Raw genomic sequence first — 262,873 nt, forward strand, 5'->3', positions numbered from 1 at the left:
GCGTTGGAAACCATCAGGACCATCAAGGTTACATTTTTTCTCATCAGAGAATAAAACTTTCTTCCACCTTTGAATGTCCCATGTTTGGTGCTCTCTTGCAAAGTCCAAACGAGCAGTTCTGTGGCGTTCAAGGAGACAAGGTCTTTGAAGACGTTTTTTGTTTTTGAAGCCCTTCAGTCTCAGATGCCGTCTGATGGTTATGGGGCTGCAGTCAGCACCAGTAAGGGCCTTCATTTGGGTCGAGGATCATCCAGTGTCTTGACGGACAGCCAATTGGATCCTCCGGCTCAGTCCTGATGAAATTTTTTTGGGTCTTCCACTTGACTTTTTTGTTCCATAACCCTCAGGATCATTTAAGAATTTAAGAAATTCCAAATGACTGTCTTACTGCGTCCCACCTCAGCAGCGATGGCGCGCTGTAAGAGACCCTGCTTATGCAGTTCAACAACCCGAACACATTAAAAAAGGGAGAGTTTTTTTGCCTTTGCCATCACAACGTGTGACTACCTGACAGAAAATGACAATGAATCCACATCTTTGCACAGATTTGGCCTTTTAAAGGCATGTGCTCCTAAACTTTTGATCAGCTGAAAAACAGCCTGTTTCAGTTTATTCGTTGTTTTCATTAAATTGAATGCTCAAAAAATGTTTTGTCTCACTCCCATTTCTTCTTGTTGCATGTTGAAGCTCTACTTGGAACCTTGTCTGTGACTGTGAATATTGCATGATATTAACTAAGGATTGCCGCCAGTCATAGGGAGCTCTCCCTTCTATGCATGTCTTGTTGCTGTACAGGCATATTCTTTTCAAATTATCCCAAGCTCCCTAATCTCCTCTTGGGCTCCTAATGATGAAGTCAGTAATAGGATTGGGGGTATTAATTTGGGACGGTAATGCCAGCTGCATGGCTTATGGGTGAGGGGTGACCTTGTGGGCTGGCCAGCCTGCGCCGGCTTTGATCTGATCTCAAGGGAAACGTGGGTTGGCTTTTCCCAGGGTGGCGTAGTCCCTCTGTGGGACTCTCATCCTCCGCTGGGCAATTTTTTGGGGGGGACACAATGGCAGGAGCTCTGGACGCAGTACTGGCTAGAGTCAAGGATGTGTGCAAGAGGAACGGTCTGCTTATTCTCTCGGTGCTTTCTGTTATTGTGGGATGTCTCTTGGGATTCTTCCTCAGGACAAGACGTCTCAGCGTGCAGGTCAGTGTCGTGCCTTGTGTCGTCTACTCCAGGGATCCAGCAGTGGTGAAACTACTGCTCCCAGCATGCTCCATTCATTTCTATGGGAGTTCTGAGAAGAGCAGAGCAAGTATGCATGCTGGGAGTTGTAGTTCCACGACAGCTGGAATGCCGGAGGTTGCCTACCCCTGGTCTACACTATGGGGATTGCAAGCGGGCAAGTATGGTATAATGCTGAAAAATATAGAGGGGTACTAGAGGGATACACTAGATAGACACTAGACTAGAGGGATACAAAAATGGTTTTGTGGACAGTTTTGGTAACACGGGGAGATCAGCACATTTTCTAATATTCCTACATTACGAATTGGGGGGGGGGGGATTGATCAAAACTGGTGTAAAGTAGAACTGGCTTAGTTGCCCATAGCAACCAATCAGATTCCACCTTTCATTTTTCACAGCTCCTTTGGAAAATGAAAGGAGGAATCTGATTGGTTGCTATGGGCAACTAAGCCAGTTCTACTTTACACCAGTATGATAAATCTCCCCCAGTGACTTAAAGGGGATAGTGCCACCATAAAATATTGTCTATGGGTTTGTGTCTTCTTAGCGCAATGTCTAATCCAGTGTAAAATTATGCATTCTCTTCCTTTCATTCTTCTGCACCTCCTTAGGATACCTCAATAGCTCTAATTCATATTCCCCTCTCAACCATGGTAGTCCAAATGTCTGGAAGGGGGGCGGATCAGTCTGGCAGGGTTTTGGGCATGGCTGAAAATATTGGGGGAGATTCATTAAAACTGGTTTAGTTGCCCATAGCAACCAATCAGATTCCATCTTTCATTTTTTAGAGCTCCTTTGGAAAATGAAAGTTGGAATCTGATTGACACCAGTATTATTGGAAAATGTGCTGATGTGACCCCATGGTGAGGCCAAGCCACGCAAAACCGCGGAATCCAAAGGCTGCACAGTTTTTCAGCAGAATCGTTCAGCCATTGGTTGCCGTGGGTGGGCGTCACTTGGCTGCATGCCGCCAGCCCCCCACCATGGGGTTGTACCCTTAAATAAACCCTTTACAGCAGGTATGTCTCGGACAATTCTGTCTCCCAGGGAACGGTCACACGGTCAGGTTTCTTGATGCAAGTTTGGAAGTCAAAACCAGGCATAAATTCAGAAAAATAGTAGAAGTCGTATCTGTCCTTTAGACCTCATGCACACGACCGTTGTGTGCATCCGCGGCCGTTGTTCCGTTTTCCGTTTTTTTTCGCGGACCCATTGACTTTCAATGGGTCCGTGGAAAAATCGGAAAATGCACCGTTTTGCAGCCGCATCCGTGATCTGTGTTTCCTGGTCGTCAAAAAAATAGGACCTGTCCTATTTTTTTGACGGACAATGGTTCACGGACCCATTCAAGTCAATGGGTCCGTGAAAAAACACGGATGCACATAAGATTGCCATCCGCGTCCGTCATCCTTGTCCGTAGGCTACTTTCACACAGACGGAACCGCTGATCCGTCTGCATAAAAGCTTTTTAGATCTGATTTTTCACTTCTGAAAACTCAGATCCGACAGTATATTCTAACACAGAGGCGTTCCCATGGTGATGAGGACGCTTCAGGTTAGAATATACTAAAAGAACTGTGTACATGACTGCCCCCTGCTGCCTGGCAGGTGCTGCCAGGCAGCAGGGGGCAGACCCCCCCTGCCCCCCCCCTGTATGTAACTCATTGGTGGCCAGTGCGGCCCCCCTCCCTCCCCAGTATTTAACTCATTGGTGGCCAGTGCGGCCGGCCCCCCCTTCCTCCCTCCCCTGTATTTAACTCATTGGTGGCCAGTGCGGCCGGCCCCCCTTCCCTCCCTTGTATTTAACACATTGGTGGCCAGTGCGGCCGGCCCCCCCCCCTAATTAAAATGACCGACCCCCCATCATTGGTGGCAGCGGAGAGTTCCGATCGGAGTCCCAGTTTAATCGCTGGGGCTCCGATCGGTTACCATGGCAGCCAAGACGCTACTCCAGTCCTGGCTGCCATGGTTACTTAGCAATTTTAGAAGCATTATACTTACCTGCGATGTCTGTGACCGGCCAGGCGCTCCTCCTACTGGTAAGTGAAAGGTCTGTGCGGCGCATTGCTTATAGCACAGACCTTTCACTTACCAGTAGGAGGAGAGCCCGGCCGGTCACAGACATCGCAGGTAAGTATAATGCTTCTAAAATTGATAAGTAACCATGGCAGCCAGCACTGCAGTAGCGTCCTGGTTGCCATGGTTACCGATCGGAGTCCCAGCGATTAAACTGGGACTCCGATCGGAACTCTCCGCTGCCACCAATGATGAGGGGGGTCGGTGATTTTAATTAGGGGGAGGGAGGGGGGGGGCGTCTGCACTGGCCACCAATGTGTTAAATACAAGGGAGGGAGGGGGGTCCGGCCGCACTGGCCACCAATGTGTTAAATACAAGGGAGGGAGGGAGGGGGGGCCGGCCGGCCGCACTGGCCACCAATGAGCTAAATACAAGGGAGGGAGGGAAGGGGGGCCGGCCGCACTGGCAACCAATGTGTTAAATACAAGGGAGGGAGGGGGGACCGGCTGCACTGGCCACCAATGAGTTAAATACAGGGGGAGGGAGGGGGGCCACTGCTGCCTGGCAGCACCTACCAGGCAGCAGGGGGCAGTCATGTACACAGTTCTTTTAGTATATTCTAACCTGAAGCGTCCCCATCACCATGGGAACGCCTCTGTGTTAGAATATACTGTCGGATCTGAGTTTCACGATCTAACTCAAATCCGATGGTATATTCTAACATAGAGGCGTTCCCATGGTGATGGGGACGCTTCAAGTTAAAATATACCATCGGATTGGAGAAAACTCAGATCTGATGGTATATTAATAGGGACTCCTGACTTTACATTGAAAGTCAATGGGGGACGGATCCGTTTGCAATTGCACCATATTGTGTCAACGTCAAACGGATCCGTCCCTATTGACTTGCATTGTAAGTCTGGACGGATCCGTTTGGCTCCGCACGGCCAGGCGGACACCAAAATGACTTTTTTTTTCATGTCCGTGGATCCTCCAAAAATTAAGGAAGACCCACGGAAGAAAAAACGGTCACGGATCACGGAACAACGGAAATCCGTTTTGCGGACCGCAAAAAAAAACGTCCGTGTGCATGAGGCCTTATACAGATACTCCTGATTTTGGGCTCCAAAACTGCATCAGGAAACCTGACCGCGTGGCCGTACCCTCATACTTACCAACGTTTAGGTTGGTAAAATCGGGGGAATCCAAACCCCGCCCCTGGTAACTCCCCAACTCCTCCCAGAAATGACCGCTAGCCCTGCCCATTTTCAGCTCGGGACAGCCCGAAATTTCCTGAAAACCAAATTCGAGACAGTTGGTAACTATACACTCTTAGGCCTAATTCACACAACAGTATCATCTGTCTTTTTCTATCCATATGGACATTGGACTGAACACGCACCCATTAAAGTCAACAGTTTAATTCACACGTCCATTTTTCGGCACGGACAAATGTGTGAAATGTTCAGCATGCGCTACTCATTCATTTAAGTGAATGGGGGAGGGGTAAAGGTGTGTGGACGTCATATGGACTTTCACATGGAATGACGTAGGTCCATTTTTTTTCTGCATCCGTATTTTGTGGAACGCAAAACGGATATGGTCATGTGCATGGGGCCAAATGAGAAATATGCTCTCGGTAGACTTCCACTGTGCCAATAATGCTGATGCTATTAGCATCCACATTATCAGTCACTTCATCCCAAGAAGATTGTCTTCATTGAACACTTATGACCATCTGCAGAACCTGATCGTTGTCAATATATGGTGCAGTTCTCAGTCTGAATGATTATATTCGTAGACCACGTCAGTAATTATATGGCATGGAAATCCTAAATGAGGACCCATAACTCCTCCTGACATGTCGGTTTTAGTAACTACTTGCATCCCCCATGTAATAACAATCCTGGAGCATCTATTTTGATGACTCTATGTTGTGCCATTCCTTTATCATTCCTTCTAGAAGTTATGAATCAGACCTCCCAAGTGTCCCTATTTTGGAGGGACAGTCCCTATTTTTGACGCAAGTCCCTATTTGCTCCTTAAATGTCCCTCTTTTTGATCTGAAGTATAGATTTGCATTGTTATATTTACAATATTGACCCAGAAAATGCTTGTCTGGTTCCTCTCTGTATATTAGACCCCGCCTTGTATATTATTCCATTATTTGATGGAATTTGATTTGAAAGATTTCTATATTCAGATAATTTTTGCGCTATTGTGCTCTAAGAAAACTATTAAAGTGTAAAAGTGTGCAGCAAAAATGGACTTTCACACAATGAACCATAAGCCAACTGGTAAACACCCATCTGAACCTTCGTTGTGAACTGCTAGCAATTCATTCATAACTTCTAGTAGGAATAATAAAGGAATGGCAGAACATAGAGTTATAGGAAAACATGTTCCAGGATTCTTATTACATGAGGAATGCAAGTAGTTACTAAAAAAGACATGTCTTAGACCCAGTGTCTTACATGCAGACTGCAGATTGGCATTGGGCCCCCCTTACCCACTAGGCCCATGTGCAACTACACATGTCTGCCTATATCCCTTTTAGCTAAGATCAAGTGTAGTATCTGTTCAGTGTCGGACTGGGGTACCTAGGGCCCACCAATAAAATTTATTTTGGGGGCCCCCGGTATGGATACATTCAAATATAATAAATAATCTAACACATTTGTTATATGAACATAGGCTGGTTAAAGTGCTGTACATTGAATATATGTATGTAGTGCAGTAAGTTGTTATGTAAGTATGTGTTATGTGCCACTTGTGCAGGGGGGTGGAGGAGTAGGGGCCCACCTTGCTCAGGAGCCCACCTGGGGATTCCCCTGTACCCCTGTGGGCCAGTTTGAGCCACACGGCATCCCTAGGGTGTACGGCCTAGGACCAATGCACCCAGTGGTTGCTGACCAAGGGCCCTGCCGGATCTAAGCCAGGGGCTGAGATGTTTGAAAGCCGACTGGCCGGACCTGGGCTGCAAGCCTGGGTGGAGGCCTACATGACTGGGTTTGGAGGGAGTGGGGAGAAAATGGTAGGCAAGGGGTTAAGAGCGGTGCTGGGAGGGAAGTGGCTGGTGGGAGGAGGAAGACAGTTAAAAGGGGAGACCAAAGGCGGGAAAGGGGACATTTTAGTGCGCACAGTGAAGGGATCAGTCCTACCCACCCGCCCTGCTGTAGGTGGTCACAAGTGGGGAGGGGGGTTTGTGTACAACTGGGGTTCTGGTAGGTGGTTGCCGTTTGTGGGCCGGGTCATTCTTTTGTCATGGCGGCCTTGGCGGTTGGGGGGGTCCTTAGAGTTGGTGGAATGGTGGCTCTGGCGTGGTGGGGAGGGAGCCAAGAGGGCTCTGGATTCCTCAGGCCTTGGAATCGAAAGGGTGAGATGGCGGGAATCTGCCCAGGTGTAGCCCATGTTTGCTCAGTTCTGCCTCTGAGCTGGCGGCTATAAGGTTAGAGGTAATTTAGTTGAGAGGCGGGGCAGATTTCCGCCAGGTTTTGGGGCTCCAAGGACCCTCCCCGTTTTAGGAATGTTTTTGGGGTCGTTGAGGGGCTTTAAGGAAAGAAGGCCTTTGGGGATGTTATATGTTATTTATGGTATTTATGTTATTTATGTTGTTTTGTTAAAATGGCTGCTGTGGCCAACTAAATCCAACTTTGACTGAAGTGTCTTTCTTGGGATTAAGGGAAGTCAGGGGGTGACAATAGCTAGGAGGGAGAGAGCGATTCGACAATACCATGGCCCTGGGGTGCCCGAACTCACTGGGGGTGGGAGCCCAATGAGTGACTGCACATTTGTACGCACTTCACTTTCTCATATTTTGAGTGCACACACCTCTATTCTTTGCCCGGCCATTAGGCCTGGAGTTAAGGAGGAGGAATTTTTATAATATTTCTAGGTGTTGCGTCGCCCTTATGGGTTACCCCCCTTAAGGTCGGGGGGGTGGCCATCTGGTTCCTCACCACCCCCTGCAAAACCCCTTGGGCTCTTTCTCCGGGGAGAGCCCAGACCTAGTATTGTTGAGCTCCGTGCCGACACCTGGGTGGCAGCCTAGGTGGAGGCCGGAGCACAGATTGGTGTACCCTTGGCTTCGGCTAAGGGTTGCCAGGGCATACTCCCGGCTTCGGCTGGGGGTTGCCTTATGTCTCAGTCCCGTACAGGTGCCTTCTAGCCCGGAGGGACTAGGAACGGTTTATGGGGGGCTCTTCTCTTATGGAGAGGGCCTGCGATAGACCGCAACCTTGTGCACGTTTTTTGTGTGGCACGCTGCACTATTTTGTTGCACGGGTGAAGGAAGCACGCTCCTCGGGCTAAAAAAAATAATAAAAAAATCTGCCTATATCCCGACTAGCTACAGTTGGGTTACCATTGGGTTAAGAAAAAAAGAGTCAAAGATAGGGATATTCTGGGCCTTAATGTATGACGGTCAGATCAGCCACAGAGTGAGGTCATGCTGGGCGAGCATAAGAGTCCTCAGGCACCCCCGACGGAGCAACGACAAGATCTCATAAATCACTTAGCTATATTAGGCAGTCACATGAAAACAAATGTGTGCGCGCCTTGACTTCTGGTATGGCTCCCACCTGTCCCTGATGAACCTCTCTGTGTCTTGTGTCCTATCCACAGGAGATTAATTACTTTCAGTTTCCTGGAGAACTGCTTATGCGGATGCTGAAGATGCTCATCCTGCCCCTTGTGGTTTCCAGGTAAGGAAATGTATTGTAATATCTACTCCATCTTTGAGAACCCTGGATTATTCTCCTTTACGTATTTTTTGCGGCTTTTCCATTACAGATTGAGCGCAGGTTGTATAATTGTAATATGACGTATCCTAGAAGTTATAGAACACAATGGCGTTGGTGTGTCTTCCAGAGCGGCAGGCCACGATACAACTGTGGAGCCCCATTACTGTGGTGGCCTTCACCAAACCGTTCCTGATTTCAACAACACTAATTGTTGGTAGCATCTGTAGTAATATCGGCGTTACAGAGCTTCTGATCTTCATGGTCAGCCGTTGGATTGGCCCGACTGTGTGGTACAGCTGACTGATGGGCCTGAATGGCAGAACCTCTTTTGATTTGAACCCTGGTTCCCTTACTGGGAAATTAAAGGGGTTATGCCATGATTAATAGAAAAATAAATCAAAATCAAACATCATATAGTATATAAAAATCTCTTTCAACAAAGTTACAACCAGCCGTGTACATCACATGGATGGAGAGATCTCCCCATTTATTGCTCCAATTGCTCTGCTAGATTAATTTCAGGTTGGCGTGTCCTTTCTGCTGCAGCTCTATCACAGCTCAGGAGGAATGTCCTTTCTGAGGGGTCATGTCTTTTCTATTGTAGCTGCTTTTCTATCACAGCTCAGGAGGCGCGTTTTTCTCCGGGGAAGGGGGGGGGGGGGGGGGGAGGGGTGACGTTTCTGCTCCAGATCTTCCCCTGTAATTGTCACAGCTTCTAACAATAGATCCGGCTGTCGGCAGTTGAAAAATAGAACTGAGCATGTGCCACGACCGCTGCAAGGTGGACATAGAGATAAGCAAAGGGTCAAACATCAGGTGGCGCTAAATAGATAGATTTTATTGAATAACTCTGTGGCTAGATTACATTTTTTTATTACATTCAGTTACAAAAATATTCAAACCCAGATGCTATTTTGAAATAGTATATTATAATTTAGATTTTTATATTTTTTTGTGGGGCAACAATTTTAAATAGGGTAAGTACACATTTTAAGCTAGTTATCCAGGTAAGTGGTTGTCCACGAATTTAAATAAAATTATCTGGATAAAGTGTAAAATAGAAAAAACAGACATTACTTACCAGTTAAATCTCTGCAACTCCAGCACCAATGGGCTGGTGGTCCCCATCATATTTGGTTAATTTCCCGGAGAGATGATGTGCCATCTGACCTGACCGCCGTATCCAATTATTGACCTCAGTGGTGATGTTAGCATGTATAGCACGTGAACGTTGAGGTCAGTTGTTGGCTATAGTGGTCGTGGAGGATGTACGGAAATGTCCAGAAAATGTTTTATTATGTTTGGGGGGTTTTTAAATCATTTTTTTCTGCAGCTAATTTAATATCTTAAGGGTTATGTACACCAGTTTTTTTTATTATTGCATTTTACTCATTTTGGGCTAAAAATCATTTTATCAGTTGGTCTTTATTAAAAATATTGAGCCGTTCTGTCACAAAGGGTTAAAGGGATGTTCCCATCACAGACAATGGGGGCATATTGCTAGGATATGCCCTCATTGTCTGATAGGTTCGGGTCCCAGAAGTGGGACCCGAACCTATGCCGAGAACGGAACAGGGAGAGTGGTGGCTGGAGGATCCTGGGTTTCCCGGGTACCGGCCACCGCCAAGTGCTCTCCCCATACAAGTGAATGGGAGCGCACTGCGCTTGCGCGGCCACTGCTCCTATTCATTTCTATGGGGCCGACGGAAATAGCCGAGCCAGCGCTCTGCTATTTTCGGTGGCCCCATAGAAATGAATGGAGGGCGGCTGCGCATGCGCAGTCCACCTTCCACCACCTTCCCTGTTCCGTTCTTCGTGTAGGTGCGGGTTCCAGACAATGGTGGCATATCCTAGCAATATGTGCCCATTGTCTCTGATGGGAAAATCCCTTTAACTGTTTGTCTAGCTGTGTGACTCCTACTTTTTGCTTTCACTTTGTGCCTGTCATCTAATAAACCTTATCTCTAAAGGACTAAAAGGTCATAAACACTTATATAAGGCACATTCTTATCAGTAAGCTAAGAATTGAGCTATAATGAATGGTTATAAGGTCAGAGATCAGAGATAAGGAGACAGTCAGCTAAGGGTACTTTCACACTTGCATTAAAGTTTTCCGGTATTGATTTCCGTCCTAGGGGTCAAAAATCAGTTCAGGATGCATCAGGATGTCTTCAGTTCAATCACTCTTACGGTATTTGGCCGGAGAAAATACTGCAACATTCTGCGCTATGTTCTCCGTTCAAAATTTCGAAAGACTTGCCGGAATGGCGGATCCGGCATTATTTTCCATTGAAATGCATTAATACTGGATCTGGCACCAAGGGTTCCGGAAAAACGGATCTTTAAAAACACAAACAAAATAAATACTGGAGAGACGGATCCGGTGTTTCAATGCATTTGTTAGACGGATCCGCATCCGGATCCATCTACAAATGCTATCCGTTTGTACACGGATTTCTGGATCTGGCTGACAGTTTCGGAATCTCAAGGCTGTACAGAGAAAGGGGCTCAAAATTTTTAATAAAGACCAATCGAAAAAAAAAATTTATCTCAAAATGAGTATAATGTAATAATAAAAAAAATGCCCCCAAAGGTGTACATAGCCTTTTAACTCTTGGAGAACCTCTTTAAATTTTGATGGCCTATGTCAGTGATGGCGAACCTATGGCACGGGTGCCAGAGGCGGCACTCAGAGCCCTTTCTGTGGGCACCCGCACTCTGGAAAAAGTCTATGGTCTACCAATATGCCTTAGACTTTTCCTGCCATTTATCAGCGCAGGGCGCACTATGAACAGCACAGGCAGCGCACCGAATGTATGCAGGCTATTATAGCTAAATGATAAAGTACATAGAGGATATACTATACTGGACTGTAGTATTCAGCGTAAATTGCCGTCCTGGCACTTTGCTATAAATAAGTGGGTTTTGGGTTGCAGTTTGGGCACTCGGCCTCTAAAAGGTTCACCATCACTGGCCTATGTTATGAACATGCCATCAATATTTGACTAGTGGAAGTTCATTCCCAGGACCTCCGCTTATCAGCACAATGAATCTGGCCCAAATCTTAATTTTTTACATAGGCAGAGTGGCTTAAACCCCATTGATCAAATATTACTAACCGATCCTAAGGCCATTAGTATTTGAGTCGTGGAAGTTCATTGCCAGGACCCTCACAGCAGGGCTGGGACAAGGTCCACCACCAACAGAGGCTGAGCTACCCAAGTGCGCCCCCCCCCCCCGCCATTATCCACCCCAACCCAAGTACTCACTACTCCCTCCGTCCTCCAGCACGGCCGGCAGCCCAGCAGGCGCGGCAGCAGCAGCGACGTGGTCAGTGGCCTGCCTGCCGCCCAGAGGCTGGGGAGATGGCCTGCGCCCTGAGGCTGGAGCCTCCCCAGCCTCTGTGTCGGCCCGGCCCTGCCTCACAGGTCAACACAATAAATCTGCCATGGTGCACACCCTCTTCATTTTTTTATGCAGACACAAATGGCTTAACCCGCATTGATCAAATATTGCCAATCGATCCTAAAGCCATCAGTATTTCTGCCCTAGAAACCCATTTAAAGTTTGAAAAGATTACGTTTTTAATTCAGGTGATTAGCATTCTTGCATTGTTATACATACATTTGCAATCTGCGGATGATGTAATAAATTCATGTTGCTCTTATCCTAGTGCTTTTTTTTAGCTCAGTGATTGCATGCCTTTTGGCCTATGATAAACTGTCATGACCCCCTGCCCCAGGGGGTCATGAACAACAGTTTGCTGCCCTATAGTCATAATGCTACTGTTTTGCTTATGACTGTCATGCCTTCTGCACGGGGCTGTGTACATAATGCTGTCAGTCAGTAACTGGCACACCAAGCACATGAGCATCTGGAGACTCAGAGGGGGAGACGGATAAAGACTAAGGCTTATTTTAATCTATATATTAAATTAATTGCATACACCAATCTAAATACAGCATGGAAGATTAATAATATCATGGCGGTATTATAGAAGCGGTTCTTACCGGCTATACATTAATATCATAATGCCAGAAGGGTATAGAGACCATGCTATATGCATCACACTGCCTTAATTTTTAAGAAAGGCTGACAAGGGAAGAAAAGGCTGGATTTCAGGTCCACCTGCCCTGAGAGGAGTGGAAGCAGCTACAGAGGTCACAGCAGTTGCATTTCAGAAGGGGCCCCTAAGCCAGAGGGAACCCATAAAACCCACCACCACGCTGATTGGGCACAGTACTCCTGAATTGCTCTGCTTTATCAGAGAGAGAACTGTGCAGCCTTACATTTATAGCTGCACCCCCCCCCCCCCCTCCCCTCTTGCTAGGGGTCGGATGGCCAGGACCCCCAGCAATCACAAAAACAGGGATTCTGGAGTTCCCTGTGAGAATGAAGAGGTGGTGTTCATGCATGACTCCACTCACTTGTATGGGACTGCCACCAAAAGCGCTGATCATTGCGGGTCCCAGCGGTAGGACCCCCGGCAATCAGACACACCCCCCCCCATCCTATGGATAGACAGTAAGTGTTGTTAGTGGAAAAACCCCTTTAATGCCTGTTGTGTACCCTGATAACTGTGCCTTTTAAATGCAGAGACAGTAATGTACTGTCATATACTGTATACATAATTAAAAAAAAGTATAAAACTCCCCAAATGTGATTAAAAAATTAAGAAACATTAAAGTCCACAAAATCAAGTTTAAAAAAATTATAAATAATTATAAACTGCAAATGAAACAATAACTTTTTGTAATAATTGCTATTAAGTAAACATTTCTAAACAGTCCTATATACACAATATATACATATATAGGTGTATACAGCATTCCCATGCTGTGAGGTGAGTGGAGAGGTGAGCGCTGCAGCCTCTTCAAACTGCTGATTGGTGGGGTTCAGGGAGTCAGACCCTCACTGATCGGATATTGATGACCTATCTTGAAGGTAGGCCAAGAATATTGTACTCCCGGAAACCCCTTTAAAATAAAATTAAAAAAAATGACTGAGGGAATGTAGGGAGGCAAAAAAAAAAAAAAAAATCAGGGGGAGATTTATTAAACTGGTGTCAAGGAAAACTTAGCTTAGTAGCCCAAAGTAGCGGTGAAAAATGAAATTTGGAATCCGATTGGTTGCTATGGGCTACTAAGCCAGTTCTACTTTACACCAGTTTGATAAATATCCCCTTCAGTCTTTATGGCCAGAATTGGCCTAGGCTTTTGGAAGTCAATCTCTAACTGTCACGGTGGGGAGTGGGGGAAACCCCCCACCGTGCGGTGACAAAGGGTAAAAGGGGATCAGCTTGGCCAAAAGGAGTAATAAGGGAGCAGGTCACCTCCTACCGCGTCCCTAATCCTCTCCCTGACTCCTCACCGTATGAGCGGTGATTTTCATGCATCACTTGTGCGTTGCGTGAAAATCGCAGCATGCTCTATATTCTGCGTTTTTCACGCAACGCAGGCCCCATAGAAGTGAATGGGGCTGCGTGAAAATCGCCAGCATCCGCAAGCGAGTGCAGATGCGGTGTGATTTTCACGCACGGTTGCTAGGAGACGATCGGGATGGAGACCCGATCATTATTATTTTCCTTTATAACATGGTTATAAGAGAAAATAATAGCATTCTGAATACAGAATGCATAGTAAAATAGCGCTGGAGGGGTTAAAAAAAAAATGATAATAATTTAACTCACCTTAATCCACTTGATCGTGGAGCCGGCATCTCCTTCTGTCTTCATCTTAGCTGTGTGGAGCAACAGGACCTGTGGTGACGTCACTCCGGTCATCACATGATCCATCACCATGGTAAAAGATCATGTGATGACCGGAGTGACGTCACCACAGGTCCTGTTGCTCCACACAGCTAAGATGAAGACAGAAGAGAAGCCAGGCTCCGCGATCAAGTGGATTAAGGGGAGTTAAATTATTATTTATTTATTTTTTAACCCCTCCAGCGCTATTTTACTATGCATTCTGTATTCAGAATGCTATTATTTTCCCTTATAACCATGTTATAAGGGAAAATAATACAATCTACAGAACACCGATCCCAAGCCTGAACTTCTGTGAAGAAGTTCGGGGTTTGGGTACCAAACATGCACGATTTTTCTCACGCGAGTGCAAAACGCATTACAATGTTTTGCACTCGCGCGGAAAAATTGCGCGTGTTCCCGCAACGCCCGTCTGAAAGAGGCCATACAGCTAATGAGATGGCAGGTAAGCAAAACCCATAACACACTTACCTGCCACAGACACTGACTGGAACTCGTGCACAAGTGCTAGTGTCCACACCAACATTAAAGGACACAGCACACACCACAAACCACACAGGGACCCAGGACACCCATAGCTGCAATAACATGAGACAGGGGAGTATCTAGTAAACATGCTGGACACCAAACACCACCAGACATGTAACACCAAACTAGACATACCAACACCCTAAACATAACCCACTCCATACAAATAGGGACAGGAAGGGAAGGAGACACCGGGATAACATTGATGACCACAAGGGTGGCCCTCACTGGACAGATGGAACAACCAGACACCACCAAGCCACTTAAAGGGGAAGTGCACACACAAGCATACCAAACCACGTAACCACCGACAACAGCATGCGTGGCAACCATGTCACGGGAATCACCCAGAAGGCCGGGACACTGCCACCGCATGCTCTCACAGCAACACGTTGCCGCGGGCAACCGCAAGTGTGGCAACAGTGTCACAGCGCACACCAAAGGCCGTGACACTAACAGCTGTTCCCACTCTAGGGTTGTTGTGCCCATACATCCATTTGAGTGACCAGCAAGTAATCTGAGCTGCTGCAAGGGAAGTGTGAGGCTGCTGCAGGGGAAGTGTGAGGCTGCTGCAGGGGAAGTGTGAGGCTGCTGCAGGGGAAGTGTGAGGCTGCTGCAGGGGAAGTGTGAGGCTGCTGCAGGGGAAGTGTGAGGCTGCTGCAGGGGAAGTGTGAGGCTGCTGCAGGGGAAGTGTGAGGCTGCTGCAGGGGGAGTGTAAGGCTGCTGCAGGGGAAGTGTGAGGCTGCTGCAGGGGAAGTGCAGTGTCCCAGGGGGTCAGTAGTGTAGTTTTAGGTATGCTGGGCTTTGTAGTGCAGGGCAACCTGCAGTGTACTCAAGTTGTGTGCAGTAGGTGTTTCTGGGTGATGTAGTGCAATATACACTAACCTGGTACAGCTGACTCTCTGCAAGGGCAGGTATAGGTAGAAATAGTTTGCGACGCCAGTGCCAAGTAAACGGTGGCACGCCGTTTGCGGATGCAGGAATAAATTGAGGAAACGTAGTCTTAAACAGAACTCAAACTTTAGTAGGTTTTCCAAGCAGAGACAATATAGGAAATGCAGTTCCTCAGCATACAGTCGATTTTGCAATTCGGTCGATGCAGGCAATTCAGTACAGCAGGGTAATTACAGAGTGTTGAACACAGGACTTGCAGCAAAGGAGCTTGCACTCTAACTCTGTCTGATCCTGGAATGTAGCAATTCTTCACCAAGGCCCATTAACCTAAGTCTGGCTTTACATCCTTGATTAGGGCTTAAATAAGTACCTCCTCTGTCTTTCTTAGTACCTCTGACTCTTCTGATCTTTACCTCTGTCTCTCTCAGCTTCTGAATGGTTCCTCAGGCTCTTAGTCTAAGATATTCCTGCTTCTGCATATGGGAATTCAGGAGGGAATCTTCTCCTGAACAGCAGGCTTCAGGCCTGGACTTGTCTCAGACATTGTCTAATCTCCAACTGTAGCTTACAGATACTAGACTCCGTCTGCCTTGCACTTCCCTGACTGGGCTTTATATAAACTAGGGCTCCCTAGCTCCCTCTATGGACTAGAAGTAGGAATGACACCCCTAGCAGGCCTGTAAGTGCAAGTTTCAGTGACAGGGAAATACACACATTACATTACATTTTATAAAACTGACATATACCAACTTCTCCATAATTAGGAGGGACGACAGCACACCAAGTGACACTTTGGTAGTGACGGGTATTACAGTTCCCGTACACTACATACCCCACTGCTTTAAGCTGAGTACGACCTCGTACTCCATCATGGGTCGCCCAACTGGAATCTCTACCTGAAATAGAAAATAGAGACATGCAGGCATACATACATGTAATTCATCTGCATTTACATTTACATCAGGTCCAATTGGCAAAGATAAAGGGTAGTGACAAGGGGCGTCGTTCTCTTCTCTCAGGATAGTGAATGGAACGGGGGCGCTGACCTGGCACAGCGTAACATTATAACCAGGATAGTCCATGACAATGAATAAGTCCATGATAAAACAGTAGAAAACGGTATAAAAGTTCTTGGAGGCTCAAATAACAAACATGAGTCCGTACCCAGGTTATTTCTTATTAATCACAGAGGCTCTCATGCAGTGGAGTCCATCCCTGGGCACATTACTTTTAAAAGAATAAGAATCTCAGAGGCTCAGGTACTTTTGAGTCTGTCTCCGGGCACGGTTCCTTAGTATGAAGTTGCACAATAACGGACGGCAAGAAAAGTGCTGTAAAACCCCTGATCAACCTGAAAAGGGGGTGAAGGGTAAAAGGTGCAACAAAGGAACAGGCACAACTTGGCGTGGGGTAACAAAAGCAGGCAGGAGGTCCTGGAAACAAGCCTGGCCTTGCTGACTTTGTAATTTCAGTGGTCAACACCTACCACTGAGCCGTGGACAAACTGGCAGCCGCAACAAAGGACCAGGAAACGTAGGACTCCTGTCCTGGAAGGGTTAACATGAAACTTCAGAAGAAATAAATCAAAGGCCTAGCAGGCTGATCACAGTGGCATATTGTAATCACTTGACTCCGCTGGCAAGTACCGTCTGTAGTAGTCCTCTACAGGAGGATGGGCCCACATGACTGTATCAGGGGGCAGCTGTAAGGTAAAGGGGCCCCTAATAGGTATTGGCCCCATAGGCCTAGGGGTGAACCCTCTGATGGACCGTGCCGGCCCTGGCATGATCACTGCAGGGTGTGACGTGCTTGGCACCGCCGCAGCAAGCGGTCCGGTGCTCTGGGTGCAGCAGTTTACGGCAATCGCGGGTCCGGTCTGGGGCACTGACGGAGCGGTGGCTACAGAAGGCGGTCGGCGGGTGGTGACAGGCACCCTTACCTCATCCTTCCTCGGCGGTGTCTGGATCCTGGCGGTGTATGTCTTGCGCAACTCCCGCAACTTCTCCTCCAGCCGGACGATCTGCTCACCGATGCTGTCTGTGTCGGAGTCGCTGTCCTCTGCTGGCGCCGCCGGCGCAGGTACAGTCACCGATGACGCAGACTCGGCCTCTGCAGGTTCTGGCGATGCGTCTGGTCTCCGTCCCATCCGGATGTTCTGGAAGGTAGCACTAAGTCCTTTTAACTGCTCCAGCTCCGATATGGTCTTCTCCCGACGAGGCAGCTCGGGGGAAGGATAGGGGCTCACCCATTTCTCCAACACGGTTGGCTGCCAGAAGACGTTCGGCCCAATGAAGGAGCTCCGCTCCTGAAAGGCGTGATGGGCCGGCTCTGGAGAGCGTTCCGGTTCTCGCTCGCAGCCAGAGTAGTCTTCTCTTTCTTCTGCCTCCCAGTCCTCAGGGTTTCGCTTGGGACGGGTCACAGCAGTCGCATAAGGGCCTCGCAGGCTCTCGGCAGGGGTGTACTCCACTTCCTCTCCCTCACGGAGGCTGTGCTGGTACGAAGGGAGGTAGTCTCTTTTGACAGACCTTCGGTTAACATAGAGGTCTCTGCCAGTTAGATAGTCCTGAATAAACCCGTAGCCACGGGGTTTGTCAAACGATAGCACCACTCCCTTTCTCCTTTCCAGGCGGGGTTGGGTGTGCGTATGCTTCTCATGTATAGTCTTGGTTAGTTCCTCATAGACGATTTTAATCTTTGTGTTCCGCTTGATAGCGGCCTCTCGGATCTCCGCCATCAGGGAGGACCATTTAAAAGATGGTTGGAAAAAGTCCCTCCACGAGCCATAGTAGGACTCGGGTTCTTTCTCCCTTGGGCGGCAGGCGGGTTGCTCCGGTCCCGGAGCGTAGGCCGGTGGAGCCTCCACCAACATTAGACATCTGTGTAATTTCAGGTGCGGACATTGCAGCAACGCTCTGTTCACAATCCAACATGCTCGATCCTTCTGAGGAGAGCGATAGGGTCGCGTCAATTAGAGTAGCCAGCTCCTCCCATTGCATTGGGGAGCCGCCCCCCAGGTATTCCAGTATATGGAAGGCGGTGTCCATGCTGGCAGACATGCAAATGTCCAGATAAGCCGTGGCGCCTGCCCTTGACCTTCTTCCCGCTTTTTCCTCAGAAAGGCGCCAATTTTTCCCGCCTTTTCGGGATGAAGGTGACGCAGCAGTAAATTCAGCAAGCTCAGCGGCCATCTTTAGGTACAAACGCTGTCTATTCACTGACAGCAAGCAGGATTGTAAAAAGTCCACAAAACCACACTCCAATGCGGCGATTTTCTTCCTCTGGGTAGCGCAACACTGCACAGCGCTTTTTAGAGGTTTTTGGTACACTTTGGGTACGATTTTCAGTCCACAAAGTCCACTTGAATAAAACAGGAAAATTGTCACTTTGGTCACAGGGCAACTGTATAAGGCACAAAGTTCACGCTTCTTGCACTAGAAAGCGTGCGTATCCTGTTCGTGACGCCAAAAGAGAGGTGCAGTGTACTCAAGTTGTGTGCAGTAGGTGTTTCTGGGTGATGTAGTGCAATATACACTAACCTGGTACAGCTGACTCTCTGCAAGGGCAGGTATAGGTAGAAATAGTTTGCGACGCCAGTGCCAAGTAAACGGTGGCACGCCGTTTGCGGATGCAGGAATAAATTGAGGAAACGTAGTCTTAAACAGAACTCAAACTTTAGTAGGTTTTCCAAGCAGAGACAATATAGGAAATGCAGTTCCTCAGCATACAGTCGATTTTGCAATTCGGTCGATGCAGGCAATTCAGTACAGCAGGGTAATTACAGAGTGTTGAACACAGGACTTGCAGCAAAGGAGCTTGCACTCTAACTCTGTCTGATCCTGGAATGTAGCAATTCTTCACCAAGGCCCATTAACCTAAGTCTGGCTTTACATCCTTGATTAGGGCTTAAATAAGTACCTCCTCTGTCTTTCTTAGTACCTCTGACTCTTCTGATCTTTACCTCTGTCTCTCTCAGCTTCTGAATGGTTCCTCAGGCTCTTAGTCTAAGATATTCCTGCTTCTGCATATGGGAATTCAGGAGGGAATCTTCTCCTGAACAGCAGGCTTCAGGCCTGGACTTGTCTCAGACATTGTCTAATCTCCAACTGTAGCTTACAGATACTAGACTCCGTCTGCCTTGCACTTCCCTGACTGGGCTTTATATAAACTAGGGCTCCCTAGCTCCCTCTATGGACTAGAAGTAGGAATGACACCCCTAGCAGGCCTGTAAGTGCAAGTTTCAGTGACAGGGAAATACACACATTACATTACATTTTATAAAACTGACATATACCAACTTCTCCATAATTAGGAGGGACGACAGCACACCAAGTGACACTTTGGTAGTGACGGGTATTACAGTTCCCGTACACTACATACCCCACTGCTTTAAGCTGAGTACGACCTCGTACTCCATCATGGGTCGCCCAACTGGAATCTCTACCTGAAATAGAAAATAGAGACATGCAGGCATACATACATGTAATCCATCTGCATTTACATTTACATCAGGTCCAATTGGCAAAGGTGAAGGGTAGTGACAAGGGGCGTCGTTCTCTTCTCTCAGGATAGTGAATGGAACGGGGGCGCTGACCTGGCACAGCGTAACATTATAACCAGGATAGTCCATGACAATGAATAAGTCCATGATAAAACAGTAGAAAACGGTATAAAAGTTCTTGGAGGCTCAAATAACAAACATGAGTCCGTACCCAGGTTATTTCTTATTAATCACAGAGGCTCTCATGCAGTGGAGTCCATCCCTGGGCACATTACTTTTAAAAGAATAAGAATCTCAGAGGCTCAGGTACTTTTGAGTCTGTCTCCGGGCACGGTTCCTTAGTATGAAGTTGCACAATAACGGACGGCAAGAAAAGTGCTGTAAAACCCCTGATCAACCTGAAAAGGGGGTGAAGGGTAAAAGGTGCAACAAAGGAACAGGCACAACTTGGCGTGGGGTAACAAAAGCAGGCAGGAGGTCCTGGAAACAAGCCTGGCCTTGCTGACTTTGTAATTTCAGTGGTCAACACCTACCACTGAGCCGTGGACAAACTGGCAGCCGCAACAAAGGACCAGGAAACGTAGGACTCCTGTCCTGGAAGGGTTAACATGAAACTTCAGAAGAAATAAATCAAAGGCCTAGCAGGCTGATCACAGTGGCATATTGTAATCACTTGACTCCGCTGGCAAGTACCGTCTGTAGTAGTCCTCTACAGGAGGATGGGCCCACATGACTGTATCAGGGGGCAGCTGTAAGGTAAAGGGGCCCCTAATAGGTATTGGCCCCATAGGCCTAGGGGTGAACCCTCTGATGGACCGTGCCGGCCCTGGCATGATCACTGCAGGGTGTGACGTGCTTGGCACCGCCGCAGCAAGCGGTCCGGTGCTCTGGGTGCAGCAGTTTACGGCAATCGCGGGTCCGGTCTGGGGCACTGACGGAGCGGTGGCTACAGAAGGCGGTCGGCGGGTGGTGACAGGCACCCTTACCTCATCCTTCCTCGGCGGTGTCTGGATCCTGGCGGTGTATGTCTTGCGCAACTCCCGCAACTTCTCCTCCAGCCGGACGATCTGCTCACCGATGCTGTCTGTGTCGGAGTCGCTGTCCTCTGCTGGCGCCGCCGGCGCAGGTACAGTCACCGATGACGCAGACTCGGCCTCTGCAGGTTCTGGCGATGCGTCTGGTCTCCGTCCCATCCGGATGTTCTGGAAGGTAGCACTAAGTCCTTTTAACTGCTCCAGCTCCGATATGGTCTTCTCCCGACGAGGCAGCTCGGGGGAAGGATAGGGGCTCACCCATTTCTCCAACACGGTTGGCTGCCAGAAGACGTTCGGCCCAATGAAGGAGCTCCGCTCCTGAAAGGCGTGATGGGCCGGCTCTGGAGAGCGTTCCGGTTCTCGCTCGCAGCCAGAGTAGTCTTCTCTTTCTTCTGCCTCCCAGTCCTCAGGGTTTCGCTTGGGACGGGTCACAGCAGTCGCATAAGGGCCTCGCAGGCTCTCGGCAGGGGTGTACTCCACTTCCTCTCCCTCACGGAGGCTGTGCTGGTACGAAGGGAGGTAGTCTCTTTTGACAGACCTTCGGTTAACATAGAGGTCTCTGCCAGTTAGATAGTCCTGAATAAACCCGTAGCCACGGGGTTTGTCAAACGATAGCACCACTCCCTTTCTCCTTTCCAGGCGGGGTTGGGTGTGCGTATGCTTCTCATGTATAGTCTTGGTTAGTTCCTCATAGACGATTTTAATCTTTGTGTTCCGCTTGATAGCGGCCTCTCGGATCTCCGCCATCAGGGAGGACCATTTAAAAGATGGTTGGAAAAAGTCCCTCCACGAGCCATAGTAGGACTCGGGTTCTTTCTCCCTTGGGCGGCAGGCGGGTTGCTCCGGTCCCGGAGCGTAGGCCGGTGGAGCCTCCACCAACATTAGACATCTGTGTAATTTCAGGTGCGGACATTGCAGCAACGCTCTGTTCACAATCCAACATGCTCGATCCTTCTGAGGAGAGCGATAGGGTCGCGTCAATTAGAGTAGCCAGCTCCTCCCATTGCATTGGGGAGCCGCCCCCCAGGTATTCCAGTATATGGAAGGCGGTGTCCATGCTGGCAGACATGCAAATGTCCAGATAAGCCGTGGCGCCTGCCCTTGACCTTCTTCCCGCTTTTTCCTCAGAAAGGCGCCAATTTTTCCCGCCTTTTCGGGATGAAGGTGACGCAGCAGTAAATTCAGCAAGCTCAGCGGCCATCTTTAGGTACAAACGCTGTCTATTCACTGACAGCAAGCAGGATTGTAAAAAGTCCACAAAACCACACTCCAATGCGGCGATTTTCTTCCTCTGGGTAGCGCAACACTGCACAGCGCTTTTTAGAGGTTTTTGGTACACTTTGGGTACGATTTTCAGTCCACAAAGTCCACTTGAATAAAACAGGAAAATTGTCACTTTGGTCACAGGGCAACTGTATAAGGCACAAAGTTCACGCTTCTTGCACTAGAAAGCGTGCGTATCCTGTTCGTGACGCCAAAAGAGAGGTGCAGTGTACTCAAGTTGTGTGCAGTAGGTGTTTCTGGGTGATGTAGTGCAATATACACTAACCTGGTACAGCTGACTCTCTGCAAGGGCAGGTATAGGTAGAAATAGTTCGTGACGCCAGTGCCAAGTAAACGGTGGCACGCCGTTTGCGGATGCAGGAATAAATTGAGGAAACGTAGTCTTAAACAGAACTCAAACTTTAGTAGGTTTTCCAAGCAGAGACAATAAAGGAAATGCAGTTCCTCAGCATACAGTCGATTTTGCAATTCGGTCGATGCAGGCAATTCAGTACAGCAGGGTAATTACAGAGTGTTGAACACAGGACTTGCAGCAAAGGAGCTTGCACTCTAACTCTGTCTGATCCTGGAATGTAGCAATTCTTCACCAAGGCCCATTAACCTAAGTCTGGCTTTACATCCTTGATTAGTGCTTAAATAAGTACCTCCTCTGTCTTTCTTAGTACCTCTGACTCTTCTGATCTTTACCTCTGTCTCTCTCAGCTTCTGAATGGTTCCTCAGGCTCTTAGTCTAAGATATTCCTGCTTCTGCATATGGGAATTCAGGAGGGAATCTTCTCCTGAACAGCAGGCTTCAGGCCTGGACTTGTCTCAGACATTGTCTAATCTCCAACTGTAGCTTACAGATACTAGACTCCGTCTGCCTTGCACTTCCCTGACTGGGCTTTATATAAACTAGGGCTCCCTAGCTCCCTCTATGGACTAGAAGTAGGAATGACACCCCTAGCAGGCCTGCACGTGCAAGTTTCAGTGACAGGGAAATACATACATTACATTACATTTTATAAAACTGACATATACCAACTTCTCCATAATTAGGAGGGACGACAGCACACCAAGTGACACTTTGGTAGTGACGGGTATTACAGTTCCCGTACACTACAAACCCACTAACCTAGGACTCACTGTCGTCTTCAATCGGGTCAGCACTGGAACAGGCAGGTGATGAATGTTGTGACGCCAGTGCCAATTGAACGGTGGCACACCGTGTAGTGACAGGTGGAATAATTGAGGAATCCTTATATTTGAATAACAGGATAACTTTACTGAAGGTATTTGAAGGTACATGAACAGTCAGTAAGTACAGCTCCAGAATATTCCACACGTTGCAATACAGTCCTAGCAGTGGTTCAGGCTATTAATCACAGCCGCAAAAGGCTATCTTCAAGACAGGCCTCCTAGGATCAGGGCTTTCCTCTTACTCTAAGTGCAGCAATACCCTTCAGGCAACTATTCTCTCTGCAGGGGTACACTTACTTCCTCTCCTGCTTTAGTTCCTGGCTGTAGGCAATACTCTCAAGGTCCAGACACCCAAATCACAGTGATAACCCTTGAGCAAAGGTTTTGTAGAGGTTTCCTTCTCTCCTGGTGACAGGCTGTTATTTAAAGTACCTCAGGTATACTTGACCTGGAAAACTGGGTGGGAATGATCCTCCACACCAGTGGTGCAATTTCTGCACTAGTTACCGAGTCCTGAATCTCTCAGAACCAACTCTGAACTGGGAACTTCCAACCACTTCCTAGGCTAGGCCCTGGCCTATTTATACTAAACTGGGGGCTCCCTCTGCTGGCTGGAATATGAATTGCCTGCTACAGGCCTAACTTTCTTAAAGGGAGATACACATTATAATATAGCAGTGTCGGGTAACCTTCCCGTATGCTGCACACCCCTAGACTTTAACGTGAGTAAGGCCTCGTACTCACACACATGCCTTTCTGAACCGGCATAAAATGTTACATAAATTAAGCATTACATTATAAATATGGTAAATAATTATTTCACACAGAAGATATAACGTTTGTAACTTAATGAACAGACGACACAAGGGAAAGGGGCGTCTTCTTGCTTCTTAGACACGGCCGCTGACCTGGCACAGCGGACTTAAGGTGAACCAGGTTAGTCCATAGTAACACATGTCAAGAATAAGATTTTTTTAAAGTCTCTGTACGTGCAACAAATAGGTTAGAGAATGCAAAGATATATTACTTTTTCAAATATAAAAGTTCAACATCAGTCCATTTTTCTTGGCTGAAGTATAATAAGGGAACTACACAGGGGTTTCCTGTGGGTGTATAACAGGCAAGGGCTCACGTGGAGGAGTCCATTCTTGCGCACAAATGTCAAGCAAGCTATTTCCAGTAGTAACTGCTCGGGAGGAGACACCACCAGCATAATCAAAGTCCCCTAAACGGACTGGCGGACGTCCCCTGTTCATCCGGGTGGACCTTCTCAACACAGGGGTCTCCTCCTCCCTTAGCATCGAGGTAGAAGAGAGCAACAGGAGGGTCTCCACTAGTGGGACCCTGGTCAGGAACAACAGGATCCGGGGCATTTTGAACCGACTCTTCTGGAGGTGAAGGCACAGTAGGTGCCGGAGCGGGCACCAACAAATTCAACCATGGTGTCAGGAGCCAATGCATGGGTTCAGTGTCATACATTAGATTTCTGACAGCCTGCATAGGATCCTCGGGCTGTATTGATGGCTCTGACACAGGTGATTCAGATTTAGAACTCTCAGCACTGGGTTCTTTCGTCAGGCAGAGCTCTAACCGGTTCCTATGCACAATTTGGGATCCCCTGCCTTCTCGGGTAATCTCATAAGTGTGGGTCCCAGCATTTGGGATTGCAGTGACAACATAAGGAATCTGTTCCCATTTACTGTCCAGTTTACTTGGACGGCGGTTGTTTTTCAACCATACCACAGCCCCTATTGTCAAGGGTTCTGCATGGGCTGCTTGATCATAGTCTCTCTGCTGTCGGTCTCTAGCATAATCCATACATTCCTGAACAATGGCTTTGGCCGTATTCAATCGCCTTTGGTGCTCAGCAACCCAGTCGGTGTTAGGTAATGGGTTAATGCAATCAGGTACGTGTATGTCCAAGGAGTGATCAGCAGGCAATGTCCCTTGGCGCCCAAACATCAAATAAAAAGGGGTATACCCAGTGGAGCAATGGATGGTATGGTTGTACGTGTACATGAGCTGTGGTAACAAACTGGGCCAATCTCCTCTGGTTTCAGGAGGCACGGCCCTCAGCATCTCTATCAAAGTCTGATTCATTTTTTCGCACAGCCCGTTACCTTGAGGATGGTAAGCCGTTGTCCGGATCTTCTTGCAGTTGTGTAAGCGGCACAGTTCATGGAACAGATGGGACTCAAAAGCAGGTCCTTGATCGGTGAGGATCTTTTCTGGACATCCGTAGGGCAGGAGGAAGTGTTTCCAGAACAGTTCGGCTGTAGTCTTGGCCGTCTGGTCTCTCACAGGCACCGCTACAACAAACTTAGTAAAATGGTCAATAATAGTCATGGCATAAGCATACCCTGAACGACTAGGCTCCAACTTCACATGGTCGATGGCGACAAGTTCAAGAGGACGGGTACTTACAATGGGTCGCAGTGGTGCCCTCTGGTCGTGGTGCTCACTTCGTTTTAAGGCACAGGCTACACACTCCCGACACCACCTCTCAATGTCTTCTCTCATGCCCACCCAATAAAACCGCTGGCGGATATTAGCCTCAGTTTTTTGAACCCCAAAATGACCGGATTGATTGTGGTACATCTCCAATACCATACCTGCATCTCGTCGGGGGTATGAGAATCTGATGCACTCTTTCGTTGGATACTGGGTCTAGGCTTCTCCGTAGCAATAGGCCCTTTTGTATGAAAAGCTGATGGCGCTGTCTCCACAGTTTGATGAGCTCAGGATCTGCACTCTTACGCCTAATCCTCTCAGGGGCTCTGCCACTAGTAATAAAATCCAATAACTCACCCAGCACTCTACTTTCAGACTGTAATTTCACCCACCTTTCCTCTTTGGGCTCAGGCTGACTGGAGGGTGAAGGAACTGCAGCTCTGTCATTGGTAGCTCGAGCCTGATCCTGTTGAGCAAATTTGTTATAGAAGGCCGGCATTTCTACATCTTCCCAAGCATCCCGCCCATCATCAGGAGCTGTCTCTGTGGGAAGCCTGGATAAAGCATCAGCATTGTCATTAGTATGTCCAGCACGGTATTTTACAGAGAAATCATAGTTGGCGAGGCGAGAGGCCCATCTCTGCTCCAAGGCCCCCAATTTAGCTGTATTTAGATGCGCCAGAGGGTTATTGTTGGTGAATGCAATGAACTGGGTGGCGGCTAGATAATCTTTGAATTTCTCCGTCACTGCCCACACTAATGCCAGAAACTCTAGTTTGAAGGAGCTATAGTTCTGATCATTTTTCTCCGCCCCTTTCAGGGAGCGGCTTGCATAAGCTATCACTCTCTCTTTTCCCTCTTGGATCTGAGCCAACACAGCTCCCAGGCCTCGCTTGCTAGCATCAGTATACAGATGGAAGGGTTTGTTGTAGTCTGGATAACCTAACACAGGAGGCTCGGTCAGTTTCTTTTTTAACAATTGGAACGCTATCTCTCTTTCCTCATTCCACTCAATGGGCACAGGAGTTCTAGGACTTTTCTTGGGTTGCCCCCTCAAGAGTTCCTGGATAGGATCAGCTATTTGAGCAAAATGGGGGATAAAACGTCTATAGTAGCCTGCAAAGCTAAGGAAACTTCTCACCTCTTTGACGGTAGTAGGGACCGGCCAATTACGGACAGCCGCTAACTTATCAGGGTCAGGTTGCACGCCCTCTCCGCTTACCACATGCCCCAGGTATTTTACTGCCGGTTTGAGCAAGTGACACTTGGATGGCTTTACTTTCAAGCCATATTTGATAAGGATTTCAAATACTTCTGCTAAATGTTTCAGATGGTCCTCATATGTTTTTGAGTATACAATGACATCATCTAGATACAGCAGCACTGTTTCAAAGTTTTTGTGGCCCAAACACCGTTCCATTAGTCTCTGGAAAGTCCCTGGGGCATTACATAGCCCGAACGGCATACAATTGAATTCGAACAGGCCCATGGGAGTGGTGAAAGCAGTCTTTTCCCTATCCTCGGGGGCCATGGGTACTTGCCAGTAGCCACTGGTCAAGTCCAATGTGGAGAAATAAGCGGAGGAGCCCAGAGCAGTTAGTGACTCCTCAATGCGGGGCAGTGGGTATGCATCTTTGTGGGTTATTTGGTTAATTTTTCTATAATCCACACAGAAACTGATACCACCATCCTTTTTCTTTACAAGGACCAGGGGTGCAGCCCACGGGCTACGGCTGTCCCGGATTACATTAGAGTCTTTCATCTCTTGGATCATTTCTTTTACAGTCTGATATGAAGTCGGCGGTAAGGGTCTGTATCTCTCCTTGATAGGAGGATGAGAGCCAGTAGGTATGGTGTGTTGTATGGCACTAACCTCTCCATAATCAGTAGCATGCTTACTGAAGGCCTGGTGGTACTCTTTGACAAGCTGTAGGATCCCTTTTTGTTGATGTTGGGGGGTAGCCTCGTCCCCGACATGGAGCTCTTCCCACCAGGGCACTTGTGGCTGGGTCACCGGCGGACGTCCGCTGACTGCAGCTGGCGGCTTTTCTGTCACTGGAAGACGAATGATGTCTTGGAAGGACACCTGGGAAAGCTGGGCATCAGGGCAGTGCTTAGTAAGCGCAACAGGTTGATCACTCAGGTTAATCAGACGGACAGGTACTTTACCTTGGGAGACGTTCACCAGGCACTTGGCAGCTCTCACATAAGGGTAATTCTCCATCTGGATTGGTTCCACCAGGGCTGGATAATCTTGGCCTTGGACTCCCAGGACAGCACGACACCATAAAAGAGTTTGAGAATTAGGAGGCAAAGTCACAGGCTTATTATCACGGATCCTGGCAGTACAAATTTCTCCTTTCCCATTAGCAAACCTCTGCTGAGCACTTAACACGGTAATGGTTTTCTGAATAACCCTCTTGGATGCAGAGGAAGCAGTGGGCAAAGTCTGGTGTAATACGGCAAGTATTTCAGAATAACTGTTTTTAAAGACATTGGTGCCTAGAATGACAGGATGTCCTCCTCTGTCGCCGGTTTGTACTACTATCACCCCCTGTTGAGGCAAGGTTGCTTCTCCCACCTGCAGAGTGGGTTCCCAGTACCCATGAACCTTTACTGGCTTGCCATTGCTGGCGATAATCTCCACCCAGGATTCAGGCGGCTGGGTTAACTGGTTGGTGTCCCAGAATTTTTCAAAGGTGGGCAGCTGAATGGTAGTGACCTGGGACCCAGTATCTAGTAGGGCTTCAAAGGGGACCCCGTTGATCTCTACATTGATTTTAGGATGGGATCCTACATACCGGGGCATCCAACTTGGATCTTTTGGACCTAATGTTCTACCTCTCGAGGGGTGGTCCTCAGCCTCGAGGGTAGCCCGTTTAACTGCCAGCACGTGGATTCTGTGTGTCCCACCTTTTTACAGTATTTACACACGGGCTGTTTGCGGTCCCTGGAACGATCTCTATTACGCCTCCCAGGATCCCTGGGGTGAGTCTCTTGGTATGGAGGTGAGAATGGCTTAGGAGGTGACAGGAACTCTTCCTCTGACATTAGGGGTTTTCCCCATTCTTCTATCTTTCTGCACACTCTCTCTAAACTTTTAGTGAGATGGTTTACCTGTTCCGTCAGCATGGCAATAGTATCGGTAACTGAAGCTTGAACAGCTTGACCGGCCTCAGCTCGGTTAGTGATAAGCGGTTTTGGCCTGCAGGCCAGTGACTCAGGTGGGGTGCTTAACTCCGTAGATACTGTTGACCCCAGAATTCTTATGGCCAGCCCTTTAAAATCCAGAAAGGTACTGCTAGGGTGCTGGGCTGACAGCATTTTTAATTGAGTCCTTATTTGCTCACTAGACACCCCTGTGATAAATTGTTCCCTCAGGGTCTGGTCCTGATTATCAGCCTCCCTGGGATCTATCTGGATTACAGCCCCTAAAGCCTCCTGAAGTGATAGGGCATAGTCACGGAGGGACTCACCGGATTTCTGCTTCTTGCCAAAGAAGTGCATCTTTATCTCTGAGGCAGTCCTTGTTTCAAAAATGGCCCTGAGGCGGGTGAATATTTGCTCTAGAGTACTCCGCTCAGCAGCAGGCCAGGATAATACCTCTCTGCGGGCAGCTCCCTCCAGTTGTGCTAGCAGGATTTCCATCTGCTGTTCGGCATTTATGGGGTACAGTTTGAATAATGCCAGCAGCTTTTCTTTAAAGTCTCTTAAGGTAGGGGCCTCCCCTTTATAGCGGGGGAACCATGGGGCCCCAAAATAGTAAGGCATAGTAAAGGGCATCATGTTGGGGGTTATAGGATGATTAGAAGCCGCAAGCTCTCCCGGGGCCGGCTGCTCGGGAACTCCCGGTTCTGACATGTTAGCTTATTAAGATGCGGCTGCTGGCGACTAGAGGGGCCGGAACAATCCCCTTCCCTCCGGTTACAAGTCCTTACTGGTATCGCCGGGGTCGCGCAGGCCAAGTCCCGCGAGACTCTGGACGTCCTGTATGCGCGGTGACGTTGCTGACGTAGAAGAAGCAGGGCCGCGGCGGTGCGATGATGAAGAGGGGCGGGATTCTCTGTATCTTTGAAGGGATCCGCCCACGAAGGTCCTCAGCAGCGCGGGAAACTTTACTCCAGGCGGCCGGCGGCCATCTTGGTCACCATTCCCTGACGGCAAGCAGGGGTGTTGATAAGTTGATAAATTGTAATCCACAAACACGATTTCTCTCTCCCTGGGGGTAGCGCAACACAGCACAGCGCCTCCGACTCTTCCCAGCCACAATTGTAATCCACCGACTTGGAAATAAAGGGTACAGTCCTTGCAATACGGTGGTGGAATAGTTAAAGCACACAGTTCACACTTCTCTGCACTCCAGAAGCATGCAAATCCTGTTCGTGACGCCAAAAAGAGCGATGCAGTGTCCCAGGGGGTCAGTAGTGTAGTTTTAGGTATGCTGGGCTTTGTAGTGCAGGGCAACCCACTAACCTGGGACTCACTGTCGTCTTCAATCGGGTCAGCACTGGAACAGGCAGGTGATGAATGTCGTGACGCCAGTGCCAATTGAACGGTGGCACACCGTGTAGTGACAGGTGGAATAATTGAGGAATCCTTATATTTGAATAACAGGATTACTGAAGGTATTTGAAGGTACATGAACAGTCAGTAAGTACAGCTCCAGAATATTCCACACGTTGCAATACAGTCCTAGCAGTGGTTCAGGCTATTAATCACAGCCGCAAAAGGCTATCTTCAAGACAGGCCTCCTAGGATCAGGGATTTCCTCTTACTCTAAGTGCAGCAATACCCTTCAGGCAACTATTCTCTCTGCAGGGGTACACTTACTTCCTCTCCTGCTTTAGTTCCTGGCTGTAGGCAATACTCTCAAGGTCCAGACACCCAAATCACAGTGATAACCCTTGAGCAAAGGTTTTGTAGAGGTTTCCTTCTCTCCTGGTGACAGGCTGTTATTTAAAGTACCTCAGGTATACTTGACCTGGAAAACTGGGTGGGAATGATCCTCCACACCAGTGGTGCAATTTCTGCACTAGTTACTGAGTCCTGAATCTCTCAGAACCAACTCTGAACTGGGAACTTCCAACCACTTCCTAGGCTAGGCCCTGGCCTATTTATACTAAACTGGGGGCTCCCTCTGCTGGCTGGAATATGAATTGCCTGCTACAGGCCTAACTTTCTTAAAGGGAGATACACATTATAATATAGCAGTGTCGGGTAACCTACCCATATGCTGCAGAAGTGTGAGGCTGCTGCAGGGGAAGTGTGAGGCTGCTGCAGGGGAAGTGTGAGGCTGCTGCAGGGGAAGTGTGAGGCTGCTGCAGGGGAAGTGTGAGGCTGCTGCAGGGGAAGTGTGAGGCTGCTGCAGGGAAAGTGTGAGGCTGCTGCAGGGGAAGTGTGAGGCTGCTGCAGGGGAAGTGTGAGGCTGCTGCAGGGAAAGTGTGAGGCTGCTGCAGGGGAAGTGTGAGGCTGCCGCAGGCTTCTTTTTGAAAAGACAACCCCGTTATGTGATTAAAATTGCTCCTTTCTTTCCATATTAATGGTTTGAAGGCACATTGGTTAACTGGGGCACATTGAGATTTGATAAAGCCTGTTGTTTTATTCTATTTACTGTGGTATAATGTTACCTCAATTCTCACTGATATATCAGTTCTTAAACACTTGTTTAGAACATTTACTTAAAATGCGTATAATTGCCTTATTGTACTTTTGACTTTCTGAAAAAGTTCAATAAAAATCTGTTTAAACATAAAATAGCTCCTTTCAATAAATATTTCGGCATGACCAATAAGCGATGGGGTTGAGAGGATGCCTGCTGCCATATTGCCTATATATCTGGAGGTTTGTATCATGAATGCGTAAAAGTAATACACTGTATAGGCACCATTTTTATATATTGTACGCCTCAATATTTTAACGGTGTTGCCTAGCAACAGGTGCCACGGACCACCACGGCTTCATCTCTTCATTCATTTGAAAATTATGCAATGATTAATAGAAAGAAAATGTTAATCAGACATCATATAGTACATAACATTCTCTTTCTAACAAAGCTGGAACCAGCCCTGTACCTCCAGAGATCTTCACATTCATTGCTCCACTAGATTCTCTTCCTCCTGAGAGCTTGGGGGGGTGTCCTTTCTGCTACAGCTCTTTCCCTATCACAGGTCAGGGGACGTGTCCTTTTTGAGGGGTGTGTCTTTTCTCATGGGACGTGTTTTGATAGTTGTTTTTTTTAAAATCTAAGTTAGGCTGCCCTGTACAGGGGCGATTACCTGTTATGTAATATTATCTATTTTAAGGAAGGCTTTATGTATATCTTATACGCTCTGATGTAACAAGGACCATGTGTGGATATGTGCCTGTGAACCTGAAAGATGGGTGTTAAGAAGCAGTGACAGAGGAGAGGTATGCTACTTACAAGGAAGAAAAATGGCTCAACTGTAATAGAATATTACTGCCATGAAATCATCCTCATTCTGCATGATTTATTTTTTTGGCCTGCGAAGGGCACATTCGTAGCCGCCTGTCAGCTTGGAGAATTTTTTAGGTCTGTACAATTTTTCAGACTCTGAATGAAAATGAGAGCATTGTCATCTATGGACAGCAGGGAATAATGAGGAACTTAAGGGGTTCTTTAAAATTAACGTCCTATCCTTTTGGGAAATAAATTGGAAATACAGCTGCAGTTTACTATTTGCTATCAGCCAAAGGCCGAAGTGTATTAGAAAGTTGCATAACATTTCATTATACATATTTTGGATGCAGGGATAGTAGCCATCTTCCTCCTGTCAGTACAGTATAGGCGCCCCTCTATGATTTTGAGCATGACGCTAATTGATCTGCACAGATGGAGATTAAAAGGGTATTTGCATCTTCAGGATATATCATACATGCATGATGGGTGCAAGCCCCACCTCTGGGACCCTCATCTACTGGGAGTATAGAGTCTGGTGACCCCAGTTAATTGATTCCCCAGCCACTGCAGTCTCCATATACTTTAATGGGGAAGTAGCCACCCTTGTGTGCGGTTTCCTGCACTGAAGTCTATGGCAGCTACACAAAGAGCAGAGCAAGCAGCCTCCAGGTCACACACCTATCAGGCATTTATGGCATATCTTGTGGATATGCCATTAAAGCCTAAAATAATTGTGCCGTCCGAGCAATGGCTTCTGAACTAGAATTAATTATCATGTTCTGTTATATGTAGTGGGCATTGTTATATTTGGTTTTATGGAAGTTATCTATGCTGTAATTCATATGTCATTCATCTTGTAACTCCTCCTCCTCTATGAGCTCATATGTCTGTCCTCCAGTCTTTTCCTTTTTGCCAGACATGCTTTACAAAGATGGAGAGAGGATTTTCCTTTCAACTTTATCATTATTTCTTAAGGTACATTCAATACATTACCTAAAAGGCATATCCATTGCATCTCCCTCACTAGAATTTTACATGCAAGTGGTGTCACTAGAGGAATGATTATAGGGAGTTCACTATCTTCCTTGAGATTGCCACGCACACTCACGTACATCAGTGGCAGAATAATAATAAAATGAATAACCGTTCAAGTGATGTCACCCACTATGAAGCACAGGGCTTGCTAAAATTATTCACGTATATCATCAGGATAGGTCATTAATATCTGATCAGTGGGGGGTCCAACTCTTAGCAGCCCCAATGATCAGCTGCTCAAAGGGGGTGCATCACTTGCATGAGCACCCCCTAAAAACAGCTGATCTGTCAGGGTGTCGGAGTTGGACTCCCAACGATCTGATATTGATGCTGTATACTGAGTATAGGTCATCAATATCTAATTCTCAGACAATGTCTTTAACATTTTCAATAAGAGGTTATAGTAGAAGAAGTGGCCATGGAGATGTCAGGCTTTCCTTCCATATTAGTTCACTTCAGCTGGCCTGTGTCCCGGGCATGCATAAATCATCGAGTGATCTTTATGCCAGATGTTTTCATGGATTTGGTGACTGCAATGAATTTTATTTATCCATTTCTGTCACAAACACTCATAAAACCAAATGGTAAAGGGCAATAAAAACATAAAGTAAGTGCCAAAATCTCATTTTGCAGCCACTTTGATATAACATGACCTAAACAGACCCTGAAATCCTTGACTTTTCTGTGTAATTTAGCATATTTTTTTTTAAAGAATATATATAGCAGCCTTTTACTGGAAATAAAATAATAGTGGTGAAATCATGAATGATATAATGTTTTCTGCAGCTTATTCATCATATGTGATACTTCATTAGGCGTACAATGGTGCAACAGCAACATTTGACTTTTTAGGTCCAAAATTCAGTGCTGATTTATTACTATAAAGACATATAAAGTATGTCTTTATAGTGTTTGACGCATATGTTTTGTAATACAGTGGTTTCTGCCAAAGAGTGTGGAACCACTGTGCCAACTATCGGATTTGACTATACAGGGATTTGGACTGCAAGGAATGCACTAGGCCCTACTTGTTAGGCCCCTTTCACACGGGCGTTGCGGGAAAATGTGCGGGTGCGTTGCGGGAACACCCGCGATTTTTCCGCGCGAGTGCAAAACATTGTAATGCGTTTTGCACTCGCGTGACAAAAATAGCACATGTTTGGTACCCAAACCCGAACTTCTTCACAGAAGTTGGGGCTTGGGATCGGTGTTCTGTAGATTGTATTATTTTCCCTTATAACATGGTTATAAGGGAAAATAATAGCATTCTGAATACAGAAAGCATAGTAAAACAGCGCTGGAGGGGTTAAAAAAAAATAAAAAATCATTTAACTCACCTTAGTCCAATTGATCGCGGCCCGGCATCTCCTTCTGTCCCCTTTACTGAATAGGACCTGTGGTGAGCATTAATTATAGGTAAAGGACCTTTGATGACGTCACTCCGGTCATCCCATGGTAAAAGATCATGTGACGTACCATGTGATGACCGGAGTGACGTCATCAAAGGTCCTTGACCTATAATTAATGCTCACCACAGGTCCTATTCAGTAAAGGGGACAGAAGGAGATGCAGGCATCGCAATCAAGTGGATTAAGGTGAGTTAAATGATTTTTTATTTTTTTTAACCCTTCCAGCGCTGTTTTACTATGCATTCTGTATTCAGAATGCTATTATTTTCCCTTATAACCATGTTATTACATGGGGAATGCAAGTCATGACATGTCAGGAGCGGAAAATTCAATGTTAAATCTGTATTCAGCACACTCTGTATAGAGGCTGACTGTAGGGTTCCACCCCAGTAGATATGACAAAATCAACAGCAGCCTTGATAATCGATGCTATGGTACATTTATTGGAGATATATTTTTATACATGCGACAGTATAACGTTTCGGCAAAAAATGCCTTCGTCAGATATAATGCCGCAGTCAGAGGAGGAAAGGAACGAGATGAAAGGACGCAGGTGAAATGTGCATGAGCTGTGCATGCTGACTGCGGCATTATATCTGACGAAGGCATTTTTTGCCGAAACGTTATACTGTCGCATGTATAAAAATATATCTCCAATAAATGTACCATAGCATCGATTATCAAGGCTGCTGTTGATTTTGTCATGTCAGGAGCGGAGACGGGTCCTCTTTAAAGGGAACCTGTCATCAACGTTATGCTAACCTCACTTAGGGCAGAATAACATAGTGACAGACGCGCTGATGTCAGCGGTGTGTGACTCATGAGCTAATAGTAAGAGGTTGCTGAGAACCGGCATCATAATCATTGCAGCCCAGGCCTTGATAAGAGTCACATCTACCTGAGAAGAGTCCTGGTTATTCCTAATCTCCTGCTCTCTCGCCCATCTGCTGATGATTGGCAGTCTGCGATGATTGTAATGTTGGTTCTTGGCAACCACTTACTTTTAACTTATAAATGACAGACCGCCGAAATAATCTCACCTGTCTCTACTTTATTCTGCCGTTAGTCTGGGCAGCATAAAGGTGATGATGGGTTCCCTTTAAATGAGTATTCATTTAAAGTATTCTAGCCACAGCACATGACAGCATATTTCTACAGTATGAGGTGACTTACTGACCATTGGGAGTTCGACTCTTGGGGTGATTCCTGAAATGAAGGGACCTCCGCACTTTTTGAATACTGCAGTTCTCTCCACAGAACTTGTATGGGGGCAGCACTGTGCAGAGAAACAGGAAACTGCCCCTGAACTCCTGTAATTGGTGGGGTCCCTGCATTCAGATTCCCACCAGTCAGTAAGTGATGGCGCATGCTGTCAATTTCTATTACTGGAATACCCCTTTAATTTTCCAAATACAAGCTTGTCTATAGGGCAGTGATGGCTAACCTCCGGCACTCCAGCTGTGGTGAAACTACGACTCCCAACATGCTCCATTTATTTCTATGGAGTTCTGGGAACATGCCAAGCAAGTGTACATCTTGGGAGTCGTAGTTTTAGGCTACTTTCACATTCGCGTTTGGTGCGGATCCGTCATGGATCTGCACAGACGGATCAGTTCAGATAATACAACCGTCTGCATCCGTTCAGAACGGATCCTACTTGAACACCATTGAAAGTCAATGGAGGACGGATACGTTTTCTATTGTGCCAGGTTGTGTCATAGAAGACGGATCCGTCCCCATTGACTTACATTGTGTGTCAGAACGGATCCGTTTGGCTCAGTTTCGTCAGACGGACACCAAAAGGCTGCAAGCAGCGTTTTGATGTCCACCTCCAAAGCGGAACGGAGGCAAACTGACGCATTCTGAGCGGATCCTTTTTCCATTCAGAATGCATTGGGGCAAAACTGATCCGTTTTGGACCGCTTGTGAGAGCCCTGAACGGATCTCGCAAACGGAAAGCCAAAACGCCAGTGTGAAGGTAGCCTTACCACAGCTGGAGTGCCGGAGGTTAGCCATCACAGCTCTAGGGGGTTTTCAAAATGCAAAAACGTTGGGGCACCTGGGCTTGGAGGAATTATTGATTGTACGGTATGACCAGCAGTGAAGAAGTCTTTGTGAGCGGAGCATAGAATACGAGGCGGATCATCTCTAGCTTTAGTGCCAGAATTTAGTACGTACGTTCTGAAACCTTCATGTTGCGTGACAGCTCCTTTACCGTCAATGATGGGATGGACGTCACTTATTGGTGCGTTTATTGCAGCTCGTGATTTTTTTTTCCTTAATATTCGGCACAGATCTCTAAAAATGACCACAAACATCTTCCAATTCACGAGAATCATTAAAATTCATGGTACATTTTTGAGCGGCTGAGGCCGTGCTGATTCATGATTCACAGTCTGTGGAAAAATGTGATACACATGGAACGTATCTGTATTGAGGATCAACTGTGTGGTTCCATCGCGTCTGGGATATGAGACATTGACTCGAAGCTTGTACGTCGGAGACGACTGAGTGTGTTTTATTATGCCCAAGAGCGATGCCCGTAGTGGAGTGAATGTAGTGCAATGGTATTACTGTGTGTCTTTAAGGGTACGGCCACACGGTCAGGTTTCCTGCTGTAGTTTTGGAAACCAAAATGGGGTGTGAATTAAAAAAAAGGGGACAAGTCATATCTGTTCTTTATACGTTCTCTCCTTTTTTGATCCACTCCTTATGTGGCTTCCAAAATGGTATCAGGAAACTTGACCGTGTGGCCAGGGGCGTAACTACCATAGCGGCAGACCATGCGACTGCTATGGGGCCCAGGGCAAGAGGGGGCCCAGTCTTAGTTGGGATTGTCCCTTCTTCTACTGGGGGTGAAAACTTGGTCAGGACTCTACCCTCTAAAGCAGGGATGCCCAACCTGCGGCCCTCCAGCTGTTGGAAAACTACAATTCCCAGCATGCCCAGACTGCCTACATCTATCAGCCTACAGCAGGGCATGGTGGGAGTTGTAGTTTTACAACAGCTGGAGGGCCGCAGGTTGAGCATCCCTGCTCTAAGGCCTCTTTCACACGGGCGTTGCGGGAAAAGGTGCGGGTGCGTTGTGGGAACATGCACGATTTTTCCGCGCAAGTGCAAAACATTGTAATGCGTTTTGCACTCGCGTGAGAAAAATCGCGCATGTTTGGTACCCAAACCCGAACTTCTTTACAGAAGTTCGGGCTTGGGATCGGTGTTCTGTAGATTGTATTATTTTCCCTTATAACATGGTTATAAGGGAAAATAATAGCATTCTGAATACAGAATGCATAGTACAATAGCGCTGGAGGGGTTAAAAATAAAAAAATAATAATTTAACTCACCTTAATCCACTTGCTCGCGCAGCCCGGCATCTCCTTCTGTCTTCTTTTTTGCTGTGTGCAGGAAAAGGACCTGTGGTGACATCACTCCGGTCATCACATGATCCATCACCATGGTAAAAGATCATGTGACGGACCATGTGATGACCGGAGTGACGTCACCACAGGTCCTGTTCCTGCACACAGCAAAAAAGAAGCCAGAAGAGATGCCGGACTGCGCGAGCAAGTGGATTAAGGTGAGTTTAATTATTATAAAAAAAAAATTAACCCCTCCAGCGCTATTGTACTATGTATTCTGTATTCAGAATGCTATTATTTCCCCTTATAACCATGTTATGAGGGAAAATAATAATGATCGGGTCTCCATCCCGATCGTGTCCTAGCAACCGTGCGTGAAAATCGCACCGCATCCGCACTTGCTTGCGGATGCTTGCGATTTTCATGCAGCCCTATTCACTTCTATGGGGCCTGCGTTGCGTGAAAAACGCACAAAATCGAGCTTGCTGCGATTTTCACGCAACGCACAAGTGATGCGTGAAAATCACCGCTCATGTGAACAGCCCGATAGAAATGAATGGGTCGGGATTCAGTGCGGGTGCAATGCGTTCAACTCACGCATTGCACCCGTGCGGAAAACTCGCCCGTGTGAAAGGGGCCTAAAGGAACAAATTTTGGCAAATGAGGAAGTGGAACAAATGGTCCAAGGGTCATTGAAAGGGGTTGAGGTAGAAACCCTTCTGTCCTGTGTGGGGGGCCTGGTTTGATCCTTGCTATGGGGCCCTTACTTCTCTGTGTACGCCACTGCGTGTCGTGTACTCTAAATCTCTGGTGAAACTGCCCATTGAGAGAAAGTCGATGCTGCAGATAGATTTCAACTGTCTGATTCAGGCTAAAGATGAACTGCAGATTTGGACACATTTCACATGGCCAAAGATCACAGCATGACGACCTGCAAGTTACCCAGAATGGAACCTGGCGATTCCTTCGGTCTACGCATAATGTGATAAGTTGTTAATTTCTTCATCTACCTCTACTGGTTTGCACAATGACCATCCATTACATATACAGTATGAGCTTGGCAGGTGTGCAAAAACCACAACCACATGGTCAGGTTTCCTGATGCAGTTTTGGAAACCAAAATCAGGAGTAGATCATAAAAGGAGAAAAAGTATAAAGAACAGATACCACTTCGGTTTTCTTGAATTGACTCCTGGTTTTGGCTTCCAAAACTGCATCGCACAACGTGACCATGTGGCCGTACCCTCATGCTATCGCTCCTCGGCTTTCAGTGACCGTTTCAAGCAAAAGCTGAAAATCCATATTTTGCTTGGAGAAACGACACCGCTTAAGACAACTTTCACACTCGTGTTTGGTGCGGACCCGTCATGGATCTGCACAGACTGATCCATTCAGATAATACAACCGTCTGCATCCGTTCAGAACGGATCCGTTTGTATTATCTTTAATATAGCCAAGACGGATCCGTCTTGAACACCATTGAAAGTCAATGGAGGACGGATCCATTTTCTATTGGCTCAGTTTCGTCACACGGACACCAAAACGCTGCAAGCAGAGTTCGGTGTCCGCCTCCAAAGCGAAATGGAGACTGAACAGAGGAAAACTGACGCATTCTGAGCGGATCCTTTTCCATTCAGAATACATTAGAGCAAAACTGATCCATTTTGGACCGCTTGTGAAAGCCCTGAACGGATCTCAGAAACGGAAAGCCAAAACGCCAGTGTGAAAGTAGACTAAGTTGTTCTCACGAGGTGATCTCTGATCTAGTGACCCATCAGGATCTTGTGAATGTCTGGATTAGCAAGATTCAGGAAATTCTAACTGTGGGCTTGGGATGGGCACCTCAAAATCTGCATTGTCCACTTTTGCCCAAAGGTTCACTTTTATCTACCATGTAGGGTGCCAGCAGGAGGTATGTAGACTTGGCATCACACTCTTGTCTTACATCACTATAAGGACTTTGATTTGGGGAAGGAAGGCCTTGCTTGGTAAGGTGGGTTGTTGGAAACTAGAAAACTGGAGAATTGAAGAATGAAGGAAAGAACAGAAGAAGCACCAAATTCAAGAAATCTCGCCCTGTAATCTGTTGACTTATCTTTGGGTCTACTTAAAATGAAATTAGGAATTGTCAGTTGGGTTGTTGGTAGAATTAGGTCTTCCAAAATCTTGCAAATTATTTGTGAAGGAACCTTTAAGGTATGGTCTTCTAATGTTGTAGTCTTTCTAGCTAAGGCCATGTAAATTATCTCTCATCCAGGTGAAGAAAATATAGCTCTCTAGTCCCAGCCATTGGATGGCTACCCTATAAGTCTGACCCTTGAATGGGCAGTGGACAAGACTTGGGCTATATGGTAAGCCAAAATGTTCCTTTTTTTTCCCTAGGGAACATTTCCTGGCCTGTAAGACTCCCTATGCTAACTGGTGCTCTTCACAAGGAGAAACAGTATCTGGACCTTTATCAAAGCTCTCTCACATAGCCAGTAGCGGTACCCTGCTCAGCACTGATGAGGGGCAAGATACGGCTGTCTGTGGATGGGTGTCATTTGGAAAAGCTTTTGGTTCTGGCTTACAGGTGAAACTCGAAAAATTTGAATATCGTGCAAAAGTCCATTTATTTCAGTAATGCAAATGTAAAGGAATTGCATTAATGCAGCTTAAAAATTGAATTTTGTGAAAAGGTTCAATATTCTAGGCTCAAAGTGTCACAAATAAAGGCTTGAAATATCTCGCTTTGCATGTAATGAGTCTCTCATATGTTAGTTTCACCTTTTAAGTTGCATTACTGAAATAAATGAACTTTGCACAATATTCAAATTTTTCAAGTTTCACCTGTATATCCCAAGTTATATTCCAAGGCCTGTTAAAGGACTTATAGGGTAGCTATCTTCAATAGGTGGCGTTAGAAAAGCAGAGTTTATTTACATTCCCTTTTTCCCAGGGAGCATTGCCTGGACTATAAGTGTCAGTATATTGACTGGTGCTCCCCCCCCCCTTCCCTTTTTCCCAGCAAGATGCGCCCATATATGCTACAATCAGATCAATCATATTTTTTATTTACAAGGATGGAAGACCAAATTCTCGAAATAAAGGCTACATTCCATAACCAATTTGGCCCTCAAACAATGTATGAACTGAGATACAGGAGTGATTGGTTGGTTGACAGGACCAATAGCACAGCAAAAACAATTACTAAAAACTATGGACAGGCAAAAAACAAACAAACTGGAGTAGGGCTGTATAATATATCATCTGAATACCCCTTTAAACTAAGGGAGGCAGGCGAATACAAGGATCACAAGTTATAACAGGGGTAATGTTGATCCCACTATTAAATAAAGTAACGCTGTATTTATCTATTTGGTTTAAAGAATGTTGCCACATAATCGCTGCTGTAATTACTGAGTGGTCTTTGCTTTGGGATCAAGCCCCACCGCAAGAGCAAAGATGATCTTATACCTTCTGCAAGGCACTATACAAAGGAAAATAAACGTATAAATTAAAGGGGTCTGCCAATCTAATGATATGGTGTATCGCTGGGCTATGCCATGATATTTTCATCAGGTATTTTGGGGAGTGTACATTTAAAGGGCTTCTGTCACCCCACTAAACTCTTTTTTTTTTTTTTTGGCTTCTTATAATCCCTATACTGCGATATATGAATACATAATGTTATTAGTCATTTTGGTTCAGTAGATAATGAATAAAACGTACTTGTATAATATGCAAATTACCTGTCTACCAGCAAGTAGGGCGGCTACTTGCTGGTAGCAGCCGCATCCTCCTATCATAAACACGCCCCCTCCACATGTTGATTGACAGGGCCAGCGAACGCGATCGTCCTCTGGCTGGCCCTGTCTGCATAAAAAATCTGGCACCTGCACCGTACCGGTCTTCAGTCGGCGCAGGCGCACTGAGAGGAGGACGCTCGCTCGGCCGCTCCTTCCTCAGTGCGCCTGCGCCAGGTGTAGATGTGACGTCATCGGCGCAGGCGCATTGAGGATGGAGCGGCCGAGCGAGCGTCCTCCTCTCAGTGCGCCTGCGCCGACTGAATACCGTTACGGCGCAGGCGCGAGATCTTGATATCAGCCAGGGCAAGCCAGAGGACGATTGCGTTCGCTGGTCCTGTCAATCAACATGCGGAGGGGGCGTGTTTATGATAGGAGGATGCGGCTGCTACCAGCAAGTAGCCGCCCTACTTGCTGGTAGACAGGTAATTTGCATATTATAAAAGTACGTTTTATTCATTATCTACTGAACCAAAATGACTAATAACATTATGTATTCATATATCGCAGTATAGGGATTATAAGAAGCCAAAAAAAAAAATATGATTTTAGTGGGGTGACAGAAGCCCTTTAATAAATACACCAAATGAAACTTGAAATTCACTGGTTTTACTTTAAAATTTACACTACGGTCTTAAAAAGACCTGTCACCTCTCCTGACATGTCTGTTTTAGCAACTACTTGTATTTCCCATGTAATAACAATTCTGGAGCATCTGTTCTTATGACTGTGTGTTGTGGGATTTGGCTATTATTCCTGCTAGAAGTTATGAATGAATTATTAACAGTTTGCAATGAAGGTTCAGATGGGTGTCATCAGTTGTGGGGGGGGTGTCCCTGCACAGTCTAACACTATCCAATCAGAGTGCTGCCAATGTCAGACTATGCAGGGACACCCCTCCCTCCCAACTGGTAACACCCATCTGGACCTTCATTGTAAACTGCAAGTATGTCATTCATAACTTCATACTGTTTAAAAAATAAAGAAAAAGCAATTTCAAATATCCTATTGGGGAATTCTGATTTAAAGGAGTTTTCCAGGATAGGTCATCAATATAAGATCGTTCGCAGTCTGACACCCGGCACCCCCGCCGATCAGCTGTACATAGAGAAGGCGCTGTGCGCGTGTGCCGTCTCCTGTCTCTGTTCCTTCTTGCCATAGACATAGCAGCAGCGAGCAGGAAGAGAGACAGGGGTCGGCACACATACACAGTGCGTGCCTTCTCTTTGTACAGCTGATCGGCGGGGGTGCCGGGTGTCAGACTGCGAACGATCTTATATTGATGACCTATCCTAGAAAACCCCTTTAATAGAGCGAGAATCATCCCCTTTTTAAGACACTCCTCTATTAGCGGAGAACAATTACAAAGAGGGTCTCTAGCTCTGGAGGATCTGACCTGTCTAATGCATTACATAGACATCCATAAGACTTCATTTTACATAAATATTAAATTCAATGAGAACTGTGTAATGCTTCATCTCTCCTGTGGTGGCGCCACAAGGGAATTAAACACTTGCAGCCAGTTTCGCCTTCAGATTACAGCTGTAGGGCCCAGCTGTGAGATACCCGAAAGAAGTTTTCCAAAATGGACAACCCCTTTAAGAAACATCCTGTTGTAATTTGCAAAAATAGCTTGAGAAGAGCCTGTTAGTTTTTTTCTTTTTTTCTTTTTTAGGCATGAAGTGATATCATTTATTAGGAATACCTGAATGCAGCAGAAATGGGAATGTTTATTTGTGAAAGGAATGTGAGCTCAGTAAATGTCCTGAGATCCAATATGATGTCTGCTCTGAAATAACAGCCGAAAATCTTGTTTATTCTGCATATAAAAGTTATTATTTATCTCTGATTTCTATTTGTTTTATTGGGGTTTTCATTTCCCATGTGCTTATTATTTACCCATGACTTGAATTTACTTAAACAAAGTCTGCCACCAGAAAATGTCCTGTTAGACCTGGGACAATGCCTTGCAGGGCTAGCTCAGCTGAACGTGATATGATATCTTTCACTTAGCGATCCATTGCTTCATTCTGGAGAAAAAATATGTTTCATTGATATGCAAATGAACAGTTAAGTGCACTGAGGGCGGGCCCAAGCCACTATGTGGTTTGATTCACTTTTCCATCGCGTAATACACTGCTCGTTTTCACGGTTACGACCACCCTGCAATCCATCAGCGGTGGCTGTACTTGCACACTATAGGAAAAAGTGCCGGCCTCTCTGATGTCTGGGACACATAGGCTGGTGCTTTTTTCTATAGTGTGCAAGCACGGCCACTGCTGCTGGATTGCAGGGTGGTCGTAACCATGGAAACGAGCAGTGTATAATGTGATGGAAAAAAAGAATCCAGCAAGCAAAGGAAGCAATATGGACAATCACAATACATTAGTTAGTGGCTTGTATTAACTTTCTCTACATGATAAATGCCATTTGCTGAAGTGACACAGCCCCTTTAATGTCAGTGCTATGCTGACATTGACCAGCAGGCTGCGCCATAGAGGTACAGTCTGCTGGAGAACACTCAAGGCAGACTTGGGGCCTATACCAGGTCCCAGCCTGCCTATACACACATTGGCACCCCGCAATCTCATTTGCGGGCTGCCGATGGGAGACAGAGGGAGTCCCCTCCCTCTGTCACTGCTTACATGCGGCAGGCGCCAGTGCCTGTGGCATGTAAGTTGTTAAACAGCCCTGATCGGCACTTGGGCATGTGAGAGCTGAGCCCCCGCTCTCCGCTGCACCGGGGAACCATGAAGCGCATAGACCGGGCTGCCGTGAAAAGGCGGCGGCCCAGCTTAAGGACCCTTAAAAAGGCGTATAGCTGTCACCAAGGGATTCATTTTGTTTTTATTGTATTTAATTATATTTGGTTTACTATAAAAAGATTTACATTTTTACAGAGATTATTCAGTGCAGAGGTGTAAACTTCCTGGCCTTAATACAAAATCTCACCTACCATATACCATTGATCATACCGGTGAGCAGGCAGGGGGACAGTAGGACCCCTGAACGTCAGCAGTGCTCAGGGGCGGATTGGCCATAGACCTTACAGGAAAATTTCCCAGTGGCCCGATGCCCAGGGGATCCTCCTCACGGCCGGCCAGTGGAAGTTTTTGGGGATGTATTTTGTGCTGCTGGCAGAATTTTGTCATTTTCTGTGGTATTTGGTTCTGTTGGGGCGGAATAATGTGCCACAATATGGTATTGCTGGCCCTGCCTTCCATCAATTTGGACCCGACTACAAAACGGGGCCACTTTTAATATTTTTTCCAGGGCCACTGGCAGTGCTGAAGTGTGGCTGCTACCTCTGCCTCTCCAAACAACTACTTGTCTGATTCAGTGATTTGTTTCCATTCGGAAACCATTTATTGCATTTGCTTTGACCTTTTATGACCTTAGCTCTACCGGAATAGCACAGGGTAATGCATTACCTAATTGGTAATAAGATGTCAATTTGCTGGCACGAAGCTACGTGACTGTCAAGAACATGAAAACAAATCCACGCAAACAAGGTGCATATACAGTAAGACTATGAGTGAGCCGGATTAAAGGGCGCCACCTCTCCATCTGGTCTCAGGAGCTGTGGTACAACAGTAAATATCTAGAAGTCAGCCAGCAGAATTAATGGGGGGGGGGGGGGGGGTTGCACTTGGTCAAAGGCTAAGGACATTTTTGAGGGCACTTTATTATTATTATTGCATTCTGCTTATCTTGGGCTAAAACTAAGGTTTTGCAATTGGTCCGCAAAGGGGTTCTCTAGGATTTACCTATTCCTGACCTATCTTCAGAATAGGTCATCAATATTGGATTGGCATGGTCTGAATCCCAGCATCCCCGCTGATCAGCTGTTTGAGCCTGTGGCCTCCCCGCAGCTTACCAAGCACAGCGCCATACACTATGCAGTGGTTGTGCTTCGTATTGCAGCTCAGACCATTCACATAAATGGGGGATGAGCTGCTCCTAAACCATGTGACAGATGAACGTGACATCACATGGCCAAGGAAGAGCTCTAAGCACTCACGGAGCACGGCGGCCTCTTCAGTTGATCAGTGGAGGTGCCAAGGGTCGACCCCAGACGATCTCATAATGATGAGGTCATCACTAGGTAAATCCCAGAGAACCCCTCTACAAATGTTCAGCAGCTTGTCCTCTGCAGCCCTCAGCTTTCCCTCTCTCTGCAGACTGGTCTATCTCCTTCTTGGCTCCATCTGTAGTCCTTATTTCTAGCTCCATGACAGATCATATACAGTCACATAAAAGCCATATTCTAATCAAACTCATAAGAACTTAAATGAGTGTTTATGAGCTGTCAGGAGTGAAGAGAAAAGGGCTAAAGATGGAGCCAAGAAAGCTGAGAAGGCGAAAGACCAGTCTGCAGAGAGAGGAAGAGCTGAGGGCTACAGAGAACAAACTACAGAAAATTTGTAATAAATACCAATTGGAAAAATAATTTTTAACCCAAGACGTGTAGAATGCAATGATAAAAAGTGCCCCAAAGGTGTTCATATCCCTTAAATCACAGCAATACTATTGGTTTACATTTCATCTTGTTTCTTTGCGCACTGTATTTGCACGTGGCTATTAGGAGGGTGCTTTCTACATGGCACTTTATTGATTTGGTGATTAAATCTTTAGCGCACCGTGTATCGCAAAATGTGAGCAGTGATGGTACTTCGTCCAGGGGCACAGCCATTGGTCTAGTTGTTGAGGTGTGCAGGCTAGAGCAGCGGCCATGTTGATTAGGGGCTGATTGTCTTATATGTGTTTCATAGTGATGTGTCTGGTCGATATACAACTCCCTCCAGTGAGCAAAGGACATCCTTTAATTCATTGTTGCCAATGTCATCTATTGATATACCGCACTATGGGGCACCTTCTTTTATAGTGTTCATAGACGAAGATGCAATAAGATGCCATTGGGGTATTCTGCATGCTTTGCCTCCTACCGAGTGGCAGTACTCCTCTGAGCATTGTGCCCTCTTGTACGTTTTTTAGTTTATAGACGGGCACCGCACTAGGAGGAATGCCGCGGTCCCTTGTTCTGTTGTCTAGCAGGAGTCACTGGGCATAGAGCCCAATAATGACTGATCTCATGCCAGGTGGTTTAAATGGAGCTACCATAAAAGAATGTGTCCGTTTGCCAGCTAAATGTACAGTCCCCTTAGGCCTTATTCACATGACTGTGTGATTCTTGAAAAACGGACGGCTTCTGTGTACATTCCGTTTAGTGGAATAGACCAATAGACTTGAATGGGCAAGTCTGATTTGCAAGGGAAGGAGGATAAAACAGCAGCCTGAACCAATGATGAGATAGGGGGCATGTCTCAGACTACCGCAGACCCGCTGCAGGTAAGGTAGTTCAGCTGTATTTACACTCTTACTGATCGCGGTTCACCTCCAATGGATCAGCAAGATCTGAGAAAAATACATTGCAGGAAACCATCCCCTATAGCAGTGATGGCTAACCTCCGGCACTCCAGCTGTGGTGAAACTACGACTCCCAGCATGCTCTATTCATTTCTATGGTGTTCTGAGAACAGCCAAGTAAGGGTACATCTTGGGAGTTGTAGTTTTACCACGGGCTGGAGTGCCGGAGGTTAGCCATCACAGGTCTATAGGTACTGGCTTACAGTCACTTAAAAAACCAATACACATTACAGCCTGTCTGACAAGCAAAGCATACAGGCCAGATGTTAAAGAGGCTCTGTCACCGGGATCAACCCTATAAAACCAGGCATATGGCCTGGTAGGGTTGATGACGCTGAGTAAAACGATCCCTTTCTTTGCAGAAGAAAGTAGTACTTTTACGCAAACCAGCTATTGGAGCACAAGGAGGCATACCTATGCGGTTTGAGCACTGCTTCAGCGACATCCCTGGTGCTTAATACAGACTCCTCCATTGTAAACAACACGCCCCCCCCTTCCCTTAGACTGACAGAGAAATCGCGCGCCTGCGCACTGAATCTCTAGCACGGTGCATGAGCGCCACATCTTCTGCTGCTTGCCAAGCTGATTAGTGCAAAGATGATTAGTGCGCAAGCGCAGTTGACATCACTGAACATGGAAGTAGAGGTGACTGCAGATAAAGTCGATGGCACCTTCACTTTCCGGTTCAGTGATGTCAACGGCACTTGCGCACTAATCATCTTCGCTGCTCCACAAGCAGCAGAATACGTGGTCTGCATGTGCCATCCTAGCGATTCGGAGCACAAACGTGAAAAATCAGCGCTAGATTTCATGAGGGCGCCGTCATAGTGCAGCCGGACTCGCTGCAGGATGAGGCCTTATTCACACGTCAGTGATTCACGGACAGCACACGTACCCATTCATTTTAGGCTACTTTCACACTTGCGGCAGAGTGATGCGGCAAGCAGTTCCGTCGTCGGAACTGCCTGCTGGATCCGTCAAAAATGTATGCCAACTGATGGCATTTGTAAGACTAATCAGGATCCGTCTTACAAATACATTGAAATGCCGGATCCGTCTTTCTGTTCTCATCCGGAAAAACGGATCCGGCATTTATTTTTTTCACCTTTTTTTCGGGTCTGCGCATGACGGATCTGGCACTAATAAATTCCTATGGAAAAAAATGCCGGATCCAGCATTCATGCAAGTCTTCAGTTTTTTTGGCCGGAGATAAAACCGTAGCATGCTGCGGTTTTATCCCTGTCCTGATCAGTCAAAAAGACTGAACTGAAGACATCCTGATGCATCCTGAACGGATTACTCTCCATTCAGAATGCATGAGGATAAAACTGATCAGTTCTTTTCCGGTATTGAGCCCCTAGGACGGAACTCTGTGCCGGAATAGAAAAACGCTAGTGTGAAAGTAGCCTTTAATGTGCATTTTCACACATCCGTGTTTGAGCACAGAAGCTCTATTTTATCCGTCATGCCCATTATAGTCTATGGGAACGGACATGTGAACCAATTCTTCACAGAAGTCTTCACGGATGAATCACTGACACTCTTATCACAGATTTCATCTTGAACATGTGAATAAGGCCTAAGTATGTGACAGGGATATTTCCATCTCAGGCAGTTATGGCCTCATGCACACGATTGTGTTCATATTGTGGTACGCAAACCATTAATCCACAAAATGCGGACACCTTCCTTGTGCAAGCCGCATTTTTTTTTCACTCCCATTACTAGAAATTACTGTTCATGTCCGCAATATGGACAAGAACAGGACATGTTCTATAATTGGTGGAACGGACACAAGGATGTGTACTGCACACGGAAGACATTCGTGTGCTGTTCAATTAAAAAAAAAAATTGCGGACCCATAGAAATGTATGGATCCGTGTGCAGTCCCCAAGAAATGCGGATACGGATACAAAATACGGTCCTGTGCTCATGCCTATAAGCATATCCATAAATATATGATGTGGTTCGGGTCCCACGTCTGGAATCTGCATCAATGTCACGAACAGGGGCTCACCCCACACGTTCCTCCAAACGCATGGCTACCCTCTACACTGCGTGCAGAATTATTAGGTAAATGAGTATTTTGACCACATCATCCTCTTTATGCATGTTGTCTTACTCCAAGCTGTATAGGCTCGAAAGCCTACTACCAATTAAGCATATTAGGTGATGTGCATCTCTGTAATGAGAAGGGGTGTGGTCTAATGACATCAACACCCTATATTAGGTGTGCATAATTATTAGGCAACTTCCTTTCCTTTGGCAAAATGGGTCAAAAGAAGGACTTGACAGGCTCAGAAAAGTCAAAAATAGTGAGATATCTTGCAGAGGGATGCAGCACTCTTAAAATTGCAAAGCTTCTGAAGCGTGATCATCGAACAATCAAGCGTTTCATTCAAAATAGTCAACAGGGTCGCAAGAAGCGTGTGGAAAAGCCAAGGCGCAAAATAACTGCCCATGAACTGAGAAAAGTCAAGCGTGCAGCTGCCAAGATGCCACTTGCCACCAGTTTGGCCATATTTCAGAGCTGCAACATCACTGGAGTGCCCAAAAGCACAAGGTGTGCAATACTCAGAGACATGGCCAAGGTAAGAAAGGCTGAAAGACGACCACCACTGAACAAGACACACAAGCTGAAACGTCAAGACTGGGCCAAGAAATATCTCAAGACTGATTTTTCTAAGGTTTTATGGACTGATGAAATGAGAGTGAGTCTTGATGGGCCAGATAGATGGGCCCGTGGCTGTATTGGTAAAGGGCAGAGAGCTCCAGTCCGACTCAGACGCCAGCAAGGTGGAGGTGGAGTACTGGTTTGGGCTGGTATCATCAAAGATGAGCTTGTGGGGCCTTTTCGGGTTGAGGATGGAGTCAAGCTCAACTCCCAGTCCTACTGCCAGTTTCTGGAAGACACCTTCTTCAAGCAGTGGTACAGGAAGAAGTCTGCATCCTTCAAGAAAAACATGATTTTCATGCAGGACAATGCTCCATCACACGCGTCCAAGTACTCCACAGCGTGGCTGGCAAGAAAGGGTATAAAAGAAGAAAATCTAATGACATGGCCTCCTTGTTCACCTGATCTGAACCCCATTGAGAACCTGTGGTCCATCATCAAATGTGAGATTTACAAGGAGGGAAAACAGTACACCTCTCTGAACAGTGTCTGGGAGGCTGTGGTTGCTGCTGCACGCAATGTTGATGGTGAACAGATCAAAACACTGACAGAATCCATGGATGGCAGGCTTTTGAGTGTCCTTGCAAAGAAAGGTGGCTATATTGGTCACTGATTTGTTTTTGTTTTGTTTTTTAATGTCAGAAATGTATATTTGTGAATGTTGAGATGTTATATTGGTTTCACTGGTAAAAATAAATAATTTAAATGGGTATATATTTGTTTTTTGTTAATTTGCCTAATAATTATGCACAGTAATAGTCACCTGCACACACAGATATCCCCCTAAAATAGCTAAAACTAAAAACAAACTAAAAACTACTTCCAAAAATATTCAGCTTTGATATTAATGAGTTTTTTGGGTTCATTGAGAACATGGTTGTTGTTCAATAATAAAATTAATCCTCAAAAATACAACTTGCCTAATAATTCTGCACTCCCTGTATTATAGTGAACTGAACATATGGAAAAAGAAATCTGAGCGCATATACACCGCCACCTTCTGCATCTGAGGCCACCATGATGTTGCCGATTGACCGTTGCTGCCCTAGGGTTATAGTCAATGTGAAATGTCAAGGGAATTTGAAGAGGTCACACAGGAGGCGAGCTTTGTTGTTGTGAAAGCTGCTTGTCCATGTGTGGCTCTCCTTTGTGTAAGACGTAGGCGGTGAGATTAACCTCCGCGTGATCGGCGTAAGTGTCCCGGGCAGCTTTTCCAATAATCCACATGTGGGCCGTTCACTTCCCAGATGGCTTCATGCACTTGATTTCTGTTATTTTTCCATATCCAAAAACACAAGCAAACATTGTACAGAAACAGGTGCAAAGACTGAGAAAACATGTCGCGAGTCAGAAGATCACAGGTCACCTTCTAAACGTTCTGCCAGCTCTCCGGGCCCAAAAAGCACATATTGTACCAAATACAGTAGGATTCTGCCTTAAAATGTATATGAATCACGACTTTTTGTAAAAAAGCAAAAAATATATAAATTTTGGCTGATTCTGCAGTTTGGGTTTGTGATGGCTGAAGTGGCATAGCCTTGTGCCTCCAAGAAACTTTTTACATTTGCTTTTTATGGAGTTTAATACAAATTACGCAGTATCATGTGGTTTCCGGTTACGTAAGCCAATGCATTTTGAACCTCACAGAAGTCATGGCTGAAATAAAATGAAAAAATAAATAAAAAATTCCTGATAGACGGTACTTCCCTTCGACAGCCACCCCATGCTGCTTGTCACTGGGCCGTTCGCTGGCCACAAGAGCAACATGTCATTTGTAGTGCTTCAGGCCAGGGGCGGATGCACCATATATGCAACCTGGGCAGTTACACAGGGTCACAGTAGTTAAAAGGGTTGTCCCACGAAAAAAAATATTCTACTGTTTTTAAACCAGCACCTAAATCGGAATTCTTTTGTAATTGCATATAATAAAAAAATTTGCATAGCCACTGAGTTATTTCATAAAATATATCTGTATAGCGCCACCTGTATTTTTTGTTTTCTCATTTCTTTGTCCTTCTCACTGAGATGGACGCACATGCTCAGTTTTATCCTTCAGCTGCCTCCTGAGCTGTGATAGGTAGAGCTGAGACACGCCCCCTGAGCTGTGATAGGGAGAGCTGAGACACGCCCCCTGAGCTGCAGCAGGAAAGACACATCCCTTGAGTTGTCAGCTTGATATAAATCTAGCAGAGCAATGAATAGGGAGATCTCTGGACCCATGTGAGGTACAGGGCTGATTCTAGCTTTTTTAGAAAGAGATTGTCATGGAGAATATGTGTCAGATGTCTGATTTTCATTTTTTTTTACATTAGGCATGGGACAACCCTTTTAAAGGGGTTATTCGTGCAGACCAACCTATGTGGCCAGACCTAGAGAGGGAATGATACTTACCTGATCCCTGCCGCTGGGTTCCGGTTCCTTTTCTGTGACAAACTTTACCATGGCTTATTGCTATTGGATGGCTCGGCCATATATACGATATGATGCTGTCACTGAGACCTAATTATGGCAGTGCGGACTAGTAGACTGGTAAGGAGTATTGACAGTAATTGCAGACTTTTTTTGGCTAACTTTCTAAGGGCGTTAGTTTTTTGTTCTAAAACCCAAACCTGACTCAATTACACACAGCCATAGCGTTAAAGGGGTTGTCCAGAAAAAAATGGCTGCTTTCCATCAAAAAACAGCTCTACGTCTGTCTATGGATTTGCTTCAGCTCTGTTGACGTGAACAGGACCGAGCTGCAAGGCACCATACACCCAGTGTATAAGTGAGGTGCTGTTTTTTTAATGCTTTCAATTATGAATGACTGCAGCTGCCACTAGGGGGAGCTTTCCGCATTTATACATCTCTCAGTGATCTCAACAGTTGCTGTATAAATATGCACTCAGTTAGTTCTGCTTAGTGGTGCCTACAAGCAGACAGATTTGTATTCATTTAAAGAAGACATGTCACTTCTCCTGACATGTTCGTTTTTAGTAACTACTTGCATTACCCTTGTAATAACAATTCTGGAGCCTCTATTCCTATGACTCTATGTTGTGCCATTCCTTTATTATTCCTGTCGGAAGTTATGACTGAATTGCTAGCAGTTTGCAATGAAGATCCAGATGGATGTTTTACCAGTTGGGGTTGTGTCCCTGCACAGTCAGACACTGATTGGATAATGTCAGACTGTGCAGGGACACCCCCCCCCCCCCCCCAAACTGGTAATATAGTACCCCAGAGAGGGCACTGCCATTCTTACACCTAGCTACTGTCTCTAATGATTAGCAGAGAATGTCATCTGTGTATTTAATTTCAGGTCTTCTGATACTGTGCCTTAATAATATTGCTACGCAACTGTTATTAAATTTAATGTGCCTGGTTGTCCTGCAGGTGGCAGTGTATCTGGCAGAGAGTACCTTTAGATAGAATGGAACTTACCATTCCATTCTTCCCCTTTTGGGCAGAAGTGGGCTAGTCCTGGAGGAAGCAATAGTGGAGTCAAGAAGGGGAGTTGAGAGTTGGAGCAAGAGAGGGGGGGTAGCATGGTGTGGTGAGTAGTGATGTCGCGAACATAAAATTTTCAGTTCGCGAACAGCGAACGCGAACTTCCGCAAATGTTCGCGAACTGGCGAACCGGGCGAACCGCCATAGACTTCAATAGACAGGCGAATTTTAAAACCCACAGGGACTCTTTCTGGCCACAATAGTGATGAGAAAGTTGTTTCAAGGGGTCTAACACCTGGACTGTGGCATGCCGGAGGGGGATCTATGGCAAAACTCCCATGGAAAATTACGTAGTGGACGCAGAGTCGGGTTTTAATCCATAAAGGGCATAAATCAACTAACATTCCTAAATTGTTTGGAATAACGTGCTTTAAAACATCCAGTGTGTGTATACGATCAGGTATGATGTTGGCACTGGCAGTGGGCACACTACAGTCAGTGGAAGAGGGCCTGACACACTGACTGGCAGCAGGCAAGCAACTGAATTTAGACTACTGTCTAAAAATTAAATGCCTTATTTATCGGCAAGCTACTGTGCCACCCGGTATCAGTGGTTGGCACTGGCAGTGGGCACACTACAGTCAGTGGAAGCGGGCCTGACACACACTGGCAGCAGGCAAGCAACTGAAATTACACTAAAGTGTAAAAATTAAATGCCTTATTTATCGGCAAGCTACTGTGCCACCCGGTATGAGTGGTTGGCACTGGGCACACTACAGTCAGTGGAAGAGGGCCTGACACACACTGGCAGCAGGCAAGCAACTGAATTTAGACTACTGTCTAAAAATTAAATGCCTTATTTATCGGCAAGCTACTGTGCCACCCGGTATCAGTGGTTGGCACTGGCAGTGGGCACACTACAGTCAGTGGAAGCGGGCCTGACACACACTGGCAGCAGGCAAGCAACTGAATTTAGACTACTGTCTAAAAATTAAATGCCTTATTTATCGGCAAGCTACTGTGCCACCCGGTATCAGTGGTTGGCACTGGCAGTGGGCACACTACAGTCAGTTGAAGTCGGCCTGACACACACTAGCAGCAGGCAAGCAGCTGAAATTACACTAAAGTGTAAAAATTAAATGCCTTTTTTATGCAAAGTCCTGTGCCAGCCGGTATGAGTGGTGGGCACTGGCAGTGGGCACACTACAGTCAGTGGAAGTCAGCCTGACACACACTGGCAGGCAACTAACCTTAGATTAAAGTGTAAAAATGAAGTGCCTTTTTTTAAGCAAAGTCCTGTGCCACACGGAATGACAGGGGTGAGCACTGGCAGTGGGCACACTACAGTCTGTGGGCCTGCAGCTCCTCACACACAGGCAGGCCAGGCAACTGCAATATGTATATAAAGGAAAAAAAAAAAGCAGACTAATGTTGCAGCCCTAAAAAGGGCTTTTTGGGGTGCTGTCAGGACGCTGTCCTTACAGCAGAGATCAGATGAGTCTTTCAGGACTGGAGTGGACACTGAATTCACTAGCCTAGCTATCGATTTCCCAATTAAATCAGCAGCAGTTACAGTCTCCCTCCTCTCACTAAGACTGCAGCTTCAGAATGAATCTAAAATGGATGCTGTGCAGGAGGTGGGAGGGTCTGGGAGGGAGGGTATGCTGCTGATTGGCTGGAATGTGTCTGCTGACTGTGAGGTACAGGGTCAAAGTTTGCTCAATGATGATGTATAGGGGGCGGACCGAACATCGCATGTGTTCGCCCGGCAGAGGCGAACGCGAACAAGCTATGTTCGCCGGGAACTGTTCGCCGTCGGATAGTTCGGGCCATCTCTAGTGGTGAGGTAGGGTTTCCCCTCACTGCTGCAGGAGCTTGGGAAAGTAGCTCTGAGAGCAGCCCACTCCTGATATATAAAAGGACTCTGTACTTCTGAGAGGAAAAATGGAGCCAAAGACAACCTACTCAGCAAAACGGGTCACAGGATACCTCACTCTGATAAGAAACAGTAACTGAAGCTGATAGGAACCAGACTGAAGCCAAAGATTAGCACAGCAGCAGAGAGATAAAGCAAAGTGTTGAAGTTTGCCTGCCAGATTACCCTTAGGCTACATTCACACGTCTGCAATTTCGTTCCGCATTTTGCGGAACAGAATTGCGGATCCATTCATTCCAATGGGGCAGCACGATGTGCTGCCCAGACATGGAATTGCGGATCTGCAATTCCGGATCCGCACTTCCGTTCCGCCAAAAAATAGAACATGTCCTATTCTTTATTTTGCGGAACGCACATTGCCGCTTTCCGTGTTTTGCGGATCCACGGCTCCGTGGATCCACAAAACACGTTGCGGACGTGTGAATGGAGCCTTAGCCTGCTGGAGCCATTGATGTATTTGGTACTTACCTTGTATTTCTAACTTATTTCCTCTTTTCTCCATTTTTAGCTTGATGTCTGGCTTGGCTGCTCTCGATGCTAAGACGTCCAGTCGTTTGGGTATTTTCACCATTGCCTACTACTTATGGACCACCTTTGTGGCGGTGATTGTGGGAATCATCATGGTATCCATCATCCACCCTGGGGGTGCAGCCCAGAAGGAGAACACAGAACATAGTGGGAAGCCGGTTATGAGCTCAGCGGACGCTCTGCTGGACCTGATCCGGTAACTGCGCAGTCCGTGGCTGAGTTATAGTACAGATCCATCAAGAGGTTTATCAGAGGTTTCCAAGGAGGAGTATTTAGCGCTGAGCAGTAAGGAAATGATGCAAACAGCTCTCTGATTCTATGACATTACATGTGTGTCACATGCTGTCCTATCTATAGGGGTTCTACATGTGAAAAAAGGATTCTATAGATAGTTGGTATCAAGTACTCCTTAGATAGTTGGTATTACTTTCAAATAAGTTCTGTGAACACATGACTGCATGATACTATTTAGCAAGCAGCAGGGGCCAAATCACCAGCAGGTTGGCAATACCGCAGTATCAAAAAGACACAGGGGCACATTTACTATAGTGTTTGCGCCTGTTTTTAATTGAAAAAATGCTGTTTTAGACAGTCTAATTTTACTAGGCTTACTTTCACATCTGCGTTGTGCTGTCCGGTTTGGAGATCCGGCACAGGCTGTCAAAAACCCCAGCACAACACTTCCGTTTTGTCCGCATTCATTGTCAATGGGGAAAAAACGGAACCAACCGGAACATAGTGCACCAGAATGCATTCCACTCCGGTTTGTTGCGTTCCCATGCCGGACACAAAAACGCTGCAAGCAACGTTTTTGTCTACGGCATGAGAAACGGAAGAAGCGGGATCCGGCACCAAAAACCATGTAAGTCAATGGTGCCAGATCCGTTTTTTGCAGACAGTTTCTTCATTTCAGAGATAATACAACCGGATCCGTTCTGAACAGATGCAGCCGGTTGTATTATTATAACGGAAGCGTTTTTGCTGTGGTTGTGTGATCTCATGACAGATCTCAAAACCAGACAGCAAAAACGCGGATGTGAAAGTAGCCTTAGTCACATTTGCTTGTTTTGGAGGCATTTGCGCCTAGTTCTAGACTAATTCAGGAGTTGCCTAAATTTTTGGTTCTTTTTTTTTTACGACTTAGGCTACCTTCACATATACGTTTTGCATTTCGGTTTTGAGATTCGGCAGAGGATTTCAAAACTGGGGCAAAACACTTCCGTTTTGTCCCTATCCATTGTCAATGGAGACAAAACGGAGCAAACCAGATCAGGATGCATTCCGTTCCGGTTTGTTCCGTTTTTTGCTGGGGTTTTGTGTCCGGTCTGCGAAACCAGAATGAAATGCATCCGGTGTGCAAAACTGAACAAACCCGATCCGGCATAAAAAAAATATAAAAAAGTCAATGGTGCCGGATCTGTTTTTATTCGGTAACGGTTTGTTCAGTTTCTATTTAATGCAACCAGATCTGCACAAAACGGATTCATCCGGATGTATTAAAAGAAACGGAAGCGTCACAGGACCTCAAAACCTGAATAAAAAACGCTAATGTGAAAGTAGACTTAGGCTACTGGCGTTTTTGCTGGATCCGGCAGGGTTCAGGAAAAACGCTTCCGTTACTGATAATACAACCGTCTTCATCCGTTCTGAACGGATCCGGTTGTATAATCTTTAACATTGCCAAGACGGATCCGTCATGAACTACATTGAAAGTCAACGGAGGACTGATCCGTTTTCTATCGTGGCAGATTGTGGGAGAGAAAAGGTATCCGTCCCCATTGACTTGTATTGGGGGTCATGCCGGATCCGTTTTGCTCTGCATCCCAGGACCAGAAAGCAAACTACAACATGTTGCGGTTTGCTCTCCGGTATGGGAACGCAACTAAATGGAACGGAATGTATTTTGGTGCACTCCATTCTGTTCAGTTTTGTCCCCATTGACAATGAATGGGGACAAAACTGAAGCGTTTTTTTCCGGTATTGAGCATCAATGACGGATCTCAATACCGGAAAACTAAAACACTAGTGTGAAAGTAGCCTTAGGGGCAAAAACAGTCAAATTTTTACTCCACTCCAGAGCTGGCTTATTTTCATTTGACAGTTTTGAGTAGTAAAAGTACAACTTTTTTTTTTTTTTTGCACACGTGCGATTTTTCTCCGCACAGATGCGACTATTTTCCATGTGCAAATAAATTGGTCAGACACCTAGTCTAATTCATCAACGGCGGTGTGCGACTTTTAAAGGGGTTTTCCGGGATTTTAATATCAATATCAGAACCGACCAGCTGGTTGAAGAGAAGGCCACGTGCCGTGCCAGCGCTGCATTCACTTCATTGTTTACCTGCTCGCCGTCGACATTGCAGCGGTGAGCAGGTGTAACTATCGGCCGCCCCATTCACGTCCATGGGACGGCTCCTGTAGTATACACTTGAACAGGAAAGAGCCGTCCCATAAAAGTGAACGGGACGGCTTCTTGTAATCACACTGCTCACCGCTGCGATGTCGACGGCGAACGGGTAAACAATGAAGGGAAGGATGCGCTCGAACGCCACGCGGCCTTCTCTTCAGCCAGATGATCGGTCGGATCTGATATTGATCCTGGAGATAGGTCTTCAATATTAAAATCCTGGAAAACCCCTTCATTAAATACTTGGCAAAAGACTAACAGCCAAATCAAATACGCCAGTCTAATTTTACCCCCTTGGAAACAGGCGAGCTTGATAAAGGTGCCCCGCAATCTCTGCACAGTTCAGGGGTGGAAATGCTGTTTGCCACCTCTACCTGCTGGTAGGCATCCACCCTGTAGGGAGAGGGGAGTAAAGCTGTCGGACGAACCCTTTGGCTGACAGCTATTCTTCTCGATTCCCCCGTACATACAGCATGTACACTCATCTCGGGCCTGTTCTCTTCTCCCTACTGGGAACACACGCACACCACTCAGCTGAGCTACTGGATGCATCTAGCAGACCAATCAACAGGTGTTTTTTTAAAAACTGTTCATCTTTTACTTCAAAGGGAATCAACAACCTCCCTATCCAACTGTTTGCATAGACGCATAGCAGTGAGCGCTGTTTTTCTTCTGTTGAGTTATGGTACTTTTTTTGTAAATATGCAAATTAGGACATTGGTGCATCGAGGGTGTCACCATTGCCCTTGTTGCACCCAATCTCCACTCATTTATCATGTAGACAAAGTTAATACAAGGCACTTATGAGGGCGCGCTGGCACACTGTAGGACAAGGAACTGACCTTTCCGGTGGCTGGGACCGCAGGATTGCACATAGGCCAACACTTTTTTTCTAAATTGTGCAGGCACGACCACCACTGATGAATTGCAAGGTGGTCATAATAACCCCTGGAAACGAGCAGTGCATAATGTGACGGAAAAATGAATCAAGAAAGCAAAGGAGGCAATATGGACAATCACAATACATTAGTAAGTGCCTTGTATTAACTTTCTCCACATGATAAATGCTACTGCTGAAGTGACACAACTCCTTTAAGTTCTTCGGACATGTTCTGTATTTATCAATGATCTTGTGATATTCTATTATATAACTGTCCTTTATATAAATGAAATCCTGCCCCGCTTCTATACAGCATCCGTGAATTGTATGTCACATGATATAATATCAATCTCTTGGCACAATGTAGGGATAAATTGACCTTATAACAATGTGTGAGATTATCCTGGAAATGCTCCCGGCGTAATTTCACTACGTGAGTTATAGGAATGAAAATACTTTAATCCCCTTCAAACCAGAACAACAATCTGCCTGGTGATCACGGGGTCTTGTCTCTCCGGAGCAATCTGAATCTGACCTGAATGTTGCTTTTTACGTCTGTATTCTTATCCCGCTTACTTGCTACTACATGATGTCAGTGCACTCACTATACAGTATCTGTAACTTTAAAAATAAATTAAATCTTAACCCTTTCCCGACCAGCCAACATAAATTTACGTTGGCGGCCGGGCATTTAAAAATGGCGCCCGCTGCACGTGCCAGGGTAGCCGGGTATCTGCTGTTTCATATTAGCACTAAGGTCCACTTATGTGCGTTACCACCGGTCGCAGACTTTTAATCCGTCAGATGGCATAGTCAGGAGGCTGCTGCATATTAGTCTCTATGGAGTCTCTGCCTGTGGCAGAGCTCTATAGGAACATGGTAAAGTTCTCATTGACTCCAATGCTAATGCATTGGAGTCTATGAGGCAAGCAATCTGATGATTGCTTGTTTTAGTTCCCCATGGGAAGTATAAAAAAAAGTGTACAAATTTTTTTTTTTTTATGGACAAAATGTTATAAAGTATGGGGGGGGGGTTCCAGAGAAAGGACCCGCCCGGGGTGCCCAACACCTTAGGCCCGCCACTGCTCAGCTCCCATTTACTTGACTGGGATTTGAGTTGCACTACCCCGTCACAGCCGCTACACGGTGGATGGAAACTTCTGCTTCCAGGTCTGTCCACAGTAGAGTTTTTGGTGACGGCAGTTGCCCAAAACAGCTGACCAGTGGGCCAACCGGGTACCAGACCTCCACCAGTATGATATTGCTGACTAAGGCTCCATTCACACGTCCTCAATTTCGTTCCGCATTTTGTGGAACGGAATTGCGGACCCATTTATTTCTATGGGGCAGCACGATGTGCTGCCCGGACACGGAATTGCAGATCCGCACTTCCGTTCCGCAAAAAAATAGAACATGTCCATGTGCGGACAAGAACAGGCATATTCTATTAGTGCCGGCAATGTGCGGTCCGCAAGATGCGAAACGCACATTGCAGCTGTCCGTGTTTTGTGGATCGGCAAAACACGTTGCGGACGTGTGAATGGAGCCTTAACCTGAGATATGTAATATACATGGGAATACAAGCAACAGTGTGTGTTTTGGTTGCTATTCATTCCGTCATAATAAAAGTATATGGAGAGGATTCCCCATTATAACGGAAACGGGACGGATCCGTTTTGCAGCCCATAGACTTCTATTATGACGGAATGAATAATGGAATGCCTCTAAAGGCATTCCGTTATGCATTCCGTCATAGAATTGCGTTATGGTCCGTGGTAACGGAATCCATAACGTAATTCTGCTTTCACCACTAAACGAAGCCTGAACAAATTTCATAACATGAAATTCGCTCATCTCTAGTTGCTACCCTTGGTAGATACTCACTTCTTCTTGCTCCTGCATCTTGCAGGTCTCTTCCCTGTGATGTGTTGCGATGTTATCTTGAATGAAGTACGTTGCAATGCTATTCAATCCTCCATTGCAGAAAACTGCAGACAGTTCCAAGTGTAAAAAAAAAATTGCATTGTGATATTACGTAACTGGTCAATCATATAATATTGCATGTGAGTTTAATACAACCACAGAGGGAAAATATGATGTCATGTGCAATTACGGATTATTCTGCGATATAGCACTCACATGAGAACTAACGCAATCACGTAACCCAATAATCGCATGTGATTTATTGCTGTGGACTTCTAGGCTTAAAGTCAAGCTGTTATGTGGATGAGAAAATAACTTTGTTATATCTGTTCCCGTCAGCCTTGCACAAAATATGGACTCCCCTAAACAGAAGTTCTGCCATAAGGCCTGGAGGGGACTTAGATTTATTTGTACTGAGAGGGGATGTGTAATTGTTTGCCAGAGTTTACGCCACAGTAATGTAATGTGCCAAAAGAACAAATCAGATCATGGGAACACAAATTCTAAACTCTTGCTATTCCTGTCCCTCCGGATGTTGGTGCTTATTCCTTATGAATGATTTCTTTATTAATGGTTCCGTTCTGAGCCTCCTTTGGCAGCAGCATCCCATATGATGACTGGAAGAGTGGGGTCCTTTTGGGCACAGTTTGGATCCTTCATACAATAGATCAGCATTGTAGCTTCTGTTATAAATGGAAGTCATATGGCAAAAGTGAGAAGTGTCAATCTTTAAAGAGGACCTGTCGCCATGAGATGCAATGCAATCTGCAGACAGCATTCTATGGAGCAGGAGGAGCTGAGCAGATTGCTATATATATAGTTTTATAGGAAAAAAATTCAGTATTTATTGATTAAATCCTCTGCGTTTTCTGAATTTAAGACCACCTCTGTGTACAGCTATCTCTGTATACACACTTACACAGAGAATGCTATCAATCACTGATAACACCTCCCCATGTACAGCTATCAGTGACTGACTTCTATCTCTGTATACACACTTACACAGAGAATGCTATGAATCACTGATAACACCTCCCTGTGTACAGCTATCAGTAACTGACCACTATCTCTGTATACACACTTACACAGAGAATGCTATCAATCTCTGATAACACCTCCCCGTGTACAGCTATCAGTAACTGACCACTATCTCTGTATACACACTTACACAGAGAATGCTATCAATCTCTGATAACACCTCCCCGTGTACAGCTATCAGTGACTGACAGCTATCTCTGTATACACACTTACACAGAGAATGCTATCGATCACTGATAACACCTCCCCCTGTGTACAATCAGTGACTGACTTCTATCTCTGTATACACACTTACACAGAGAATGCTATGAATCACTGATAACACCTCCCTGTGTACAGCTATCAGTAACTGACCACTATCTCTGTATACACACTTACACAGAGAATGCTATCAATCTCTGATAACACCTCCCCGTGTACAGCTATCAGTAACTGACCACTATCTCTGTATACACACTTACACAGAGAATGCTATCAATCTCTGATAACACCTCCCCGTGTACAGCTATCAGTGACTGACAGCTATCTCTGTATACACACTTACACAGAAAATGCTATCGATCACTGATAACACCTCCCCCTGTGTACAGCTATCAGTGACTGACTTCTATCTCTGTATACACACTTACAGAGAAAATGCTATCATTCTCTGATAACACCTCCCCGTGTACAGCTATCAGTGAAGGGTGTCGGAATAGTGTGGCGGGGAAAGGTTAAGTATATTTCTCTTCACAGGTCCCACTGGCTAGGGGTATAGACAATACTTTAATGTTTAAAGTAGGAAAATGTTTTTATTATTATTATTATTATTATTTATTGTATTGTGTGCAAAAATAAAAATAATATACTGTATATTCATATATTTGACACTAAAATGACTTTTTCTCTTTCTAGGAACATGTTTCCTGCAAATCTGGTGGAAGCAACTTTTAAGCAGGTCAGTCGGACTCAATCAGTTGTATGGGTTGTACTTCTGTTTTAGGTTCCAGAGAATATATTACACCCGCTTGAAGGGGTTTTCCAGGATTTTGATATTGATGGCCTATCCCCAGTATAAGTCACAAATATCATAGCAGTGGGGGTCTTACTGTCGGTACCCCCGGCAATCAGCTGTATGAAGAGGCCTCGGCGCTCCGTGAGATCAATATGAAAATCCCCCCAAAAAAACTTTAAAGTGTAATTGTCATTTTTTTTATTTTTTTTATCAGATACATTTTTATTGGTTTTGTACAAAATAGTAATTGTCATTTCAGTTTATTTTTAAGGTTGTGTAGGGACAGGGCTGTGAAGCATTTTGTAATATACCTTATTAGTGTAAAGAAGTACATTTTATTACAAGGAGAGCCCTTCTTCAGGCTTCTACTAGGCGCTGAAGATGACTGTGTGGAACATACAGAGGCTTCTCAGCCTGCCTCTTATCTCACTACATCATCCCCTGTCTCCCTAGATGTGCCTTCTTTGCCTATGTACCTGCTTATCTTACTGTTAGCACTGACTGCTGGCAGCTCTGTACATTTCTCTTTTTCCAGCACTTCTCTGTTACTTACTGAATGTGGGGAAAAGAGAAAATGGAACTACCAGCGCTTAGCGATGAAATTAAGAGTGCTGTGTTTCTGTATGCAGACTGTCAGCACTAAGCACTGGCCATCCCATTCTTGCCTCTCCCTCCTGTGCTTAGTGCCGACAGTAAGTGTACTATGTTCTTGTATACCTACTCCTTGGTCCTCCTCTATCCTGCTAGTTACTGAGCCATGGGGCTACCAGCACTTAGCAATGACAGTAGGTATACAAGGACCTAGTATACCTAATGCCACCGCTGACAGTGTGACTCATGTGAGGGATGGTGGCCAACAGACCCTATTGACTTACCATGTGGTCACTCATAGTTCTGTCTTGGTGTCTGTAATATTAAAGGCAAAAAGTGCTGCATGCTGGGTTATTTTTGCCTTCAAAGTAATGGAACTGCTGATTGATTTTCCACACCGAGCCTCCTATGACCATGTGAACGCCACCTTAGGCTTTGGTCACAGGCTTTGGTCACATCTGTCCTGTGGCTTCTTTGTGTAATGGTGCACACTATGCAGGACTGGAGCTATCATATGATAGACTTTATTGACCTATAATGAGTTCCATTGTTGCTTTTGACGGAGGCTTCATATAGAAATGTGAACAGAGCCTTACTTTGTGTTATGGAACTGGAGCTGCCTTCCATACATAGTGTGCGTAGTACCATGTATGACCCAATACATCTATAGCTATTACTGGTAGCAGTCCTCTCGCCATATGTATATAGTATATACAGTACTTACATATTTTTGGTGTTTATTTTTTCCATCCTTCCAGTATCGCACCAAGAATATACCAGTGGTGAAAGGTGGGAAGACGACTTCATCAGAAAGTATGACTCACAGAATCCTCATCTATGGGATCCAGGATGAAAATGGATCACATATACAGAACTTTGCTCTTGATATCACCCCTTCCCCAGATGTAGTCTACAAGTCAGAGCCCGGAACCAGCGAGGGGATGAATGTACTCGGAATTGTCATATTTTCTGCCACCATGGGTATGTGATATTTGAAAAATTTAAAGCCCAGGTCACTCCTAACCCACATACGGGAAGAGGAAAACCTACATGTGGCTCAATCTGTCCTGTCCAAGTCTATGGGGGGTCATGGAGAGCCAGACACATGCATGGTTACTTCTCTTTTTCTTTTAACTAGAGTGGATCCGTGAATGCCAATAAGGGATGGGGGGGGTCGATGGATTCTCCCTAGGCACCCAAGATGGTAGAGATCCCAGGGTGCAAGCCCCATGTGCCTCCGGCCAAGCTAGAAATAGAAACTGATTCAATAGATGAGAAAACAATGCAAACTGACAACTTTCTATGTTACCAAACCAGCCCAAAAAAATGCAAAAACAAAATCTTACACAGCAAAAAATGCAGCAGTGCACATGCCGTACTATTATCACCCGTGACTGCCATACCGGACTGTAGCTAATGACATACCAAAAGTGTTTGTTGCTGTGCGAGACATCTGTGAAAATGGGCGTTTATCGCTCCACTTCTGTCTTTCAGGTATAATGCTGGGTCGCATGGGAACAAGCGGAGTACCTCTTGTTAGTTTCTGCCAGTGCCTGAATGAGTGTGTCATGAAAATTGTAGCCATTGCCGTGTGGTGAGTTTGGGGTTGCCTTACCATTTTTATGGTCACTTATTTATTCTTAGAGCAAAAATGGTCTGATGCCTGTGGGGTAACACAGTCATTTTTTTTGTCACTTAATGTATGGACTGATTAATAAATGCTAATTTTTGAAAATTTTGTGCAAGCTTTGAAAAATATAATTCTTACACAACAAAACTATAATCCCACATAGCAAGCGGCATGGCCAGTATGGAGGGACTGGCAGGGCATATGACCTGGAACTAAGATTGGGGCAGCAGACTGAATCTTTGCCCCATGGGAAGGCAAGCCTATCTAGATGTAGCTTAATGTAGTGCAGGGTTCAGTGACGTTCGGCACTCCAGCTGCTGTGAAACTACAACTCCCAGCATGCTCACTTGCTCATCTGTTCTTGTAACTCCCCAAATTTTTTTAAGGAGGATTCTGGCAGTTGTAGTTTCAGAACAGCTGGAGTGCCGGAGGTTGCTGATCCCTGATGTATCGGTAGATATGTATTTGCTCAGCAGGGCATTGTGAGGCATTGCAACCCATTGCTTTTAACCCATTAGTGCAGTGCATAGCTTAATGTGACCCCAATTAAGTATTTGTCAAAATTTGCAGTTGGTTTTACATCTACAACAGTCCCATCACATTTACTTTGCCTTCTATTGAACTGTAATTCAATAGAAAGAAGTCTGCGATCTCAAGCACCGGTCACAAGACCTTCATCCTCTTGCACAGAGCATCGTGGATGTGATAGAAGCATCAAGGTGCCCATACACCTTCCATTGATGGTCGATCAGCAGATATTGCTCCTGACCTCCCCACACACATACATGGCTCCATACAGCCCGCATATGTTCTAAATGGGAAGACACCTCTGATGTCAGCTTATCTATCCAATACCAAAAGGATTGGGCTATAAAATTCAATATGCCCAAGTCATCATCTGTCGGGACATCTGCTATGATGGGGCCCTCATTCTGATACCCCAAGATAAGCAATAAAAAAAACGAAGTAACTGAATTGATGTGTCCAGTGTACATTAAAGAGAACCTGGAACCTCTCCTGACATGTCTCTTTCAGTAACTATTGTGTAGCATCTATTTTTATGACTTTGTGTTGTGCCACCCCTTTTTTTATTCCTGGTAGAAGTTGAATGGATGAATTACTAGCAGTTTACAATGGAGATCCAGATGGATAAGACCAGTTGGGGGTGTCTCTACACAGTGTGTTGCTGGCAGCACTGATTGGATAGTGGGACACACCGACAACTGGTAACAGCCTTTTGAATCTTCACGGCAAACTGTTGGCAATTCATTCATAACATCTAGCAGGAATAATAAAGGAATGGCACAATGTAGCGTCACAAGAATAGATGTAGCAGTTAATAAAATGGACATGACAGGAGAGGTGACAGGTCTTCTGTCAAGGCTATGTACACCTTCAGGGGCAATATTTTTTTTATGATTGAGTTTTCCTCATTTTGGACTTAAGATAATTTTTTTTATATGGTCTTTATTAAAAATATTCAACAGCTTTGTCATAAAGGGCTAACTTCCACCTAGCTGTAAGAATCGTACTTTCACTTTCACTATGTGGCGGTCATGTGAAAACCCTTATCTCTAAATTACTAATAGCTCAAAAACAATTATTTAAGCCACATTCTTTTCAGTAAGATCGGAATTGAGCTATAATGACTATTTATAAGGTCAGAGATCAGAGATAAGGAGCCCATCAGCTGAGCTGCCTGACGGAACATGGTAAAAATACAGAGCACACTACTAGAGAATCTCAAGGCTGTACAGAGAAAGGGGCTCACAAGTTTTAATAAAGACCAATTTAAAAAAGATTTTTAGCTTGAATTGAGTAAAATGAAATAATGAAAAAATGTCCCCCTCCCAAAGGTGTCCATAGCCTTTAAGTTTTTTCTTTAGCTCTTTCTCTCTCTCTCTCTCTCTCTCTCTCTCTCTCTCTATATATATATATATATATATATATATTTATTTATTTATTTTTTAAATGTAATAAATTCTGATAACTCACTCATCACCCGTTGAATTGAGGTGACGGCAGAATTTTTGTTTGGAGTGACCACTATTTTTGGTTTCTTGGTTCGGACAGGTACTTTCCGTTTGGGATTGTCTTCCTTATTGCAGGCAAGATCCTGGAGATGGATGACCCTACAGCAATTGGGAAGAAGCTTGGATATTATGCCATCACTGTAGTTTGTGGACTGGTGGTGCACGGCCTTTTTATTCTTCCCATCATGTATCTGTGTATCACAAAGAAGAACCCCATTGTCTTCATCCGAGGAATACTACAGGCTCTGCTCATAGCCCTGGCCACATCCTCCAGGTAGTAGCCACACTCTGCACACAGTTGCCTTAATTTGTATGTTGCTGTGGTTGTGGAACATGTCCATGTTACGTCTCAGCACCTCACAACAGAGGGGGCAGAATTGGCATTTTCCATTGTCTAGTCTGCACCCTTTTTGGGACACGCTGGGTTCTACCAATCACTTTTATAAAATACTCGAAAATATTTTCTATTGTATTCATTTTAGTACAGTGCTTTATTCCATATTAATGTTCAGTATGGATTCTTACTGATCTGTGTCAATAAGATCAATGAACTTGAGGCTATAATGGCATCTGAGAATATAGATTTTGTGGCTGTTACTGATACGTGGTTCAATGGGAGTAATGACTGGGATATAACAATACCAGGGTTCTCTCTATATAGGAAAGACAGAGAAGGCAAGAAGGGGGGAGGGTGGCCCTGTATGTGAAAGATAGCATAAAATCTAATTTGATACAAGTTAGCGAGAACAATTTAGAGTCAGTTTGGGTTACCTTGCAGCTTGATAATCATAAGGTAACTCGTGTAGGTGTGATATATAGACCACCTAGCCAAGTCAAAGAATTAGATGATCTACTAGTTGAGGAAATAGCTAAAATGACATTGAAGGGGGAAGTTATCATTATGGGAGACTTCAATCTTCCTGATTTAAACTGGAAAACCAAAATAGCTAGTTCGGCCAGGAGTACAAATATTCTAAATTCCCTACTGGGATTATCTCTACAGCAAGTAGTTGAGGAGCCAATCCGGAAGGAGGCCATTTTAGATTTAGTATTCACAAATGGGAATTTGGTATCTGATATTACTGTAGGGGAAAGCTTGGGATCTAGTGATCACCAGTCAGTGTGGTTTACTATAAGTACAGTGACTGAGTCACACCACACAAAAACAAAAGTTTTAGATTTTAGAAAAACAGACTTTTCTAAAATTAGATTAGTGGTATACGAGTCCCTATCAGATTGGAACAGTTTCAATGGAGTCCAGGAGAAATGGGACTACTTAAAAGTGGCACTATTAAAGGCAACAGAAAATTGCATTAGGCTTGTCAGTAAAAGCAAAAAAAGGAAGAGACCACTGTGGTACTCAGCAGAAGTGGCCAAAATCATTAAAAACAAAAAGATAGAATTTAGTAATTATTAAAAAAAACAAAAAACGAGGATGACAGGCAAATTTATAAGATTAGGCAGAGAGAGGCCAAACAAGTTATAAGAGCTTCTAAAGCACAGGCAGAAGAGAAATTAGCTCAGTCAGTGAAAAAAGGTGATAAGGCATTATTTAGATACATAAATGAAAAAAGGAAACTAAAACAAGGAATTACCAAATTAAAAACAAAAGAAGGAAGGTATATGGAAGAAGATAAAGAACTAGCTGACTGCCTCAATGAATACTTCTGTTCAGTTTTTACAAAGGAAAATGAAGGAAAAGGATCTCGGTTAGGAAGAAAGACTAATGAATCTTTTGATGCATGTGTCTTTACAGAGGAAGAGGTTCTAAGTCAGCTGTCTAAAATTAATACAAATAAGCCACAGGGGCCTGATGGGATACACCCAAAGCTATTAAAAGAGCTCAGCGGTGAACTAGCAAAACCATTAACAGATTTATTTAACTAATCACTGGCAACAGGAGTCGTCCCAGAAGATTGGAAATTAGCAAATGTTGTGCCCATTCACAAGAAAGGTAGTAGGGAGGAATCGGGGCAACTATAGGCCAGTAAGCCTGACATCAATAGTGGGGAAATTAATGGAAACCCTACTTAAGGAGAGGATTGCGGAACATCTAAAATCCCATGGATTGAAAGATGAAAAACAGCATGGGTTTACTTCAGGGAGATCATGTCAAACTAATCTTATTGATTTTTTTGATTGGGTGCCTAAAATAATAGATGTCGGAGGTGCAGTAGACATCGCTTATCTAGACTTTAGTAATGCTTTTGATACTGTCCCACATAGAAGGCTTATCAATAAATTGCAGTCTTTGTGCGAGGACTCCCATATTGTTGAATGGATTAGGCAGTGGCTGAGGGACAGACAACAGAGGGTTGTAGTCAATGGAGTATATTCAGACCATGGTCTTGTTACCAGTGCGGTACCTCAGGGATCTGTTCTGGGACCCATATTGTTTAATATCTTTATCAGCGAAATTGCAGAAGGCCTCGATGGTAAGGTGTGTCTTTTTGCTGATGACACAAAGATCTGTAACAGGGTTGATGTTCCTGGAGGGAGACCTCATTTGGAGTATTGTGCGCAGTACTGGAGGTCATATCTCCAGAAGGATATTGATACTTTGGAGAGAGTTCAGAGAAGAGCTACTAAACTGGTACATGGATTGCAGGATAAAACTTACCAGGAAAGATTAAAGGCCCTTAACATGTATAGCTTGGAAGAAAGACGAGACAGAGGGGATATGATAGAAACTTTTAAATATATAAAGGGAATCAACAAGGTAAAAGAGGAGAGAATATTTAAAAGAAGAAAAACTGCTACAAGAGGACATAGTTTTAAATTAGAGGGGCAAAGGTTTAAAAGTAATATCAGGAAGTACTACTTTACTGAGAGAGTAGTGGATGCATGGAATAGCCTTCCTGCAGAAGTGGTAGCTGCAAATACAGTGAAGGAGTTTAAGCATGCATGGGATAGGCATAAGGTCATCCTTCATATAAGATAGGGCCGGGGGCTATCCATAGTACTCAGTATATTGGGCAGACTAGATGAGCCAAATGGTTCTTATCTGCCGACACATTCTATGTTTCTATGTTTCTGTGTGTCCTAATACATTGTAAATTCACATTTTGGTAATTTTCTATGAATATTCTTCATTAGCAGAAAAAACATATGTAATTGCATGCTGTTTTTGGATCCAGTATTCAGAATGTGGTAGTGGTACATTTTAATTTTGCCTTAGGCCTCATTCAGATTCGTGTATTGTACCCGTATCCTGGATATACAGTAATTTTCAGGACCCCTGCTATACTGATCTTACAGCACCAAATGGATCTAGGGTGCTGTAAGTTTAGTTGCCAGGAAATACAGGGTGGCCTATGAAAAAGTAGCCCGTCTCAAATATCTCCAAATCAAACTGCCTAATAGTAAATTTGTCTTAGTAGTCCATAGCAACCAATCAGAGTTCATCTTTCATTTTTTCAGATCTCTGTACGAACTGAAAGCTAAGCTCTGATTGGTTGCTATGTACAACTAAGACAGATTTACTATTAGGCAGATTGATTTGGAGATATTGGAGGCAGGCTACTTTTTTATAGGCCACCCTGTACTATGGTCACTGCCTGGATCCACAGCTAGCAAACCCAGAAACTGTTACCAGTCTTCAGTCTTCCTTAACCATTCAAGTTGGTAGGAAGCTAAGGCTACCTCTAGGTTCTTCACCAGAGCCCACTGGAGGCCAGATGGACTTGACTTCTAGAGTAAGGTAGCAGAAAACTGGTGCAAACTCTCTAAAAGTAGACCCACCAGAATGATTGGTGGGTGCAAAGTGTATTAGACAAGCAGGATCAAAACCAGAAGACATAGTCCCAAAACAGTGGAGAAGGAGTTAATACAGAAGCAAGAATACCAGGAGAATCAGTAGGGGCCAAATTAGCAGACAAGGAGTTAATCCTAAAGACAAGCTACAGGAGTTCAAATGCCGTAATGAGTAGCACAAAACACCAAAGCCTGGATACAAACAAAATCAGAGGCAAATCGCAATCACTGAGTTGCAGTCTTAATTAGTTCAGCAGAACCATGGGAGATTCAGTGTCTGTTGTGTAAGTAGTTGCCCTGGAAGAAGGAGGAACTTTATACCTCCAGACCCACATGAAAGGCCCCTCACCCAGCCAAACCAGCAGTCTGTTCTGCACTGACCCCGAAAGACCCCGAAACAGCTACCCGTGCATGTGTCTCCTTTCCTTATGGAGAAGATTCAGGTCTAGCTTACATCTCAAGTCATGTTACAAGGCCTGTTAAAAGGTCAGACATTGACTTCTAGGGTAGCCATCCAATAAGTCCAGCTTTCCTTCTTCTTAGGAAACTACACTGTATTTGCATACCTTTTTTCTCAGGGCGCATTGCCTGGCCTTTAAGACTTCCTTGTTGGGCTCCAAAAGGAGAAACTTTATTCCACCAGACTTATAGGGGGATATTTATGCAGACTGGCATTTCCTACACCACTCTTGATCTCCTGTGTGCTAGAGTGAGATGCACCTAATTTACTAAAAGGCATGCCTCAATAAATTAGGCGCATCGCTGAATCCTCCATGTGCCAGAAGCTCACATATACAACGGCTCGGGGCTGTCGTAGACTTGAGCTATAATTTGCACCAGTTTCTGGAGTAAATTATAGTGAATCCAGGAGGCTCTGCCCCTTTACTAAGCCCCACCCCTTTATTGCTACTTTAGAAAAGTGGTGAGAAGCACAAAAAGTCACAAATTATGTCGTAACTATGTCGTGTGCATAATTTGTTACTTTTTAAGGCTACGAATATGACATTAAACCCAAAAAAAAAAAAGATGGAGCCCACCAACTAATGCTGTCAGTGGGATCCAGTGGGGCTAATCTATACACCAAAAAGAATGAATGTCCCCCACTAATAAAGAACAATCAAATACCAAAAATCAGTATCTTTATTAAATTATGCAAATCGTGAACATATAAAAACAGTCACAGCAGCGGCATACATGTGCAAGCAAAGAGGATACATTGGTACTGCAGTAAATGGTTATATATATTCAATGAGCTAAATCCATCTCAATATAGAGTCCCAGTCTATCTCAGGATCACAAAATTTGTACAAAAATACGTCTAAAATAAGTGCATAGTGCAAGTTGAAATACTTAGTAAAAATAATACATGTTCCAAAAAGAGAATAGAAGAAAAGGACAGCTAGACAAGCACATCGAATTACATCACATACTAACAAGCCAGAATATAACCCGTAATAATCAAAAACATACAGACCAAAGTGCCTCCAATTCCGACGTACGTTTCACCATACAGCTTTCTCAGGGATGACATTAAACTGTTAATAAATCTCTCCCATAGATGACAGTCCACTCATCCGAATGAGGCCTTCTTCCGCAAATTTTTACCCTTAGTTGAGATGCTCATTTCTAATTATTAATGTTTTTTTCTTTGTCATATCTTGATATAGCAGCACTGTATACGTAAAGTGGTTATCCCATGATTAATGTCAAAAATGAATATTATACATCATCTAGTACATAAAAACCTTTTTCAAAGGCCCCTTTCACACGAGCGAGTATTCCGCGCGGATGCGATGTGGGAGGTGAACGCATTGCATCCGCACTGAATACCGACCCATTCATTTCTATGGGGCTGTTCACATGAGCGGTGATTTTCATGCATCACTTGTGCGTTGCGTGAAAATCGCAGCATGCTCCTCTTTGTGCGTTTTTCACGTAACGCAGGCCCCATAGAAATTAATGGGGTTGCGTGAAAATCTCAAGCATCCGCAAGCAAGTGCGGATTCAGTGCTATTTTCACGCACAGTTGCTAGGAGACGATCGGGATGGAGACCCGATCATTATTATTTTCCCTTATAACATTGTTATAAGGGAAAATAATAGCATTCTGAATACAGAATGCTTAGTAAAACAGCGCTGGAGGAGTTAAAAAAAATATATAGATAATTTAACTTACCTTAGTCCACTTGATCGCGTAGCCCGGCATCTCCTTCTGTCTCCTTTGTTGAATAGGACCTGTGGTGAGCATTAAGGAACAGGACCTTTGATGACGTCACTCCGGTCATCACATGATCCATCACATGATCTTTGACCATGGTGATGGATCATGTGATGACCGGAGTGACGTCATCAAAGGTCCTTGACCTGTACTGGACGCTCACCACAGGTCCTGTTAAAGAAAAGGAGACAGAAGGAGATGCCGGCATCGCGATCAAGTGGACTAAGGTGAGTTAAATTATTATTATTATTTTTTAACCCCTCCAGCGCTGTTTTACCAAGCATTCTGTATTCAGAATGCTATTATTTTCCCTTATAACCATGTTATAAGGGAAAATAATACAATCTACAGAACACCGATCCCAAGCCCGAACTTCTGTGAAGTACCAAACATGCGCATTACAATGTTTTGCACTCGCGCGGAAAAATTGCTGGTGTTCCCGTAACGCACCGGCACATTTTCCCGCAACGCCCCTGTGAAAGAGGCCTAACAAAGCCTGAACCAGCCCCAGGGGTGGACTGGGAACTTAAAGTGGTCCTGGAAAAAAACTAAAAGAGGCCCCATGCTGTAGGTGGTTCCAAATTGACAAAAGCCAGGGCAACACAAGTAGGCGAGAACAACACAAGTAGATGGGAACAGCAATACCAAAGCGCGTCAGACAGGGGCGGACTGGGAACGTAAAGTGTCCCTGGAAAAAAATAATAAAAGTGGCCCCATTTTGCAGTCAGGTCCAAACTGATGGAAGGCAGAGCCAGCAATACTATATTGTAGCACATTACTGTATAACTCCCCAACAGAGCCAAATACCACAGTGCATCACAAAATACTGCTGCCAGCAGCACAGAATACAGCCCCAAAAACTTCCACCGGCCATTAGGAAGCCTTAGGCGGCCCACTGGGTTTCGGCCCACCGGGAAATTTCCCTGTAACGTCTATAGTCAATCCATCCCTGGAGGCAGAAAATATTGCCCCAGGGGAACCAAATACCACAGTGCAGCACAAAATACTGCCGCCTGTGCTCAGGTATTCAACTTTATCACCTTCCTGAGGATGGCGATACAGCTGAATTCAGGAGGGCACCTGCGGCTGCGGTGCATAAGTACCTGATACTCCTAGTATTACTTACTACTGAGAGCATGAGATCATAATACATCCAGCCAGCTGGCAGCCATGAGGAGGGCTTGGGTGGCCCCCTGGGCATTGGCCCACCGGGAGATTTCGCTGTAGGGTCTATGGCCAATGCGCCCCTGACCAGCCCTGTACCTCACATGGATCCAGCGATCTCCCCATCGATTGCTCCAATTGCTCTGCTAGATGTATTCCAAGCTGTCAGCTAAGGGGCCATACCCTTTCTAAGGAGTGTGTCCTGCTAAAGCTGGTGGCAGTTGAAGGATGGAACTGAGCATGTGCTTCTGTCTCAGTGAGCAGGACAGAGAAACTAGAAAAAGGGCAAACAGCAGGTGGCGCCAGACAGATAGATTTCATTGAATAACTCAGTAACGATAATAATAAAATTTTATTACATGCAGTTACAAAAGTATTCAGAGCCATGTTTGATGGCTTGAAAAATGTAGAATATTATTCATGGGTAAATTACTTTAATACGGTAAAATGTTATAAACCGGAGTTTAAAAGGGTTTGCCCATCTGGGACATTGATGGTATAGGTGCGGGTCCCACCACTGTGACCTGGTCCTTACTAGAGAATGGGGCTCTGAAGTAAATTAGGGTGCACCAATCACGTGTGGTGTTCCTTCTATTCGTTGGATTTCAGAACACAGCCAAGCAAGGGCATGGAGAGTGTACCACACAGGCTTGGTCACCTCTCCATTCACCGCTCTGGGAATGCTGGAAATAGCCAGCCGGCAATCGCCTATTTTTCGGATCTCCGATAGCAGTAAACGGAGGGTGGCTGTGCATGCGTGACTGCTCTCTTTTCACTTTGGTGGTCCTGTTCTGGAGATAGGAGCGGGTCTCAGAGGCTACACCCACACCTGGTGATATGCCATCAATGTCCCACATGGGAATGCCCCTTTAATTCTTTCAATATAGTTCAGCATAACTGTGGTTACTGCATTACGGGCAGGTTTAATATGGAGCAATATTTTCAGCTTGCAGCGTTCTTCCTGTTCGCTTATCTCCTTTTGTCCATCATCACTTTGTTTAGAGATTCTGTATAGATTCCAAAGCAATTATCTTCGTTAGCTCCTGGCACACCATGTCAGTGCTCTGCAGTAATATCGCTGCTCTATATTACATAATGCTCTAATAGCCTGCGGATACTACCAGGCAGATGTTTCATATTAACGGTGGATGACTGCACAGATAATAGTCCTGACATGTTATCTAAACATTGGTAAACACAGATAACCGCGCTCCTTTCTGTTAACATTTTCCCTAATTTTAGCCAGACCGGACTAAAGCCTCATAGGCTTGTATAGAGTCGCATAATATGTGTGAAGAGGTGGAAGCTCAAGGCAGCTCTGCGTGTTATTGATCTTAAAAGGGGTTGTCTGGGCTAGTATAGATATTGATGACCTATCCTCAGGATAGTTCATCAATATCAGATCAGTAGACACCCAGCGCCCCCACCAATCAGCTGTTTTTGGCAGCCACGCCACCATGATCTATACAGTGTAAGCAGAAGGCTTTATACACTGTTTATTTTCTGGTACCAGCATACTGCAGCTCAGCTCCCCTTCGTTTGACTAGGAGCTGAGCTGCAGTACCCAGGCACGGCCACTACATAGTGTATGGCGCTGTTTACTTCTAGCTCCATACACTGTATAGTTTCCAGGGCTGAAGGCGTCAGAAACAGATGATTGGTGGAGATGCTGCGAGTCGGAACCCCACCAATCTGATACTGATGACCTGAGGATGACTTGGACTCCAAGAGTGCTTTCTTTTGCTCAGAAGAGGCACTCGGCCATAAAGCCCAGATTGATGGAGTGCTGCAGTGATGGTTGACCTTCTGGAAGTTTTTCCCATCTGGACACAGATTCTTTGATGCTCAGCCAGAGTGACCATTGGGTTCTTGTCCACCTCTTTTTTTCAAGGTCCTTACCCCCCAATTACTTAGTTTTGTGGGGCAGCCAGCTCTAGGAAGAGTCCTGGTTGTTCCAAACGTCTTCCATTTAAGAATGGAAACTTTCAGTAAAGTAGTATTTTTTGTACCCTTCTGCAGATTTGTGTCTCCACACAATCCTATCTCTGACCTCTACAGGCAGTTCTTTCCTGCCATGGCTTGGTTTTTGCTGTGATATACATTGTCAGCTGTGAGATCTTATATAGACAGAGCCGTGTCTTTCCAAATCCTGTCCCATCAACTGAATTTAACACAAGTGACTCTGATCCAAGGTGTAGAAACATCTCAAAGATGATCAAGAGAAATGGGAGGCCCCAAGGCTAAATGTCAAGTGTCATAGCAAAGGGTCTAAATACTTATGTCCATGAGGAATTTTAGTTTTTCCTTTTTAATTAATTTGTAAAAAAAGGTCTAAAATTCAGTTTTCACTATCTAATTATGGGGTATTGAGCGCAGAATGATGGAGGGGGGACTTGGATTTATTTTCATTTTAGCACAAGGTCCAACTAGGGATGAGCGAATCGACTTCGGATGAAACATCCGAAGTCGATTCTCATAAAACTTTGTTTCAATACTGTACAGAGCGAGCGCTCCGTACAGTATTAGAATGTATTGGCTCCGGTGAGCCGAAGTTATTACTTTGCGAAGTCTCATAATAATTTCAGAAATTGATTTATACTGTAAAAAAACATTTCCCGAACTCGGGTTCGGTTCCAAGTAGTACCTTGGAACCGAACCCGAGTTCGGAAATGGTTTTTTACAGTAAAATCAATTTCTCAAGAGACTTTGCAAAGTAATAACTTCGGCTCACCGGAGCCAATACATTCTAATACTGTACGGAGCACTTGCGCCTTACAGTATTAAAACGAATCGACTTTGGATGTTTCATCCGAAGTCGATTCGCTCATCCCTATTCGCAACATAAAATATAAAAGAGTCTGAAGACTTTCTGAATGCATTGTATGTTTGGTATATCTTTTGTACTTCTGTATGGGCAAGAGAAGCAGAAAACGCTTTCCTATAAATGGGTCACTGCAAAATAACTTATACCGCGTGGTATATTGGAATCCATAGGTGGTGTACGGCATGGTATGCCCACATCGGAGCCTTCGGTTTGAGGTTTAGGTTAATAAATCCCGACGTGAACCTCTTATGAAAGGCTTGAATGAATTCTGCGAGGAGCTTAAGTTTGTAAATACATTGCACAACTTATCTCGTCCTAATCCAGCGTTTACAGCCTGTGGAGTGCTGCAGAGCTGCATTCACGGTTCTGCTGGTTGCCATGGTAAACAGTCAGGCTTACAGTCTACAGGCATAGACGGCGTTGTACAATCGTAATAATGAGATGACGTTTTTGTGTTTCGCTAGTTCTGCCACGCTGCCTATAACATTCAAGTGTCTTCTGGAAAACAACCACATAGACAGACGTATCGCGAGGTTTGTGCTGCCGGTTGGAGCCACCATCAATATGGATGGGACCGCCTTGTACGAAGCAGTAGCTGCCATCTTTATTGCACAAGTGAACAATTATGAGCTTGATTTTGGCCAGATCATTACCATCAGGTAGGCCGAAGAAACCTTCTTCTTAAAACAGTTTGCAACAAATCAGAGCACTTTAAAGGGATTGTCTGCCCAATTACACAAGAAAATAGTGTAAAATAATAAATTAAATCCTATGCCCATTACCAATCACTCGCTGCTCCTGTTCCAACGCTTCCCGGTCCCTTGCTGTTCTTTACTTCCTGTTCTCTCTTGACACACAGGAAACGGCTGCTCAGCCAATGACAGGCCACAGCAGTTTCCCGCCCTAGCCAATGATTGGCTGAGCAGTAATTTCCTGCATGGGTGTTTAGACTGACGGAGGACAGGGAAACTTTGGAACATGAGCAGCAGGGGATAAGTAAGGTGATTATGGCTTATGGCTTATAAATTGTTGGACCACCCCTTTAAGTTTAGAAAATGGAAGCAGAACTCCAGCGGGCTAATAATCACCTTAATAACCCATCTGCCCATTAAGAAATGAGTATTAGGTAAATATGTTGATCGGACTTAGAATAGGATACAAAAGTAATGGCTGAGATGAAGTTTTAAGATCTGTCAACAGCACCAGCTTGTTAATGGTTTCCAGTCATCAACACATTTTTTATTTTGCCAAATACTAAATAATCTGTGCAAGCAGCCAAAACTATGTAGGCGCAAAATATATTATGTTAATGTGTTTCATCCCAAAGTCAAAATTACTTATGTCTTGCTTCTGTCTCCAAGCATTACAGCAACAGCAGCCAGCATTGGGGCAGCAGGGATTCCCCAAGCAGGCCTGGTTACCATGGTGATCGTGCTGACCTCTGTCGGCTTGCCGACTGACGATATTACCCTGATCATAGCAGTAGACTGGGCACTGTAAGTATTATGGGTGTAACCTACGTATAGCTTACTGTATAAGTCTATTCGAAAATAAGATTCCTCTGTTATTCCTCCTCCAAGTGTATGAATAAGGCCTCATTCACACGTCAGTGTTCGGTCAGTGATTTCCATCAGTGATTTTGAGCCAAAACCAGGTGCGGCTCTAAACACAGAACAGGTGCAGATCTTTCCCTTATACCTTATGGGTCCATTCACACGTCTGTATGTGCTTTGCGGATCCGCAAAACACGGACACCGGCAACGTGCGTTCTGCATTTTGCGGACCGCACATTCGCCGACGCTCTCATAGAAAATTCCTTTTCTTGTCCGCAATTGCGGACAAGAATAGGACTAGTGTTGAGCGAACTTGTGTTTTAAGTTCCGCGTCTAAAGTTCGGGTTATCGAAAAATTCCGTTGTAGTGGAATCCATAACGCGATTCTTCGATAACCTGAACTTTAGACGCCGAACTTAAAACACTAGTTCGCTCGGAACGTAAGTGTGGATTCGGAAGTGCGGATCCGCAAATGCGGATGTGGCCAGCACATTCCGGCCCCATTGTAAAATAAATGGGTCCGCACCTGTTCCGCAAAATTGAGGAACGGATGCGGACTCATTTTGCGGACGTGTGAATGGACCCTATGCCTGTGGAGGCTCCACTCCTGGTTTTTGCTCACAATCACTGATGGAAATCACTGACCAAAACACTGACGTGTGAATGAGGCCTTAAGGCTGGGGCTACACGGGGATCTTTGTCGTGATAATGATCGTTATGTAGCACTGTAGCCACCGAACTGAATGGGGTTGCAGAGCGATTCGCAAGTTGTCATGGCTGTGACCCCAGAATTGCAAAAACAATCCAACATTCCTGGACTTTTGTGACTCTGGGGACACAGTGACGACAACGCGCGAGTCGCTCTGCAACCCCTTTCCGTTTAATGGGTCCACTGCTGCACAGGGTTCAGCGCAACGATTGTCGTGTTTTCCCAACCTTCATTATTGATTGGTGGTTACCTCTCCCTTTTGCTAATAGGGTGTGTCCCAAAACAGCAAATATTATTAAAACTCTACATTGAGCAATTCTTCCTTTATTCCTCCTGGAAATGTATAAATACATTGGTGTAAAGGAAAACTGGCTTAGTTGCCCATAGCAACCAATCAGATTCCACCTTTTATTTTTCAGAGCTCCTCTGATGGGTTGCTATGGGCAACTAAGCCAGTTTTTTCTTTACACCAGCTTTGATGAATCTCCCCCATTGACAACTGGGTATTAGCAGTTTTGGGTGTGCCCCTTACGCACTCCGACAACCAGTGCTGACAGTGGCTGACTATGTTGGGACACACCCTACTAACAAAGGGAAGGGTAACACTCAGCTGACAACTTAGGCTACATTCACACGTCCGTGGTGTGTTGCGGACCCGCAAATTGCGGGTCCGCAACACACCAGACCGTCACCCCCATAGAAATGACTATTCTTGTCCGCAAGCTGCGGACAAGAATAGGACATGCTCTATCTTTTTGCGGAGCTGCGTACCCAAAATCGGGGGCGCGCTCCGCAATTGCGGCTGCAGACAGCACACTGTGTGCTGTCCGCATCCATTCCGTCCCCATAGAGAATGAATGGGTCCGCACACTTTCCGCAAAATTGCGGAAAGGATGCGGACCCATTTTGCGGACGTGTGAATGGAGCCTCAGGCTACTTTCACACCTGCGTTCAGGTGTCCGCTCGTGAGCTCCGTTTGAAGGGGCTCACAAGCGGCCCTGAACGCAGCCGTCCAGCCCTGATGCATTCTCAATGGAGGCGGATCCACTGAGAATGCATCAGTCTGCCAGTGTTTAGCCTCCGCTCAGTGAGCGGACACCTGAACGCTGCTTGCAGCGTTCGGGTGTCCGCCTGGCCGTGCGGAGGCGAGCGGATCCGTCCAGACTTATAATGGAAGTCAATGGGGACGGATCCGCTTGAAGATGACACCATATGGCTCAATCTTCAAGCGGATCCGTCCCCCATTGACTTTCAATGTAAAGTCTGGACGGATCCGCTCAGGCTACTTTCAGACTTAGAAATTTTTCTAAGTTATAATGCAGACGGATCCGTTTTGAACGGATGCAAACGTCTGCATTATAGGAGCGGATCCGTCTGATAAAACATCAGATGGATCCGCTCCGAACGCTAGTGTGAAAGTAGCCTTATTCATACATTTGCAGGAGAAATAAGGCCTCATTGAAAAGACCGTCAATTGGCTCCGCATCCGAGCGGCATATTTTTTACGGCTCGGATGCTGACCTATTCACTTCAATGGGGCCGCAAAAGATGCAATAGCACGCCGTGTGCTGTCCGCATCCGTTCCGTGGCCCCACAAAAAAAATAGAACATGTCATGTTTTTGTCCGTTTTTCGTACAAGAATAGGCATTTCTATAATGGGCAAATTGCGGAACGCACACACGGGGCATCTGTGTTTTGCGGATCTGCAATTGAGCGCAAAATACGTCGCAGTCGTGTGCATGATGAGCCCTAACAATAAATAGGAAATATAAGAATTTAGGGGGTCATTTACGAACTGATATACGCCAGTTTTCTGGATATTTGCGTTGCAATCTGTGATTTTTCCCCGCTCAGGCCACGTAAAAAAAAAAGGGGGCGTGGTATGGGTGGGGAAGGGGCGGGCCACCAGGCCATCTCATTTATCATTTTCTACGCCTAGAAAATGTTCATAATCTACGCCGGCAAGATTTAGACCGGCGGTGGATGCACCGAAGTTATATAGTGGCCGGCGACTCTAAATAACTTCAATGGATCCACCACCGGCGCAGAGGTTATTAAAACAGAGATGTCAACAGCGGTGACAGATCCCTGTAAAAAAAAAATGAAAAAGGTGTCATATTAGCATAAAGTACACAAAGTGCAATCATCAATCCAGTAATCAATATCAATAAGTCTCCAAATGTGGTACAAAAGTAAATGTAAAAGTCATGGGTCGCCCCGAATACTTCACTAATGCAATGAATTCATCGCTAATAATAATTTTACAGCCAGGAGTTTATTACAGATGCGGTTTGTCTATACAGTAGCCCGTCAGATAATATATTGGCCGCAGTTACATTGTTACAATGTGGGGATCAGCGGATTCACTAGACTTGATTGTGTGACTGATGGAAGCACAACTGTGGAGCAGATGCTCCTATTACACAGATGTCTGCCACATAGTACTGAAGTTACTTGACTTCTTTTTTTTTTTTTACACAACTTGATTATTCTTACAGAACACAAGGCCTTTCCACTGTATTTTTTTTTATACTGAACAACACTTAGATACCTAATACAATACACATACAATATACACCATGATAAAAGTCTGAGCACAAAAGCAGCTACAAAGAAAAGAGTAAAAAGATATGCAACAAACTCACAACAAGGCTCCCTAAGGCCGGTGACAGGAGGACACACCCTTTCTTCCCTCGGTTGCATCCTGATGTTGGGGCTCCTGTCTGGTGGTGATGGGGGTGCCCTTGATGTTAAGTATTTTTTCAGAGTGCAAGGCAGGAGGTGCAGGGTACAATGGCTGGAATATATGGTGCTAGAGACAGTAACCAGGCCAGTTGTAAAAAAGTCTCTCTTTACTAAAGTGAAAATGGGATTTTTGGTACATCCAACAGTATAAAGGCACAGTTCCAAGGCAATGCACAGTGCAGTCCCTTCCAAATAGGTGTATAGAGGCAAACAGCAACGATGATGATAATAGGGGCAGTAGTCCCTCAGCTCTTTCGAAACACTTTACAAACTTTCCAAGATGATCGCAGGCGTGCAAAACTCTCTGCTGTTCCCACGGCGAAGTGCAAATACTACAAATGGTCTGCCAATCCACTATCTATGTGTGAAAGGTGCCGTAAACTACTAATCCTTCCACAAGCAGCAAAGTCTATAGCCAAAACGGGCAAATACCTTGCTAAGGCTTGTTTCACACTTGCTTCTGCGTCCAGCCGGATCCAGCATTGCCGGACGCTGCCGGAATGCCGTCCGGCCCTGTTAACTATAATGGGGTCTGGCGGTGAATGGTTCGCAATCCGGCTAATATGCTGAGAAATGGCTGAACAAATACCGCTGCGCACAGTGGTTTTTCTCTGTCCAATTCCCGGCATTTTATGCCAGAACAGCCTGCCGGCAGCATGAAACAGGCCCAGCGTGCATGGCCGTGTGACCCTAACCAGTCTCTATATATCTGTTCTTCTTTCACTCCGGGATTCTCAATTTCACAGGAAAGCTGTTTCTACTGAAGAAATAGTCTCTTTCATCACACAGGTTTATAGGCACTGCAGGCCCAGCTAAACCGTACCGGCTGATGAAAAACTAGCTAGAAAGCTCCTCCCTCAGAGGGGAAAGCTAGTTCCCTCAGCTGAGTGAGGACATGATTAAATATACAGTGCCCCCTACAGACAGCTTTTGGGAATACATAAAAGCATTAATCGTTTTAGTAATGTACCAAATTAACAGTTTGCATGGACCTAGTTGTGAGGTACTGCAGATACAGCAGGAGATCCATACCATAGGAGCTCACAATCCACAACTATGTATATCTTCCATTTGCAAGCCATTGAGGTTCCAGTGTGAGACAGCCTCAGGTGCCACATATGTGCCTACGCCACTGATCCCCCAGAGTTCCAGCCTAGATTACTTGTAATCTATACTCCCCATGGTGCCTATAGACTTCTCTTACCCCAACCATGGACTTTTCTCTGTACAATACTGGTGTAACATGTGGACAGTCCTTCTACTGTTATTCAAACTCTTGAAAAGCTTGGAAGAAAAATAAAGAACCTCAATGAATAAGATTTTAAAGGGTTCTCTGGACTTCTTATTTGTTAGAAGCTGATCACAAAGTGCCTCCCTACTGGGATCCTCAGTGATCGGCTCTAATCTGTGGAGAAATCTGTCTGCAAGCGTTCAGTTTCCTTACAGCTCCACCGCAGGAAATATGAGGCATTGCACAGTGTCCATTCCAATCAACGAGTTGTCTGTGTAATACTGGACAGGAAAGGTCCTCCAGAGAAAGAGAGACGCTCTTCCTAAGCACTTTCTGCTCTGGCATGGACAGAGGAACCCATCTAGTAATTCAGAATTCCCTAAAAGTCTATATAAAATTCATTTTCTAAACAGGAAAACTCCCTTAAAATGACCACAATTGAAATTCCAGAATCTCCCATGGAATATATCACAAACACCAAAAGACAGTCTTAATAAAGGCTGTGTGCTGGCAGTGGATCCGCCGAACTTATGAAGAGGTGCCGGCCTCTCCATAACTTCGGCGGATCCAGCGCCAGTTCTAAATGTAGGACAGCTTCCGAGCTGTCTTACATTTAGACCATTTTCTACGTCTAAACCAGGCATAGAGAATGATGAATGAGACGTGCCTTCTGGCCTGTCCCCTTCCCCGCCTATGTCACGCCCACTTATTTAGACCTGGCGTGAGCGGGGCGAAGTCTCAGATAACTGTGCCGCCACCTGCGCCTGAAATTCGCGTATTTCAGTATAGTAAATGACCCCCTTAAACTTTGCCTGTACAAGACTACACACTACACAAAAATACCATACACAAAAGAGATAAAACATAAAGACAAAAGTGAATAATAAACAGCAATATTATATTTTAATAGAGACCGTTTCCGGACCATGATTAATGTGCTGGGAGATGCATTGGCCGCCGGGATCATGGCTCATATCTGCAGGAAAGACTTTGCCAAGCAGAGTGAGGAGGTAAAGCCTGACAACACTGCTATTTAAAGGCTGTGGGGGCATTTTTTGTTTTTAAATTTTATTAAAACATTTCTACAGTTTGCCTTCTGCAGCAGACCGTTTCTTCTCCTTCTCTGTGAAACCCATCAGAAAGCTACTTCAACGCCCGATCTGTAACCCTTGAAAGCTTATAAACACTCATTTAGGCTAAAAATCTTGTCATGCAGGTCATAATTCAGCTTAAAGAGGACCTTTCACTTGTAAAAACTATGTGAACTAAGTATGCTGCCATGTAGAGCGTCGCCCGGGGATCTCACTGCACTTACTATTATCCCCGGGCGCCGCTCCGTTCTCCCGTTATGCCCTCCGGTACCTTTGCTCCTTAAGTTATAGTAGGCGGTGTCTTCCCTTGTCCTGTGGGCGTCTCCTTCTCCTAGGCTGTAGCGCTGGCCAATAGCAGCGCACAGCTCACAGCCTGGGAGAAAAAAAACTCCCAGGCTGTGAGCTGTGCGCTGTGATTGGCCAGCACTCCAGCCTAGGAGAAGGAGACGCCCACAGGACAAGGGAAGACACCGCCTACTATAACTTAAGGAGCAAAGGTACCGGAGGGCATAACGGGAGAACGGAGCGGCGCCCGGGGATAATAGTAAGTGCAGTGAGATCCCCGGGCGCCGCTCTACATGGTAGCATACTTAGTTCACATAGTTTTTACAAGTGAAAGGTCCTCTCTAAATGACGGGTCTTGAGCTGTTAGGGAACTTAGACGTGAGCCTACAGATCGAGATGACAGAGCAGCTCTCTGGAGAGTTTCACTTCGAAGGAGAAGGAACAGTCTGCAAAGCCAGCGAAACTGAAGGCTCTAGGAAGCAAACCGTTGATTTAAAAAAAATAAATAAAGCCAGATTGAAAAAAATATAAACTTTTTATAAGATTTTTTTTTTAAGATAAAACACAATAATAAAAAATGCTCCCAATTGTGTCCATAGCAATTAATTGTAAATGTAATGTAAACATACTCAAAGTGTCTGGGCTGGGGGCTTGAAAACACCTTTTGGGAACTCGCAGCGAGTGGGAGTTGTGTTGGGGATTCCAGGATGTATTCTCCAAATCATAACAACAGTGTAAAACAAAACATGCAATATGCAACCAAATAAAGTACAAAAATGCATAATAATTGCTAGTGCTATACTTATAAATTAGAGATGCTTGGCAAATACATTTTGTACAAAATTATTTGAGCCCGTCTTCCACACGTCAAGGCGATCTCTGTAAGACGGGTTCTAACACTAAATTCTACCTGTTATGTGCCATGACGGCCACCATATAATTCAGGGAGTGCAGGTTCCACATGCATGCTGGGCCAGCTTTAATTTGTGTCATCTATGGTGCCAAAATGGCCTCCATTATATCCAAATCATAACAACAGTCATATTGTGTAGCAACAAGGGGCGTAGCTATAGGGGGTGCAAAGGTAGCAGTCGCTACTGGGCCCAGGAGCCTGAGGGGCCCAAAGACCCTTGTGCCGCATAAGAAGACACCAGAATTATAGAAAGTGCATGCTGGTCAAGTTACACCTCCCGCTGGAGGGAAGGGTTAAGGTCAAGAATTTGCCATTTAAATTTTTGACCCTGGCCACAAAGCACTGCCCAAGCTGAACTCTTTCACCAGGGCCCATGAGCCTTTAGCTACGTCCCTGGCAGCAACTGTGTATATGTATATGTGTGTAACTAGTAATGAATCAACAGAATGAAAGGAGGAATACCAGAAGATTGACACTACAGTTTATTTTTTTTTAAAAAGATAAGGATTTAGTGAAAAACAGACATGTCAAGATCGGCGACAGATCCCTTTAGGCTAGGTTCACACCTGAGCGTTTTACAGCGCGTTCCTACGTGCTGTAAAATGCTCAACAGGCAAAAACCAATGTTTCCCTATGGGCATGGTTCTCACCTGAGCGTTTTACAGCGCGTACGAACGCGCTGTAAAACGCCCTACGCCCCAAGAAGTACAGGAGCTTCTTTGGGGCGTATTGTCGCGCGTAACACCTCTGTTTTTCATTGTACGCCTCTGTGGTCAATAGCAACAAGAACGCACGTACGACGCGCGTTTCGAAAAAACAAAAACGCCTGTAAACAGCGCTTATCGAATACGCTCAGGTATTAACCCGGATTTTAAAAAAATGAAAAAAGTGTGTCTTATTAGCATAAAGTAAGAAAAATGCAATAATCAATCCAGTAATCAGTATCAATAAGTCTTCACACATGGCACAAAAGTAAATGTAAGGCTAGGGCTACACGACGACATGTGTCGCGCAACAATAAGTCGCGAGACACCTAGGGCACAACTGCACTGCAACATGTGTCGCGGGACATTGATGTCGCAACAATGTCGCGCGACAATTTTTATAATGCTAGTCTATGGTGTCGCAATGCAACATGCTGCGACTGCGACGGTTGCAGAAAAATCCATCTTTCGCTATTGTCGTGTCGCAGTCGCAGCATGTCGCAGTGCAACACCATAGACTAGCATTAGTCTTGCAGGCAGACAGCTTTGTAAGACATGGGAAGCAGGAGATTTATCAGGGGATTTATGCCAGTTGTCTGGGGGAGAACACATTGATAAATATGGTGGTCAGAATGAGCCCCATATTTATGAAACACCTGACATGGAAGTCGGATAAAGTAAGTGAGTTTTTTATTGCAGTTTTTAAAATTAAAGGGGAATACCCATCTCAGACATTGATGGCATATCACTAGGATCTCTGATAGGTGAGGGTCCCACATCTTGATTAAGCAAACAAAATTTTAAAGGGGTATTTCCTATCGCTAGGATATGCCATCAATGTCAGATAGGTGCACCTCTGGTACCCGCTCCAGGGTGGGATCCATGAAGTGAAGGACAGACCACCCTGTGTTCACTGCTATGGGTCTTCCAAAAATATATGAGCTTGTTCACTCGGCTCTTTTCAAAACTGCCATAGCAGTGAATGGAGAGCGTGGCCCGCCTTTCACTTCAGGGGCCCCTTTCTGGAGATGAGTGGGTTCCAGAGGTGGGACCTGCACCTATCTGACATTGATAGAATATTCTAGTAATATGTCATCAATTTCTGAGATAGAAATACCCCATTAAAATTTCTGCAGATTAATGAATATTTTTGTAGGGGGAAAAAAAACGGTAATTTATATATTTCTATCTGCAGCTCTGTGAATACCCATCGGTACTGGAGGGAGGGGTTAGCGTTTGCAGGCGGCAGGTCGGGCTGTCTAAGGGCTCATGCACATGACCGTATGTATTTTGCGGTCCGCAAAACATGGATCTGCACAAAATACGGATGACATCTGTATGCGGAACGGAAAAACTGGCCCCTATCCTATCCTTGTCCGGACATGTTCCATTCTTTTGCAGAACGGACAAGTGGATCTATATGTAACCGGAATGCACACGGAGTAACTTCCGTTTTTTTTTGGAGGATCCATTGAAATGAATGGAATGGAAACGGAAAGAAAATATGTTCATGTGCATGAGCCCTAAAAATGATCTGCCGCTGGCAAACCACTAGGCAACATGGGGACAAGCGATGGCATCGCGATTGCCCCTCCCCATTCTGCAGAGGGGATCGCTGCATGTAATAGCAGCGGTCTCCTCCACTAGCGAGCAGACAATTGAGTCTGCTCGCTGAGTCTTTTCCCGCAAAAATATATATAGATCTGCTCAGCTCCTCCTGCCCGATCACATGGTGCTGTCAGATTGCACTGCGCTTTGTTGGTGACAGGTCCTCTTTAATCAAAAGACATAAAACATAAATTATTCAGAAATCCGGGACGTTTCTGCATTGCATGGGAGTGACTGACGCACGTGTATTAGGAAACCGGGGGGACAATTCAATTTTTTCTATGGGGTCTCTGTACGCCCCTGTCAGGATCAGTACTGAGAATCCCCCGATTGCATGGTTACTCTTTGCAACCTTATAGGTTATTTGCTAAGGGAAATTCTATGTCTTTGCAGCAAGTATATTTCTGTCTCTCCAATATTCTTCTTCTACTATCTACCCAATACCCTCTAGATGCCCCCCATCATTCCCTCGGCACAAGATTTATCTCAATGTGAATAAGGCTTCCCTCTTTGCATTTATCATGTCACTCTCTCCCCGCCATCTGTGTCTGCCCCTTTGTTTCCTCATGTCTGGGACTCTTTTTTACTGATCTTTCAACCTGTTGTGAGTTAGAACGGAAATCTGGAAATTCTTTGACTTTGGGCGTCTCTGACGGGAAATCAAGAGATATTTATATTAACCTTTTCCATCCGGTAAGGCAGCTTCTATGGCATCTGCTGTTTAGATGTGAGGGACTGTACGTTTTTTTGGGGGAAGATGATATATGACCTGCTTTATCCACTACGATCTGTGTTCAGATTGGGTTTGGTGACATCATCATACTTTTAGTAAGCGATGCTGATCCCTTAATCATTGCAAGAGTTAATTTGGACTCTACAGGGCGGGATAGGAAGGAAACGAGGGGCCGTGTATTAATGAGCTCAGTAACAAGGGAACGCGGGCCGGCTCAGTTAGGATGGCTCAGCTGGGGTACTCGAGGTCTCTGAGGTGGTATGCTTTTGCTAGTGCAGATTTTAATAGTAAAGATGCTTTCTAATTGAGTATAAGGGTACGGCTGCATGGCGATTTTGGGAACGACCTGTGTCACGTGCCCTCTGTTGCACCCAAGTATTGTAATGTAATAGGGCTCAACACGCAACACGTGAATTGAAAACAATCCAGCAGTGTCAGCCCCGTTACATTGCGATTAGAGATGAGCGAATTCCTCAAAAACTCAATCCGGCCGGTTTGGCAAATTTTTGGAAAAAATTTGGTTCGATCCAAATTTATTTGTGGCGAATCGCGTTAAAAAATGGCTATTTCCTGGCTGCAGAGAGCCTTGATAGTGGTGTAGAACACTGTGCCTTGCAGTAACACGCATAGGGAGTCTGCTGTGGTAGTGAAACAATATTGTGAGTCCGTATGACATGCAGATGACAGGCGTCGCTCCTAGAAACACTGCACACTTCACTTATTTGGGCAGTCATAAGGCCAAAACTGACCAAATAACTCAAGTGTGAACTCAGCCTTACAGGTCAATGCAAGCGTCAAGAAGAAGTGCACTCCTTTTACACGGTCGGCAGCTGATTCCACATAGATACCTACAGAACCTGTTCTATTAAACGCTTAGACAAGTACCACAAATCCAGTTTGGCTGCCCAGTAGTCCAGCGGATATTCAATGTGGGGTGGCAGGGTGCTGTCCAAGTATGCCACCACCTGCTGGTTCAGGTTCTGCTCCAGATCTAGCTGCTGCTGCTGGTGAGTAGTTTCTTCACTAGGCGGGTGAAGAAAGATGCTCATCAGCGACTCTAGATTCAAGTTGCTGCTGATGGAGCTGGAACTGCTCCTACCCCCCCCCCTTCCCGCCACAGCAGCCATGGCAGAGGAACGTGAGCGCAGACGGCCCCCCAGTCAGACCTGTGATAGGATGGATGATGGCACAGATAGGTAGAGGCCAACTGACTACATAGGATGTCTCTATAGTAGTTCAGTTTGTCCTCCGTCTCAGCAAAAAAGGCCCCCATTTTGGACCGGTAGCGAGGGTCCAACAAGTTGGAGAGCCAGAAGTCATCCCTCTGCTGAATGGTGACAATTCGGCTGTCACTACACAAGCAAGTGAGCATGCAGCGGGCAATTTGCGCAAGTGACTCGGAGGGACTCCCTGCCTCCATCTCCACTGCATACTGCTGCAATGAGCCGGACCGTGGTACGGTTAGGCGGACGCCAAAATATGCAGTGGGTCCGGATATGGGTATAATAGTCTATGTTTTTTGTTCGTGATGCCAATTGCAGCGTGTGCAGGGTACTAACACAGGGCCCTTTAAGATGTTGCAACTCACGTACCAGGTGAGGAATGCCAGAGTGGTGTAATGTCTCTGTGTAGTAGTAGGTATAGTGTCAACGATGTCTCCTGCCTTGGTACGGCTGGACTCCTGGATCCTGGCTCACTTGCAATAAAATGAGTGTTGCTAGTAGGAGTAATTGAGGATTTTGGTAGCAATGAATGAGATCCAGACTTGGAATATAATTCAACTTGTCTTTACTGGAGGCAGCATTAATCCACATGAGATACAGCAATAGTCTTGGGTCCCAGCAGGTATTGGCAATATATGGCAGGGATTACTATCTCTTCTGCTTCTATCATATGCCTGGAGAATATGGCAGGAATCTGTCTTCTGCTCTGTCTATCTTCTGCTGTGTATGGGACTGACTAGCTGAGGAGGAATTTGGCTTCATCTGGTCTCTGGATGTTACTCACAGTTATGCTCACAGGGAATGGCTCTTCCTGGAGATCTGGAGGTGCTGCTTGCTTGTCAACAATCTGAGGCTGAAGGCTCAGACTGGGGATGAAGATCTTTGGTCTCAGCCGAGACTCAATCCTGGTCTGGGATCCCTATTTCTGGGAGCTCCTACCAGCACAGCCTTCCCCTAGCAGGGGTGGCTGGCACACTGACACTAACTTCCTTTCCAACCCATGAGGCAGGATATGCTAAACTGTTACTAAGGTCTTGCTAAACATTGCTGCCACCTGCTGGTGTACATGGAAATTACAGCAAATACATGTAACAGGCTTAGAAAATGCACATTTGTGAGAATGTGATGTAAAATTACACAGGATAACAATGCACACGTTACCAACAAATAGTAGCGGGGAGAAAGAGTTTAGTAATATAACTCTGGGATGTTACACTGCCACGGTGTGTCTGGGTCCTCTGCCTCATCTTCCTCATCGCCCTGTAGCTTCTCTGACTGCTCTTGCTCCTCCTCTTCTGTCACTTGTGTCGAAAAACCACCTTTTGCTTCACATTGCTTGTGCTCCGATGTCGTCGTCGTCCTCCTCCTCCTCCTCCAGTTCAGCCCCCACAGGGCTCATGTGGCCATGAGATCTCGGCACCAGGGCCGTCTTTCCGAATGGGCACGCTGGGCAGTTGCCCGGGGGCCCCACTTGCCTGGGGGCCCGCCTGCCCAGTGAACCCACCAGCCAACTTCCCAACCGTCATCCCCCAGTTGAATACTAATGAGCGCTTCCATTATGGAAGCGCTCATTAGAACCGAGAGACCAGGAAGTGGTGAACGCTCTGTACTCACCACTTCCTGGTCCTCGGCTGTCGGCTGTGCAGGGCTGCGCACAGCGTGAGGGCGCTCTGTGACCTCACGCTGTGCGCGCCAGTTCAGAGCACAGAGTCGACTGAGGAGAGGCAGGCGGCGTCCAGGAGCAGGAGAGGTAAGTGATTTTTTATTTTATAAGAAAATGTGGCTGCTGGGGGCATAAGGGGGCTAATGGAGAGGCATATGGGGGGCTAATGGAGAGAGGCATATGGGGGGCTAATGGAGAGAGGCATATGGGGGGCTAATGGAGAGGCATATGGGGGCTAATGGAGAGGCATATGGGGGCTAATGGAGAGGCATATGGGGGCTAATGGAGAGGCATATGGGGGCTAATGGAGAGGCATATGGGGGCTAATGGAGAGGCATATGGGGGCTAATGGAGAGGCATATGGGGGCTAATGAGGCATATGGGGGCTAATGGAGAGGCATATGGGGGCTAATGGAGAGGCATATGGGGGCTAATGGAGAGGCATATGGGGGCTAATGGAGAGGCATATGGGGGCTAATGGAGAGGCATATGGGGGGCTAATGGAGAGGCATATGGGGGCTAATGGAGAGGCATATGGGGGCTAATGAGGCATATGGGGGCTAATGGAGAGGCATATGGGGGCTAATGGAGAGGCATATGGGGGCTAATGGAGAGGCATATGGGGGCTAATGGAGAGGCATATGGGGGCTAATGGAGAGGCATATGGGGGCTAATGGAGAGGCATATGGGGGCTAATGGAGAGGCATATGGGGGCTAATGATGAGGCATATGGGGGCTAATGATGAGGCATATGGGGGCTAATGATGAGAGGCATATGTGGGCTAATGATGAGAGGCATATGTGGGCTAATGATGAGAGGCAGCATATGGGGGCTAATGATGAGGCATATGGGGGCTAATGATGAGAGGCAGCATATGGGGGCTAATGATGAGGCATATGGGGGCTAATGATGAGAGGCATATGGGGGCTAATGATGAGAGGCATATGGGGGCTAATGATGAGAGGCATATGGGGGCTAATGATGAGAGGCATATGGGGGCTAATGATGAGAGGCATATGGGGGCTAATGATGAGAGGCATATGGGGGCTAATGATGAGAGGCAGCATATGGGGGCTAATGATGAGAGGCAGCATATGGGGGCTAATGATGAGAGGCAGCATATGGGGGCTAATGAGAGGCATAATAACACTGTCATCCACAGATGCCCCCATAACAGTGTGTCTTCCACAGATCCACCATAACAGTGCGCCTGCGCACTGACGAGAGACAGAAAGAAGGGGAAAGAATCCGCGGAAGCAAGCAGAGGACGGCACAGCAGACGATTGAACAGCTTCTTTTGTAAGTAAATAGTTTTATTATAAATGTATCCCTGCATACCGCAATTCTCTCATATTTTGTAATCTTATTTATATATACTTATTTTGTTTTTGCCCCCCCATTTTTGACTGTGGTATCTTTGTGCCCCCCCTATATATTATTCCTATATTAAACACTGATTTTGTTGAAAGTACCAATAAATATCGCCTTATTGATAATTTGCATTTTTATTCTAGTGCGTGATTGTGTAGACAGGGCCCCAGTGCACTGTATTGCCCGGGGGCCTATAATGCTCTTAAGATGGCACTGCTCGGCACCACGTCTCCAGTCCCCTGACCAGACAGTTTTACCAGCATCTGTTCCAGGTCATAAAGCAGTGGAATGACGTTGTTCCTCCTGTAGTCCTGGCGACTGACAAATAACGTGGCCTCCTCAAAGGGCCTGAGCAAAAGGCAGGTGTCACGCATGATCTGCCACTGGCTGACATCAAAGTTACACAGGGGAGTACTCCTGTCCGCTTGCATCACCAATAAATTGTTTATGGCCTTTCTCTGTTCGTATAGTCGGTCTAACATATGGAGGGTGGAATTCCAACGGGTGAACACATCGCATCAGCTTATGTTGGGGGACGCCATTCTGCCGCTGCAGCTCAAGGAGGGTGTGCTTTGCGGTGTACGATTGGCTGAAGTGCATGCAAAGTTATCTGGCCATTTTTAGGATGTCTTGCAGATGAGTGGAAGACTTCAGGAACCTCTTGACAATCAGATTGAACACGTTTGCCATGCAGGGCGCATGGCTCAGCCCTCCTTGATGCAGCGCCGACACCATGTTTTTCCCGTTGCCTGTCACCATGGTTCCGATTTTGAGTTGTCAGGGAGAAAGCCAGGATTCGATTTCTTCATGAAGGACACGGAGCAGTTCCTCCCCTGTGTGACTCCGTTCGCCCAGGCAAACGAGGTGCAGAACAGCGTGACACCGCCGTGCCCTGCACATGTGGTATTCTGGAGGGGCACTGTGAATTGTCCCTGCAGTGGAGGCTGAGGACACAGTGGAGGATGATGAGGCAGAAGCAGGCATTGTCACAGGACCAACGGCGTGAGAACTTGGAGGCGAAAGTGGCGTCACCTGGCCAAGTTGCTGGTGTGGCTGTGCAGGAACCACATTCACCCAGTGGACCGTAAAGGACATGTATTGTCCCTGACCGTAGTTACAGCTCCACACGTCCACGCTGCCGTGCACTTTGGCAGACACCGACAGGCTCAAGGACTGGCCCACCTTCTGTTCTACATACGTGTGCAGGGCTGGTACTGTCTTTTTGGCAAAGAAATAACAGCTTGGGACTCTCCAACTCGGCTTGGCACAAGCCATCAGTTATCTGAAAGGTGCAGAGTCGACCACTTGAAAAGGGAGGGACTGCAGCACCAGTAACTTGGCCAGGAGCACATTCAGCTTCCGCTCCGTTGGATGAGTGCACGTATACTGTTGTCTCTTGACAATCGCTTCAGTGATCGATTGCTGACGGAATGACTGACGAGGAGTTGGAGGAGGAGCAGGAGCATCAAGACCAGCAGATGATGGGAAGGACAGACAGCTCCCTTCGGCTGAGGTGGTGGAGCCTTGACTGCCTGAAATCGGGTGCGTGCCACTGGGTGATGCAGCGGTTGCTGCAGCAGGCTGTACCATCACATCGAAGCCACGGTTCTCCCAGGCCACTTTATGGTGACGCTGCATATGTTGACGCAGGGCCGTGGTGCCAACATTGCCACCCTGGCCACACTTCACCTTCTGCCTACAGATTCTACAAATGGCCATGTTCAACTCCTCTGGTGGCTTAACAAAAAACTGCCACACCACCGAGTAGGTGATTTTACCCCCAACACTCCGCACTGACTGACTGCTACCGCCGCTGCTTCCATGAACCCCTGCACCACTACTTTCCAGGCAGGTAGGCTCCTGTGAAGCAGGTGGTCTACCCCAGGCACGTTTGGCTCCCGACCTCCCACTGCTGCCACCCTGCTGACTCCCGGCCATGCTAGCGACTTGCTGGCTTCGGCGCTGCCTCACGGGCAAGCTGCCACCCTCTTCTCCCGATAATGATGAAGCCCCTAATTGTGTCTGACGCACCCACCGACTCTTGGCTGGGGGTGTCTGATGTCACTTGGGACGAAGTGGATGACCGAGCTCAACCCGTTTCACTTTAGCGGAGCTCAGATGCAAAAGCAGACACGACCTCTGAGCAGATGGAATATAGTCATTAAAGGGGTTGTCCGGGCTTTTAATGTTGATGACCTATCCTCAAGACAGGTCATCAATATCAGATTGGCAGGGGTCCGACACCCACGCCAATCAGCTGTATGAGGAGACGGCGCGTCCGACACCCCCGCCGATTAGCTGTATGAGGAGAAGGCGCACGCAGTGTGCATGTGCTGTCCTCCTTCTCTCTTCCTGTTGGCTGCTCATTTGCCATAGACATACAGCAGCGGTGAACAGGAATAGAGACGGGAGAGGGCACGTGCACACTGCGCTCCGTCTCCTCATACAGCTGATCGGCGGGGGTGCCGGGTGTCGGACCCCCGCCAGTCTGATATTGATGACCTATCCTGAGAATAGGTCATCAATATTAAATGCCTGGACAACCCATTTAAAAACAGATAAACTGTCAGTTTGCATCAGTGTGTGCATCTATTTCCTGGCCATCTATCCGTTTTTAACAGCCGTTAAAAATTGATAGGTTTTATTAGCTTTTTTTTTTAAACCCAAGGCCATTTCAAGGCCCTCAATATACAGGGTGGGCCATTTATATGGATACACCTTAATAAAATGGGAATGGTTGGTGATATTAACTTCCTGTTTGTGGCACATTAGTATGTGAGGGGGGAAACTTTTCAAGATGGGTAGTGACCATGGCGGCCATTTTGAAGTCAGCCATTTTGAATCCAACTTTTGATTTTTCAATAGGAAGAGGGTCATGTGACACATCAAACTTATTGGGAATTTCACAAGAAAAACAATGGTGTGCTTGGTTTTAACGTAACTTTATTCTTTCATGAGTTATTTACAAGTTTCTGACCACTTATAAAATGTGTTCAATGTGCTGCCCTTTGTGTTGGATTGTCAATGCAACCCTCTTCTCCCACTCTTCACACACTGATAGCAACACCGCAGGAGAAATGCTAGCACAGGCTTCCAGTGTCCGTAGTTTCAGGTGCTGCACATCTCGTATCATCTGAAGGCAATTGTCTATGCTGTGAAGATACGAGATGTGCAGCACCTGAAACTACGGATACTGGAAGCCTGTGCTAGCATTTCTCCTGCGGTGTTGCTATCAGTGTGTGAAGAGTGGGAGAAGAGGGTTGCATTGACAATCCAACACAATGGGCAGCACATTGAACACATTTTATAAGTGGTCAGAAACTTGTAAATAACTCATGAAAGAATAAAGTTACGTTAAAACCAAGCACACCATTGTTTTTCTTGTGAAATTCCCAATAAGTTTGATGTGTCACATGACCCTCTTCCTATTGAAAAATCAAAAGTTGGATTCAAAATGGCTGACTTCAAAATGGCCACCATGGTCACCACCCATCTTGAAAAGTTTCCCCCCTCACATATACTAATGTGCCACAAGCAGGAAGTTAATATCACCAACCATTCCCATTTTATTAAGGTGTATCCATATAAATGGCCCACCCTGTATATATATTATGCCCCCCCACAGGGCCCTCGGTATATATTAATCCCCCCACAGTGCCCCCAAAATATATTAATCCTCTCACAGTGCCCCCAGTAGAAATAATGGCCCCCATAGTGCCTCCAGTAGAAATAATGGCCCTTTAGTGCCTCCAGTATAAATAAGGCCCACTTAGTGCTTCCAAGTATAAATTATGGCCCCCCTTAGTGGCCCTTGTATAGAAATGTCATCATAGTACCCCTTGTATTTGTAATGTCCCCCATATACAGTCAGGTCCATAAATATTGGGACATCAACATAATTCTAACATTTTTGGCTCTATAAACCACCACAATGGATTTGAAATGAAATAAACTAGATGTGCTTTAACTGCAGACTGTCAGCTTTAATTTGAGGGTATTTACATCCAAATGAGGTGAATGGTGCAGGAATTACAACAGTTTGCATATGTGCCTCCCCCTTGTTAATGGATCAAAAGTAATGGGACAATTGACTTCTCATCTGTTCCATGGCCAGGTGTGTGTTATTCCCTCATTATCCCAATTACAATGAGCAGATAAAAGGTCCAGAGTTCATTTCAAGTGTGCTATTTGCATTTGGAATCTGTTGCTGTCAACTCTCAAGATGAGATCCAAAGAGCTGTCACTATCAGTGAAGCAAGCCATCATTAGGCTGAAATAACAAAACAAACCCATCAGAGAGATAGCAAAAACATTAGGCGCGGCCAAAACACCTGTTTGGAACATTCTTAAAAAGAAGGAACAAACCGGTGAGCTCAGCAACACCAAAAGACCCGGAAGACCACGGAAAACAACTGTGGTGGATGACCGAAGAATTCTTTCCCTGGTGAAGAAAACACCCTTCACAACAGTTGGCCAGATCAAGAACACTCTCCAGGAGGTAGGTGTATGTGTGTCAAAGTCAACAATCAAGAGAAGACTTCACCAGAGTGAATACAGAGGGTTCACCACAAGATGGAAACCATTGGTGAGCCTCAAAAACAGGAAGGTCAGATTAGGGTTTGCCAAACGACACCTATAAAAGCCTTCACAGTTCTGGAACAACATCCTCTGGACAGATGAGACCAAGATCAACTTGCACCAGAGTGATGGGAAGAAAAGAGTATGGAGAAGGAAAGGAACTTCTCATCATCCTAAGCATACCACCTCATCAGTGAAGCATGGTGGTGGTAGTGTCATGGCGTGGGCATGTATGGCTGCCAATGGAACTGCTTCTCTTGTATTTATTGATGATGTGACTGCTGACAAAAGCAGCAGGATGAATTCTGAAGTGTTTCGGGCAATATTATCTGCTCATATTCAGCCAAATGCTTCAGAACTCATTGGATGGCGCTTCACAGTGCAGATGGACAATGACCCAAAGCATACTGCAAAAGCAACCAAAGAGTGTTTTAAGGAAAAAAAAGTGGAATGTTCTGCAATGGCCAAGTCAATCACCGGACCTGAATCCGGTTGAGCATGCATTTCACTTGCTGAAGACAAAACTGAAGGGAAAATGCCCCAAGAACAAGCAGGAACTGAAGACAGTTGCAGTAGAGGCCTGGCAGAGCATCACCAGGGATGAAACCCAGCGTCTGGTGATGTCTATGCGTTCCAGACTTCAGACTGTAATTGACTGCAAAGGATTTGCAACCAAGTATTAAAAAGTGAAAGTTTGATTTATGATGATTATTCTGTCCCACTACTTTTGGTTCCTTAACAAGTGGGAGGCACATATGCAAACTGCTGTAATTCCTGCACCGTTCACCTGATTTGGATGTAAATACCTCAAATTAAAGCTGACAGTCTGCAGTTAAAGCACATCTTGTTCGTTTCATTTCAAATCCATTGTGGTGGTGTATAGAGCCAAAAATGTTAGAATTGTGTCAATGTCCCAATATTTATGGACCTGACTGTATATAATGCTCATCCGCAGGAACACTTGCTCAGCACTTTTGTTAGCAGGATCTGATGCTCCCAGCGTTGCGACGTCACATGATCACGCTGGGAGTGTCAGGTCCTGCAGCCTCCATTGTGGAGCAAGTGTTCATGTGGTGAGGTAACTATTTTTTCCCATAGTGTACCCATTTCTATCTTTTGGGCGGCTGCTGTTCGCTGGCGGTTAAAAAAAAACTGCCATGTGAATAGCCCCATAGACTGCATTGGTTAGGAAAATGGCCGTCACATGGACTTTTTACACAGGCATGTGAATGTTTCCTTAGGACTCATGCACACAGCTGTTTTTTGCGGTTCTCAAAATCGCGGATCTGCAAAAAACGGATCCTGGCTGTGTGTATGCCGCCATTTCTTTTTTTAACTCCTGTAGAAATATTCTATCCCTGTCTGCAAAATGGACCAGAATAGAACATGTTCAATTTGTATTTTAGTGCCCGCGGAACAAACGTGCGGATGAGGACATATCTTTTGCAGCTTCATTGAAATGAATGGGTCCACATCCGATCTACATTTTTTGTGGACAGAAACTACAGCCGTGTGCATAAGCCCTTTTGCGGACAAGGATAGGCATTGTTACAATAGATCCGCCAAAAAATCTGTGTTTTGCGTACTGCAAAATATATACGGTTGTGTGCATGAGCCCTTAAAATTATAGTACACAGTTAAAGTGATAGTGCTTCCTCAGGATAGGCCATCAGTATCTGGGTCTGACACCCCACATACCCGCCAATCAGCAGTTCTGCAGTAGCACCAGAACTACATAGCTCCATCTGTTGTGTAGTGGACGGAGCTGGTTACTGGAGCGCAGTTGTTATTGAAGTGAATGGGAGCAGCCCTGCAATAATCATGTCTACTAGACAAGCTGTGTAGTTCCAGCGCTGCAGCTACTGCAGAAGAACCGTGGTATGTGGGACCTGCACTGATCACACAGTGGTGGCCTATCCTGATAAGCAATCACTTGTGAAAGAGTGGACAACCCCTTTAAGTAAACTGTTCCTAAGTCCTTTTCCATGTCAGTTTTAGGCCTCTTTCACACTACAGTATGTCGATTTCAGTGTTTTGCGTTCCGTTTTTCACGGATCTGTTTTTCCGTTTTTTTGTTTCCGTTGTGTTTCCGTTTCGGTTCCGTTTTTCCGTATGGCATATACAGTATACAGTAATTACATAGAGAAAATTGGGCTGGGCATAACATTTTCAATAGATGGTTCCGCAAAAAAGGAACGGATACGGAAGACATATGGATGCATTTCCGTTTGCATTCCTTTTTTTTTGCGGACCTATTGACTTTAATGGAGCCACGGAACGTGATTTGCGGCCAAATATAGGACATGTTCTATCTTTCAACGGAACGGAAATACGGAAACGAAATGCATACGGAGTACATTCCATTTTTTTTGCGGAACCATTGAAATGAATGGTTCCGTATACGGAACGCAAAAAACGGTCCGCAAAATGAAAAAAAAAATGGTAGTGTGAAAGAGGCCTTACCCAGTTTTTTCTGTTAGTATGTACTGGTGCTATTCTTGTATCAGTTCTTAACAACTATGTCCTTTGTGACCAGGAACATATGTAAAGAGTTATCTCCCAGGTGAAAGAGAACCATCTCCTGGAATATACCTGTCTATTTTTTTCCCCATGGAGCATTACCAATAAGTCTTCATACACAACTGGTCTCTTTAAGGAGAGCGACGAGTGACGCGTGGTCTTTTGTTGAAGTCAAGGGTCACATTTGGTCTGGCAGACCACTACTGTTTTAGACCAAGTTGTTCAATGACTCATCTGACTATGTCCACTATACGTTGCGTCTTATTGTTTTCATACTTTCCAGTAACGGTTGTGTGTGTGTGTTATCCAGGTGCCTCTCATATGTGAGACCAAGCCTATAAGTATCCACCAGATCATGGCGTACCAACGGAATGGATGCGTGAAAAGCCGCAGCGCCCCTCACCTTTCTCACACGGAACAAGAGTTTCACCAAGTTCAAGTGGATCCTGAGCCTGAAGCTCCTGAACCTTCCAAAAAATGCACAGAAAAAGATCACTGTACGATAGAGATCAGCGAACTTGAGACGAATGTGTAACCACAGGTTATGGACTCCTCTAGAGACAGAGCAGGTCCTACATCAACTTACACCTGGAGGTGGGATGCGAATGATGTTCATCACATCACCTACAAAAGGTGGCACATCAGTCAAACAAAGCAGAATACCTGGTTCTTTATTCGAAGGACTATGCTATAAACTCACTGCCAACTTGGAATGATCTCACAGTTAGAAGCATGCAGACGCTGGAGATGTCAGGTTTCCATTATGTACAATACCATCCAGTTGCCACCATAGTTAACTCCAGATAATCCTCAGTGCAGATATATGAAGGAGATAAGGATGTTTACATGACTAACCTCATTTGGTAAAATACATTTTATAAAATGTGATATATTTGTGTGTAGAGTAGAAACAGAATGGTGCCTACAATCCTCCTCTTGAAATAACACTTCACTGTGCTGTGTCTTGTATGTTTTATGGCCATTTATCTATTTTAATATGAATTCTATGGGATTAAAGTTGTAATGTGATGATCAAGTAGAGGCAACCAGAGATCTTAGGTGAAGACCATATGTACAATGGCCTTTATTAAAAATATTGAGCTGTTCTGTCACAAAGGCTTAACTGTTTTTCTAACTGTGTGACTGGTACTTTTTACCTTGTGCTGGTCATCTAATAATCCTTATCTCTAAACTACTAAGAGGTCATAGACACTTATTTAAGCCACATTCTTATCAGAAAGATAAGAACTGAACTATAATAAGTTTTTATAATGTCAGAGAGCAGAGGTAAGGAGCCCGTCAGCTCCCCAAATGATGGAAAAGACAGAAAATCCACAGGCTGCTATTACAGCATCTCAACAATGTACACAAAAAAGGCTCCATATTTTTAATAAAGACCAATTGAAAAAATTCTTTTTAGCTCAAAATAAGTACAATACAATAATAAAAAAAATGCCCCCAAAGGTGTACATAGCTTTTAAAGGAGTTTCTACAGCATTATAAAAACATAGCTGCCTTTTTCCAAAAACAGCGCCTTATCTGTCAACAGGTTGTCTGTGGTATCGCACCTCAGCCCATTCGCTTCGGTGGAGCTTACTCGCAATACCAGACACAATTCATCGACAGGTGAAGTGCTGCTTTTGGAAGAAAGCAGCCATGTTTTAATACCTTTATTAAACCTCATTAAAGGGGTTGTCTGAGATTTTGATATTGATGGCTCATCCTCAGAATAGTTCAATCAGAATAGTATCTGATTGGTGGGAGTCCGACTCCCTGGACCCCCGTCACGGCGTGATGCAGACTCTTCGTAGGCCAGTAACATCACATTATGTGCAACTGTCCCCTTCAAGTGAATGGGACTGATGTGCACTACCAAGCACAGCCGCTATCTGATGGACGTATCTGTGCCTGGTAAGCTGCAAGGAGTCCGTGGCGCTGATCGGCGGGGGTGCTAAATGTCAGACCCCCACTGTGATATTGATGACCTATGCCAAGGATAGGCCATTAATATCAAACACCAGTAAAACTTTTAAGTCTGGTCTAAAAGCAAAAAGTCAAGTGACATGTTGGATGCGTCCGTTTCGAGACATGGAAACACTAATGAGTGTATCAATTGAATTTTATTATTGAAAGTCATTTGACGGTGATTGCAAGGACCTATGACACCAAAGTCTTTCCATTGCTGCTTGTACAGTAAAATGATGGAGTTGGTAAGATTTGACTCCTGGTCGCCTGTTATTACAGAGATACACGAAAGTAGAAGGCACAATTCAATGAGGACAATTTTGTTTCTTTTGGTTTTGTTTATCTCTTTTTTAGGTAATAAAATTAAATGGAAATACCTTGCCTTTTTGTTGTGTTCCTTCCAGCGCTCTGGGCCTCGAACAGTATTGAAGGCGATAGATGATTGATTTGACTTCATGAACTGTGTTTGAGCAACATCTATCACCCGTGGGCTACACTAGAAAGGCGCCCACACACCTTCAGTAACTGTCGACTGAACGCTCATTTGGCTGACAGCTAACTCTCCCGTCTCCCGATACAGGTACATATGGGTTCTGCCAAGCAGTGGCGTAGCTATAGGGGTCGCAGTTGCCGCTGGGCCTCTAAGCCAGGGGGACCTGGGAGGCCCCCTTGCCAGTGGTACTGTACTTCTCCCTTTATAAGATGCAGTGTATCTTATAAAGGGAATACTAGTAAGTGCTTCCATAATGGAAGCGCTCACTAGTATTCAGGAGGAGGAGGCGGGAGTGAGGCGCTGTGAGCAATGTACTTACCCCTCCTCCTGCTCACTCTTCTCAGGTCCCGCGCTGCTGTGTCCTGGCTGCCTGCAGCGTCAGGATGTACAGAGCGCACTCTGACCTGACGCTGCAGGAGGTCAGGTGACTGTGCAGCGCGGGCCCTGAGAGGAGAGCCAGGACAGGGAGAGTGGAGGCAGGAGACAGGAGAGGTAAGTTATTTTATTATTTTACAGTGTGATCTGAGGTCTGATATGGAGGTCTTATTGGGGGTCTGGAGAGGTTTAATGGGGAGTCTGGAGATCTTACTGGGGGTCTGAAGTGGTCTGACTAGGGGTCTGGAGGGGTCTAATGGCGATTCTGGAGGTCTCATTGGGGGTCTGGAGTGGTGTCACTTGGGGGGTCTGAAGTGGTCTGACTGGGGGGTCTGGAGAGGTCTAATGGGGGTCTAAAGGTCCGACTGGGGGTCTGGAGAAGTCTAATGGGGAGTCTAAAGGTCTGACTGGTGGTCTGGAGAGGTCTAATGGGGAGTCTGAAGGTCTGACTGGGGGTCTGGAGAGGTCTAATGGGGGGTCTGGAGGTCTGACTGGGGGTCTAGAGTGGTCTAATGGGTGTATAGACATCTGATTGGGGATCCGGAGAGGTCTAATGGGGAGTTTGGACGTCTGACTGGGGGTCTGGAGAGGTCTAATGGGGGGTCTGAAGGTCTGACTGGGGGTCTGGGGAGGTCTAATGGGGGGTCTGGAGGTCTGACTGGGGGTCTTAAGAGGTCTAATGGGGATATAGACATCTGATTGGGGGCCTGGAGAGGTCTAATGGGGGGTCTGGAGATCTGACTGGGGGTCTGGAGAGGTCTAATGGGGGTATAGACATCTGATTGGGGGTCTGGAGGTCTAATGGGGGTCTGATTGGGGGTCTAGAGGTCTAATGGGGGTCTTATCTGAGGTCTGATATTGGGTCAGGGTCTTACATGGAGGTCTAATGGGGGTCTGATCTGAGGTCTAAAACGCGGGTCTGACATAGAGGTCTAAAGGGGGTTTGGTCTGAGATGGGGGATCTTATTTAGGGTTTTATATAGGGGTCTGATCTTAAAGGGGTATTTTTTGTACTGTCGCACAATATAAAGGGGTGTTTTTGTACTGACGCTCTGTGTGGTACCAGTATTTTCAGTGGGACTGTTTCTGCAGGAAAGTATTGGGGTGCACAGTGGACGCAGTATTGAAGGTGGCAGGATGGGGTGTTAAGAAGGTGAGGAGGAGGATGGAAAAGTAGGAAAGTAAGATGTCTGTTTGTTAAACTCTGCAGAGACGAGGCGCGGCTGAAAGAAGTCACCATGGCGGTCTGGTCTAAAAGGAGAAGAAGAGGAAAGAGAATATTTACATCAGAGAAGAGAAGTCACTGGATGTAAGAGGTACATAAGTGGCGCTGTATGACCCTGTATGTTCTGTAGCGCTGTATTTAATATTTTCCAAGTATGTCTTTAAAGGGGTTGTCTGCTTTTTTTCCGTATGAGCGCTGCCTTCTCTGCTCTGTTTAGCTGCTCATCACTGCAAATGCTACTGGTCGTGGCTTGTCTACCGGGAGAACAAAAGGATTGTGTCCTAAATTTCAAGGTGTCCAATGCTTCTCTTTACTGACGCCTTGTGTTTAGAGAGTCAGTAGCTTCACATACACATTAGATCGTTGGCCAGTACATCCAAAAAGGGTGGGTTTGGCTTACAATAACCTTTTGTATAGGGGAACCTGAAATTACTCCTTCAAGGCTGATACTTTCCTGTAATCTGCAAAACAGTATAGACAAGCACTTATATTTTACCCCTAGATACCTAACTCTGCTGTTCATAACTGTATGTTGAAAAAAAACCAGCCCTGTAGTACCACACACGGTCTTACAAAAATGGCTCATATAAGAGAGTGCCTCTGGCAATTGGCTTTCCTGCAGCTGTAGTCTCTGCAAAGGTATTTGGGAACGTCTCTACAAAACCAGATGTGGACCAGTCCAATGCCTAAAGACATGGGCGTTCTGGAAGCAGTTAAATATTGTAGTCCATGCTCCCATCCATGCTATAAATCTCCTGCTAACGCTTCCTGAAGGTGTTTTATTGCATTGAGATCTGGTGGCTTTGCAGGTCCTTGGAGTATACTGAACTCATCTTCATGTCTGAGGCCACATACCACATGAGAAGGAGCAGCATCATGCTGGCAACCATTAGAAAATAAGTAGACGGGCCATAAATGTATGTAATCGAGTAATCTGTGGGCATTTAAATGAGTTGAGCTAGCCACCCCATGACATCCCACCACCACAAGCCTAAATGACTTACACATGGCATGATGGACCCATTGTTTCATATGGTTTGTGCCCAGTTCTAACCATACCATCTGCATGGTGCAACAGATCAGTGGGGGTCCGACACCTGGGACCCCTGACGATCAGCTGTTTAAGAAGGCTGCGGCGCTCTCAGTAGCACAGAAGGTCATCAGTAAAAAAATCTCTTGGAAAACCCCTTTAAGATTCGTCAACATTATTTCAAATCTTCTAATCTCCTGTCAACTTTTCTTACTGCAATTCAGGTGGTGCCTCAAAACACCTCATTGTACCCCAGCAAGGCTTTTTCCCTCTGTTCTATGACTTAAAGAAGTTGTCTGAGCTTTATTTCCCCCCAGAAACTACACCTGCCCATGGTCTATTGCGGTGAATACACAGGAGGATTTTGCACAGATTGTCCTTAAAGTGAAACTCTAGTATTTTGAGTTTTGAGACTTTGAGTATTTACAATATTAGATGCAGAATGGATGCAGGAGTGGGCAGAAAAGGAAGTCTATGAGGTGCAGCTTCAGCCAATAGTTGCAGAGAAGGGGTCGTGTTTTCGGTAACTTCCCCTGCACGGTATGTAAACCTGCCGTCATTTTGTTATTTTAGGTACCAACTTTGCACAGTGCCCCTTGGAAACTTGGACCAGAGTTAGGGCTCGTGCACACGGCCGTTGCCCCACCATGGCCGTATTGCAGCCCGCATACGGCGGGTCCGCAATACACAGGGCACTGGCTGTGCACACCTCACATCACGGATGCGGACCCATTCACTTGACTCGGTGCAGAAGCATGGATCGGAAACCCCACAGAAGCACTACGGAGTGCTTCCATGGTGTTTCTGGCCGTGCCTCCGCACCGCAAACAAGTAGTGCATGCGCTACTTTTTTGCGGTGCGGACAGTCGGATGCGGATCGCGGACCCCATTCAAGTAAGTGAATGGGTCCGCGATCCGCATGCCGCTGCCCCACGGTCAGTGCCGGTGCATTGCGGACCGCAATTTGCGGTCCGCAGCATGGGCACAGAGCCGTTACGTTCGTGAGCATGAGCCCTAAAGGAAATATTCTTCATGATGACATGCCTACCTGATTGAAGGAAGTAGACCTTTTCTTTTCATCACATATATTCCATGCTACTCACAATCTCACAGACATTTTGCAAGACACAAGCCATTTTCTGACATAATCACATTGTGTATGACCAGCATTACTTTGTATTGAATAAGACTCATGACAATTCTTCATATAAAGTCAGTCTACCATGCATACCATCATATTTTGCAGGCCCCGATGTAGTATATTACTAAGGCTCCAGGGTGGGGAAGCCCCTTCCCATATGTAGATGAAGAAGCATCTACATTAGGCTGCTAAAGAGTTAAAGCGGTTTTCTTTCAGTAAAATATTAATGACCTATAGGTCATCAATATCTGATTGGTAGGGGTCCAACACCCGGCACTGCCATTGATCAGCTGTTTGAAGTGTTTGGAGCCTCCTCATAGTACAGCGCCGTACATTGCGTAGTGGCTGTGCTTGGTATGGCAGCTCAGGACCATTCACTTGAATGGTACTGAGCTGCACCTAGGCCATGTGACCGCGAACGTGACTTCATTGGCCTAGGAAGAGGCTGCAGCCCCAAGGCCTCTTCAATCAGCAGGGGGTTCCGCCACCAATTACATATATTGATGACCTACCCTAAGTATAGCTTATCAATATTAAAGGGTAACTGTCAGGTTTTCATCAAAAAAACAATTTTAGCATATGTTACTGCTGCAGCAGCATTATGCATAAGGCAATCTTTAGTTTCTTCACATACCACTGTTTTCCTTAAGTTTTTCCCTTAGTTACGGCTGTTTAAACATTTACAATATGAGGACCTTCTCAAGGTGGCTCCTCTGCCAGTTCTCTGAGGCCAACACTGCTTTCCCTGACTTCCCATACACACTTGCTGTAGCCAGCAGCTCCCTGCCAGCCAATCAGATTGGATTACTGAGAGACACGCCTCCTCACTCTGAAGCCTAATGCAGGCATTCAGTGTGAAGGACCGCCCCTCCGTCTTCCTGTCTTCTTAGCCGGAGACAGACAAGCCATAGCAACTGTCTTTTAAGGGAGCAGTGGAAAGGGACAGGGGACATTAATGAAAGCTGTTATTATAAGGTAATTACAGATCTTTTGGCAATCATTGACAGACTCATTCAGGTATACATGCCGAGCTCTAATAAACTAGCAAATAAAAAAAAAAATATGACAGTTACACTTTAAACTTCTGGAAAACCCCTTGAAATCAATGCAGCCCTATAAACGCTCATAATTATGCTGATAGGATGATCTTCACCATGGCTAACAGGATTCAGCTCCTAACAGCAACTTTAAACTTTCTTTGCAATGCAACTTTCTGTTATAGTTTGTGTTTCAGATTCTCACCATTTTTAGAGGGCATCTGTCAGCAGTTTTGTACCTATGACACTGGCTGACCTGTTACATGTGCACTTGGCAGCTGAAGGCATCTGTGTTAGTTCCATGTTCATATGTGCCCGCATTGCTGAGAAAAATATTGTTTTATTATATGCAAATGAGCCTCTAGGAGCAACAGGGGCGTTACCGTTACACCTAGAGGTTCTGCTATCTCTACAACTGCCATGCCCTCTGCAGTTTGATTGACAGGGGCAGGAAGGCATGATGATGTTTTCACTGCCTGGCCCTGTCAAAGTAGAGAGATTGCAGCAGTTGCAGAGAGCAGAGCCTCTAGGTGTAATGACAACGCCCCCGTTGCTCCTAGAGGCTCATTTGCATATATTAAAACATTCTTTTTCTCAGCAATGCGGGCACATATGAACATGGGGCCAACACAGATGCCTTCAGCTGTCAAGTGCACATGTAACAGGTCAGCCAGTGTCATAGGGACAAATCTGCTGACAGAGGCCCTTTAAAATATCTGCTTCCTGTCATGGAATGGAAACATTATTGTTTGAGAGTGAGTTATCATGTATCCAGTCGAGGCAATGCTTTTAGACAAGCATGTCTAAGGCTGAGTTCATGTCTACGTTGGCATTCTGGTTTTCTGTTGCGTTAGAGGAGTAGAAAACCTGAAAAAGTCGGAGTTCCACTCCATTGCATGATGGCCACCAATGGTTGCATGATGGCCACTATTGACTTATAATGGAGTCCATCAGGTGCCCTTATACTGTCCATCATTTTGAGGAAAAGTATAGCACTGCATGCTGCGCTACTCTTCCCATCAAATATGATGGAATCTCTGATGTGAACACAGCCATATACAATGTATCAGTTTAGGCATATTGTAAAAGCCAGTTGCAACTGTTTAGTTCACAGAGAGCTACCTAATGTGCATACATTGTAACAGACTCTCAGCTGTGATGGTGAGGAATTGAAAAACAAATATATTAGAAAGTTGCAGAACTCTTCATTATAAAGAAAGTATGTTTTATTTACATAGGACTGCACAGCCCTTTTACACTGGGTAGCAATACATGGTATTTTTATCATACAATATCATAAGAATAATGATAGCTATAAAAATAATTTACGTCAGCTGTGTGAACACTTCAATAACAGGACATTATGAGATTCTGCTAGTCCAGGAGATTAGAAGCTTCAGCCATCTACTGATTTACAGATAAATCCGAAATGAAATATAAAAAATATAACAAAAGCCAGCTTTTGCACGGTCCATGGCAGACATTACTCTTGTGTTGATTGAATGAGGGTCTTCTTTGTTCTTTCACTTCTGGAGGAATCCACAACGTTCAGCAAAGCTAGTTGAGAGGAGTTGATAGAAGGCAAAGCCTAAAAGTAGGAAAGGCAAGATTCACTTTTTGTCTTGTACAGTGGGAACCAGGGTTGCCATCATGGAAGTATTGGAATTATTACTGTCAGTGGCTTCCAGAAGATGCCATTAAGAGCAGCTCATTACATTAAGGATTTCAATTTAAATGTTCATCATTTACAGTAGATGCAAAAACAGCCAAAAGATTGAAGATGACTCCAAATGTATAACTGTTTGTGGCCCTGAAATTGCTAATGGCAGCCATTTGAGTTAATATAACATAGAAAAATATCTATGTGTTCTGTATGCTCACCAGATGATGCCACCATGGTTCAAAAAGTAGTTATTAATTTTATTATCTTGCCCAGCTCTGTGCTGTACCTTTGTTTTGATGCTGCTAGGGCTTGCAGTGCATGGGATAACCATGTAAAGGACTGCATTTCCCATGATTCCTCTCCCCTCTCACAGACATTGCCTCTATTTACAGCTTCCTATATGCCTCTCCATTACACGGTATAATGTAGTGCTGTAATTACTTGCTGTCTTTTCACATAACACAGACCTGCAAAACAGTTCTGCTGCCCAGCATGATAAACACAATCCCTCCAGAGAACTATAGAGGGAAAGGGAGAACCAGGGAGCAGTGAAGACAGGAGACATGTGAGCACTAGTCAAGGAGAGGGAAGAGGAGGGGTCGATAACCATCTGTTGAGTGTACAGGAGGCCACACAAGCAGGAAATAAACACCATGAACAGGAACACAACTGAATTTGTCAGAAAACTCTAGTGAACCATACTCTATGTTCTTCAATAGTGCGCTCACTAAGACATCATTACACAAAGTCCTGCTTTGAGTGACTCTTAAAGGGGTTGTCTGAGACTTTTTCACTGATGACCTACCCTCTGGATAGGTTATCAGTATCTGATCAGTGGAGGTCCGGCACCAGGGACTCCCGCCAATCAGCTGTTTTGAGATTGCACTGACGCTTGCAGTAGCACCACGGCCTTACCAAGCAGAGGACCATACATTGTATAGCGGCTGTGCCTGGTATCGCACCTCAGCCCCAGTCACTTCAATTGGGCTGAGCTGTGCCTAGGCCGTCTGACTGTCTTAGGCAGAAATGTAAATGATTACAGGTCTGATTAGACACAAGGTCTTGCCACAAGAGGGCATAAAAGTGCTTCCTCCGCTACCCTATAAAAAGGCTCTTAGAGGCTACTTTTTGGGTAGGCTACTTTTCTTGGTGAGAAACAGTAGACACATGCCTTTACCGTGCACCTCAAGACATTTTGCCCAGTTGAAAGACCTTAATAGGGTGCACATCATTGAACTCAGAGAAGCAGGATAGTCATTTTCAATGAACTACCCACCATCTAGGCCGTTCTGACCTAGGTGTTAGGAAATGTTGTGAGCAGTGGTTACAGGCTCTGGACAGCCCACCAGTAGAAATAATTGATTGATATGACGATAAACACGAGTAGCTCCCACAGATTTGTTGTCCACCATCCAGTCATAGGCGGCACCTTCATTACACACCCCTGTCTCTGCCAGGACCATTTTCAGGCACTGAGCAGAAGAAAACTTGGTGTCAAAGCGCCCATTACATCTCCTTGCACTGACAGCCAGCCACAGTTGCCGTCATTTGCAGTGGTGTCGTGAACGAGAAACCTGGACTGCTGTGGACTGGAACCATATTGTCTTTAGAGGCAAATTTTGATTCTGGGATCAGACGACGATTGGGTCGAGTATGGCAGTCTCGTGGTCTTGCTGTGGAGCGACACACCACGCCCCAACTGCTGGTGTGATGATCTGGGGAGCCATTGCATACGACAGTCGGCCACCCCTAGTAGTGATATGAGGGACATAAGAGCAGGACATCCTGTGGCCACATGGGTTGGCTCTCATGGTGGGGCTTCCAAATGGCATTTTTCAGCAGGATAATGCTCGCCCACACATAGCAAGAGTTTCCCAGGAACATCTCAGCCAGATCAGAAGACTTCCTTGGCTGCCCAGTCACCAGATTTATCACCAATCAAGCATTTATGGGACTTCAGCTTCAGCAACCTACAAGTGTGAAGGATTTACAGGCCCAGCTGTAACATCTATGGGCAAATGTGCCGCAGGATACCATACTGTGTGCCTCCGTGCCCAACCATACCTCATCTTGTATCCAGGCCACAGGATACCCAAAAGGCCCCTTGAGCCTCCTTGTAATTGTACAGTTTTTCCCAATAAACACACTAATATTGTAATCTCTTCCATATCATCATTACATTCACACATAGAAAGTTTCATTCAACTCCTTCTTGGTGAGTTTTGTTTTTGTCAATAAGTGTGGATTGACTTAGGGGTGTAACTATTAATAATGAGGCCCCATAGCAAAAAATGGAATGAGGTCCCCTTTCTCATGACCAACATCAGCAAGTGAGTTCATGTTATAATTAAAACATTTTTATACTGATACTTACCACAGTTACTTTTTGGTCTTAGTCATCATTGTCTGTTTCTTCTTCTTTCTTCTTCTTGGTGACTTTGAAAGCTAGATTGTTCTCAATGTCTAACACTTGCAGCTTCTCCAGTCCCTGGAAGGCGGACTCCATCACTGACTCAAGAGTTAACGTATTGAACCTGCAAAAAAAAAAAAGTTTTGGAAACCACAGTATTAAATGGGTTCTGTAGTTTGTTTAAACAGATGATCTATCCTCTGGATAGATCATCAGCATCTGATCAGCTTTTTGAGCGCCGCTGACTTCTCACTGTTTACCTCAGGCCCAGTGAAGTCACGACTTGTATCAACTGGCCTGGGCACGGCTAAGCTCCATTCAAGTGAACAGAGCTTAGCCGCGCCCAGGCCAGTGGATACAAGTCGTGACGTCACTGGGCCTGCCGTAAACAGTGAGAAGGCCGCGGTGCTCCTGGAGCGCCGCTGCCTTCTCAAACAGCTGATCAGTGGGAATCCTGGGTGTCGGACGCCCGCCGATCAGACAGATGCTGATGATCTATCCAGAGGATAGATCATCAGTTTAAACGAACTGCAGAACCTCTTTAAAGTAAAAAATGAAAATTAGACCAGCCCTGTACCTCACATGGATCCAGAGATCTCCTTATTCATTACTTTAATTGCTCTGCTACATTCTATTCGGGTGGACAGCTCAGGAGAAGTGTCTTTTCTGCTGCGGCTAAGAGGACATGTCCTTTCAGCTGCAGTTCTCTCCCTATCACAGCTCAGGGGGTTTGTCCTTTCTGCTGCAGTTCTCACCTTATCACTACCCAGGAAGTGTTTCCTTTCATCTGCAGCTCTTTCCCTAACACAGCTCAGGGGGTGTTTCCATTCTGCACAGATTTCTCCCTATCACAGTCCAGGAGGCGTGTCCATTCCGCTGCAGCTCTCTCCCTATAACAGCTCAGTGGGTGTATCCTTTCTCAAGAGGCATGTCCTTTCACAGGGGTTTGTCCTTTCTGCTGCAGCTCTCTCCATGTAACTGTCACAGCTTCTAACTGTACATATGACTGGTGGCTGTTGAAGGCTGGAATTGAGCATGTGCGACCACCTCAGTAGGACGCCATTATAATGAAGTACAGAGAATCTCTCAAAAGTTGGTCATTTTTGTAACATAAAGAAAATTAGAATACAAACTTGTTTTTCATGCTGAATGATATTAAAATAATATTTAAGGGCGACACAACCCTCTTGATGACATTTTAATTCAAGACATCATATTGTGTTACCTGAGGAAAATACCCTTTAAGTTAGGCGTGGACTGGAAGGCGCTGTCAGGGACCGTACTGATCTTGTTACTTTGAAGATACAGATATTCAAGACTCTCTGGAAGATCCGGGGGGACATAAGACAGCAGGTTTCCTGACAAGTCAAGTAGCTGAAAGTAGAGAAGCAGATTTCTTGATGACCAAGTATGTAGACACATGTAATCTATACTAACACATTAGCAACATGCTTGTTTCTCATGGATCTCAGTTGCAGCCCATGAGGCTGCTATGGGATCCTTTGAAAGATGGAGCCCATCTCTCACTAATTCCACCCCCTGTACTCTTGATTAGAAAGAACCAGAGGATCTACTTTGTAAGCAAACATGGGGATGGGGAATTGACCAAAGGCCCACGAAAGGGTAGGAAGAGGTAAACAAACATCAAGACTTCTTCTTAGTCAGAATTTCTGCAAAATGCTCAGGCCAGTCACTCTACTTTGCTCTAAGACATTGGTTGTCATGCAACACCACCTATGTACTCTTATGGGGAGCGAACTTTGAGGTTTGAAGAGCTACCTCACCTGGAGGCTACTGAGCTCTACCCAAGCCCCGATGTAGATGGAGCTGATCTTGAGTTTATTGTTTTTCAGATAAAGTTCTTTAAGTTTCGACATCCCGGCCAGTGTGTCTTGTGGTATTGAGCTAATTTCATTATCATTTAGTCTCAGAATTTCCAAATTCTTGGGGAGTCCATGTGGTACAGATCTCAAAAAGTTACCAGAGAGCTCCAAGGTCTTGAGGAGCCTCAGTTTGCGGAAAGCGTCCTTATGCACCGCGCTGCTCAGGATTTTGTTGTATCTCAGGTTCAGGTCCTCAAGGAGGTAAGTAGTGGCAAAATCATCCTTGGAAATACCAGTGATCTGATTGTGAAGGAGCATGAGCGTCTTCACCCTGCGTGGAAGTCCTGCAGGTACCTTCTCTAACAAATTGTTGTAGATATGAAGAGTGTGCAGCTTCTTTAAACCAAGGAAGGCTGACGGATGAATTCCTCGGGCCCTCAGCTTGTTGTTGTGAAGCAAAAGATACTCCAGATTTCTAATCTGAATCAAAACGTTATTAGAGATACTCCTGATTGAATTTTTTTCCAGGTGAAGTATTACAATGTTACGGGGTAGTCCGCTGGGAATGTGTGTCAAGTTATTGCTTGAAAGGTCAAGGTACTCCAATCTGTTTAGATTCCTAAAGTGACAAGAATAACCTTTGAAAAAGTAAGAAAATAATGATCTATGACATTTATTAGGAACATAATAGACTTAAAGATGAAAGAAAACTGAAGGGCCCTCAAGACCCCTTAAAATGCAAATATATCCAGTGCTCCAGATGGCGACCAAAATGATCGCCAATGCGACTTAGAATTGCAAAATGGGTGACAAGACGTCTTGTTGCCATTTGCACCCTCGGCTGCTCTGCCTCTTTAAGAAAAAAAGGCTTTCATCCAGCAGACACACGCTGCAGATGTCTGTAGTGTACGGGAACTGTAATACCCGTCACTACCAAAGGTCACTTGGTGTGCTGTCGTCCCTCCTTAATTATGGGGAAGTTGGTATATGTCAGTTTTATAAAATGTCATGTAATGTAATGCATGTATTTCCCTGTTGCTATGAAACTTGCAAGTACAGGCCGGCTAGGGGTGTCATTCCAGCTCTTAGGCATTAGAGGGAGCTAGGGAGCCCTAGTTTATATAAGGGCCAGACAAGGAAGGGAAAGTCAGTGTAACCTGATCTAGTGTGGAGTGCAGAAGTCAGTCTAGACCACAGCTCAGAAGTTTCTAGAGCCTGAGGAAGTTTCCAGAAGCTGAGAGAGACAGAGGCAAAGATCAGGAAAGCAAGAGGTACTCAGAAAGACAGAGGAGGTACTGATTAAAGCTATAGCCAAGGATATAAAGCCAGAACTAGGTTAATGGGCCTTGGTGAAGATATGCTATATTCCAGGATCAGACAGAAATAGAGTGCTAGCTCCTGTGCTGCAAGTCCTGTGTTCAACACTCTGTAATTACCTTGCTGTAACTGAATTGCCTGCATCGACCGAATTGCAAAATCGACTGTATGCCAAGGAACTGCGATTCCACTATTGTCTCTGCTGGAAAACTACTAAAGTTGGAGTTCTGTTTTAATACTACGTTTCCTCAATTTATTCCTGCATCCGCAAACGGCGTGCCACCGTTTACTTGGCACTGGCGTCACGAACTATTTCTACCTATACCTGCCCTTGCAGAGAGTCAGCTGTACCAGGTTAGTGTATATTGCACTACATCACCCAGAAACACCTACTGCACACAACTTGAGTACGCTGCACATCTCTTTTGGCGTCACGAACAGGATACGCACGCTTTCTAGTGCAAGAAGCGTGAACTTTGTGCCTTATACAGTTGCCCTGTGACCAAAGTGACAATTTTCCTGTTTTATTCAAGTGGACTTTGTGGACTGAAAATCGTACCCAAAGTGTACCAAAAACCTCTAAAAAGCGCTGTGCAGTGTTGCGCTACCCAGAGGAAGAAAATCGCCGCATTGGAGTGTGGTTTTGTGGACTTTTTACAATCCTGCTTGCTGTCAGTGAATGGACAGCGTTTTGCTAAAGATGGCCACCGGCTGCCTGGAGTAAAGTTTCCCGCGCCGCTGAGGACATTCGTGGGCGGATCCCTGCAAAGACACAGAGAGTCCCGCCCCTCTTCATCATCGCACCGCTGCGGCCCTGCTTCTCCTGCGTCACCGCGGTCTCAGGACGTCCGGAACCTCGCGAGACTTGGCCTGCGCAAGACCAGCGATACCGGTAAGCACTTGTAACCGGAGGGAAGGGGATTGTTCCGGCCCCTTTAGTCGCCAGCGGTCACCTCTCAATAGACTACTATGTCAGAGCCAGGAGTGCCTGAGCAGCCGGCCCCAGGAGAGCTTGCGGCTCCTAATCATCCTACAGCCCCCAGCATGATGCCCTTTACCATGCCTTACTACTTCGGGGCCCCATGGTTCCCTCGTTACAGGGGAGAGACCCATACCCTAAGGGACTTTAAAGAAAAGTTGCTGGCACTATTCCGATTGTACCCTATAAATGCCGACCAGCAAATGGAAATCCTGCTGGCACAACTGGAGGGAGCTGCCCGTAGAGAAGTGTTATCCTGGCCGGCTCCTGAGCGGAGTACTATAGAACAGATATTCACCCGCCTCAGAGCCACTTTTGAAACTAGGACTGCCTCAGAGATAAAGATGCATTTCTTTGGCAAGAAACAGAAGTCCGGTGAGTCCCTCCGTGACTATGCCCTATCACTTCAGGAGGCTTTAGGGGCTGTAATCCAGATAGATCCCAAAGAGGCTGATAACCAAGACCAGACCCTGAGGGAACAATTTATCAACGGGGTGTCTAGTGAACAAATAAGGACCCAGTTAAAGATGCTGTCTGCCCAGCACCCTAACAGTACCTTTCTGGACTTTAAAGAACTGGCTATAAAAATTCTGGGGTCCGCAGTATCTCCTGAGTTGAGCACCCCACCTGAATCATCAGCCTGCAGGCCAAAACCGCTTATCACTAACCGAGCTGAGGCCGGCCAAGCTGTTCAAGTGTCAGCTACTGATACTATTGCCATGCTGACAGAGCAAGTAAATCACCTCACTAAAAGTCTAGAGAGAGTGTGCAGAAAAATAGAGGAATGGGAAAAACCCATAATGCTAGATGAAGAATTCCTGTCACCTCCTAGGCCGTTCCCACCTCAATACCAAGAGACTCACCCCAGGGATCCTGGGAGGCGTAATAGAGGTCGCAAGAAGCCCGTGTGTACATACTGCAAAAAGCTGGGACACACAGAATCCACGTGCTGGCAGTTAAACGGGCAACCCCTGAGGCTGAGGACCAACCCTCGGGAGGTAGAACACTAGGTCCAGAGGATCCAAATTGGATGCCACGTTATGTAGGATCCCATCCTAAAATCAATATAGAGATCAACGGGATCCCCTTTGAAGCCCTATTAGATACTGGGTCTCAGGTCACTACTATTCAGCTGCCCGCATTTGAAAAGTTCTGGGACACCAACCAGTTGACCCAACCGCCTGAATCCTGGGTGGAAATTATCGCCAGCAATGGCAAACCAGTAAAGACTCATGGATACTGGGAACCCACCCTGCAGGTGGGAGAAGTAACCCTGCCTCAACAGGGAGTGATCGTAGTGCAGGCCGGTGACAGAGGAGGACATCCTGTCATTCTAGGCACCAATGTCTTCAAAAACTGTTATTCAGAAATACTTGCTGTATTACATCAGACTTTGCCCACAGCTTCCTCTGCATCCAGGAGGGTGATTCAAAAGACTATTACGGTGTTAAGTGCCCAGCAGAGGTTTGCTAATGGGAAAGGAGAAATTTGTACTGCCAAGATCCGTGATAATAAACCTGTGACTTTGCCTCCTAATTCTCAAACTCTTTTATGGTGTCGTGCTGTCCTGGGAGTCCAAGGCCGAGATTATCCAGCCCTGGTGGAACCAATCCAGATGGAGGATTATCCTTATGTGAGAGCTGCCAAGTGCCTGGTGAACGTCTCCCAAGGTAAAGTACCTGTCCGTCTGATTAATCTGAGTAATCATCCTGTTGCGCTTACTAAGCATTGCCCTGTTGCCCAGCTGTCCCAGGTGTCCTTCCAAGACATCATTCGTCTTCCAGTGACAGAAAAGCCGCCAGCTGCAGACAGCAGATGTTCGCCGGTGACCCAGCCACAAGTGCCCTGGTGGGAAGAGCTCCATGTAGGGGACGAGACTACCCCCCAACATCAACAAGAAGGGATTCTACAGCTTGTCAAGGAGCACCACCAGGCCTTCAGTAAGCATGCTACTGACTATGGAGAGGTTAGTGTCATACAACACACCATACCTACTGGCTCTCATCCTCCTATCAAGGAGAGATACAGACCCTTACCACCTACTTCATATCAGACTGTAAAGGAAATGATCCAAGAAATGAAAGACTCTAATGTGATCCGGGACAGCCGTAGTCCGTGGGCTGCACCCCTGGTTCTTGTAAAGAAGAAGGACGGTAGTATCCGTTTCTGTGTGGATTATAGGAAAATTAATCAAATAACCCACAAAGATGCATACCCACTGCCCCGCATTGAGGAGTCACTAACTGCTCTGGGCTCCTCTGCCTATTTCTCCACATTGGACTTGACCAGTGGCTACTGGCAAGTACCCATGGCCCCTGCAGATAGAGAAAAGACTGCCTTCACTACTCCCATGGGCCTGTTCGAATTCAATTGTATGCCGTTCGGGCTATGTAATGCCCCAGGAACTTTCCATGGAACGGTGTTTGGGTCACAAAAACTTCGAAACAGTGCTGCTGTATCTTGATGACGTCATTGTGTACTCAAAAACATATGAGGACCATCTGAAACATTTGGCAGAAGTATTTGAAATCCTTATCAAATATGGCTTGAAGGTAAAGCCATCCAAGTGTCACCTGCTCAAACCTGCAGTAAGATACCTGGGGCATATAGTAAGCGGAGAGGGAGTGCAACCTGACCCTGATAAATTGGCAGCTGTCTATAATTGGCCGGTTCCTACTACTGTCAAAGAGGTGAGGAGTTTCCTGGGTTTTGCCGGCTACTATAGACGTTTTATCCCCCATTTTGCTTAAATAGCTGATCCTATCCAGGAGCTCTTGAGGGGGCAACCCAAAAAGAGTCCTAGAACTCCTGTGCCCATTGAGTGGAATGAGAAAAGAGAGATAGCGTTCCAATTGCTAAAAAAGAAACTGACCGAGCCTCCAGTGTTAGGTTATCCAGATTATAGCAAGCCCTTCCATCTCTATACTGATGCTAGCAAGCGAGGCCTGGGAGCTGTGTTAGCCCAGATCCAAGAGGGAAAAGAGAGAGTGATAGCATATGCAAGCCGCTCCCTGAAAGGAGCTGAGAAAAATGACCAGAATTATAGTTCCTTCAAACTAGAGTTCCTGGCATTAGTGTGGGCGGTGACAGAAAAATTCAAGGATTATCTAGCCGCCACCCCGTTCATTGCATTCACTGACAATAACCCTCTGGCGCATCTAAATACAGCTAAATTGGGGGCCTTGGAGCAGAGATGGGCCTCTCGCCTTGCCAACTATAATTTCTCTGTAAAGTATCGTGCTGGACGTACTAATGATAATGCTGATGCTTTATCCAGACTTCCCACAGAGACAGCTCCTGATGATGTACGAGATGCTTGGGAAGATGTAGAGATGCCGGCTTTCTATAACAAATTTGCTCAACAGGATCAGGCTCGAGCTACCAATAACAGAGCTGCAGTTCCTTCACCCTCCAGTAGGCCTGAACCTAAAGAAGAAAGGTGGGTGAAACTACAGTCTGAAAGTAGAGTGCTGGGTGAGTTGTTGGACTTCATTACTAGTGGCAGAGCCCCTGAGAGGATCCGGCGTAAGAGTGCAGATCCTGAGCTCAACAAACTGTGGAGACAGCGCCATCAGCTCTTCATACAAAAGGGCCTATTGCTACGGAGAAGCCTAGACCCAGTGTCCAACGAGAGAGTACACCAGATTCTCATACCCCGACGAGATGCAGGTATGGTGTTGGAGATGTACCACAATCAATCCGGTCACTTTGGGGTCCAAAAGACTGAAGCTACTATCCGCCAGCGGTTTTACTGGGTAGGCATGAGAGAAGACATGGAGAAGTGGTGTCGAGAGTGTGTAGCCTGTGCCTTGAAACGAAGTGAGCACCATGATCAGAGGGCACCACTGAGACCCATTGTAAGTACCCGTCCTCTTGAACTTGTCGCCATCGACCATGTAAAACTGGAGCCTAGTCGCTCAGGGTATGCTTATGCCATGACTATTATTGATCATTTCACAAAGTTTGTTGTAGCAGTGCCTGTGAGAGACCAGACAGCCAAGACTACAGCCGAAATGTTCTGGAAGCACTTCCTCCTGCCCTATGGATGTCCAGAAAAGATCCTCACCGATCAAGGACCTGCTTTTGAGTCCCATCTGTTCCATGAACTGTGCCGCTTACACAACTGTAAGAAGATCCGGACGACGGCCTACCATCCTCAAGGTAACGGATTATGTGAAAAAATGAATCAGACCTTGATAGAGATGCTGAGGGCCGTGCCTCCTGAGAACAGAGGAGATTGGCCCAGTCTGTTGCCACAGCTCATGTTCACATACAATCATACCATACATTGTTCCACCGGGTATACCCCTTTTTACTTGATGTTTGGGCGCCAAGGGACATTGCCTGCTGATCATTCATTGGACATACATGTGCCTGATTGCATTAACCCATTACCTAACACCGACTGGGTTGCTGAGCACCAAAGGCGATTAGATGCAGCCAAAGCCATTGTTCAGGAACGTATGGACCTTGCTAGAGACCGACAGCAGAGAGACTATGATCAGGCAGCCCATGCAGAACCCTTGACCATAGGGGCCGTGGTATGGTTAAAGAATAACCGTCGTACCAGCAAATTGGACAGTAAGTGGGAGCGAAGTCCCTATGTTGTCACTGCAATCCCAAATGTTGGAACTCACACTTATGAGATCACCCGGGAAGACAAGGGATCCCAAATTGTACACCGAAACCGGTTGAAGCTCTGCCTGACACCAGAACCTAGTGCCGAGAGTTCCGGATCTGAATATCCTGTGTCAGAGTCAGCAATACCGCCTGAGGATCCTATGCAGGCTGTCAGTAATCTCAGGTATGACGCTGATCCCATGCATTGGCTTCTGACACCGTGGTTGAACTTGCTGGTGCCTGCTCCGGCACCTACTGTAGTTTTACCTCCAGAAGAGCCGGTTCAAGATGCCCTGGATCCAGTTCCCCCTGTAGTGGATATTGTTGTTCCTGTTGTTCCAGTTGTTCCTGTTGTTCCAGTTGTTCCTGACCGAGGTCTCACGGATGGAGACCCTCCTGTTGCTCCTCTCCCTTCTACCTCGTTGCTAAGGGAAGAGGAGACCCCTGTGTTGAGAAGGTCTACCCGGATGACCAGGGGACGTCCGCCAGTCCGTTTAGGAGACTTTGATTATTCTGGTGGTGTCTCCTCCCAAACAGTTGCCACGGGCAATACCTTACTTGACATTTGTGCGCAAGAATGGACTCCTCCACGTGAGCCCTTGCCTGTGATACACCCACGGGAAACTCCTGGGTAGTTCCGTTATTTTGCTGTCCTTTTATAGTGCAATTTGATACTAAGGAACCGTGCCCGGAGACAGACTCAAAAGTACCTGAGCCTCTGAGATTCTTACTCTTTTAAAAGTAATGTGCCCAGGGATGGACTCCACCGCATGAGAGCCTCTGTGATTTAATAAGAAATAACCTGGGTACGGACTCATGTTTGTTATTTGAGCCTCCAAGAACTTTTATACTGTTTTCTACTGTTTTATCATGGACTTATTCATTGTCATGGACTATCCTGGTTATAATGTTACGCTGTGCCAGGTCAGCGCCCCCGTTCCATTCACTATCCTGAGAGAAGAGAACGACGCCCCTTGTCACCACACTTCACTTTTGCCAATTGGACCTGATGTAAATGTAAATGCAGATGAATTACATGTATGTATGCCTGCATGTCTCTATTTTCTATTTCAGGTAGAGATTCCAGTTGGGAGACCCATGATGGAGTACGAGGTCGTACTCAGCTTAAAGCAGTGGGGTATGTAGTGTACGGGAACTGTAATACCCGTCACTACCAAAGGTCACTTGGTGTGCTGTCGTCCCTCCTTAATTATGGGGAAGTTGGTATATGTCAGTTTTATAAAATGTCATGTAATGTAATGCATGTATTTCCCTGTTGCTATGAAACTTGCAAGTACAGGCCGGCTAGGGGTGTCATTCCAGCTCTTAGGCATTAGAGGGAGCTAGGGAGCCCTAGTTTATATAAGGGCCAGACAAGGAAGGGAAAGTCAGTGTAACCTGATCTAGTGTGGAGTGCAGAAGTCAGTCTAGACCACAGCTCAGAAGTTTCTAGAGCCTGAGGAAGTTTCCAGAAGCTGAGAGAGACAGAGGCAAAGATCAGGAAAGCAAGAGGTACTCAGAAAGACAGAGGAGGTACTGATTAAAGCTATAGCCAAGGATATAAAGCCAGAACTAGGTTAATGGGCCTTGGTGAAGATATGCTATATTCCAGGATCAGACAGAAATAGAGTGCTAGCTCCTGTGCTGCAAGTCCTGTGTTCAACACTCTGTAATTACCTTGCTGTAACTGAATTGCCTGCATCGACCGAATTGCAAAATCGACTGTATGCCAAGGAACTGCGATTCCACTATTGTCTCTGCTGGAAAACTACTAAAGTTGGAGTTCTGTTTTAATACTACGTTTCCTCAATTTATTCCTGCATCCGCAAACGGCGTGCCACCGTTTACTTGGCACTGGCGTCACGAACTATTTCTACCTATACCTGCCCTTGCAGAGAGTCAGCTGTACCAGGTTAGTGTATATTGCACTACATCACCCAGAAACACCTACTGCACACAACTTGAGTACGCTGCATGTCTGCTGGGTGAGGATCCGCCCCTCACACTACCCGCCATAGAGGGTGGGCGTGGCTTGGGTTCCCGCTTCCAGCAGTCTGGCAAGTGTGGAGCTGAGCTGCTGGAGACATCTCAACTACAGAGCTCCTGCACAGTCCACGGCTGATAACACGACGCGAGTCACCCGTATGCAGATTTATTAGTGTGTTTTATAGGACTGGGTCCCTATGAGGTCACAAGGAGAAGCCAGAGATCGATAAACCCTATAAGAACAAGTATAAGCACCGACTGTGCCGGTTTAACACCACAGTATGTCGGTGGGATCCGCTGTCCTGGTCTGCATAGCACTGCTGGGGTGGCAAAGCATTATATTGATTTATGATGCTATGTAACCCTTAGAGATCTGGAATGTACTGGATAACACTGACCTAATGCTGTCAGTGTTATCCAATACATTCCAGAACTGTAAGGGTTACATAGCATCATAAATCAATATAATGCTATGCGACCCCGGCAGTACAGAGCTCCTGCAGACGCAATCCTATCAATGCACAGACTAGTAACCATTTCTGATCATAAATCCTATAATCTATTATTAATCCACAAGACCAGTATTCACTTCCAATTAGGGCATAGCAATCAGCTCTCAACCTTCCCGTCAGTCCGTGTTACTGCTGGCAGAAGGATGAAACGGTGGGACTCCCGCGGCCTAGGGGCTCGCCCAGCAGTCCCAAGGCACGCAGATGGACAAGGAGAGATTGCCGCCTATACTGCGCATGTTCTAGAAAAGGACGGCGATGTCCGTGCGCGGCTCCTTACTGACACGTGGGCGATGGGCAGAGAGCCTCCTTTCTGCTCCAAAGACATGTGGTAGAGTTAAAAAGAGGGAAAATGGCACAGAAGCAGGCTATAAGGGGTTAAGCACAGGCTAGTTCAGCTGCCAGAGGAGGTCCCCTACCTTTCCCACATCTCAGCTTGCTGGCAGTGAATGGAAACCTTCAAGGTTGAATGTCCATGTCCAGCCACAGTCACACAGTGAGCAGCACTAGAATATGGGCAATCATTCCTCAAGAAACAACAGCAGTGGGGATAGTTTATTTTAACCCATTCTGTGTCACATATAGAAGAATACTGGTTTGAAACCCCTTAAAAAAAAAGTAACTCCTTAAAGGGCTTGTATACACTAATTTCTGAGACTCTGGCAGGACCCTTGTTGGTGATTATACTTATCTGATCCCAAGTGCGGGGTCCCGGCTCGTTTGCTCCCCAGCCCCCGTTGCTTGTCTTGAGTCCCTTCATGAAAACTTCCTATTTGACGCCGTTACAGCCAATAACTGATCACTGCTTCCCTTACATTATGTTAAATGCTCTTGTGATGCACGGGGAGCAGATCCCCACTGTGGCCAGTGATTGTCTTGATGCTACTGCAGCCAAATGTTTTCATGGAGAAACCCAAGACAAGCAGCGGAGGCCGGGAAACGAAGGAGCCGAGACCCAGCACCTAGGGGTTACCAGCGCGAATCCGGCTAGTCTGACAGGTCATGGAAATGAGTGCACAACCCCTTTAACTGCGTGGGCTGTAGCTTAGAAAACCCCATGCTCCTAAGCAGGGCCGTTTTTAACGTGGAGCAAAAGGGGCAGCTGCCCTGGGCCTAGGTGCTCCTGGGGGGCCCAAGGCAACTGCCTCTTGACCCCCGCTGGCCACTGGAGGACCTTTCATGGGTCCATACTTTATTAACTAAGTAGCAGGACATGTAGGGCATACATGGGGGATGTCCCTGCACTTAATATTATTTCTGAGCGCCGCTCCGTTGCGCCGATCTGGCCCCCGTTACATTCTCCCGCGATGTATGCTAAGTAACAGCATCGGAACACCAGGGAGGAGACATCAGCTTTGCTCCCTTGGCGTTCCTTCTCCCTGGCTGTAGCGCTGTCCAATCGCAGCGTAGAACGTCACAGCCAGGGAGAAGGAACGCCCAGGGAGAAAAGCTGATGTCTCCTCCCTGGTGTTCCGATTCTGTTACTTAGCATACAGCGCGGGAGAATGTAACGGGGGCCACAGCGGCGCAACGTGTTCTCCATCTTGTTCTGAATGCGGCAGCGGCACTTGTGTTCTCCATCTTGCCCAGGGTCCAATCAATATTAAAGACGGCCCTGCTCCTAAGCATCCCAGCTATATTATATGTATTTTAAATTTGGCGACAGAAAATTTCATTTGGCTCCTAAATTTTTCAGGTTAGGAGCCAATGGCTCCTTGATATTTACTTTAGTCTGGAGCACTGATATCCATATGGGCTCTCCACCTTGCTAGTATAAGTCGTTACAGATTAAACTGGGTTTGAGGGCCACTCAATAACCACCATGCAGATTTGCAGCTGGGGTTTAGGTTTCCAAGCCTGCCCATAGCAAACCCATCTGTCCCTGCAAAGAATTAGTGCCAAACTCATCTCCAGAGAGACCCGGCGTCCGCATGGAGCTGGGGATGGTACATCTCACCTCACTGCACATGAGCTACTCATCGGGAATATGCACAATGAAGTGAGGTGTACCATCCTGGGCTGCACATGCTCCCCATGGAAGTGGAGATGAGCTCTGGACTCATCTCCTGGTAAGTTCAATTTGCTATGACGGTACAGATGGGTTTGCTATGCACAGATTTGGGACCCTAAATCACAGCATGCTGGTGGTTTAGTAGCCCCAAGCAGGTTCCGTTTTAAAAAAAAAAGACAAACAAGTTTCTTCTAATAGTAACAGAGGTGTAGCTACAGGAGGTGCCAAAGTTGTAGTTGCGCCCAGGATTTGGTGACTGATGGGGCCCAATGGCTCCTCTGCCACATAAGACACCAATATTATAAACGGCACGTGGTAGGTGGGGACAACCATTACAGATCTTGCACTAGGGCTCAGGAGCATCAGGTTACTCCTGTGAGAAGGGACACCAGTTTTTGGTGGACTACACTTACTGTATATGGAAGTTTCTGTTCCTACTGGACTGGACGAGTTATATTCTTATCATTATCCTGACACTTTCTCCAGAGAGGATCTTAAATGAGAATGAACTTACACAAACGTCTCGTTATCCATGCCTTCATTGGAAAGGAAGTTGTTTTGCAGGTAAAGCTCACGCAGTCCCATGAGGTTGCTGAACGCTCCTGATGGAATCTTCTCCAACCTGTTGTTCTGGGAGAGACAAATACGTTTTTAATGGCCAGAATGAGTTATGGCACCCTGGATCTAGTATAGCAGCGATGGCCAACCTGAGGCTCTCCAGCTGTTGCAAAACTACAACTCTTAGCATGCCCAGGCTACCTACAGCTATCAGCCTACAGCAGGGCATGGTGGGAGTTGTAGTTTTACAACAGCTGGAGGGCCGCAGGTTGGCCATGCCTGTAGTATAGGTTCAAAGAAGTATGTTTCTGAGAAATGTCATGTTTATGTGAGTTCCTAATTGGAAAATACTGAGCTAGATAATGATTTGTGATATGGGAAGCCGTCAGGATCTGACAGTACATTTAAAATGGGCTGTCCACTTTATACAATTGTTTTTTATTATTGACTGAAAACAAGCTAATAACAGGTTGTCCTCCTGCAGGAGAACCTGGTGCCATGTGTTTAATTCTCCTACGTCACCCCCACAGGGGAAATTAAATATTACATTGCATCAAGATATGTTCTGCTATTCTTGGTTAAGGGAAGTTACAAATGAGAGACTCATACGTATATTAACTCAAAGTGCCCTAATAGGGTATCGGAAAATGGGTTCTCTAAATCTGAAAATCTCATTATCACTTGGCTTACATACGTCTTTTTTGTTCTAGATGGTCCTCCTAAGGAGTTCCCCCCTCACAGTGTCTACAGGAGGGGAAACTATTCTTGTCCTGTCCATAGAGTTAGTTATACTAGGTGGGACATTTGTGAACAGATGGGAAATAATTCCTCATACCTTCAAGTGCAGTTTATACAGAGCAGGAGGCAGGTACTTGGGAACTTGTCTCAAGAAGTTGCTGGACAGTATAAGGATCTCTACATTGTCGGAGCGGTTGAACATGTTGTCTGGTAGGCCGGCATCCGACAGCTTATTGTTATGCAGATACACAGACCTGATGAGAAAGACCATCCATCATCCTCAGTGCTGCATCATCCATTGCCACAATACCAAGGTCTAACTTTCTACTGTTTGTCATTTAAATATTACCATTTATGATCCATTTATATTCCAAACACGAGGGCATTCGCACTGATCAATTTGCACCCTGTGCAGGTATAGATCGTGCCATGTGATTATGTGTTATTGGTCTACTTGAAAAAATTGCAAAGAAAATTTTCAACAGCCGTAACTATAGGGGGCGTAGAGGTGACAGTGGCCTGAAGGGCCCAAATGCCTATGTCTCTCTAGCAAACAGTTTAACACCATAAAGTTCATTATCTGCCCTGTGACATAATTCTGTGCAATATAGATCAGCTTTATTACACTTGTCTGTGATAGGATTCATTGTAAACATCACTGTGTTTATTATCCCTGTACTGTGACATCACTGTGTTTATTATCTCTGTATTGTGACATCACTGTGTTTATTATCTCTGTACTGTGACATCACTGTTTTTTATCCCTGTACTGTGACATAACTGTGTTTATTATCTCTGCGCTGTGACATCACTGTGTTTATTATCTCTGTGCTGTGACATCACTGTGTTTATTATCTCTGTACTACTGTGTTTATTATCTCTGTACTACTGTGTTTATTATCTCTGTGCTGTGACATCATTGTGTTTATTATCTCTGTGCTGTGACATCACTGTGTTTATTATCTCTGTCCTGTGACATTACTGTGTTTATTATCTTTGTATTGTGACATCACTGTGTTTATTATCTCTGTACTACTGTGTTTATTATCTCTGTACTACTGTGTTTATTATCTCTGTGCTGTGACATCACTGTGTTTATTATCCCTGTACTGTGACATCACTGTGTTTATTATCTCTGTATTGTGACATCACTGTGTTTATTATCTCTGTACTGTGACATCACTGTGTTTATTATCCCTGTCCTGTGACATCACTGTGTTTATTATCCCTGTACTGTGACATCACTGTGTTTATTATCTCTGTATTGTGTAAGAAGGTACCTGGAATAATCGTAGATGCCAGGTATGTGTCACCGAGGTTCCTGGCCTCGGTGAAGTAAGAGCCGGTAATTTATGTGTCAGCAGCAGCTATTGCTAATTGACACTGTGAGATTTAGCATGGCTGTCATAGCTGATCCCGGACGGCTCTTACTGGGAGTAGTCAAAGTGCTGGGTGGGTTTTGCATGTTCCAGGCCGGGTTTTGCCAGGCATAAAAACCAGCCAGCACTGCCAGGTGTGGTGGATTTACCTCCCTCTGACAGTGGAGGTCAGGAGTCTGTGTGCTGTGAACTGAGGGCTGTGCTGGGATTTGAGGTTTGAGTCGGGCTGGAGGACTCAGGCCCCTCTAAAGGCGAACAGGGCGTCTATGGACTTGATGAGGCTGAACTGCTAACAGGGTGTGAATTAACACCCAGGAGAAAAGGTGACTTTTATTGTTTATGGACTTTCCTTGTGTGTGAACAAACACCAAGCCATCTGCGTTTTGTAATACAGCTTATCTGCATTTTGTTATACACCAATGTGTGATCAAACACCGCTGTTTCATTCAAGAACTTTGTACTTTGCCTCTATACTGCATCCGCTAGTCCTAACTACCTGGCGTGAACGGCAATATATTTTTGGGTTTGTATTTTTGGGCACAGTTGTATGTCGTACATCAAACCAGCTGTATTTTAACCTGTTCCCCACAACAAAATGGAGGCTGTTGTGAAGGCCCTCATGGAGGCTAATTTGCAGCAGCAGGAGACCAACCTGCACCAACGGGAGGCTAATAAGCAGCAGCAAGAGACCAACCAGTTGCTGCTACAACACGTGATGGCTTTGCAGACAGCAGGAGCAACCCCAAGCGTCCACGATGTCCGGAAAGCAGTCTGTGCAGAGATCCCTAAGATGGCACCCGCAGATGACATCGAAACCTACCTGGCGATGTACGAGAAAGTGGCCACTAGGGAAAAGCTGCCCCGAGAACAGTGGGCTGAGGTTGTCGCGCCTTTCCTGGCATCAGAGTACCAGCGGGGGTATTTCCAATTACACGAAGGTAAAGGGTGATATTTTGGCAAGACTGGGGGTGAATGTGTTGGTCCGGGCCTAGCGGGTACATCAGTGCGGGTGTAAGCCGGCTGAGCCCGCGAGACCCCAGTATTATGACTTACTCCACCTTTTGCAAAAGTGGCTACAGCCTGATGTGCTGAGTCCCACGGCTATGCTGGATAGACTATTGGCTGACATATTCTGGAGGGCGCTGCCATCCCCTCTCCAGCACTGGATCGGCCAGGTATCTCCTGGAAATGGTGGACCTGGTGGAACGCTATGAGGCCACCAAGAATCTCAAGGGGGGTTCTTTTGGGAGGAGGGCAGGCAAACTCCAGAACTCCCCACCCCAGGTCCACTGGTATGAGCCAATGAAACCCCCCGGGAGGTTTCCCTATGGGCTGGACCCAGTTAATCTGCTGGCAGTGTCAGGAACCTGGCCACACCAGGGTTGAGTGTCCTCATCGGGTTGAGCCCATTGACACTAATTGTGGTTACCGACAATCGCTATATGCTAGGAAACTGTGTGCCACAGGTACCCCGGGAGGCTCTAGACCACTTGTGCCAGGTGGAGGTGGGAGACACTCAAGCGGAGGCGCTGCTGGACTCAGGGAGCTTGGTGATCCTGGTAATGGCTACCCTGGTGCAGTCCGCTGAGTATACTGGCCAGAAAGTTGGGGTGATGCGCATTCATGGAGACTTGAAAGACTACCCCACCACGCTGGTGTCTGTAACGACGGTGGCCGGCAGGTGGACCCACGAAGTGGCAGTCGCCACAAATCTCCACTATGAACTCATAATAGGGAGAGACTTTCCAGGTTTCCCTGCCCTATGGCCGGTTGTGAGAGTTAAGGATACCCCTGAGACAGGAATAAGCCCCCTTGTTCAGGGGGATGTCCAGAACCCTGGGAACCTGAGGCCGAAGGGCCAGCAGTAGGGGTTGCCCCCGGGTCCTGGGTTGGCAGACCTCAACGTATCTGGGGAGAATTTCGGTACAGCCCAACGCCGAGACCCAACCCTATCCCGGCCCCTGGAGAATGTGGTAATACTTGATGGTGTACCCCAACAACCTGGGGCCAAGTCGATGTTTCCCTGTGTTGTGGTCCACCAGAATATGATATATTGGGTAAACCAGCTGCAGGGTGAACCTGTTGAACAGTTGGTGGTGCCCGGGACGTATCGAAAACTCGTGTTAGCTTTAGCCCACCAACATGTTCTCGGGGGTCATCTGGGACTGCAGAAGACACAGGATTGGATACTACAACGGTTTTACTGGCCCAGTGTCTTTAAAGAGGTGGATGACTTTTGTAAGTCAACCTGACCTGCCAAACCACTAGCCCTCAGCACTTGTTCAGCAGTCCCTTAGTGCCCCTCCCGATTATCAAGGTACCAATTGAGAGAATCGCTATGGATCTCGTAGGCCCAGTACCGAAGTCCGCTAGGGGGGCACCAACACATCTTGGTCGTCCTGGACTACGCCACTCAGTACCGGGAGGCGGTGCCACTGCGATATACATTGGCCAAACTCATAGCAAAAGAGTTAATGGAGATATTTTTCCGAGTGGGGATACCCAAAGAGGTTCTGACTGACCAGGGGACTCCTTTTATGTCCAAGGTCCTGCGGGAGCTCTGTAAGTTGCTGAATATCAAACAGATATGGACATCCGTCTATCACCCGCAAACTGACGGCCTAGTAGAAAGGTTTAATTAAACATTAAAAACTATGTTAAAATGAGTAGTAGCTAAGGATGGAAATGACTGGGACCTCCTTCTACCTTATCTTATGTTCGCAGTGCGAGAAGTGCCCCAGGCCTCTACTGGGTTCTCGCCCTTCGAACTACCATATGGAAGACATCCACGTGGTCTGTTGGACATAGCCAAAGATGTGTGGGAGCAACAACCCACACCATATAAAAGTGTTGTTGAATACATCACCCAGATGCAGGAACGTATGGAAACTGTGTTGCCGCTGGTAAAGGAACATATGGAGGCAGCTCAGCGAGCTCAAAGTCAGGTGTATAATTGGCAGGCTCGGGTCCGGATCTTTGACCCGGGAGATCGGGTTTTGGTTCTGGTACCGACAGTGGACAGCAGGTTACTGGCTAGGTGGCAGGGACCCTACGGGATACTCAAAAAGGTTGGAGAAGTAAACTACAAGGTACACCAGCCAGGGTGGCGGAAGCTGGAGCAGGTGTACCATGTGAATTTACTCAAACCGTGGAAGGATAGGGAGACCAGTACTGACGATAGCCCACAGCCGAGTTTTCTAGGGGGAGAGGTTCCGGCCCCTAAGTCTGATGTAAGGGAAACGGTTGCCACAGTGAAGATTGCTGACAGCCTCTCCTCTAAACAGACTCAGGAGGCCAGGGAATTTGTCAGCAGGAACACGGATGTGTTCTCAGACCTCCCTCGATGCACTTCGATAATCCAGCATCACATTGTCACTGAGCCTCAGGCCAAAATCTGGTTCAAACCATATCGGTTACCCGAGGCTCGGCGACAGGCCATCTCTGAGGAAGTACAACTAATGCTGCAACTAGACATCATCGAGGAGTCTAGAAGTGAGTGGGCCAGCCCTATAGTACTAATACCCAAACCGGACGGGACCTTGCGGTTTTGTAATGATTTTCGAAAATGAAACGAGGTATCTAAGTTTGACGCATATCCCATGCCCCGGCTAGACTAACTGATTGAGAGGTTAGGACAAGCCCGGTATCTTTCGGTTTTGGACCTCACTAAATGGAATTGGCAGGTGCCCTTAACGGAGGCTGCCAAAGAGAAAACTGCCTTCATCACACCAGAGGGGCTGTACCAGTATAAGGTGTTACCCTTTGGTCTGCATGGCGCCCCTGCCACTTTCCAAAGGCTACTGGACATTGTGCTGCGACCACATCGTCGGTAAGCTTCGGCTTACCTGGACGATATTGTCATCCACAGTACCGACTGGCAAAGTCACCTGCCCAAAGTGCAGGCTGTAGTAGACTCCTTTCAAAAAGCTGGACTAACCGCTAACCCCAAAAAAATGCACAATAGGGTTAGAGGAGACAAAATACTTGGCGTATGTCATTGGGCGCGGAGTGATCAAACCTCAAGTAAACAAAATAGAGGCGATAAGAAATTGGTCCCGACCTGTCACCACTAAACAAGTAAAGTCGTTCCTAGGAATAATAGGCTATTACATCAGATTTGTTCCCCACTTTGCCACTATAGCCGCGCCCTTGACAGAGCTCTTGAAGGGATGAAAATCAGTGATGGTTAGCTGGGATGAGCGGGCGGAAGAGACTTTTTCCACTTTGAAGTCGGCCCTGTGCGGGTCACCGGTTTTGGTGACGCCCGACTTCAATAGGGAGTTCGTGGTACAGACAGATGCCTCCGAAGTAGGCCTCGGTGCTGTACTCTCTCAGGAAGTCAACAGGGAGAAGCATTCCGTTGTCTTTTTAAGCCGCAAGCTCATCCCAGCCGAAACCAGGTATAGTATAGTGGAGAGATAGTGTCTGGCTATCAAGTGGGCACTTGAGTCTCTCCGCTACTATTTGTTGGGGAGAAAGTTCTGCCTGGTTACTGACCACTTCCCTCTCAAGTGGATGAGCCAGGCCAAAGAGAGAAATGCCAGAGTCACCAGGTGGTTCCTGTCCTTACAGAACTTTAAGTTCTCCGTGGAACACAGGACAGGCTGGTTGCAGAGAATATACTGTATTGCAGGTGTTCATCCCCTCATGGTTAAACAAAGGGGGGGGGGGGTATGTAAAAGGGTACCTGGAATCATCGTGGATGCCAGGTATGTGTCACCGAGTTTCCTGGCCTCGGTGAAGTAAGAGCCAGTATTTTATGTGTCAGCAGCAGCTATTGCTAATTGACACCGTGAGATTTAGCATGGCTGTCATAGCTGATCCGGGACGGCTCTTACTGGGAGTAGTCAAAGTGCTGGGTGGGTGACTACTCCCCATGAGGCTGAACTGCTAACAGGCTGTGAATTAACACCCAGGAGAAAAGGTGACTTTTATTGTTTATGGACTTTCCTTGTGTGTGAACAAACACCAAGCCACCTGCGTTTTGTGATACACCTTATCTGCATTTTGTTATACACCAATATGTGATCAAACACCGCTATTTGATTCTAGAACTGTGTACTTTGCCTCTATACTGCATCCGCTAGTCCTAACTACCAGAGCGAAACCCCACAATTGCGGCATCACTGTGTTTGAAGCAGGCCGCCCCTTGGGGCCCTAAAGATGACCCGAGCAACCAGGTGTAGGAATGGCCCAGTAGTATAGGGTGGCCTACAATGTCCCTTTATGTTGTATGAGTGTCACGGTGCTCCTACCTGGATACAGCTGGAACACCAGGTGTTGGTTCAGAAGCAGACAAATAGGGGTTAATAGTTGAAGGATAAAAGAAATAATTGAGTCCAGACCTTATGATGAAGTTGAATAGCAGCTTTACTTTAATAAACTTTCATCAGAAACAATCTTCAAACTTTGTCTTGGTCCCAGCAGGCTTTGGCATTAAAACTCTGGCAGGCAAACTCGTCTCTGCTACATCTGTTGCTCTCTGGCGCTGCTGTACTGACAGGCTGACTGTATGACTCAGCTTTTGCTGTATGCTGCAACTTCTCTCTGTAGACTGTCTCTTAAGTTATACCAGGGAACTTTCTTCCTGGCTCCTGAGACTCTAAGCTTTGGCCTCCATGTCCAGCTGAGCTTAGGGTGCTCTGGCTGGGTGGCTTTGCTTGGCCTGGGCACATCCAGCAGCGAAATGCTCAGCACTTGCTTCCTTCCCCTAGCATGAGGTAAGCTAGACTGCTACTAGAAACTGGTCCCCACCCTTCCTGCAGGAAGTGGGACTCACCCACTCCTCCACAGAGGGGGGTTAGAATCGACTGGAAAGCTCCATTTCTACCTAACTGTAGCTCTGCCGTATTTTCTGCCACCTGCTGGTGAACCAGGCACATTACATGTTAACAGTTGCATAGAAATAGATATGCACATTATACAGGACCTGGAAATAAATGCATAGATGACGTGATATTAGCATACACAGATAGGAGCAAGGCGTAGGAGAGGTAATGCCACTCTGGGGCGTTACATGTTTATTATTTCTGTACTGTGACATCATTGTGTTTATTATCCCTGTACTGTGACATTACTGTGTTTATTATCTCTGTCCTGTGACATCACTGTGTTTATTATCCCTGTCCTGTGACATCACTGTGTTCATTATCCCTGTCCTGTGACATCACTGTGTTTATTATCTCTGTCCTGTGACATCGCTGTGTTTATTATCCCTGTACTGTGACATCACTGTGTTTATTATCCCTGTACTGTGACATCACTGTGTTTATTATCCCTGCACTGTGACATCACTGTGTTTATTATCCCTGTACTGTGACATCACTGTGTTTATTATCCCTGCACTGTGACATCACTGTGTTTATTATCCCTGTACTGTGACATCACTGTGTTCATTATCCCTGTCCTGTGACATCACTTTGTTTATTATCTCTGTATTGCGACATCACTGTGTTTATTATCCGTGAACTGTGACATCACTGTGTTTATTATCCGTGAACTGTGACATCACTGTGTGTATTATCCATGTCCTGTGACATCACTGTGTATTATCCCTAATCTCTGACATCACTGTGTTTCTTATTCCTGTGGTGGATATCATTGTACGCATTTTCCCGGTTCTGTGACATAACTGCAATAATTAATTCCTGTGTCGTGACATCACGGGGTGCACAGTATGTCTATGTGGAAAGCTTGCCGTTGCACTTGGGAACTGCAAATTGCAGATACAATTTGGGGGCCCGTTACGGATTATGCATGAGGGTCTAGAAGTTTGTGGTTGTTGCTTTTTTTCACCGGCAAAAGAAATGAAAGGGAATGGAAACCCAAAAGGATGTGAATTATTTTAGTCTCATGATCCCATTTTCTAATTCTAATATTTCTTATTTTTGGAGCTTTGGAGCCGCTCACTGTTATATAAGGAGGGATGTTTCTTGTTATACACATTTCACCATATGTTTTCCGTATGTATAAGGAAACTGGCAGTTATTAATAAAAAGAGGGGCATTTAAAGCACAGCCGTGCGGACTATACATAGACTGCATCTGCTGCAAGTTTTTTATGGGGTCTGTAGTGAATGGAGTATTATAAGTGATTTTTTTTTTTTTTGCAGAAGGTAAATGTGCGAGAGAAATGTGAAGAATACAACTGGAAAATATCCACTGGGCGACCTCTGTGTGTAGTATGGTTACCGCTGCTCTGCGAAAGAGTTAATATTTCATACAGAAATTGGAAGGGGGACAAAACAACACTCTGGAAGCAGAGCTAATAAAGAACATACTTTCATATGAAGCAGAGTATCCGGAGTATCCAGTCAGCTAAATGAACTGCTCAAAATGGGAACCTTAAAGGGTTTTTCCATAATTGGCACATCAATTAGGCATGTAATGAAAATAAATTTAGAGGAGGTCCTGCAGCTGGAACCCCTTGCGTCCCAAGCAGGGCTGGCATCAATGGAGCAGATGCTAGGACTCTCTGTACTCCAGGGAGCCCACCGCTGCCCACCTAGTTCATTTTTGGGATGAAGCCATTTTTCTTTCCCTGGATTCAATTGTATCCGTGGACTGAAGATACACTGACGAACAAAAGGGTAACAATGTTTTGAACTTTTGACTTTCAGGCTCCATATCTCTCCTTCCACTACTGCTTCGAACGTGAGACTACCATCATTTTATAGACCAGGGATGCTCAGCCAGCGGACCTCCAGCTGTTGCAAAACTACAAGTCCCAGCGTGCCCTAATAGCTGTAGGCTGTCCAGGCATGCTGGGAGTTGTAGTTTTGCAACAGCTGGAGGGCCGCAAGTTGAGCATTCCTGTTATAGACAATCTTCGCTGCAGATCACCCGTTTCCAATGTTCAACTGTCCACACTTTTGTGCAAACTCAATATGATGCTTCTTACGACAATATTGAAGTTGAGGCATCTTCACCTTTTTTCGGGCCACCATTCCAGTCTTGTGTAACGCACATCACACGGTGCTTGCACGGACGTCTGAGATCTCGCTATTATGAAGTATATGAGTATATGAAGTGTCACGCCAGAACTTATAGACCTTGTGATGAGCCGGCTTGCTGACTCCGATATTTTTCCTGGACGTCCATCTCTTGACTTTGGAATGGATGGACGGACTTCATGTCATATTTTTCCAACTGTCATGGCGCTCACATGATGCAGTTTGGCAATTTTCTTGGCCAATATACCGCTATCGATGAGCTGCTGTTTCTCTTTTCTTGGGAAATCTTCTTCATGGCTGCTCCTGGATTCAAACCACTGACCTTTCACTTTGGAATCCACCTAATACCTCACTGAGCTATTAGGGAATGTGAGAACAGGATGTAATTTGCGGTATACAAGAAGAAAAAGATTGTTCCACCACCAGGAGCAAAACAGTAACAATACAGTTACATGACAAGAATCTGCATAACTAATAATATGCTAAGTAGTTGCAAGTCCAATGTATGTATGGGATAGCCAAGATGATTGTCTATAAAATGATGGTAGACTCACGTTCGAAGCAGTAGTGGAAGGAGAGATATGGAGCCTGAAAGTCAAAAGTTCAAAACATTGTTACCCTTTTTAAATAGTCCGAAAAAAGATACTCGCGCTGCCGTCTAAGTAGGGGAGGTAAGCCCGCACAATGTCAGACTAGATGTGGGCTGCGTCGCTGCAGGGTTCCAATATGGGGTTAATTGCCAAAAACACCCCAATAAATAGGGACAAAAAAATGTCTTCTCTTATTGTAACCCTTTTGCTCGTCAGTGTATTAGCGGCACTGAAGGGTGCAAAGGAGCCCTGCTTGAATCTCTGCCCTGTCCTATGAGTTCTGGTCAGATCCTGGGAACCTCGGGATCCTGGTGCCTGGTTTGGGTTAAGAGGGGGAATCTCAAACTACAGTGTTTTCCAATGAGATAACTGAGAGGTTGGAAACCTATGAGTGAGAGATCTCAGGCTTCCATAAATCTCAATCATAAGCAGCCACCCCCCACCAAATCTGGGGACTATAATCCAAAGAGGACCTCAGCTCTCGTAGACTTGGGTAGCTTCACCTCACTTGCAGAAGTACCCTATAGGCACAGCACCTCTACCCTGAACCGGGGACCTGGCAGTATTTTCTAGGGTTTTATTAAGATTTAAAGGAAAAAATTATGTTATTTTAGCATAATAAGCAAACATGGCTACAGTCATGCATGTTCTAATACATCAATGCAACATGTAACGTTATGTTGGTCTCACCGTAGGTTTGGTTTATGTCCAAATGTCATCACATAGATTTTAATTATAAAATTTGCAGCAAAGTCTGCGCTTATGAGCGAGTTTGGAAGGAACCTGGGCGCCAGGGTGAGCTGAAACATACAAGAGATTGGGGTTAGAGGTCAAGGTATGAAATGTGACAGTATCATGTAGCATCTCTACAGAACTGTCTATATATACAGAAATCAAAGGTTTAGGAACTTTGCAAATGACTAATCTTGTACAGTCTTAGGCCTCATGCACACGACCGTTGTGTGTTTTGCGGTCCGCAAACCACGGATCCGTAAAACACGGATGGCATCCGTGTGCATTCCGCAATTTGCAGGACGGCACGGACAGCCATTAATATAACTGGACAAGAAAAAATATGAGATCTGCACACCCTAGATGGTGGGTGCTCGTAGAAGCCATTAATATAACTGCCGCAAAACGACGCACCAAGCATTAAAAAGGCTTTCCAGTATTTTACCACTGATGACCTATCCTCTGGATCATCAGTATCTGATCGGTGGGTGTCCGACACCCGGGACCCCTGACAATCAGCTGTTTTCAGAAGGTATCGGTGCTCCTGTCTTCTCTCTGCTCACCAAGCACAGCGCCGTACGTTGTATAGTGTCTGTGCTTGGTATTGCAACTCAACCTCATTCACTTCTATATGGCTGAGCTTCTCCTAGGTCATGTGACCGATGGACGTGTCGTCACTGGTCTAGCAAAAGCAGAGAGAAGGCAGCTGCGCTACTGCCAGCACCACTGCCTTCTCGAACAGGGGATCGGCAGGGGTCCCGGGCGTCACACCCCCACCAATCAAACACTGATGACCTATCCTGAGGATAGGTCATCAGTTTCAAAATCTTGGAAATCCCCTTTTATTAATGCTAGGCGCATCAGGGACTTATGCACCGGGCCAACGGCCGCAGATGCCTTCCTGAACTCAACTGTATCACTGTCCTCAGGATGGTGATATAGTTGAATATTGTGGTGAAGGCAACATTATTTTGTGCTGCACTTTGCTAATTGGTTCTGCAGGGGCGGTATTTTGAGCTGCATTACAGTATTGCAGGCCCCGCCTCCTTCTGTTGTCCCTGCCTGCTTGTGTTGCCCTGCCTTCTGTCAATATGGACCTGCCTACAACATGGGGGCAATTAAAAATTTTTTTTTTTCCAGGGCCACTTTAGCTTCCTAGTCCCCCCATGTCCAGTAGCAGAAATCTCAACGTAAGCAAACGATCTACCAGCTATTACAAAAAAATCTATTAAATTGATTCCAGTGGCATTATTTTTTACATGCAATACATAAATAAATCATTCAAACTGGACTAAGCGGGGGTGGGCTGGTGGCATGTAGTACGGGGGCGCCGGGTGCCAACCTTGTCCAGGTTAATTAGGTATAAAGATAATACGATGAACTGAATCTTTGACCTGGGTGAGGGAAAGCTGAGCTTACGCCTCTGCTCTTTAGAGTAAAGAATTAAAGAATGTTTTATGTCCCTAGGGATGTGCCCCCCAATACATGAGATGACACAACCCCTTTAGGAAAGGACGTGACAATGTTATACATATCACATATAACTAACCAAATGAAAATTTTTTATTTGTTCTACACAAAATAAAATAAAAAGTAAAAAAGACTATCCTCGTTTTTTTAAAGGAGTTTTTCAAGTCTTTTATACTGATGACCTATCCTCAGGATAGGTCTCAGTATCTGATTGGTGGGGTTCCGACACCCAGGACCCCCACTGATCACTCGGTTGAGACTGCAGTAGCGCCACTACCATCTTTCAGCTCCCCAAGCACAGCGCCGTCCATTTCATAGTGGCCGTTCTTGGTATCACAGCTTAGCCCCATTCACTTCAATGGGAATGAGCTGCTCCTATGTCATGTGACTGATGAACGTAACGACACTCGGCCTAGGCAAAGCTGCGAGAAGGCCGTGACGCTACTGTGAGCTCCGGTGCCTTCTCAAACAGCTGGTTGGTGGATGTCCTGGGTGTCGGACCCCCACCGATCAGATACTGATGATGACCTGATGTCTCGGAATGCCTCTTTAACATGTTTGTATACCTTAGGGGTCATGTATTAAAGTTCTGCACCAGTAGACAATACGTAAATGTCACATGTGTCGTTTTGCAACAAAACTTGCAACTTTTTGTTCCCCCCCCCCCCCCCCCCGACACCCTCGCCACTTTTCCAAAAAGTGATTGGGGTGTTGGCAGGACTCATTTAAGAACATGTGCATATCACCTCCTGGCTGTAGTCGATTTCTGTTCTGGCAGCAGAAGATACGACAGATTTATTAAGATTCATGCAGCTCTGAATACATTGGTTGGATCTTGGTAGTAAATGAGCCCCATGATATATGTAGAGTATATCCCTCGAAATGCGTTGTGTCCTCTATTTGGCTGCCTCACACGCATACAATGTTGGTGTAGGTGAAAGAAAATGCAATTAGTGTCTCTTCGGCACCATTTGAGTTAATAGGCTAAACGTGGAATCAAATCCTCCCACTGTCTGTGGTTACAAGCTGTAAAGTAAGTGACAAATCCCTGACGCATCTCACTTAATCTTGAACTCAATCTGGACCCTATTATGGGCCAAACAAAACACAGGTTGGAAGGGAGATGGATCCAGCGAAACACATCCCAACGTCTTATCTGGGCTCCATCTCTGGATTTGGAGGCTGCCAGACCTCTGCATTGTGCATTAAGAGAAAACCTCCCGCACTTGGGCCCCAGGGGCTCCCCATTTAACCTTACCAGTGTCACACATAAATATATGCAGCATCAGCTCATTCCTTGCATACAAAACCACCCGTTTTTTAAAATAAAATAGAAAATTCCTATGGATTATGCTTTAGGCAGAAGAATATACAGTATATTTATACATACTGGTCGAGATTTCAGCTCTAAAGCATGCAGAATTGTGAATGCAGCTCTGGACTATAATTAAGGGCTCATGCACACGAACATATTTTCTTTCTGTGTCCGTTCCGGGTTTTTTTTTTTGGACCTTTTGCAAAACCGATCATTTCAATGGGTCCACAAAAAAACCCAGAAGTTACTCCGTGTGCATTCCGTTTCCGTATGTCCGCAATACGGACAAGGATAGTACTGTTCTATTAGGGGACAGCTGTTCCATTCCCCAAAATACGTAATGTACACGGACGTCATCCGTATTTTTTGCGTATGCGTGTTTTGCGGACCGCAAAAAAAATGCATACGGTCGTGTGCATGAGCCCTAAGGCTGTAACCAGGGACAGACTGGGAACTTGGGAAATGGTCCTCGAAAAAACAAACTAAAGTGGCCCCATTTTGCAGTTGGGTCCAAATTGGCAAAAGGTGGAGTCAACAAAAGTAGGCGGTGCCAGCAACACCATGTTGTGGCACCTTATACCACCCCAGCAGAGCCAAATCACAAAATACTGCTCCAGCAGCACAAGTTAGCTCCCCTCTGTGTTGGTCAGCACCACCTGCCACGTTGTGTCCTCCTACTCCAGTTGCTTTAGGATGGCAATACTGTTGAGTTCAGGGGGACCTTCAGACCATTACTTACCATGGTTGGTGCCCGTGAGGAGGGCTCCTGGAGCCCCCTGGGCATTGGCCCACTGGGCAGTTACCCTGTAGGGTCTATGGCCAGTCCGCCCCTTACATACTTATCCTATTATGTAGATTAATGGTGTTGTCCAAGATTTTCATATTGATGGCCAATATCTGATAGGTGGGGGTCTGATTCCGGGCACCCTCGTTGATCAGCAGTATGTGAAGGTTGAAGAGCTCTGCTGAGCGCTGCGGCCTCTTCCTAGGCCAGTGACGTCAAGCCTGCACCTCTCAAGCCTGCTTCTTCCTACTTCTATTTACAACACAATGTACGGCGCTGTGCTTGGTATGCTGTGAGGAGGTCACTTCAAACAGCTGATCGGTGGGTGTACCAGGAGTCGGACCGTTGCCGATCAGATATTGATGACCTATCCTGAGCATAGATCATCCATACCAAATCCTCTGACCACCGCTTTACTTCTATATGTTTAGTATAAAATATTAATAATAATACAATAAATATTAACACAGAGGAGAGTCACTACAATAACCTGCAGATAGACTTATGGTAGTTTTATTCTACGTCCTCCACGAACACAATTTTGTTGCTCAACAAATTCCTATCTACGGAAATATGACTTGCCAATAATCACGAGCTTGATTGTGGATATAAATGATATGCATGAAATTTACTAGGCCGGTAACAGAAACACACAGCTGGCCTTGGGAGTAGTAGGAACAGAGTCTGGAAACCTTGACCGGTTTGATTAGAAGCCATCAGAACATTGGCAACGACCTGGACACTTGGAGCTCCAAATGTCATGAAACTGTATTATGGGTATTCAGCGCCAGGTTTAGACTCCATACAAAGACTGAGCAACAACCATATAACGTTTTTAGCATTTACAAGAAGTGAGAAGAGAGCTGGCCCTACTCCATATTGGTCTATCCTCTATGATGGAACGTTCCTAGTCAGAAAATAATTGAAGTGCCTAATCCTATATTCAAAGAGGTATCCCAAGGAAGAGAACCATCTCACCAGTGCCACCTATTGGAAGTGGCCTCCTATGAGTCAAGATCCGGTTTCCGTACTTCCGTTCCGCAAAAGTAAAGAACATGTCCTATTATTGTTCCGCATTACGGACAAAGATAGAACTGTTCTATTAGGGGCCTGCTGTTCCGTTCCGCAGCATACGGAATGCACACGGATGGCATTCGTATTTTTTGCGGATCCATTTTTTGCTGACCGCAAAAAACATACAGTCGTGTGCATGAGGCCTTACTGGAAGTACTTCATGGTATAGAGACTTATGTGCAATGCTCCATGGGAAACTAATAGTGTTGAGCGCGAATATTCGAAAAGCAAATTTTTTTCGCGAATATTGGCACTTCGAGAATTCGCGAATATTTAGAATATAGTGCTATATATTTGTAATGACGAATGTTTTTTGTTTTTTTATAACACAGTACATATCAGGTGATCATCCCTCCCTTCTTCTAGCTTGTGGGCCAATGAGAAGGTTTTGTCACAGCTTAGCAACATCCCTAGCAACCAATAGAAAAGTTGCCTACCCCACGCCGGTATTTCGCGTGCATTATGCGAATAATACATTGCCGATTTTCGCAATCAAGAATATAATCACAAAATAACGAATATATGATGAATATTTTACAAAATATTTGTGAAATATCGCAAATTCAAATATTGCCCCTGCCGCTCATCACTAGAAACTAATATGGAAAGAGGTATCTCCCAAGGAAGAGAACCAAGGCATCGCACTGAGCCAACTAGAATCCTACTCCCTACTGGTGAGGGGCAAGCACCCCCAACACAGCGGTCTACGGATGGATATCTTGCCTAGCTATATTCCCTTGTCAAATCCCAAGGCACGTTGGAAAGTCAGATCTTGACTCATAGGGAAACACTTCCAAGAGGTGATGCTGGCAAGATGGTTCTCTTTCATGGGAGATACCTCTTTGCATAGTCATTTCCCATGGAGCATTGCCAATAAGTCTCCATACAGGACTTGTCTCTTTAAGGACATTCAGCACCCTGCCAGATCTTATTTTTGCATTTATATGTTTCGGGAGGGCAGCTGACCAATGGGCGGCGTTCCTCTCAGGTGGCGGTGCATCAGGGTGAGCTTGAGTCACTTGGGAATTTATTGTGGAAAAGACACACAATACTCCTGTTTTTACCATACAGTTGTGGCTACATGACTTTGATATAGTAGGATTATTTTAAACATAATTAATTCTTGGATATACCTAGGGTAAAATATTTGGTATAAAAGCTATATGGATACAGAGCTGGCGTCATGTATCTAGACAAGGAATTCCTCTGCTGGTTTTCCTGCCTGGAGTATCCTAATTGGGTCCAGACGCTTTGCTAAACCACTTGTCACATACCTATTGAACTTGTGATGCGCCCACCGTCCCCTCCCCCCCTGGCTCCCCCCCAAAGAAAGGGGGGGGAGAGACAGGGGGGGAGGGGAGAAAAAAATAAAATAATAATAATTTAAAATCTAAATTATTACAATCAGTTAAATCTTCCAACCGCCCCATTATTGTATTATTATTAATATTTTATACTAAACACATAGAAGTAAAGCGGTGGTCAGAGGTTTTGGTATGTATGATCTATGCTCAGGATAGGTCATAGATAGGTCAGGATAGGTCATAGCTTGCTGCTTTTCCAAGGCTGCTATTTCAAGTGCTGCTGTTATAAGTGCATTGGAGATATTCAGGAGATACTCAGGAGGTAATCTGGAGGTGGATACAATCTAAACAAGATTTGTTTGTTTAAAATCTTTCCCCTCTTTACAATGGCAGATCTGGATCTGTGCAGGAATTGTTGTGCTTTTATTTCAGGCTCCACTCTTCAAAGGTTTGGATACTGTCTGATCTGTAGACAGCTCTCCATAATGCAGCAGGAAATAACCTTTTTGAAATATGAGATTTTTAAATTAACCACTAAACAAACTCAGGCTGAGAACATTGCAATGCCACTGCCACAGAGGCCCCCTAGAAATGGAAGATGGGTTACTGTAGGTTCTGGTAGACTGAGAGTTGTGGATAGAAGGTATGTCCCACAGTCTGTGGCTCTCCATAATTCATTTGCAGGACTTTCAGAGTGCAAGAGCAACATGGAGGATGGCTCAAGCACAGTGGGTGAGAAACAATCATCTCCCATGCCTAAAGTATGTAAGACTGCAGCCAAAGACAAAAAGGAGAAGGTGAGAATTGATAGTAAGCAGCTGTTGGTGGGCGATTCCATCATAAGAGGTGTGAAGTTTGAGGAGAATGGTGTTGTGAGATGTCTCCCTGGTGCTACCACTAGCAGGGATAGACGACGGATCCTAAATATTGTTAGGCAAGCAAAGCAGGAAAGGGAAGTGGATGTTATTCTCCATCTTGGGACAAACGATCTGGCTTGCAATGAGGTTTCAAAGGTGAAAGAAGCTTTTCATACACTTGGAAAGGATATACGGGAGGTTGCATCAACTGTTTCATTCTCTGCAGTTTTGCCTGTGCATAACCTTCAGCATGACAGGAAGATGCGCATTAAGGAATTCAATGTATGGCTTGGTGAATGGTGTCTGAACCAAGGGTTTGGCTTTGTGTCTCATGATAGCTCTTGTTGGAATGGAAAAGAACTGTACAAGAAAGATGGTTTGCATCTTTCTCTCAAGGGAACGAATGTCCTCGGTGAACAGTTCCAAGTATTTGCTAAGAAGCATTTAAACTAGGAAAGGGGGGCAAAAGAGTGATAATCCAGCAGTCCGACTGCCCCCCGGAACAATGCCAGAAGAGGCCAGTAGCACAAAGGTTAAGAAATGACAAGCTTAGAGTCTTGTCTACAAATGCTCGCAGTCTAGGGAATAAGATCAATGAGCTTGAGGCTATAATGGCATCTGAGAATATAGATGTAGTGGCTGTTACTGAGACGTGGTTCAAGGGGAGTAATGACTGTGATATATCAATACCAGGGTTCTCTCTATACAGGAAAGACAGAGAAGTCAAGAAGGGGGAGGGGTGGCCCTGTATGTGAAAAGATTGCATAAAATCTAATTTGATACAAGTTAGCGAGAACAATTTAGAGTCAGTTTGGGTTACCTTGCAGCTTGATAATCATAAGGTAACTCGTGTAGGTGTGATATATAGACCAGCTACCCAAGTCAAAGAATTAGATGATCTACTAGTTGAGGAAATAGCTAAAATGACATTGAAGGGGGAAGTTATCATTATGGGAGACTTCAATCTTCCAGATGTAAACTGGAAAACCAAAATAGCTAGTTCTGCCAAGAGTACAGATATTCTAAATTCCCTACTGGGATTATCTCTACAGCAAGTAGTGGAGGAGCCAACCCGGAAGGAGGCCATTTTAGATTTAGTATTCACAAATGGGAATTTGGTATCTGATATTACTGTAGGGGAAAGCTTGGGATCTAGTGATCACCAGTCAGTGTGGTTTACTATAAGTACAGTGACTGAGTCACACCACACAAAAACAAAAGTTTTAGATTTTAGAAAAACTGACTTTTCTAAAATTAGATTAGTGGTATACGAGTCCCTATCAGACTGGAACAGTTTAATTGGAGTCCAGGAGAAATGGGACTACTTAAAAGTGGCACTATTGAAGGCAACAGAAGATTGCATTAGGCTTGTCAGTAAAAGCAAAAAAAGGAAGAGACCACTGTGTAGGAATTATAAAAAAACAAAAAACGAGGATGACAGACAAATTTATAAGATTAGGCAGAGAGAGGCCAAACAAGTTATAAGAGCTTCTAAAGCACAGGCAGAAGAGAAATTAGCTCAGTCAGGGAAAAAAGGCGATAAGGCATTCTTCAGATACATAAATGAAAAAAGGAAACTAAAACAAGGAATTACCAAATTAAAAACTAAAGAAGGAAGGTATATGGAAGAAGATAAAGAACTAGCTGACTGCCTCAATGAATACTTCTGTTCAGTTTTTACAAAGGAAAATGAAGGAGAAGGACCTCAGTTGGGAAAGAAGACTAATGAATCTTTTGACGCATGTGTCTTTACAGAGGAAGAGGTTCTAAGTCAACTGTCTAAAATTAATACAAATAAGTCACAGGGGCCTGATGGGATACACCCAAAGCTATTAAAAGAGCTCAGCGGTGAACTAGCAAAACCATTAACAGATTTATTTAACCAATCACTGGCAACAGGAGTCGTCCCAGAAGATTGGAAATTAGCAAATGTTGTGCCCATTCACAAGAAAGGTAGTAGGGAGGAATCGGGCAACTATAGGCCAGTAAGCCTGACATCAATAGTGGGGAAATTAATGGAAACCATACTTAAGGAGAGGATTGTGGACCATCTAAAATCCCATGGATTGAAAGATTAAAAACAGCATGGGTTTACTTCAGGGAGATCATGTCAAACTAATCTTATTGATTTTTTTGATTGGGTGACTAAAATAATAGATGGAGGAGGTGCAGTAGACATCGCTTATCTAGACTTTAGTAAGGCTTTTGATACTGTCCCACATAGAAGGCTTATCAATAAAGTGCAGTCATTGGGCTTGGACTCCCATATTGTTGAATGGATTAGGCAGTGGCTGAGGGACAGGCAACAGAGGGTTGTAGTCAATGGAGTATATTCAGACCAAGGTCTTGTTACCAGTGGGGTACCTCAGGGATCTGTTCTGGGACCCATATTGTTTAATATCTTTATCAGCGAAATTGCAGAAGGCCTCGATGGTAAGGTGTGTCTTTTTGCTGATGACACAAAGATTTGTAACAGGGTGGATGTTCCTGGAGGGATACACCAAATGGAAAAGGACTTAGGAAAACTAGAGGAATGGTCAAAAATCTGGCAACTAAAATTTAATGTTGATAAGTGCAAGATAATGCACCTGGGACGTAAAAACCCAAGAGCAGAATATAAAATCTGTGATACAGTCCTAACCTCAGTATCTGAGGAAAGGGATTTAGGGATCATTATTTCAGAAGACTTAAAGGTAGGCAGACAATGTCATAGAGCAGCAGGAAATGCTAGCAGAATGCTTGGGTGTATAGGGAGAGGCATTACCAGCAGAAAGAGGGAGGTGCTCATGCGCTCTACAGAGCACTAGTGAGACCTCACTTGGAGTATTGTGCTCAGTACTGGAGACCATATCTCCAGAAGGATATTGATACTTTGGAGAGAGTTCAGAGAAGAGCTACTAAACTGGTACATGGATTGCAGGATAAAACTTACCAGGAAAGATTAAAGGACCTTAACATGTACAGCTTGGAAGAAAGACGAGACAGAGGGGATAGGATAGCAACTTTTAAATACATAAAAAGGGAATCAACAAGGTAAAAGAGGAGAGAATATTTAAAAGAAGAATATTTAAAAGAAGAAAAACTGCTACAAGAGGACATAGTTTTAAATTAGAGGAGCAAAGGTTTAAAAGTAATATCAGGAAGTATTACTTTACTGAGAGAGTAGTGGATGCATGGAATAGCCTTCCTGCAGAAGTGGCAGCTGCAAATACAGTGGAGGAGTTTAAGCATGCATGGGATAGGCATAAGGCTATCCTTCATATAAGATAGGGCCAGGGGCTATCCATAGTATTTAGTATATTGGGCAGACATTGGGCCAAATGGTTCTTATCTGCCGACACATTCTATGTTTCTATGGCTCATTTGTATTTTTAGGTTGTAAGGGTTAGTGATGAGCGGCAGGAGCTATATTCGAATTCGCGATATTTCACGAATATTTTGTAGAATATTTGTCATATATTCGTCATATATTCGCGAATTCGAGATTATTTTATTGAATGCTAAAAATCGGCAATGTAAAAATCGCGTAATGCGAATTCGTAACGCGAAATACAGGCGTGGGTCACTTTGGCTACATTTTTCAAGCTGCTAGAAGTTTCATGAGTTTCTCCTGAGACTGGAGAAAGTGGTTGGCACGGCAGAACATTACAATAGCTTTATATGCAGATAGAGTCAAGTGCGCCAATATATTCGCGACTGCGCTAATCGGCAGTGATAAGAATATTTTTTTGCACTACGCGCAACTTCACATTTTAGCAGGTCTGACTACAGATTACTGATCGGTGCACTAAGTATTGTTGTGAACTTGACATTGCTTCCTTCTCATCAGCCCACAAGCAAGAATCAGAGAGGGATCATGTGTTCAGATGGAAAAAAATGCTGAATATTCGATATAACGAATATATAACACTATATTCTAAATATTCACGAATTTTCGAAGTGGCGATATTCGCGATAAAAATTCGCTATTCGAATATTCGCGCTCAACACTAGTAAGGGTGACACCTAGGGCTTTGCTAATAAAGAGAGAGTCTTCTGCCATTTGGAGTTGGAAGACTCAAATACCACCATGAGTCATGTCTTCTCATTCTTTTAAGATTTTAAGATTTGGAGCACTGCAGACAACATGGTCAGATCCCTTGTTTAGGGATCATACCAAAATTCTACCATGATAACTTGTACAGGTGAGACACATTGACATTTATTCTGCTTGTACAGTACATACCATGTGTCCAAAGATCCCATTGCAAAATTGCAACAATTTGCGGTAAAACGTGTGCAGTTTAGTGGTACAGTTTTTGACCACGTAGCACACTACCTGACCGCGTGAATACACTCTTATAGGCTACTAGAATACATGTTTGCTAAACCACCCAACTGTAAGGAAACTTTACACCAGTGTCAGGTGGAAGCAATCAGAATGGGAGTTTAGCTGACACCAAATGCTTAAAAATGGTTAGAAACTGAAACACAAGTATATTAGATATTTGACTGGCAATAAAGCCCGTTGTGTGAAAAAATACAATGGGCTCTAGAAAACTCTGCCTCCTAATATGCCAACAGTCTGCACCCGGATGCCACCACGTTGCCCCTTGGTATGCTATCACTGTAATAAAGGAATTGAAGAGGGGCCTGGATGTATTTCTGGAGTGTGTATCCCTGTATGCCCATTATGCAAAAAATGCAATGGACAATAATCCTCCCAGGGCAGATGTGGACTTCTACATATTGCTTCACACATTTTGCTTTGTTTTTTTTTATATTTTTTTTTCTTGCTCCCACCATTTCTATTATACTGACTGTGTCCACCATAGATCTCCAGATAGTAATAAACCTGTTTGAAAATCGGGATATGTCCGGGTTCAGCTCTGAACCCAGACAACCCCTTTAACTGCTCCTGTAAAAGGAAAGCTGTGCTGTGTTTGGTGACTATGAGCAGTAAACATTTATTTACTAAATAATGTTTTTATGTAAACACCATATTTATTAGAATAGTCTATACAGGGAGATAAGACGCAGGCTGAGAAGCCTCAGTAGTTACAGTTAGCACTATACAGGGAGTGCAGAATTATTAGGCAAGTTGTATTTTTGAGGATTAATTTTATTATTGAACAACAACCATGTTCTCAATGAACCCAAAAAACTCATTAATATCAAAGCTGAATATTTTTGGAAGTAGTTTTTAGTTTGTTTTTAGTTTTAGCTATTTTAGGGGGATATCTGTGTGTGCAGGTGACTATTACTGTGCATAATTATTAGGCAACTTAACAAAAAACAAATATATACCCATTTCAATTATTTATTTTTACCAGTGAAACCAATATAACATCTCAACATTCACAAATATACATTTCTGACATTCAAAAACAAAACAAAAACAAATCAGTGACCAATATAGCCACCTTTCTTTGCAAGGACACTCAAAAGCCTGCCATCCATGGATTCTGTCAGTGTTTTGATCTGTTCACCATCAACATTGCGTGCAGCAGCAACCACAGCCTCCCAGACACTGTTCAGAGAGGTGTACTGTTTTCCCTCCTTGTAAATCTCACATTTGATGATGGACCACAGGTTCTCAATGGGGTTCAGATCAGGTGAACAAGGAGGCCATGTCATTAGATTTTCTTCTTTTATACCCTTTCTTGCCAGCCATGCTGTGGAGTACTTGGACGCATGTGATGGAGCATTGTCCTGCATGAAAATCATGTTTTTCTTGAAGGATGCAGACTTCTTCCTGTACCACTGCTTGAAGAAGGTGTCTTCCAGAAACTGGCAGTAGGACTGGGAGTTGAGCTTGACTCCATCCTCAACCCGAAAAGGCCCCACAAGCTCATCTTTGATGATACCAGCCCAAACCAGTACTCCACCTCCACCTTGCTGGCGTCTGAGTCGGACTGGAGCTCTCTGCCCTTTACCAATCCAGCCGCGGGCCCATCCATCTGGCCCATCAAGACTCACTCTCATTTCATCAGTCCATAAAACCTTAGAAAAATCAGTCTTGAGATATTTCTTGGCCCAGTCTTGACGTTTCAGCTTGTCTGTCTTGTTCAGTGGTGGTCGTCTTTCAGCCTTTCTTACCTTGGCCATGTCTCTGAGTATTGCACACCTTGTGCTTTTGGGCACTCCAGTGATGTTGCAGCTCTGAAATATGGCCAAACTGGGGGCAAGTGGCATCTTGGCAGCTGCACGCTTGACTTTTCTCAGTTCATGGGCAGTTATTTTGCGCCTTGGTTTTTCCACACGCTTCTTGCGACCCTGTTGACTATTTTGAATGAAACGCTTGATTGTTCGATGATCACGCTTCAGAAGCTTTGCAATTTTAAGAGTGCTGCATCCCTCTGCAAGATATCTCACTATTTTGACTTTTCTGAGCCTGTCAAGTCCTTCTTTTGACCCATTTTGCCAAAGGAAAGGAAGTTGCCTAATAATTATGCACACCTAATATAGGGTGTTGATGTCATTAGACCACACCCCTTCTCATTACAGAGATGCACATCACCTAATATGCTTAATTGGTAGTAGGCTTTCGAGCCTATACAGCTTGGAGTAAGACAACATGCATAAAGAGGATGATGTGGTCAAAATACTCATTTGCCTAATAATTCTGCACGCAGTGTATATGTCTTCCGCTAATAGGCTGCAGTGGTTACACCAAGTGACCACTTTAGCCAATTGATCATCAGCAACACAGCTTGCCTTTTATATATCCGTCTGTTAGTTGCATAACCTTTTATTGTGCAACGAAAGATACATAAAATCCGAAAACCCCCTATAACACGGACAATTCCACATCTATCTTTCGGCGTTATTGCTCAACGTCTTTCCATTCTGCTCCAACGCTCGTTGGAAGTTTTGCTCTGCTGATGGAAATCGTTAGAGGAACCACAATGCTTGTGCTTTTCATTTGCTTGGCCAGGGAAATATGAAATCCGTCTAAATACCCACGGACAAAGCCAAGACATGACCCAAGTAGGTTAGTAAGTTAAAGTTCCTACTGCAGTGTTGTTCCATGAGCGATGGTGATTCTGGGCCGTCACATTCACATGTTTGCTCATTGTTTCCTCCAGGCTTCCAAGAACATTGCTGGTGCCAGACCTGGACTGGACTCACAGAGTATTTTCACAGGGTTAAAGCCATGTACAAAAAGTGGACACCCTGCCAGCTATCGTGGACATGAGCCCAGCATTTGTACTTCCTACAAACGTCTACCCAGGGACAGTTTCAGCTCCTCCTCTCGTCGCCTGCTCTAGGACATGTTAAGCTCCAGACTCTCCAGAAAGTCTTATTATTTTAGCTCTTATTACTAACTCTTTCCAAAAAGCTCAGAAGGAGAAAATCCTATAAAAAAATAAGTTTCTTGGGTTTGGAAACCTATCAAACAGTGTAATGAACATGGATGGAGATTATTACAAAAAATAAAAAGAAATGGCGTAAGGACAACCCTTTTAATAGAGGGGATTAAAAAAATAAAAGGAGACCTTTACATACCATTTGAGGATTTATCGCTTCATAAATATATTCATTTTATGAATTATAGCTGGTACTTTGGCCCACAGGTGCATTCACAATTTGGAAGACTTCAGAGCTGAACTCTTTGAAGCATTCCATGTTGATTCACTGTCTGTGTGATCTTTACACCAGGGAGTGTACCACAAAAAGTAAGCTTTCTTATACAAGTCCAGTCAAGTGGGGAGTTGGGAACCCCGCCATTCTTGCACTACCCCATTAAAGTGGCCATGGACACGAATGTTGGTTGAAGCCATGCATTTTGGCAGGATCGGCCAGCTATCTAAAGTGTATGTCGGGGCTCCATGTCGGGCAGGTTGGATTTCAACACGCCTGATCCTTTTGATCACAAGGAAGATAAGCCACTGCTAGAGGCATCTGGCAGTGGTTTACTCTCCTTTCCCTCCTGAGAACACATGCATGCTCAGCCAAGCCAAGAGTGCACGTGTATGAGGGTCAGTAGGAATAATTTTCGTCCGACAGTTACATAAAGTGTATGGCCGGACTTAGAGGAGCTCAGCTAAGTTGCTAGAGTCAAACCTATTGACCTTCCAGTAACCAGCAGAATTGTGAATGCAGCTCTAGAGTGCAGAATCAGTACAACATGAATAATGCAACGTTTCTAGATTTTGTAATGAAGATTACGTTGAATCCAGTGAAATGTGGTGGATTAAGAGAAGTGTTATCAGCAGAGAAGACAGCTTTACCTTATTATTTGCCAAGTATAGATAACCAAGATTCTCTAACTCCTTGAAGAGATCATCTGGGAGTCCTAAGAAGAAAATAAGAGGAGAACATTTCCATGAGCTGTGGAAACTTTAATTTCATATATTTTACAAGCAGGCCCATCCACCAGTATTAGACGTGACGCATGGTACATAGGGGCCCTGTTACAGGTTATGCATTGGGGCCCAGGAGCTTCCCGATGAGCCTCTGGTTAGGTCTATGTGTCACCATTCTCACCTCTTGAGGTAAGACGATTGTTCTGTAAATTCAGGGTTTCCAGTTGGTAAAGTCTGATCAGATCTTCTGCAGGAATTTCCTCTATCCTGTTGTTCTGTCAATTCAGGTAGACTGGTTAACTCATGTAAATTTAACAATCATAGTATTTATTATGTGTATATTAGGTAACAATCCCCCCCCCCCTGCCCCCATGATGTTCTTTTGTTCTAATATTTCATATGGACGGGGGTTATAGTTCTCATACAATGCCTTTAAAGGGGTTATCCCATGATTAAGATTTAAAAAAAAATGAAAATTACACATCAAAGCTAGAACCAGCCCTGTGATCTCCCCATTTATTGCTCCAATCACAGCTCTGGGGGCTGTGCCCTTTCTCAGGGATTCATGTCCTTTCTCCTGCAGCTCTCGACCTGTAACTGTCACAGTAGATATGGCTAGTGGCAATTGAAAGATGGAACGGGGCAAGTGCGACCACTTCAGTGAAGTGGGCAGAAAAATAAGGAAAAAAACAAACAGCAGGTGGCGCTATACAGACACATTTTATTGAATAATTCAGTGGCTGTACAACATTTTTAATTACATGCAATTACAAATGTGTTCAGATCCAGGTGCTGGTTTGAAAAATGCAGATTTTTTTGTGTGTGGGACAAACCCTTTAAATGGAGTTCTCTTAAGGCACCCAGACACTTTAGACTATTGTCAGCCTAAGCAGTTATTTTCGGTGTCACCGGCCAACAATTTATTGTGTTTGGGGTGCTCCTGACTCTCCCTTGACAGAAGATGTTAGGGGAGCGCTTTGAATTTCAATGCCCAATCCTTTTGTTCTCCAGATAACTTGCAGCAGCATTGTCCCCTCTATCGTTTGGAAACACATACACTTGTATATATGGATGGGGGCTGGGAGAGATAGCCATTAGCTGAATAAGTGTTCTTCTGACGGCTTTATAAGTATTTAGGATGCACTTTTGTCTACCATGCATGTGGATTTTGGAAATATGACTAGGTGTGCTTCCAACAAATCAAGGAATATGGTGTCTTCTCCCCTCCCGCCACACACACATAAGGGTCATCTATGCCTTTTATCCAGTTTAAACAAGCATGCCCCCCAAAATCTCAGTTCAGACCTGCAAAGATATGTGGTTAGTATTTTCAGGAAGGTTGGCAGGAAACTCCTTCAGATCCACGCCTGCACAGTTCACCACTCCTTCTTGGGTACAGGTACAGTCCTTGGGACACTCTGAGGGTGCAGAAGTCACCATAGCCGAGAGCTCATCCTCCTCCATCTCCTCCTCCTCCTCTTCTTCTTCCTCGTCATCTTGTCCTTGTACTCCATGTGAGAATATCAACAGGAGCGTAAGCAGAAAAGTCACACGGCAGAGACGCATTGCACTGCAGAAAATTAAGCAGAATGTTAGATTTAGGGGTTTGGGTTATTTTTTTCTAAAACTTGAATAGGGTTGTGTTCAGAGATTTTGCTAGGTTAACGCCATTGTTAAAGGGGTTATTCCATAATTAATGTAAAAAATGAAAATCAGGCATCCTATAGTACAGCACAGTCTCTTTCTAACAAAGCTTTAACAACTCAGGAGGCGTGTCCATTCTGCTGGAGCTCTCTACCTATCACAGCTCAGGAGGCAGTTGAAGGATGAAACTGAGCATGTGCGGCCATCACAGTGAGCAGGACAAAGAAAGAAGAAAAAGAACAAACAGCAGGTGGCGCTATACAGATGCATTTTATTGAATAACTCAGTGGCTATACAACATTTTTAATTACATGCAATTACAAAAGTATTCAGATCCAGGGTTTAAAAACGGCAGAATATTTTTTGTGTGGCAACCCCTTTAAAGGGAACCTGACATGTCGTACATGCCATCCTATCCGCAGGCTGCATTTTATACAGCAGGAGGAGCTGAGCAGACTGATTGAACTATATATCATTCTGCTCAGCTCCTCCTGCTCTATACCATGCTCCATGTTCAGGTTCTCTTGAACTTTTGGAGTAAGGCCTCATAGACATAGCAGAGTCATCCTTATTTATATAGCGCCAACATATTCTGCAGGGCCTTACAATCAGGGGAACATCATCAGGGGATCATCCTTGGAGGCACACGGAGCACCTATGGCACCTTAGGCACTCTGTGTGCTCAATTATTATGGAATGCTTCGAGGGTAGAAGACCTCTAAAATATGGCATCCCTTAGAACATGGCACACATTTTATTTCTATTATATTTCATATCAAGAGACATTAAAACGTTACTTTATGCCTCCGTATAAAGTCAGAGACATTTGGAGGTCCTGCTATCAATGCTAAATTACTGCTCCATACAACCATTGTGCCGAGCCATAATATGCAGAGACACTAGTAGTATCTGGGCTTTTTATTTGAGGGACCCTAAAAGCCCTTGACCCACATCAGAAGGTACATGGTAGGTGGGTCCTGTCACAGATTTTGTCTAGAAGCCTCAAGTTGTTTCTCTGTACCAGAGTCCAAGGCCACCACCTGATATACCATAACGTTAAAACTAGCTAGTATTGTATTGTATAGGCCCGTCTTGTGCTGCCAAAACAGCTCTGATCTGTCAAGGCATGGACTCCAAAAGTCCACTGAAGGCATCTTGTGGTATCAGGCACCAAAACATCAGATCCAAGTGGTAAGGTGGATCAGACGCACATCAATGAACCTTGAGCACCCATGATCCTACTGCTGGTTCACCAGTTGACTTTCCTTCGACAACTTTTGGTAGCTACTAACCACTCCTTGCCGGGAACACCCAACAAGACCTGCTATTTTAATGACACTGATCCGGTCATCCAGCCAATTTTTCCCTTGTCAAAGTCATTTAGATCCTTAAACTTGCTCGTTTTTCTAGTTTCTAAAACGTCAACTTCGAGGACTGACTTTCACTTGTTGGCTAACTCATCCCACCCCTTGACATTATCACGAGATATTAATAATCAGTGTTATTCACTCCGCCTGTAGGCGGTTTTAATGATCTAGCTCATGGGTGGCTAACCTTACAGACACAAAGAGCCCAAAAAAAAAGAAGTATGACTACCAGGAGCCACAAGCCACGAGTCAACGTATTTTTTGCCCTACAAGATGCACCTAGGTTTAAACAAAGAAAAATAAGAGAATTTTTTTTTTTCATCTGATCTGAGGTCTGCTAAAAAATATTTTTTTCTTATTTTTCATTAGCAGAGAAAAAAAGAAAAAAATATTTTTTTCATCAGACCTCAGATCAGACTCCTAAATCAGATCCCCAATCCTCATCTGACCTAAAATAAGATCCCAAAACTTCATCAGACCCCCAAAATAAGACCTCCAATGCTCGGATCAGACAACACAAATCAGACTCCCAGTGTCAGACCCTCAGTGTTCATATCTCCCCCCAATGGTCAGATCCCCCCCCCCCCATGCCCAAATGTCCCCCCCCTCCCATGCTCAGATCTGACCCCCCATGCTCAGAACTGACAAACCCATGCTCAAACAAGACCCTCCATTCTCAGATCTGCCCCCCATTGCTCAGAACCTCCCATGCTTAGATCAGACCACCATTCTCAGTTTTATAATTTAAAAAATCTCTTCCCTCTCCTGATCAGGCACTGGGCTCCTGCTCGGGCACCTGCTACTGTGCAGGTCTGACATGAGGAGCACAACGTCAGGTCATAGTGCGTGTCTCCACGTACTACGTTCTCACACTGTGTGCATCAGGACGTAGTGGAGAGTGAGCTGGAGCTGCAAAGTAGCAACATTGCCCGATCGGGAAAAGAGATCTGAGCATGAGGTGGAGAGTGAGCCAGCCTGCCTGACTGCTTGCCGGCTCCACAGCTAGAGCCGCACTTGAAGAAGCAAAGAGCCACATGCGGCTCAAGAGCCACAGGTTGGCCACCCCTGATCTAGCTGATAGATTCATGGTTTGCATTAATCTAATGTGCATAATTAACCCTGTTGATGCCGAAAGGGACTGCAGAGAAGCAAAACTTCCGCATCTGTCTCCCTGGTGCAGTTGTCGTCTATCCACTTGTCTCTAACCCTGCTATGACCGAGGCTTACGCTGAATACTCCCAGCTGCCTCGCTAATCCAAGTGTTTTTTTTTTTGTCTTGCAAAAGTTCACGTACCAAAGAAAAAAGTTGGCCGGCGTCTCACATAATGCTTAGTATTTCTCCTCTGTTTGACAGACTCAGTGTGTGAGCGGCACTGGCGGCTTCCATCTCATACTGGGGCCTCTTAATGACGTGGAAAATATACAAACCCAGGCAAATGTTGGCACGTTTGTGTCACTCGACTGTAATCACAATGACAGAGGAGATAAAAACGGATAGCAATCTTTCCAGCATGCCGCTTACAGTCAGAACCCGTGGGCACTGCGGCCTGCCAACTCTACCTATTAAATAGTGATGAAAATATGATATTGTTCTATTAACTGGAAGCCTAAATATCAACCCAAGGCCTAAGCATCTGAATAAATTGTGTATAAAGCTAATACCAGTCAGGATGACCACTTAAGCATCTTGACTTTTGCACAGGACCAACCATATAAATAACAAAGACCTACATCAGCCATGAAGCTATCAAGAAGCCATGAGAAGAAAAAGTCCAGCTAAGCCTTACCCTATAACCCTTCCCTAAGCATTCCCAGTAAGCTCAGTATGAATCAATGGATCATGTTGTCCTTCTCTCCTACAAGAAACGGGAAGAAAAACACATGCCCGCCCTCTTGGAATGGCTGGATCGGAAACCGTAGAAGGATTCTGATGATTTCTGGAGTTCCCAGGTTTGGAACCCAAAATAAAGAGTGAGAAAGTATAAAGGACAGATACAACTTCTCTTTTTTTTTTATTCACTCCTGGTTTTGGCTTCCAAATCTGCATCAGGAAACCTGACCATGTGGCTGTACCCCTAGAGCTACCTGTAGCGCTACTGTAAAGAAATGTGTCTCTTGTGTGATCCTCAACCATTGCTCATGATATAAATATGGTTAAGAGGTTAAGGACCATAATGGACAATATTGCAAAGCAACCACTTTTGGTGAGGAAACGAACCATCATGGTTTTACCTGAGGGTACAATCATGATTCCTTCCATTTACATTGCTCCCCAGTCCAATTTCTTCTGTTTTTCCTCAATTTTTCCTCCCAAAAATTTATACCCATCTAATAAACAAGCTCCTTCATCTTGACATCTTCTACATGGTGCAAGATTTCCAATGCTGAAAGGGGTTTTCCACTTTGAACAAGACTTGGAGCTCCTCTTGATCATCTGTAATCTGTGGTGCGATCAGCCAGTAAGTGGCTCAGTTCTCCTACAGCACCCCCACAGGCCAAGTGGAGCATTACATCATGTTGAGTGAAATGGATGGATTGTCCTGGTAGCAGATGGTAAAGCTGGGTCCTCCAGAAAGAGAGACGCTCTTGGTAGGTGCTCAAACACTCTGGTTAAAGAATGGGGACTCAGAATGACTTAAAAGGGGATATAAAATGGCTTTTCTAAGACAAACTCTTGTGATTAGAAAGAATATTATGACCGGATCGGTTTTTAATGGGCCACACATTGGAATACAACAGTGGTCATAATTTTTTTAAAATTATATTTCTGCATGACAATGAAGTATGACCTTCTTGAGGCTCATTCCAGCATGTCTTGCACACCGTGTTTTCACGCTGTGATTTTTTATATATATATTCCAGGAACAAGTTGTATTTATGGACTAAGAACATGAACTTCACTTCAGCCAAAGGATACTAAAACCATATGAGTGATAGATTGTAAACGGTTGGATTACACGTATAAATACATCTGAGCAGCTTTGCTTCCTCCTATTAAGGCGGAAATGTACTCTGCGGCATTGTCCCAATGGTATCTTCCATACATGAGTGCCAGAATGCCCTGGTGAATATCAAGCTTGGATTGCGGGTTTTATGGATACAAAGTCTTTTTAAATAATGATGTTTGGGAAGGGATGTATAATTCATAACCAAACTACAATTCATTTAGCTTTGTCTTAGGCTTAAAGGCTATGTAACACCTTTGGGGGCCAATTTTTTTTATTATTATTGCATTGTACTCATTTTCAAGCTAAAAATCATTTTTTAATTGATCTTTATTAAAATATGGAGCCCTTTTTTCTGTACAGAGCTGAGATGCTCTAGTAGCAGCCTTTGGTTTTTTTCTCTTTCCGTCAGTTCGGGAGATGACGCGCTCCTTATCTCTGCTCTCTGACATTATAAACAATCATTATAGCTCAGTTCTTTCTTACTGATAAGAATGTGGCTTCAATAAAGGTGGATTTAGACAGGCCGACTGAGCGGCTGATTGTTGGGAAGGAAACGTCCTTCCCGGCAGTCAGCTGCTCGGTCAGTGAAGGAGACCGAGCATTTACATGCAGAGATCTACTTCACTGTATGAGTACAGGGGATCACTATAACGATCCCTCGTCCTCATACAGAATCATGGCTTCTGAATGGCAGATCTCTTTTTAGACAGCATGATCTGCTGCTCAGAAGCCATGATCGGTGGTGCATGCATGAGCGACAGGATCACCCGATGAACGAGTGTTTAGTTCGTTCATCGGTTGATCGCAGCACATTTAGACGGCCAGATGATTGCGAACGACCGTTCGCAGGAATGGTCGTTCCCGATAATCTGGACGATTATTGGTGTATCTAAATCCACCTTTAGCGTTTATCACCTCTTAGTAGTTTAGAGATAAGGGGGGAGATTTATTAAACTGGTGTAAAGTAGAACTGGCTTAGTTGCCCATAGCAACCAATCAGATTCCACCTTTCATTTTCCACAGCTCTTTTGGAAAATGAAAGGAGGAATCTAGTTGCTATGGGCAGCTAAGCCAGTTCTACTTTACACCAGTTTGATAAATCTCCCCAAGAGTTATTAGATGACTGGCACAAAATGAAAGTAAAAGTACCAGTCACACAGTTAAAAAAAATAGTTAATCTTTTGTGACAGAATGGCTCAATATTTTAAATAAAGACCAATTGAAAATATGATTTTTTGCCAAAAATGAGTAAAATGCAATCATAAATAAAAATTGCCTTTGAGGTGTACATAGTCTTTAAAGAGAATCTATCACCAGGTTTAAACTGAGGGTTAAAGAGAACCTGATTCAAAAGCAGGGTCACTTACTTTTGTTTAAAGGGCATCTGTCAGCAGATTGCACCTATGACACTGGCTGACATGTTACATGTGCACTTGGCAGCTGAAGACATTGGGTTGGTCCCATGTTCATATGTGCCCCGCATTGCTGAGAAATTGTTTAATATATGCAAATGAGCCTCTAGGAGCAACGGGGGGCATTGCCTTTACACCTAGAGGCTCTGCTCTCTCTGCAACTGCTGTGCCCTCAGCAGCCATTGCTGGAGTCCATTGCCTGGCAATCAGTAGAGGGGGCAGCGAGAAGCTCATTAATACGAGGAGTTTGTGCATTGCAATAAAATCTAAATAAGACTACATTGGGCATACTAAGCCCTTCTAGCTATATCAAGGGATACTACTGAGTATCCCTTGAAAAAGTGGAAAGGGGGAAAACAGGTTGGGAGGAAACAGATGACCTGCTTAAAGAGTCTCTGTACTTTCACACAATTTAATTTAATTTAATAGAGAATGGGGGTAACTAGCAAATTTCTGAATCACTTAATTTAAAAAATCTGCCTGCATCCACCTGAAAAAAAAGCCGTAAAAGTCATGGCCACTAGGGGTCTCACTCCACCTAATTTAGAGTCCACTGCCAGCTGTCAGGCAAGAACTGTCCCTAATAATAGAGACTAAAAAGACGGTTCGGCAGGAAGTGGGGGCGTGTCAGAGCTAGCTGATAAAAGAACTGCTCCTATACTGCTTCTGAAGATAATAGGAGCCTCCTGCCTTTCTGTAGGTGTGATTTCCCCTTCTTTATCTGTGAGCTCCGGAGCTGAAAACAAACATAGTGGGAAGTAAGGGAAAGCACATCAAAAAAGTACAGTGCTGGCAGATTCCACAGAAGCGAGACGCCCCCTGCTTCTGAGAGAAATGCATCTAGCTGTGCAGCTAAAACATAGAATACTATGGCTGAAAAAAAACATTAGGGAAGCCTAATAAAGACCTGCTCCTTCATAGTTATCAGTGGCGTAGCTATAGGGGTCGCAGCGGTTGCAATTGCGACCGGGCCCCTAAGTCAGGGGGGCCCATAGAGCCCCCCAGAAGAGATGGAGTAAAGCGGGCCCCGCAAGTGTTTTTTTATTAAGTGCGGCGGCCCGCCTATATTTTGTGTGGCTGGCTGCGCTGCACTTACTTGTCAGCGCGAGACCCGTGACCTCTGCGGCGGGTCTCGCGGGATCACACTCACAGCAGCCAGGAATGACGAGCCTGCCGGCCGCCTCAGCCCTCTAGTGAAGAGAGCAGCAACAGGAGTAGGAAGTCTTTTTTTTATATGCAAAAATGACACAACACATGCGTCCGGCTTCATACGGAGGGGGGACATGATTGATGATCAGTGGTGCCGTGCGGCAGTGTGTCCTGAATTCAGAAGGGCCCGGACCGGCCATAATAGGGCAGCAAATAATGAGGAGCCCGGGGGCAAATGAAAATGAAATACTTTGTGGGCAAAAATCAAAATGTATAGAGGGAGTGGGCGGGGGCAACATGAAATATAGTAAGAGTCTCACTATATTTCATTTTGCCCCCATTCCCTCTATATATTTTTAATTTTTCGCCCACAAGGTATTTCATTTTCATTTTGCCCCCTCATTATTTGCTGCCCCTGGCTCCCCTCATATGGCCGGCGCGGGCCCCCCCTTTCTGATTCAGACACACTGCCGCACGGCACCACTGATCATCATCATCCCCCCCCCCCCCCATCCCTCATATGAAGCCAGTGTGTGCCATACATTCAAAAATAAATAAAAAATACTCTAGTGACTACAGTATTATTTTTTTTTGAATGTATGGCTTCATACAGAGGGGGGGGTGGGGGGGGGGGGGGGGGGGGGGGGGGGAGGGTATGGGTAGGGGCAGAGGATGGCGGGTAGGGGCAGAGGATGGCAGGGGGGGGCTGGTCACGGAGGCTCGCGGGGGGGCCCCGAATACAAAGTTTGCCCTGGGGCCCATAGAACTCTAGTTACGCCCCTGATAGTTATCATTGTACAAAGAAGAACAGCCATTATGAAAAAGTTTTTGAAAACTCAGGTATGCTTTAAACTTTCATTATATGCTTGGAATGCCTTGTACATCTTTAAGTGATTGGGAGGCTTTCAGAAGTCAAAATAGGAAGTGTGTACATACTGTCCTTGGAGCGGCACCCATACATTTCCATAGGAGGGATTTGTTTGAGTGTCCTGGCCATCCCTGAAGGTGTTTGCCAGTACTATCGCTGATAACTGAGAAGTAAAGTAAGAGCCCTGGCCCTGCCTCTCAGTCAGCCATTCTGAAGATACAGAGAGTCCTTTAGTCACTCAACCACAAGCACCCCTTTTCTTCATGTCCATCATACTTCTATATGTATGGCATGCCTCTTTGCCTTCAAGGTTAATATACAAGATGACGGCACTCCTAAATTGTGGTAGGCATGACTGCGTGCCTCTTGGTTGCCTGCAATAAATTCCCTTTTCCTCCATTACCTTCGATGTAAGCCGCATTTATATAGAATTACCTATAACAGCACATGCAACTTTGCATCTTAAAGGGGTGGTCCTATGATGAAAATCATACATAATCTAGTGCATGAGAACCTCTTTCTATCAAAGCTGGAACCATCCCTGTACCTCACATGGGTCTAGATATCTCCTCATTCATTTCTGCAATTGCTTTGCTAGATTATTTATGAGCTGGTGGCTTACGGGGCGTGTCCTTTTTCAGGGGGGGGAGGGGGTGTTCCGTCAGCTGCAGCCAGTGGTAGTTGAAGGTTGAAACAGAGCATGTGCTTTCATCTCAGGACAGACAAATTAGAAAAAGAGCAAGCAGCAGGTGGCGCTATACAGCTAGATTTCATGGGATAACTCACTAGCAATAATACATTATTAATTACAGGCAATGATACATGTATTCAGATCCAGGTGCTGGTTTGAAAACTGCAGAATATTATTTGTGGGACAACCCCTTTAAGGAATGTCTGTACAAGAGACAACTGGAAATATGGTTTATATTTGCTTAATATGTGAGACCCACGCACAACTGGTTGTACTTAAGTCGTATGAGAGCGTTACACCAGGGTCTATGCGGTCAGGGAGAGGCTACACAGCACGCACAGTGTCATCTCAAAGACAATAGGTTTTCTGGGACTTAGATATTGATGACCTATTCTCAGGATAGGTCATCAATATCAGATTGGCGGAGGTCCGACACCCGGCAAGAAAATAGCGCTAACCACTGAGTGACCATGTTGACCAAGAGTAGAAAGATATCTAGCCACCACTAGGGGGAGCTTAATGCATACTGTATTATAATTAAGTCATTAGTATAAACTGTATTCAGTACGCTCCTAAGTGCCCTCTAGTGGTGACTAAAGGCAACCAGAATGTTGTTATTCAAGTCTATGTCTATACAGGATTTGGAGGTTTGTATCAGAAAAATGGAGCTCTCAAGGTTAAAAAATATAGAATGTTAGATCTATTTATATACAAACATTGGTATACATGGGTAGAAAATTAAAGGGCATCTGTCAGCAGATTTGTATCTATGACACTGGCTGATCTGTTACATGCGCGCTTGGCAGCTGAAGGCATCTGTGTTGGTCCCATGTTCATATGTGCCCGCATTGCTGAGAAAAATGAAGTTTTATTATATGCAAAGGAGCCTCTAGAAGCAACGGGGGCGTTGCCATTGCACCTAGAGGCTCATCGCTCTCTGCAACTGCCACGCCCTCTTCCCTTTGATTAATAGGGTCAAGTGTGATGATGCTTACACTGCTTAGCCCTGTCAATCAAAGTGCAGGGGGAGTGGCAGTTGCAGAAAAAGTCTTGAAGTGTAACAGCAACGCCCCCGTTGCTCCTAGAAGATAATTTGCATGTATTAAGATATCATTTTTCTCAGCAATGCGGGCACATATGAACATGGGACCAACACAGATGCCTTCAGCTGTCAACCGCACATGGCAGGTTCATGGGTACAAACCTGCTGACAGATGCCCTTTAAGACACCTACAATGTGATCATTGCAGGGAATTTCGACACTGCATGGAAAAAGTCGCCACCTAGCTCTAGTTTTACTGGCAATCAGCAAGTCACAAGTATAGATTATATGAATCTGGGTTGTTTTTTTTTACTTTTTTTTTTAACGACGACTCCTATTAAAATATCTTGGCCAATCGTCAGAGAAAGCTCAGTATTTCTCAGCGTGGCTGCAGCTGGTAACGCTCCCATCTCCTGAGAACAGCACCGATTTTAATCACTCCGACACACGCTGCAGACCAGAACATCTAACATGATCTACAGCTGCCGTGTAGCACGTCTGTGCCGGAGGACACTGACAAATGGAGGGAAAAAGTACCCATTCTATGCTAAATTGTGGATGCAGTCATGACAATTACAAGCCTTACACATACGGAGGCAGCAGAGCTGGACGTGGCTTTTAACTCTTTGAGGACTGCATTGTCAAAATGCACCATGAGAAAGAACAAGACCCTGCAGAAGACAAACTCAGCACTGCTACATCTGTCTCACGGAAGAGTATAAAACGCCATTGGACATCTGACCAAAGATAATAAACGTTTCCGAACAGGACGGTGGTCTTCAACCTCTGGCTCTACAGGTGAAGCAAAACTACCACTCACGGAATGACCTCGGCTGTCTGGTTACGCTGAGAGTTGTAGTCTTGGAGGTTCATGGTTTCCTAGATCACTGGAGTAGAAGCCAGGAAGGAAAATCATTGGTGACCACCAGCTCTCCAGTGTGAGGAATCTGACAAACAACTCTCCACCGTATCCCAGCTTGGAAGTTGGATAATGGGGGTTATCCGCAAGTTTGAGTCTTGCAAAAATGCATTCACACACAGACATATACACGGTAGGATGACATTTTAACCTGCATTGCTGCATCCTATGATTATGAAGCAAAGTTTTCATCTATTTCTAGTCTCCTCAGGCCCCCCCCCCCCCACATCTCATCACCTATATGTCCAAATCCCCCTCACCCCTTAGGATTGTCTTCTTCGCACCACTCCCCCTTCCCTCTCACCTTGCTGAGAGACAGAGATGAAGGAAAAGAGAATCACTTCATGCCATGTCAAGTATTCCTCTAATCGCAACCTCCCAGTAACACGGATCCAGCCCAGATGTGGGACGGGGATGTCCTGCCTTCCCTGGCAGATGTGAAGGGGCTTTGTGGAAATATCTAGGAGCTTCTAAGGGGAGGAGAGAAGCCCAGCATGGAAGCAGGACTTACTCAGGACAGATTTGCATTTGTGGTTTTATACGTCAGGGTTTGCATTGGACTTGTCCTATGGATGGAGGTCGTTATGGGCTTCGAGGTCTTTGTGCCACCTGTAGACCACTGTGAACCATGCACTAAATACTACAGACTGGAGTCTGGACTGCACCTGTGTGGACAAGTCTTGGGATGTATGGACACAGCGTCTGACCATCTCGTAGTCCACGTCACAAATGCACAGTCTGCATAATTTTGTGATTTTTATGTTTGATGTTATAATATGTAACTTTTGCTTAATTTTTCTGCATTTTTATATATCTCATAGTCTACATTTCACCTCCCCGTTGTGGTGTCGGATGGATCCTGCAGAAAGGTTCTAATGGCATCTCACAATGGGAATCAGAACTGAATATCCAATTCTCACTAAAATAATTACATAGCGCTCTAATAGCCCCCCACAAGGTGTCCAGATGTGTCAAACTGCAAGAAAACAGTTATAAAGCATTAACCCAATGGTATTATACGCCACAGCGCCTTAATCGTATGTTTCCTGAATGTAGCCCTGACTGTTGGAGATGCGGCTCTGAATTAGGCACTCAAAGGCATATATGGTAGAAATGCTCTAAAATAACGTCCTACTGGCAAAAAGTTTGCAAAGTCATATCTGATGTTTGCCGGATGAACATACCACTCTCACCGAAATTGTGTCTCTTTGGGGTGTTCGGGAGTCTCAGGTGCCCTAGAGACACACAAACCCTATGCAAAATTTGACTGGCTTCATCCAGACTACTCATAGCAGTGTGCTGGAAAAAAACAGATCCACCACCTATTCAACATTGGATCCAAAAGTGTGATCAACTGTATCGCCTAGAGCAAATTGCGCACTGGAACTCCCGAACACCCCATCGTTTTGAAGATATTTGGAAACCCTGGAAAACTATTTTAGGGAATTTTCAGACTAAAAATGCTACATGTTATGCATCAATGAACCTAAAACCTACGGTATGTAATAGTTTAGACTATGACGACCTAATATGCCACTTTATATCAAGCTAGTTGTATCAATATATACGCTTTCATTCTTCTTCTTTACTGGTACCATTAAGTGGCAACATAACCTCTCTCCCCCATCCTGATATCCTTCGGACTCCCCCCCCCCCCCCCCCCCCCCCTTCAAGATCGTTTTTCTCGACCTAACTTCCACTTCTTGGAAGCAATTCTTTGTTTGAACATAGTCCATTTTATATAAACAACACCGATTTTCACTCTTCCTATGTTCTGTAACATTACCAATTGTGGTCCTACGTTGTGTTTATTGCATGTTACGCATTTCTTTATCGCAGCCCATGTGTTGGGCTAAATTCTTGTACACCTTTCCATTGTTAAAACTAATAAAAACTATTTTTAAAACAAACAGAAAGGTTCTAATGGAAGAGTGACGAAGATATACAAACATCATGAGGTATGAGAACTGTGTATCATACGGCATTTTTACACAAATATATATATATATATATATATATACAGTCAGATCCATAAATATTGGGACATTGACACAATTCTAACATTTTTGGCTCTATACACCACCACAATGGATTTGAAATGAAACAAACTATATGTGCTTTAACTGCAGACTGTCAGCTTTAATTTGAGGGTATTTACATCCAAATCAGGTGAACGGTGCAGGAATTACAGCAGTTTGTATATGTGCCTCCCACTTGTTAAGGAACCAAAAGTAATGGGACAATTGGCTTCTCAGCTGTTCTATGGCCAGGTGTGTGTTATTCCCTCATTATCCCAATTACAATGAGCAGATAAAAGGTCCAGAGTTAATTTCAAGTCTGCGATTTGCATTTGGAATCTGTTGCTGTCAACTCTCAAGATGAGATCTAAAGAGCTGTCTGTGACGGTAACGTACACTACACACAGGGGGGAGGATAGTGACCACTGCGCTTCACCCTTACCCCTGGCCCTGCCTACTTGCCTCGCAAGTCCTAATGACAGGGGACAACTAGACGGCAGTCCCTAACTTAGGATACGTGCTGGGAAGACAGACAAGACAAATAACGGAACGTGAACGGACCGAGTCAATACCTAGAGAGCTACGCAGTACTAAGGAATGAGCAGAGAATAGTCAGGAAAAGCCGAGGTCAAATACCAGGAGAGAAACGAAGTACAACAGGAGTCCGCAAAGAATCGTCAGGTGGAAGCCGGGGTCAGGATACCAGGAGAGATGCGCAGTACAGGAGGAGCAGGCAGAGAATCGTCAGGAAAAACAGGATCAGGTAAGTATGCAGGAACAAAACAATCACCAGATACCTAAAATTAACAGGCAACCTGTGGCCAGCAGGCTGCCTGTATTTATAGTGGGGAGTGAGGGTCATGTGACGTGGCCAGCATCACATGACCGACAGACCGACCAGTCGAGCACCGAGTGATCAGCTCGGCGCTCAAGGCAGACCTAGGAGCAGGGAGCCTCCCAGCTAGCAAAGCTACCCTGGGAACAAGGTCAAACACAGATCCTCGCTCCCGAAGCTAAGCAGCAGGTCTGCGGCTGATGGGAGACCGAGTGCGCCTTCGGCACCCCGTTACACTGTCACTATCAGTGAAGCAAGCCATCATTAGGCTGAAAAAACAAAACAACCCCATCAGAGAGATAGCAAAAACATTAGGCCTGGCCAAAACAACTGTTTGGAACATCCTTAAAAAGAAGGAACGCACCGGTGAGCTCAGAAACACCAAAATACCCGGAAGACCACGGAAAACAACTGTGGTGGAGGACCGAAGAATTCTTTCCCTGGTGAAGAAAACACCCTTCACAACAGTTGGCCAGATCAAGAACATTCTCCAGGAGGTAGGTGTATGTGTGTCAAAGTCAACAATCAAGAGAAGACTTCACCAGAGTGAATACAGAGGGTTCACCACAAGATGTAAACCATTGGTGAGCCTCAAAAACAGGAAGGCCAGATTAGAGTTTGCCAAACAACATCTAAAAAAGCCTTCACAGTTCTGGAACAACATCCTATGGACAGATGAGACCAAGATCAACTTGTACCAGAGTGATGGGAAAGAAGAGTATGGAGAAGGAAAGGAACTGCTCATGATCCTAAGCATGCCACCTCATCAGTGAAGCATGGTGGTGGTAGTGTCATGGCGTGGGCATGTATGGCTGCCAATGGAACTGGTTCTCTTGTATTTATTGATGATGTGACTGCTGACAAAAGCAGCAGGATGAATTCTGAAGTGTTTCGGGCAATATTATCTGCTCATATTCAGCCAAATGCCTCAGAACTCATTGGACGGCACTTAACAGTGCAGATGGACAATGACCCAAAGCATACTGCAAAAGCAACCAAAGAGTTTTTTAAGGGAAAGAAGTGGAATGATATGTAATGGCCAAGTCAATCCCCTGACCTGAATCCGATTGAGCATGCATTTCACTTTCTGAAGACAAAACTGAAGGGAAAATGCCCCAAGAACAAGCAGGAACTGAAGACAATTGCAGTAGAGGCCTGGCAGAGCATCACCAGGGATGAAACGCGGCGTCGGGTGATGTCTATGCGTTCCAGACTTGAGGCTGTAATTGACTGCAAAGGATTTTCAACCAAGTATTAAAAAGTGAAAGTTTGATTTATGATTATTATTCTGTCCCATTACTTTTGGTTCCTTAACAAGTCGGAGGCACATATGCAAACTGTTGTAATTCCTGCACCGTTCACCTGATTTGGATGTAAATACCCTCAAATTAAAGCTGCAGTTAAAGCACATCTTGTTCGTTTCATTTCAAATCCATTGTGGTGGTGTATAGAGCCAAAAATGTTAGAATTGTGTTGATGTCCCAATATTTATGTACCTGACTGTATATATAGTGACACAGTGAGAGGTTTGGTCTGGGAAAACAGGTATTTTCCTTCCAGCATGTGCTGCTGGGCTGATTTACAGCCAGGTGAGGTCAAATACCGGACTGGATTTTAAGTGCCACCCCGGGTTTTGGCAGCACCTGGCTGTCCTTAAATAGGCAGCTGGGCTCAGAAGCGAGGTCTCTGTGTTGGGATCTGGGAGCCTTGTGTCTGAATGAAGGCTTGCTACCTGTTTGGCGTGAAAACAGGTTGGTGCTGCTAAGCTCAAGGACTCTTTGAGGCAGAATTGCCGCATGGAGTGTGTGACAAATACCAGACCTCGTGCCCGCTTGACGTCGCCTACGTCGAGATCAGGAGACGCGGTATGGTCACTGGGTTACCAAAGCGTGACGTTATGCCCTGCAGAGGAGCAGGTAAGGTCAGCTTGGTACAGTTTAGACAGACACCTCCTGTCCACGCAGGCACAGAGAGGCAACAAGCTGAGAGAGCCTTTTCCCTGCTGCAGTGAAAACAGCGCTCTCAGCCCGGGTATCTGCCACCAGCTTCTCGTTTGATATAAGCCCGGTCCGCTAACGGGATTATATGGGGTGAGAAACCAACCCGCGGTAGCTTATAACTAAGCCGAAACACGGACGTGGGGATTCGTGATCGAGATACAAGATAGCACAAGATTAAATTATATATTTAAATCGCCTTAAGGGCACACTAGATATAACACTATACATACAGAATATATACAGTGGTATGAGGTTACAGATACAGGTCATATAGGTACAACATGGTAAAGCAGAGCAAAAGTCAGTTACCGGGTAAGATGAAAGTTCCTTTGGGGTTATAATGGTCGAATAGTCCTTGGCTGCAGTCACGTGGGGGAAGTGATGTCAGCTGGTTCCCGGTCTCTCCAAACACATTGGCACGATGTGACCCCCTTCAGAAAAGACACGCCCGTTTGCTGGCACAAGCCTTTTAGCCTGTAGCCGGCCCCTCCCAGCCTCTGGGAGTGGTCCCCTCCCTGCTGATTCTGGCAGCTCAAGGACCCACAAAACCCTTTAGGGTTCATAGCTCCAGACCAGAACGTCACAGGGGGATGTTTCTGGGACCAACAGATCTGCCTGGGTTCCAGCTCCAAATAGAGTCCAAACATGGTACCGTTATTTGGTTTCTGTGGGGAGATATGTATATATCTCCTCCCGGGCATCCTAGCCTCAAGCGAGGACTACGTGGATGTTCGGCTTTGCCCCAGGATCGCAAAAATATAACCGAATTATGCCTGGGATGGATGGACGATTCATAATTCCTTATGAAATATAGGTGCCAACATGTCTGGGAGGTATCATTGATCCTGGGCAAGAGCTGAGACCCCCTGCTGGGGGTTTTCCTGCAGGATTAGCTTGCCTCCAAACTGGCTGGTTGAGGTGTGATATTATCCACCTAAGGCCTCCTTGAAGCCTGGACCCCTGGGGCTTTCTCCCTTGCTAGCTGACAGCAGATGGCTAGGGGGTGGGAACATATTTTGCATGTACACTGACTGTGTACATGCCAAAAGGTGAATCAAATGACAATCAGGGCTGCCAGTAAATAATAATCCATATTCCTGACAGTGTGAATTACCACCAACACCGCAAGGTGACTTTTTGCTTGTTTATGACTGCTTGTTTTGTCGCTTGCCTAAAGTGTGAATAAAACACTGAACTGTTTGATCCAAAGAACCGTGCTGCGATTTCGAAGATGACCCCCGCAGACAACATCAAAACTTACCTGACAATGTACGAGAAAGTGGCCATCAGGGAAAAGAAAACCCCAGTGACCAGTGGGCTGAGGTCGTCGCTCCGTTCCTGGCATCCGATTCCCAGTGGGTGTATTTCAACTTGCCGGACGATCAAGCGGCCGTCTACCAGAAAGTCAAGGGTGAGATTCTGGCAAGACTGGGGGTGAATGTGTTGGTCCAAGTCCAGCGGGTGCATCAGTGGGGGTTCAACCCGGCTGAGCCTACAAGACCCCAGTATTATAACTTATTTCACCTCTTGCAAAAATGGCTGCACCCTGACGTGCTGATTCCCACTGCTATGCTGGATCATCTGTTAGCCGATATGTTCTGGAGGGCTTTGCCATACCCTCTCCAGCACTGGATCGGTCAGGTGTCTCCTGGCAATGCCGTTGAGATGGTGGAGCTGATGGAACGCTATGAAGCTACCAGGAATCTAAAGGAGGGTTCTGTCGGGAGGGGGGTCGGCAAACTCCGGAAATCTCCACCCCAGGCCTGGAGATTTGAGCCGATAAAACCAGCCCGGGATGTACCCATGGCAGACCTGGCTCCGATAGTCTGCTGGCGGTGTCAGGAGCCTGGCCATGTAAGGGCTGACTGTCCCCATCGGGTTGAGCCCATGGACACTAACTATGGCTACCGTCAGTCGCTATATGCCAGGAGGCTGTGTGCAACAGGTACCCTAGAGTCTCTAGATCACTTGTGCCAGGTGGAAGTGGGAGACACTCAGGCGGAGGCTCTGCTGGACTCAGGGAGTCTGGTGACCCTAGTAATGGCTCCCCTGGTGCGGTCCACTGAGTATACTGGCCGGAAAGTCGGGGTGAAGTGCATTCTCGGAGACTTAAAAGATCACCCCACCGCGCTGCTGTCTCTAACCACGGTGGCTGGTAGATGGACCCACGAGGTGGCTGTCGCCACAAATCTACATTGTGAACTCATAATAGGGAGAGACTTCCCGGGCTTCCCAGCACTGTGTCCTGCTATGAGAGTGACTGATACCCATGAGACAGGGGTAACCCTAGCAGAGTGGCCCGCCTCAGGGGGGAGACCAGAACCCTGGGAACCTGAGACCAAGGGGCCAGCGGTAGGGGTGACCGCCACTTCGGTGGAAGAGGGGGCAACAACCCCGCTAAGTGAGATGGTGGTAGATGTGGAGGACGTGTCCTGAATTGGCAGACCTCAATGTCTCCGGGGATAATTTTGGTACCGCCCAATGTCAGGACCTAACCCTATCCCGCGCCTAGTGGATGAACCACAACAACCTGGGGCAGAGTCAGTGTTTCCCCATTTTGTGGTTGATCAAGATATGTTGTATCGGGTAAACCAGCTACGGGGTGAGCCTATTGAACAGTTGGTGGTCCCCAAGGCTTATGGCAAGCTTGTGTTAGATCTAGCCCACCAACACGTTCTCGGGGGTCACCTGGGGCTGCAGAAAACTCAGGATCGTATTCTACAGCAGTTTTACTGGCCCAGCATATTCAAAGAAGTAGAAGAGTTTTGTAGTCTTGCCCGACCTGCCAGATAACTAGCCCCCAGCCACATTTCCGTAGTCCCCTAGTACCTCTCTCAATTATCGAAATACCGTTTGACCGAATAGCTATAGATCTCATAGGCCCAGTACTGAAGTCCGCCAGAGGGCATCAACACATCTTAGTCATTCTAGACTACGCCACTCGGTACCCGGAGGCAGTGCCACTGCGACATACCTCGGCCAAACTCATAGCTAAGGAGTTAATGGAGATGTTTTTCCGAGTGGGACTACCTAAAGAGGTTCTGACCGACCAAGAGACCCCTTTTATGTCCAAATTGATGAGGGAACTCTGTAAGTTACTGCACATAAAACAACTACGGATGTCCATTTACCATCCACAAACGGACGGTCTGGTAGAACGGTTTAACTAAACATTAAAAAATATGTTGAAAAAGGGAGTGTCTAAAGATGGGAAGGACTGGGACCTCCTTCTGCCCTATCTCATGTTCGCAGTGCGAGAGGTACCCCAGGCCTCTTCTGGGTTCTCGCCCTTCGAACTGCTATATGGCAGACACCCTTGCGGTCTCTTGGACGTGGCCAAAGAGGCGTGAGAACAACAACCCAATCTACATAAAAGTGTCATTGAGTACGTTACCCAGATGCAAGATCGGATAGAGGCAGTGTTGCCTCTTGTTAGGAAGCATATGGAGGCAGCTCAGCGAGCCCAGAGTCAGGTCTATAATCGGCAGGCTCGGGTCCGGCTCTTTAACTCGGGTGATCGGGTTTTGGTTCTGGTGCCGACCGTGGACAGTAAGTTCCTGGCTAGGTGGCAGGGGCCCTACGAGATACTCGAGAAAATTGGTGATGTAAACTACAAGGTACACCAGCCAGGATGGCGAAAGCACACAGTTTGGTCTGGGAAAACAGGTATTTTCCTCCCATGTGCTGCTGGGCTGATTTACAGCCAGGTGAGGTCAAATACCAGACCAGATTTTAAGTGCCGGTCCGGGTTTTGGCAGCACCTGGCTGTCCTTAAAGAGGACCTTTCACTAGATTAAAAAATCTAAACTAAGTATGCAGACATTGAGAGCGGCGCCCAGGGACCCCCCCTGCACTTAATATCCCTGGGCGCCGCTCCGTTCGCCCGGTATAGGCTCCGGTATCTTCATTTGTTAGGCTCCACCCAGTGGAACCTGCCGGGGTCTCCTTCTCCCATGCTGCAGCGCTGGCCAATCGCAGCGCTCAGCTCATAGCCTGAGAGGTTTTTTTTTTCTCTCAGGTTATGAGCCGAGCGCTGCGATTGGCCAGCGCTACAGCATGGGAGAAGGAGACGTCAGCAAGTTCCACTGGGTGGAGCCTAACTATGAAGATACCGGAGCCTATACCGGGCGAACGGAGAGGCGCCCGGGGATAACAGTAAGTCCTCTTTAAATAGACAGCTGGGCTCAGAATCGAGGTCTCTGTGTTGGGATCTGGGAGCCTTGTGTCTGGATGAAGGCTTGCTACCTGTTTGGCATGAAAACTGGTTGGTGCTGCTATGATCAAGGACTCTGAGGCAGAATTGCTGCATGGTGTGAATTACCACCAACACCGCAAGGTGACTTTTTGTTTGATTATGACTGCTCGTTTTGTCACTTGCCTAAAATGTGAATAAAACACTGAACTCTTTGATCCAAAGAACTTGTTGTTGCCTCTATACTGCGTCCGCTAATCCTACCAGAGCGAGCCCCCACAAAATATATATATATATATATATATATATATATATATATATATATACACACACACATACACACACACACACACACACACACTCGTGCATTAATAAGGGGATTCTCAGCTTTGGATAATTTCTACTTGTTAGAAGTCTCACTTGACAATATTGCAGACCCCAAAGTGTCCTCCTGCTGGGACCTGCAGAGATCAGCTGTTATCTGTGAGGCCACCTGGCAGGAAGCGTTCTGTTTCCCTGCAGCGCCACCACAGGCAAAATCAAGCATTACATTATTTCCATTAAAACCAATGGGTTGTGTGTGTGTGTAATGCAAGACAGGTCCTCCAGAGACCCTCTATGTAACCAAGAGAGGAGGATCCTGAACAGAGGACCTCTCACCACCTATTATCTCAGAATTTCGTAACAGGGTATATAAAAAGGGGTTTTCTAAACGCGATAGCTCTTTTAGGGCTCATGCACACTACCGTATGCATGTTGGGGCCTGCAAAGAGTATAGATGACGTCTGTGTGCATTCAATATTTTGGAACAGCTGGCTCCTAATAGAACAGTCCTATCCTTGTCCGTAATGCGGACAATAATAGGAAGTGTTCTATTTTTTTGCGGAATGGAAATACGGAAACGGAATGCACACGGAGTAACATCCATTTTTTCTGCATATGATCCACAAAAAAAGAAAATACGTTAGTGTGCATGAGCCCTTAAAGGGGTTTTCCAGAAATGAATGGCAAATTAACAAACCATGCAATATATTTATTATATTGGTAAGGCCAAGTTCACACTTCGGTCAGTTATTTCCATCAGTTATTGTGAGCCAAAAGCAGTAGTGAAGCCTACACAGAGATCAGGTATAATGGGCAGATTTCCTCCTGTTATAGGTTTTGGCTCACAATAACTGACCAGATAACTGAAGTGTGAACTCGGCCTTACTGACCTGTCATTGTTAATTTAACTTTCTATCAGTTTGTCTAATTTATATCACTACAAGGCGCAGAATTCAGTCGTCCACATGCATAGGCACTATAAGATACAGAGTACACAGCGGATTTCAGTGCAAGTTGACATGGCTCTACTTTGTGTTTCATCTGCATATTTCTTGCCAAAAAAAAAACAAAAAAACAAAACGGGAACAGATCCCCACACTGGAAGTAGAAATTATGAGAAACCCATAAGGACTGTAGAGGATAGCCAGCAGCGGTCTTACTGTAGTTCTAACACTGCCATCTGCAGGACAATCTTAGCTACTGCATGCAAAAATCAGACCTTTTGCAAATCTACACATGGGCACAATTTGTGTTCACCTGCATATATCCCATTATACGTGCCCCGTTTGGCATTTTGTTTTTGCCAATGAATGATAAGATTTGGAACTTTCATTACAAATACTCAAAACCCGAGATCTACACATAAACCAGCTGTTGTAGGGATTGCAGGGGGTCTCAGCGGTTGGACTACTAATAATTGTTTTTTTAATCTCAAGATGGCTTTTAGTGTCCCCACCGCCTCAAGTTTTTGAATGAAATTGCCCTCCGTGCCAAAGAAACTGTTGAAGTAGAGGTGATACAACACCTGAGCCCAAGAGGGGGCCACTTAAAGGGACAGCAGTATTTTTTTGTTTTCTCTGATGTCACTCTGTGCATTACCTTTGTACGGTGACATCACACTGTGCATTATGATGAGGCTTACTAGCTGTGACATCACTATGTATTAAAAGAGGTTACATTCAAGCAGGCAGTGCCATGCCGTTTCTGTAGCTCCCATTCACTTCTATGGGAATGTAAGGACGCCTTCACACACAGCAGATTTTGTTTCAAAATTTTCCGCAACTGAAAGTCAGTTCCATTCACCTGAAGGGCACTTCTAGAAATCCATGTGCTTGCCGCCCTAGTCAAACCAATGGAACAGATTTTCTGGCACAGAAAATTCTGCAACAAAATCTGCCTGGTGTGAAGGCGTCCTCACGCAGTCCGCCTTGCCATTTCCGTAGCCCACCACTGCACAGGACAGGTATTTGTCTCAGCCATGAATGGCTGATATGGGAATATCCTTTAACCCTTTCCTTTGACTTTAAAGGAGTTGTCAAGTTTACATGTGATAGCCTATCAGGACAGGCCATCATTACCTGATCGACGGAGGTCCGATATCCCATCGGTCAGCTTGTTTCAGCGCCGTCACCAGAACCTCATAGCTCTGTCCACTCTGCAGTCACTTCGATGGGAGCAGCAGTGCAGTAACCAGACACTGCACAGTGGACAGAGCGGCACCAGAGCTACTGCGGAACAGCTGATCGGCACAGGTGCGGGTTCAGACCCCTGCCGGTGTCACATAGTAATGGCCTGTCCTGAGGATAGGTCACCACTTGTTTATAGTTCCTGCACCTGCAGGGTGACATTACTGTTTTTGATATGGCCGTTATGTGACATCAACTGTATATTATGGTCCTAAATTTATAATTTCAGTGCTGTGGCATCGCTGCGGTCCTTACATGTTGGCTGTGACATCACTGTGTGCATTTTCAGTGGCAAGCAACGCCAGGGTATAGGTGTTTGAGGTTTGCCTGCGCTTGGCAGCTGAAGGCATCTGTGTTGGTCCCATGTTCATATGTGCCCGCATTGCTGAGAAAAATTATGTTTTAATATATGCAAATGAGCCTCTCGGAGCAACGGGGGCGTTGCCGTTACACCTTATAGACTCTGCTCTTGCTGCAACTGCTGCGCTCCTTAGACAGGGTCAGGCAGACACGATTACATTTTTACTGCCTGTTGAAGTGGCAGATGCAGGGAGAGCAGAGCCTCTAGGTGTAATGGTAACGCCCCCGTTGCTCCCAGAGGCTCATTTGCATATATTCTAACATCATTTTTCTCAGCAATGCGGGCACATATGAACATGGGACCAACACAGATGCCTTCAGCTGCCAAGTGCACATGTAACAGGTCAGACAGTGTCATAGGTACAAAACTGCTGACAGATGCCCTTTAAAAGTAAGGAGACGCCGTTACAAATTTTGGGGTCCAGAAATAAAAAAGTAATATATGTCCTTGGAAAGTGCTCTGAACATCCAGTATATACTGCATATGGTTCTTCACACAGAAAACAAAGCCTGAATATTGTGAAATTAGTGGCTTTTATTAAGTGTTATTCTGACTATTAACAGGTTAGAGAATTCTGTATCCGTGGCGTTTAGGTGCCGGGCAGGAGACCTGCCTCCTATCCCAACATTACAGGGATTAAATCACTGCTGCGCTATAGATCCGCCTCTGAAATTATTTGAATCCATTAGTGTTGAGAAGACATCAGATTAAGTCGCACCGTTAGAAGCCCCATCCCTGCAAACGCCTTCATTTCTAAACAGGCTGGCATCGTAGACCAGGATTCCGGATTCGTACACATATACACATGTACACGGGCGCAGATGCACTGCCACCTGCTTAGAAATAAAGGGGACATGATTCTTTATTTTTGGGTAGGGAAAGCAGCAGTTGTGATTGGTCCTGTAGACGCCAGCATCGATGACATCTGGGCATCAGAAGGATTGGCATCTGCGGTACTGCTGGCATTTCTCACGTATCGCACGCACAATCTCTTCAGAGCTTGGCTTTCACAGGCTGCAGCTGGAGGCTCTGCAACTTCATGGCCAGACCCATGTTTCCAGTGACTTTCAGCTTGCCCTGGAAGAAAGCCTGAGAGGCATGAACCGGATTAGTAAAATAGTCAATGCAAGGTGTAGTATTGTGTGAGCACAAACACCGGCTTTACACACAGAATTCATGGAAAACCCAGAGATGAACAGACCGTGTGTATAGCTCTGCCTGCGGAATACAGACTGCTGCAACCTGTAGCCTGCATTCTGCTGACAGATTGAGGGAATTTAAAGGAAATGTGTCCCCCAAAATTTAATCTGCTAGTTAAAACCAGATAGTAACACATCTTTTTTTGTTTTGTTTGTTTATTTTCTGATTACAGTATTATTTATTCCATTTCCTCAACATGATTATGGGGGCGGCCATCTTGCCTGCACGGTTCTTAACAGCATTTAGAAAGCTCCATGGGCCATAGAAACAATGGTCAGGAGGGGACCTCATCGAGTTCTATGGGAGAGTTTTCTGTGACCAGAGATCATTGTACAAGGAAAGAATAGATAAGCTCTGACAAATCGCCTATTGTGAACAGTGGATCCTGTCTTATCTATACACAGGGGTGATATCATTACAGACAGGATTAGAATGACAGATAAGCAGGTAACTGCAGTAAAGTGATCTGTAGAGACCATGAAGTGGTGCCTATTAGGCTTAGTGCAAAAACTACAGGATATCATGGGGGAGATTTATCAAACTGGTGTAAAGTAGAACCGGCAGATTCCACCTTTCATGACTCACAGCTCCTTTGGAAAATGAAAGGTGGAATCTGATTGGTTGCTATGGGCAACTAAGCCAGTTCTACTTTACACCTGTTTAATAAATCTCCCCCTATGTTTTTTGTTTAAATATAGAGACTGACATGAAAAAAATAAAAAATAAATATCACCAAAAATTATTTTAAAATATATATGTTAGTAACATAGTAACATAGTACATAAGGCCGAAAAAAGACATTTGTCCATCCAGTTCGGGCTGTTATCCTGCAAGTTGATCCAGAGGAAGGCAAAAAACCCTGTGAGGTAGAAGCCAATTTTCTCCACTTTAGGGGAAAAAAAAATTCCTTCCCGACTCCAATCAGGCAATCAGAATAACTCCCTGGATCAACGACCCCTCTCTAGTAGCTATAGCCTGTAATATTATTACGCTCCAGAAATACATCCAGGCCCCCAATTCCTTTATTGTACTCACCATCACCACCTCCTCAGGCAGAGAGTTCCATAGTCTCACTGCTCTTACCGTAAAGAATCCTCTTCTATGTCTGTGTACAAACCTTCTTTCCTCCAGACGCAGAGGATGTCCCCTCGTCACAGTCACAGTCCTGGGGATAAATAGATGATGGGATAGATCTCTATACTGACCCCTGATATATTTATACATATTAATTAGATCTCCCCTCAGTCGTCTTTTTTCTAAAGTGAATAACCCTAATTTTGATAATCTTTCAGGGTACTGTAGTTGCCCCATTCCAGTTATTACTTTAGTTGCCCTCCTCTGAACCCTCTCCAGCTCTGCTATGTCTGCCTTGTTTACAGGAGCCCAGAACTGTACACAGTACTCCATGTGTGGTCTGACTAGTGATTTGTAAAGTAGTAGGACTATGTTCTCATCACGGGCATCTATGCCCCTTTTGATGCAACCCATTATCTTGTTGGCCTTGGCAGCAGCTGCCTGACACTGGTTTTTGCTGCTTAGTTTGCTGTTTATTAAAATTCCTAGATCCTTTTCCATGTCAGTGTTACCGAGTGTTTTACCATTTAGTATGTACGGGTGACTTGCATTTTTCCTTCCCATGTGCATAACCTTACATTTATCAGTGTTAAACCTCATCTGCCACTTATCTGCCCAAGCCTCCAATCTATCCAGATCCCTCTGTAGTAGTATACTGTCCTCTTCAGTGTAAATTACTTTACACAGTTTAGTGTCATCTGCGAAAATTGATACTTTACTATGCAAGCCTTCTACAAGATCATTAATAAATATATTGAAGAGAATAGGGCCCAATACTGACCCCTGAGGTACTCCACTAGTGACAGTGACCCAATCTGAATGTGTACCGTTAGTAACCACCCTCTGTTTTCTATCATTGAGCCAGTTACTTACCCACTTACAGACGTTTTCTCAGAGTCCGAGCATTCTCATTTTATATACTAACCTTTTATGCGGTACAGTGTCAAATGCTTTGGAGAAGTCCAGATATAAGACATCCATTGATTCGCCGCTGTCAAGTCTAGAACTTACCTCCTCATAGAAACTGATTAAATTAGTTTGACATGACCGATCCCTCATGAAGCCATGCTGATATGGCGTTATTTGCTTATTTCCGTTGAGATGCTCTAATATAGCATCTCTCAGAAAACCTTCAAACAGTTTACCCACAACAGATGTTAAATTTACCGGCCTATAGTTTCCAGGCTCTGTTTTTGGCCCCTTTTTGAATATTGGCACCACATATGCCACGCGCCAATCCTGTGGGACATTCCCTGTCAGTATAGAGTCCGCAAATATCAGAAATAAGGGTCTGGCTATGACATTACTTAATTCCTTTAGGATACGGGGGTGTATGCCATCCGGTCCTGGCGATTTGTCTATTTTAATCTTTTTAAGCCGCTGATGTACTTCTTCCTGGGTCAGACAGGACACCTTTAATGGGGAATTTATTTTTGCATTCTGCATGTCATCTGACAATTTATTTTCCTCAGTGAATACATTGGAGAAAAAAATATTTAACAGCTTTGCTTTCTCCTCGTCGCTCTCTGCGCCTCCCCCCTCATTACTCTTTAAAGGGCCAACACCTTCAGCTTTATACTTTTTAACATTTATATAATTGAAGAACATTTTAGAGTTAGTTTTACTCTCTTTGGCAATTAATCTCTCGGTCTCTAGTTTGGCCGCTTTTATTTGTTTTTTACATGTTCTATTTTTTTCCTTATAGTTTTTCAGTGCTTCCGTGCAACCCTCCTGTTTTAGTGTTTTATATGCTTTCTTTTTGTCATTTATTGCTTTCTTTACAGTTCTATTTATCCACATTGGTTTCTTTTTGTTCCTTAACCTTTTATTACCATACGGTATGTACCTCTCACAATGAGTTTTTAGGATGTTTTTAAAGATATCCCATTTTGTGTCTGTATTTGTGAGGACTTTGTCCCAGTTAGTTTGGCCTATGGCCTCTCTTAGTTGGCTAAATTTAGCTTTTTTGAAGTTTGGTATTTTTGTTCCTCCCTGTAGAAACGCTCTTTTGAATGATAATTGGAAGGTTATTACTTTATGGTCACTATTTCCCAGGTGTCCCCCGACCTGCACGTCTGTTGTTCTGTCAGGTCTATTGGTTAATACTAAGTCCAGTATGGCCGTCCCTCTAGTCGGGTCCTGAACCAGTTGGGAGAGGTAATTGTCTTTGGTTATAGCCACGAACCTGTTTCCCTTATGAGATATACAAGATTCAGTTTCCCAGTCTATATCTGGGTAGTTGAAGTCCCCCATAATAACCACCTCATTATGATTTGCCGCCTCGTCTATCTCGTTTAGTAGTAGATTTTCTGTGGACTCTGGTATATTAGGTGGTTTATAGTAAACTCCTATTAGTAATTTATTGTTGTTTTTAGCTCCATGTATCTCTACCCACAGTGACTCCACATGTTCATGTCCCTCACTTATATCTTCTCGGACTGTGGGCTTTAGACAGGACTTTACATAAAGGCAGATCCCTCTCCGGTTTTGACGATCCTTTCTAAACAGACTGTAACCAGTCATAGCTATCATCCAGCCATGTCTCAGTTATTCCCACTATGTCATAGTCCTCCTCAGACATCACTAATTCCAGTTCACCAGTTTTATTAGTCAGGCTTCTGGCATTAGTATACATACATTTGAGAGGTTTATGTATATTTTTTACCCTACACCTTTCCTTCTGAATTGTTCTAGTCCCTCCTTCCATTCCTCTCCCATTCTTATTACCTTGCCCCCGGTCTCTATCTGCACTATCTTCCCCTCCTATAACGTAATTACCCTCCCCCCCAGTCCCTAGTTTAAACACTCCTCCAACCTTCTAGCCATCTTTCTCCCCAGCACAGCTGCCCCTTTCCCATTGAGGTGCAGCCCATCCCTACGATAGAGCCTGTTGCCGATAGAAAAATCGGCCCAGTTCTCCAGGAACCCAAACCCCTCCTTCCTACACCAGTTCTTGAGCCACTTGTTAATCTCCCTAATCTCCCATTGCCTTTCTTGTGTGGCCCGTGGTACAGGCAGTATTTCGGAAAATACTACCTTTGAGGTCCTTGCCCTCAGCTTTTGACCTAAATCCCTGAAATCATTTTTAAGGACTCTCCACCTACCTCTAACTTTGTCATTGGTTCCGATATGGACCATGACCGCTGGATCGTCTCCAGCCCCTCCCAGTAATCTGTCAACCCGATCCGCGATGTGTCGAACTCTAGCGCCAGGAAGACAGCACACTGTTCGGCGATCACGGTCTTTGTGACAGATTTCCCTATCTGTTCCCCTAATAATGGAGTCTCCCACTACCAGCACCTGTCTGGCCTGCCCTGCTCTCCTGGTTCCCTGCTTACTGGAGCTGACATTCCCCTGACTGGCAGAGGAAGTGGCTGCAGCAGTGCCGTCCCCGGACTGACATCCCCCTCATGTGCCAAACGTGCAAACTTGTTGGGGTGTGTCAGATCAGGGCTAGCCTCCCTGGCACACTTCCCTCTACCCCGCTTTCTAACTTTTACCCAGCTAGCTACCTCACTTTTCTCAGCCTCCTCTCTGTCACCCTCCCCCTCATCTACCCCAAAGAGTGCTTGCTCAGTGAGAAGCAAACTCTTTTGCAAATTATCAATGCCTCTCAGTGTTGCAACTTGCCCATTTAGAGACTCGACCTGCGATTCCAAACGGGTAATTTGCTCACATCTAGAACAAAGATATACACCCTTGAACTCCTGTTCCAGGACTGCATACATCATGCAAGATGTGCACTGGACTGCGTTGTAAATTGTGCAACACATACCTAATGGGGATTACAACAGTAAAACAGTATAAATGATTTAGATTTAGACCCTGTCTGCTGTAGTTGAAGGACCACGTAAAATTAAGCCAACAACACACAAGGAAATTATATCCAACCTTAGTTTCCTGCTCCTTTTCTTAAACTCCTTATTTTTTAACTCCACTTAATAAGAAGCCACTTAGTAGAGCAAGCCTCAGAAAGAGCAGGCTCTGAAGAGTATAAGTGGCTCAATTTATAGCACCTGGTTGCCCCGGGCACTCGCCTTAATTAAGCAGAGAAAAAAAAATAAAAAATAATGTGATTTAAACAATAGGTCATATTCTGATGACACATTCCCTTTAGATTATCCACCGCTCGGCAATACAGGTCTATCAGCAAATTGTTCCCCTTTGCAGAAGGAAGAACATTCTGGATTTTCTTACGGACAGGTTTCATACTTACGGTCTGTGGGTTGATCTGGCCGGTCATCAGAGCCAATAGGTCAGAGTCGGACATTGAGATCGTACAGTCCGCTTTCTTATCTGCAACACAAAGATGATGAAATTCAATTCTCTCTGCCAGTCTGGGACACGTCAGTGATTGAATGCCAATTCCCCGCTGATAAAGGGACGGCATATCGCTGGTATATTCAATCACTTTATGATACGCGAGATCCTGATAATGCAGCCCCTTAGGTGGTGTTCACATCACCGTTCAGCCTTTCCGTTCTCCTGCTCCGTTATTTATGTCCCAAATCCGCCCTTTCTTTTCTCCTGCTTATATAAGCCGAACGGAGCCTATGGACCCCATAGATTATAATGGGGTCCGTTAGGTCTCTGCTCGGAGGAAGATTTTTGATGCAGAGACAAAAGTCCTGTATACAGCCTTAACAGCAGCGACCTGGCCACCCGTGGTGCAAAGGAACTGCAGCACACAAAGCATCTATGGACCTTCTATATTACAGACCTATAGGCACCCTGTGTGTGGCCGTATGGTGCTCCTGTGAGACACTGCACTTTTTGCTAGAAGCAATGCTTCTAGGGGACAATAATACCTCTGTAATAAGGAGCATGCCACTATTTTTTTTTTTGATCCAGAAGAAATAAAAATAAAAAATCCCACACCTCAAGCCCATACTGCTGCCATGTGGGATCTTACCGGAGTCGAAGGCCACAGAGCCTTTGCCGTTCTTCACATCAACCACCCAAGTTGCCTCTTTTCCACCAGGTCCATCCTTCACTTTAAAGGCAAAGACTCCTCCAATCTTCTTAACATACTGCTCCCCTTCCTGCAAATTGAATATCAATAAGTAAATTAAGAAATAATGGGAATATATTTTTGGTTTTACACTAGCAGATCTACAGTACTTAAAGGGCTTGTGTCACTTCAGCAAATGGCCATTTATCATGTAGAGAAAGTTACTACAAGGCACTTACTAATGTATTGCAAGAAAATTTAGACTAGAACCTTCAGGATCACAGGTGCATATCCATGAAGCAAACAGAATTACAAAAAACAAGATGGCGGCACACTGTTATATATACAAACAATAGAGCTAAGAAATGGGGGTCATTCTAGATAAAAGTGGTAATGGAAGCTCTTAGCGCACATACGTGTCGCTAATGTATTGCGATTGTCCATATTACTTCCTTTGCTGGCTTGATTGATTTTTCTATCACATTATACACTGCTTATCCAGGGGTTACGACCAGGGGCAGATTGGCCATTCACCCCATCGGGAAACATCCCGGTGGGCCGATAGCCTTTTACTATGCAGTGGGCCGGTGCGCCCTGCGATCAATGTTCCCACGTTTATTGCCTGCCCCGGCCCAGCCCTGCTGCGCTGACACACACTTGTATGATAATACGGACCTGCAGCCTGCGCGATGTGACATCACAAGCTTCCGGCCCTGCTGCGCCCTCACAATGATAATGAGATGTGATGTCTGTAGTCACATAGCACAGGCTGCAGGTCCAAGTGTGTGTCAGCGCAGCAGGGTCACCATCAGGGCAGTAAATGAGCGCTGTCAGGGGCCCTGCTGCAAATAGGGGCCACTCACAGCTGTCCCCACCGGCCCATGTTGAAGTTTACAGATCGGAGAGAAGGCAGCTCCCCCTCCTCTCTGCAGTGAGATAGTCCATGTGAGGAGGGGGCGTAAGTTACAGCAGCAGGGGGGTAAGTTACTGTAGGGGGCAAGTTAAGTCAATCCTGAAGGTGCTGCCTATCACCTGTGTTTAAGTGTAATTCTGTGCCCCCCTGACCTCACAGAGCCCCTGCAACTCTAGTGTCCCCCCCGTTCTCCTGCCCCATCACAGATCCCTGCCCACCAACCATCTCACCTCACCCCTGCCCTCTGGAGGTTAAATCAGTACTGGAGAGTTATAAGAGGAGCGGCTGATATCAGTCACATATGATGACCCCAATACGCTGTGGGTCACGCCCCTCACTTCACACATTGTGGCATAATAATGACATTGCAGCAGAGTCACCGGCGGCTGCCATGTGTACTGCTGTGAGTGCGCCAGGTCAAAGGCAGCCTTGCTGCAATCTCACCATCATGCTGCCCGCCCTCCTCCTAACAGGCCGCCAATGCCACCTGCCTTCAGATCATGTCGCTGGATAGAAGTCATAAATAGTGTTGAGCGAACTTGTGTTTTAAGTTCTAAAGTTTGAGTTCAGGTTATCGAAGTATCCCGTTATGGATTCTAAATTCCGTTATGGTCCGTGGTAGCGGAATCCATAATGCGATTCTTCGATAACACACGTTCGCTCAACACTAATCATAACAGAATGAATTACTAGAATTACCATTGTGTGGGGGCTCAAAGGGGCACTAAAGGGGCATTACTGTTATGAAGGCAGCAGCTGCATAACTACTGTGAAGGGGGTACAAAATGGGGCATAAGTTTGTTATGGCATGCTAAGCACACCTGTTATTATCTCCCTTGAGCTTTTTAAAAGTTGGGAGGTAATCTGTGTGAATGTGCCGTGTGAACCATCCTAATGGTTGGTTGACCCCGCCCACTTTGTTTGGCTCCACCCTCTACCGATTTGGCCCTGCCTATAAACCCTTTTACACTATTTTTCCAGGGCCATTTTGAGTTCCCAATCTGTCCCTGGTTACGACCACCTTACAATACAGCAGTGGTGGTCGTGCTTGCACACTATAGGAAAAAGCTACAGCCTCTTGTGGCTGGGACCGCGCATAGGCCGATGCGTTTTCCTATAGTCTGCAAGCACGACCATCATTGCTGGACTGCAGGGTGGTCGTAACCATGGAAACAAGCCGTGTATAATGTGATGGGAAAATGGATCAGGCCAGCAAAGGAAGCAATATGAACAATCCCAATACATTAGTAAGTGCCTTGTGTTAACTTTCTCTACATGATAAATGCCATTTGCTCAAGCAAGACAACCCCTTTAAAGTGCACCCGTCAGCAGGAGCAACCTAAAGCAGACATACTGCCTGGCAGGGTTGCTCCTGCTGATGAAAATACTAGTCTTGTAAAAATCTATTGCTGCATCCCCAAGACTTTTATTCTTTATGCAAACAAAGGCTTTGATGCACTAGGATGGGCCTAGTCCCTCTGCTTCGCAGTCTGTACACAGAATCACCCATTTGCATAAAGAATATAAAAATCTATGCTTGGGATGCAACGGATTTTCACAAGACGGGTATCATTTTAAATTGGCAGGATCAACCCTGCTATTTTAATAGGGTTGCTCCTGCTGACAGGTGATCTTTAGCAGTATTTCATTTTGCCAGTTATATAGGACTACACTCCCCCCGCGGTCCATCCACCCGCACTTGTAGTAGTACGCCTCCAACATTAATAAACTCTATGAAGGACAAGTACCAGAGTTCATTTTTTCTGGGCGACTACACTCCAATTTAGATTTTGCCCTTCTCTTATCAGAGAGCAACTTAACCGATTAGAAAAGTGACCTTTGGTCCAATGCCCTGGAATGTTTTACTGCAGCCTTGGTTGTGAAATCTGCACCTGAACGCCACTTACAATAATCTATGGCAGGGATGCCCAACCTGCGGCCCTCCAGCTGTTGTAAAACTACAACTCCCAGCATGCCCGGACAGCCTACAGCTATCAGCCTGCAGGAGGGCATGCTGGGAGTTGTAGTTTTACAACAGCTGGGGGGCCGCAGGTTGGGCATCCCTGATCTATGGCATCTACCGCGCTTTCTCCACCCATCACCCGAACAATGGAGTCTGCTGGGGCTCTGACCCTTTAATGGCAAAAACAGCATGTAGTGCTATTCCTTCAATCTGATGGAACTGGGGATAGAGCCCCAGAAGTGTGCACACCGCCTAAGGGTCCATTCACACGTCTAGTGTATTGCGGATCCGCAATACACCCGGCCGGCACCCCCATAGAACTGCCTATTCTTGTCCGCAATTGCGGACAATAGGACATGTTCTATTTTTTTTTTTCCAGAGCTGCGGACCGGAAGATCATCCATTCATTCCTGCCCCATTGAGAATGAATGGGTCCGCACCAGTTCCAGATATTGCGGAATGGATGCAGACCCATTCCACGGACGTGTGAATGGACCCTAAAAAAAAATGTATGCGGTCAATGCATTGTGTGTTAATGGAAGGGGTCCCCCAGGTAGGACCCTCATTTATTAGTCCGTATATAGAGCACATCCATGCCTTTGCATTACACAGATGGCACAATGATGTCAATGAGAACTGTGTAGTACCCTATTTCACCTGTGGAGGCGCAGCAGGGGAACTGAATTCCCAAATAAAATGACATTATGTCTGGGAGGGGGGGGGGGAATCACTTTTAGCAGCCAGGCATTAAAGTTTCTTTGGCTATACATAAGTAGATACAGGAAAGCAGAACATTAACTCACTGACCTCTTTCAATTTCTTCTCGATTTCCTTGAATACAAACTGGGCTTTAAATCCGTCTTCGGCGCTGGTTGGATTCAGCTGGATACGGGAAGATCTTTAGAAAGAGGTAAGTATATGGTACAGTAAATCTGCATATAAAGTGCTACTAGTTTTAATTATTTTGTAGTAATAGGAAGTTTCCAAGTACCAGAGCAGCGCATTGTGAGCGCTTAGAGGCCAGGCATACACGCAGGGGAAACCAAGGCCCTGTTCACATTTGATATGTGGATCCATTGTTTTCAATGGATCCGTGGTTTGCATTTTGCAAACATATGGATGCAGAAAGCACATGGGTGATACATGTGCTTTCCGCATCCGTATATCCGTTCCGCAAAGAGACAGAACTTGTCCTATACTGGTCTGCAAAATGCGGACCCTTTGAAGTCTATGGGTTCACAAAAAAAAATGCAGATACAACAAAGACAGCACAAGGTGTATGGTCATGTGCAAGTTTGATTTTGGAAAGTCGTATTAGAGGGAAAAAAATAAAATAAAAAAATGAATAAAAAAAAATAAAAAAAAAAACACTAAAAAAAAACTAAATGTAAGGCTACTTTCACATGAGCGTTCGAAGAAACCAGCAGGCAGTTCCGTTGCCGAAACTGCCTGTCAGAGCCAGAAATCCGTATGCAAACGGATATCTTTTTTCCGGATCCGCTAGACTTATGCATTGAAATACCGGATCAGTCTTTCCGGTATCACCCAGAATAACAGATCCGGTATTTAATTTTTTCAAAGCTAGAAAGAACTGCGCATGCGCAGACCGGGAAACCGGATCCGGCAATTTCCAGAACACTTCGTAACGGATCTGGCATTAATACATCTATATGGAAATGAATGCCGGATCTGGCAAGTGTGGTACTGTTCCGGGATTTTGTCCGGAAAAAAAAACTAAAAACTGCAGCATGCTGCGGTATTTTGTCTGGTCAAATACCATACAAGGGACGGAACGGAAGACATCCTGATGCATACTGAACGGATGGATTGCTTTCCATTCAGAATGCATTGGGACAAAACAGATGCGTTTTTTTTAGATCACCACTAGTGTGAAAGCACCCTTAGGCTCCATTCACACGTCCGTATAAGGAGTCCGCATTCGTTCCGCAAAATTGCGGAACGGGTGCGGACCCATTAATTCTCTACACTATGTGCTCTCCGCATCCGCAATTCGGGAGCGCGCCCCCGAAAAAAATAATAATAAATAAATAGAACATGTCCTATTCACACCCCCTAGTCTTCTTCACACACAGCATATTAAAAAGTCAGTCAGGCTCCTTTGCCTGGAGCGAGGCCTGAACTTCAACCAATATTGGAGTTTTGGATGCCAAAGTTCATGGTTACCCAATAGTTCCTGCGTGCAGTCCGCCCGCTCTTAAAGAGGCATTTCCATCTTCTAAAGTGATGGCTTATAGTCATGATAGCCCGTCACTATGACGGGCAGGTGTCTGGCCTCTCGGACCCCCACCAATCCCAAGAATGAAGGGGTCACAGATTCCTCGGCACAGTGGCGCCCCTGGACACCCAGAAACTGCAGCCAGCCCCAATTCACTACAATGGGATGAAGCACTAAGTCGTTGTGGCCCCAGATTTCAAACCTCTTCCAAAGTGATGGCGAGCGCCTGTTTATTATTATTATTTATTTATTAATAAGTCCTAAAACAGACACAATGTCAGGGAAGAAGAGCTCCGCTCATCTCTAGAAAGGGTAGACCTTTCAATATACTTGTACTTTTGGGACACGAGAACCACGAGCAGAGACATTACTCAACCACAGTCTATTCCCTCTAAGGAAGTATTCCAGGCAGTTCTCAACGGCTGATCTATAATTAAATGGTAGTTTTCTCGTATAACTAAATGGAAAGAAGATAAACTGCAAGTTTAGTGTAGCTTTTAGGGTGCCTGTGCATGCTGCGGATTATGCGCAGAAAACCCACACCGTAATACAGCGCCAGGAAAGTGTACGAGATCAAACACCGCGTGGACTTTGCCTTTTTCTTAGGTGTGGAAATTGAGCTGCCGTGCGGATTTTAGAATCTGCAGCGCGTCCATTGTTGCTGCGTTTTTTTTTTGTGTGTGCAGATTTCACGGTTTTTAGTGGAAGAGGCAGATATGAAGAAAATCCACATAAAACCTGCACAGAAACACCGCACCGAAAACATGATAAATTGTGTAGATTTCATGCAGATTTTCTGCACACAAATCTGCCTCATGTGCAGCCGCCCCAAGGCCTCCTGCACACGAGTGCGGGTGAACGAGATCCTCACTAATTTGCGTGCGTTTCTGCAGCATATCCGCACCGCAACCCACAATTCGTGACAGGTTTTTGGTGCGGATTAAATGTGGTTTGGCCTCAGATCGCAACCTTCATTGGAAGAGGGTGAAATCCACAGCTAAAACCGCAAACAAAACCAAAAAAAAATAAAAAAATAAAATAAAATAAAAAAATCGACATGCTGCGGATTTGGAAATCTGCCTGGCACGTCAATCTCCGGAAAGCGTACATGAGATTTGTGTTCTCATACACTTTGCTGGTACTGTGCTACGTTGTGGTTTTTCCACACGGGAAACCACGCAGAAAAACCGCAACGTGTGCTGGTGGCTTGAATGCAACTAGGAAGCGCACGCAAGATCTCACGTACGAGATCTGCAGACATCTATTTTCAGCATACGAAGCTCTGCATTGTAAGGGTTACACAGGAGCCTCTCATATGGGAATCCTGGTTAACGCAGCTTCCCAGAATGCAACACTCCCTTTGGGTTAGAGGTTACCATTCATACGAGGGGGAACCATGCAAAAAAGCATTGCTGTCATGGATGATCAGTGACCTTACACCCACACATTATATGGGGGCAGATCCTGCTCTGCAAGTCCCATTGCTGTAAGGAGCAGAACTGCTGAGGTTCTATGTGACAAGTGCACACAGTAGTTCCTGGGTTGCACAAGTACACAGGCCACAGATCCCTTACCTGGCTGCTGCGTCCGGAAAGCCCATCTTGTATAACGTAACCACCACGGCCCCCCCGAGTCCGATGTTGTGCTGTAGAGCGAGCTTGGCTCCCGGAACCTGTCTTTTCCCAGCCTGACCTCGGAGCTGCCAGCAGAGCTCTGCACACTGAGCCAGGCCTGTGGATACAGAAGAGAGAGAGAGATCAGCTGAGCTTCCGGCTCTGGGGCGCACTCTGTCTGCTGGAAGGCGGTACTGCAAGCCCGTCACTTAACCCCTCACTGCCCACAAGCAGACTCCACCAACATCTGAATGTGGAGCGACTTGCAGAAAACAAGATACAATTAGGACTCCATTTACACCACAGCTCGCGCTGGAAAGGTGGATTGGAGAAAAACGAATACCAAAATTTTGCAATTAGAACACAAATAGTTATAATATCTGGCCGTCATTTTTTTGGGTTGACGTTTAAAGGTTCAAAACCAAAATCATCAATTCCACATATTCAGTACAAAAACCTCTTTATTAGGGCTCATGCATACGACTGTATGTGTTTTGCGGTCCGCAAAAAACAATACAAAAAATAAAATAAAAAACACGTATGGCATCCGTTTGTTTTTTTTTGCAGATCCATTGTAATAATGCCTAGCCTTGTCCGCAAACTAGAAAAAAATAGGACATGTTCTAATTTTTTTGCGCTGCTACGGAACGGACATACTGATGCAGACAGCACACACAAAAAAAAAAAAAAAAAAAAGGAACAGACACTGAAACAAACAACGTTCGTGTGCATGTAGCCTTATATCGCATCAAAAGACATACATTGAATAAATAATACAAAATTGTAAAATGGTCCATGCATAAGGTGCTGAGCAAGAGATCAGCCCCCCCTGGTGTTGGTGCACATGTATATCTCACCTGTAGGTGAGATCTTGTGACGGGGAGAAAGTCTATCCCAGCGCTCCTATGTAAATCTAGTCCCCACCGTTATCAATACACAATCAGAAGCCAAAGGGTGTTGTTCTACATAGGCATTTAGTCAATTCCAATATTTATCTCTAGCCTACATAGACTGGGTTAATCCCACATTCATCCACTGTAGTTCGTGACACCAAACACTCCCAGAGGAAGCGCGGCGAAACGTACGTTGGGGTTGTTTTGTCCCCCCCAGCTTTTGGTCTGTACGATTTCCCACATTATGTCCAGGTCTATTATTCATTGCTTGTATTTTGGAGTGTTTGGCGTTACTGGGTTTTGTGACAAGCGAATAAACTAGCTCTGTTTGGGAGTATAATAAAAACGGAACATAATCCAAGTTGATGGTCCTTCACTGTTTTGCCCCGATTTGGCCCTGACAGAAAGTGAATTAGGACTGTGGTATCCTCTGCTTGATAACGAATACCTGTGTGGAACGTGGTCTCGAGGAAAGCGTTACACGAGTGAAAAGTTGGGAGCAACGCGGTCCCGCAATAAACCTGATCGGCTGCGTGTGAACAGAACCCACTTTACATCAGGACGTTGGAAGGCAACGTATTGGAGAACTTTTTATATTGTTTAGGCCTCATGCACACGGCCGTTGTTTTGGTCTGCATCCGAGCCGCCACTTCAATGGGACTGCAAAAGATGCGGACAGCACTCCGTGTGCTGTCCGCATCCGTTGCTCCGTTCCCTGGCCCCGCAAAAAAAAATATAACACGTTCTATTCTTGTCCGCGCTTTGCGGACAATAGGCAGTTATATATAAAGGCTGTCCGTGCCGTTCTGCAAATTGCGGAACGTGCACGGATGCCATCAGTGTTTTGCGGACCGCAAAACACACCACGGTCGTGTGCATGCGGCCTTATAGGAACACTGGGATAGACTTTCTCCCTGTCACAAGATCTCACCTAAGGCCTATTGCACACGACCGTATGGCTTTTTCAGTGTTTTGCGGTCCGTTTTAAACGGATCCGTTGTTCCGTTTTTTGTTTCCGTTGCGTTTCCGTTCCGTTTTTCCGTATGGCAAATACAGTATACAGTAATTTCATAGCAAAAATTGGGCTGGGCATAACATTTTCAATAGATGGATCCGCAAAAAACGGAACGGATACGGAAGACATACGGATGCACTTCCGTATGCATTCCGTATGCATTCTGTTTTTTTGCGGACCCATAGACTTTAATGGAGCCACGGAACGTGATTTGCGGCCAAATATAGGACATGTTCTATGTTAAAACGGAACGGAAAAACGGAAACGGAATGCATACGGAACACATTCCGTTTTTTTTGCGGACCCATTGAAATCAATGGTTCCGTATACGGACCGTATACTGACCGCAAAAAACGGCCAGTAAACGGGAAAAAAAAACGGCCGTGTGAAAGAGGCCTAAAGGTGAGATATACATGTGGACCAACACCTGGGGGGGGGCTGATCTCTTGCTCAGCACCTTATGCATGGACCATTTTACAATTTGTATTATTTATTCAATGTATGTCTTTTGATGCGATATAATAAAGATGTTTTTGTACTGCATGCGTGGAACTGATGATTTGGTTTTGTAGGTATGCATCCACACATGATATTGTGTTATATAGTGTTTTTTGGTTGGGTTTTCTGAGGTTTGAGGTTATGGCTTAAAATGGCTTGGGATGTCCAAGGCTGGGTTCACATTGCGTGCGTGCGTTTGCGCCCCCCCCCCCCTTATTTTTAACATGCAGCAAAAAGGCCCATGTCCCAAATTATGACTAAATACTAAAAAAGCAAATGCTCAGTGTGAACTCAGCCTAAAAGACTGCAGTAAATAACAGCACACGTCATAGCAATCAATGACTCCGTGCGCTCCAGCGCTCAGCAGGAATCCAGGACGGTATCTCACGGTCTGTGTTCCACGGACATGTGCATGACAGAACATCCGTGTTGCATCCGTTTTTCTGTGGATCCATTGCAATTACAAGGCCTATTCTGGTCTGTAAAACGGACAAGGATAGGACATGTTCTATCTTTTTTGCAGGACTGTGGAACAGACATACAGATGTGGACAGCACATGGTGTGCTGTCAGTTTTATTTATGGACCCATAGAAATAAATGGGACTGTGTGCGGACCAAAAATATGATTATGTGAATGGGGCCTAAGGCCGCTGGCGCACAAAGGTTTGTCTTCTGGCTTTCTATGGCTTGTAGAAAAACCACCATGGAATTCAGCCTCTTATTAAACAAAGCATAGTTTTTTGTTTCTTCTTCTCTTATAGAGAAGTATACGGGAAAATGTAAAAAAAAAAAAAAAAAAAAACACACACCCCAGAGCATTTTAGGGCATCTGTCAGCAGATTTGTACCTATGACACTGAACTGTTACATGTGCGCTTGGCAGCTGAAGGCATCTGTGTTGGTCCCATGTTCATATGTGCCCGCACTGCTGAGAAAAATGATGTTTTAATATATGCAAATGAGCCTCTAGGAGCAACGGGGGCGTTGTCATTACACCTAGAGGCTCTGCTCTCTCTGCAATTGCTGCGCCCTCTGCACTGACAGGACCAAGCAGGGTAAATATCATCACACCTGGTCCTGTCAAAGTGGAGAGGGTGCAGCAGTTGCAGAGAGAGCAGAGCCTCTAGGTGTAATGACAACACCCCCGTTGCTCCTAGAGGCTCATTTGCCTAAATTAAAAAAAAAAATTCTCAGCAGTGCGGGCACATATGAACATGGGACCAACACAGATGCCTTCAGCTGCCAAGTGCACATGTAACAGGTCGGCCAGTGTCATAGGTACAAAAAAGACAAGGGAGTCCTATCCTCAGGACAGCTCATCAATATATGATCGGTCGGGGTGGCATGCCCACCGATCCGCTGTTTGAAGAGGCCAAGGAGCTCCGGTGAGCGTTGTGGCCTCTCCCTAGGCCAGTGACATGTTCATTATACACGTGGCCTATGGCTCCAGTACAAAGCACAGCGACTATACAATGTATGGCACTTTATTTACTATGGAGAGGCCGCAGCTTCTTCAAACAGTAGATCAGTGGTGGTGCCAAGTGTCGGACCTCCACGGATCAGATACTGAAGAGCTGAGGACAGGCCATCAATATTAAACACCTGGAATACCCCTTTAAAATGCCACGGGCAAGTTGTCATAGTAGAACTGCACATGCAGCCTTATGCTAAAGTGTCTCGGGTACAACCTGTTCTCCATTTAGTCAATGACGACAGATTAGAGGAGATATTGAAAATAATCTTTAAGGTTAAAGGTCGCAGCAGTTTCTGGACCCAATTTACAGAGTCAGCAGGTTGTTGTATCCCTGACCTTACTGAGGACATGATTAGCAATGTTCAATAGGTAGAGACAACCCACTACATGTTAAAGAGCCCGAAGTGTCAGCGTATGCAGGGACTGGTACCGAGAACTGACCCGTGTAGATGGCAGGCGGTTTTCAGGTGCCAGTCTGCGCCGTCAGGTCCCTGTATCTGATATATGTCAGAGGTAACCCGGTTAGATGAGAGGGCAGTTCAAGGCAAGAAGTGTAAAGTCCCTGTGTCTGTATCAGGCACAGAGATAAAAAGGGCACAAACTCCATCATATCATAAACCTGTAGATAAGAACTGGACCTGCAGTCCTGCTTTCACCTATAACCTACATGTGTAACGGGTAGATCTCGTGTCGTTGTACTAGGTCTCCACATGCCATATATTGTGGCTATACTGTGCAATACATTTATAGGAGGGAAGGGATGCAAATGGGCTCTTAACGAGCTCTGCCTCCAATGCCACTAGATGTAAGGCAGCTATCCTATAAGTCAAATGTTCAGCTCTTAAAAGAAGCCTTGAGACTAGTGTTGAGCGAACTTCTGTTTTAAGTTCGGCGTCTAAAGTTCGGCTTCCGGTTAGCGAAGAATCCCGATATGGATTCCGAATTCCGTTATGGTCCGTGGTAGCGGAATCAATAATGGCCATTATTGATTCCGCTACCACGGACCACAACGGAATTCGGAATCCATATCGGGATTCTTCGCTAACCGGAAGCCGAACTTTAGACGCCGAACTTAAAACAGAAGTTCGCTCAACACTACTTGAGACATGACTTGGATATTAACTAAGCCAGCACCTCATCTGCAGACAGCTGTTTCAGGGTGATTGCCCCTCATCAGTGCAGAGCAGAGAGTACTGGCTTAACTGGGTGAGAGGCCTGTGCCCGGGTCAGGAGGGAACTAACTCTGCTTAGGGAGAGAGCACCTTAACCACCTCAGCCCCCCTAGCTTAAACCCCCTTAATGACCAGACCACTTTTTACACTTCTGCACTACTCTACTTTCACACATTGCCTTACTTCTCCTGAGTACAGCGATACCACATGTGACACTTTTTTGCAGCCTAGGTGCGCAAAGGGGCCCAAATTCCAATGAGAATCTTTACGATTTCACAGGGCATTTTTTACGCATTTGGATTCCAAACTACTTTTCACGCTTTAGGGCCCCTAAAATGCCAGGGCAGTATAAATACCCCACAAGTGACCCCATTTTGGAAAGAAGACACCCAAGGTATTCCGTGAGGAGCATGGCAAGTTCCTAGAATATTATTTTTTTGGCATAAGTTAGCGGAAAAGGATTTATTTTTTATTTATTTTTTTCTCTTACAAATTCTCATATTCCACTAACGTGTGACAAAGATTTCAATTACTTACCGGTAATTGGTTTTTCCTCTAGCCCCCACAGCGGCACGACAGGAGGATACCCCGCCTCCCCAGGGACAGGAAACAACGTGGAGATCTTTAAATACTCCCCTCCCCTTACCTGCTCCAGTAAATAACCGAGAAACTCTGGAATGGATGCAACAAAATTAATCTTTATGTGTTATTGAGAAATAAACAAGGACACTCTCCAAGAAAGACAAAACAACTTTTTCCTTCTTTCATCCTTTTTTTTTTTTTTAAATAAAAGTTAGAATAATCATAGGGAGGGAAATTCCCCGTGCCGCTGTGGGGGCTAGAGGAAAAACCAATTACCGGTAAGTAATTGAAATCTTTCCTAACACCCCCACAGCGGCACGACAGGAGAAATAACATAGGAATCCCATATCAGGGGGGGACAACCGCAGATAACACTCTGCGAGCAAATGATAATTCCCTGTTCTTTAACACATCTAACTGATAATGTCTAAAGAAAGTAGAAGGTGACGACCAGGTGGCTGCCTGGCAAATCTGTTCCAACGGAACCTCCGCTGATTCAGCCCAAGAGGTTGCCACAGATCGAGTTGAATGGGCTTTTAAGCCTGCCGGGGGAGGAACCTCCCTTAAGTCATAGCAAGTCAAGATTGTCGATCTAATCCATCGACTAACGGATGCTTTGCTTGCCGCGTTTCCCCTATTTGGGCCTGCAAACTGAACAAACAGTCTGTCCGTCTTCCTGAGATCTTCTGTAGACTTTAGGTAGGTAAGAACAGCTCTTCTTACATCCAGGTTATGGAAGCGTCTCTGCTCCTGACTGCCTGATGGGGATCCAAAGGAAGGGAGGGACACTTCCTGAAGACAGTGGAACTTAGAGACCACCTTGGGTAAAAAAGAGGGAGAATGTCTCAGTACTATCCTATCATCCTTGATGGACAAGTACGGGGGCCTGCACGAGAAAGCCTGTATCTCCCCCACCCTCCTAGCCGAGGTGATGGCTATTAAGAAAACTGTTTTAAAGGTAAGCATCTTTAGAGATATCTCAGATAAGGGTTCAAAAGGGCTGTCTGATAAGGCTGCTAAGACTAGATTTAAGTCCCAAGGAGGGACAGTGGACCTCACTATTGGCTGCTTTCTCCGAGCTCCTTTCACGAATCTCCTAACAAGGTCTAAGTCTGCTAATTTTATATCAAGTAAGGCACTCAAGGCTGATATATGGACCTTTATAGTGCTTACTCTTAGCCCCTTCTGAAGACCTGACTGGAGGAACTCTAGGACCTTAGGTGATTATAAGGGGACCTCTGGTATCCCCCCCTGTAAATCTTCTGAAAGACTGCCAGATCCTGTCATAGATCTTAGAAGTCACCTTCTTGCGACTAAAAAGAATTGTGGAAATTACCGCGTCCGAGAGGCCCTTTCCTTTTAATATTTCCCGCTCAGTCTCCATGCTGTCAACTGAAGTTGTGTTGTCTTGGGATGCCATACTGGGCCCTGGTGAAGGAGATCCGGGATGTTTGGTAGATGCCACACGTCTCCTGCTGACATTCTCACTAGGAGAGGGAACCATGACCTCTTGGGCCAGTAAGGAGCAATCAGGATCAGATTGTGGTTCTCCTGTAGTACCTTTTGCAGCACCTTGGGGATTAACGCAAAGGGAGGGAAGGCGTACAAGTTTACTCTTGGCCACGGGTGGGAGAGAGAGTCCACTATAAGAGGGTGATCTGAATAAGCCAGAGAGCCGAACTTCTCTACTTGTCTGTTTTGACGCGTGGCGAACAGATCTATTTCTGGAAGGAACCATGTTTGTGCTATCTGATGGAATATCCTTGGGTTTAAGGACCATTCCCCTTCTTTCAAGACATCTCTGCTGAGAAAATCCGCCACTGTATTGTCTTCTCCCCTTATGTGAACTGCCGATATTGATCGTATGTTCCTTTCTGCCCACTGGAAAATCTCTTTTGAGACCCTCGCCAAGGATGGGCTTCTTGTGCCCCCCTGTTTGTTCAGATAGGCCCCCGCTGTGGTGTTGTCTGAGAGTATTCTCACTTCTTTCCCGTGGACTTCTGAGTGAAGGGCCTTCAAGGCCTCCCATACTGCCCTTAACTCCTTCAGGTTGGAAGAGGCTAGGATTTGATTTTCTTGCCAGCCCCCTTGTATTACGGACCTGTCTGAAAAGGCCCCCCAACCGTTCTTGCTGGCGTCTGTAGTGATCGTGACTACATCTGTTTGCTGCCACGGGACGCCTGTGTTTAGGTTCTGGTTGATCAACCACCAATTTACGGAGTCTCTTACATATTGAGGGACTCTTACTCTCTGTTCTAGAGAAGCTATGCTCTTGTCCCATTCTCTGAGCATGAAAGCCTGGAGGGTTCTTGAGTGAGCCTGAGCCCACTTTACTGCTGGGATAGCTGAGGACATTAGACCCAAGATTTTCATTATTGACCTGATTGTCACTCTTGATTTGCTGCGGAACAGCGTAAATTCCTGTTTGATAGTCTGGACTTTTTCCTGTGGGAGGAAGGTCCTCATGAGGCCTGAATCCAGTAGCATTCCTAAAAAGATCTTCCTTTTTTCGGGCTGGAGGTCTGACTTTTCTATGTTTATTAACCACCCCAGGTCTGTTAGGCTTTGCTTCACTATTTCTATCTGTTCTAATAGGAGACTTTCCGATGCAGCCGCTATAAGGAAGTCGTCTAAGTACGGCACAACTAATATGCCCCTTAGATGAAGATCCGCTATCACCTCTGCCATCACTTTGGAGAAGACTCTTGGTGCTGACGTAATGCCGAAAGGAAGGACCTGGAATTGATAGTGCAGTACCACCGAACCCTGTTGTACTGAAAATCTTAGGAATTTCTGATGCTCTCTGCAGATTGGAATGTGGTAGTACGCGTCGGTAAGGTCCAGGGTTGCCATAAAGGTGTTTTTCTGTAATAGACTTATGGTGGATTTTATGCTCTCCATCTTGAACCGTTTGTAGAGCAGATGTTGGTTCAGTCCTTTTAAGTTTATAATGGCTCTGTATGAGCCGTTCGGTTTTTTGACTAAGAATAAGGGGGAATAATAACCTGTTCCCTGTTCTGCTAGGGGAACTGACGCAATAGCTTCTTTTTGTAACAGGATTTTTACCTGATCTAGTATTAGAGCTTGGACTGGACCGGCTTTTTTGGTGATGTGGAACACCTCCTGGGGAAGAGTGGAAAACTCCAACTTTAGGCCTGATGAGACTACGTCCAAAACCCATGGGGAATTGGAGATATTCTCCCAGGCTGGAAGGAAGTACTTCAGCCTTCCTCCTACCCTGCATCTGGCGTCATTGCTTTGATGACCTTTGGGAGGAGTCAGAGGGGTTTCCCTCGACCTCTTCCTCTTCCCGAACGCCACCGGGGGGAAAAATCCTTTCTCTTTTGATCCTGTCTGCCCCTAGATGTGGGAAAAAACAGTCTCTGACGAAAATTCTTTTGTTCTGAGGGAAACCCCTTCTTTCTGTCTGTGGCTTTTTCAAGGATGTCGTCCAGTACTGATCCGAACACCCTATCACCTTCGCAGGGGATGCCGCAGAGTTTGTTTTTGGATGCCGCATCACCTGACCAGGACCTAAGCCACACCGCCCTTCTGGTAGAGTTTGAGAGGGCCGCAGACCTGGCTGCTAACTTAATAGAGTCGACCGAAGCATCGGCCAAAAAATTTGCTGCCTGTTTAAGAACTGGAAGAGAAGCTAAAATATCCTCTCTAGGGGTTCCTGATACCAGGTGCTCCTCCAGCTGGCTTAACCAGATCGACATGGATCTGGCTGTATACGTTGCGGCTACGCTAGGTCTAAGGATGGACATGGAAGCCTCCCAAGATTTTTTTTAGTAGGGCCTCACTTCTCTTATCCATGGGGTCCTTTAAGAGACCTAAATCCTCAAAGGGTAAGGCTGACTTTTTCGTAATTTTTGCTACGGGGGCATCCACCTTAGGACATTTGTCCCAAGAGGACGTATCTTCCTCAGCAAAGGGATATTTTCTTTTTAGGACCCTAGATACGCTAGGTCTTTTTTCCACATCGGTCCACTCCTTATTAATTAACTTTATAATATTAGAGTGGAGGGGGAACACCCTCTTCTTTTTTTCTCCTAAGCCCTTAAACATTAAATCCTGTATAGTTTTGGACTGTTTAGACTCCTCTAGGTTTAGAGTTGCCCTAATGGTCTTCAATAATACTTCGGTCTCCTCAATGGAACAAAGAGGTTTCCCGGACTCATCTTCAGAGGAAAGGGGTTCAAACTCCGAGAGCTCCCCTTCATCAAAGTCCTCTTCCTGATATTCCGACTCTAAAGTCGCGGATATCTCAGTCATAGAAGTAGAAGGCTTCTGGGACGTAGCAGCTAGTCTTTGATCCACAGCGCTGGTTACTTCATCCTTAATAATATTCCTAATATTATCCAATAAGGAAGGGGACTCTTCTGCCACAATCTTTTTCAAACACTTGGCACAAAGGGCTTTTTTATACCCTGACGGTAAGGCCTTTTTACAGATGGAACACTGTTTGACACGCTGGGCCTCTGACTTCTGAACTTCCCTGACCTATATTAGATATAAGTCAGAAAACTTGTTTAATAAAATAAGGGGGGCTGCCTAGTCTGTAGAAAGGGAGAGGTACAGTCCCTTATCCAGTGCAGAGGTCAGAAACCTAAACCCCACAGTGAATCACAGCAATATACATTCATCATTTCGCTCCAGAGGAGGGTAGCTTACCGGGCTGCCGGTCTTGGAAGGATCCGAGGGTCTGCGCATCGCGTCCTCTCCTGATGCAGACATGCTGTTCTCAGGACGCCGCCGATTCTCGCCGCTTTTTTGAATCTGAGCGGGGAAGTGACGTCAAATTCCGGCGCCTGTGAGCTCCGCTCACGTGACCCGCGATCCTGTGCTTCCTTCTCGCGATACCAGCGAGGAAGTGCTGCCCGGGGCTGCCTCCACCGGAGCTGCCTCCACCGGAGGACTTGTGCCTGGGAGACAGGGAGAACCGAACCGCAGTTCCGCGATCCTGCTCCCCTAACGACCTGCCGGCGATCCTGCTGATGGGTGAAAGAATCCCACCAGCGAAAAGAAACTCCACGTCTTGATCCCAGAGGGACAGGAAACAACTGGAGCAGGTAAGGGGAGGGGAGTATTTAAAGATCTCCACGTTGTTTCCTGTCCCTGGGGAGGCGGGGTATCCTCCTGTCGTGCCGCTGTGGGGGTGTTAGGAAAAAATAAAATTTTACATGAACTCGCCATGCCCCTCACGAAATACCTTGGGGTGTCTTCTTTCCAAAATGGGGTCACATGTGGGGTATTTGTACTGCCCTGGCATTTTAAGGGCCCTAAAGCGTGAGAAGAAGTCTGGAATATAAATGTCCAAAAAATTTTCGCATTTGGATTCCGTGAGGGGTATGGTGAGTTCATGTGAGATTTTATTTTTTGTCACAAGTTAGTGGAATATGAGACTTTGTAAGAAAGAAAAAAAAAAAAGAAAAAAAAATATAGCAATTTCCGCTAACTTGTGGCAAAAAATAAATAAAAATCTTCTATGAACTCGCCATGCCCCTCAAAAGGGATCTTTATAGCACCGCAGCGATTTTACGGTGTTTTTGCAGTGATCAGAAAAAATAAAAAATTCTGTCACTGCGGTGGGGCGGACTGAACGCAAGTGTGTGCACAACATCAGGCCTGATCGGGCAAACACTGCGTTTTTTGTAGAGCCTATAGAACATGTCCTATTCTTGTCCGCAATTGCGGACAAGAAAAGGCATTTTCTATATAGTTCTGGCAATGTGCGGATCCGCAAAATGCAGAAAGCACATTGCCGGTGTCCGTGTTTTGCGGATCCGCGGTGTCCGTGTTTTGCGGATCCGCAAAACACATACAGACGTCTGAATGGAGCCTTACAGGGGGGTGATCAATGACAGGGGGGTGATCAGACAGTCTATATGGGGTGATCAGGGGTTAATAAGTGACGGGGGAGGGGGGGGGGGTGTAGTGTAGTGGTGTTTGGTGCTACTTTACTGAGCTGCCTGTGTCCTCTGGTGGTCGATCCAAGAAAAAGGGACCACCAGAGGACCAGGTAGCCGGTATATTAGACGCTGTTAACAAAACAGCGTCTAATATACCTTTTTGGGGTTAGAAAAAATAAATAAAATAAAAAAAAAAAATCGCATCTACAGCCTGCCAGCAAATGGATTGCCGCTGGCAGGCTGTAGATCCACTCGTTTACCTCCCGATCCTGTGAATGCGCGCTCCTGTGTGCGCGCGCACAGGAAATCTCGAGTCTCGCGAGAGGACGCGCCGATGCGTCCAGGAGGAATAACCCGGCCGCCCGCAGGATGCAATCCTGCGTTCGGGAGGTGGTTAATCACTGTGAGGAGACTTATAGGCCATACATGCTCCTATGGAATTCTGGGAGGGAAGGGATGCATATATATTTATAGAACATGGAAATCAGAGTTCTGCATGTTATGCTGGTTGGGAGCACAGAGACACTGCAGATTAGTGAACTGGGTAGCATGGCAGCTCATATGCCCCATTATAGAGGACGGACCTTCGATACTCTTCAAGGGGTATCCTTGGTTCCTGGAGAACCAAGTCAATTCTTGAATGTAAAAGATGCCACTGATTTCATTGGGTACTATAATATTAATACATATTCATGTAGATTGTAAGCCCTCACAGGCAGGGCCCTCTCTCCTCCTGTACCAGTTTGTAACTAGTCTTATTTATGCTTAGTGCAATTGTCTGTATTATGTATGTGCACCGCTGTTCACATGTACAGCGCCATGGAATGAATGGAATAATAATATTATTATTATTATTAATAATCTGCAGCGCTTTACAATTCTTCATTGCACACACATCCATAAATTCTAGGCAAAATGAGCATTCACCATACAGTTGGAAGAACCATACGTAAAGGAACCACATAATGAGGGTCCAAGCAGCAGGATCAATCACAGCTTCAGGTGAGGAGTGGTGCTGTGCAGAAGCCCTACTAAAGGCCTCTGAATCGTGCCTAGCTCTATGGCCTTTCACCATGTTCAGACCTCAGAGAGTCCGCACCGCAGCTCCCGGCCTGACCTCCCAGCATTATATTGATTTATGATGCTATGTAACCCTTACAGTTCTGGAATGTATTGGATAACACTGACATAATTCTGCCAGTGTTATCCAATACATTCCAGAACTGTAAGGGTTACATAGCATCATAAATCAATATAATGCTATGTGAATCCCGTCAGTGCTGGGAGGTCAGGCCTGGTGCTGTGATGCGGACTCGCTGCGGGAGGAATGCTAGTCTGCAAGGGGCCTTAGGGCTCCATGCACACGAACGGCCGGGCCCATATGTGGCCCCAGACCGTTTTTGCACCGCATCACGGATGCGGACCCATTCACTTTCAGGAGTGCAGTGGGGGAGGAAGGGGGTTATGTGCTGCTGGAAGTGGAACTGGCACTTATCAGCCACTTACGGCATTTTTGAAATGCCATAAATGTCTCAGATGGTTGCACCCCTTAAGTTTTCTTGAGGCCCTTGGGATTAGTTGACTCCGATAATGTGACCCTGTTTTAAAGGGATCGTCTAGATTAGAAAAACCTCTGTCTGTCATTCTTTTTCCAAGAACAGTACTGCACTTGCTTCTGTTATTGCTGTATTCAATTGAAAGGGTATGAGCTGCAATGCCAGATTCAGCCTGTGGACACGTGTGGCGCTGTTCCTGGAAAACAGCAAAACTTTTTATCCTGGAGAAGCTCTTGAAGTGCTGCTAAATCAACATCTACTGAAACTACAGAAAATCTGCTCTAGCTGTGGGTAGTCTAGATTTTGCATAAACTGGCTCCCCACTGTGTTTTTTAGGGTGGGTTCATGCTATGACAGTATTTTAATCATGATCGGCAATGAATGAGCTGTAGAGTTTTTTTTTTTTTGGTTTTTTTTTTATGCAGGGATTTTTCTCCAATGAAGGCAAGGGACACAGACAGGCTAGTCTGAAATTATCAGAGGATGTTCCAAAAACTCAGTCCTAATCCACATCTGGGACCACTTTTTCCCTTGCGAAAAAGCGCCTATACCAGCACAAGTCCTATTCAGAGAACCCTTATTAAAGCACCAAGGAAGAAGAAGAAGCGGAGCTGTGTCAATATAAAGTAATGAATGCTGGGGGTATGACCGATCATATGATGATGGCGTGAGGTTCTTGACGAGCGGGAGAACAAGTGCTGAGAAAGGAACAGCTGGGTGTGGGTATGTAATTACTACAAAATGCCTGTAAGGAACCATGGGGAGGGTCGTGTGGACCCAAGCAAGGCCTCATGCACACGACCACAGGTTCTATCTTTTTGCAGAATGGACATATGGTTGTGGAAAGCACAGAGATCTGTGTGTTTTCTGCATCTGAGTCTTCAATGGGGCCGGAAAAAAAAAAAAATGCAGATCCAACATGGACGGCATCCATATTTTGCTGATATGCAAGTTGTGGACTGCAAAATACATATGGTTGTGTGCATGAGGCTGCACTCAACGGTGAGACCATGCAGACCACAAACCATAGATCTGCAAAACACAGGTACTAGCCATGCGCACTAGCAAGATGCAGCGAAAGATAGGGCATGTCCTATCTTTTGCAGCACGGAGGCACGGACCCAGAAGCACATGGAACCTATGAAATCAATCCACATGGCCAGTGCCCACTCTTTGCAGCCTTAAGTTTGAGGTTTCTGTTTGCCACTAGTGCTGGCCAAATGGCTAGCAGCCCTAGTTATAAAAAAAACCCCACTCAGCTTACCTTATCATTTTTATGGTGATGTTCTCTGTAGTAAGGCCATATTGCACCACTTACCACACATTGAAAAGGGGAAAGCAGTCGGCACTCCTCTGGCAGAGTCGTGGTGCACGCGTCCAGGGTATGAAAAGCCCACTTACAATATGGAACAGAAGACCGGCACTTCACAGGTGGAATCTTCAAACTTTTATTTCAGCATAGGAGGAAATAGCACAGATGCGACACGTGTTTCGGCTCAGGTGTGAGCCTTTGTCAAGCATAATGAACTATTGCATGAAACACATTTAAATAGGCCGCCTACATGGGAACGGAGATACAAATCATAAGGTGCAACAATTCTCTACATTGTTGCAACAAGGTACTATGCTGTATGTCATGGGTGTCAAACATGCGGCCCGCAATGAATATCTTTGCGGCCCGGCAGTCTAGTATCTCTGAACATGAGCGCGCTGCTATCGGCGCGCTCATGTTCTCTCAGCAGCACGGGGAGAAGGAAGCTGTCCTCCCTCCCCCCTGTGCTGCTGCCGCTGCCACCAATGAGAAGAGAGGGGGGGGAGGAGGGGCGGGCGCACTGCCCCACCAATGAGGAGAGAGGGGCGGAGGAGGGCCGGGCGCACTGAGCCACCAATGATAGGACTATTCCCATTTCCCACACAGAGCGGCGCCCAGCGATGTCTCAGCACTCACCATTAGTCCTGGGCGCCGCTCCGTTCGCCCGCAGTGCCCCATTACTGTCTCCTCTCCTGCTCCACATGCTGCGGATTACTATCGGAGCGATGGGAGGAGACATCAGCTTCACTAGTGGGCGTTCCTTCTCCCTGCGCTGCGATTGGACAGCGCTACAGCCAGGAAGAAGGAACGCCCACTAGTGAAGCTGATGTCTCCTCCCATCGCTCCGATAGTAATCAGCAGCATGTGGAGCAGGAGAGGAGACAGTAATGGAGCACTGCAGGCGAACGGAGCGGCGAACAGAACTAATGGTGAGTGCTGAGACATCGCTGGGCGCCGCTCTGTGTGGCCTGATAGTAAGAGTCAGTCTTTAACACAATACAGGAGGCGGGTGCCGGCAGCAGAATCGCATTGCCGGCACCCTGCCGCTGACAGGGAGCTGCGATCAGAGGCAGTTAACCCCTTAGGTGCCGCACCTGAGGGGTTAACTGCTGATCTGCCAGTACCAGCCTCCTGTATAAAGGGGAAATTTATCATTGGTGGTGCAGTGTGCCCCCCTCAACCCCCCATCCCATTAAAATCATTAGTGGCACAGTGCGCCAGCCCCTCTCAACCCCCCCAGTATTAAAATCATTGGTGGCAGTGGCCACAGGGACCTCTCCCCTCCCCCTCATTGGTGGTGCAGTGGCAGCTTCTGATCAGAGCCCCAGCTGTGTAAGCCTGGGGCTCCGATCAGTTACCATGGCAGCCAGGACGCTACAGAAGCCCTGGTTGCCATGGTAACATCCCTGATGCTGTGTGCACAAGGCACAGAGCAGCAGGGACAGTGTGAAGTCCTATTCACCCTAATAGAGCTGAATAGGACAAGGGATGAAAGATCCCAGGTTCTCGCCCCCTAAGGCTACTTTCACACTGCATTATATTGTAAAAATTTTTTTTTTTTTTTGATGCGGCCCACATAAACTTAAATATTTTTTTTTTTGGCCCATGTTAGCCTTTGAGTTTGACATGCTTGCTGTATGTGATACAATTACATCTTTAAGAGTATTACAGAAAAGAGAAATCAATAGTAGACATGGGATACAATAAATCTAGAAATTACAATAAACATATTCAATGTAATGATAATAATAATCATCTATTTGAGAACTAAATAACCCACTGGCTGTCTCAAAATATCAACATATTAAATCTTGCTGCTCTTTTTTCTTTTTTCAGATGCTTCATTATTTTCATTTTCTCTGTGACTGAATGAATAAAGAATATATGTAGTACATTAAAAATGTAATTACAGTAGAATTTCCTATTGGATCACAGAGAAAATGAAAATAATGAAGCATCTGAAAAAAGAAAAAAGAGCAGCAAGATTTAATATGTTGATATTTTGAGACAGCCAGTGGGTTATTTAGTTCTCAAATAGATGATTATTATTATCATTACATTGAATATGTTTATTGTAATTTCTAGATTTATTGTATCCCATGTCTACTATTGATTTCTCTTTTCTGTAATACTCTTAAAGATGTAATTGTATCACATACAGCATAGTACCTTGTTGCAACAATGTAGAGAATTGTTGCACCTTATGATTTGTATCTCCGTTCCCATGGTGATGTGACTTCATCACGTTCGACGCCCATGTAGGCGGCCTATTTAAATGTGTTTCATGCAATAGTTCATTATGCTTGACAAAGGCTCACACCTGAGCCGAAACACGTGTCGCATCTGTGCTATTTCCTCCTATGCTGAAATAAAAGTTTGAAGATTCCACCTGTGAAGTGCCGGTCTTCTGTTCCATACCACACATTGAGTCAGCAACTGTGTGGCAGGGGGTTTCTCGTCTGCAGAGGGCACACAAGCTGTGTGGTTGTCCCCAGTTTGGATGGAGCTTGGTTAAGGTGGACCAGTGGAGGTATGCAGGTACCCCTGGCCCCTATTCACTGGATGGCCTTGTGGCAGGCATGATTGCGTGTGGTGCTGCAGTCAGACAAGGTTCACCCCAACTGTACCGTTTGGAGTTGTAAAGAAAAAGTGGCTGCTGGTGCAGTACATTATTTGCCAACATTACTCTTGTTTGGTTACTGTGTAAAGCCTCATTCACACGTCAGTGTTTTGGTCAGTGATTTCGATCGGATGCAGTGCGGGTAATCTGCTGCGTGAAAGAGAGCCAAGCCCCGCTCTGGACAGCAGAGACACGGAGCATAACATGATTGATGATGCTCCGTTCCTCTTTGTGATCATTTTACTACAAAATCACTGGATACTGGCCATGTGCGTTCCGCATTTTGCAGTCCGCACAAGGCTGGTGCTATATAGAAAATGCCTATTCTTGTCTGCGATTGCGGACAATAGGGCATGCTCTATCCTTTTTGCTTTGCCGCGGAACTACAGATGCAGACCGCACACTGTATTCTGTCTGCATCTTTTGCAGCGCACCCATTTCACAAAATTGCAGAATGGATGCGGACCCAGAATTCGTCGTGTAAAATGTATGTTAAAACTGAGACCAGTATGACAATTTCGTAGAAGGATGCACGAGATAAGACCTTCAGTGTCCCCTACTACAGTAATATAGGGTATTCCCACCTTTACAAACTTTTTTGGTTTCTAAAATAAAAACTGCAATTAAAACCTACATTTTACTGTAAACAGCTCCTATGCAGCTCTATGTGCACGAGGTTGACGGCGCTCTCCTGTTCCCTGGTTACATCCGGATGCAATGTGTGTAGTGAATGCATAGCATCCAGACTGAATCCCGACCACTTCATTTCAATGGCTCTGTGCACATTTTTCACACATCTCTGCGTTCAGGAAAAATTGCAGCATGTTCTATATTGTGCATTTTTCAATTTGTTTTTCACTGATGGTTGCTAGGAGATTGAGATCGTTATACGTCATGCACATGAAAAACTCATGTAAAAAAACTGTGTGCAAAATCAGTTTTTCACTGAACAGAGCCGCACAGAATCCGTATCGCTTGTGTGAGAGAAGGCTTATTCTTCCGCTTCATACTGACCTATTGCATTGTGGTCAGATCATCATTATCCACATGCCGCAGGTTATGCATCTCTGCGGAGACTTCTGAGCTGCATATATTCACAGCTAAAATAAAGTGAAATAGATCAGGCACTCTACTATGTGGTCACAGCTGAGATATTTATTTAATGTATTAAAATCAGTAATTACAATAAGTCTATCGAACATATATATCTATATATCTAAAAATCCATTGACATAATTAGCATGAATAAAATATAATATATAAAATACGCATAAATAATCAAAAAATCACAATAAAAGTGTAGCAGCTTTGGGAAAAACGCATCGATATGCGCTAAATTCAATAGTAATCCTAGCGGTAATGTAGTCCGGCATTAAAACCGCAAACAGTTTCTGCGTCCACTTGTATCAAGTGATAGAAGCATAGAAAATTTCACAGACAATCCGGGCTGTAAGGGATTTTTTATATCTACGTGATGTCGCTTTCAGCTTTATATGCTGGTAAGTGTACAGTCTTTTCAGTAAGACAATCAGACGAACAGGTTAGGTGCAGTGAGCTTTCATGGTGGCGTCCCAACCATTCCTAGTTACTATTACACTGTTACCTTCACTCTGGTCGATCCACTCCTCTAGACGCCGGTTTTTGCTGGTCTGATGGATATCGGCTGACTGTGCTTTTTATCGTCAGCGGACAAAATACTCCGTGGGACCAGGCGTCGTCCAAGTGTGTTCTATAGTTACCAAAGTCTTAATTCAAATCCAAGGAAGACTCTTTTGCTAGCATGCTAGGACAAGGTGTAGCCCACGACGCCTGGTCCCACGGAGTATTTTGTCCGCTGACGATAAAAAGCACAGTCAGCCGATATCCATCAGACCAGCAAAAACCGGCGTCTAGAGGAGTGGATCGACCAGAGTGAAGGTAACAGTGTAATAGTAACTAGGAATGGTTGGGACGCCACCATGAAAGCTCACTGCACCTAACCTGTTCGTCTGATTGTCTTACTGAAAAGACTGTACACTTACCAGCATATAAAGCTGAAAGCGACATCACGTAGATATAAAAAATCCCTTACAGCCCGGATTGTCTGTGAAATTTTCTATGCTTCTATCACTTGATACAAGTGGACGCAGAAACTGTTTGCGGTTTTAATGCCGGACTACATTACCGCTAGGATTACTATTGAATTTAGCGCATATCGATGCGTTTTTCCCAAAGCTGCTACACTTTTATTGTGATTTTTTGATTATTTATGCGTATTTTATATATTATATTTTATTCATGCTAATTATGTCAATGGATTTTTAGATATATATGTTCGATAGACTTATTGTAATTACTGATTTTAATACATTAAATAAATATCTCAGCTGTGACCACATAGTAGAGTGCCCGATCTATTTCACTTTATTTTTTTCATTCACTTGTGGCTGGGTGGGCCACTTTAGATCAAGAGCACCTGATCCATATTGTCTAGCCGTAGTGATCCACAGATCCTCCCTTTGTATTATATATTCACAGCTATCTGTGTTACAAGTAGGAGGGCACAGGTTAACATTGTGAATTAAGGGCTCGTGCACACGATCGTATGTATTTTGCAGTCCGCAAGAATAGGACATGTTCTATCTTTTTTGCAGATGGCCATAAGGACACGGAATGCACATATCAGTTTTTTTTTGTGGACCTATTAAAGTGAATAATTCCGCATATGGGCCGCGAAAAACAAAAAAACAGAACAGACACAGAACGAAAATACGTTTGTATGCATGAGCCCTAAGGAAAGTGAAAGCAACTTCACAAAGAATGTCACCTGAGCTCTGAACTGGCAGCTCCACAAGCAGACTGCAGAAATCTGCCAACATAGTGCAATTGTCCCATGAAACATTCTACAGTTTTCAAACCAGCACCTGAACATGAATACTTTAATTGGATGTAATTATTTAGTATAGCCAGTGACTTGGGGTACTTTCACACTTGCGGTTTTTTTTCCGGCACAGAGTGCCGTCAAAAGGGCTCAATGCCGGAAAAGAACTGATCAGGTATTTCCCCCATGCATTCTGAATGGAGAGTAATCCGTTCAGGATGCATAAGTTCAGTCATTTTGACTGATCAGGCAAAAAGATAAAACTGTAGCATGCTACGGTTTTATCTCCAGCAAAAAAAACTGAAGACTTGCCTGAATGCTTTCCATAGGAATGTATTAGTGCCGGATCAGACATTCAAAATACCGGATCAGACAAAAAAAAAAAAAAAAGTGAAAATAAATAAATGTTGGATCGTTTTGCCGGATGACACCGGAAAGACGGAGCCGGCATTTCAATGCATTTTTTTGCCTGATCAGCCTTACTAATGCCATCAGTTGGCATACGTTTTGCTGGATCCGGCAGGCAGTTCTGGCGACGGAACTGCTTGCCGGATCACTCTACCGCAAGTGTAAAAGTAGCCTTATTCAATCAAATCTGCATAGTGCCACCTGCTGTTTGCTCTCTCTTTTTTTCAATTTCTCTGTCCACCTCCTGAGAAGGACGCACATGCTCAGTTCCATCCTTCAGCTACCACCAGTTGCAGCAGAAAGGACATGCCTCCTGAGGTGTCAATATTGAAATAAATCTAGCAAAGCAAGCAATAAATGTAGAGATATCTGGATCTATGCAAGGTACTGGGCTGATTCTTGCTTTGGCCATGTATTATAGGATGGGTCTGAAGATAGAGATATATATATATATATATATTATATATATACACACACACACACACACACACACACACACACACACACACACACACACACACATACATACACTGCTCAAAAAAATAAAGGGAACACAAAAATAACACATCCTAGATCTGAGTTAATTTAATATTCTTCTGAAATACTTTGTTCTTTACATAGTTGAATGTGCTGACAACAAAATCACACAAATTAAAAAATGGAAATCAAATTTTTCAAACCATGGAGGTCTGGATTTGGAGTCACACTCAAAATTAAAGTGGAAAAACACACTACAGGCTGATCCAACTTTGATGTAATGTCCTTAAAACAAGTCAAAATGAGGCTCAGTAGTGTGTGGCCTCCACGTGCCTGTATGACCTCCCTACAATGCCTGTGCATGCTCCTGATGAGGTGGTGGACGGTCTCCTGAGGGATCTCCTTCCAGACCTGGAATAAAGCATCTGCCAACTCCTGGACAGTCTGTGGTGGTGGATAGAGCGAGACATGATGTCCCAGATGTTCTCAATTGGATTCAGGTCTGGGGAACGGGCGGGCCAGTCCATAGCATCAATGCCTTCGTCTTGCAGGAACTGCTGACACACTCCAGCCACATGAGGTCTAGCATTGTCTTGCATTAGGAGGAACCTAGGGCCAACCGCACCAGCATATGGTCTCACAAGGGGTCTGAGGATCTCATCTCGGTACCTAATGGCAGTCAGGCTACCTCTGGCGAGCACATGGAGGGCTGTGCGGACCTCCAAAGAAATGCCACCCCACACCATTACTGACCCAATGCCAAACCGGTCATGCTGGAGGATGTTGCAGGCAGCAGAACGTTCTCCACGGCGTCTCCAGACTCTGTCACGTCCGTCACATGTGCTCAGTGTGAACCTGCTTTCATCTGTGAAGAGCACAGGGCGCCAGTGGCGAATTTGCCAATCTAGGTGTTCTCTGGCAAATGCCAAACGTCCTGTACGGTGTTGGGCTGTAAGCACAACCCCCACCTGTGGACGTCGGGCCCTCATATCACCCTCATGGAGTCTGTTTCTGACAGTTTGAGCAGACACATGCACATTTGTGGCCTGCTGGAGGTCATTTGCAGGGCTCTGGCAGTGCTCCTCCTGTTCCTCCTTGCACAAAGGCAGAGGTAGCTGTCCTGCTGCTGGGTTGTTGCCCTCCTACGGCCTCCTCCACGTCTCCTGATGTACTGGCCTGTCTCCTGGTAGCGCCTCCATTCTCTGGACACTACGCTGACAGACACAGCAAACCTTCTTGCCACAGCTCGCATTGATGTGCCATCCTGGATAAGCTGCACTACCTGAGCCACTTGTGTGGGTTGTAGACTCCGTCTCATGCTACCACTAGAGTAAAAGCACCGCCAGCATTCAAAAGTGACCAAAACATCAGCCAGGAAGCATAGGAACTGAGAAGTGGTCTGTGATCACCACCTGCAGAACCACTCCTTTATTGGGGGTGTCTTGCTAATTGCCTATAATTTCCACCTGTTGTCTATCCCATTTGCACAACAGCATGTGGAATTGATTGTCACTCAGTGTTGCTTCCTAAGTGGACAGTTTGATTTCACAGAAGTGTGATTGACTTGGAGTTACATTGTGTTGTTTAAGTGTTCCCTTTATTTTTTTGAGCAGTGTATATATATATATATATATATATATAATATATATATTTTTTTTTTACATTAATCATGGGATAACACCTTTAACTATATACATAGATACCCATCGGAAAATCATTTTTCCCAATGATGTAGTGCACGTGTTGTACGGACTGTATTCCAGCCTCCACAGATGTTAGATCAATGGATAAGCAGGAATATCCAAAAATGTTAAGATTTTTGTGGACTTTATAACCTCTACACAAACGCTCTGCTGATTACCATAATTTATGCAACTGACCTGTGGCTCCCAGTGGATGCCCCTTAGAGATCAAACCTCCACTTGGATTGATAACCCAGCGTCCTCCATATGTGTTGTCTCCTCTGTCAATCAATTCTCCTGCTCTACCTGCAAGAGGAAACCCAAGGCACACAGCGTTAATGTTCATCTTAGGAAAAGATTTCAGATTAGCATTATTTGCAGTTAAAAATTACTTCTCATCACCCCCTCTCCAGGCATGTAAAACTTCTAAATGTGCACCCTAGACGTTGAATAAGAACATCAGTGTCTGGGACAAAACTCAAAAACCCTTTAGCTGGTCTTTTAGCCAAAGGCTTTATTACCCAGCCCGATGTGGCAGTCACTTGCTCACTAGCGGAGGAGACTGCTGCCATTACATACAGCGATCTCCTCTGCAGCATGGGGAGGAGCAATGGCAATGCCATCGCCCGTCCCCATGCTGTACAGCGATTTGCCGGAGGCAGAATGTTATTAGACACCATGATCTGCCGCCTGCAAACAATAACAATTTTGTTTTTATATTTTTATATATATATTTTTTTTTAAACTGGTCAAAAGATTTGGACTGCCTGATGATCAAGAGTTTGCTCGGCAATCGGCAGCAGTATTACACTGCCAGACGATTGCAAACAAACATTCATGCGAACACTCGTTAGCAATTATCTGCCGAAAAATTGGGCAGTGCAATACAAGCTTAAGAAACCTCCCTTTCTATGCTAAATCCTACATGAAATGACAACACACGGGTTCCCAGAGCACTTATAATTTTTTTAGTGACAGTCACCAGGTAAAAAACTGCAACACAATGAACAATCTGCACCTGTACTTTGGATGTCCATTGTAAGAAATTCTGTGCCAGTATTGTTGGAAACACCTGCTTGGGGTGGCGTCAAATAAATACATAAATAAATAAAAAAATAAAAAAAATGGCTTACCCAATGGGCAGAGTCCAAGTGCCTCATATGTAATGAGCTCATTAGCAGAGAAGCAGTCATGAAGCTCGATTACATCCACATCGTCTGGTCTCACACCGGCCTTCTGATAACACCTCTCTGCTGCAGTCCTGGACATGTCAAATCCAACCTGGAAAGGACACAAGAATGGAAAGGAGAACCTAATGAGGTCCAGAGCACCCAACATTGAGACAATCTTGTTTCACAATGAAGCCAGAGTGGGTCCAGCTTCACCTTCCCTAAGTGTTCAGATGTTTGAGGGGTGTAGCCACCACTGCCCGCTCATTTTTCCCGTAGCAGGAATGAATGGCTGTCCATGTAATGCTCAACAACGTGCAGGGTTTTGCACAGCATTCTGGCACATAGGGGGTCCTGCGACAACCTCTACAGTATCCTACAACACAGGAACTTAGAATGCAATAATATATGATCTTCTGTATCTACTAGTCTCAAAGACTACTTTACCGCACTAGATTAATCCACAGGTGACTTGTTTTAATGCATGTACATGTATGTGACCATAGGGCCCCCTTATTGTTACATTGATTTTTCTTGTACTGATAGTCCCTGGTAACTTCTAGGAGCCAGCTCTTCCTCATACCAGTCTGTGGCACTGCTAATGTCCGACCATCCCCATCCCTGCTCCGCTACACCAAGGCTTATAAAGATGGTCATAGATGCTCAATGTAGGTTACAAAAGTATGGCTTATATAGTAGTAAAAGAGGTGGCTAGGGACATGCTGCCCGACCATCTCGCTCAAAGTACTGCAGCTGATAGGTAGTAGTCGGTCTTGCAGGTCTCACCACGTTGACAGCTGTAAAGTAGAAGCACAGCTCGGCCAAACTTAAGCCATGTTATTATCTAGCTCAGGTTGTGGCATTACCTAGACTGTTGTAAAAGGAATTTTAGGTAGCGGACCTTTTTAAATGACAAGTTCTACGCAGGGGTGCTGCTGCCCAAGGCAAAAACTGAAAAGGCCCCCCCCCCATAGCAATTTCTTAATCTAACCCCATCGCCTATGGCCCTTTCCGCTGCCCACGTCTTGCCCCTACCTGGTGCTGCCTGAGGCGATCGCATCACCTTGCCTCATTGTTGGTGCACCCCTGGTCCTACGCCCATCGTAGCACTGACTAGATCAACACTAGTTCAAATCTATTTATGTTCGAAGGGGAGAAGGAAGGAAAGATCTATAAATTACAATTCTTTGAGACATAATAGGGGAGATTTAAAGGGTTATGTCAATCTCATTAAAGTGATGGTGTATCACATGGGGGTCCGACTTCCGGGACTCACACAGGTCCCGAAAGTGAAGAAGCCACAGAACTGCGATAGTTACCCAGAAGTGAATGTGTCTGACAGCAGTTCTGAAAACGGAAGTAGTAGTGATTTATCAAAACTACAGAGACATAAATATGGAGAAGTTGTCCACTGCAGCCAATCAGGTTCCAGCTCTCATTTTTACAGACCCTTTGTAAATTTAAGGGTTCTTGCACACGAGCGTGTCCCTTGCGGGTATCACGCTCTGTGTGAGAGAGGGAACATGCGTTCTGGACTTGGGAAGCGCACAGCCTTATCGGGATTGATAAAGCTGTGTGCCTCTGCATGACCTTTCTGTAATGGAATCATAGTGACATACAGCTGTCAATATGATTCTGTTACAGAAAGGAAGCGCACAGCCTTATTGATTGATAATGCTGTGTGACCTAAGTCCAGAACGCACAATCCCTCTCTCATACAGAGCGCGATTCCCGCAAGTGACACGCTCGTGTGAAAGAGCCTTAAAGCAGTGACCTGTTGTGAGCAACTGCACCACATTTCCTCTGCAGTAGTTTTAATAAATATTGCCTAATGCATCATCTACAGAAAACCACACTCACCATCTTGATACAGCTTTGCTCGTTAAATGTGCTGGATGTGTCCGTTACCATCTCCTGTGCCGCAATCTCAACAGCTTGGTGCTGAAGCCCATGTTTTTTCACAAAGTCTTCACTTGCCAGAATGGCTGCTGCTGCACCATCAGAGGTGGGACTGCAGTAAGAAGAAAATCTGAATTAAAAGGAGTCTGGTTGCTTTATAAGGACTTAATGGCATGCATACAAATACATTGAAATACTTCTGTAATGCAACATACGATGCCTGTCACCAACACCGACAAGCATTGTATTTGCCTCCGGCACGTCTAATGGGAGTACAGAGATGGCGAGTGGTGGTCTTAATCACCAATCCCACCAGCAAGACATGATGTGGATACATTTGAGGAGACTCCAAAAATACCTATATTGTAAGTGGTAAACATAAAACCGCTCATCATGACGTCAAGTGATTGTAGCATGCCCTACCAGCACTGGAGAACTGTAAGGAAATCGAAGACCTTCCGGGAATTCTTCACTTGATCTAAGCTGTATTCCTCTTGAAACTGTGAGTACCTGTATAGGGAGAAGAATGTGAGTAACAGGACGAGTCGAGCTAGAGACAGCTCACGAGTTGGGTGTGTTCACCAGCTAAATAAAATGTACAAAAAAATTAAATTAAAATAAATAAAATTTGGAAATGTATCTGCTTCTATATAAGCACACCATGTGTCCACTACAAAGAGTTTGATACACTGAGCAAAATGTTGATTTTTATATATATATATATATATATATATATATATATATATATATATATATATATATTTTTTTTTTTATTCCAGGACCACTTTAGGTTCACAGTCAAGCCCTGCCTATTGGGTTGAATTCACCAGCACACTCACGGATTGTTGGTCGAATGTTTGTGATTCTTCCAGGCAATCTTCGCAAAATGTTCCAACTTTGTTCCTGCAAGGAAACAAACAGAACCAGTCAGGTGAGATTCACATTTCACCAGTTCAGCCATTTTTCTCACAAATCAGTTTAACAGCTTGGACTTTAGCTAGCTTCAGGATATTTACAATACTGGATACTTTACATAAAATGTTTACACATAATTTATGCTATTTAGTAAATGCTTAGTTTAAAATAAATATATAAATAAATTATAATATATATATATATATATACACACACACTGTATAATATATAGTGGTTATATAGTATTACCAATATACGGTATCTGTCACTAATATTTCGCCAGCTGCTGTTGTGCACTCAAACATAGTTTTATACTCACCTTTGGTATCTATGTGCATTTTTGTGAGTGCAAGAAAATGAAAATGGAGTGCTGTCCGCATTTTTTTTGCGAACCCATTGAAATGAATGGGTCCGCATCATATCTGCAAAAAATGCGGATCAGATGCGGACCAAAAATACGGTCGTGTGAGGGTGGCCTTAGTGTCAAATTCTCTTGAAATAGATTGTGTCTCCATTATAATTTCCATTTTGGGTAGGCTGTCTTGGCTAGGATTTGCATGGGGAGCAATTGTAATTTTCCACTGTAAGGGCTCATTCAGACGACCGTATGCTGTCAGCAAAAATGCGGATCCGTTTTTTTTTTTGCGGATTACATGCTGTCCCATTCACTACTATGGGGCCTCTTCTTCCATTGCACGGCTCATCAAAACAAATGAAACATGTCTTATAATTGTCAGCGAAAATCAGGACATGGCCCCATTGAAGTCTATGGGTCAGCAAAAAACACGGAATGCAATGCGTTTTTTTTGCAGACATGCTGAACTGTCTGCAAAAAAATAAAATAAAAATCTGCATTTTTGCGGACAGCATACGGCTGTCTGAATGAGCCCTAAATGGGGCAGATTGCTGGCAAGCAGCAGGCAGTTCAAGTCCCTAAAGCCTGGCGGGCTTAAAGGGTCACTGAACTGTCAAAAAAAACTGGATAGGTCATAGTGACATATCAAAGGTTTTGATCAGTGGGTTTCTGAGGGCTGAACTTCACCAACCGCTAGAACGAGTGGACATATTATAAAAGTATGTGAACCCTTTGGAATGATATGGATTTCTGCACAAATTGGTCATAAAATGTGATTGGATCGTCATCTAAGTCACAACAATAGACAATCACCGTCTGCTTAACCGCCTCCGGACCGCCTAACGCAGGATTGCGTTCCGGAGGCGGCTGATTCATTCCTCCGTCACGCGCCAATGTGTCATCTCACGAGAGGCGAGATTTCCTGTGAACGCGCGCACACAGGCGCGCGGTCACAGGATCGGAAGGTAAACCAGTGGATCTACAGCCTGCCAGCGGCGATCATTCGCTGGCAGGCTGTAGATTCGATTTTTTTAACCCCTGAAAGGTATATTAGACGCTGTTTTGTTAACAGTGTCTAATATACCTGCTACCTGGTCCTCTGGTGGTCCCTTTTGCTTGGATCGACCACCAGAGGACACAGGCAGCTCTGTAAAGTAGCACCAAACACCACTACACTACACCCCCCCCCTTGTCACTTATTAACCCCTTATCACCCCATATAGACTCCCTGATCACCCCCCTGTAAGGCTCCATTCAGACATCCGTATATGTTATACGGATCCGCAAAACACATACGGACGTCTGAGTGGAGCCTTACAGGGGGGTGATCAATGACAGGGGGGTGATCACCCCCATATAGACTCCCTGATCACCCCCCTGTAAGGCTCCATTCAGACGTCCGTATGTGTTTTGCGGATCCGCAAAACACGGACACCGGCAATGTACTTTCCGCATTTTGCGGATCCGCACATTGCCAGGACTATATAGAAAATGCCTTTTCTTGTCCGCAATTGCGGACAAGAATAGGACATGTTCTATAGGCTCTACAAAAAACTGTTCGCCCGATCAAGCCTGATCTTGTGCGCACACTTGCGTTCAGTCCGCCCTACCGCAGTGACAGAATTTTTTTTTTCTGATCACTGCAAAAACACCGTAAAATCGCTGCGGCGCTATAAAAATATCACTTTTGAGGGGCATGGCGAGATCATAGAAGATTTTTTTTTTTTGGCACAAGTTAGCGGAAAGGGAGACTTTGTGAGAAAAAAAAAACAAAAAAAAACATTTTCCGCTAACTTGTGCCAAAAAAAACAAAAAACACTTCTATGAACTCGCCATGCCCCTCACGGAATACCTTGGGGTGTCTTCTTTCCAAAATGGGGTCACATGTGGGGTATTTATACTGCCCTGGCATTTTAGGGGCCCTAAAGCGTGAGAAGAAGTCTGGAATCCAAATGTCTAAAAATGCCCTTCTAAAAAGAAATGTGGGCCCCTTTGCCCACCTAGGCTGCAAAAAAGTGTCACACATGTGGTATCGCCGTACTCAGGAGAAGTTGGGAAATATGTTTTAGGGTGTCTTTTTACATATACCCATGCTGGGTGAGAGAAATCTCTCTCTAAAATGACAACTTTGTATAAAAAAAATTGAAAAAGTTGACTTTTAGAGAGATATTTCTCTCACCCAGCATGGGTATATGTAAAAATACACCCCAAAACACATTGCCCTACTTCTCCTGAGTACGGCGATACCACATGTGACACTTTTTTGCAGCCAAGATGCGCAAAGGGGTCCTAATTCCAAAGAGCACCTTTAGGATTTCACAGGGCATTTTTTACGCATTTGGATTCCAGACTTCTTCTCACGCTTTAGGTCCCCTAAAATGCCTGGGCAGTAGAACTACCCCACAAGTGACCCCATTTTGGAAAGAAGACACCCCAAGGTATTTCGTGATGGGCATAGTGAGTTCATGGAAGTTTTTATTTTTTGTCACAAGTTAGTGGAATATGAGACTTTATAAGGAAAAAAAATAAAAAAATCATCATCATTTTCCGCTAACTTGTGACAAAAAATAAAAAGTTCTATGAACTCACTATGCCCATCAGCAAATACCTTAGGGTGTCTACTTTCCGAAATGGGGTCATTTGTGGGGTATTTCTACTGTCTGGGCATTGTAGAACCTCAGGAAACATGACAGGTGCTCAGGAAGTCAGAGCTGCTTCAAAATGCGGAAATTCACATTTTTGCACCATAGTTTGTAAACGCTATAACTTTTGTGCAAACCAATAAATATACTGTCATGCCCTGCTCTGACTATGTGCGGAGGTCGGCCAGAATAGCAGCACGTGTTTAGTTTTTTGTTTTGTTTTGGAGTCGTGCTGGATCCGCCTCCCTTCAGGTGCACTGGGTGGGGTCATTGGTTTAAATCTCACTCAATCCCAGTGTTCTGTGCGGGTTATAGAAATTTGTCTGGCCTTGGAAGCAAGGATTGTCTGTTCCAGCTCAGCTCAGATAAGATAAGTTTGGTTTCTGTTTTTTGTTGTTTGCTGTCTAGGTTGCTTGTGTGCAGGGCTCCAGATGGCGACCAAAACGGTCGCCAATGCGCCTTAAAATTTGCAGATGGCGACAAGACTTTTTAGTCTTGTCGCCATTTGCGACTGTACCGCCGCGATCCTGCGCAGCCTATGTTCTCTTCACTAGCACAGTGGAGAAGGAAGGAGTCCCTCCCTCTCCACTGTGACGCGGCCGCCACTACCACCAATGGGGAGATAGCAGGGAGGAGGAGGGGAGGACCTGTCGCCACTGCGCCACCAATGAATGTAAAACATAAGTATAGGCAGCTGTATCACAGACCCGGCACCCGGCCTCAATAACAGGGCATGCGATCCGCGGCCATTAACCCCTCAGGTGCCACAGATAGCATGCCCTGTTATTGAGGCCGGGTGCTGGGTCTGTGATACCGCTGCAGACAATTGTATAAAAGGAGTTAAAGGACCTTTCATGGGTCCAAAGAATATGAACTTAGTAGCAGGCTGCATAGAGCGGCGCCCAGGGATCTAAGTGCACTTACTATTATTCCTGGGCGCCGCTCCGTTCACCCGCTGTGGCCCCCGGTATTTTCAACATTCAGAGCAAGGAGGAGGAGACGCCAGTGTCTCTCCTTCTCCCTGACAGCAGCGCTGTCCAATCACAGCGCAGAACTCAGAGCCAGGGAGGTTTTTTTCACTGGCCACAAGCCCCCCCCCCCCTATTATCACTGGCCACAAGTCCCCCCCCCTATTATTACTGGCCACAAGTCATCCCCCCCCCCCATTATCACTGGCCACAAGCCGCCCCCCCCCCCCCATTATCACTGGCCACAAGTCGTCGTCCCCCCCCATTATCACTGGCCACAAGTCGTCCCCGTCCCCCCATTATCACTGGCCACAAGTCGTCCCCGTCCCCCCATTATCACTGGCCACAAGTCGTCCCCGTCCCCCCATTATCACTGGCCACAAGTCGTCCCCGCCCCCCCATTATCACTGGCCACAAGTCGTCCCCGTCCCCCCATTATCACTGGCCACAAGTCGTCCCCGTCCCCCCATTATCACTGGCCACAAGTCGCCCCCCCCCCCCATTATCACTGGCCACAAGTCCCCCCCCCCCCCATTATCACTGGCCACAAGTCCCGTCCCCCCATTATCACTGGCCACAAGTCCCGTCCCCCCATTATCACTGGCCACAAGTCTCGTCCCCCCATTATCACTGGCCACAAGTCTCGTCCCCCCATTATCACTGGCCACAAGTCTCGTCCCCCCATTATCACTGGCCACAAGTCCCCCCCCCCCCATTATCACTGGCCACAAGTCTCCCCCCCCATTATCACTGGCCACAAGTCTCCCCCCCCATTATCACTGGCCACAAGTCTCCGCCCCCCATTATCACCGGCCACAAGTCTCCCCCCCCCCCCCATTACATTATCACTGGCCACAAGTCTCCCCCCCCCCCCCCATTATCACTGGCCACAAGTCTCCCCCCCCATTATCACTGGCCACAAGTCTCCCCCCCCCTATTATCACTGGCCACAAGGTCCCCCCCCCCCCATTATCACTGGCCACAAGTCCCCCCCCATTATCACTATCCACAAGTCCCCCCCCCCCATTATCACTGGCCACAAGTCTGTCCGTCCCGTCCCGTCCCCTATTGTTATATGGTGGCCACAGGGTCCCATCCCCTTCATTGGTGGCAGTGGCAGAGTACACTGCTGGTGCTCAGATCGTTACCATGGCAGCCAGGACTCTACTGAAGCCCTGGCTGCCATGTTCAGCTCCCTGCTGCTGTGTGCACAGAGCCCAGGGCAGCAGGGAGATGTGTGAGGTCCTATTCACCCTGATAGATCTCTATCAGGGTGAATAGCACAAGGGATGAAAAGATCCAGGTTCTAGTCCCTAAGGGAAGAAATGGTTATTAAATAAAAAAAGTTAAAAAAAACCCACCAAAATACTAAAAGTTTAAATGGCCCCCTTCCCAGTTTTACATATAAAATTTACAAACAATAAAGAATAAACATATTACATATCGGCACGTCCCAAAAAGTGTGAGCTATTAAAATATAAAAAAAATATTTCCGCTCGGTGAAGGCCGTAACAGATAAGAAAAACCTCTAAACCACGCAATTCGCCATTTTTAGTCACCTTGTCCCCCAGAAGATGTCCCTGGATGTGAGAGGTATGTGGTGCTGTTTTCTCCTATATGTAGTGCTGGCTCATTACTGTGACCTGCATCTCATCCTCTCAAAGTTCTTTTTTTTAAAAATGATATGCATTTTAAATTTGGCAACTAAAAAATGTAATTTGGCTCCTAAATTTTTTAGTTTAGGAGCCAATGGCTCCTGGTCATTTTTTTTTGCCTGGAGCACTGTTGTGTGTCTTCTGTCCCCTCCAGGTTCTGAGGGAGCAGGCTGCTCCTATACCCCTTTTCACCATCTCAGGGATTCTAGGGTATTTTAGCCCAGGCACGAGGACACATTATTCCACAGAGAGAAGTCAGGGATTTGCTAGGAGGTGACCCTTCCCCTGCTTCTCGCCTAGAAACTGGTTTGTTGGTTTATCTGTGTATCCGAGATCCCGTCCGCCGTGACTTATACACTTATTGCATTTTTTATTTTTTTTTATCAAAGACATGTAGAACAATAAATTTTGCGAAAAATTTATATAGAAATTTTTATTTATTTTTTTTACATTACAACAAAGTGAAAAATGTCATTTTTGGCAAAAATTTCGGTCAATTTCGATTAATAACAAAAAAAGTAAAAATGTCAGCAGCAATGAAATACCACCAAATGAAAGCTCTATTAGTGAGAAGAAAAGGAGGTAAAATTCATTTGGGTGGTAAGTTGCATGACCGAGCAATAAACGGTGAAAGTAGTGTAGGTCAGAAGTGTAAAAAGTGGTCTGGTCATTAAGGGGGTTTAAGCTAGGGGAGCTGAGGTGGTTAAGGGCTATGGACACTTTGGGGGCAATTTAATTAGTTTTTATTATTGCATTCTATTTACTTTAGGCTAAAAAAAAAAAAAACATATATTTTTTTTAATTAGTCTTTATTAAAACAATTTAGGTACTTTCCCTGTACAGCTGTCCGCTTGCAGACTATTGCTGTCTCTTTACCATCAGATGGGTCAGTCTATGACCCCCTGTCTCTGAACTCCCGGCAGCTCCTAAACACTCATAGCTAAACTCTTATCAAACTGATAAGAATACAGATTAAATAAGTGTTTATGAGCTGGACTGGAATACCATACTGGGGTACCATCTGAGCACTGGGGAGCACAAATTGCTGCTTTTATACATTATAATATATTACCATATTTCTCCATGTGTTCCAGGCCGGCTCTTCCAAACAGCTGAGGAGCGATTGGAGCAGCTTCCACGCCATACTTGTTGGCCATGACCTCTGCATGTTTATCCATAGGGTTGGTCCGGTCAGTGTACTAAAATACACCAGAGAAAACTAGTGTTAATCCAGGCAATGAACATTGAACCAGAGCAATAGGCCTAAAGTGAACCTATGAGCGCGTATAGAACGGTGAGGTAAGTGTGCACCGGGTGCCTCCATCACAAGGTTTCCGCTCCAACCATCAACCATTCAGATCCCATGGCAACCAATCACAGTGCAGCTTTCATATTTCAAGACCACTATCAGAAAAGAAAGCTGTGCCACGATTGGTGGCCATGGGCCACAGAGACAGTTTCACCTATAGACACAGGCCATAAATGGCTGATATGGAGGGACGCATGTCTGGGGGATGGATCAATAACTGGAGAGGTGGCTGCACGCAATCACTTCTATGGGAGTCACGGAAACTGTCTGCCATGTTCACTTGGCTAACTCATGGCAGTAAATGGGGACAGCATTGGGTATGGGGAGCCACCTCTCCATTTTGTCTCCACCTGGATGTAGGGGTCATTTCACTAGGAGAGATGGGGGTTGAAAGATCCCATACATTTTGGAGAGAGGTGTGACCCATAGCATCAGACATACATGTTCATAATGGAGACATTACGTTATATACAGTTGCAAGAAAAAGTATGTGAACCCTTTGGAATGATATGGATTTCTGCACAAATTGGTCATAAAATGTGATCTGATCTTCATCTAAGTCACAACAATAGACAATCACAGTCTGCTTAAACTAATAACACACAGAGAATTAAATGTTACCATGTTTTTATTGAACACACCATGTAAACATTCACAGTGCAGGTGGAAAAAGTATGTGAACCCTTGGATTTAATAACTGGTTGAACCTCCTTTGGCAGCAATAACTTCAACCAAACGTTTCCTGTAGTTGCAGATCAGACGTGCACAACGGTCAGGAGTAATTATTGACCATTCCTCGTTACAGAACTGTTTCAGTTCAGCAATATTCTTGGGATGTCGGGTGTGAATCGCTTTCTTGAGGTCATGCCACAACATCTCAATCGGGTTGAGGTCAGGACTCGGACTGGGCCACTCCAAAAGGAGTATTTTCTTCTGTTTAAGCCATTCTGTTGTTGATTTACTTCTATGCTTTGGGTCGTTGTCCTGTTGCAACTGTTGAGCTTCAGCTGGTGGACAGACGGCCTTAAGTTCTCCTGCAAAATGTCTTTATAAACTTGGGAATTCATTTTTCCTTCGATGCTAGCAATCCGTCCAGGCCCTGACGCAGAAAAGTAGCCCCAAACCATGATGCCCCCACCACCATACTTCATAGTTGGGATGAGGTTTTGAGGTTGGTGTGCTGTGCCTCTTTTTCTCCACACATAGTGTTGTGTGTTTCTTCCAAACAACTCAACTTTGGTTTCATCTGTCCACAGAATATTTTGCCAGTACTGCTGTGGAACATCCAGGTGCTCTTGTGCAAACTGTAAACGTGCAGCAATGTTTTTTTGGACAGCAGTGGCTTCCTCTGTGGTATCCTCCCATGAAATCCATTCTTGTTTAGTGTTTTACGTATCGTAGATTCGCTGACAGGGATGTTAGCATATGCCAGAGACTTTTGTAAGTCTTTAGCTGACACTTTAGGATTTTTCTTCACCTCATTAAGCAGTCTGCGCTGTGCTCTTGCAGTCATCTTTACAGGACGGCCACTCCTAGGGAGAGTAGCAGCAGTGCTGAACTTTCTCCATTTATAGACAATTTGTCTTACCGTGGACTGATGAACAGCAAGGCTTTTGGAGATACTTTTATAATCCTTTCAAGCTTTATGCAAGTCAACAATTCTTAATCGTAGGTCTTCTGAGAGCTCTTTTGTGCGAGGCATCATTCACATCAGGCAATGCTTCTTGTGAAAAGCTAACCCAGAACTGGTGTGTGTTTTTTATAGGGCAGGGCAGCTGTAACCAACACCTCCAATCTCATCTCATTGATTGGACTCCAGTTGGCTGACACCTCACTCCAATTAGCTCTTGGAGTTGTCATTAGTCTAGGGGTTCACATACTTTTTCCACCTGCACTGTGAATGCTTACATGGTGTGTTCCATTAACATGGTAACATTTAATTCTTTGTGTGTTATTAGTTTAAGCAGACTGTGATTGTCTATTGTTGTGACTTAGATGAAGATCAGATCACATTTTATGACCAATTTGTGCAGAAATCCATATCATTCCAAAGGGTTCACATACGTTTTCTTGCAACTGTACAACTGTATAGCGATTCCTGCAGTTCCCGTCAATAATGGAAACCGCGACGCATTGCCGAATCAGGTGCACAATAATACCACTAGTGCCCAACGGACCCTCCGGACTTACAATAGGGTACATCGGGTTTATTCATTTTTGACAGGACCACCTACCTCCACATCAGCGGTTTTATTTCCGGTATTGAGATCAGTCATAGGGGCTTAATACCGGAGGAAAACGCTTCAGTTTTGTCCACATTCATTGGGGACAAAACTGAACAGAACGGAATGCACCAGAATGCATTCCGTTCTGTTTGGTTGCGTTCCCAAGCCGGACAGAAAAACGCTGCGAGCAGTGGTTTTCTGTCCGGTATAGGAATACAACCAAAGATGGATCTGGCATGAAACACAATGCAAGCCAGTGGTGCTAGATCAGTTTTCTCGGACGCAAAAGAAAACAGATTCGGCGCCCACTGATTTACAATGATTTTAGTGCAGAATCAGTCATGGCTATTTTACAGATAATACAACTGGATCCATTCATAACGGATGCAGGTGGTTGTATTATCATGATGACGGAAACTTTTTTTGCTGCTCCCTGCCGGATCCTGCAAAAACGCAGATGTGAGAGTAGCCCAAGTCACTGGGATCCACTGGACGCCTCAGTCTGAACACAGACCTGCCAGTTTATGTAATAGGCTTAATACTGCCCCTCTGTGTCCCACTAATAGCGCTGCTGTTCTGATATGTCTCAGGGGGCGTCCGATCTCCCCAAGGGTCACATTGCTTCGCCTTAGCGTAGAACTAGACAGGTCTGTACAGCACTTTCTTCTCATGTTGTCATCCTTATTCCCAATGTGGAGAGGATAGAAAGCTTAATTCTGCCCTCCCCCACAGACTAAACCGCCCTTGATCATGAAGCTGCCGGTTAGTGTATGTAAATCATCAAGTCATTCAAGTTATACAAGTACACATTAACATTTACCCCGTGGGCAGCGCACAACTCCCCTGACAAAGTCAAAAGCTAGCAAAAAAACTACAAAATCATGACATTAGAGATTCTCATCTACATTCAAGTGATAGGGCTGCAATAACAGACACAGCCTGCAGACATGAGTGGCGCCGTTTCTGGAAGAAAACAGACAATTTCCTCTAATCTCACACAAGATTAGGCCTCATGCACACAACAGTTTTTGTGGTCCGCAACCGAGCCGCGGCTCGGGTGCGGACCAATTCACTTCAATGGGGCCGCAAAAGATGCTGTCCGCATCAGTTGCCAATTTTTTATTTTTTTTGCAGAGCCACGGAACGGTGCATGTCCTATTCTTGTCCGTTTTGCGGTTTGTGGACCGCAATAAATGTCACGGTCATGCTCATGAGGCCTTAGAGACCATTAGCAAATTAATATACTAACCATGCTCGATAACGAGCCCCGCTGCATCTTTTCAAAGCCAAGAGCTAGAACACAGTCTGCCAACCCTGAGGAGGACACGAAATGATACAGATTAGAAAGTATGCAAAATTTTTTATAAAAAAATAAATAAAATAAAAAAACACTAATGCTCAACTACTATTATAGCAAAATAAGTGAAAAACCACAGTGATCTTGAGACATCACTGTTTGCAGTCAGTGAATTGAAACATTTGTCTACATCCAGAGTCTGGACAGAACTAATGTTTCTTGCAGCTTAGGCTGGGTTCAGACCTGAGCGTATTTGATATGCGCGTTTAACGCGCGTTTTTGTCGCGCGTTTTTTGCAATAGTAAACGCGCGTTTGACGCGCGTTTGTGTGATTGACTGCAGTGTCCTATGGCCACAAACGCGCGTCAAAACGCCCCAAAGAAGCTCAAGAACTTGTTTGAGCGTAGGGCGTTTTTTCAGCGCGTTCAAACGCGCTGTAAAACGCTCAAGTGAGAACCAGGGCCATAGGGAAGCATTGGTTTTCATGTGTTGAGCGTTTTACAGCGCGTTTGAACGCGCTGTAAAACGCTCAAGTGTGAACCCAGCCTTAGGCTTCGTTCACATCAGCGTTCAGCCTTTCCGTTCTCCTGCTCCGTTATAGGAGCAGGAGAACGGAAAGGCTGAACGCTGATGTGAACTAGGCCTAACCCTGAGGCTCAATTCACACCTGAGCGTTCTGAAACGAGCGCTCTGTATGCGCGATTGTACGGGCGTTTACAAGCGCGCATACAGAGACAAGTGTGCACACAGTGTCGCGCGTTCCCGAAAGTCTATGTACGGGAACGCGCGACAAGCGCCCAAAAAAACGCTACCGAACTTGTGTGAGCGTCGGGCGTTTTACAGCGCGATCGTACGCGCTGTAAAACGCCCAGGTGAGAACCATTCCCATAGGGAAGCATTGGTTTCTCCTTGTTGAGCGTTTTACAGCGCGTAGGAACGCGCTGTAAAACGCTCAGGTGTGAATTGAGCCTAAGGCTGGGTTCACACTTGAGCGTTTTACAGCGCGTTCAAACGCTCTGTAAAACGCTCAACACATGAAAACCAATGCTTCCCTATGGCCCTGGTTCTCACTTGAGCGTTTTACAGCGCGTTTGAACGCGCTGAAAAACGCCCTACGCTCAAACAAGTTCTTGAGCTTCTTTGGGGTGTTTTGACGCGCGTTTGTGGCCATAGGACACTGCAGTCAATCACACAAACGCGCGTAATACGCGCGTTGACTATGGACAAAAACGCGCGACAAAAACATGCGTTAAACGCGCATATCAAATACGCTGAGGTGTGAACCCAGTGTCAGTGTTTGTTACAATTGCATCCAATCCAGACCAGCCTTTGCCAGCTAAATCCATTAGCAGAAATGCCCTTTTGCCCTGATGATTTGCTACAATGCATCAGTATAGGAAAATTGAATGGGGTGTTCTGGTTACAACACAAGATGGGTGATAGCTTTCAGATCGGCGGGGGTCCCAGCATGTGAACAGGGACCCCGTAGAGTTCCCCCCCCCCCCCGAAACTGATCAAGCACGGCTGGTTGGAAATGCACACTGCCACTTCATTCATTTCTATGGGAGCACTGGAGACAGCTGCTCCGTCCATGTCAGCTCCACAGAGTACGTGGGACCACATTCTAGTGACTGGTGGGGGATCACAGTGGTAGGACCCCCACTGATCTGGGGATAACTTGTTATAACCGGAATACTCTAAGTGGCTTTCCCATTTTGCCTTTTCTACAACAAGATAGGACTAAGAACTGTGCCCAGGCTTACGGAAATAGAGTGAGGCCGGCCTGATGCGCATGCGCACTTCGCTCAACGAAGCCGCTGCCAGGAGTCCGCGGCGCATCAGGCTGAGCCTGGTGCGCAGGATCTGGCAGAGGGACGGGTAGGATTGCGGAGGCGGCGCTGAGCTGTAGAAGGTGGCGCTGGGCACCGGACGGAGAGGGGTGCGGCCGGGCACCCTGTATTAACAGACCTCCCCTTGGGCACCTTAAGTGAGTGATTGACGGGTTAAAAAACCTGTTTTTTGGGCAAATAGAGCCAGAGTGAAGTTTAATAAGGCCAGTTTAGGATTATTCTTATTACTCCAGACATGAGCATATGTTTAGGTTATAGGGGTAGCTCATGACAGAATCCCTTTAAGAATGGCTAATTTGCTGAAAGCAAGCAGATATCTTTAAGGTTATGACCACCCTAACACCCAGTATATAAAGCGACATAAAAAATACATAAACGATTCACAAGATTCCCGGATCAGGTGAAGTAGAAGATGAGAATACTTGACATTTATTGCATATACCATAGCACTACTGAATTTGCATTTAAGGGCCCTATTACTGTGGATAATCATGTGGGCAGGTATTGGAAATATGGAACTTTTACATCCAGCAATGATCGCCAGTGTATGGGGATCACAACTATGATCACTCATTCCCATATAGTTTGTTTGTGAGGCCTGTGTGACAGATGCAAACATCCAACAACCGAATGATCGATGCACCTTTACATGGAGGGTCCCAATAACTGACCTGATCCTCAGCCTGTGTATAAGGGCCCTTACCTTCTGGTGATTTGGACCAGTCAGAGTAATATATCGAGTAAGCATCTCTCACCTCCCTGGACCAGCTGTCTGCCCATGAAGAGAGCTGTAGAGCCGGTGGAGCAGTTGTTGTTCACGTTGATGATGGGGATTCCTGTGAGCCCCAGGCTGTGATAGATCGCCCGCTGTCCACATGTTGAGTCACCTGCAACCCAAAAACAAGACCAGACAGTAATACAGGGAGCAGAAGACCCTATAGCGTACACGATGTCTATACAACCATGGCATGCGGAAGGAGTTTCTTCTAATTGGACAACCCCTTCATGGCCAAGTTCAGATCTTCCAAAAGAAGATCCATGGATTTTTCAGAAAATTCAGGGCAGAAATCCAAGCCTATTCTGCTGTACATCAACAAGTGGATCCGTCCACTAGAACAAAGCTAGGAATATTACATAACCTGTGCGCCTGAGAATCTGCATGTGAATGGGGTATAAATTGCCCCTTACATATGCACTGCTGGAAGGACGGCAGCAGATTCAGTTAGGATGAGGCACGGGATCCTTGCCTAGATCTTGAAAACATGAACACCATGCGACTATTCCACGTACTCAGCTTAAAGGGGTTGTCTGAGTTATTTTTTTGTTCTTTATATGTTTCTAACTAGGCAAATGTAACAGCTTCATCGTGCACTTACTGCATCTGTAGTTGCTCCTTTCTCAGATTTCACTGAGGGTCACATGACCCATGATGTCAGCTTCTCTCCCTGCTCTGATAATGTTTGGCGCACAAGCCTGAGAGCAGATGTGTCTGTACACCAGACCTCTCTGTGCTGGCCACACCCCCCTTCACTGCGGTCTGCTCTCTCCCTGGATTCTTAACCCCTTCAGTAGCACACAGACTCAGGGCTGAAGGCTTTACAGAGTAGCTGGTGGCAGTGAGGAGACAAATGCTGGACATAGAGCTGACAGACTAGAGGAGTTCTGCAGAGCATTGCACAAGAACGGGTAGGGGGAAGATCCTGTGTGTGTATTAGCAGTGTCCTTGTACAGCTGGGACTTGTAGTCCTACACGTACAACATGCTGCTGAGTCTCCCAGCAGGCTGACATGTCACTCAGGGCAGCTCTTGTATTCACTCCCTTTGCAGAGCAGCGGGAGGGGAAGAGATTGTTCTTATTGCAGGTAAACAAAAGGGCCAAAAGAGAACCAGGGAAATGAGGAAATATATATTTTTTGCCAAAAACTTGCTTAGCTTGGTTATATATTGCTGCCCATCAGATTTAGAGTGCTATATGTTTTTTTCATAACTCTGACAACCCCTTTAATAATTATTACTGTTCCAGTGCAGAAAGCCAAGGATACTCCTGTGACGTGGACCCATTCCAATGTTTACAGATGTAGCAGAGCAGAGTTTGTCGTTGTCATACAAAGAATAAACTAACTTACCATAGACGTAGCCCACACATGCCTGCTCCACCAAGGAATATGCAATCCCTGCATCAGCCAGAGCCTTCTCTCCTGTTAGAAAAAAAATAACATTTTTTTTAAATAAATTTATAATTATTATAATTATTGCTTGAGAATGGTCCCAGCAAGCGGACCGAAACGTCGCTGCTTGGGTGAATAAAGGATCCCACCATTTTTCACCATACGGATGTGCTGCGGTGTGTTTATTCTTCTGGTTATTTGATACTTTGGATCGAGTGTCGACACCGCTGGCACCCAACACTTGCTACTAGGTGTGCTGCCCTGAACTTTCATCATTTTCATTATATATATATATATTATATATATATATATATATATATTTTTTATGCCCCTTTCACACAAGCGAGTATTCCGCACGGGTGCAATGCGTGATGCGAACGCATTGCGCCCGCACGGAATCCGGACCCATTCATTTCAATGGGTCTGTGTACATGAGCGTTGGTTTTCACGCGTCACTCGTGCGTTGTGTGAAAAATCGCAGCATGTTCTATATTCTGTGATTTTCACGCAACGCTGGCCCCATAGAAGTGAATGGGGCTGCATGAAAAGCGCATCGCAAACGCAAGCAAGTGCAGATGCGATGTGCTTTTCACTGTTGCTTGCTAAAAGATATTGTTTGTAAACATTCAGTTTTTTATCACACGCATGCAAAACGCATTAAATCGCATTGCACCCGCACGATAAAAACTGAACGTGATCGCAGACAAAACTGAATGACTGTTTGCGAAATCGCGCATTTTTCACTGAACGCTTTCGCAACGCATCCGGACCTAATCTGCACACGCTCGTTTGCAAGGAATGTTAAGGGGCAGAGGGCGAATCATGTTGGTCCTATCACCCTTGTGTCAATAAAATATATAAAAAAATAAATAAATAATTAAATAAAAATATGATGGGGGAAAGAAAAAAAAACAAAAAAAAACAACAACACAGTTCTAGTGATGAATGTGCCCAGTATGAGACCAGCTTAATGGTGCATTTGCACGACCGTATGTGCAGATCTGCAAAAAAAAAAAAAAAAACAAACCCTGGAGGTCTGTGTTGCATCCGTTTTTTGGTGACCCATTGAAACACTGCCTATTTTCGTCCGCAAAATGGACAAGAATACGACATGTTCTCTCTTGTGCGGGGACATACAGATGCAGAGAGCACACGGCGTGATGTCCGCATTTTTTTTTTTAAACCCCATTGAAATAAATGGGTCCGCATCCAATCTGCATAAAAATTCTGATCAGATGTGGAGCACAAATATGGTCATGTAAATGGGGCCTAAAGGGGTTGTCTGGCCATGGAGCGGGCAGCCCCTGGGGTTATCCCAGGGGGCAGCTTAACCCTGTAATGGCCAGGAATGGAGCAGCGGCGGGACTATGGACAGGCGAGTGGGGATTTTATGTTCTGTAAAGGACAGGGGAGGACACCTGGGGTTGTCTCCTCCAAGGCCAGACAAACCCTTTAACGCACCTACATAGCCTAAGTACGAGATATTCCATGTCACAGCCCCTGATGAATCTGTAGCAAAATGCCTAAATTACATGCGATTTACCACAGGTTTGAAAATCTTCACATAGGTTAATTTCCACTGTGGATTTTTTTTTTTTCTACCAGTGGGTACATGAAATTTTGTAAAAGTGATATCCCCCATGTGTGACTAAACTAACGGGGTCATTTATCAAACTGGTGTAGAGTAGAACTGGCTGAGTTGCCCATAGCAACCAATCAGATTCCTCCTTTCATTTTTCACAGCTCCTTTGGAAAATGAAAGGTGGAGTCTGATTGGTTGCTATGGGCAACTAAGCCAGTCCTACTTTACACCAGTTTGATAAATAACCCCATAAGACTTTCTGGAAAATTCAATAAAAAAAAAAAAAACCCTACATAGACAGGGCACATGATGAAAACCGTCATGGAGTCTGCCAGCCACGTCCGTGCCACTCACCTGCCTCCTTAGCCATATCCGGATAATCAACCTCACCTCTGGGTTTTATAAACTGTAAAGGAAGAAGTAAAACAAGTTGTGGATGAATCTCTGGGTTGTAAAAGCAAAATCACACTGACGATATACGACATATAGCATTCCAATAAAAAAAAGCTCACACTTATTATATTGTCTATGGGGGGGGGGGGGGGGGGGGGTTTGCTTTTTTTTTATTTATTTTTTTTATAAGACTCATGTGGATGGGATCTCTATACGGATCCCTATGTATACATCTAACTTCTGTGGGTGACTATACGTAAAGGAAATCCCTAATCGTGAAGGGCACCTGTCAGCAGTTTTGTACCTATGAAACTGGCTGACCTGTTATTACATGTGCTCTTGGCAGCTGAAAGATGTTTAATATAGGGCAGGGATCGGCAACCTTTTTTTGTACGGAGTGCCGATTTAAAAAAAATGTAATAAAAATCAAAGCTGAAGTGCTCAGTGTGCCGAGCCATACGGGAATGTAAAGTTATAACACAAATATGTGACATAAACCAGGTATTTACTAGCCATGAGGCCAAGTGAGGCGATCGCCTCAGGCAGCACCAGGTAGGGGCAAGAGGGGGGCAGCCGAAGGGCCATGGGCAATAAGCACTTTCATTGTGGATGGGGCGGGTTCGACCGTTTCAATTTTCACCTCAGGCAGCAGAAAGCTAGGTGCACCCCTGTGTGCATTGCAAACAACCTGCCTGGGGGGGGGGGGAAATAAATCTGCAACATAAGGCCTCTTTCACACGACCGTTGTGTGCACCCGTGGCCGTTGTGCCGTTTTCCGTTTTTTTTCGCGGACCCCATGACTTTCAATGGGTCCGTGGAAAAAACGGAAAATGCACCGTTTTGCAGCCGCATCCGAGATCCGTGTTTCCTGGCCGTGAAAAAAATATGACCTGTCCTATTTTTTTCACGGCCAACGGTTCACGGACCCATTCAAGTCAATGGGTCCGTGAAAGAACACGGATGCACACAAGATTGGCATCCGTGTCCGTGATCCGTGGCCGTAGGTTACTTTTTATACAGACGGATCCGAAGATCCGTCTGCATAAAAGCTTTTTCAAAGCTGAGTTTTCACTTCGTGAAAACTCAGAACCGACAGTGTATTCTAACACAGAAGCGTCCCCATGGTGATGGGGACGCTTCTAGTTAGAATACACTACAAACTGTGTACAAGACTGCCCCCTGCTGCCTGGCAGCACCCGATCTCTTACAGGGGGCCGTGATCAGCACAATTAACCCCTTCAGGTGCGGCACCTGAATGGGTTAATTGTACTATCATATCCCCCTGTAAGAGATCAGGGCTGCCAGGCAGCAGGGGGCAGACCCTCCCCCCCTCCCCAGTTTGAATATCATTGGTGGCCAGTGCGGCCCCCCCCCATCTATTGTAATAATAGGTTGGTGGCCAGTGCGGCCCCCCCCTCCCTCTATTGTAATTATTCGTTGGTGGCACAGTGTGCGCCCCCCCCCCCCTCCCTCCCTCTATTGTAATAATTTGTTGGTGGCACAGTGTGCGCCCCCCATCGGCCCCCCCTCCCTCTATAGCATTAACAACATTGTTGGCCAGTGTGCGGCCTCCCATCTCCCCCCCCCCCATCATTGGTGGCAGCGGAGTTCCGATCGGAGTCCCAGTTTAATCGCTGGGGCTCCGATCGGTAACCATGGCAACCAGGACGCTACTACAGTCCTGGTTGCCATGGTTACTTAGCAATAGTACAATAGTAGAAGATTCATACTTACCTGCTGGTGGCTGCTGCGATGTTCGTGTCCGGCCGGGAGCTCCACCTACTGGTAAGTGACAGGGTCTGTGCGGCGCATTGCTAAATTAACTGTCACTTACCAGTAGGAGGAACTCCCGGCCGGACACGAACATCACAGCTCCCAGGTAAGTATGAATCTTTTACTATTGTACTATTGCTAGTAACCCGCTGCCACCAATGATCGGGGGGGGGGGGAGATGGGAGGCCGCACACTGGCCACCAATGTTGTTAATGCTATAGAGGGAGGGGGGGCCGATGGGGGGCGCACACTGTGCCACCAACGATTTATTACAATAGAGGGAGGAAGGGGGGGGGGGCGCACACTGTGCCACCAACGATTTATTACAATAGAGGGAGGAAGGGGGGGGCGCACACTGTGCCACCAACGAATTATTACAATAGAGGGAGGAAGGGGGGGGGCCGCACTGGCCACCAATGATATTCAAACTGGGGAGGGGGGGGGGGGTCTGCCCCCTGCTGCCTGGCAGCCCTGATCTCTTACAGGGGGATAGGATAGTACAATTAACCCCTTCAGGTGCGGCACCTGAGGGGTTAATTGTGCTGATCACGGCCACCTGTAAGAGATCGGATACTGCTAGGCAGCAGGGGGCAGTCATGTACACAGTTTGTAGTATATTCTAACTAGAAGCGTCCCCATCACCATGGGAACGCCTCTGTGTTAGAATATACTGTCGGAAATGAGGTTTCACGATCTAACTCATATCCGACAGTATATTCTAACATAGAGGCGTTCCCATGGTGATGGGGACGCTTCAAGTTAAAATATACCATCGGATTGGAGAAAACTCCGATCCGATGGTATAAAAGGGACTCCAGACTTTACATTGAAAGTCAATGGGGACGGATCCGTTTGAAATGGCACCATATTGTGTCAACGTCAAACGGATCCGTCCCCATTGACTTGCATTGTAATTCAGGACGGATCCGTTTGGCTCCGCACGGCCAAAAATCCTCCAAAAATCAAGGAAGACCCACGGACGAAAAAACGGTCACGGATCACGGAAAAACGGGACCCCGTTTTGCGGACCGTGAAAATTTACTGTCGTGTGCAATAAGCCTAAATTGGTATCCTGTGGACTACAACCGTGCTCCACAGATCAATTTCTAGCACCTTCACATGCGGCAGATTCACCTGCAGAAATCCACGTGCTTAACCCCCAAGACAACCTCAGATGATTGGGACAGATTTTCATATGCGAAAGTGCGCGCTTATGCTGCCATTTTTATTTTTTTATTTTTTTTTTAAGCACGTCGATGAGAATTCCTAAAATTGTATGCACACTGCTAGCATTGCAATATTGTAACATGCGGCAAATCTGCTGGATGCAAATCCACGAAGGCTACGCGGAGCTTCCATCCTCGGTGGATGTGCTCCGAAGCCGTCTGCACACGGGTTCTCCTTATTGATTTTTGTGTGCAAGTTCAATCAATATAAAAAATAAAAAAATAAAAAAGTTTTTCCTGAACAGATCCTGCTCGTGAGAAACAGGCAGGGTGTATTCACACGACCGTATGTATGTATTTTGTGGTCCGCAAAAGAATACGGATGGCGCCCATGTTGCAACAGTTTTTTTTTGTATACCCATTCCCAATTTTTTTTAATGGGTTCGCGTGCGATACACACCCTAAATATGGTTGTGCGAATGCGGCCCTATTCACACGTCAGTGAATCACGGATGTGTTTTAGTGCGGTCGGTGGGTTGAGCACAGAAAAACGCTCTATTTTTGTCCATCACCCCCATTACAGTCAGCGCAGTCGCCGTTCGTATTTCGTCCTGGTTTCACAGACCGTTTATAAACAGAGCTAAAAATTAAAGGGGTTTTCCGAGACTTCAAACACTGATGACCTATCCTCCGGATAGATCATCAGTGTCTGATCGCCGGGGGTCCAACACCTGGGACCCCCATAGATCAGCTGTTAGAGAAGGCAGCGGTGCTCGCAGTAGTGCTGCGGCCTTCTCTAGTTTTTCCTAGGCCAGTCCGTTGGTTCATCGGTCATGTGACCTAGAAGTGAAGCGAATGGGGCTGAGCGCCATACCATGCACAACCGCTATACAACGTACGGCGCTGCGCTTCGTTCGCGTCGGGAAGGCCACAGTGCTCATAGGTGCGCCGTGCCTTGTCAGACAGCTGATTGGCGGGGTTCCCGGGTGTCAGACCCCCCACCAGATACTGATGACCTATCCTGAGGAACACACATGTCCGTGTTGCATACGTTTTTTTTTTGCGGAACTATTGTAACAATGCCTGTCCTGGTCTGCAAAATGGAATAGGAAATGTTCTATTTTTTTGCATAACGGAAACTATGCATACGGAGTCCTTTCCGTTTTTTTTTTTCAAGCCTCATGGAAATGAACGATTCCGCATACGGACCTATAAAAAAAAAAACGAAAGAAAAATATGTTTGTGTGCACGAGCCCTTATCCAGATCTGCACTAAGGATCTGCGGTCAGAGGCGACTCCGGAGTACAGTTTCACATGTTTACCCACCGGGCAGACGTCACAGGTTAGCCGCCTGTCTGGGCAAAAGGGCAACGAGTGTTTTGTAATACCTGACGAGGGCCCAGAAAACTTTACAGACTGAAAACTTTCTAAAAAACCTTCCTAAAAGAACTGTACAGACAGAAACGTGGACTTCTGGGGCCGTTGTTGGATACGTACGGACAGATCTAGGTCTGTGGATCCCAATAATCCTCAGTGCAGGGATCCGACCCGATATGGGACGTTCGCAGCAGATTACGGTAACACCACGCAGGTCTCTGACTCGCTCGTCTGAAACTGGCGCAAGACTCTGTTCACACCTGGTTGTGGTTTCGGCTTCTAACAGAAAACCCTGCACAAATAATGGGGTCTGTCATTTCAATGGGAAAACCAGCAGTGACAGGATCTGTGACAGAGCCTCCAACACCAATTTTTTAATTTTTTTTTTATTCATCCCCATAGGGCTGCAAAGAGACTATACCGATATATACCTGCCCCATCAGAGGCCAAATGACATGCCTTGAATCTCTTTCCACCATCCCACATAAAAAAACAAAAAATATATTTTTAAATTGAATCTGCAAAATGCACTGAAAACCGATTCACAGACGTGCGTTTTTTAAAACTAAACATGCCTAAAACGCATGTGTGAACCTAGACCTAAGACTAGAAAGCAAAGGACCACCCTGACCTTGGTCATGCCAACTCCCACCACATAGACTCTTCTCTGCGCCGGTGCCATCTCCGCGAGCTCTTCTCCGGCCTCTTCTACCGCACAACAAACAGCAGCTGTACGTCCGGGACGGACGGTTCTCCACAAGTACTCCCTGGAGCTGCGCCCCCTACCGTCTTAAAGCGGCGACAGCACCGAGTCTTACAGACTACAGAGGACCTCCTATCTATTACGCCGTCTGTTTTAAAAAGGGCGTGGCCAGTGTCAGGGAAACCGCCAATCAGGAAGCGCCGGAGGGTGACGGGAAAGGTTCCAAGAGCCAATCGCTGGCGTTTGTTTCTCCTGTTTCAGATCCGGTGTTGGCCGCCAGGTGGCGCGCTCGTGGCCCTGATCCCTGACACCATGAGTATGGCATTGGCCGGGGTGCGGGGGTCTTTTAAATGGGGGCTGTTGAGGAGGTTCAGCTCTGCTGCAGGGCACAGGGAGGTCGGCGTCACCCATCTGGAAGGGCAGCATGCGGGTGAGTGACGTCATTACCCTGTATTATAACGTCCAGGGCTTATTACAGATCAGATACATGGCTGACATCTTGTGGCTTTCCCTCCTCTGTGCACTTCTATTGCTCAATGTCACTGGGTTCTGCTTTTCCTCTTTCCTGGATGGTTTGAGTCACAGCAGTAGACTGTGCTAGCAGAGTGCAGAGCGCCCCTCAATAAACACTACTGTCAGCACGTCCTCCATAAACTGTGCTGCAGAATATACCTTATACCGCCATCTTGGGCTCTGTTCACATCTGTAATCAGGACGGAAACTGACAGTAACCGACAGACCCTACTAAATTTTAATTGGGGCTGTCGGGGTCCACAGGCCAGTTTCACACAGCAGTAATATGGCCACAGGGCCCCGAGACCACTGTGGAACCCTGTGGGGATCTGTTGTGCTCAGGGGAGCCACAAGGCTCGGACTAGTGATAGCGGGGTTAAACTGTAAGCAAAGACTTGTACTTTGTCCAAGTGCAATCATTAGCATCTCACAAGTGCGTTATTAACACTTTAACTTTGGTAGTACAGGATTAAAAAAAAAAAATGTTTTTTTTTTTTTTAAACAGCTCCACACGAGTCTACAGGTTGTGGGTGGAATTGCATTTCTGATTTGTTCACCTCGATGGATCTGAGCTGCAATACCAGATGTCACCTATGGGCAGGTGTGGCGCTGTTGGTGAGAGAAAGCAGCCATGTTTTTCTAATCCTGTACAACTCCTTTTAATATATTCTTGATTTAAAGGGGTTTTCCGATTATCTCATTGGTGGGGGTCCGACATCCGGGACCCCCCACCGACCAGCTGTTTAAATGATAGAACAAAAAATAAATAAAGGGTTAATGGTGTAATGGACTTCTGCTTATCTTCCAGGCATCGCAGAGATCGTCATGTGCAGGCCTCGTGCTCGCAACTCATTGGGCAAGGTGTTTGTTAATGAGGTGATTACATGAGAAGACCGATACCAATCTGAATGTTGGCCCCCATGACGGCGCCCGATGCGCCCGTCGGCCCCCATGACAGCACCCGATGCGCCCGTCGGCCCCCATGACAGCACCCGATGCGCCCGTCGGCCCCCATGACGGCGCCCGTCGGCCCCCATGACAGCACCCGATGCGCCCGTCGGCCCCCATGACAGCACCCGATGCGCCCGTCGGCCCCCATGACAGCACCCGATGCGCCCGTCGGCCCCCATGACAGCACCCGATGCGCCCGTCGGCCCCTCATGACAGCACCCGATGCACCCGTCGGCCCCTCATGACAGCACCCGATGCGCCCGTCGGCCCCTCATGACAGCACCCGATGCGCCCGTCGGCCCCTCATGACAGCACCCGATGCGCCCGTCGGCCCCTCATGACAGCACCCGATGCGCCCGTCGGCCCCTCATGACAGCACCCGATGCGCCCGTCGGCCCCTCATGACAGCACCCGATGCGCCCGTCGGCCCCTCATGACAGCACCCGATGCGCCCGTCGGCCCCTCATGACAGCACCCGATGCGCCCGTCGGCCCCTCATGACAGCACCCGATGCGCCCGTCGGCCCCTCATGACAGCACCCGATGCGCCCGTCGGCCCCTCATGACAGCACCCGATGCGCCCGTCGGCCCCTCATGACAGCACCCGATGCGCCCGTCGGCCCCTCATGACAGCACCCGATGCGCCCGTCGGCCCCTCATGACAGCACCCGATGCGCCCGTCGGCCCCTCATGACAGCACCCGATGCGCCCGTCGGCCCCTCATGACAGCACCCGATGCGCCCGTCGGCCCCTCATGACAGCACCCGATGCGCCCGTCGGCCCCTCATGACAGCACCCGATGCGCCCGTCGGCCCCCATGACAGCACCCAGTCTGCATGCCAACTCCCATGACAATACCCGTTCTGCCTGTCAGCCCCTATGACAATATTTGATCTGCCAGAGGGGCCCTCGTTGATCATGAGAACGAGGGTCCATGCTCCCTGTTTCCATAGAGCAGCAGACAGGCAAGCATGTCCGCCACTGCGTTCACTTGTATGGGACTGCAGACGTATTAACGTATGTGAATATATATTACTTTGTGATTGACATTTTGATTCTCATTTTATCAAATCTGGGTCCAGTTTTTTCATTCCGTTGACAGTCTGCGCCATGACAGCAGTGTCCGTGTGGTGGTGGTCAGGAGCGCAGTCCCAGGCGTGTTCTGTGCAGGTCAGTAACGTGTGTCCATGTTCCTACTTCACCCCTCAGTAGTGTGCAGAGCCATGTGTATAGAGGCTGCATGCGGAGTCCCTACCACTCAGTACAATGAATTCATACACAAGTATTAAGACACAGACTCTTGTAAGACAACATGAAGCCTTGTGATGGTGTAACTGGGAGCTGTGGGTTCACCTTCAAGCATTACTTTACAGTTCTCTAAACGGGTGACTACATTACTTATCTTGTGCTGATTCTGAGTTACAGTCTGGATTTTACTCCAGAGCTGCATTCACAATTCTGCTGGTCACCATTAGAAACATTCAGTAATCTTGACTTGAGCTCCTATAATGCAGTGAGACAGTTAAAGGGTTTTTCCTCAGGATAGGTCATCAATATAAGATCGGCGGGGGTCCGACACCTAGAACCCCCGCCGATCAGCTGTATGAGGAGACGGCGCACAGTGCACACGTGCCGTCTCCATTCTCTCTTCCTGCTGCTGCTATATCTATGGCACAGTAGCAGCTAACAGGAGGAGAGACGGGAGATGGCATGTGCGCACTGCGCGCGCCGTCTCCTTATACAGCTGAATCGGTGGGGGTGTCGGACCCCCGCCGATCTGATATTGATGACTTATCCTGAGGATAGGTCATCAATATTAAAACTCTGGAAAAACCCTTTAAAGGCCACCTTTGGGGAAATTTTTTTATGATTGCATTTTACTCGTTTTGGGCTAAAAATCATCATTTTTATAATTGGTCTTTATAAAAAAAAAAAAATTCAGTCTTTGAGATACAAGGGTTAAAAATCAGTCTGTTTTCATAGTATCACTTCTCAGTCCCGTCAACTGACTGCTCATGTGGAGCCTTATCTCTGATTTCCCGACGTCATAATTTTTAGCACTCATGACACAAACTAAGAATATGGCTTAAAGAGGACCTTTCACCGATTATTACCCTATGAACTAACTATACAGACATGTGGAGCGGCGCCCGGGGATCTCACTGCACTTACTATTATCCCCGGGCGCCGCTCCGTTCTCCCGCTATGCCCTCCGGTATCTCCGCTCACTAAGTTATAGTAGGCGGAGATACCAGTCCCTAAGTTATGGTAGGCGGAGTCTGCCCTAGCGCTGGCCAATCGCAGCGCAGAGCTCACAGCCTGGGAGGTTATTTTCTCCCAGGCTGTGAGCTCTGCAATGCGATTGGCCAGCGTTAGGGCAGACTCCGTCTACCATAACTTAGGGAACGGAGATACCGGAGGGCATAGCAGGAGAACGGAGCGGCGCCCGGGGATAATAGTAAGTGCAGTGAGATCCCCGGGCGCCGCTCTATATATCTGTATACTTAGTTCATAGGGTAAGAATCGGTGAAAGGTCCTCTTTAAATAAGCGATTATGAGATCACGAGATAGGGCTTCACATAAGCCATCAGCTGATGGGACTGAGATGCGGTACTCTGAAAACAGACTGATTTTTAACCCTTGTATCTCAAAAATGACTGAAATTTTTTAATAAAGACCAATTGAAAAAATGATTTGTAGCCCATAGTGAGTCAAAGGTGTCCATAGCCTTTGAGCTGGACAGACATTTTAGATGTTGACTGAACACACGTTTGCCCCACAGCTATTCTAACACAATGTGCATGGCTAGCTTTAGTTTTCCCTATATAACACATTACTGTACCGTGCCTGGCATAAAGTCTGCAGCCAGAGCATACCTTATGGAGACGTGAGCAAAGAATGCTGGGAAAGGTATGCTCTGAAGCCGTAGCATTTTTAATGCAGCTATGGATGAGAATCAGCTGTAACTGAGGAGCGCTACAAGAAAAGTAAAGCATTGTATTTATAAAGTTGCTGCATTTTATAGTCTCTATCATATGTACTGTATGGGTGTAAATTGGTATTTAGATGTGAAGCTTCCCTTTAAATGTCCCAGCTGCTTACTGTATAATCAGACCGCTGCAGCGGCTAGGGGTGCACTTTATATAAGGACAATGTCATTGATATTTAAAGGGGTCTTCCTGGAATTAAATATTGACGACCTAGCCACAGGATAGGTCATCTATATCTGATTGGTGGAAGGGGCCCCGGTGCTCCTCTGAGCACTGCTGCTTCTTCAGAGTATACCAAGCACAGCGCCGTACATTGCATAGTGGCCGTTCTTGGTATTGCAGCTCAGCTTCATTCACTTGAGAATGGGACTGAACTACATATAGTCCATGAGACTATTTAAATCCCGGAAAACGCCCCTTTAAGCAACTCCCTAATATATGGTATCTGCATAGCCGCATGAGAAGCTTGATATAAATATTAATAAAATGGATTCATTACCGGCTCTTGTTTCTGTTCACTGCTGCAGTGGAAATAATCTGGTGAGTGGAGTATCCTACTTCTTGTGATGTATTGAAGCAAATATCAAAGTTTACAACTGCTAGCCCTCCGTCCTGTGAAGACCCCGGCATGTCTAACATTGCTTAGTAATTTCAATGGGCATGATGTAATACTTCTGTTCCCCTGTGGTGGCGCTGCAGGATAAGTGAACACTTGCTGTCAGGTCCCTCTACTGCTGATCGCAGGAGTCTATCCGTGATCAGTTTATTTTAGAGGGACCCCTTTAAAGACTTCCGTTATATCCGGCCTGCTGTAATATAATGTACTTAGACTGTTCAACTTTGACTCGCAGGTGCGGATCTGAAGGAGCGAGCGCAGCTGGGAAATTCCGAGGTGTCTCAGTTCGTTCAGAATCTCAGAAAGTTAATGAATGAGATCGGTGAGTTCCCCCTGTCCGATGACAGATGGTTGGCACTGTGGGGTCAACAGGGTCCAGAGCTGAATGTCGTTCATGTGCAGTTCATTAGAGACTTGGTAGATTTAGGACTCTCTTTAAGGTTTATGTCAACACAGATCGTCAACCAGTGCAGAGTAAAGGAACTGACAGCAGTTCTGACCTTGCTGAACTGCTGACAGCACTAGGTAGGGCCTGGAGAGAGCAGGACAGACATACTTTTTGTGGAGCTTTTCTCATCAGGAGTAGTGTAAATATGAAGTTTTATTCTGCTCCTGCAGGTGAATGGGGGTGGAGATTGCATCACAGCCCCTCCCCTCTGCTCTGAGAGACAGTTGTAGCATCCAACCAGGAGCCCAGGACAGCTGTCACTCAAAGCAGAGGGGAGGGGCTGTGAAGTAGATCAATGCAGAGAGCACTTCACGGTGAAGCTGCTCCTCCTGGGCACTTTAAGAACAGAACCTGGCAGAATAAAACTTTATATTCACACTACTCCTCATAATAAAAGCTCCACAAAATGTACATTTGTCCTGTTCAACCTGGATCCTACCTAGTGCTGTCAGCAGTTTTAGCATAGACAAAACTGCTGATAGATTCTGTTAGTATGACCTATCCAATGGCACTACCCATCTGACACCCTTTCTAGATAATTAGCAACCATACTGTGTTGTCAGGGTACTGAGACTGAAACTAGAGGTGTAACTTCAGCTCCTGGACCCCAATGCAAAATTGGTAATGGAGTCCCCACATAGCATAGAATTCTTCCTCTGCGCCCCTACAACCACGCCATATTGAGATCAGGGGTGCGCCTAGCCTTTCTGCTGCCTGAGGCAAAAACCAAAACGGTGCCCCCCCATGCCAATTTTTTTACCTAACCCACAATTGCCACAATGAAAGCGCTCCTTGCCCATGGCCCCTCCCTACCTGGTGTTGCCTGAGGCGATCGCCTCACCTGGCCTCATTGGTGATGCACCCCTGACTGAGATACGGTGTTGCCCCATATTGCCAGGGATATTCAAACCATTGTTTTCTTTACCTCATTTCCTTTGTGTGCCCAGCGGCCCTGCCAATGCCCACTATTGCAGCAGTTGATGGCTATGCCCTGGGTGGCGGCCTGGAGCTGGCCCTGGCGTGTGACCTCCGTGTAGCAGGTAGGTAATGCTTATATATGATGGCGACATCAGCCCAGATCTGTTTGCCATTAGTCCCGTTGGGAATGACTGTGTTCACGTCTTGCAGCATCTTCAGCCAAGCTGGGGCTCATTGAGACCACGAGAGGGTTACTTCCCGGGGCAGGTAAGAGAATACGCCGGTGATATCAGGTAAGTCGTTCTCCTGGTATAAAGGTGTATACTTACCTCCGACTTCCTGTTTGTCAGGGGGTTCCCAGCGACTACCACGTCTAGTTGGAATTGGTTTGGCCAAAGAGCTGATCTTTACTGGGAGACAAATCGAGGGCTCACAGGCGTACCAGATCGGACTGGTAAATGATGCGGTTCCCCAAAATGAGGAGGGGAACTCTGCCTACAAGAAAGCATTGGAACTGGCCCAGGAAATCCTGCCTCAGGTACACAGCGGAGTAATACCATAATTTACATTTAGTGAATGTCCATTCAGGGCCGTCTTTAATATTGATTGGACCCTGGGCAAGAATTTACTTGGGCCCCCTGGATCCCGCCTTCCCACACCCTAGCATGCAATCACGCCCTCCACCACAACACACACAAAAAAAATCCACACACCTCGTAGAGTAGTAAACTTTTTTTTTTTTTCTGAAAAGGCAGTGTTTACATTACAAAGCTTGCAGAGACATGCTATAGACACCGGAACTACGACGTTTAGCTGTTGTGGTTCTGGTGACTATAGTGTCCATTAATATAGAGAAGAAAAAAAAGAATCCGCACAAAAGTATCAAATAAAATGGCTGTTTCATTATTCAAAAAATTAAAAAAGCACAACTTCTGACACAAATATATAGTATTTTGCAGATTACTTTATTTTTATTTTTACAATGTGCAGATAGTACTGTACTACTAACCCCTCCATCCACCCCTATATACAGGGTCAGGCCTATTGCACACGACCGTATGGCTTTTTCAGTGTTTTGCGGTCTGTTTTTCACGGATCCGTTGTTCCGTTTTTTGTTTCCGTTGTGTTTCCGTTTCTGTTCCGTTTTTCCGTATGGCATATACAGTAGTTACATAGATAAAATTGGGCTGGGCATAACATTTTCAATAGATGGTTCAGCAAAAAACGGAATGGAAACGGAAGACATACGGGTCCATTTCCGTATGTGTTCCGTTTTTTTTGCGGACCCATTGACTTGAATGGAGCCACGGAACGTGATTTGCGGGCAATAATAGGACATGTTCTATGTTAAAACGGAACGGAAAAACGGAATGCATACGGAGTACATTCCATTTTTTTTGCGGAACCATTGAAATGAATGGTTCCGTATACGGACCGCAAAAAACGGCCAGTAAAGGGAAAAAAAAAGTCCGTGTGCAGGAGGCCTAATACAGAGCCCCCTACCTCTTACATCCAGTGACGTCTCTTTGATGTAGATGTTCTCTTTCCTCATCTTCTCCTTTCGGACCTTCAGACCAGACCACAATTTTTCAGCCATTTCTTGTGTCTGCAGTTTGACAAACAAAATCTTAGTTTACTACTTTTCCATCATCCTCCCATCTTCTGGACAAATCATCCTACCACCCCCAATACTGTGCTCCCCAATACTATACTGCAGAAACAGATAAACCCCCTGATAATAGTAGTACCATGCAGATAGTGCCCTTCAATAATTATTGGCACACAGTGCCCTAAAATAACTGCGCCCAGAAAATAGTGCCCCTGACACTAATAGTGTAAACATAACGTCCCCCAAAAATAATTGTGGTAAGCTGATACTGTGCCAAGGTGCCCGGTAATACAGTAATAGTGCTCCTAAAAGTCCCACCAATAGGAATAATTCTCCGCTAGAGCACACATGGTAGTAATAGTGCTCCTACAGTGCCCCCAACATGTCTCCACTGTGCCCCAGAAGTAATAATGCTCCCATCGTGCCCATACTAGTAATCATGTTCCCCATAGACCCCCAGTAGTAATAAAGCCCATCATAATGCCCCCCAGTAGTAATAATTCTCCTTTTAATGTGCCAGTGCAAAAAATACCCCCTTTTAATGCCCCCAGTTGAGCTAATGTCCCCATAGTGCCCCCATAATGTGCCAGTATAAAATACCCCTATATAGTGCCCCCAGCAAATGCCTCCATAGTGCTCCTCTCCTCCTTCTTCCTAGTGCCCCCCATAATGTACCAGTATAAAATGCCCCATATATAGTGCCCCGGTAGATGCCCTCAGTGTCCACTATAATTTGCAAGTATAAAATACCCCTTCTTAGTGCCCCCCATAGATGAGCCCATAGTACTCCTCTCTCTCCTTCCCCATAGTACCCACCATAATGTGCCCCAGTATAAAATACCCCTATACATAGCCCCCCATATAAAATACCCCTTCTTTGTGGCCTCAGTAGATAGTAGAGGCCCCCATAGTGCCCCCAATAATGTGCCAGTAAAAAGTGCCACCAATAATGTGCCAGTGACCCTATAGATGCCCCCCAATAATGTGCCAGTAACAGGTGCCCCCATAGATTCCCCCCAATCATGTGCCAGTAGTAGTACTATATAAAAAACACTTATACTTACCTCCATCAGGCTGGCAGCGATGCGATGCAGGCCTTCGGGCCTGTGTCCTGCGCTGTACGGCTCAGGCGGCGCAATGACGTCATCGCGCCACCTGCACTGGCCTCTGATAGGCTGCAGGTCTAGTGCCTGCAACCTATCAGAGAAACGGGGAAGGGAGACTCTTCCTCCCCCGCCGCAGCACATCCACCTGTATTACTGTCCTGAGGACGGCGATACAGATGACTATGGAGATCAGCGCTTACACAATGGAAGAATTAATCTCCCTGTGTCCTGCAGTCACTCCCCACGTCACCAGTGGCCAGCAGGGCTCAAGAGGCAGCTGCTTTGGGCCCCCCCAGGAGCACCTGGACCCGGGGCAGCTGCCCCTTTTGCCCCGCGCTAAAGACGGCCCTGTGTCCATTGCTGATTAAAGGATTATGGATGCTTTGATTTGAACGACGCGGAGATGCAGCGGCGGCTGCATAGGGATCCAGAGCAACGTGGGTGCTGGAGAGCAGGTAAGTATGATCCATAAAAGGGGCCCGGGCCTTGGGGTGGAATATTTTAGATATCGGATAACCCCTTTAATCTCAGAATATATCTTCATAGGGGGCAGTGTTCTGATTTTCTAATATATAGCTCCATATCTCCTCAATAGTTAAATATAATTAAAGGGGTTGTGCAGGATTTTACTACTGATGACCTATCCTAAGGCCATCAATATCTGATCAGCGGGGTCCGACCCCCGGGACCCCCACCAATCAGCTGTTTCACAGTAGCTCCAGCACTGGAAGTACGCAACTTCATCCATTCTCCTCTTATTATATACAATGGGAGCAGCGCTGGAAACTCCAGCTCTATCGACTACACAGATACATACAGTTGTGTTCAAAATAATAGCAGTGTGTTTAAAAAAGTGAATAAAGCTCAAAATCCTTCTAATAGCTTTTATTTCCATACACACAAATGCATTGGGAACACTACACATTCTATTCCAAATCAAAACATGAACAAAAATATATCAAATTTGTGTTATTCCTTTTAAAAAAAATTAAGAAAAGTGGATATTAGACTGTTCAAAAAAATAGCAGTGTTTGTATTCTTCTTTACAAACTCAAACATTCACTATATAAACTGAAAAATGTTTGAAGATTTTTCTTTCCTTTGAATCACCACTAATATTTAGTTGTATAACCGCTGTTTCTGAGAACTGCTGGACGTCTGTGTTGCTCGGAGTCACCACCTTCTGACCCCTGTGAACAGGTATTCCAGCCCAGGAGGATCGGACTACATTCTTCTCTATTTCTTGGTTTTGCCTCAGAAACTGCATTTTTGATGTCACCCCAAGTTTTCTATTGGATTAAGATCCGGGGATTGGGCCGACCGCTCCATAACGTCAATCTTGTTGGTCTGGAACCAAGATGTTGCCCGTTTACTGGGGTGTTTGGGGTCGTTGTCTTGTTGGAACACCCATTTCCTCTTCAGCATAAGGCAGCATGACCTCTTCAAGTATTCTGATGTATTCAAACTGATCCATGATCCCTGGTATGCGATAAATAGGCCCAACACTGTAGTATGAGAAACCTCCCCATATCATGATGCTTGCCCACCATGCTTTACAGTGCACTGTGGCTTGTATTCAGTGTTTGGGGGTCGTCTCCGGCTACTAGACCCAAAAAGAACAATCTTACTTCCATCAGTCCACAGACGGTCTCTCTAGCCCGGTCAATGTGCTCTTTGGCAAATTGTAACCTCTTCAGCACATGTCTTTCTTTCCACAGTGGGACTTTGCGGGGGCTTCTTGCAGATCGCTCGGCTTCACATAGGCGTCTTCTCATTGTAACAGTCCTCAGTGATGTCTGACTGCTATTATTTCGAACACAACTGTAGCTCCTGGCACCTGAGCTACTGCAGGGCAGCTGATTGGAGGGGGTGCGCTGTCTGACCCTGATCAGATAGGAAAATCCCAGACAACCCCTTTGACTGGTCACATTCTGGCTGCCACTAGGGGGAGCTCCATAGCTTACTGCAAATGATTTATACATTAATCCTACACAGTTCGCTCCCTGTAGTGGTGACTGCAGTTTATTTGTGGCTGTAAAGTGGAAAGCAGGGGATTCAGACCTCTGAACGACAGGTATGAATATATATTATATAGATTATAGAATTAATCAGTGCAGAAAACACGTTAAAGGTGGGCATTCACCATATAATAAATAATTCAGACAATTGCTTAATTGGCACCGCCATTATATACTGGGTTATAATTAACACTTGATCCCTTTCCAAACTGAAGCATAAAACAGTAAGGCCTCTTTCACACGAGCGTCACTGATTAGCTTCGGATGCGTTCAGGAAAACTCGCACCACTTTGCAAGCAAGTTCAGTCAGTTTTGTCTGTGATTGCGTTCAGTTAAGTTTTTTCCACGCGGGTGCAATGCGTTTTTCACGCGCGTGATAAAAAACTGAAGGTTTGCAAACAAACAACATCTCTTAGCAACCATCAGTGAAAAACGCATCACACCCACACTTGCTTGCGGATGCAATGTGTTTTTCACACAGCCCCATTCACTTCTATGGGGCCAGGGCTGCGTGAAAAAATGCAGAACATAGAACATGCTGCGATTTTCATGCAAGGCAGAACTGATGCGTGAAAAACAACGCTCATGTACACAGACCCATTGAAATGAATGGGTCAGGATTCAGTGCGGGTGCTATGCGTTCACGTCACGCATCGCACCAGTGTGGAAGGGGCCTAAGGGAGTTGCAAATGGCCCCATAGGAACCATGAGCAGAATATAAGAAACGCCATGCCTTCTGTATTCTCTCTACGCTGCTGTCTTGCTCCGCTGATGGAGATTTTGCCCACATGGGTAATTGTAGTGTAAGTTATATAACAGATGTGACCATTACCGCTCAGTCTCTATGCCAGGTCTGCTTTATTATCCTAGAACTGCTGCGCCACCTGCTGGTTGTTTGTGATGCTTCACAAAGTTGATTATTTCCCACATCTCTTTGTGCTAGAATTACATTTTTTTTCTGGCCGCGTTCCTTGACGTTTTGACTGTGTGGTTTATCCCCTGTATCCTCTTCTAGGCCCCCGTTGCGGTGAGGATGGCCAAGTTGGCTATGAACAAAGGAATTGAGGTAAATAGTTAATAGTTTAGGCAACATGAACGTCCAACTTGCCAGAGTTTCGGTATTTGAATTTCACTCTTTTGGTGTATTTTTTTCATAACTCCTCTTCTTCATCACCATGTTAACAGTTCTACATTGAGCGCAGATTAAGAATTCATTAAAGAGGTCAAATCATTTATTTATTTATTTTTCCTGATTCGTAACTCACACTCCACTGCCGAGGCATAGAGTTAAAGGGGTTGTCTGAGTTATGGTAAACTTTGCCCCAAATTGTGTAAAATAGAAAGTTATCCCAAAGTTGTCCACAGCCTTTACATGATTTTGCCTACAAGCGGCCACCACTAGGGGGGGTTTAGGTCTGTATATCACTATTTTACTACTAGCGTCAATCTGTACTGTTTTCTCTAAACTCCCCCTGGTGGTGGCTGTAGGCAGAACAAAAATGTTGCTATTCCCCTTCATGCCTATGCAGGAGATTTTGACTAACAAATTAGTCATCAGAGGAGATTTTTGGAACTTTGCTGTAGTTTCAGACAAAACATCGCCGTATCTTAAAGGAAATCTGTCACCAGGATAATCACTATTGAAGTAAAGCCATAGCCCAATAGCACTTAGTACCTTATTTCTAGATGTGCCTTTGTTCCAGCAATAGATGTTTTCTATCTTCTGAAAATCCCATTTATTTGCTATGCAAATGAGCCAGTAAGGTGTCCAGAGGGGCGTCACTCTTGCAGGAAGGAGCCCAAGCCACCCTCATGCTGGGAGCAGGGAAAAGGGGGCAGAGTTATGGCTTGAATGCGATGTTGGGGGGAGGGGGGGGGGGGGTCTGGGCTCCTTCCTGCAAGAGTGACGCCCCTCTGGACACCTTACTGGCTCATTTGCATATTTTGGATTTTCAGAAGATAGAAAACATCTATTGCTGGAACAAAGCCCCATCTGGAAATAAGGTACCAAGTGCTATTGGGCCATGGCTTTACTTCAATAGTGATTATCCTGGTGACATAAGGGGTTATCCCACTTTGCATTTTCATACTTACCTGCTGCCAGCGCGCCGTTCACTTCCTGGATTCTGGCTTCATCTTGATTGAAGTCTTCTCCCGGCCGGGCCGCGTGCTGGACTGAACGCGCATGCGCCATAGTGACTTCTTCCTGGCCAGTATATACAGAGCCGGCGTGCACGGCTCTGTACTATTCTGGCCAGGAAGAAGTCACAATCGCGTGTGCGCGTTCAGGACAGCGAGCGGCCCAGCTGGGAGAAAAGAAGGCGTCTTCTGCGCAAGCGCGGCCACCGGGATTCTGGAGAAGAGCGGTGGCCATAACCAGGGGAGACCGAATGACAAACAATGAGGTAAGTGGGGATGAATTTTCTCGTAAACGGTGGGAATGGGTTAGTCAAATATATTTACAAAAATGATCACTGTCAAATCATTAACAGTGATCATTATGATGGGATAACCCCTTTAATCAAAATGTAGAACTTGGCAGATGTGTTACTTGGAGTAAATGTCTTGCAATTTGCAAAATGATACATGAAAACCCCAGTAGTGTCACTGATTAAAGTTCTTGCCTGCACTTTTCATTTCCCGATGAGACTGTGACCGGGGTTTGCGTTTGTCTTCCACAGGTGGACATTACCTCTGGAATGGCCATAGAGGGGATGTGCTATGGGCAGGTGAGTTTCTGCTATTGGCCCATCTGTGATTGCAATTTACTCCATAGGTTGGAGCGGTTCGAAGGCCTCATGCACACAACAGTATATATATATTTTTTTGTTTGGAGCGGATGTCGACCCATTAATTTCTATGAGGCTGCAACAGATGCCAACAGCACACCGCGTGCCGTCCACATCCGTATGGCCGTTCCGTGGCTCCAGAAATGGTCGTGTCCATGAGGCCTTATTGGGGCGGTCTGGAAATTCAAACTTACCCAATAAAGAGATCTAACCAATTGTATGTCCTTCAGGTCATTCCCACAAAGGATCGCTTGGAAGGAATGGCAGCTTTCCAGGAGAAGCGTCCTCCTCACTACACCGGGGAGTAACAACGTCTACTTAAACATCCCCCCCCCCCCCCCCCCCCCCTCTCATTTACCACCATTGCCAGAAACACCAAAAGGGGGCTGACATACCAAGAGTTCTTATGAAACATTTACTCCGACCTCCTCGCCCCCCCCAGAAGAGAGAACATTGGATCAACAGATGCATATGAAATATGGCTTCCTGTGTCGGAAAGAGAACTTTACATCCATTTTAGGTGGAGTTTGCATCTCAAAGCAATAAAAATATCACATTACTTAAAGGGGTTGTCTGAGATTTTTAAAATTTCTAGAAACTGTGTTGAAAAGATTACTCATCCACCACTCTGCTCCTGCACTGATGACATTTATCGTTTACATCTGCGTTTTTGCTGGATCAGTCAGGGGAAAACGCATCCAGTCAATAATACAACAGTCTGCATCCTTTCAGAACGGATCTTCCAAATGAACAAGACGGATCCGGCACTAAACCATTGTAAGTCAATGGGAGCTGGATCAGTTTTTTTTTGGTGTCTGAAAAATACAGATCCGGCACCATTGACTTACATTGTGTTTCTTGCCCGATCCGCCTTGCTCAGTATCCCATGACGTACTCGAAAAAAAAAGGCTGCTTGCAGCACTTTTGTGTGTGTCATGGGAACGAAATGGAATGCATTCTGGTGCGCTCCTTTCTGGTTTGTTCAGTTTTGTCCCCATTGACATTGAAAGGGGACAAAACTGAAGAGTTTTCCTCCGGTTTTGAGAGCCTGTGCCTGCTAAGAAAAACGCTGATGTGAAAGTAGCATAAGGCTCCATTCAGATGTCCGTAGTGTATTGCGGATCCGCAATACACCCGGCTGGCCACCCCCATAGAACTGCCTATTCTTGTCTGCAATTGCGAACAAGAATAGGACATGTTCTATTTTTTTTTTTGCGGAGGCGGAGAGTACATAGTGTGCTCTCCACATCCATTCCTGCCCCATTGAGAATGAATGGGTCAGCACCCGTTCCCGATATTGCGGAACGGATGCGGACCCATTTGCGGATGTGTGAATGGACCCTAAGGCTGAGTTCACATGGGCGAGATTTCCGCGCGGGAGGTGAACGCATTGCACCCGCACTGAATCCGGACCCATTCATTTCTATGGGGCTGTGCACAAGAGCAGTGATTTTCACGCATCACTTGTGCATTGCGTGAAAATCGCAGCATGTTCTATATTGTGCGTTTATCACGCAACGCAGGCCCCATAGAAGTGAATGGGGCTGAGTGAAAATCGCAAGCAAGTGCAGATGTGCGCACGGTTGGTAGGTGACGATCGGGATGGAGACACAATCATTATTATTTTCCCTTTATAACATGGTTATAAGGGAAAATAATAGCATTCTGAATACAGAATGCATAGTAAAATAGTGATGGAGGGGTTAAAAATAAAATAAATAATTTAACTCACCTTAAGTGTCACCCCCCAATTTTCAGTTTTTGACTTATTATATTAATGTAAGCAGATTCCATATATGTCCCTCTTACCTCGGGCTGTGCAGTAATTACAGTAAAAAACGTACTTTTATTATATGTAAATTTCTTCACTACTAGCAAGTTGGGCGGACTTGCTGGTAGCCGCCGCATCCTCTGTTTGAAAAAACGCCCCCTCCTCCACTTGATTGACAGGGCCAGCAAGCGCTCTCCTCCTCTCACTGGCCCTGCCTGCAGCCTCAAATCCCGCGCCTGCGCAGTACCGGTCGTCCTTCGGCGCAGGCGCTCTGAGAGAAGGACGGCCGCTCCTTCCTCAGTGCGCCTGCGCCGATGACGTCAGCCCTACACCCGGAAGAGAAGACCCCTCCACTTGATTTGACAGGGCCAGTGAGAGGAGGAGAGCGCTTGCTGGCCCTGTCAATCAAGTGGAGGAGGGGGCGTTTTTTCAAACAGAGGATGCGGCGTCTACCAGCAAGTCCGCCCAACTTGCTAGTAGTGAAGAAATTTAAATATAATAAAAGTATGTTTTTTACTGTAATTACTGCACAGCCCGAGGTAAGAGGGACATATATGGAATCTGCTTACATTAACAAATATAATAAGTCAAAAACTGAAAATTGGGGGGTGACAGAAGCCCTTTAATCCACTTGCTCGCGCAGCCCGGCTTCTCTTCTTTCTTCTTTGCTGTGTACAGGAAAAGGACCTGTGGTGACGTCACTCCGGTCATCACATGGTCCATCACATGATCCATCACCATGGTAAAAGATCATGTGATGGACCATGTGATGACTGGAGTGACGTCACCACAGGTCCTTTTCCTGTACACAGCAAAGAAGAAGACAGAAGAGATGCCGGGCTGCGCGAGCAAGTGGATTAAGGAGAGTTAAATTATTATTTTTATTTTAACCCCTCCAGCGCTATTTTACTATGCATTCTGTATTCAGAATGCTATTCTTTTCCCTTATAACCATGTTAATACAATACAATCTACATAACCCCGATCCCAAACCTGAACTTGTGTGAAGAAGTTCGGGTTCCAAACATGCCGATTTTTCTCACGCGTGTGCAAAACGCATTACAATGTTTTGCGCATGTTCCTGCAACGCCCGTGTGAACCCAGCCTAAGGGTGATTCTGTAAAATCTATTTTACAGTTTTCTGCCCATTTTTTAAAACCTCAGACAGCCCCTTAAAGGAGGGCTGCAATGGTCTTGTCAGCGACTGGAACCAGGCAAGATCTTAGGTTGTCAGATCTCAGCTTACAGAACCCTTCCTGGTGACATCTGTGTACTGTACCTTTCTCTCAGTAATCCCAGAAATGTAATACTTTCTTTAGTACGTAGCGCAATACACATTATATAAATAAGTCATTCAGGACAGACTTGCAGTGTAAGTGGTCTTGGATTTACCATAATGTGTTCTGCTACATGGAGGGGGCTCTTAACCCCTTAGATCAGGTACTACCCCTAAATAATCTGCCTGAAAAATCAGGACATAAATGGCCGCCTTCTGTAAGTTAAGCTTTATCTTCTAATATGACATTTAGACAGCTTCATTAGTTAATGAGACGAGTGTATTATGGATGCATTACTCAGACAAGGGTCCAGGTCTGAACACAGGTTTTACCAAAACCAAAAGGATGTTTGATCCCATGAGTTCGTGTCAGTTTAACCCATGGTCAGGCCGGGACACATTCGAAATACCGACACATAATGCATCCATAATACACTAGCGTGGACTATAGGAAAAATCACCAGCCTGTGTGTGGTCCTTTATCCTATATTATGCAAGCATGACCACCACTGCTTGATTGCAGGGTGGTAGTAACCATGGAAACGAGCAGTGTATAATGTGATGGAAAAATTAATCTAGCCAACAAAAGGAGGCAATATGGACAATCACAATACATTAGTAAGTGCCTTGTGCTAACTTTCGCTACCTGATAAATGCCATTTGCTAAAGTGAGAGAACTCCTTTAAAGGGCACCTGTCAGCAGATTTGTACCTATGACACTGGCTGACCTGTTACATGAGCGCTTGGCAGCTGAAGACATCTGTGTTGGTCCCATGTTCATATGTGCCCGCACTGCTGAGAAAAAGGAAGTTTTAATATATGCAAATGAGCCTCTAGGAGTAACGGGGGCGTTACCATTGCACCTAGAGGCTCAGCTCTCTCTGCATCAGCAGTTTGACAGGACCAGGCAGTGAAAACATAATCTGAGAGAGAATAGATCCTCTCGGTGTAACGGCAGCGCCCTCGTTGCCTATATTAAACCTTCTTTTTTCTCACTAATGCGGGCACATATGAACATGGGACCAACACAGATGCCTTCCGCTGCCAAGTGCACATGTAACAGGTCATCCAGTGTCATAGGGACAGAACTGCTGACAGATGCCCTTTAAAGCCCCTATTAGACTGCACGGTAATTGGGCAAATTAACGGGAACAATCGTTCATAATTGGCTTGTATAACCGAGCAGTTGATTAGGGGATGAATGAGCGAAGACTTGGTCATAGGCTTATCCAGATGAAAGATCGCCAATTACTGGCAGCCCATCTCCCGGTGTAATCAAGGATGTGCTGCTGAGAATCAATAGAACTGAATGGGGGGAGGAAAGAGTTGTTCCTCTCGCATTCAGTTTGCATGGACCCGTGTAATCAGGGCGATACAAACAAGCGTTGAGGGAAGCGTTCTCAATCACCGGCGCTCACACAGCCCAAAGATCGGGCAGCGTAATACCACCCTAATAGTTAGGGACAAAAAGAAGGCACTCCGGTATCCGGTAGTCACTGCAGGTTTATTTTGTGGTTTTGTTCTAGTGCATTAAACAAACGACTGTCTCATTAACATACAGTGTGATGTACAGACGACGAGCCGGCAGACAGGACAAACTCTTACACATCTCCGTTTACATTAAGAGGAGTTGTGGCAGTTACTTAAAAAAAATGAAAAGAACATGAATTAAGTCATTTACACAGCAATAAACACTGTATTATGATGATGATGATGAAACCCTAGTCCTGCCCAGTCTGCACTGTATGGAGGAGCCCTGTTCACTGGTAAATGGTTGTCGCCCGGCCACAATTTAAAGGAACATTAAACCTAGAAAAAAAAAATCTAATCTGCAAGAGTTTCTGTTACTCTTAAAACAGCGGTTATAGGGGCTGTGGTTTATATTGATGACCTATCGTCAGGACCAGCAGAGGTCTGATCAGCTGTTTGGCGAGGAGGCGGCGCTCCATGCGAGCGCTGCTTCCTGTTCATTACACTGCATTTCGGAAGTGCAGTATTATTCAAGTACTCATTCCATTCACTTGAATGGCGCGAGTCCTTGTTATTACACTACGCTGCCTCTCCACAGACGATGACATGTAGTGTAAGGCCTCATGCACACCACAGTGGCGTGTTTCGCGGTCCGCAAATCGCGGATCCACAAAAACACGGATGGCGTCCGTGCGCTTTCTGCAATTTGCGGAACGGCACGGACAGCCTTTAATATAACTGCCTATTCTTGTCCGCAAAGCGCGGACAAGAATAGGACATGTTAAAAAAAAATAATAATTGCGGGGCCACGGAACGGAGCAACGGATGCGGACAGCACACGGAGTGCTGTGCGCATCTTTTACGGCCCCATTGAAGTGAACGGGTCTGCCTCCGAGTCGCCAAAACTGCGGCTCGGATGCGGACCAAAACAACGGCCGTGTGCATGAGGCCTAAAGACCAGGAAGCGGCGCTCTATGCTCCTCGTCAAACATCCGATTGCCGGGGGATCGCTGATCAGATATTGATTACCTATCCTGAGAATAGATCATCAATATGAATCGCTGCACAAACCCATTCATTTCCTTCTGATCCATTTTTGCTGAGGGATGGGGCTTAGCAAGACTGATCTCCCACTGTAGACAGAGGAGTGGGGAAGTGCTCCTGCTGCAGCCAGTTGCCTTACAGCCAGACAGAGGCTTTTGATAAAGGACAAAAAACAGAAGGGAAATGGCTGATCCCCTGGGACATAGAGAAAAAAATCTTTATACTTATCACGGTGAAATATGAGAATCAAAAAAGGAGAGATTTCAATTCTTTTTGTGCATTTTCTATATTTAGTGATCCTTAGTGGCTTAGTCACTACCTAACTGGTGGGGGTCTGACGCCCTGCACCTCCACCAATCAGGCCCCTGCGGTGCCGGAATTGCACAGCTTCATTCACTGTATATTGGACGGAGCTGGTTAGTGCAGCACGGCAGTTACCCCAGTTCCAGCCACTACACAGTGGGCAGAGCTGGGTCATACCAGAGCTACCCGGGAAACGGCTGACTGGTGGGAGTGCGGGATGTCAGACTGCTATAAGTCACGTACTGATGCCCAGATAGAGAAAGCTTGTTCTAGGACTGTACCTTGGAGGGGAGGGGGGGGGGGGGGGGCATAAAGATCTGATGCTTCCAGGAGGGACCAGGTCGTTTTCTGCGGAGACTGGTTATGTTTTCTTATCATGAAAACGCTCAAAAAATAACTTACATAGTCCAATAGGAAGCTCTTCCTGTTGCTAATAGACTTGTCAATTAAAATTCAGAATAATAAAAAAAATTACAACTTCCACACAACTTTATCTCTACAGTTTAACAAATATTTTCTGCACTTATGAATTATACAGTGGCTAGACAATGAATTTGGAGAAACATAGTTCAATATGAAAACAAAAGTAATATACACGCATCCATAAAGGGGTGGTCTCAGTGCAACAACTTATCCTCAGTCTAATCAGCGACAGTCCGACTGCTGGGGCCCCTGCCTATTATGAGAATGGGGACCCATGTTTGAATGCAGAGGCAGATGTGCATCTGCTGCTCCATTCAGCTCTATAGGATTGCTGAAGATAGCCAAGAGCTTGAACCTCACCATCTCCAGTTGTCCTATAGCAGGGATGGCCAACCTGCGGCTCTCCAGCTGTTGTAAAACTACAATTTCCATCATGTCCTGCTGTAGGCCGATAGCCGTAGGCTGTCTGAACATGCTGGGAGTTGTACTTTTGCAACAGCTGGAGAGCTGCAGGTTGGCCGTCCCTGTCTTATAGAGTTGAATGGAGGGGCAGTGCTCCAAAACGAGGGAATACCAGCTCCAGTCTGGTGATCGGCAGGGAGCCTAGGAGTTGGACTCCAGCTGATCAGACACTTGTCCCCTATCCTGTGGATTGGGCATACGTTGTTGTAATGAGACAGCCCCCCTTAGGGTATACCTGGATACAAGCAACCGATTGTGAAGGAGACATTGGAGGAGGCTGGGGGATCTGCAGGACCTGCCCTGTAATAGCGGAGGGTATGTACAGGCGGCCAGTATACAGAACCAAGCGTCCACAAAGCAGACAGCACCATCAGGACTAGGAATTCACTTAGTAACACTGCTGAGGCAAAAGGACGTTAACATAGCCCGATCAGAAGGGGGTGAATGGCGAGTTAAGAACATGCACTTTATAGTACTCAAGAAGTAAAGGACGCCGGTTTTGTAGTGTCTTATGCCTCACAATATGCCATGAATGTCTGGTAGATGCGGGTCTCACTTCTGGGAACCAATCACCTACTGTCTCCCCCTGCTCTGGAGAGAGGTGCCGGTCTCAGGGGTGCAACCCATATCCATGAGACACTGATGTAGATATACCAAAGTCTAAGGCTAAGTTCACACGAACGTGTGTGATCCGTGGCCGTATTGCGGCCCGCAAATCGCGGGCCGCAATACACGGCCACAGTTCCGTGTGAATTCTGCATCACGGATGCGGACCCATTCACTTCAATGGGTCCGCAAATCCGGAATCGCGGAACGGCCGCACGGGACCCCTCGGAAGCACTACGGAGTGCCTCCGTGGGGTTACGTCCCGTACTTCCGTTCCGCAAAAAGATAGAACATGTCCTATCTTTTAGCGGAACGCGGACCCATTCAAGTGAATGGGTCCGCGATCCAATGCGGCTGACCTACGGCCGGCGATCGTGCATTGCGGCCCGCTATTTGCGGGCCGCAGCACAGGCACGGGTCACACACGTTCGTGTGAACCCGGCCTAAAGGTGAGAATTTCACTTCAAAGAGTAACGGTTGTTTCAGAATAAGCTGCCATTTGGGTGTACATGAGGAATAATACTATGTTTGGCCATTATAGGACTCTTATCTGGTATTTTTTGCAGTTTTTTCCCCCTCTGCAATCTGTAATTCTAATTTTCTTCTGCGTTAGTGGGTGGAGACTTAGCTGGTGTCATGTCTGCCCATAGACTACACATGGAGAACCCCGAGCCTCTGTAACAGAAGCAGCAGCAATAATGGAAGTTACTAGACATCAGTAATGAGCAGTTTAGATGTAAGGTCAGCAGTAAATCACGTACAGACCGGCAGCAGTCTCTGTGTCTGTCTCTCTGCCTAGCTCCAGCAGCCGCTCCCTGCTGCTCCTCCTCCTCCTACCCACTCCATAGGCTTCCATATAATCTGATCCTTCAGTGGGCAGGCAGATCTGAACAGTGAATTGAGAGTTTAGTTAAAGGGTGTTTCCAAGAGTTTGTTTTTTACTGATGACCTATCCTCTGGATAGGTCATCAGTATTTGATCAGTGGTGGTCCGATCACCCGGTCAGCAGTTTGAGAAGGCAGCTGCGCTTGCAGTAGTGCCGGGGCCTTCTCCAGCTTTTCCTAGGCTGGGTGACGTCACGTTCATCGGTCACATGGCCTAGGAGCAGCTCAGCCCCACTGAAGTGAATGGGGATGAGCGACAGCCGCTATACTATGTACGGCGTTGTGCTTGGTGAGCAGAGAGAAGATACTGATCAGTATCCCCACGATCAGATACTGAAGACCTATCCAGAGGATAGGTCATCAGTAAAAAACTGGAAGAGCCCTTTAAGGGGTGGGGGGCAGGAGAAGAGCCTGAACAGATCTATTACCATGTTTCCTACACTGCAAGCACTCAGCAGGGAGGGATTTCACAACATACATCTACCTATAATCTCTGTTTTTTTCCCCATAAATAGGACCACAGTGGTCCATGTGTTTGGTATTGAAGCTCAGCTCCCATTGAGGTCAATGGAGCTAAGCTGCAATACCAAACACAGCCCCTGGACATGAGTGGAGCTGTTTCTAGGAAAAGAAACCAGACCATTTTTTCTAATATCGTACAACCCATTAAATCCAGCTTTCATACAGGGTCCATACGCTACTAATCCCAACGTTATCGAACTAAAAACAGCGGCTACACACAAAATTTCTAGATCGTCTGACACAACCACTTCCTTGTATATAGCTCAACTCATCTGTATTGCTTATTTTCAACTTTGCAAAAGAAAAAACGTAACAGGAGGAAAAGGACCTCAAGGTTTTTGCTTTAGTGCAGTAAACCATGATGTACATTACAATTATACTTACAATGTAGTAGTGGTTTGACCACATATTGCAGCCACACCACTTTCACAAGCCTAATTTAGTATAAGAGTCTAGGTGACCCCCACTGATTTCATCTTGATGGCCTATTCTAAGCATAGGGCATCAACAGACATCCTCATTAAATGTGACATCTCATAAATTAGCGGTAAGAAGTACGTTTGTAATTTTTCACCATTAGCTTTAGAGGCTTACCCCGTAACAGAAGCATCTTCTGGTCAGTAAACTCTTAATTCAACTCCGACCAGGAGATGCAGTATCGTAAACCGCAAAAGCAAATGAAAGTAATGGTCCTTCTACACAAACAGATATCTCAGGAAATTATAGGGAACGAACCAAATGTTCCTGATATTTGCCTCTTGTCAGCGATGATGAGGGCTGCAATCACCTCTGCTGTCTAGGAACGAGCAATCGCTACAACGATCGTTCATTCCCTTAGAGAATCATTGCTTCGGGGCAGCAGATCGCAGTTTACACAGCACAATCTGCTGCACAGAAACAAGGATTGTAAGTGCCGGCTGAAAGACAGGATCACCCGATGAATGACGGGTGATCGCCAGCACCTTTTACACAGGCTGATTATCGGAAACAAGCGTTTCTACAAATGTTCATCCCCGATAATTGGCCTGGTTATTGTTTCATGTAAAAAGGACCTTAAACAGGTTATCCTGGAAAGATGATGATGACCTATCCTCGGGATAGGTCATCATTATCACATGGGTGAGAGTCTGAGTTCTGGCACCCTGACGATCAGCTGTTTCAGGAAGCCACGGCGCTCCAGTAAGTGCTGTGGCCTCCCGGGAGTGGCAGGCCTCTGCTAGCAGCTGATCGCGGGGAGTCCTGGGTGTTGAACCCCTACTGATCTGATATTGATGACCTATCCTGAGGACAGGTCATCAGCATCTTTTCCCGGATAACCCCTTTAAATTAAAAATCTGTATATTTTTCAGTTTACCACTTATACATACAAAGTCATTTTCAAAGTAGAACTATTGTTTCACTTTTTTTTTTTTAAAGAATCTAAATGAATCCAAAATGTTAATAAAATATCTTAATACAAAGCTTCAAATCCATCTATTCCACAGAGCTAATTGATAAAAATAAGGCTGCCTGCAGCCACCACTTAACGAAGCTCGTGAAAATAGATTTACAGAGCCACCATTGAGCGGCATTATAAATCTGTCTTCAGTCAGCTCCACCTAGTGGTGGCTGTAAACAGACACATTTTTTATTTTTATTTAAAGAGCACCTGTCATCTGACATGCGTGTTTTAATAAATACTTGTATTCCTCATGAAATAACTCTGTGTTGTGCTGTTCCTCTGTTATTCCTCCTGAATATTTACAAATAAATTGACAATTGGGTTTCACCATTCCCCTCGTTGAAGGTTTGTGTCCCTACATAGTTTGGCACTCTCAGCTCTGAATGGATGGTGTCCCAGTGTCTCAAAAAACTGCCCCAACTAATAACTAGTGTTGAGCGAACTTCTGTTTTAAGTTCGGCGTCTAAAGTTCGGCTTCCGGTTAGCGAAGAATCCCGATATGGATTCAGAATTCCGTTGCGGTCCGTGGTAGCGGAATCAATAATGGCCGATTATTGATTCCGCTACCACGGACCACAACGGAATTCGGAATCCATATGGGGATTCTCCGCTAACCGGAAGCCGAACTTTAGACGCCGAACTTAAAACAGAAGTTCGCTCAACACTACTTATAACATTCAGTTGTCAATTTATTTATGAGTTTGCAGGGAGAATAACAGGTAGGGATGTGCGAATCGACTTCGGATGAAACATCCGAAGTCTATTCGCATAGAACTTTGTTCTAATACTGTACGGAACAGGAGCTCTGTACAGTATTAGAATGTATTGGCTCCTATGAGCCGAAGTTATTACTTCGCGAAGTCTCACAAGACCAAAAAAAATTCCCAAACTCGGGTTCGGTTCCAAGTGGTACCTTGGAACCGAACCAAAGTTCGGGATATGTTTTTTTACAGTAGAAATTTATTTATGAAGTTAATGCGCAAAGTCTCGTGAGACTTCGTGAAGTAATAACTTCGGCTCATAGGAGCCAATACATTCTAATACTGTACGGAGCTCCTGCTCCGTACAGTATTAGAATGAAGTTTTATGCAAATCGACTTTGGATGTTTCATCCCTAATAACAGGGGAACGGAACAAAGCAACATTCTAAGAAAAGATGCTCCAGAGTTTCTCTTTCCTGAGGAATACAAGTATTTACTAAAACAGACACGTCAGGAGAGGTGACAAGTCCTCTTTAGAGGGGTTGTCAGGTTAT

The 262,873-nt window shown here is 45.6% G+C and overlaps 4 protein-coding genes across 5 annotated transcripts; 2 read left to right on the forward strand and 2 right to left on the reverse strand.

Moving 5' to 3' along the window:
* The first annotated feature begins 1,058 nt into the window (after positions 1 to 1,058).
* On the forward strand, positions 1,059 to 100,668 carry SLC1A7 (solute carrier family 1 member 7). 2 transcript variants are annotated; one of them, XM_040406985.1, is made up of 12 exons: positions 1,059 to 1,199; positions 7,882 to 7,961; positions 55,616 to 55,831; positions 62,778 to 62,820; positions 64,227 to 64,449; positions 64,963 to 65,062; positions 67,172 to 67,405; positions 77,555 to 77,749; positions 78,452 to 78,586; positions 84,240 to 84,331; positions 91,061 to 91,077; positions 100,330 to 100,668. In XM_040406985.1, exons 1-12 carry the CDS (start codon positions 1,059 to 1,061, stop codon positions 100,552 to 100,554), a joined length of 1,701 nt encoding a protein of 566 aa, XP_040262919.1. In that variant the 3' UTR covers positions 100,555 to 100,668. The 2 variants fall into 2 exon arrangements, with proteins under 2 accessions (XP_040262919.1, XP_040262920.1); XM_040406986.1 differs by lacking the exons at positions 1,059 to 1,199; positions 7,882 to 7,961; positions 91,061 to 91,077 and having other exon boundaries at positions 55,611 to 55,831; positions 84,240 to 84,339.
* Positions 100,669 to 107,871: 7,203 nt separating this feature from the next.
* PODN (podocan) lies at positions 107,872 to 164,203 on the reverse strand. Its single transcript, XM_040407721.1, has 11 exons — positions 163,988 to 164,203; positions 152,949 to 153,213; positions 151,825 to 151,918; positions 151,569 to 151,633; positions 136,510 to 136,619; positions 125,997 to 126,153; positions 125,118 to 125,233; positions 113,143 to 113,800; positions 112,584 to 112,732; positions 111,323 to 111,482; positions 107,872 to 108,873 (listed from the first exon to the last, which is right to left on the reverse strand). The coding sequence occupies exons 2-10, from the start codon at positions 153,207 to 153,209 to the stop codon at positions 111,341 to 111,343; spliced, it is 1,752 nt and encodes a 583-aa protein (XP_040263655.1). The 5' UTR covers positions 153,210 to 153,213; positions 163,988 to 164,203; the 3' UTR covers positions 107,872 to 108,873; positions 111,323 to 111,340.
* An 11,910-nt stretch (positions 164,204 to 176,113) lies between these two features.
* SCP2 (sterol carrier protein 2) lies at positions 176,114 to 237,569 on the reverse strand. Its single transcript, XM_040407722.1, has 16 exons — positions 237,388 to 237,569; positions 232,402 to 232,453; positions 230,424 to 230,495; positions 229,053 to 229,184; positions 226,400 to 226,464; positions 222,689 to 222,815; positions 215,921 to 215,984; positions 215,505 to 215,591; positions 215,043 to 215,193; positions 213,147 to 213,294; positions 212,212 to 212,319; positions 189,511 to 189,667; positions 186,508 to 186,598; positions 182,786 to 182,915; positions 182,090 to 182,169; positions 176,114 to 176,688 (listed from the first exon to the last, which is right to left on the reverse strand). Exons 1-16 carry the CDS (start codon positions 237,436 to 237,438, stop codon positions 176,593 to 176,595), a joined length of 1,611 nt encoding a protein of 536 aa, XP_040263656.1. The 5' UTR covers positions 237,439 to 237,569; the 3' UTR covers positions 176,114 to 176,592.
* Positions 237,570 to 237,715: 146 nt separating this feature from the next.
* Positions 237,716 to 251,974, forward strand: ECHDC2 (enoyl-CoA hydratase domain containing 2). Its single transcript, XM_040407723.1, has 10 exons — positions 237,716 to 237,889; positions 238,781 to 238,848; positions 240,005 to 240,092; positions 242,764 to 242,850; positions 243,924 to 244,016; positions 244,105 to 244,161; positions 244,245 to 244,432; positions 249,643 to 249,693; positions 251,309 to 251,356; positions 251,647 to 251,974. Exons 1-10 carry the CDS (start codon positions 237,772 to 237,774, stop codon positions 251,722 to 251,724), a joined length of 876 nt encoding a protein of 291 aa, XP_040263657.1. The 5' UTR covers positions 237,716 to 237,771; the 3' UTR covers positions 251,725 to 251,974.
* Positions 251,975 to 262,873: the final 10,899 nt, after the last annotated feature.

Source organism: Bufo bufo, chromosome 9, assembly GCF_905171765.1.
Source record: "Bufo bufo chromosome 9, aBufBuf1.1, whole genome shotgun sequence".
In the NCBI taxonomy this organism is placed as follows: domain Eukaryota; kingdom Metazoa; phylum Chordata; class Amphibia; order Anura; family Bufonidae; genus Bufo; species Bufo bufo.

What these genes read in the sequence shown, in the direction of transcription:
- PODN (XM_040407721.1), bottom strand. Translation starts at nt 153,209, where the DNA reads ATGCGTCTCTGCCGTGTGACTTTTCTGCTTACGCTCCTGTTGATATTC. An exon ending in CTAACCACATATCTTTGCAG is followed by an intron (nt 151,919 to 152,948) that starts GTCTGAACTGAG and finishes CTGAATTGACAG; the next exon opens with AACAACAGGATAGAGGAAAT. An exon ending in TAGAGCTCAGTAGCCTCCAG is followed by an intron (nt 112,733 to 113,142) that starts GTGAGGTAGCTC and finishes CTCTACTTTCAG; the next exon opens with CTACTTGACTTGTCAGGAAA.
- ECHDC2 (XM_040407723.1), top strand. Translation starts at nt 237,772, where the DNA reads ATGAGTATGGCATTGGCCGGGGTGCGGGGGTCTTTTAAATGGGGGCTG. An exon ending in TCTGGAAGGGCAGCATGCGG is followed by an intron (nt 237,890 to 238,780) that starts GTGAGTGACGTC and finishes CTTATCTTCCAG; the next exon opens with GCATCGCAGAGATCGTCATG. An exon ending in AGGGTTACTTCCCGGGGCAG is followed by an intron (nt 244,162 to 244,244) that starts GTAAGAGAATAC and finishes CCTGTTTGTCAG; the next exon opens with GGGGTTCCCAGCGACTACCA.
- SLC1A7 (XM_040406985.1), top strand. Translation starts at nt 1,059, where the DNA reads ATGGCAGGAGCTCTGGACGCAGTACTGGCTAGAGTCAAGGATGTGTGC. An exon ending in CTGCCCCTTGTGGTTTCCAG is followed by an intron (nt 7,962 to 55,615) that starts GTAAGGAAATGT and finishes CTCCATTTTTAG; the next exon opens with CTTGATGTCTGGCTTGGCTG. An exon ending in TGGAAGCAACTTTTAAGCAG is followed by an intron (nt 62,821 to 64,226) that starts GTCAGTCGGACT and finishes CCATCCTTCCAG; the next exon opens with TATCGCACCAAGAATATACC.
- SCP2 (XM_040407722.1), bottom strand. Translation starts at nt 237,438, where the DNA reads ATGGCACCGGCGCAGAGAAGAGTCTATGTGGTGGGAGTTGGCATGACC. An exon ending in GGAACACATGGAGAAATATG is followed by an intron (nt 215,985 to 222,688) that starts GTAATATATTAT and finishes GTTTCCTTGCAG; the next exon opens with GAACAAAGTTGGAACATTTT. An exon ending in AGCAAAGCTGTATCAAGATG is followed by an intron (nt 213,295 to 215,042) that starts GTGAGTGTGGTT and finishes TGTCCTTTCCAG; the next exon opens with GTTGGATTTGACATGTCCAG.